Genomic DNA, 282,403 nt, shown 5'->3' with positions numbered 1-282,403 from the left:
CATCGCAACTCCTCTTTGGTGAATCTGACATTTGGCTCCGCCATGGTTCATTGAATTACCTGTAAAATAAAAACTGTTCACGGTAGAATCGTGAAATTTGGTACTTAAACATATAAAAGATCAACATTTCACATGACATCAATTACATCAGGGTAGTACATTCGGAAGGGGGTCGGGCCGAGAACTTATCAGCCGACTCTCGTACATTCGGAAGGGGGTCGGGCCGAGAACTTATCAGCCGACTCTCGTAGTTGTTACATGTGTGAATAATTCCTATTCATCCTATTTCCAGTAACACTCCACCCCCACCTCTCAGTTTTTTCTCCCTTTTCTTTACAACACTGCTAGTGTAGGCAGTAAATATTCCGACTGATTAGTCTATAAATCCTAACACAGTAAAGAAAACCAAATTATTATTATATTAAAGGAAGAGTATTACTCAACATTTTAAATTAGTAAATCAAGTGATATCTTTAGTTTATATCGTCATCCATTATTGATTGGACAAAATTTTCAATAGGATTTATGTAACAAAATACATTATTATTTTCGCGCTAGGTTCCAAATGCGTACAAAAAGGTATATAAACTAGTCGATTCTTTCCATTTATTCCTTTCTGTGAATTCAGAAGTCAATAATCTGGAACGAATTAACCATATTGTTTTGATTATTTTTTTCGTATAAAAGATTTCTGTTGACAAAATTTTGATAGTGCATGGTTTTCCTTCATAATGTAGATAATTTTTCATTCAACAAATATTGTTCTGTAATCAGTATTATGGTTTCGTTTATTAAAAACCAAGTCTTGACGAGACAAAATTTTATTATTAAGTTTATGTATATATAATAAGTACAGTAAGTATAGTAGAACTACAAACTAAACCAACTTTTCTTATTAGCACTATAGTTAAAAAGGCATTAGGACCACGCGTATCCTATCAATGAGTCAACAGGAGACACAAGATGATTAACCTGTCTTCCCTTGAATAAAATCATCCGCAGACTTGACCTTCAGTGAGAAAAGCTGGTTTTGTTCGTGTTCAAACTATAGAAAAGAGATGCTAGTAAAATGTTAAAAGACATGTATCTTGGGTATTTTTCTACACTTGTTGACCATAATTTCTTCTATAGTTCTGTTACAAATATTTGTTATATATATATATATATATATATATATATATATATATATATATATGTTTCATTCTTGTTTTTAAATATTAAAGTACAATGGCTACCCTTTAATTATAGCCAAAAATACCAGTGCGTATTTTTGTATATCCTTCCTTCAGTATTTTTGGTTTCGAATTAAGCAATAATTAGGCCGACAATACAATTTTAAACATCTTTTTATTTTCTTCATGTAAACAATAAAAAAAGATCACTATGATCATCAACCAACTTATATCGCAACATCTGCATATAACAGAATTAATTCTTAAATCAGTAATTACACTGATAAATAACGTCAGATAACAATGAAAAGAGAACTAGATAATACACTTTCACCCTGTATTTCGAACAAAATTTGTTACAATGTGTGAAGCATAATTGTATATACTTCTAAGAATCCCCAATTAATCCTAATATACTACTTTCTCGACTGTCACTAGAAAAGGAATGCAGCCTCTCGATAGAAAGGCTCAACTGTTCCAAACATTCCATGAGGCTCTGCATGTTCTCTTGGCCTGCGCGCAGTCCTTCGTCGCTTAGCGGTGCATACAGCTCCTGTTGTGCTCCGAGGTCAAAGTGAAGTTTTGCCAGACGCTCCTGTTGTTCACGTATCGCCTCCATCTGTTCCATGCTACAATCTTTTCCTACATTTAATAAAGTGCATTAGTAACTCATTAATACGTTTTACTTCTACAAAAATAAAATAAAAGGTCTAATCTTGTGTACAAGCTAGTTTTGCAATGGCGTTTATCGGCGTTTGAAACTCGTGTGGATAACTCCGATCACATGGTGTGTCAACCAGATGTGCACGAATCACTGTACGGGATATAGGATCAACCTCAGATATTTTTATAGCATTTGGAAGTAATAGTTTGTGTGAGACTTGAAAATTCCTCGTGAAAACTTTTTGGCAATGGTTTTTCATGATTTCAAATTATGTTTAACACCGAAACAAATCATCGAGCGACTTCATTGGGAATGAAGCATCATCCAATAGGACTGTGTACAATTGGTTTTCCGATTTCTCAGTGACGAATGTCGTTCATCCACATCTGTTGTTGCGAGTAACGTTGATGATGTGCGTGAAATGATTGAGAGAGATCGACATGTGACATACCGTGAGACTCAAGCATCCTTGAACATTGACATGAAAACTATGCATAAGATACTGCGTGGTCACTGAACGTACGGATACTTTCAAGCCGTTGGATCCCATACAACTTGACCGAAACTCGAAAACAGGCTCGTGTCAATTGGTGTAAAGAAATGCTCAAAACATTCAATCTAAGTACGACAAATTTGATGTACTACATCATTACAGGTAAAGAAACTTGGTCCTATTCATATGAACCTGAATAATCCACTGAGTGTTTCAAATTAAGCTGAAACCAACAATAGTTGTTCGTTCGAGAGATGCTGCCAAGCAAATGATTGTTTCTTCGGTTACACCGGAAATATGGCAACTATAGCTTTAGAAGATCGAAGGACTTAAATGCTGGGTTTTATACAGCAATATGTTTGCTAGAGATGCCGTAAAACAAACTCAAATCATCGCATCACCCTTCACTATAACATAGTTCCTACTTAGCACACCAAACTGTTAAAAATGACTTTTTGTCTAGTAAAATTGTCGAATTAATGACTCACTGTTCGTACTCACTTGATGTATCGCCTAATGACGACTTTTTGTTCCCACACATGAAAAATAAAATGAATGGTGTGTTGCCTGAAGCAGCCGTTGACTCGTTCCAAACAGCGATTTCTGACGTTGCAGCCTCAGAGTGGAAAAAAATGCTTTCAAAATTGATTTGAACGCATGCAAGAGTACATCGATCTTAAAGATGAATACTTCGAAAAACAATAAAGCCATTTCCATAACTTTGCATCTGTTTCTTCATATTGATTGCAGAAACTTTTCCTGCAATCTTCGTGTACTGTGTGTTGAATCCATTTGAATTCATACCAGTTGATAACAAGAGAACAGGTTTTCTTGAAGAAAATACTTGAGCAATTCAACCAAGAAGCTGATTTTGTTACAGCCAACATAAAATTACCATTCAAGAAGCAATGTACCTAATCAAAATTACTAATGAGAAGTCCCTGGTTTGGTCGTTGGCCACACGAGTTTGTGGTGGATTTTACAGGAATTGTCCCATTTCCTCTCACATTCTCATCCCACGAATTTCATTCGCTTCCATTAATCAAACGTCCCCTGTAGCCTAAAAGGGACAATTGTGGGACATAAAATTAGAAATTTTATTTCTTATGCAATCTAGGAACACTGTACCACTAGATTCGGAAAATATGCCGCCATTTTGTTTGGTTTGTGAGATAGTACTTACGCAAGCACCACGGAACAAACAGTGAACATTAAATTGTTTTAAATTTATATATTTATCTACGAACACAATTCCAGATACAGCTAAACGCCATTTACACTGGAATATCTAACAAATCTAAGAGATGAAACAATACAATACAGAAAGTGTAGATAAGGCGCTATATGAGAATAATTCTGTATCTCGTATACAGATATTCAGGTAGTATACATATTCACAAGTGGTATAGAAACTAAGGGTAATTCTAAGCCTGAACATTGGATTCCTATTCGTAATAACGAATTCGCTGCGGAAGTCAAGAGAACTGATACAAGATTATCGTTGTTGGACTATCAATTTACTGTCAACTTGGAGACGATTCGTCAAATTTTAGTAAAACACTTGGGCAAGAAAAGAGTAGCTTCCGTTTTGTGCCACATTCTTTGTCTGATAAGCGAAACCATGCGTGATCAGAATACACAAGTGACATCTTTCAAACTGCTAGTAGGTATAAATAAAAGTTCTTACATTGGATTGTTGTAGAGGATAAAACATTGTATTATATTACAAATAAACCCGAAACTAATCACTAGAAGTCACTATCTTAAAAAAAAAAAAAAAAAAAAAAAAAAAAATTCACAGTGACGATAAGGCTGGTGTGTTTTTACAACAAGGGAATTGCTTACCTTTAATTTGTTCCTGAGAAACTGTCACTGCAACTTTACATTTGAGTATATCAGTGGGCACGATGACTCAGTGATAGACTGCTCACCTATAGTGCAAGGATTCGCTGGCTCGATCCACGGACTCATTTGTTTGTGGTAGATTCCACCATGTCTGTAGGTTTTCTCGAGGTTCTCTCGTTTCTTTCCAGAACTCCCTCGTGGCTAAGCGGTTAGCGTACGCGTCTTTGGCGTGGGAGACCCGGGTTCGATTCCCGGCGGGAGCTCATGTGGTTCGGATTCCACGTTAATCAGTAGGCCCACGTCTCATATAGCCTCGCTGCTGAAAGGGACGCTAAACTAAAATCAACTCAACTCGTTTCTTTTCACATTCTAATTCCACAAATTATTTCATAATAATTCGTCTCCTTTACCCTAAAAAACATAATCGTGCAACGTAAAGCTAGAAATTTCATTTAAGTATTTTGGAATGCCTATGGAAGAGGTTCTTTGAGTCCAACTTGAGTATCAAGCGTCTGACTGTCGATTTTTGTGTATATGATAATGACTGCTCATCAAGCAGTAGGTATACTGCAATTTTTGCGTAAAAACAAGTATGTATACTCAATCATCCATTCTACCCTCCCATATCTGTCCCCCTTCGATTATTTTGTTCCCAAAACTCAAGTTACCATTGAAAAGATGACTCTGTCGAAGTTGAAAATATCCGAAGGCTATACCAATTCTTATGGCTATACCACAGTTAGAGTTGCAGAGGACATCTTTCTTACGTCACGCCATTCACTGTATCAATGCAGGAGGGATACTTTGAATAACAAACAGATAATATATACACTTTTGTTTACTTTTTATTAGCCCTGACTCATCGGACCGTGAGACTGTTTTATGCTTATAACAAAATGTCCACCCGCTGATACTGTAGCAAATGTTGCAGTTACTTTGCTATTTGAGATTTAGCGCTAACGCTTTATTGACGAGCAAAAAGAATAGGCCTAATGCATGACGTGTCATATTTACTGCATGAACTGCTCTTTACTAACCTAACCTCCATGTTTCATAGTACATTTTCTGTCAGATACAAAACATGTTATATGGTCATGGCTTACTACCTCGGTCTCTCCTTTTGAGGTTCAAGGTAGGTGGGATTAGATCCTCCGTAATGCGATCAATGCTCTCCAACTGGCAATGGACCCCAAACTGGGGGGATCTCGTACACTAAAGGCGCGCGCACTAGCCACACTAGAGCAGCGGAAATGACTCTGTCATTTCTAGTGGCCCCGCGTAGTGTAGTCGCTAATGCTCTCACTTTTGGTGCGAGCGGTGGACGTGAGGTTTTTCTCATTGACACCAGGTAAATCATAATGGTTTGCTGTTTTCCTTCCTCCCCAACAACCCGGGCAGTGCGATCGCGAGGTACCTCATCCCTCATATGTGACAAGCTAACATGGCTATAGATGCCGGAAGCCCAGAAAGCTAATACTAATCTCTGTCACTTCTTGTTATACATTTTAGCGTTATGTAAGCTGAATAGTTTATTTCATTTCTAGATAATTCGCTCAATACCAGGAAAAAAGTCCGAAGGTTATCAGGTTATACTACTCAACTGCACTTTCCACGGCAGATTTATGAAGCAACGGTGTAATAATTAAAGGATGAAGGTGGTATATAACAAATATTTCAAGAAAATTGATGCCGAAGTTTATATGACTGCTTTGTTAGTGGATCACTATCTATTACAAATTTCTCTCTCTCTCCATCCAGACGAGGAATCACTTAAATTAGATACTGTGTAGCAAGAATAACATAACACTTTCATCCACCACGAGAATTCATCTTTTCAAAACGTAACACGACACCTTCATCCTCTAACTCCTTCAATTGCATGTTTGATAGTTATGTTCGTAAAGTCGCTGAAAAATAAATAAACAGTTTGGAATAAGACATAAGAACAGACTGCCAATGTTTCTATCACATCTACAATGTGAAATTACCTGAAGACAAAGTGAAAGGGAACTTCGACACGTATACAAATTCAATGCCTAGTAGGGATACACACGATTTGGATGTTCTTCTGGTCAACTTCAGTTTCACATCTTTTAAGCCTCGATGATAAAAGGGCACACTGAATTGCAATGGTTCCATGCTCCCATAGAAATATTTTTATCAGCAAATATTACGTGTTTGCTAAAATTTTTCATTCTCATTACAAAGAAAAGCAATTAGTGAGCTATTATTCACTGATGTTTCACTATCATAATTAGGTTCTTCAAAACTACTGTATCTCTCACCCTTATTCTACCCTCACTGCGAGCTCATTCTATGCAACCTTGCGTTTCATGTTTATAACAACTGCCGCGCTGAAAAACTAACACTTTGAACTCATTTTAAGATAAAATACCTTTTCAGCCAATGTGATTGCCGAACTTACACCGCCATATTGAAATTCGGATTATGAAGATTTTTAGTTACAAAGGATGCAGTTTGTTTAATATATACACGAGGGTGTAGAAATGTTATTAATTTCCACATAAAACTATTAATTATTATACAAATACAAATATATTCTCACGTGCAACTGGTTACTTTCTCAAGGAACATGTTCTTTTAGCCTTTCCCGTCCCATTACTTTTACCTTATTGCACTAAACTCCATTTAGTTACAGCCTACCTTTTTTAGTGTTGAGATTAGTTTTTACTATTTTTTTGGCAACTCATTATACATATATATACTCACAGAGATAAAATGAACTTACCGAAAGCTCTTAGTTTTCCTGAGTGGAAGTCTTCCAGGAGTTGTAGAAGAGCCTGCTCCATCCGGCGAACATCCGTGACATCTGAGAGAAAAGAGTGATGTGTACCTGGACGATCTGGTCTTCCAAATGGAACAGGGGCTATGTGCAGAAATACGCAACGCAAAAAACGCACCAAAAAAGTAATAAAAATAAAACGGAAATAAACATAAGGGAATTGAAGTAACTAATAGTAATGTATAAAAAGCAATAATGCAAATAAAACAAAATCATGAGAAAAATAAATAAACCAAAATAAAAATTGTAGACTAAATTAGGCTCACTTAATCTACAAAATAACCTCACAAAAGAGTAAACCGCGCTATATACCGGAAAACCTTATTTCGAGGAGGCGTCAGCAATACTTCCGTCTTTAGCGAATTAAATATTAAAACATCGCCATTATTAACATCGGAACACAACGGATTGCCAAACTTTTGGCCATGTGTTCTGTACATCAAGACATATTTACAAACTTCCTTTATGCAAAGGTGAAAAATTAAAAGGGCGAAAGAATAATTTAACTGACCATTACTAACAATGTATTGGTGATGGTAAAAAATTAAATTCTTGTTTACATTCTACAATGCTTTCAAATTTCACATGTGCTTAGATAATTGCAGGAGTTGCGTTTAGATGTTTGTGTGGTGTTTACTTTTTTCGGAGTATTTTGGGTTACATTCGGCTTTCATTTTATGTTACTAACTGAATATGACGATACACATGTAAAGTGTTTTAGCAATCATTTCTGCAAGAGCACAACGAAGGAAGTTACATTCCACCGCCCGTAGAATTTACGTACACACCACCTAGCGGAACTAGGATTCTGGTCCAGATTGTAGATATGCATATCGATGCAAATCCACTCGCTCTTAGTAGCTCCTCTAGTTCGAGCAAAGTATAAAAATATGGGAGACTGCAGGCCAAGCAATATGTTTAAACGTTTCTCAAACCATGTATAAACGCTTTGAGCTCTGAGAACACGGCAGTTGCCTCTTCGGAAGAAGGAAGTGTCCGCTGCATATTTACCATGAAGATGGTGAAATGGCAACATTGATCACTGAGAATAGCCAAATAAACACGTTCACATTCATCTGTACAAGTGGGCTCCTCAAGTCATGGCACAAAAAACATCCAGAATGGACCACGCTAGCTGCTACTGTGATGTGTTTCAGTGGAAATTCAGTGCATTCAACGCCTTGAAATTTATTTGAATACAGACAAACGCAACTCGTCCAACAACATCAGTGTGCTTGAGCTACAGAAGTGCGACTTTATGAATCACAATAAGAAGTGACTGGTACTTCAAATGTCCATTGTATGAAGCTCCCTTTGCAATGTACGTTGGGAACCTGTTTGAAACTGACCTGTATTCAGGACTGCAGAACCTTTTCATGTTACGAAATTATCTTCCTTAACCAGACGTGAAACTAGTCGGCAGTCCGTCTGGGTTAGGGGGACACTCTTGTGACTACAGTTCTGATATGAATTAGACTATCCCTGCAGATACGTTGGACAAGTCCTCTCTGATACACGAATTAATGGAGAAATTTCATTTATTCCGGCCCATAGGCATGACCAAATAGAATAACTCATTATTGCTATTGTGTTATGCTTCGACCCATTTTGAAGAGAAGTTTCCATACAACCAACTGGTACACTCCAGTTAAGCACAATGAGCATCCGTCGCAGGTAATGGGTCATTCAGGCATGTGTTACCAGCGAAACGCCATATAAGATTAGAGAAAAAAAATGTTAAGAGTGGATGACTTTTTTTTATGGCGTGCTTACTTCCTTATTTTTTACCAAAGCAACGTGTTTCTTTGTATCTTATTTTGAATATTATGCTTGTATGATCTTGATACTAAAATAAATTACTACGTTTAGATTTCACGTGATAGCTATGGGCAATTTTTCCTATTCCTTCTGTTGAAAAGAGTAAAATCTACTGCGGATCTAGCCTTTTCAGGGCAAACGTGGCATTACTCAATGAACTTCAGAAAAGATCAAGCACACGAGGTTTGTTTCCTCGTCAGCAGGTATGTAAAACTAAGAAAATTTGTTTCCAGGTGAATGTAATACATTCTGAAGAACTACGTATATATATATTTTACGTCAACTAAAATACAAAAACAAATATTATAGAAAAAAAAGAATGATAACGTTAACACGGTAAATAGGTTTTACATGATGCAACACTGATTGTACATATTTAACACTAATTTTCTATTAAAATTTTGAAAAATAAAATAATCATTCTTCAGATTAGAAACTAGGTTTTAAAAAAAGAAAAATTCGTACAAGCAACTTAACCAAAAATAAAAAAAATAATTGACTAGAATTATATATTTTTTTTTCATTACAAATGAAAGTACTGATTATGATAATAGCGAAGGAATTTAGTATAAGCGTATACTTTTCTGAAGACAATGATTGGAGCAAAGTTCTTGTAACTCTGTGGGTAGTAGGCAGAATACATACATTTTATTCATAGATGTTAAAAGCAGCTGTGCATTTCTTAAGCTACATCTTAACAGGCTTTACTTTCTGTACTTACTTAACCAACATTATTAGTTAGTATCTGCCTTAAATAAATAAAAAATCAGAAGTAAAATTTTTCCTTTTCTTTGTGTATAGAATTAAGATCTTCCAGACATATTATATAAACATGTTACGAAGCAACGATTATAACTGTATTGAAATATTTCTTGTGAATTTCCTGCAAAAATTATACGAAGAAAGACTGAAAAGTTCTGAGCCTAAGTTTTTTTTTTTTTTTTTTAATGGACTATTTTCTTTGATTATCACTTAACATATTCATGAATCAACGCCTATTTGTTTTACTTTGGCAGGCCCTTAAAGTCATCGAGATATTAAACATGTAAAAATTGGATTATCACTTATTGATTGGATATAATTTCAGAAATATCTTCATCTGAAAGGAATGTTACCATTTATCCCTGAATATTTTACGTGACAATGTCCCTTCAAACGCTGGACACGAATTCATGCATGGCAGGGGAAGTGTTGAAGATGAAATGAAGTCAGACACACCACCAACTGGCACTACAAAGGAAACATTGACCTTGTCCTGGAACATGATCATGCAAAATCGCCTATTGTTAACACGTTAAATAGCAGATATATCGAGAATTTCATAGAAGCAAGCAAACACGATCTTGGCTTCCTAAAAGTTTCTACCCGATGAGCCCGTCTGATAGGACTTCTGAAGAAGCACATTTCATTGACGAGTTTGGAGCTGATGAAGTAGCTGGTGTGGATAATGTTCGTGCTTGATATATTACTGTGGATGAGTGATAATGTTACTACTATCAATCTGAAATAAGAGAATAATCAAAGAAATAAAAACATGTATCATCTCCTCCGACAAGCTTTAGCGTGGAAGATCTGAGTTTGATTTTCGGTGGGAGTTCATGTGGTTCGAGTTTTTTGAGACTCCCGGTGTAGTATTGATTGATTATCTAGAAATATTACTCTGAACTTGTGGAATGTTTCAGAGAAAATACGAGAAAATGGGAGTCCCCTTACGCTATGACAACGATCCCACCTTAGCGGTTTTTGGGCAAGTCATGTTAATGACTGCGGATTTCAACTTGTTTCTCATCAATCCTATTCTACAGATCCCATTTCTCGGATCTCATGTCTTTCTCAACTTGAAAATAAATACAAATTTTTGCCAATAATAAAGACATTATGTAAGCCACGGCGAATTCTTAGGATCGCAATAACTCACTGACTTTAAGGACCTATCAAATCTAAACGAAAACAAAATCAGCAACATGAATATGGTTAATGACAAGGAAAGATAGTACTGACTCAACCTGACATGTAAGGAATATTTGGTCATACCTCGCTTTGGATGGTGACTTCTGGAAGCTGACGGTCGTTCCCTGCCGAGTCTTCCACTGCTATCAGAGCGGACAGACTGTCCTTGATTTAATTTCTCATTTACATACAAAAGTTTTGTGGAGCTAGTGGCTCCTTTATTTGCTTTCATACTGGAACTAGCATTAGCTCTCATACTAGATCCTGACAATTTGTTACTCATTGGTGTCGCTGGCGACGTCTGTGTAATTTTACTTATTCCAGAGGTAGCTGGGGGAGTCTCGTCTGATCGGTCTTCCTTCGAGTCATCTTGAGTTACAAGTTGCTCTAATTCACATTCCTCGTTTGCTTCTGCCATCACGCTGTCTGAAATACAAGATTTTAACATACACTCAAATCAAAATTTATTCGTTCTCGTAGGTTTTTAATAATAATAATAATAATAATAATAATAATAATAATAATAATAATAATAATAATAATAATAATAATAATAATAATAATAATAATTATTATTATTATTATTATTATTATTATTATTATTATTATTATTATTATTATTATTATTATTATTATTATTATTATTATTCAACTAGAAAAGGAACTCACCTTGCATCTGGTGCTTTTGTATCCCTGTTAAAACTTTATACTTCTATATTTCAGCCCGCGCTGGGGCTATGGTCACGGACACTCATCCGCAAACTAGAAGAAATTACTGAAACATTATGTAACTTTTGGTCCTGTGTTAACGAAACACTCCGAGAATCTAAAAAGCACTAAAAAAATTTAACACTTAACAATCTGAATTATGTCCATTCATTTTTAAGGTATAAAATGTGTTCCTCAGAAGATTCGTCTTAGTTGAAGGTATTTTCACTTCTAACTTGTTTCACGGTGTACACTATTCCCTTGGAATATGTGATCCAGTTCTTCTATTGACTAATGTACAAAATTTGTTTTAGTTATTAAAATAATATTCATGTCTTTCCTTACAGAATTATTACAGTGTAACTATCGGTGCTTGTTGAGTGCAAAACATTATTGCCAGAAGATGGTGATGTGTGACTTTTACAATTTAAATAAAACCATTTTTATATATGTACAAAATAAAGAATAAAATCATATTTTGTTCTTGGTAAGTCTTGATTATCAGTCAATCAATATGAAATTATTAAAAAAATCTTGGTTACTTGAGCATTTTTACTTATATATATATATATATATATATATATATATATATATATATATATATATATTACTACCACATATATTGGCAGAACAAAACTGTTTTTTAAAGATTTTATAATTCAGTCCGTTTGTGAGTGCCGGCCATTTTTGTTAAGCAGCACGTGCCAATTAAGTGGCTTTGCAGATGTTATCGTGAACCTGTATATCTTAGGACTGTCTCATTCAAACACACTGCAACAAACACCATTTGCCTCAGCACTTTCTCTTGTTTAATCTCTCTCAGCATGAAAAATTTTAACTGAATCCTAATAGGTGAAAACTGCTCTCTAAGTTTAGTACTGAAAAGGAACACACTCCACTTTTTAAAACATAAGTTTATAATGAAGGGGTAAAATATCAAAATAGATTTTTTGTTATGAGTGCATCGTATATACAGTCACTATACTTAGATCAATCAAATTGTTAAACGCTCCTTCAATTATGATCTATTAAAATTTGAAATCTTGCAATTCATGCAAGTCTGAAGTATGATATATATCTGGCAGGACTTTTTTTTTTTTTTTAACAGAATATTTATCTATATACGAGAAAACTTGAGCAAAAATTGGACAATTACCATAAATTTGCACCTTAACTATCTTTTTAGAAAACACTTTAGCAGCATGCACAATAAACATATTTTAATTGTTATTTCCATATATATACAGGGTGACCGCGTGACTATGTTACAAAATTTAAGGGATGATTCCTGACACGGAAACAAGAAAAAAAGTTCAAATAAACTTTTGTCCAACGTACATAATTTCGGAGCTACAAGGTGCCGAAAGCGTGGGAAACTGACATTCAAAGCTCTATAGCTCGACTATGGTGAATGATAGAGCTAATGCGGCATGGTCACGTCAAAGACACCGAAGCTGCTGTATTCAAAAATGCTTAGGTCGAGATCGTGCAATTCGTGCACAAGGGATTCCCCAAAGGAGCGTAGGGATTCCCGGATAATCTGTCAAGAAAGATGGGTCGAAAAGGATACGGATGAATAGCTGTCCCAACTGCTAGCAATAATGCGTCTGTACTAAGTCGATATCTCGCACAAGCACAAAATGGCGAACAGTTTTATACGTGCCATGTGTGGTTGCATAACGCGCACTAAATAAGAGTGGGGAAAATATGAAAGGAAAATGTGAATAATTTAGTACAAATGGTAAATACATTATAGTACACTGTCCTGTTCATTGTACGTATAGACGCGTTTAATAAAGGGAATAATCATGAAACGTACTAAAATGTTGTACAAACATCACACTATCATTGTTTTCTTTCATGTAGTTTTGTCATTGAAAGCAAGTAAAACTAAGGGGAAAAACCGGGGAATATGGGTGCTTTCTTCCAGGCAGAAACTTTATTTCATTTGATGATACGAGCCGAGGATACTTTTTACGAGAGGGGGATTTTTCCGCCATCCCATGTTAATTTGACCACTGCCAGAGAACAACAGTAAAATATCCGTTTCTTATCATTAGCCGTAATGTGCGTTACCCGAACATTGAAACAGAACAAGGAAAAACAATTTATCAGGACGTTTGTTTTAGTCGCTGCTTCCGATGTTTTGCAGGACTAATTCCGAGATTTTGTCTAGAATACTTGTCGTATTGTTATCGTTTAGAAGATATTTTGTTTTCACAGACGGTGCTATCACCTGAAGTACACCACAGTTTGCAGGTTCGATCACAAGGATTTGTTCTTCCTTCTGTCGTAGAAAACAATCGAAGGTAAGGAAAGTATAAGACAACCCTACTAGAAGGTGTTGTGGAAGGTCATTCTTCATGTGGTTTTGTTCGTAGCGTACGAGTTCTTTAGTGCAGTTTGTGCTTTGCTTGTTCGAATGTGAGATCAAATGGAGTATTCGATAGCAGAACTTGCGCACATGATATTTGTATAGGTCAAGCAAATGGCAACAGTCGACAAGCTAATAGGTTATATCGACTGAAGTATCCAGAAAGAAGACATCCAGCCCATACTATGTTTGCCAGACTTTTTCAACGCTTACGAGACACGGGGAATTTACAACCTCAATACTACGACCAAGGAAGACGAAGAACCACAAGTACTCCGAACTTTGAAGAACAAGTGCTTGACCGTTTCACCCAAGACCCAACAGTAAGTACCCGGAAAGTAGCACGTGAAAGGGGAGTAGCACAAGATACTGTTTGGAAAGTAGTACACGAGCAACAGTTACACCCCTATCACCCGCAGAGGGTTCAGGCCTTACGTCCAACTGACTTTCAACCTCGCGTTCGGTTTTGAGAGTGGTTTCTCCAACGCTCTGTAATTGATCCACAGTTTGCTTCCTACCTGCTTTTCACCGACGAAGCTTGTTTTACGAAATACGGGATATTTAATAGTCACAATAGTCATGTACAGTATGGACAGACGAAAATCCTTATGCAATTGTGGAAAGAGGCCACCAAGACCGATTCGCCATAAATATGTGGGCGGGTATTATCAGTGATCAGATAATAGGTCCATATTTACTACCACCACGATTAACTGCACCAGTGTATACGAGATTCCTGCGAGACATACTTCCAGAGTTATTAGAGGATGTCCCTCTCGGTGTTCGTCAACGGATGTGGTTTCAACATGATGGCGCCCCAGCCCACTTTTCAGCTAGTGCTCGAGAGTATTTGAATCAAACGTTTCGTGACAGATGGATTGGAAGAGGCGGTCCTTGTAATTGGCATGCACGTTCCCCAGATTTGCATCCACTTAATTTTTTCTTGTGGGGTCATGGCAAAACACTTGTCTATGAAACGTCTATAGACAACGCAGAAGAACTTAGCACGAATACTCGCTGTCTGTGATACTATAAGAACAGATCCTGGGTTGTTACAGCGGATGTGTCAGATCTTACTGCGACGCTGTAACGCCTGTGTTGAAGTAGAGGGACGCCATGTCCATCACCTATTGTAGGATAATTGGGAGATTTGTCTCGTTTACAGGTAATTGATGATGTTCTTGGCTGCATTCAATCCTGCTGTAAAATGTTGATTGCAGACATTATTCCCATTCTTGTGACTTTTGTTTTTAGGAAACAACCTCTTTTGCATTATGGTTGTTTCGCTCAGTTTTGTTTATTTGTTTTCAATGACAACAATACATGGAAGAAAGACTAATAGTGTGATCCTTTTACAACATTTTAGAACGTTTCATGACTATTGCCTTTTATTAAATGCGTATGTTCAATGATAGGACAGCGTAATATCATGTATTTAACATTTGTACTAAATTATTCACATTTTCCTTTCATGTTTCCCATTCTTATTTAGTGCGCGTTATGCAACCACACATGGCACGTATAAAACTGTTCGCCATTTTGTGCTTGTGCGAGATATCGACTTAGTACAGACGCATTATTGCTAGCAGTTGGGACAGCTGTTCATCCTTATCCTTTTCGACCCATCTTTCTTGACAGATTATCCGGGAATCCCTACGCTCCTTTGGGGAATCCCTTGTGCACGAATTGCACGATCTCGACCTAAGCATTTTTGAATACAGCAGCTTCGGTGTCTTTGACGTGACCATGCCGCATTAGCTCTATCATTCACCATAGTCGAGCTATAGAGCTTTGAATGTCAGTTTCCCACGCTTTCGGCACCTTGTAGCTCCGAAATTATGTACGTTGGACAAAAGTTTATTTGAACTTTTTTTCTTGTTTCCGTGTCAGGAATCATCCCTTAAATTTTGTAACATAGTCACGCGGTCACCCTGTATATATATATATATATATATATATATAATAAATCTGAATGACTTACAGCAAGCATCCTTATTTCTTCAGAGGTTCTGTGAAATGCTATGTGATTTGCCTGGTGCCGTTGTAAAGTATAATATATTTCTTAGAATCTTTTAATAGGTGCCCATACACGATCCCTAGCAGATTTCTTAAAGCAGCAGATCTTACATTCGTATATTTTATCCCTGTATTGTTTTGATACGAATGTGCCAAAAAGTCTCGTTTTACTAGATGTAAGGATAACCCATTGAAATCCTAGTTAACAGCAACTAATCGGTTGATTAATGGCTCTCCTATAATTCCTAATGAAAACAAAACAAAATTGGAATTCCATGACCCAGCCTTACCAAACACATATGGGCTTCAAAAATACATAAACTCAATGTTCTATTGAGACCAATAGTAGCTGGTTTTCATCATCCTACATATTTACTTTCAAAATGGCTGTATGATAAACGCGTATCATATAATATTCCAGTTAGATACACGGTTAAAAACAGTTTGGAGTTGAAAACATCCTTGAATTCCTTTGTTGCTGCAAATTCCATCCATCTGGCATCTTTTGATGTTGTGTTAATGTATCCATCAATATCAGTAGACCTGGCTCTACAGACAGTGGAAATGGCTTTACTTAAACTAAAAGTGAACCCATACGAAATCCAATTAATCTCTCGACTAATACCCTTTTGTCTAAGGAACAATTTCTTCCAATTTGAAGACACCATTTTCGACAGGACGGTGGACTGACTATGGGTAATACCATTTCTTCAATACTTTCTAATTTGGTACTGGACATGTTTGAAACAAATATCTTCCTAAATTTCCTTATATTAGATATTTTCGATATGCTGATGATACTTTGATTTTGTACAAGGACCCTCAAGTATTAAATAAACTGTTCGATGAGTTTAATCAAATTCACTCTAGAATAAAATTTACGAAGGAACTTGAAGAAAATGGTGCTCTTAACTTTCTTGATATTACCATTAAAAGACATAACAATAACTTTGTTACTTCGGTATACCGCAAACCTTCTACTGGTACAAAATATATATGAACTTCAAATCATCACATTCATGGCTTCAGAAATTAACTGTTTGGGAAAACTTTTTAAAGAGCTCTTTTGCTTTCAGACCTCTCTGAGGATCTCAACAAGGAAATACAGTATTTATTAGAAATTGCACAGGAAAATGGTTTCCAAAAATCTTTATTGTTAAAATAGTAAAACAAGTACAACAGGAGATCGTCGGCACCCACCATCAACCAACAACAGATGCCCTAACTGACAGATGGATTGGTGTCCCTTTGGTTCCACATTTTTCAGCAAAAATCAAGAAGATTCTGCAGAGACACAACATCAAAATTTCAGAAGTTCCCTCAAAATCTATAGATAAATACATAACCAATTTTAAAGCATTTTTACTGACCCTTTACAAAGCAATGGCGTCTATCTGGTGAAATGTCAGTGTGATAAAGTGTATATAGGTCAAACAAAAAGAACATTTATACTAGAATAACTGAGCACGTTCGTACCTCGAAATCGCGGAATCCGCAACAGTTATCCGGTCTAGCAACGCATCTTAGAGATTATAACGATCAAATCGTGGAATCATGTTTAATTGAAAAAGCAAAAACAGCAACGGAAGGAAAATTAAGGAATCATATGATATTCACAAAGAAAGGCCCTCACTTAACAGGGAAATAAATATTATTTGGAGTAATCTTTTCACTACATACTTTCACCATTTGGAAAGCAAGAACAGAAAACAGTGAACAGCAGTGTACAATAAGTTTCTATTCCGATGTGTTTTAATGTTTGACAGAAGATTTGTTTTTTACATATCCTAACCTTTTAACCATTTTAACCATCATTCATGTTTTTTATCCTTTTTGAAGTCTCCCACAGGCTGATGAAAGAAGTAGCATCTTCCGAAAGCGCTACCTGTTGCATGTAGAAGAAAATTATGCTACAAATTTTTTGCTGTGAGTAATAGCCTTTCCGCTTTTTCTCACTGAATATAATCACCGCTCGCAATGTTGTGATTTTTAAAAACCAGTTTTGTGCTGCCAATGTAGATGGTATTTTTTTTCTTTTATTGTTTTAAATAAAGAATAAAAATGATCAAGCAACCTTCATTGGATCATGCATATGGATTGACTCATGCAATTCCATCTTTGATCCAAATTTTCCCCCATCTTTGATCCAAATTTTCCCCATTTCCAAATTTAGGATCTCTTGTAAGTCTTTTTTTTTCATTCGTACAAGAAATTCTAAACTTAATGCAAAAGGGGGAAATTTGGATCACCGAAGAAACTGCATAATTAAGACCTAAATAAAAAACTTAACAAAATACAATTTTACCCTTCATTTATATGTATATTTAAATTTTAAAAAGTCACACGTCACTATCTTTTGGCAACAGAGTTCTGCACTCAATAAACACCTGTAGTTATACTGTAATAAGCCTATAAAGGAGAGATATGAATATCATTTCAATAACTAAAACAAATTTTGTACACACCTGTTCACAAAAAAACTGGAAACTCGTTCAGAAACTAAGTCCGAAAAAGTGAGCCTAGATCCGTCACAATTCCCGTAGATCTATACACAGGGAATTGCATGTTCCCGCCGTTCTTTATATAGACACTAGCTGCAAACCGTACTGTCATCCGAGCGATGTGAAAATGTAAAAACAAAATCAAACTACTTATTTCTGAGATTAATATTGATTGCACACCTCATGCACAGTTCCAATATCCAAAATCAACCATTATCTTAAGTAGAAATTGCTGAAAACGACAGAAAATGGATATTTATACCTCCAAGTAGGAACCTGTGCTTGGAGCGATTCTATTATCAATATTATAACACAATTTCTTGTAAGTTGCGTCTGTGGTCAAACGGGTTTAGTACTGCTACTGACATTTCTGAAACGAAGGGCGACGGTTCGAGCCTCCGTGCGGAAAGTTAAAGTTGTCTTCCTTTTTTTAAAACTATAAATTTCTACTGTGAAGTAACTGGAAACATATTATCCGACGAACTGTCACTTTTCAAATCCCTGTCACATTTATTAGCCCGCCATGTTCATAATTCATATACGAAAACGCTAAAATGAGAAATGTGAACACAGTTGAATACCTAAAACCACAGTCCAACATGAAAATTATCCATATATATATTTCGGGGGGCTTTGCTCACTTCATTCTTGGAAATGCGAACATTCTACAAGATATTTCATTCATTTTACAATATTTTATTTGAATAAACATAAAATGTCGGGAGGGGGGGGGGGATCAAGCCCAGAAGTCCCCTAAAATACACCTATATATATGATTTTTTTTTTTTTTTTTTTTTGCATTACAAAAACTTAGGGTACCTCATAATCTGGATTTTTATAAAGCAATTTGAAAAAATGAAATGAAATCTTTGAGTTTTACGTCCCACGGTTATGCCGGTTAGGCTAAAGGAGACGGTGATAATGAGAGATGAGTGAAATGGTGGAATGAAGAAAGTGGGAGGAAACGGGAGTACCCCGAGAAAACCCACGAGCACGATGTTTGTCCACCACAAAGTTCACTTGGCGGGGGCTGGGATCGAACCCGGGACCCCTAGCACCAGAGGTGAACACTCTACCACTGAGCCACCGCGCCCCCCAAAGCAATTTGAACAATTATTTAGAAAATATGTACTGCTTAAAATCGGATTAAATCGCAATGCCAGTAATCTGTAATATCTTACATTTTTATTTATTTACATTGAATGTGTACTTGTTTTATACTGTATAGCATGAATATTACGTGCTACATAAGAAACAATTATCTATAATTGAATTTAAGTAGGAAATCGATATAATTATTATAAGAAGAAGCTTGTGAAAATGAAGTGTATAATAATGGTTGTATCTGAAATAGATGTTGCGTAATGGTGTAATTGGTAACCCCGCCAGCTTTGGAATACTGGGCTCTTCAAACTGTCCATCCTTAGGGATGCGCAGAGTCGAGTCGAGACAGAATTTTCCTGACAAAATTCGAGTCGAGACACAGCTCTTCCAATAGAAAAATATACATTTGTCGAGTCGAGACATCACTTTTACAGTATATTGTCGAGACGAGACGGCCTCAAATATTGCCTCGTGCGCATCCCTATCCATCGTACCTAGATAAAATCAATTTTGGATGCGAATATTCAATTACTTTTAACGATAATTGTAATCTACGATACAGATTGAAGTAAGATATTGGCTTGAACTGCTTTATTACCCACTTAACCTTCGTATACTGCAATTATATCTAATTGTCGCATAAATATTTACTATTATTAGAATGTAAACACTGACGAATATATATTAACACACAATGAGGAAGAACTCAATGCTCGTAGTAATTAACAAATTGGTTGCAAGTTTATTTAAAATTAACTCTCTTGAAATCTAAATCATCATTATTAGAAAGAAAGGAAGAGAACCGTTTTGTTAATTTGGACATATTATAAGAGATTGAGGAATGTGTATTTAATCGAATAGAATATATGAAACTAAATGGAATGGCATGTGGAACCGAACTTGAAAGAGGATAGGATGTGTAAATGAAAAATGAAAGAAAGCAATGGTTAACAGCAGTAGTCACTACTTACAGCAGATGAGTGAAATCTTCCCCCTCCCCCCCCAAAAAAAAAAGTTCAACAATTCTGAAACATAAAGGGCGTCACATTTTCTTCGCTTCCTGACAAAATTGAAAAATGGATTTTGCATATTGTTCGTCTATACCTCTTCAATATAGTTAGCTAACAAACCAAGTACGGTCGATTGACTAGACGTGAAGTGAGTGAAATTTATATAGGAAGTTTCGATACAGCGTTCACCGAAGTGACGAAGATGTGGTGTTGAAGCTTCTGGTAGGTCCTATTTCGTAATGGATTTTAGGTCAGTGAGATTTCTTTATACGTATCAGAAAGCTCTTTAACTCCATACTAAAGGCGAGTCGTATGATTTATTCAAATCGTCAGGTATTCGGACAACCATGAACCCAATTCGTTTTGCTTCACTGCTTACAAGTTTAACTTGAAATAAATTCTTACTTTTCCACGGAAACACAAACTGTTTTAATGCTCATTTTATTATGGGCAAAATGTATAATTCTGCAAGTAATAAAAATTTACATGTCCATCTCCGAGATTCGATCCCTCGTCCTTTGGCTCAGCAGTTCGACACGTAGACAACTAGACTAATTGTCGTTGTGTAACAGCTTGCAGGAAAATCGAAGGAAACAACGAAGGAAATTGAACTGCACGAAGGAAATTGAGGGCATGTGCTCCCATGTATACATAATTTCGAAATATTTTATCCTTAAGTATTACAATGATGAATTGTTTCTACAGTATAGTTAAAAACGGATCAACATATCTTATTACACTTAGAAGAGGAAAATACAGATTTACAGAATGTTTTTGATTGTGAACGTTGGATTGTGGGTTTGAACCTATCATCTTTGGTTTACTGTTTCCTGAAGATACTCGAAGTTGATCTTAGGAAATGTTTACCTCAAAAGACCAATTTTACACAGTCCAAGTTCAAAAACTAGTTCTTATAGCAACTACAGTAATTTCCTAATTAAATTTAATTTAGAGTTACCCAGTGCCGTAAGCGTCGGTGGACCATCGATGGGTAATTAGCGACCTCTCGCCAAACATTGATGGCCCCACTTCCGTTTTGAAAATTATACCACCAGTGGGCCACTGGTGGCAGAGACGCGACGAAATGCCAATGAATTACAAAATATATTAAACAGCCTATATGCATGATTCATTTACATTGAGATGAGTCTAAAAAGCACTTACAAAATATATATATATAAAGTTCTCCCGGAATGGCGCGAAACCGCAACTTTGTGATGTAGAAGCATGGGTTACTCTTGACCCCGGAGCTCACTTTAGGAACATTCGTCAGGAAAAACAAATATATAGTAATAAACGCAAGCACATGACTGGCGATAAGTCGTTTCGGTCCCTTCGCCGATTCTCCGCGACGAATCGAAAGACGGACCGAAAAGAAGTCATCGCCGCTACGTGGTGGTAACTGCAACACCCCTACTCTAGATGTCTGTTTCGACTCGACGAAACCCTGCCGCCAGGGACACACTAGCGGCAATCTTTCGATGCGTCGCTATATCGACGATCGACATTTACCAGCAAGTGGGCCACTAGATATTGGCGACGTTAACGGCATAGGGTCAAGTTTCATCTCACAAATGTGAGATATTCTATTTTTGGCATAAATTTTAACTCCTCTCCTCTGTTAGGATATGCAGCTTAATAAAAATGGTGTGACAACAAGCCAGTCCGCGCATGGCACCCTAAAATGTTCTAGGAGGGGCTATCTTCATGGTTGCTATATATTATGTTTGGCATTTCTGTTTGTATACATTTCGTGAGTCAGAAGACGGCCCACCCTGCCCCCTTCGGGTGCCCATGAGTCAGAGGTAGGTGAAAGTGTTAACTAATAAAAATCATTTCAAACGGTTAAGCCATTTTTTGTTCTGATAGACGACGTCTTTTTCATTTATATCCTATGTAGATAGATACAGATTAATAGCATTATTACTGTCTTATTATTTATTTCAATTTTACCATATACTTTTCTCAACGTTTAAGTCCTTTAGGCTAAAGAAGACGGGTGATTCATGCAGATAAATTCTAGTTCAAGTAAAATTTTAATGGACCCTTAACGGGAATTGAACCCGCGACTATAAGACCCAACAACGAACGCGCTAGGCATTAGATATTAAAACAAAACTGACTTACCGAACGTTCCTAAGTAACTGATTTTTATTTTATTTGTAATTGTTTTACTTGGTTTTATAGTTTTAGCAGTACCTCTTTAACAACAGGGGCACGAACACAGAATTATCACAGATAGGTAAAAACACAAGCCTCACCAGCAGGAATAGAACTCGGTACCCCGTACACCAAAGGCACACGTGCTAACCACTGGAGTATCTGGGGTAAACAAAGGAGCAGAAATAAATATATATTGCACATTCCGACGAAGCGCAAACGTCCCAATGAAAGCAATGGAAAAACTTAGTGAGTTCTTGAAAGAGCTCGAAGGTCACCTGGGTATGAAGACAAATCTTTATTCAGATATTAATAACTCGTATAATCGCCGTTAGCTTTGATGCCGCATCTTAATGTTCTTGGTAATGAGTTAACCAAGCTAGCGACATATTGATGTCCCTGTGCTATTTCTTCCCATGCGTGAGAAACTAGCTCCCAAAGTGTGTCAGCTGTCCTTGGTGGGGAATCAGGCCAATTTTCGTGTAGAGTTCTTGTAACTTCCGCCCATACATTTGCCATTGGGTTTAAGTCAAATCCTCTTGGAACCCAGTCGACTAGCTCAACATTGGGTTCCTCTTGAAAACAGGCTTGAAACAGATGGGAATCATGTATTGAGCTATGATCTTGTTGAACTTCTACATTGCCGTCTTCAAATAAATTTCTCGCAGCGGGGAGAAAGCCATACTGCACATTATCCAGATACTTCTGGCTGTTCAATCGGCCTTCTATACGGTGTAATTCACCAACTGTATCCTTACACAGCCATCCCCAGCAGTGAATAGTAACATGCCCCATTCGATGCGTTCTGTGAGTGTACTGTGGATCGTAACGTTTTCCTGTGGGTCTATACACAAGTCGAGGACCATCATTTGCTGAAGAGAATATCTTTTCGTCTGTGAAGATTACATGATCCCAGTTACGACTAATATTTGCCTCAGCAAATGCTATCGATCAACTTTATGACTTCGTCAATTGCTCCTTACACGCGGCTCGATATGCGTGAAGCCCTGCATCTTTAAGGTGTCGCCGAGAGGTGAGGAAGGAGCCAGGAAAACGAGACATTATCACTAACTGCCGGGATGACATGAAAGGATTGCGACGGCTTACATCTACTAGGGCCCGATCTTGTTGTGGGATTGAAACCCTTTGAAGGCCAGTGTCAGGTTTTCTAGACACGTTACCTGTTTCTGAGTATTTCTTCCACCAAGTATATGCTGTAGAACAGGGAATACCAAGACGTTCGCTAGCTTGTCTCACACTCATACCACCGTATTCAACAAGAGCAGTAAGTTGCTCGCGAACATTCTCACCACTATGAGCCATGACTAATGAATGAATTGCAGCTGTTTGGCTGTAGGTGATTTCGTTACTCGTAGGCTTAAGTGGAGAAACTCGTCTGCTGCGACAAGGCATACGTCATGTTTTCGTAGTTTAGCATTTTTCACGAAAATAAGTGTTACAGAGAGATATATATGTATGTATGTATCAGGAACATGAATAATTTACATTTTTGACGTCTGTGTTAACGTTTTCATACATAAATTCTGGAAATGGCGGGCTAGTAAATGTAACAGAGATTTGAAAAGTGACAGTTCGTCTGATTGTTTTTCCAATTACTTCAAAGTAGAAATTTATATTTATAATAATGCTTCCATATATTAAAAAAAAGAGGAAGAAATAAAAACGAACTCTCCGCACGGAGGCTCGAATCGGTGCCCCTCGCTTCAGAAATAACAACAGCATTACTAAATCCGCTTGGCTACGGAAGCACTTAGAAGGAAATGCGTTATAATATTGATAATTGTATCGCTCCATGCGCAGGTTGACACCTGAAGTTTTAAATAGTCATTTTCGGTCTTTTTCAGTAATTTCTACTTAAGATATTGATTGTTTTTGCATATTGGATATGTGCATGAGGTATGCAATCAATATTACTCTCAGAAATAAGTAGTTTGATTTTGTTTTTACATTTTCACATCGCTCGGATGACAGTACGGTTTGCAGCTAGTGTCTGTATAAAGAACGGAGGGAAAATGCAATTCCCTGTGTTTAGATCTGCGGGAATTGTGACGGATCTAGGCTCACTTTTTCGGACTTAGTTTCTGAACGAGTTTCCAGCTTTTTGTGAACAGGTGTGTACATAAGTGAACAGACAGAATTGGATTATTCCAAAGGAATAGTGTACACCGTGAAGCAAGTTACTGTGAAGTGAAAATACCTTAAACAAGACGAATCTTCCGCAGAACACGTTACACCTTAATAATGAATGGACATAGTTCAAACTGTTAAGTGTTAAATAATTTTAATCTTGCCTGCACACTAGGAGTGTTTCGTTATCATAGGACTAAAAGTTACATAATGTTTCAGTAATTTCTTCCAGTTTGTGGTAGAAGTGCTCATGTCCATAGCCCGACTACGGGCCGACAAAAGCACCAGATACAAGGTGAGTTTCTTTTCTGTGTTAAATACGCATTCTAGAGCATCCACAGGTTATTATAAATGATTCAGATAATTTACAGCGTTCCAAACCTGAACAGAAAAGGAAACAACAGAAGTATATATTCAATGCTTTGTACTTTGCAAAACAACAGAGCCATGACATAAAACAGTCTTACCAAATGAACCGATATACTTTCATGTAGCTTACTTTTAGGAATTCAAGATCGAATGTCAATACGATAAAACTGACCACTTCTGACATTCGTTGATGTTTGCTTTGAAAGTGAGTCTGAATGCTGCCGAACTCAAAGCAGGCATTCAGGATGTTTAAGGGAACGGTTAGTATTAAAGAATCCACAACTTAAAAATGGTTTGGACGTTTTTAGTGAGGACATCTCGAGTTGCAGTAGTACAGGATCTTTTTTTCTTTTTCGCAGTTATTGTTTTAAGGTGTTGGGTGGAAACCATTGTACCCCTCGCTGAACATGGAAGTTAATCCTTCTCCTGTGCCGATATAGCATTTATTGTTGATATTGAGAATGGAGATGTTTCGTGAGACGAGATGCCAAAAAGACAACACTGCCTTCGACGCGGGAATCCCAGGTCCGATTCCCAGGGAGCTCCTGTGGGTCGGATTCCATGTTAAGCTGTTGGATCCACTCTTATATAGCCTTTATACTGAAAGGGCTAAACTCGAATACAACCAATCAATAACGCACTGAACTTTTTTTCTGCACACAAACTGCGCGGCACACATGAACTCCGGTATTTTATTTGCATGTAGGCCTAGGGCTATTTTTGATCAGTGCCTCACATTCATGTTTCCTGTGCGCGAGTTTGCAGGTTCTTCCATAATGAGAGACGATACAAAGACCGCAACAGAAACCAAGCCATGAGATATCCCGACGCACTAGGTCTTGTCTCATACAGCCCAGGTGTAGACAATAGACAATGAAATTCAACTCATCAATAAACTTCCCTTCATGCTGGTCTGCTGACTAGCGCGTGCACCTTTGGTTCGTGGATATCCGGGATTCGATTCCCGATGGAAGAGCACTGAAATTTTGAACTATTACAACGATTCGGATTTTAATCTGAACTATTGGTCCATGTCTCAAATAGCCTCGATGCTGAACTTTAACCAACAACAATCAATTCTGGATGGCATTTAGTATCTCCCTCAACTCGTTTCATGGCTCCAGAACCGAGTACCTTGTTTTTGTCTAAGCTGTGATAAAGGTAAGAAAAAACGTGCCATGCGGTGCTTATAATGTCCTTCGCACGCTCAGCTATATTTTGTGAAGAAAGTAACACTGGAGATCTTATATGTGGAACTTTGGGGGAGATACTAAATATCATCCCTCATTCTTTGCAATAAAAATGTACAACCTAACAGAGCCTGGACACAGAGGCTAGTACATTTCCAGGTATATATATTCCGGCCAATATTGTTAGATTAGTTTAGGGTAGTTCTGGTTCGCGTCTGCGGAACAAAACTCCCCTTTTATTCAATTATTTAATATGTGTAACGTACCGTATTGGTAACGATACATTCTTATTGCATTTTAGTTGCACAGGGTTTGAATTTTCTTGTTTTAGTTTCCACTTTGTTCTTATACATGCTAAGTTCTGTTTAATCTGTTATTATACGCATTCCGTGTAACGATAGTACTTTTTATTTAATGTTCATTATAGTTACGATTTTATATTGATGGTATACGTAATCTCTATCTGCGCCATAGCCTTGGTATACGTACTCTCTATCTGCACCATAGGCTATGTTATTGTCTTTGGAAGCTGGTTAGGCCTCGGCTTAAGTTAATTCAGTATTGATATGTAATGAATATTCTGTTTGGCGAGTATTATTGACCCGCGTATTGTATATCTGCAGACCTTATTAGTGGAGAGAAAAACCTATTAACTAACTACTACGCAGGGTTGGCAAAAACCAGGATTTTTATTGAAAAAAAAACTATTTTTGTTTAAACCAGGTTTTTTTGGTTTAAATAATTTACGCTATGTATTTATATTAGATATGGACAGAAATTAATTTGTTTCGCCTTGGTGTTATTATACAACAACAAGGTTATGCTGGAAGGGGTCACATAAGCTTAAAGCGGAATCCAAACCGCTTCTCGACTTACACCCAAGAGAAATTGTCCTGATAAAAATACGTTGTACTGATCTTTACATAAGCGCACTTGTTAATATAATTGTCAAGAGTCATTTCAAAAAGACAAAAAGATAAACAGTTGCATAAGTAGAATTATATATAAATCGAGAAACTCCCGCCTCAGCCATTGGGAAAATCCTGTTATTACTTTAAATGTATTAGTATGTAAAATTTTAAGGTCAACATATCATAATCACTACGCTAAAACTGAGGTATTAAATTACAAATTTGGTATGTAGATATCATTCAATAAAATTAAAACAAAGTCAAATCCAAGTTGATGTCGGAAGCTACGTAGGCAGTTGATACATTTTGCCAATTTCTATCAATAAGAGGCAAGCTTGGCTTCTTTATAAAACAACAGGGATTCATTCAAGTAGAAATATATAATTTGGTTTCATTTCTTATGCTTAGGATTAACATCCTTATGAAATACCAACGTTATCACGGAGAAGACTTTCGCTTAAAGGGACACCTCGAATCGCCACTAGGTTTACACTTGAAAGATGGGTTGTGGTTTGGCCGAGAATTGAACATGGGACCCATTGATGAAAAGGTGAAAAGTAGATAAACATAATGCGGATGGTTTGATATGTGGAAACGTCACCATTAAGATCACACGATTTTAAGCATTTTCGTTTTTTTTAGAGGGGGGGGGGGTTAACAGTTGGTGTAAACCAAAATTTAAACCAGCCAACCCTGTTACTACATACCGCTAATCGTATAACTAAACCCAACGAACTATAATTTAATATAAAGATCCATTGCACTATTACGTTAGACGTGTGTGTGATCTTTTAACGTTATAATATGACGACATGTAACTACAAATGCATATTAACGTAAATTGCCCTGTTACGTGAAATATATATTTGCGTACATACTTTATTTTTATTTATTTATTTATTTATTTTTTTTTTTACTCAACTAAATTTCGTGCATATTATTAATATGATTACCATTGGCACAAGGAAATTATTTACTTTTTAAATATTACGTATTTAGTCAACCACTAACATTGGTGGTAAGTTTTCTCTTCTTTTCAGCTTTAAACTTGTTTGCACTATTACAAGTATTACGCTACTCTTTTGCTTGAGAAGAGTATCGACACGTGTCACATGGCGAAATTAATTCAATAAATAAATTTCTTATACACGTTAAAGATTTTAGTTTAGGATTTTTATATATAGATAATAAGAGTAATACAAATCTTTAAATCTGAGCAGGGAATGATGTTTACATTTATTATTATTCGTGATGTGATCTATCATGCATAATCTGCGAGTAAGCATGTCGAGTGCATACGAAAGAGAAAAGAAACCTACCATTATTAATTAAAACCAGAGTGACGACGCGGAGTTCTTAATTTTTGAAATTAGTTGCGAAATTGCATAATTTCGGCGAACCTATATAAATTTTAGCTATTAGAACAACCTTTGCTATGTTTAGAAATATAAAGAGAGCTCGGATTAAAATTTATTAAACTTAATTGGGAATTTCGTCGTCACTATTGAGTGTTCGCTTCGTCCATCATGGAATTGGCATCGTGGACTAAAAAATCGTGAGCAGCATCAGGACCCGACCAAGAATCACTGACTAATCGTAACTATAATGAACATTAAATAAAAAATACTATCCTTTCACGGAACGCGTATAATAACAGAGTTGAGTTGATTTTAGTTTAGCGTCCCGTTCAGCAGCGAGGCTATATGAGACATGGACCTACTGATTAACGTGGAATCCGAACCACATGAGCTCCCGCCGGGAAACCCGTATAATAACAGATTAAACAGAACTTAGCATGTATAAGAACAAATTGAAACCTAACACAACCTAAAACAAGAAAATTCAAACCCTGTGCAACTAAACTACAATAAGAATCTATTGTTACCAATACGGTACGTTACATATGTATCCTATAACATTTATAACTATTCATGCCCAACTATTCACGGTTTGATTTAAACGCATTAGTTTCAATCAGGATTTATTGAAGTTCAGATGAAATGAAATCAAGTCTTTATTTTTGACTCGTCAGTAAATTTCTTGACTTTCACAAAAAATAATAAAATAGGGTAATAAAGAAATACTGACTTCCAACCATTAAGTTATTTCATATATATATAATGACGGTATTCAAAGGCCTGTGTGCCGTAGAGTATGTCCAGCATGTTATGGCTTAGATTAGCATAGGTAAAGTAGGTTAGACTAGTTTAGTTTACATTAGGTTAGATTCGATTACTATAGTTTGGCTTACGTTCTATAGGCATTACTCGAGCAGACGGTTCTACCAAATTTTGACTCATTTCTTACATGTTCAGGTTAGTTTAAAGCCCTGTATCTCCTTTAGCAGAGCATGTACTAAATAAGGCGCTCCAGTACGGGTTGCAGATCGACTTCAGGAGGGCTAAGCATAAATATAGTGTGGACGTACAGCATAAAAACAAGTGCATAAAACACGAACCAACTAGGTGCTAGGTAGCCACTAAAAAGGACGAATGCTATCTAACGGAGTCAGGGCAGGAGCGCAGCATGGAAGCCCGAACAGTAGCGAGGATACGCATAAAGGAAGATAGTGAAACCACACTTACACATACAATACTTTCACTACAACTCAAAATTCATTTTCATACGCTGTGCACTGAAAGTAATTACTTGTATTCACAATCTCATTCATTCACAAAAAATATTTCACATCGTATTTCACCTATCACTCCTCTATTTGGTAGAACCGTCTGCTCCAGTGAACCCGTTCTGTATTTCTTCACCTACTCTGCGATACTAAATCCCACACACGTATAATAAGGTAGAATTACGAAATGGAAAGTATGCTGTTTAGCACATAATACTTTATAAGCAAGCTTGATGAAGTGGTGTGCTACGTAAAGGCAGTGCACAGTGATGATCTGTAACTATAGAAGTTCGCAACGCGATGACACATCCAGTATTTTTATGCAATATGAAGTATATTTTATCTATTTTCGTTTATTCGTATACCCACCATCGCTGGCGCTTTTGCTTCCTACGGACGCACCTCCTTGCTTCCGCTCGGGCTGCATAACACCTACCATGACTCAGGTTAGGTAATGATCGTGTTTTTTAGTAGATACCTAGCATAAGTTGGTTCGTGTGTTAATTCGTTCTATTCTCTAATTTATATGCTTATATGCACACGCTGTTTTCATACTCAGCCACCCTATAATGAATTAGCACCCATGAATACAACTTTTCTTTCAACTAACACTATTTGAGGTAGAAATGATACATTTCCAGCTGAGAAGTTAGTATTTAATGATTATAAGGGCAAGGTTCTAGAACACAGGTCCCCCATTCCATTTTGCTCGAATAAAGACAGAAAACATCGTGCCCTGCGGGGCTCTAACCCGCCTTCACTCGCTGACGCTCGCTCGGCCGTACTATGTGAATTAAATATTAACCTTTGGTACAGAAAGGAACCAACCTAGGTACAAATCTATATAGGGAACCAGTGTTCTAGAACCTTCTCGAATACAAGTATGTCCCCGTAAAATGAAACAGCCCCGCTTTACTCCTACACACACTTGAAAAAAAAATAGGCAAGGTTCTAGATTACTGGTCCCCCTTCCCATTCAGCAGTAATAAAGACAGAAAACAACGTGCCTAGCAGGGCTCTAACCCGCCTTCACCCGCTGACGCTCGCTCGGCAATACAGTGCAAATTAAGTGTATAAACTTTAGTACAGAAAGAAACCAACCCAGCTACTAACCTACATGGGGGACCAGTAATCTAGAACCTTTCCAAAAAATAACAGTAACTTCACTTACTATGTCATATAACATAACAAAGTATCTGTGACTGTTTGTTTCTACTTTGCTCTTGTATACTTTAGCCGATACACTGTACTATTTCATAACCGTAACCAATGAAAATTGACTATTACAACGATGTCAATGTCAAGTTTTAAAATATTTTCTTTTTCTTCTTCTTCTTTAGCGATGAGTAGTCTCGGAATGATTCCTTCCGAAAGAAAGAATCCTTCAGAGTAATGAAAGGAACGAATCTCTGAAAGGAATCGGATTAATTTGGGCGGATCCACTCACGGTATGGATTCATTCAGAATTTTACGTATTGATTCAGGTGATTCGGTTGGCGGAACCAATGAACAGACGAGAGCATTGATATGAATGGAGTCGGATTGATATGAATGGTACAAAATCAGTAGTAAAGAATATAGCAACACTGCACAACAGAGAAGCACATAATGCACGTACTGCGCATGTCTGGAAACCAGCAATCTTTCTTACTAAGGCTCGTGTCACTTTTCCGCAATAGTCTGATCACACCATCAGAACTACTCGCTCACTTAACTTGGGGTAAGGGGAGAGCGGCTGCTAGTCTCAAGATTCTTATAAAATAGAGGATCTGCCCTTACAACAAAATCTTAAAGCCATACGTCACAGTTTTGCCACCCCTACTCTTCCCACTCTGGCCAATAAGATCTCAATGTTTTGAGCCAACAATCATGGCGGAATCGCAAGTAGCGAATCAGACGATGGCGAAAACGAGAATAGCCAATCAGACTTGCCGATGCTCGGTTGTTATTTGGCTTCATTAATTTAATACGATGAAGATACATATAGGCAAATCCTCTATTTTATAACATCCTTGGCTAGTCTTATCACTATTATTTCTTTCCTTCTGTTTGTTTTCACTTTTTCACAGGTGTTTAGCGTTACCAGGTCTATAGATTTTTGATGCAAGAAGGATAATAAAACTATTTGCTGTAACACACAAGCTCTTATGCAATACATTCTGATGTAATGTCCATATAACCATATATTAATATAAAATTCGCATTTGGTTGCTTGATTAGGTTTTAATGCTTATTTCAACACCAAGATAATGAGAATTAGGACTTAATTGACAAGATGGGACTTCTGTCTAAGGCAAATAGCCTGACCGGGATCAAACCCGGACCACTTACACAAAGAGTAGGTGCTTTAACAACTCTCGACCACGAAGACGAAAAGTACAAGCAAGTCGAAATTTGATACAATGAATTTGTAGTTGGAAAGACATTAAGGGCCTTATGCAGAGTTGTTCTGACGTATGATTAGAGCCATACTAAAGGGTTCGACTAACACACGGTTCTTGCAGTAGTCAGACCTTTAGTATGACGCTAATCATTCGTCAAAACAACTTTGCATAAGGACCTAAGAGTTTTTACGACTATAGCTACTGAATAAGTTTTATATTGTATTTCATTACATATCCGAATGTAGATGAAATTCCGGCTGAGTTAATTTTAGCTGGAGGCGAAAAATTGTGGAACAAGATACACAAACTCATTCTCATTATCTGGAACAAGGAAGAATTGCCACAAGAGTGGAAAGAGTCAATCATTGTTCCAATTCACAAGAAAGGCGACAAAACTGACTGTAATAATTATCGAGGCATTTCTCTTCTGTCAACATCCTATAAAATCCTTTCAAATATTCTGTTAGCAAGATTGACCCCATACGCAGATGAAATTATTGGAGATTATCAGTGCGGATTTAGACGAAATCGATCAACTATCAACCAAATATTTACCATTCGCCAAATACTCGAAAAGAAGTGGGAATACAATACCCCGGTACATCAACTATTTATTGATTTTAGAAAGGCTTACGACTCGGTTAGGAGAGAAACATTATTCAACGTTCTTACAGAGCTTGGAATACCGAGAAAGCTAATTAGATTAATTAAGATATGTTTAAGTGAATCCCAAAGTAAAGTCCGGGTAGGAAAATTTTTGTCCACGAGCTTCCACGTCGAAAATGGCCTGAAACAAGGAGATGCGTTGTCGCCATTATTATTTAACTTTGTGCTGGAATACGCCATAAGGAAAATCAAAGATAGCAACCAGGGCCTAGAGTTGAATGGCATTCACCAGGTTATGGCATATGCTGATGATGTAAATTTAATGGGGGATGGTAGGAGAACAGTAGAAATAAATGCAGAGATATTATTAAACGCTTGCAGGGACATGGGTTTACAAGTAAATGCAGAGAAAACTAAATACATGGAAGTGCGTCGGGACCGTAATACGGCAAATTGTGGATGCGTTAAAATATTAAATAATACTTTTGATAAAGTGGATACTTTCAAATATTTAGGATCAATATTAACAGACGAAAATCATATTCACGAAGAAATTAAATGTCGACTAAAAGCAGGGAATTCGTGTTACTATTCGGTTCAAAATCTCTTGTCGTCGCGAATTCTGTCGAGGAATTTGAAGCTTAAAATATATAAAACGATAATCATGCCTGTTGTTCTGTATGGTTGCGAAACATGGTCGCTTACTCTGAGGGAAGAACATAGACTGAAAGTATTTGAGAACAGGATCCTGAGAAGAATATTCGGACCCAAGAGGAACGAGAATGGGGAATGGCGGAAGCTTCATAACGAGGAACTACATAGTTTATACGGTTTACCCAACATTGTTAGGGTCGTCAAGTCTAGGAGGCTTAGGTGGGCAGGTCATGTAGCTAGAATGGAAGAAAGTAGAAACGCTTTCAAAGTCTTGACTGGTAGACCCATAGGAAAACGACCATTAGGAAGACCTAAGCGCAGATGGGAGGATAATATTAAGATGGATCTCGCAGAGATAGGAATACAAAGTAGAAACTGGATCCAATTAGCTAAGGATAGAAGTCACTGGAGAGCTTTTGTGAACGCGGCACTGAACCAATTGGGTTCCATAGGCCATAGAGTTAGTTAGTTAGTTAGTTTTGTATTTCATTACAACTAATTCCTTTCACAGGACTACTTTAGAGGTATTGTTCAAAAATCTAAACTAAGCGTACCTGACCCTTGGACTACAAGCAATTCGCCAAGTGATCTACGGTTTACGAAGCAGGGATGCTCATTTTCCTAAAGGACTTGGGCACAACCTTCAAATTTACCATTCTACAGTTTGATTGTATAATTTTCAATTAATAATTATGACTCCCAAACATATTCATGACTGCAAACTGAGCCCTAAAATCCTAAAATCCCTTTAAAAGAACCTTCCAGCTAGAACCAAAGCTGAACGAATAACTCTCAGTCAAGTACAGACTTATTTCATGACGTATAAGACGATATATCGTCTATTGCAATAGCATTATAGTTATATGCAAATGCTTCTATTTTGTGTGAATTTTACACCAACAGTAATACAGAAACGCAAAGTTGCAGACCAGTGAAGACGCCAGAGAAAGGGTGAGCATTCCTGAGTGGTAAGACCTGCCGCCTAGACATGTATTTATTGTATGTAGGTAAAGTAATACAGAACTAATCTTTTCGGTTTGCAAGCTCATCCCAAATTTTATCCCCCTATCCCAAAATGTTAGAGTTGGTGACGTCACTGGTTGCAGCTCGAGAAATCCTCTGGTCACGTGACTCGTAATTTTTATCGTCTTGTCTCGAAAACAAGACAAAAATTCCCTTAACTTTCCAACTGTCGTTTCACAAAAATGTGTTAAGTGAAGTCAACAGGGGCCACATATTTTTTCAAGCCCCGGGCCTCCAGATGGGTTAATCCAGCTCTGCCGTTTTCTCCCACTTTCTGATTTCACCAATTCTTCCATTATCATTTACTTGCTTTAAGCATCGTCTCCTTTAGCCTAAAGGACATAATCGTGGATATTAAACTGAAATAAAAGATTTTTATAAGATAATTAATGATAAGGCCACTCATCTGTTAAGATGCTGAAGGAATCCAATTGTTGTTGCGCTTGTTGTCATTAAAGAGGGCCTTGTTGTTTCACAATCAGCATTAAAAAATGGAATGAAATTCTAAACCAAACTAAAGAATGTCATCTGTGTTTAACAAATACGAGCTATATAAAAAATGGAACCTAGACCTTACAAATTCTCCCCCTCCTGGCATTCATCCAGAAAATTTTCTCCAAAAGGGTAAGACCAAAATGTGATTATTTCTCAAAAGTCGTGCCCTGCACAAGAGTGATATGAAATAGTGATTTTACTTACCTTATCCCTTTCCCTCTAGAACTCCTTTGTGACTAAGCGGTTAGCGTACGCTCCTTTGGTGGGAAACTCGGGTTCGATTCTCGGCGGAACTTTATGTGGTTCGGATTCTACGTTAACCAGTAGGTCCCGTCTCAAATAATCTAGCTGCTGAAAGGGACGATAAAGTAAAAATAAACTCAACTCCCTTTCCCTCTCCCTGAGAAATATGCGTCAAAGAAACTTTGCTTATATGAGTTCCCATGATTCACCACACTTCTTTCATACTTTTGCGGAAATGAAGTTTAGCGTCTCTTTCAGCACCTAAGGTATTAATATATGTGACGTGGGTCTACAACCAAATGAGAAATCTGAACCACGATAGACACTTGCCCCCTACCCTCTCCAAGTGACACTCCTATACAAAAAAAAAAAAAAAGAGACTTCGTTTGTTGTTGCTGGTATTGCGTATTTAAATAAATAGTAAGAATGAAAATTACAGAATATTTAATTTTTTGCGTTTAATAGTCATACAAGTGAAAAGAAGAAGAAAAAGAAATCCACTGTTACTCTTTAACAGTTTCAACGTGCACTCTTAGCAACACGCTTTAATGAAACATAACACTTCAAAGAAAGAGGAACACACTTTAATAAAACAGAAAACTTCAAAGAAACAGCAACACGCCTTAATAAAACAGAAAACTTCAAAGAAACAAACAATATCTGTATCTGCTCTTGTCCTATGTGCAATATTATCTCTATCTTATCAGGAAAAAAGGAACCTTGTGAACATGCTTCAAAACACCGCAATCAATCCTTTTGCTTGAACTCATTCCAATTTCTCACACCATCACACTGCAGCAACTTCTCAGGCGATAAGAGACGTTTGGTCACTTTGGGTGAAAGAAAGAATCGAATTGGAGAGCCATCTGAAAACTCAGAATCATTCCGACTAATCGGAACCAAAGGATTCGATCTAGAGAGGAATGAATCCTCGTTTGGGGGATTCAATCGAATAAAACACGGAATCATTGAACTTTTCGTAACCAATAGTCCAGGAAATCTAGAGCAATTTTACCCTCAACCTGGGCATAATTGCAACTTTTAGTTTTACACCTGTATTTTGTTTAGGTACCCCACCTGATGAAAATATCCAAAATCCGACAAAATCGGACCACAGGAACACCTCCAAAAACGGGTTTCAAAATGGCGGACCATGGTTTTTCCAAAAAATCGTAGACCTTTACGTTGGCGGCTCTAGTAGTCCTCTTAATTGACACAGAGACATGAATGATACCTCGTTGAAACGCTCATAGACAACAAATTCCAACGAAGTGACTTTTGTACCCATTATGCCCAACCCCTAGAAAAAGAAGAAGAAGAAAGTTGATTTTTTGTTTTTTCTCTTTTAAATTGATATTTCTTGGACCCTTGCAACACTGTACGTCCTGATACGCCTTCAGAAAAATTCCCACGCGTAGACCAGATATTGGTAACAATAACATTAAAAAATGAAGGACGTAGGTTCAACAGTAAGGGAGATAAAAATTCGGAACCGCGGGCCAAGGAGGGTCACTCTGTATATTTTTTTACAGTGGTCTAACTTATGTTTCTTAGATCTAGCATCCTCCCTAATTGTCACAGACATGGAGCATGCCGCATTGGAAAGCTTATGGAACCTCCTTGCCAACGACGTATCGTTTGTGCCCCCTGTGCCCAACCTGTAGAAAAAGAAGAAGAAGAAACCTTGAAGAAATTGGGAAAATCTACACTTTTACCTTTCTTGGGCTCTGGAAACCTTAAAAATCGTTGTGCACAAGGGGCACATACGATACGTCGTTGGAAAGGGGGTTCTTTAAGCTTTTCTACAAATCCGTACTGAATAGAGTACTTAAAATCATAAAGAATAAACCATAGTAACTATGTAGTTTAATAAGCCAAGATGGATGTTACATTTACTTTAAGTGTTCCGCAATACTGCACCGATAATCAGTCAGCGTCAAAAAAGTTCCGGGCTGGCCGACCTACAAATCATGAGAGAATCCGTGCATTTCAGCGCATCTGTAGCTATTTGGAAGAGCACGATGATAAGCAACTAACTGTTGGAGAACTTGTTACAAAAATGGGCACATTTCTTGAAGGGACTGATCACATTGCATATCACAGACGGCACATGAAGCGTCAACTAATGGAGTACTTCGGTGACAAAATTATAATTTCTAGTGACAGTGGAAAAAACGACTTCATTAAACTTCGAGAAACTGCCAATCACATTCTACGGGCATATCGTGATTTGCCACGAGAGTATGATGAAGAAAAGGAAAAACATAGAATCATAGAAACCGCAGCTCGACTGATCAAAAGCGACATAAAATCCAAACTACAATCTGGAAGTGATACATATCCTTCACCCAGCGAGTTGACCATTCAGGAATCCCTTCAGTACATTCCACTAGGGGTGTTCGATAAGGCTGAGGACCTATCGAACTTCGGGAGTGAAAATTTATCGAGTTGTCATCGGTTACTCGAAACCGTTCGAGTATTTGAAATTATCGAAATTTCGAGTATTATCGACATTTCGAGTATTATCGAAGTTTCGGGTATTATCGACATTTCTAGTATTATCGACATTTCGAGTATTATCGAAGTTTCGGATATTATCGAAAGTTCGAGTATTATCGAAGTTTCGGGTATTATCGACATTTCGGGTATTATCGACATTTCGAGTATTATCGAAGTTTCAGGTATTATCGACATTTCGAGTATTATAGAAGTTTCGGATATTATCGGCATTTCAAGTATTATCGAAGTTTTGGGTATTATCAAAAGTAGTGATGGACACTTCGGTCACTTCACCTCTCCAATGATTTCTTCTTGCAGCCAAACTAATCAAACAACTTTTTTCATCTGATAAGTTATTGCAAAGTTGTATTTGTCGAAATCATATGTAAAATTATTTTTCTGCCTGCCCCGTTATTGGCGCAATCGGCAAAGTGACTATTAGTAGACTAATGGTTTCTTGGGTTCCAATTCCATTCGGGTGATGCATATTTTCTCTTCCTCTTTATCTCTTCTGACAGACTGCTTAAACCTTGTACAGATCTGTGGGGGGGGGGGGACTTTTTCTTCACTTCATTGCTACGGAGAGGTTTTAATATGAACACCCTGGATATATGTAATACATATTATATACAACTATGATAACCTCGAATGCATTGTTTCTTCCGAACACTCCGATAACCCCTAACTTTTCAAAATATTCAAGCGACTCGACAAATGCGATCATATTGATATATTTCTGTATTTGCTGCTTTCAAACAATTCGAGACTCTCGAACTGTTCGAGTGCCTCGAAGTTGTCTAATGTTTCTTACATTTCGAGTGCCTCGAACATTTCGAGTCTCAAACATTTCAGGAGTCTCGATCATTTCGAGAGTCTCGAACATTTCGAGACTCTCAATCATTTCGGGAGTCTCGAAAGTTCGATAATTCGATAAAATTAAAATTCTTTGTCGATGAAACGGTTTTGAAATTTTATCGAATTGTTATCGATTACTCGATTATCGGAACAGCCCTACATTCCACCTAGCCTTAAACTATTCTGTGCCACACTTTTTGCCGGAAAGGACAATGAAACCAAAATAGCATCGATTGGCCAGTGTTTGATGCAAGCAGCCAGACCAAGAGCTATATTAGCTCCTCTGCAGTTAGGTGTTGCTGTGCAGCTGCACCACCACTATCGATCGAAACACCTGATTGACACGCTACATCACCTGGGATTTTGCTCTTCATACGCGGAAGTGCAGCTATTTGAACGCTGTGCTGCAAGTACTTTTGGTAATCGTGTGACCGAAATGTCAGCAGACCAGACTCTCCTCTTTGCAGCGGATAATGTAGACCATAATCTCCAAACGCTGAGTGGTTTAGGCACATTCCATGGTATGGGAATGTTGGCGGCCATTACTCCATCCACTACTACCAGTCTAACCATTCTTCGGAAGCCTGTCTCTGATGCTGATGTGAAGAGCCTTGCCAGTGTTCCCATTCATGCATACACTGAAGCCAGGGCTATTCTTGAAAAGGTCAACTGTGAACTGGTAACAGCACCATTACCGAATGAAAGCTCCCTGGACATTTTGTGGAAACTTTCTCTGGCACTTTCCGTCACGCACTCCATACTGGTCAGGAATGATGCAGGCCATTCATGCAGATCCATCTCTTCATCATCCAGGGAAATCCACTGTTCTCTGCTTACCGATTATTGACCTCCCTCCATCTGATATGTAATGCATCTATTCCACTTCAGTGTATCTGAATAATCTTGCGAGAAAATATAAAGTCACACCAATCATCACCTTAGACCAACCACTGTTTTGGAAAGCTTCACGTATCCTGCATGACAGAGCACATAACACCAGTATTAAGGTCACGGTTCTCCTGTTGGGCTCATTTCATACTCTGATGAACCTTCTAGGAGAGTTGGTTCCCTGATGGATGGTTCAGGCTTACGTGAAATCTTGCATGAGGTTTATGGAGAAAATTCGGTTGTACATATGTTAAGTGGCAAGTCCGTAGCAAGAGCCTTCCGTGCGCACATGATGGTTGACCTCGCATTAAGTGCATTGCTTGTGGAGAATGTTTTTCTGGAGACCAATAACGGAATACACAGAACTATCAACGATGCTTACTCTCTCTACCAGAGTCTGATGTCGGGTGAGATTAATGTAACTGGAGCTAGTTCTTCACTTCTTCTTCAAGAAGCCCAGAAAAAAATAGAAGAACGAAAGTCAGAACTTATTAATACATCAAAAACAAGTCAGTTGTGGCTTGCATACCAACGCATGTTGACTACAGCAAGGAAACTTGTGGCAGCAGACCGAACAGGAAGCTGGGAGGATCACCTTGATGCTATAGCAGAGTGCATTCCCATATTCGCTGCAGCAGGACACTTCAATTATTTGAAGTCGACATGTTTGTACCTGCAAACAATGTTAACGCTGCCATCGGTTAATCCAACAGTTCACGAAAGCTTTCAAAATGGGTTCGGAGTTATTAGAAGAAGCAACCGTTATTGGGCTGGGTAGTCTTCTGATCTAGTCATAGAGCAGGTTCTGATGAGATCGCTAAAATCCACTGGAGGTCTAACCCATGGGAGTGGAATGTCGGAGATGCAACGATCTTTGTGGGTGCTCTCAATGCCAGCATGCTCCGAGTATAATCTGGCGATGCAAACTCTTACTCACACAGCATATGTCACTAGCGAACAACATAAAGAAGCCGAAACGTCAAGAATGTCACGTTATATCAGTGACACACGTCGCATTCTTGCACGACTGCAGCCCATCTCACCATTTGACGGAGACAAATCATTGAGAAACATTGTCACTGGCGTCATAGCGGATTCCTCGGTCAACGTCCATAATTTATTTTCAGTTGGGGAAGAGCTTGCGAAGAAACTATCTAGCAAAGACCTGTTCACTGTGAAGTGGAAGCGTGCTGATAAAGTCAAAACTCTAGCATTCGCGAGTAGTGTTAAAATCAGCAACGATATCTCCGTCGATTCGAATCTTTTATTTCAAAGACTGTTAGTTGTCGCTAATGCAGGCAGCACATCTTTAGAGGAGACCTTAGCTCATGAATTATGTGCCTACCCACCAGCTTTATTTGAGTCACCCAGCATGATGCGTAAGGCAGACAAAGCCCCACTGGCCCATGTGATACTAGAGTTCAGCAAGCAGCAGACCGCACAGTTTGAGGAAACGGAGTCAGACAATATTCTGTATGTCTTAGACGGAGGATCTTTGTTACATAGACTATAATGGTGTAAAGGCAGTTCGTACGACAATATCGCTGCATCATTTGCTGAGTATATAGTTCGTAAATATGGCACATCAACCATCGTGTTTGATGGGTATGGATCACCATCAACGAAAGATGTCACACACCGCCGTCGAGCTTGATCCTGTGCTGGTCCAACAGTGCATTTTATGCCATCGATGGAATTCGTGGGCAAAAAGGACAGCTTCTTGTCCAACAAAAGTAATAAGGAGCAAATGATCGACCTCATAATAGTCCACCTAGAGAAAGTAGGTTGCACAGTGCTTCACGCTGACGGAGATGCTGATGTTCTGATAGCCACAACAGCATCCACAGCTTCCAAAACCTATCACACTTTTGTGATTGGAGAAGACACAGACGTACTGCTTTTACTCCTATATTACTCACAACCGACTCCATTCCGCCTCGTCTACCGCAGTGACATAAATACAAGAAAAAACGTTAAGCCCGATTATGACATACACCTAATGTTAATTCGTGAAAGTCTCAGTCCCAGCTTGTGTGAACATCTCCTCTTTTTGCATGCCTTTACTGGTTGCGACAGCACATCACGAGTGTATTGGCTTGGAGAGCAGAAGGCATTTATAAAAATGCAGAAAGACTCTAGACTTCGAGAAATAGCTTCTGTATTTTGTTTTCCTGGCCAGCCAGCAAGCGCAATAATCGAAGCCGGGCATAAAGCAATGGTTCTACTGTTTGGGGGTGATGATCACATCGACCTCACTCGTCTTAGACATCGCATGTTCAGTGCAAAAGTCACAACAGCCAAATGTTTCGTAGCTCCAGAAAGACTGCCACCAACTGCGTCTTCCACCAAATTCCACTCTCTTCGCACCTACCACCAGGTCCAGGTGTGGAAGTCGAAACCTGCAAACGCTACAGAATGGGGCTGGCAAGAAAGGAATGGTGAGCTCCACCCAATCTTATGTGATCTACCACCAGCTCCAGCGAATTTGCTCACCATTGTTCATTGCAACTGTGTTACCGGGTGTGCAACAACGCATTGTACTTGCAGAAAGCATGGCCTTCCATGTGCTATTGCTTGTGGTGTCTGCCAAGAAACTGAATGTTTTAACTGTTTAAATGAATATAGTGAGGACAGTGTTAGCGTAGGCGATGACGACGTAGATGTGTAATTAGCCTCCAAAAGTCTTTCGTCTTCCCATTCTTTTGCTTTCGAATATTTTTGCTTTATATATAGGTGTTATGTTTCTATAAAACGAATTGTCTTGTACACTGTATTATGGTATGACCTTCTATTTGCTATTTCTTGTGGTGTGTGCCAAGAAACTGAATGTTTTAACTGTTTAAATGAATATGGTGAGGACAGTGTTAGCTTAGGCAATGACGATGTAGATGTGTAATTTTCCTCCCAAAGTCTTTCGTTATTCCCATTCTTTTGCTTAAGAATATTTTTGTTTTATGTATAGTACTTATATTAAAGCGACCTTTGATTTAAAGAAAGAAACAAGATTTTTTCAAGCGTACAACGATTATCATGGTTGTCAGAGCCCAAGAAAGGTAAAAGTGTAGATTTTCCCAATTTTTTCAATGTTTCTTCTTCTTTTTTTCTACAGGTTGGGCACAGGGGGCACAAACGATACGTCGTTGGCACGGGGGTTCTGTAAGCTTTCCAATGCGGTATGCTTCATGTCCCTGTGACAATTAGGGAGGATGCTAGATCTAAGAAACATATGTTAGACCACTGTAAAAAATATAGAGTGACCCTCCTTGGTCCGTGGTTCCGAATTTTTATCTCCCTTACTGTTAAACATACGTCCTTCATTTTTTAATGTTATTGTTACTAATATCTGGTCTACGCATGGGAATTTTTCTGAAGGCGTATGAGGATGTACAGTTTTGCAAGGGTCCAAGAAATATCAAATTAAAAGAGAAAAAACAAAAAATCAACTTTCTTCTTCTTCTTTTTCTAGGGGTTGGGCATGATGGGTACAAAAGTCACTTCGTTGGAATTTGTTGTCTATGAGCGTTTCAACGAGGTATCATTCATGTCTCTGTGTCAATTAAGAGGACTACTAGAGCCGCCAACGTAAAGGTCTACGATTTTTTTGGAAAAACCATGGTCCGCCATTTTGAAACCCGTTTTTGGAGGTGTTCCTGTGGTCCGATTTTGTCGGATTTTGGATATTTTCATCAGGTGGGGTACCTAAACAAAATACAGGTGTAAAACTAAAGGTTGCAATTTTGCCCAGGTCAAACCGTATTTTGACTCGACTACAAAGGATTCGGTCCGGAGGAACGAATCCTTTTTCAGATCGGATTAGAAGGAATTGATTCCGGAAAAGGAACCAAACTTCCCATCACTATTTTTCTACTTCTTGTTCGGTTTATAAAGATTTTATTATTCCTTATCTTCTTGCCACAGCGAAGATCAAACTCCCGGCAATTATAAAGATAATAGACAAGGATGGATAAATGAGATGAAATTGATGAATTAAGGTGCAAAATAAACCAGTGTGATGTAAATATAGATAATAGGCGTGAAGAACAGGTGGAAATAAGGTGAAAATTAACGAATCCACACAAAAAGGACCATAATCAAGATATATGTCGGTACATATCATGCTCTCAGATACTTTGTCAATTACACACATACCTTATTCTTTCTACACCACGTCTGGTAAAGGCTCGAAGAATAATGACCTCCTGTGACCAGTGATCCTGGATTAGATTTCAAAATGAAATCTTCTTTCTCGAAAGAAGAATTAGGAAAAGTTAAGTTCCATGATTGTATGTACTAACAAATGCTGAAAAATTAGTCTTAAAAGTACATGATGGAACTGAAAATAATGAAAGCAGAATGCCATGATTATAGTTTACTTGATAGGTTTATTCCAGTCATTACGGTCCTGGCAAAAACAAGAAACTCTTTGTGGGTGCTACCGGCACTGTGCGAGCAGTCGTATCTAGGGCTGTTCCGATAATCGAGTAATCGATAACAATTCGATAAAATTTCAAAAGCGTTTCATCGATAAAGAATTTTAATTTTATCGAATTATCGAACTTTCGAGACTCCCGAAATGTTCGAGACTCCCAAAATGATCGAGATACTCGAAATGTTCGGGACTCCTGAAATGTTCGGGATTCCCAAAATGATCGGGATTCCCAAAATGTTCGAGACTCTCGAAGTGTTCGAGGCACTCGAAATGTAAGAAACATTAGACAACTTCGAGACACTCGAACTCTTCGAGAGTCTCGAATTGTTTGAAAGCAGCGAATACAGAAATATATCAATATGATCACATTTGTCGAGTCACTTGAATATTTTGAAAAGTTCTGGATTATCGGAGTATTCGGAAGAAACAATGAATTCGAGGTTATCATAGTTGTATACAATATGTATTACATATATGCAGAGTGTTTATTTTAAAACTTCTCTCCTTAGCAATGAAGTGAAGGAAAAGTTTTTTCCCCACAGATCTGTATGAGGTTTAAGCAGTCTGTCAGAAGAGAGAAAGAGAAAGAGAAAACATGCATCACCTGAATGGAATTGGAATCCAAGACACCATTAGTCTACTAATAGTCACATTGCCGATTGCGCCAATAACGGGGCAGGCAGAAAAATAATTTTAATATGATCTCGAGGGTTTAATTTAAAGTTCTGTATAGAGATAGGTACTGATATAGGTAGAGGTAAGGAAAGTCGATAAGGCTGAAGACGTATCAAACTTCCGTTTCGAAAATTTACTCTCCGGCGCTCGAATGCCTTCGGGCATTTGAGATTGTCGTGAAACAAACCTCGAGAATTTTGGGTGTGAAGCTCCCTATTACAGGCCATCCTGTCTGTCTGTTTCCATGTGGCATCCAACGATAACTTTCGAACGGATTGTCCGATTTTGATGGGACTCATTTTAAAATGCTCTCTTTTGCTTTCACCAGACACCTATTGTTTTGGTTGCCATACCACAAGGGGATTTTTCCCGAATTGAAGTATTTGTTCTTACTTTGGGCGTAGGCGTGTGAAAGCTACGATGACTTTCGAATGAATTATCCGATTTTAAAGAAGATTGGTCTAAATGCATATGTCAGGTATCTGTTGCTCTTGGTTACTTTACGATATTTGATTTTGTGCATAAGATGCCGTGCGGCTCTGGGTATTACCAACCTCAGATTCAATGCGTATCTGGGAGGGGGGTTTGATGCGGCCGAAGCGTGGTGCCGACAACACCACATTCATCTACGACTGAGGGCACACTCCCTACATGCCCTCATGGCATGATGCTATGCACAAGGGAGAACTTTACATATGACAGAACGAAGACTAAAGGAAAATGAAATGAAGTGAAATCTTCCAGTTTAATGATCTACTATTATGTCTGTCAGGCTAAGGGAGAAGTATGATTAAGGCAAGTGAATGATGATGAAATAATTGGTGGAATGGGAATGTGGAATGAAGCGGGAGTACGCCGAGAAAACCCACGGACACGATGTTGTCCACCACAAAATTACTTGGTCGGGGATCGAACCAGGGAGGGACAAAAGGGATGAAGGGGAAAGGAGAAAAATACATATCCTCTGACTTACATTTCAATGGCTCTGATTCAATTCCCATATCAAATTAAAATAACTTCCTATCACTTCTTAAGGAAAAATAGAAAACATTATTTCCTCAAGAGTTCTTTTAGCTGCTTCGTATATTGTTGCAAACAGCCTTTCAAAGAAAGATGGTCGTGCAGTTACTTGTTTTGCAGTTGTTGAAAGAAATATTAGACCCTATCTCTCCTGTTGTGTCCTGCATACAATAGACTACTTATCATTGTTTCTTTCTTTTAAGAAACAAGAAGCCAATGTCTTTAAAACCGATTACAATTACATTGCACTTCGGTGGTAATCAGATTTCTCTATGGGAATCAAGGTTATACTGCTAATTCAAGCTGAAACAGTACTGGAAAGTGTGTCCAAGTTACTGAAGTGAAAATGTCAGCGAAAAGATTGTGGTAGTCCCCTCCCACAGAACCATGCAGGTGACGCCACCCAAAGGGTTTGCAACACTGATGTCCAGTCGGCGAGCCTACGAAGCGGACATACTCGGAAGGCAGCAAGAGAGGCTCGTCCACTTCGAACTCGACGGTTGCTGGAGCAGGCAGGAGCAGTAGTGAGCTCCTAATCAAGAAAGAAGAATAGGACGGTTGCTGGACGGCAAACTAAACTTCATAAGTATCCTACTATTCTGAACAGTGGACAAATATTTACTTAAATACTTTGAAATATAAACATTTTAAATTGTATATTTAAATTTTTGAGGCCATCAGCCTAATAAAAATTGTTGTTTACATTCAATTGTTTTCGTCCATCCACCTGCTTGAATCGCATGCCTTTACTGTAGCTTTTCTCACATGTGTTTTACCTGCGTTTTAACTAAGTAATTTGGAAGCGTATTCCTGCTGTTAGCTGCCTTGGCCGACAACGGTGAAATTTTCACTTGTTGTGAGGGTTTGTGGGTCCCCGGATCATTTAATTTGAATATCTCTTCAAAATTCTTTTAATTAAATGAGCCGGCGACCACAAATTAATAGATTATGAGACTCATGTCTCGTTTTCTTGCTCGCAGAACGAGATAACACAGTGTCGTACAAGGCTAGCTAAAGGTCGCCATAGTTTCGACCACGTGGCATGCAGAGTGGATGTCGGTAGCGACCCCTCCGATTTCAGGTTCTAACACGCCTTCACGCCTGTTTTGTGACAAAGGAAAGAGTCAATTTGTACAATTTTTATGATCACGTTTATTTTCTGCAGAACTATCGTTGGCATTCTGTTTAATTCCTACCTTCATTTTGATGTTCCTTGTACTTTTATCAGTTTTTCCACCAGATCCCATGGAAGCAATTTCCATTCATAAATATTTGTCCACTGTTCAGAATAGTAGGATACTTATGAAGTTTAGTTTGCCGTCCAGCAACCGTCCTATTCTTCTTTCTTGATTAGGAGCTCACTACTGCTCCTGCCTGCTCCAGCAACCGTCGAGTTCGAAGTGGACGAGCCTCTCTTGCTGCCTTCCGAGTATGTCCGCTTCGTAGGCTCGCCGACTGGACATCAGTGTTGCAAACCCTTTGGGTGACGTCACCTGCATGGTTCTGTGGGAGGGGACTACCACAAGATCATATGGGATATTTGGACCATTCTGAAACTTGGATATTTGGATAGGGCACATACTAGTTCCTAAATAAAATCTTGACCGGACTACGGTAGATCCTATAGTATTGGAGCTATGGACCTATAAAGTTCATTTATTCATGTTTTCGGCATCCTATAACTCAAAAAGTAAGCATTTGTGAACCCAGGTTGGTCTATACTTTTCCTTTTATCTTCGTCTCAGGATAGGGTTGCCATATTTTGAAATTAGAAAAGCGGGGGATTCTAAACCGTAAGTACTGATGTGAATTTGTGTATTAGAAATACTGACGATCCTTCTGACCATTTTTTTTTTTTTTAGTGATTTCTTTGTTAAGTGACACTTCCAATGTACTTTTCTAACAAAACTAAAGTAAAGAAAATTTAGTTTTTGCCTTTAATGTTTTATTAAGTTCAACAAATGTGAGTCTCGAATTGTAAAGTAAATATTAAATAAGTATTACAGTAAAATATCTCTAATAAGGATTTCTCTAAGACAAGTTTTAAAAAAAGGCAAGCGACATATGGTAGATGTTGTTTTCTCTCTAAGGAATACAAAACAATTTCTAAACTTTTATCGTAAGAAAGCTAAAACATAGTTAGGAGTCTTGGTCCATCACTTATCAAAGGATCCCGCACTTTTCTTATGGAAAGTGGCTTTCGGCTAATGTTGTTGAAACTTCGCTGGTTGATAGTTCTTAACATGTGGATCAAAAGTCTCAATGGGCACAAAGACCGAAATCCACTCCTTCCCCCCCAAAAACCGCCTCCAATTAGCTAGGTGGGGGGGATTGAACTGATTTCAGCATGTAAAACAATTTGTTGTTTTAATCAACTCAACAAGGACCCCAAACAACCACATGTTAGACTATCAAACTACCCCACTTGACACCGCCCTTTGCCCCCACATACCCCCCCCCCGCGCATTACCTTACGGATGTTCCATATTTCTGTAGTTTATAGTTGTGCGTATGTGTTGAAATACCTACAGTTTTGGTCTCACCTTCGATATAATGGGTTTCACGTATCGCTGATTACGAATCTGAGGTGAGAGTCTAGAATTCAAGATGGATGATCAATATGGCGGACCAAAAACACGAAACTCCTGAATGTAGCCACAAATAGTTGTTTACTAGGGTATTTTGGGTCGTTGGTTACGAATCTGAGGTCAAAATTATTGAATTCAAGATTGCAGATCCAATATGGTGGATAAAAACATCGAAGCCACAAATCATAGTAGACTAGAGTGTTTTTAGATCGCTGATTAAGTACGCAACATTCCTTGATACTTCAGCCACCATGTAGAATTATTCTTCACCCTTGCCCTTTACCAAAACCCACCACAGATATCTTAATGCTGAACGGTGTTAAAATAATTCATCAATTATCTGTTCATTATTTTCATCATTTCGGTTTCCAGCATCTAATGTGGTACTTAGCAATGAGACATCAGGATATCTAATATTCTGTAAATGTCGTGCATGGGCTAAATACCACAAGACACTTGCAACGTATGCACATGTACCTAATGTACGAGCACCGCTTTGACATGTACAGTAGTAACCTTGAATAACATTTTGATCATAATCCTGGTCATCTTCATCATTGGCTACATATGCTATGAAAACTTGATGCTTAGTTGCATTGCGGAACCTTGAGTAGTGACGTATACTTAGGAATCCCGGTTCAGTTACGTTTCCGTCAAGCTGGAATTGCTCATCCTTATCTCGTATTAGTTTATCTTGGACCTAAGAGGATGAGAAATCTACTTGATATGTGCCTACAGTCAAATCTCGTAAGTAGTTTAAGTTAAATACAGAGAAATCAATTAGGCCTTGATCATTCAGCGGTACCCATTGACCGTTCCTTCTTATAAGATTATCTACCTCCACTCTTGCTTTAACAACGTTCGGCATGATTGACCTATTTCTCATTTCTCTAGATAATTCAATGGTTGCATCTTGCATGAAAATAACGGGATGGTATTTGTTCAAAATAGCTCCAGCTATGCCATAGAAACTATTCAGTTTCTTTGCATGTTGAAGATTCAACGTTTGTGCTAGAAACTTAAAAACAGATCTTAGATGCCCGTTTCTTGCCTCGAGTATCCATCGACTTTTAGTAACTAGTCGAGAAGTATTCGCATCTTCTGTTGATAGTTGTCTTTCACGTGGTAGTAGGAGTGCGGGCATTCTATGATCAATTCCTAAATATTCCAGTAAAGGAATTGCATCGCGGTATCCTCTGTCTACTAACACAATGACCAGGATTATGATCAAAATGTGATTCAAGGTTACTACTGTACATGTCAAAGCGGTGCTCGTACATTAGGTACATGTGCGCACGTTGCAAGTGTCTTGTGGTATTTAGGCCATGCACGACATTTACAGAATATTAGATATCCTGATGTCTCATTGCTAAGTACCACATTAGATGCTGGAAACCGAAATGATGAAAATAATGAACAGATAATTGATGAATTATTTTAACACCGTTCAGCATTAAGATATCTGTGGTGGGTTTTGGTAAAGGGCAAGGGTGAAGAATAATTCTACATGGTGGCTGAAGTATCAAGGAATGTTGCGTACTTAATCAGCGATCTAAAAACACTCTAGTCTACTACGATTTGTGGCTTCGATGTTTTTATCCACCATATTGGATCTGCAATCTTGAATTCAATAATTTTGACCTCAGATTCGTAACCAACGACCCAAAATACCCTAGTAAACAACTATTTGTGGCTACATTCAGGAGTTTCGTGTTTTTGGTCCGCCATATTGATCATCCATCTTGAATTCTAGAACTCTCACCTCAGATTCGTAATCAGCGATACGTGAAACCCATTATATCGAAGGTGAGACCAAAACTGTAGGTATTTCAACACATACGCGCAACTATAAACTACAATAATATGGAACATCCGTTAGGTAATTCGCGGGAGGGGATGTGTGGGGGGCAAAGGGCGGTGTCAAGTGGGGTAGTTTGATAGTCTAACATGTGGTTGTTTGGGGTCCTTGTTGAGTTGATTAAAACAACAAATTGTTTTACATGCTGAAATCAGTTCAATCCCCCCCACCTAGCTAATTGGAGGCGGTTTTTTTGGGGGGAAGGAGTGGATTTCGGTCTTTGTGCCCATTGAGACTTTTGATCCACATGTTAAGAACTATCAACCAGCGAAGTTTCAACAACATTAGCCGAAAGCCATTTTCCATAAGAAAAGTGCGGGGTCCTTTCTGATCATTTTCAAAGATTTCTACTTGAAATCATACTAACATACGAAAATATCACAGCTTCACAATATATGAAATACAGTATAAACATTTTAAAAGAAAAAATACTAATAATGAATCTAATCTAAACAATATGCTAAGGATCCGTAGGTTCAATTTGTAATCATTTCTGAATATATAAAGACTAGCTGAACATATAGATTACGTAACAACATAGACGTGTTCAGTTGAACTGGACAGAATGTTATCAAAGAAATACGCACCCATGAGATAATACATTAGTATTCATGGGTTGAACCAAAATGTGTATGATTATGCCAAATTTTTTACATTTTTCATTCCCTTTAACTTCCTTTAAAAAATCTCGATGGCATAAAATCTTATCATAAAATTCTACGCATGATACGTTTTTTATATTGTACAAAACCAGTAGTAATAATTTGACAGAGTTTGCTTTCATCTTGTTTCTGTCATCTGTCCATTCGCGATTGAGATTGACACAGAAATGTAGCGGTTTACGTTGAATATAACAATACTTTATCAACAAAGTCGTCTTAGATTTTTCTCCAATTCGAAAAAGCGGGTGGTTTTTCATGATTAAGAGATGATTAAGCGGGGGACGAATATAAGACCTGAAAATCTGGTGGTATCCGCTAAAATTAGGTAATGTGGCAACCCAAACGTTGGCGATGTTGTTTTGAAACACTCTATATAAAATAATGCACCACGTTATTCTAAATTGATGCAAAACTCTTACGTTTTTAAAACCTACATTATTCGTCCAGGAAGCAATCTAACGACGCCAAACGGCGCTTCTGGATCCGCTAGTGTGTGGATTCATCATAATGTACAAACCAACTGTATAGAACATATGGTACACTGTATATTCACTGTCGAGGAAATAGATTTATTTCCGTTTTTCACCTTCATTAAACTTAGTGATGATTTCAAGGTTTCCCCCGCGTAGTCTTATCATACGTCCTAGATTCAAGCCCGATCCGGAAAATTGTCTGGGATTAACTAATGCCCGAAATTTTAGGAAAATGGAAGACTTGGAAATTTCGCTGTGTTTGGTCAAGTGCTTGGCTGGTAATTCTGTCTTGTGCTGATATTTATGAAAAAATCAATAACGATAAGGTGTTCTTCGCAAGAATACTTTACTCAGGAAAATAATTAAGACAATAATATAAATATATATTTTAAGTATAGAAAATGAGCGTAAGCATTTTAGGAAGTTAAGATTAGACTTTTCTTAACTTCTCAATAAACAGACACACCATTCTTAAAAATATCCAGAAATTATGGTAATCCTACCCTGGGAGATTTTGAATACGGAGGGTGAAAGTAGCAAAAATACTGGTAAACCACGGTGAACATGATCAGAGATATGTTTATCGGGAAATATTCCTCCTAAACAACCCCTGAAATCACCACTGATTTGACTAACATTTATTTTACTGAAAGGCTAAAGAGGGAGTTTGCGCCCAAAGCATCATCATATCTGATTGCGGCAATGTGTGAACTAGTGGCCATTAAGAGAAAGCAAACACGACAGAAGATAATACATTTGGCTTAAAAATAAAATTTTGCTATAACATTTTAGCAACACCATGCGTTATTAATATGGTTGAGGTGTTGGGCGTATACTATATCGTACGAAGAGCAAATTACCATATTTGTACGTTTAAGACCGTATCTCTGGCAACACTAATACACTAGCTCTTAGCAAATAACAAACAAGAGATAAAATTCAGGGAAAATGAACGCTTTCTGTGGGGGGGGGGTACGAAAAAGCAATCCCTTTGTGCACGCTTTCCTTTCTACTCGCTTTCCTTTGCAATAACTTATCAGATAAAAAAGTTGTTTGACTAATTTGGCTGCAAGAAGGAATCATTGGAGAGGTGAAGGAACCGAACTGTCCATCACTACTTTTGATAATACCCGAAACTTCGATAATACTCGAAATTTCGATAATACCCGAAACTTCGATAATACTCGAAATTCCGATAATACCCGAAACTTCGATAATACTCGAAATTTCGATAATTCCCGAAACTTCGATAATACTCGAAATTTCGATAATACCCGAAACTTCGATAATTTCAAATACTCGAAAGGTTTTGAGTAACCGATGACAACTCGATAAATTTTCAGTCCCGAAGTTCGATAGGTTCTCAGACTTATCGAACACCCCTAGTCGTATCCTCTTACTAGTGACATTGCAAGTTCGTGTGAGTCCACCGACGTTGCCATAGTTGTGGTCTCCGTCATACTCCGATTTATAACTTACACATGTGGGTTTAAGATGTCACTTTCTTCTCTTTCTTTTTCCCCTTTGCCATGGGTTTGGAATTCCACTTTGCTCTTTTCTCCCCCGCCAACGAAAGGTAGATGCTCTATTTTGTGTTAATACTAGTAAAAGAATTGAAATAGAAATAAAAGATTTTTAAGTGCACAACCACATCAATATTTTAATATTTCAGAGTACACCGTATTTTTATTATTTGATCTATCCACAGCAAGGAATCATGTGTATCACTATTTAATGCAAGTGTTATAATTTATTCATAAAAGTGATTTAAAATATAAAATATACACCACTTGAAACTATTAAGAAGAAGAATTTTTATTTATCTATTTTGCTTATTTCAACTTTGTTTCAACAAAATTAAGAATATTAATTAAATAAACTGTACTACCGTTCCGTATAACCGAATCTCTGGTTTAACAGAATCCTTAAAAGAAATAAGCATCTACTCGTGCAGACTTTTATTTTTAAAGACCAACAATGAGTAAATAGTATCGGATTCCGATGTCAACGATAGCATTGCCAAGTGGTCATATATAGTAGGGTCAGATCCCCCTGATCTTGATAAGAGAGGACTACAATCCTCTTGGGTCGATCCTATTATAAATCATCACTTCTCAGCTCTACTTCAGTCATCCGATAACCCAGAAGACAAGGCCCGTTTCATAGCTACATCATCTCCAGAAGCAGGCGCTTGGCTCCATGCTATACCGTCATCTTATTTAGGATTACATCTTCCCAATGACAGTTTCCGAATTGCCAGTGCACTGCGTTTGGGAGCAGATGTTTGCGAGCAACACAGATGTCGTGCCTGTAGAAGTGTCGTAAACAAGAAGGGCTTTCATGGACTCTCCTGTACCAATAGTGCGGGCGCAACTACAGCGTCAACGACATTATCATGAGGGCACTAATTTCAGCAGGCGTTCCTTCTATATGCGAACCGTTGGGATGCAGTCGTGCAGACGGCAAAAGGCCAGATGGTATGACCCTAATACTGTGGAAGAAAGGAAAAACACTTCTATTTGATTTTACTTGTTCCTACACATTTACCCCTTCAAATCTACATTCTTCCTCAGCACAAGTTGGTAACGTGGCGCACCAGGATTCACCAGTATGTGCTATAAGTGCAAAAAGAAAGTGTTATTATTTTTTCAAAATAATGAATATATTTATTAAGAGGTTGTATAAAGTTCCAAAGAAGTAATATGGTTCTCTTCCTTTAGTAATGTTTTTGGTAGTCGATTTTCACTAAGAGTACACTCTTTATCTAAATTTCCTGTATCGAGATTTATAAAAAAGATGAATAAAAAACAGTTTATGTTATTCTTGATTTTGCATATTTTTAGTTGTATTCCATATGTCCATTTATGCTAGATTTTTTGAAAAATTGTATTAAAGCTTTTATTGATGGCCACTTGTTGGTTGTCAATATATATTTGTAAGACAACGGTGCATATCCAAGGTGATTATTTAATTGTGATAATAATTATAGGCGTAGAGATTAAAACAATTCACATTCAAAAATAATATGGTTGAGTGTTCATATTCCTTTGTCACACCAACAATGACAGGTGGGTTTTTCCGTATTTGAAATAATTTTATAGGTGTTAACACTGCACCAAAAATGAGTCGATAATAAATTATTATTTCTCGACGAGTCCAAGTTTTAATAGTTTTTTTCATTTGGTTTTGAAGAGAAGTAGAAATTGTCCAATAACATTTTCCAAGTACTGGTTGTTGCTTATTATACCAGTTGATTAACTCTCCTTTATGAAATTCTTTAGTATAATTATAATAATTCCTAGGTGATAATTTGATATTCATTGGTTTTCCTTCTAGACATGAACTTTTCGCAGCATTATCTATAATATTACTATTTATTTCAATATTGACACGAGCCTTGATAAAAGAGAAATATATTTTGTAATTATACTCCGTCATAATTAGATAAAGATATTTAATATTTAAAATAATCCATGTTGTAGAGTTGTTCCAGTGTGTAGATTTTAAAGCTGTTAACACAATTAATGAATCTAAACATATAACATATTTAGTGATTTTATATTTTTGATATATACACCGTGTAATAATGACTGCCGGAAGCAAATGCTTCTCCTTCAAATATTGTGGTGTTTATAGGTAGTATGTATTGGAGCGTTCTTGTTCTAGATGGAATATACACTGCTGCTCCTACATTGATATTATTAAATTTTGATGCATCTGTATAAATAAATATAGTATCTTCATCAAATTTCTGTGTAAAGTCCTTCCATAAATTTTGATATTTTTGCCTAAGATCTTTATTTGTTACCGGTATATAAATAGGTTTCATCAGTTCTATTTGTATCATATTGACTTTGTAGTTCCAAACAAAGCATGGAAGCGATGAAACTTTATGTATCGTTGTATTTAACTTTTTAAAATTGAGATACGCCTGTACGATCCAAGGATAGTTACGGGTGTAAGGAGCGTTCTTTTTCTTGAGTAGCAGTTCTGTCTGTTGAAGTTTGAGAAGAATTCGAAATTGAGATTTACCGAACGCTTTAATTATAAACTTAGATGCCAATTTAGAAAAAAAATGGTAAAGGTGTGTAGTCTGGGTTGTTTTAATAAAGCCATTTTTGAGCAGAATGATGGTTGAGAAAAAATATTTTAGAAAAATTATATATTGATTGTTCTAAACAGTTGTAATATAAACCAGATTTCTTATAGAATATACTATCATATGATATTTTCGATATATATCCTTGATGCAGTATTGATAGTAAAGAAAATGGATTAATTCCCCATCGTTTAGAAGATAGACTTTTAATTAAATTTAAGTATTTTAATTCTCTTGAGTAAGAAATTGTATTTGTGCTTTCCAATTTAATTTACGATCTAATATTACTCCAAGGTATTTTATAGATTTTTCAGAATTTAATTTATTATCACGATATTTCAAATGATACTTTTGTAAATTCATTTTCCTGGAGAAGATTATAAACTTTGTTTTATTCCAATTTAGTTCTAATCCATTATTATTCATCCATGTACTGATGACATGTAAGTTTTTCTCCATGCATGGAATTAAACGTTCAATATTAGTTGTATAAGAACTTAATAGGAGGCCATCAGCAAAACAACTGATGCTACCATTTTCCCATATTGTATTTATTAAATCAGCAATATAAATATTAAGTACAATCGGGTTTAATTTACTTCCTTGTAACAAGCTTAAGGAAGTTATTCTTGGTGTAGAATATAAATTCTTCACTTTTATAAACACTTGCATGTTAATTAGAGTGTTATGTATAATTCTAATCATCTTTCCAGGAATTTGAAGTTTAAACATTTTTCCAGTAGTATATCTAATATCACATGATCATAAAAACATTTTATATCAAATGATGTAACGAAAAGGGCTTCTCTTGCGATGAATGCTTTACAAATATCAAGTATTAATAGCGTTAATGGATCATTTGTTGATTTTTTTCTAAATCCAGTTATATGAAATGAGAAAGTTTGTGGATTTTCTAAAAAACAATTTAATCTATTTAATATTAAATTTTCGAAAATTTTATATGAACAAAATAATAAAGGTATTGGTCGAATGTTATTTGCTATGCTTGGATCTCTTTATTTGATGGAATAGGTAATATTAATACTTTTTCCAATTTAATTGTATTTGTCCTGTATTCCAGATATGATTATAATAATTCAGTCTGTAATCCTGTGGTTGGTACATTATTATAATGTAAATAGCTAATTCCATCAATGCCCGGTGTGGTATTTATATGTATATATTTAGTACCGTTCTAATTCAGACAGTAAAATTCTTATCTTGTTCTAAATTTGGATTGTTAAATAAAAATTGCGATAATCGACGATCATTACTAACAGTGTAAGGAGTTAATTTTTGGAATTTAGGTATTCATTCTAAATTATGAAAGCGAATTTGAGTTTCGTGTGTGGAATGATATTGTTGAAGTTTTTTTAAAAATCCAGATTTTATACAGCGAAGTACGATCAGACAGAGTATTACAGAACTCTCTCCACCGTGAACGTTTCATATTATTAATAAATCTTTTCGCTTGAGCTCGTTGTTGTTGATATTTGAAGAAATCTTTTGGTGTGCATGTCGATATAAATAATTTAAATGCTTGAATAGTTTTATTCACATTTTTTGACAGAGTGTATTCCACCATATAGGGCTAGGATGTTGATACACAGATGAATTTCTAAGATCTGATTTATAATTTTTAATTTCTTTATTCAAAGACGAAACCGTGGTTTTAATCAATTTAAATATTTCAGAATTATTATCTTCAGTAATTGTATTTTGATATTCTGTCCTTGGAATTTTTGTGGTCGCATGTTGTAATTTTGATCGAAAGGAAGTATTATTAATATAATTATAATTATTTCCAGATTGTATGAAATTTGTTTTAAAAAGAATAGGGAAATGATCGCTTGTGAAAGTATGAAAGTATGTTTTCCATTCTGTTTCTTTGTAATGTACACTCTTCGTTAGTGTGGGATATGGAGCACTTAATATATTATTTTGTATTCTCGTTGGAGATCCATCATTAAGGTATAGGTAGAAGGAATTTAATAATTCCTTAAATAAATTCTGACCTGAAGGATCAGTTCTATTTGAATCCCATAATTCTAAATGAATGTTGAAATCTCCGCCTATGTAATCAATATCATTATTAGAAAATATTTGTTTCCAGAAATTATGATCGACTAGTATTTTAGGAGGGATATAAATATTAAGAATTCTTAAATTTCAAATAATAATGAAAAGAAGTTGAATATATGGGTGTATATTGTGTATACTAATATTTAAATTTTTAAAACTCAAATTAGTTTTGACGCAAATGGCGATTCCTCCGTGGGTGTCATGACGAATCTGATTAACACATTGATATCCTTTAAGTTTCAAGGGAATTTTTGGAATGCACCAAGTTTCTTGTATAAATATGTTATCTGGCGAAAAAATAGAGACTAATGTTTTTAAACATTGCGATTTTTTATATATACTTTAGGAATTTCATTGTTTAATGGTTAGTCTTTCCTCCATACAATTGGCCTACAAATTTATAATTTTAATAGGGTGTATCAATTATTTAAGTTATTTAAAGTTGTATCAATTTGAGTTTGTGAGCAGGTTCCCATGTTGAACATGGTTAATGCACATGTTAATTTTTCTAATGGCTTCTCGTAATTTTTGTTGGTTTTGCATGTTTATATTCAAATTTGAGGATGGAGTTGTATCAGTCCATTGACCTTGATTTTGTGAAGAATATTTCCATCCTGATTGGTTTGTAAAAGTTGGAGTAACCATATTGGTTGATCCCTTTAGGTGTAAATTTGATAATTCATTTCTCTTTTGAGAGTCCTGATGGGATAAAAAGGTTTTTCTTTTGACTGCATTCAAGTCTTCTTAATTTTGATTATCTTTATTATTTTGTGTCAATTCAGTTTCCATTGGGAGTTGCGTGAATTTGGGAGTATATTCAAAAGATGATGAGGGTTGAGCATATTTGTTACTCTTATTATAACTTTTGTATTATTTCTATGTGAAGAAGCACTATATGTTTTCCATGAATAAGTTTCCTTATGACCTCTACGTCTTTTTTCAGGTGGTGAACCTGCTGTGTCTTTCGTAAAATGAACCACCGTAGGCACATCGTTCATTGACGGGGGTAAATGTGTTACTAAGGGTGGCATGTTATCCTAGTTTAATGCTGCCACGTATGACTTATGTTGAGAAATTGAAGAATTCTCATAGATCGACCTATAACTATTATTATATGTACCAGTATCTTGATTTGACTTATTTGTCGGACCATCAAGTTTTTCATAATAGTATTAGCTTCATTAAATGATATTTTTCCCTAGCCATGAATTCCATCAATTTACTTTGTCTTATTCTTTCTGGGCATTGTGAATAATCCGCTGAATGTTTTCCTCCACAATGGCTACATTGAAGAGGGTTTGTACATTTGTCTGCTGGAGGTGGTGATCCAGATTTAATACAAAACACTTCATAATAGACAATTTCTTTTTATGATTGTATTTCTAGCATCCCATGATGCATTGACGCATAGCAGGTATATATGTATGTACAGTGCGTTTAATGTAATACAATTTAACATCTGTTGGAAGTTGCTGGGAATCAAAAGTTAATATAACAGTGGAAGTTGGCTCGATTTCATTATTTTCATTTGTCTATGTAATCATCTGGCTGAGGTAACAGGAAAATTACTTTTTATGTCATTTAAAAGAGCAGTCATTTCTATTTCCATTTTGATTCCGTGTACTACTCCAGTAGTGTATATTAGATAATGGGGAATGTATACTTCCCATTTATTTTGACAGAGAATAGAATGTCCAAGGAATTTGTTAGCTTCCTCACCCGATCTGAATTTAATTTTTAAGAGGTTTCTTCCTATTTTATCTACATTTTCTATTCCTGAGATTTCCGCAAGAAACCATTTCCTACTATCAGACATTATATTTTTTTTCAAGTTCTTCTGTAGACGATTTGACAAATACAAAATAAGGAGCAAGACGATGCGATCTATATTTTGATTTATCCAACTGCATTATATTATTGTGGTCATTTATATTCTACGTTATTACCTGTAGTTTGGATGCCATTTACGGAAGATGACTTCAAATTGACCATATGTGAATTAGTATTGTCTGTTTTGATATTACTAGTTTGTTTCGTATCCATTGTATGATTATCAGCTTGTATATTAGATTCTACGTACTCAATTTCCACCTCATTAATCATTTTGATTAAATATCTTACATAATTCTTATCACCTTTAAAAATAAACACAATTGAATATATTAATGACTATGATGCAAACACAATAAATAAAATAAGGAAAAATCTCACCAATATTTGATTTTTCTGGAACAGTCTAGAAAAATCCACCGACCTCACTTAGCACTGAATGATTTTATTGTTTGTGGGTTATTTCGATGTTTTCCTGCTGTTATTTTTACAATGATAATACTTTTAACACTAGATATTTCACTCAATATAACATTGAGTTTATATTGTATTAACCACATTAGAAAATTAATGTTTCCAATATTAAGTAACTTAAGATTCTTTGTATAACGCCATCTTCCTACTTCCACATCACACAATTGCTTATCGGGAAAATTCTATTATTTTCTCAATATATCATACAACATACAGGCTACACTACTAAATTTTCTCACTCCATTTTCTTAAAGCATATCATATTATGCTGCAGTCATTGCTTAAACATGAAATACTAGCAACATTACGCTTTGAGGAAATTTCATTCGAGAAAAATTACCTACATGAAATTTTAGATAAGAAGTGACAAATGGCACCCTCGTATATCAGGGGTATTAATTAAATATTTGTTTACTAGGTGTCTAGAAAATCACATGAGTCGTATTTAGGAAAATTGTTAAAAAAGAAAGAAAATATACTACTTGATGTAGATATATTCTTGCGAAGTGATTTACGCAACATTACAGAAATTATTGATATATAAACAAAATCGATTGAGTTGCTTTTGAGAATATAATCCAATAATAAATTCACTCCTATTAAGAAACTACCCCTTCATATACCAGTACAACTTAATAAATATTATTGTTTATAAAACTTTTGCGATACAATTAACTGTTAGTTATTGAAGATACAGTTGAACAATTATTGCATGATCCTTTCGTACTTCTTCAAATGACAAAAGTCCTGTAGTTATTTCAAATCACCGAGATGTACTTGTAAGTTCATCGAGAGTTCTGCGTGTACTTTCCGATACTCCTAATTGACAAAGTTCTGAAACGTTTTATTCAATCTTCACGCTGTTACTATCACTGCTATAATGATTTCACATACAAATAACTTCTATACGAGCACAAGTCGGAACGTCTTTAATCTTTCGCTGATATTTTTACACTAAGCTGCCGGCAAATCTATTGTTCTAATATAAGCACAGAGAACTGGGAATTCCAAGAATTTCATTCAATTCCACACGAAGTTTCCTGGAAATTGCCATAAATGACCTTATCAGCTTATCGGCAATTCCTTTCTGATAAATGTAACTTGTAAAGGACCGCAATTTCACTTGATATGATTTATAATTTAAATTTAATGTGTGTTTACCGAAAATGCACTTGAAAGCTTATTTGCAGATCCTTGTATTCTCTCCGATAAATGTAACTTACGAAGACCCGTGACGAAACTGTCACCTTTACGATAATTACAATAACACACGGAACACACCGGAGAACGTCTTCAACATATGACTACTTCTATACTGAGCAAAGCCACTCATCCCATGTTATTTTTAATTTCTGAGAATGAAATCTCGTACCTAAACGCCCATAGTACTTGAAATCTCGTAGTCAGATGCTTTGAAAAGCATGTGAAAATATTTTTTCTAAAATCATTACTAAAAGTAATACTATATGAAGCGTCTCTTATTTCTACGACGCCTATCTACATGAAGTTGAGATAATCACATACTACTTTCACCAACGTTGAAGAAAATTACACAACTTTCATCCAATATGATTCAATACTCTTTAACAATTCATAACATTGTACTTTCTTAACTGATTAACTTTTTCGATCCATTAAATAATGGCATAGCAAACTTGATGATAAATTTACAGTTATTTTCTTCCTTCGTTTCCGAGATATTCTAAACGATCTTTAGTTATGAACTGACAAATAATTTTATTCTGTTATATTTATTTAACTCGATCATTTTCAAAGAAAACTCAAGCAAATTTTATTTGGGGAATAATAAATAAAAATTGTCATTGCTAAAAGTAACTCTTCAAATTATTTAACAGTTTGGTTCCATAGAGTAAAGCTATAGATTTAAAATAATTGAATGAAGTGCAATACTTCTTTCTTAATATATTTAAACCAAATATCCAAGTACAAAAATTAAAAATGTGAAAACAAAATTAAAAAGTGCAATTTAAAAACTAAAATTATAAACCTAGGAATAAAAACGCAAAAGAAAAATTAAAAATTCAAGTTTGAATATTAAAAATATAAAACTTGAAATAAGAACACGTAAGTAAAATTTCAAATACAAGTTCAAGAATTAAAAATGTAGAACCAAAAATGAAAAGTCAAAAATAAAATTTCAAAATGCAAGTTGAAAATGAGAAAAATATAAAATTGAAAACAAAAATATAAAAAGTAAAGTTAGAAATGCAGATTAAAATAAAAATGTAGACAAAATACAAATGCAGAGAATCAAACTAAAAATACAAGTTTAACAATTAAAAATGAAAAACTAATAAACAAAAGTACAAAGAAAAATTAAAAATAAGTTTTGAAACTGAAAATGCAAAACTAAAATTATAAATACAAATTCTAACATTGAAAATATAAATCAAAATAAAAATGCAAAAGAAAATTAAAAACGAGTTTATAAATTAAGGACTAAAACTGAAATAAAAGATGCAGAAGTGAATTTTAATTTTACTTTGAATTTTTGAATTTATAGTTCTACATTTCAATTTTTATATTTGTATTTGTAACTTTACTTTTGCATTTTTATTTTTAGTTTGGATTATCCATTTTAAAACATGTTTGTAATTCGACATCTATTTTTCTATCCACTTTTACATTTTAAACTTTAAAACTTGCATTTTTTATATTTTCTTGGACTTTTATTTTTTAGTTTCACGTTTTTAGTTTTAAAATTTTAATTTTTAGTTAACTTTTTTCAGTTTTATATTTCAGGTTTACATTTTTATTTTAACTTGAACTTTTAAAGTAACTTCTTATAATTTTACTTTCAATTTCACATTTTTAGTTTCAAACTTGAAGTTTTAAATTTAACTTGTGCAGTATTATTTTCAATTTTACATTTTTAAATTTAAAATTTGCATTTTTCATTTATACTTGTTCATTTTTATTTCCAGTTTTACATTTTCAACTTTTAAATTTGTATTTCTACTTTTACTTTTCTAAGATTATTTTTATTGTCAGTTTTATATTTTTAATTTTAAAACTTGTATTAATAATTTTTATTTTTTGTTTTTCTTTGCATTTTATTTTCCACTTTTTTACATTTTTAGTTTTTAACTTGTATTTTTATTTTGTTTTTACATTTTTAAATTTTAGACTTGGATACAATACATTACATAGTTTAGAATACGTTAAAGAAAAGTATGGAACAATATATTTGATATTATTATATTAAAAATATAATTTTATTTTTATGAAAAAATTTAAATAAGTTAAAGGGTGACTTTCGGAATGATTATTTTATTTATTGTTTCTGAAATAAAATTTGCTTCGAGTTTTCTTTGAAAATGATCTCAGGTAACAACAGAATGAAATTATTTACTAGTTCATAATCAAAGGTTGTTCTTATTTTTTTAGAATCGATGCAAGGAAATAACTGCACATTTAACATAAAGTTTGCTTTGCAATTCTCTAGTGGATCGAAAAAGTTTCTCTGTTAAGCTAGTAACAATGTTATAAGTCGTTAAAGAGTATTACCGCAAATTCTAGAAAAGTTGTGGAATGTACTGCAACGTTCGTAAAATTAGTATGTGATTACTGCAATTTAATATAGTTTAGCATCATAGAAATAAGACGCGCTTTGTAAAATATAACTTATTAGTAACTACTTTAGAAAAATATTTTCACGTGATTTTCAAAGCATCTGGGTACGAGATTTCAAAAACTATGGGCTTTTGGGTAGGAGACTACATTTTTAGAAAGTAAAAATAACACGCGATGAATTGCTGCGCTCAGTATAGAAGTAGTCATATATTGAAGACGTTCTACGGTGTGTTCTGCTTATTGTAATTATTGTGAAGGTGAGAGTTCCGTTACGGGCCTTTTTAAAATTACATTTATCGGAGAGGATACAAGGATCTACAAATAAGCTTTCAAGTGCATTTTCGGTAATAACATATTAAATTTAATTGAAACAATATATCATGTGAAATTACAGTCCTTTATAAGTTGTATTTACTAGAAAGTACGAAAGGAATTGCAGATAAACTCTTAAGTTCATATTCTGGCATTTTCGGGAAACTTCGAGAAGAATTGAATGAAAATTCTTGGAATTTCCAGTTCTCTGTGCCTATATTAGAACGATAGAATTGCCGGCAGCTTAGTGTAGAAGAATCAGCGAAAGATTAAAGGCGTTCCAACTTGTGCTCGTATAGAAGTAATTTGTATCTGTGAAATCATTATAGCAGTGATTGTAGGAGCGTGAAGATTGAATAAACGTTTCGGAACTTTGTCAATTAGGAGTATCGGTAAGTACACGCAGATCTCCCGATAAACTTGCAAGTATATCTTGGTGATTTTTAATTACTGGACTCTTGTCATTTGAAGAAGTACGAAAGGATCATGCAATAATTGTTCAACTGTATCTTCAATAAATAACACAGTTAATTGTATCGCAAAAGTTCTATAAAGAATAATATTTATTAAGTTGTAAGAAACAATAATTGAAACTGAAATTACGAATTTTGGAACAGTGTCTGAGGAAGAAAAGAATGGAAGGTGACTTGCAATGTGATTTGCAACATGTTAGCGTCACAGGAAACCCGTAGTTACGAAAATCTTTTCAAAGGCTTCTTTACTTGGGAACTTTCCTCACGTAAATATCGTACGCGATTAAAAGGTGAGAATAAGCAAATGGGTCAGATTTTCTCATATTACATTGATATGTAATACGTCTGTAAAACTGATTCAACTAAAAGCAAAGTTATATTTCCTAGTCTCTCTGCTAAAAGGGTGACTATTTATTATGCCCTTTTCAAGGCTAACCGCAATATTTAAGGCTAAACAGATTTTATGCAAACAATAAAAGAACATAAACGTCCTCCCAACCCACTCAACAACAACATTCCATCTATTGTTAATAAAACAATACCAAAGAGATATCGCCTCAGGAAGGAGAGATTCGTGCAACAAACAAAAGTCACTGAGGGGGTGGTTCCATTAACAGCATAGGAATGAAGGTAAGTAAACTTTCTATTCTCGAGCGGTCAGTTCTATAAAAAGACAAACGCACCCTCCCTCGTGTGGCGACCTCTTAGGTATCAAAGTATATTAAGAAAATGTTTCCCAACAATTTAGTTTTGTTGACAACACTGAAAACCACGATAAAAAGCAATAATGTATGAAAATTACTATAAAACAATATAAGTATAAAACAATAAAACAAATCACTGTAAAAAAAATATAAAATACGCCAAAAATATCATAAACGACTACGAAATGTTTGAAAAATAGTATAAAAGTAGCAATTTAATGATAAGCGTTGGCTACACATCACGGCGATAAGTGGGCTCTACCATACTCGCGCCTGTATATATAATAACGTATTTTTATATGGACGTTTTTTGTTTGAAATGTGAAGAATGAAGAATCATAATGTATAAAAACTGAAATTAAAATCATTGGCTTTTATACCCAAAGGAAAGCAAAAAGGATTAAGAAATAAATAACACTCGTATTCATAATGTTCATCATGGTCAAAATATACATTAAAGCAATTTATTTTCAAAGTTCTTTTCACTTCACTTCTTCTGAGCCAGAAACTACGCGGGAATGTAGTTACTCTCTTGAACAAGACCTATCGGTAATTTATTGAGGTAACAAGATGGAAGAAAGATCAAATTAGGTAGAAGATATGCTCTGTGAAAATTAAGGAAAAAGCATCAGACAAGAAAGATAATTGTGAACTGCGGGGAAACATGCGATTTATAGAAAGATAAAAGAGAAGGAATTTGAGGAGAGAAAACGGGCCCGTGAAAAAAATGGAATCCAAGTTGAAAGGTCCAGGTCCACAAATTGCATACGAAAGAGAGAACGAAGAACGATAGAGGAAGTAGTGAGGACATGAAAAAGAAACAATTGATTACTGGTACCGTGCTCAGCTCCACAATCACAGCTGGGAGAGAGACGTTGATGGAGGCGATAAGGGCGAACTGGAGTGGGTGCGACATGGAGGCAAAGTTGGAGTAATAAACGGATTTGAAAGGTAGAGATGGCGGTGGAAAGAAACCAAGGAGGAAAAATTAGAAGGGAAACGTGGTGCCAGTACCAAGTAGCTGTAGGACTTTGAGAGTTATAATGTTCCCAATGCTGAAGATGACGGGAGAGGGAATGGGAACGGTAAGCAGAAAGAGAAAGTTTGAGAGAAACCGGATGACCAAACAAACTACGACACGTGCAGTTCGGTCAGCTGAGTCATTGTCAATGACACTCACGTGACTTCACTAATAAAAAGAAAATAAAAAAGCCATGAGAAATAAGTTGTGCTACGAATGATTTAATCTCTAAAATATTACGGTCAGTTTTAGAAGTCCAAGAGTGTGATTGTAATGCGGAATGATGGGATTTGGAATCTGTAACGATACAAACTGTAACATAAGAATGTTGAAGAGAGTGACAGAGGGCAGCAGCTACAGAGTAAGCTTCTGCTTGAAGGATAGTAGAAGAGGAGGGCAATTTGTAGCTGAAATATAGATTGAGAAAGGAATCAAAGAAACCTGAAACGACACAGTCACAGTATATACAGAGAACCATCTGTATATAAATAGCGGATGTTGGAGGGGAAGTGAGAAAGCCAGGAGTGGAAAAGAGAAACATAGATGCTGGGATAATGAAGACCGATCGAAGAGGGGGTAAGGGGCATTTCGTTATTGAGATCTAATGTCGAAAGAAAATAATCATATAAATAAGGCAAAGGAGTCGAGAAAGGAGAGGAAGGAGAGGAGGAGTGGGTGGTACAACTGTAATAGAGAAAGGGAAGGAAGGAAGGAAGTATAGGGATGAATTATATAGGTAAGACAACGGTTTAAGTTTATTTACGAAAACAGTGGAAGTACTTGGGAAGCGAGAAAGACAAGAGGTATCACTGAGGAATTGAACATAAATTGTAACGGGAGGAACTCGTAGTTTCGTCAAAAGCGCTGTGTCGGTGATAGTGGGAGGGAGTAAGAGTGTACGACAAAGGGTGCGGTATTGAAGAGATTGAATTGTAGTAATACATTTTAAGGGTTTCGGCGAAATAAGGAAAAGGCCATAGGTAATCATAGGGGGAAAAAGGAATAAGGTAAGGAGATGACGTATGGAGAAGATGGAGATAGCGGTTAGTTTTAGTTTGAAGGAATCGAAAGTGATGCGTCCAACGCAAAGAATCCAAGAACATGCCTAGATATTTAACTGATGAGACTTGAGGTATAGAAACACCACGGATGACCAAACGGAGAGGGGAAGAAGAACGTTTCCGATTAAATTCCACAAGATGTGTTTTAGTCCAGTTAACTGAAAAATTATATTTATCACACCAAAGTGCGAAGGACTGAGAACCGTATTAAGAAGATGGAAAGCTAAGGATTGGGAAAAGGCGGGGTATACACTTCAATATCATCAGCAAAGCATAAAACACGAACAGTATTACCAAGATGACGGATTTGGCGAGCCAGATATAAATTAAATAAACGGAGATGTAAAACGAAACCTTGGGGAAGGCCTTGGGAAGTAAGTCTGGGAGAAGTATACTGGTGACCAATGTGAATGTAGACGGTACGTATAATGAGTTAATTATGGATGACACGAATAAATTTGGGAGGAAAACCAAGTTGCCAGAGTTCGTCTAAAAGATCATAGAAAGAAGTAGTGTCGTAGGCTCGTTCAAGGTAGAAGACACTAGTATAGAGATTTACTTGAGTAAACGCCAACTATCAGAAACCAATTATTAAGGCAATCATAAGTACACCACCCCACACGAAAACCAAATTGATGTTGAGACAGAAGATTATGATGTTCCACAAACCATTGTATACGATTTTTGAGAAGATGCTCAAAGATTTAAAAAAAAACAGGAATAAAGGGCAATAGTGCAGTAATGATTTGCTACCCCAGGGGCTTTATTAGGTTTCAAGATAGGAAGAACTACATATTCTTTCCAAAGGGGAAGAATATGTTCAGCGGTCCAGACGGTGTTGTATAGGTGTAAAAGATCCGATATAAGAGAAGGAGGCAAGTGTTGAAGGTGGCTAACGAGACGCCGTCGTTAACAGGAGATGTAGATTTGGGTTCAGAGAGTTTTATGGTCAATTCACGGAGAGAAAATGGAGAATCCAGTGGAGTGAGAGTAGAATTTTGAAAGAAAGGGGAAAAATGGGAGGTAACATAGTCGTAGCCGGAGCTAATTGGGCATAAAATTGGAAAACCCATGAGGAAGAAATATGTATCTCAGAAGTAAGGGAACGAACCAGAAAATTATGGAAGCGGAAAAGTTACCAAAGTTCGGAGGATTTAGTACTGGAAGAGAGGGAAGAATAGAAGCGTCCCCAGTCTAAATAACGAGAGAGACTGATATAACGTTTTGCAAGGGCTTATGCACGTTGGTAAAGAAAGTTAGCTGTGGAGCGGTTACGGAGATAGATGCTGTGCAGCGTTAATTTATCCATTTTTGACACTCAGAGGTCCACCAGTGGGGAACAAGATGGCGAGTAGAAGAAGGAGAAACAGAAGTTTGTAGGCGCGATTGAAGGGTGTTGAGTGCAATTTTATAGTGAAAATGAATTCCTTCGTCGTAGGGAACAGTTGGAAAGCGGTGCAGATAGTAAGTGCTGGAGGATAGTGAGGTACAAAGGCGAAGGAAGGAGGTAGAAAGGCGAGAAAAGGAGGTAATTAAGTGAGGTAAAGATGCCGGGGACAAGGACGGAGAGGGAGAGTGAGGAGAGGAGGCGTGGATAAGAAGGGGAAATGATCACTGCAGAAAGCATCAGCGAACACTTCCCAACGGAGGAGTTGACGGACTGAAGGAGATCAGAGAGAGATATCCGGAGCAGAAGAAGATTCCGAAGGATAGGGAATATGAGTGGGGATGCCGTCATTAAGAAGATAACAAGAGGAATGAAAATAAGCATCATAGAATTCGGAATCAGCCGTATCGGAGAGAGCACCTACCCTGAGGAGATTATTGCAATTAAGGTGGCCACCAAGAAACCGCGGAGAGGGTAAAGTTTGTAAAGGGTGATCCAGTCAGAGTGAAGCAGATGGAGATGAGGAGGTACATGTATATTAATGAAGGTAACAGATCAAACACAAATAGCCTGACAATGTATCTACGAATGAGGAAAAGAAGGAGAATATACGTAAGAGATTTACGGATTTCGATAGAACTGCCGCCGTAGGCATCAGCATGAAGTTCGTGAAGCCAGTTATATGTAGAAAAGAGACGGGGAGAAAGAGTCTTAACCAAGTTTCCTGTAAGAATATGATATCGGGGTGAAAGTAGGTATAAAGTTTTTGAAGAGCATAAATTTTGTGTGTACAACTGCGCAAGTTCCAGCGGAATATAGAGGGAAGGGCAGCAGTTAAGAATTGCATAATATAAGGGAAGGCAATGATTTCAGTACTTGTAAACAGGTATTCAATTCATGGGAAGTAAATTGTATCGGACGTGTTTCCACAACTTGAAGGATTCTCTTAAGGATAAATAGGGTGAATTCCAGACAGTTTGGTAGTGGTGGAAGAAGAGAAGGAAGATATGCGAAAAGACGAATGTAAAGAGGAATCTGATTTAAGAGGTGTGCGTGGCCGTCAGATTTAACCTGATCCTTAGAAGTACGAGTAGGGACGTTGGAAAAATATCGTTTCTTAAGGATATGTCAGGATAAGTAGAACCGACGATAAAAACTGGAGGAGGAAGTTTAGTAGTGTCCGCAAAGGACAACGAGCGGCGGGTAGGAGGAGGAGTAGAAGAGCAGGAATGCAAAGGGAATTAAGTCAAAGGAAGGGAAGAGGGTGTAGTAGTACGCACGCGGCGTTTGGCTTCTTGAAAGGATAGGTTTTTCGAGGGCCATGAGCTGATTATTTTGGTTGGAACGTCCGTTCGGGACAAGTACGGAATGTGGCAACGTGATCACCGGAACACTGAAAACAATGGGGTTTAACGGTACAGGAAGAAGAAGTATGCCCTTCTAAGCCGCAAGTGGCGCAATGTGCGCACCTTTTACAATTTTGAGAATAGTGGCCATAATGGAAGCATTTATAACATTGTTTTAGTTGAGGTTTGTAAGTGTTGGCTGGAAAGCGCATATAAAAAAGGGCATAATATTCTGATAGAACATTTGTATTGAAAGTTAAAGCAACAGTGCTAGTAGGTATTTTCTGGAAGGAAGAAGAGGATGTAGACGGGGTCGGGAAGAAGGCGGAGAATGGAGCCCCCTCGCCCGCTGTGGAAGGAGGGTGAGAACTCGGAACAGGTGAAGAAGTGGTGCGGAAAATATGTCTAACGTGCGTTATATTAGCTGATCTCATTATATGCGACAAAAGGTCTGCGTCACTGAGGAACGGATCCACATTACGAATGACATCTTTGCGAGAAACTTGATATTTGGGCACGTATCCTTCCAGTGATTTTCTTGTAGTAAGGGATTAGGATGGAATTGGTCGCAGCGGAACCTGTACGAAAATAAACTTAAAGTAAACCTCGACCAACTTATTTTAAATTCGGAATATCGGCAACACCATGCGTATTAAGTAAGCGACCCAATTTCATAGGATGTTGACGACCGAAACTTCCGAAATTAGTACCGGAACTAGTAACAGTAGGTTCAGGAGTTGAAAGATTAGCAGCAGAATCGATTACCATGGCGGTAGAAGAAGTAGGCATAGTCGTGGTCAAAGTGGCCTGGGTAAGCACAAAGCCATCGAAAGTAGCCGCCATAAAGGCGGAAAACAAAAAGTAGGTAGAAAAGATAGGAGCACTACACAAAGAAGCTAATAGTTAAACACAAATCACAAGTACAAAGCACACCAAAAATATTGAACACACAAATTCAAAAGTTCAGCACTTGTCATAGCACTGTCACTAGAGAGGTATGATCTGAACACGGACACAGTCAAACCGAAACTCTTCTGCTACTTTTTCATTTATTGAACTCTTTTAAAATTGTTAGTTTTCCAGATACATGTAAAAGATGTGAAGTTTTAAATTAATGTTAACAATTGTTAACATTTAGAGCATACTTACAACTACAAAACTTTAGTTTTTGGTATCTAAATTTTACAAATACATTGATAAGTTTCTAAAAATAGATATTTTGATGGACACTGCTTTTATTGTTTTTCATTGTGGCCCGCAACATGATGCCCAACTACTCAAGTGACCCGGTGGGTTCAAAACAACATTGGTCATCCCTGACCTAGAGAGAGAGAGAGATCATATTTATTACACTTTGAATTATATATATATATATATATATATATATATATATATATATATATATATATATATTGCAACATTAGCAGCTATCTCGACAATAGAACATGCCATAACAGATTATCTGTGCGAGGATTTTTTCGTGCACTCTAAATCGTTCAATAGCTTTATATCAAGAAGAAAACCCTCCTGTAACAAACGTCTTCGTTGGTTTTTAGTCGGAAACAAAGTTGAAAGTTTTGGATTAGTTCTTAAGTCCTCATTGCAAATAGAACACGTAACCTTACAAGATTACCTAACTCTTCTTTATATTCTATCGACGGGTAAGATGCTTTCCAGGTTTCTTGAAAATACCAACCTTCCTGCTGTATTATTTTAGCTGATGAGTCTTCAGATGGTTTAGGCTTTTTAATCACAAATTCACGATTACTACGGCTTCTTTTGACCAGTCCATTAGAATTTTCCTTTTTCGGTAACTTTATTACGTACTTACCCGTTCTTCATTATTCTTGGCCACATACAAAAGAAACAACTTGCTTTGTGTTTCTCTATAGCCATTAGTGTATGTCATCTGTGCTATTGCGCTCAGCATTGTTTTTACTACCATGGTACTACTTCTGTTATACAAAAAGAAGAAAGAAAAAGAAAATAAAAAAGACGCAGTTATTGAATTGAAACATTTCACTAAAATAACCAAGGATGTTATATATAGAGGATCTGCCCATATGTATCTTCATCCTATTAAATAGGTGAAGCCAAAAAGCAATCGAGCATCGGCACGTCTGATTGGCTACTCTCGTTTCTGCCATCGTCTGATTGGCTACTTTCGTTTCCGCCATGATTGTTGGCTCAAAACATTGCGATCCTATTGAGCGGAGTGGGCAGAGTAGGGGTGGCGAAACTATGACGTATGGCTTCAAGATTTTGTTGTAAGGCAGATCCTCTATTTTATAAGATCCTTGAAAATAATTCAATACGATAACAAACAAAAGTCATTTCAATAATGAATCAAGTTTGTTCTGTTCGGAACTTAATCAATGTGCGATCTTTGAAATAAAGCGCTCACGGGTTGGCAGCAAGTATTAAAATAAAGTCGAAACGCAAAATCCATGTTTGAAGATCTTTGTATAACACGGGTGCACAGAGCTGAAGAAAAACTTGTTCGATTGATTGTTATAAGTTTTTCTTTGTATCGTGTGATTAATTATATTGTAATAATTCATAAAGCTCCCAACAGATGACATAATTTGATTTTAAGACAGGAAAGTGTATTTTTTAAACTAATTCCAAACCAAATTCCAATGGGTGCTTGTAATCCAGAGCACCCGTGTACTAGGCACCTATGACTACATTCATATAAACAATTACCTAGAAATAAATATATATTTTGTATACAAATTATATTAAGAATTGTGTATTTTTAATATGGAAGATGAAAAATAATTCAATTATTATAAAATTTGTAAGTTTGCCTGTTGTCTGTTATAGAAACCAGAAGAGACTTGTCAGGTGCCAGCAAGGAGGGGCGGAACAAGAAGGGCAATCAATAGCATATTTTGATTTGAATATATATATATATTCACTAGTGAAATTAGCGTTCTCACGCAGCTTCTGGTAAAGCTAGAGCCATGACTCTTATATTGAAGGAAAGAGGGCAGGCTCACAAATCCGAATATACACATAACTTCAAATTGACAAGTTTTGAGTATGTGAGTATATATATTTGCAATACACTCTTACCTTGATTTGACTTCGAACGACCGCTCTCCCCGAAACATTCAGCCTGGATCCGCCCCTGCCAGCAAGTCTCTAGTTACGATCCTGGGGAGCAATTAGGGTTTCCACCGTCTGGGTTTCAAACGGACATCCCGGGAATTAAAAAATTTGTCCGGAGTACGGAGCTAAATCTACTCCGAACGCCAAATGTCCGGGAATATGAAAATTTATAGTCTAAATCTACGTTTCATATCTGTATCATAATACGTACGCCGTAGTGGTTCAAACAAGCACTACCAAATGTTTTCAAAATTCTTGTCCATTAATTTCCTTCGGAAATTTTAAATACTGCTAGCTTTTCTAATTCTGTTTTGTACTTTATTGGAAGGTTTATTATGTGATTGACATCACTAGCGCAAGCTCGAAATAGGTTATTTTTCTATCCATTTTGTGCCACAATGAAATCTATTTTTCATTATTAATTATAATTAGCAAAGAATGAATCGGAAATTTTTGTCATTATTTTTCTAAACACGGAATCTCTTTGAAACGAAATGACGTCAGTATTAAGTTATTAAAATAACTCTGAAATTGTAAGAAAATATAGTTACTCATGTTCATGTAACGTTTGAAGTAACTTGCATAGTAGTGAGGGTGATCGACTGAGATGGATTTGTTCGGATGTTATTGAGCTTGTGTAAAGTACAACGGAAAGTGTTAACAAACAAAGGTTGGAAGACTAGTTTTTAACTTGACTTCAATTCTCGATATGTCCGGGATTTCTCCAGATGAAAGATGGTAACCCTAGGAGCAATTGACCCCTTACCTCCCCAAATGACGCTTAACCCTTTTAAATTCTCGCCTTTTTAGGCGTTTTTCTTGAGTCTCAGATAATCAGCATCAGCGTCTTCCCTATTTATCCTAGGATCATGGTTTATACCTCGTTTTTCTCAGAATCGAACAGCCTTTCAAACGGTATCACTTGCATGTCCCTATAATATGCCAGAAGAGAATTGTTTAAGGGAAAATCGGGAATTTTTTTTACCAAAAAAAAAACTTCTTCAAAGTTTGGGGCCCCCTGAGGCTCTACCGGTTCTGCGCACAAACCTCCAAAAATTTGGAAATATACTACGTAGTGTACTAATTACTTGTGACAAATTCGAATTTCCTGTCTTGAATAGTAAGGGCGGGAAAATTTTTTTACCCATGTTGAGAGACAATCAAAAAAACTCCCAAAATTTCCCTAACATGCACCCTACAAATTTTAAAAAATTTCTGACACGCCCCTAATAATCGTAAAATTATGGTTCATACGTAGTTTTGTTCAGAATGGAGCAGCCTTTCAGATGGTATCACCCGCATGTCCCTCGGATATCCCTAAGGAGGGAAAAATTGAGGAAAATAGGGATTTTTGCTGAAAAAATCCATTTTTTCGGTTTGGAGCCCTCTGACGCGGCCCTGGGTAAACATAGAGATCCAGAAATCACTTTCGAAAATACTACGTAGTGTACTAATTGCTTGTGCCAAATACCAATCTCGTATCTTCAACACTAAGGACGGAAAAAATATTTTCCTCTTCTGGGAACATTCCCAGAATGTCCCAGAATACCCTATATAAATTTCAAAAATTTCTTGACACGTCCCTAATTATCGTAGGATCACGATTAATACACCATTCTCTTCAAAATAGAGCAGAGTTCCAGATTGTATTACCCTCATGTCTCTCGGACGTCTCTAGGGAGAGAGAAAATGAGTAAATAGGGATTTTGCTGAAAAATCCCTTTTTTCCGTTTTGGGGACCTCTGGTGCGGCCCTGGGTAAACATAGAGATCTGGAAGTCGCATTCGAAAATACTACGTAGTGTACTAATTACTTGTGCCAAACACCAATTTCCTATCTTCAATAGTAAGGACGAGACGGGAAAAATATTTCCCGCTCCTGGGAATATTTCCGAAATTTCCCCAAGGATACTATACAAACTTCAAAAATTTTCTGATACGTCCCTAATTATCGTAGGATGATGATACATACGTCGTTCTCTTTAGAATAGAGTAGCTTTATAAATAGTATCACCCGCCTGTCCCTAGGACGTTCCTAAGGAGGTTACAAGTGAAGAAAATAGGGATTTTTGCAGAAAAAATCCTTTTCCTCCGTTTTGGGGCCCTCTGGCGCGGCCCAGGGTTAACATAGAGATCTGGAAATCACTTTCAAAAATATTACTTATGGTACTAATTACTTGTGCCAAATACCAATTTCCTATCTTCAATACTAAGGGCGGGAAAAATATTTTCCTCTTCTGCGAATATTTCCGAAATTTCCCAAGGATACTATACAAACTTCAAAAATGTCCTGACACGTCCCTAATTATCGTAGGATGGTGATTCATACGTCGTTCTCTTTAGAATCGAGTAGTCTTTCAGAAAGTACTACTGAAATGTCCATATCATGTAGGCGAGCGGAGCAAGAATCCCGAAAGTGGGATTTCTGGTCAAAAATATCCCTTTTTTACCCGTTTGTCCCTCTGAACCCCCCTTCTATGTTGACGAAGAGATCCGAAAAAATTCTCATAAAAACTAATTGGTCCACTGATTGTTTAGGGAAAATGTTAGGATTCCAGGATTAAAGAGAAGCTCACCAAAAAATGTTGAAGTTAGACCTCAGTAAAAAAAGGAAAATTGTAAAATGATGATGTCATACCCCTCTATGTTCTGACGCTCGGAAGTGTATAGATCCTTCCAAGGCTTTCTTGAATGTCTCCTCTCTTGAAAAAAAAAAAAAAAAAAAAAAAAAACGGAACTAAATAGCATTCTTAGTTCTCTTTTAATCGAATCTTTAAGACACTACAATATCGGTCGAAAACGATCGAAAAAACTTAAAAGGGTTAAGATTTGAAATATATATATATATATATATATCCGAGGATGTTCAAGATAGCCTCATCTTAGGATTGAGGTTAGGAAAATATTGTAGTTCAGGACTGGTATGAGTATCTTTTTATTGCTTGGCCTTCACATTACTTTTCTTCCGATGTTTAAAGTATGAAAGTATGTAGCTACTTTAATACTACTGATGTAATGAAATGATGGGGAAAAACTTCATTGGATTTGTGACGAAGTTCCTTACTATCTCTACGTTGATACCAAAATAACATGGTCGCTCCAACTGCCATCCAGTGATGCCAACCTGAAACAATATTAAATCCCACCAAAATAACATGGTCGCTCCAACTGCCATCCAGTGATGCCAACCTGAAACAATATTAAATCCCATGTCGAGAGGAAAAAAATCCCATTTTACGTGTGAATTTCCCAGGTTATACTAATTAAAAGTACGCTGTAATATTAAAAATTAAATTTCTCTGTGTTAGTCACTTTTACAATATCTAAATGAATAAGCCGTAAATTTCGATCATCTCGGAAAATCCCATATATGCTGCGTATTATCCCTTTCCAAGAAAATAAGGTCAAAAACTCCCCCGATATGGGATTTTTCCCACTGGTTGGTATCACTACTGCCATCTATCGTGAAAATGTAACTCTTATTTTAGCAGAAAACGTGTACAAATTGGAGGGAAAATAGCGCGACCATTGGAGATCAGTGCTACCAGTTACATAGGTTATCTGTCGCAAAGAAACGCGAAATGAAATGAAGGCGACATGGCGTTATGTTTTGTGACCAGTGTTTATATTGTGATATAATAGTTCATTTGTAGTGCCATGTATGTTAGAAGGTATCTAGTAATGCAATAAAAAATGGAGACAATTTTACCGTCTGAAGTAGCCAGGCTTGTTGTTGGTTAGTATTTAGACATTGACAGAATAGTTGCATTTTTCAATTGACAGTGATCGAGAATTTATAATTCAGTTTTATACGTTGAAAAGATGGAAATTACTTTTGAATGTCTGTGTTATGATAAATTAAACGATGTTGGTAGGGAAAAACAAGTTCATTGCTTAAATAATTATAACTTGTAGATTCAAACTAAACGTTCGAGCACTGAAATTCGTTATTTTTGCTTGTTCTCAGCGTTAAAATCGTAATCATTTCAGTCTAGTAATGTTTAAACATTTCGATTGATGTAATACTGGCATGAAAACAAAGCAAACTATATAGCTCTGACTCTCTTCCAGATCGGAATTACTTCGATACTCCTAATATAGACTTTATATTTGAGAATTTCGATCTCTATTTTTCCTCTGTGTATGATTTTTTGTAAAAAAATCATGTACATGAGTAGTGCATACGTAGGGAAATGACGCTGTGGGCACAGGTGAAATTTATCTACCAAACAATGACTGTAGAGTAAGAAAGTCACCTATCAGGCGAAAAGCGATAAACTGTACAATAAACGTTCCAGCTGCACATCATTATGTAGGGTCACTTTAAAAGGGTAGGGCCTAGAGTAAAGTAAGGTAGGGGTAAGTAGGGTAGGAATAGGAACGGGTGAGCTTAAGGTTTGGGAAATTTTGATCCATTTTCATAGAATTAATAGAGTATAATTTCTCGTTTCTGAATGAGTATACCAGCTGGAGTGGACATTGTAAAGTTAACCCCTGAATGCCTTTGTCCCGTAGGGTAGGTATTTTTCGGTTTATAAACATTATCAATTTATCAGAACATTCGTTGCCACTGCTTTGGCAAGTTTCTCAAGAATCCCGTGGTTCATATTCAGTTTAGGAGGACAACTGTTTTATGGGGTTAAATTCCAAAGTTGGGCGTCCGTTTCCAGCAATTTTTTTAAAATTTACAGGAAAGATATTGATAATTTGATCGTTTGTGGGCTTGATAATATATGAGAGTCTCGAAAAGTATGTTTATTTGTTATATAAAAGCGGTTATAAACATGGGACTATACGGCGAGCGGAGGGAACTACTTGGCGCAAGGTAACTAAACAGTTGCATTGTGGGAGAGAAACGAGCATATATGTTATCAACATGGCGAATGTACAAGGGCAATGAACTAACAATTTTAACATTTGTGAAGCAATACGTTGATGACGAGCAAAATCTTTTAAAAGTTTGTTAAGAGCACGGATTAATGAACCTAATAACAAATTGGAGAAAGTGTGGAAAGGAGATAACGGCGAAAAATCGTGGCGAAAGCGGACGCCCAACTTCGGAATATATGCCGTTTTATGGATAAATACTCAAGGAATACGCCGTAACACTACAGTGTAAAACTACAAACCAACCTGTGCCAGGTGAGGTGATCACTGATAAGCACGAATACCATCAAACCGAATCAGGGCAGGAGAGCAACAGGGGTGTCCGAACAATAGCGAGGGAGTGCGTCAGCGATGGTGGGTGCAAGCGTGAATGAGGATGTTGCTAGAAGCACTGCATTACGTTAGATTATGTTGAAGTATTAGCACATTCTCTGCGATCACGTACCTTTACGGTTAATACAATTCCACCACTGCCTTCAGGAAACTATGGATAACTGCCTCATTTGTTGTAGGGTACTCTACTCAGATACATAACCTTTCTTGTGCCTGTTTCTTCTTCACACCATCAACACGATGTTCATATTTGGATATGTAACTCTTCCTCCATTTTTCAATGTCTTTCTATATTACTTACTTTGTGCTCAATTTCAGTAATCCGTTCACAAAACGTGATAATTTCTGTTCCTCCCAACATGCGTTGTTATGGAGCAGAAAATCAAAATGTTACATGAATCTCCTACCTATCTATCAAGACTAATTGCTTTATTACACCCTAATATCTAACATCAACATGCTTCCACTTAAAATACCAAAGAGACGCAGCTTTTAACACGTCAAAGGAATACATTGAATGTGTTTAGTTTGTACAAATTTCACATAAAGTAACCGTTTCACATTTTTTTTTTCTGTGAATTTTGCGTATTTTTCATATTTCTTGACCTGCTTTATGATACTTAACCCGAAGTTGATATGTTTGATTGAAGAAAATCATGGGTGATCCGATTAAATTTTCAGTTTGATTCTGAGAGACTTTATGTTACAGGAGGCCAAGGATTAGGTTCGTTTATGGGGTAAACTTCTTTAGTTGATATACTCCCTGAATTAATCAGAACTTAAAAAATAATTATCATAATACTGACAGTGATTGTTTAATCATATTTCTGAAGGAAAATCGCTAAAATTAAGAGCAGAAAGGTAAGAGAAGTATGAGAAAGCAAAGAACTGATTCCAAGTCGAGCAGTGCACAAGGTTGTAACACGGCTATAACGTAATCCTTCTTCTTTGCATTTTTATCGATCTTCGTCTCGCTATGCTCCCTAAAACGAACATTAAATGGTAATATCGTCAGTATTCTACTTAACTCTTATTTGTGAATAAGAACAGAAATTTAATAAGATACCTATGTTAAATTAAAAATAAGTACTATCCTTGAATCATAAAATATTTGGTAAGTTATTTCAGCCCTTTGTTTAGTACCTATTTTCCTGTTCTTATTGTTCAATGTTGATATGCACGAGGGATATTCTTAAACCGCCAAAATTAAGGAAATGAAAGATAATCCATAAATTTTGTATAGTTTGTAGCAGGGTTGACTGGTTTAAACCAGCTGTTAAAAAAAATGGTTTAAACCAAAAAACGAAAGATGTTCGTAAAAGTGTAAGTGTTCGTAAAATCTTGATGAACACACATTTGTGGGTTATCATATATCACTCCTGTATATTATTCGTATTATATTCAGACCTAAATTCCCCATTCATTACTCAAACAGATTATGCTACAAAGCAATTGTTTTTTTTAAATATATAAGTTTATGAATGTTTCTTTTGTGATTTTTTTACAGTTTGTTATAACTGTTATGCAATTGCAATCAAAGAAATTCTAAATATTGTTTCGTTTTAGTAATGTTTACTATTGATAAAATACATTGAAATGCCGTACTTTGAGGGTAGGGTCATTCCACGCCAAATCATCACAGCTTCCAACCCGACCATCTCCGATTTACATGAAAGTCGGTGAAAAGTGAAAATACATGAAGTTATACACACAGGTAAAATTTTATCTTTCACTGATGTATGATGTCCATACAGCAGTGTTGCCAACTTGAAAAAAAGTGCAAAATTTGACCTCGAGTGCTCTGCAAAATTAAATCATAACTTCGCTTCTAATTGAGGTAGACACTTCATATTGGTCTTATTTTGAAGCTAAAGGGCCATAGTATCTATTAAAAATAGTTACAGTTCAAAATATTGTATTTTTGTTTTCAAGGTCAAAAGGCGTAACCTTTGACCTTGAATATCTCAGAAAGTGTATCTTGATTTTCATTGTAGAAAAAATATAATTAACAGTAAAATACCATCTCTTTTTGGTATAAATTTCATTTTGGGAAGGCTATGGAAACAGGAGTAAAAAAATTCCTGAAAACATAATACTGCAGATTAAATTGAATACTTTAACATTTATGGAACGTACCTAATAGAAGGATGAATGTAATGCTATGTACAACACGCAATGAAACTTATAAGCAAACAACAAGTTAGTGCCTCCTCCTCTGTAGTGCTTCTTCTGAACTTTGAGTGTCCACAGCAGTTAATGTGTAAGTTCGACCAGTTGCAGTACGTGGATCAACCTTAATGAGAACTTGTTCACTTGGAATGCTCAATATGTCTGGATGGGGAGGATACACATATGATGGTGATGGCCCTTTGGGATGTAGGAAATTGATCAAAACTTCTTGTGATGTTACATCTATATTCATGACACAACCTAACCACCAGGCATCATTATAGATACAAGTCACAAAACCTTTAATTTCGTCCAACGGCAATGTTTCATGTGGGCTATTTGCTTCCTGCACAGTACTGGTTGTGTCTGTTGAAAACCTCTTTATTACTAATTCATTCCTTGTTCCTGGGACGAAAGCATGAAATGCGTGAGTTCCAGGTATTGGTCTTGCTTCTTCATGTCAACTGTGAAGCATCCGCCCATTTTCCAGGATTTCATTTTGACACACATATACAAAGTTCATATTCTTGATATTGTCTTTTGTTCACTCAAACAGTTGTCTTGGAGTCATAATCTGATCAGTATAGATACGTTTCAAACTTGCCCTAGCGGCTAGTCTCTTGACAGTTCCACCTAGTCCGTCACATGAATTCTTATCATGCGATGTGGCAAAGCTGGAATCCCAAAGTCAAATTTGTGGTGTACCAGGTTTGAAAAGTTTTTTTCTGTTTTTGTATTGGCCTGCACACCCATCTGAGAAATAATATATCTTAGTTACATGTTGAATATTCTGGTTTAGAAATTGAATGAGATGCTTTGGAAACGTATGTACAGCTATTGTAGTGTGTTGCAAACAATCTGAAATAACTACTAAATTTGTACATGCCAATTTTCTGCAGGCATTTCTCTGTAGTAAATGGCAAATGGATGTATTGTTGCTTGGGCATTGTTCCAGTGGAAACCCTGCACCTCGTTTTGTAGTATGAACGAATAATTTTCTGCAAAATCACACAACACAATAATTTCACCCACCTGTATGTTATATTTTAGGCTTTTCAAGTATGATGATTGCTGTGCTGCAATGAAAGAGTGTGTTTGTAATTCTATCAACTTAGAAATAAATAAATCTATGAATTCGTCCGTGGTCTTGACAAATGTCTCAAGTGTGCATATTTGTGATGAAATCCACTGCTTGCTGGTAACAGTTTCAATGGCATTGTCTTCTAGTACGTTTTCCAATATTGTCTTTACATTATTGGATCCTACACAGTCACTACATTGCTGGAAACAACACTGTACTTTGGTTGGATTGCACATCATTGCCAAATAGTGGTGGTGCGTGGATAAATTAATATCATGGTCTTCCATTAGTTTGTCTAATTTACACCCTTCCATTAATAATTTAACATTTTGATGTAAAGCACACACACATACAGTGTGTGTACCACTTGTTCCCACAAGAACACAATGTTTAGGCCGCAGAGAGGCAAATTTGGAAAAAACAATCTTCACCCCAGGATACGACTGTTTGAAATGAACATACACTTCTACAAGGTTGTTTAACATTAGCCTTTTTTTGTATGTGTTCTTTTGTACCACCCATTCTAAGATTCACAAAGTCTTTGTTACCTGGCATAATTCTGCTGACATCATCATTGCAGTAGAAGTTCTTCACAGTGTCAGCAACATCTGGATCCAAGCTCCTCCCTGGTTTGGGATTTGGTGTAGACAAAATCCCATGTTCTTTTACTAATTGCTTAGCTTTACGTATCATGTAGTTACTTGCACTAGGAAATTCATGCTCTATTTTTCTAATACTCCACTCTTTCGGGAGGATGGTCAAAATTGTCACTTTCTCACTCTTATCACTGGTTTCTTCGAACTTTTCTTTTAGTTGTTGCAGCATGGCATCACAACCGTTGTCATCAGGCACGGGGTCTTCAGCTAGTATGTGAAATATCTTCTCTTTTACAACTTTCGCAATTTTCGTAGGTTTTTTTTTTTTTTTTTTTGGGGGGGCAGTATGACTCTTCCTTCATTTTCTTCTTGATGGGTGATGCACCGACACTACTCAAACTTTCATTTAATGACCGCATAGCATATTCAGTCCTGTATGTGTCCACATCGATATCACTTTCTTCATCAACTGATGTGCTCGGTTCTCCCTCATCAGTTCTTTTAATTTTCTTCCTACAGTTGTCACAAATCATTTGTTCACTAGTCACATGTGGTAGTTTTTCTATCATCCATGGTAGCACCTTCCGTAATTGCTTTCTACTGCTCTTGTGCCTTTCAAATCAAATGGGTTGCAGCACTGGGTCTGTATCTACTTCTTCTCCATTTTCATGCACTTTTTCGAACTATAACTCCTTACGGAAGCACTAGTCTTTTAATCACTTTTGCCCTCCACAGAAGATTGAGCAGGACTGAGCTTGCTTCGCAGACTAACAGTGCACCTAGAGAATGATAGAGTGTGAACTTGTGTTATGTATGTTCGGTGCAATTATAGTTTACTATTTTGTCATTTCACATGCCAAAACATAACAAAAAAATGCTACCTCATACTTTCTATTTGTTTTTACTCCTGTTCCCGTAGCCTTCCCAAAATGAAATTTATACCAAAAAGAGATGGTATTTTACTGTTAATTATATTTTTTCTACAATGAAAATCAAGATACACTTTCTGAGGTATTCAAGGTCAAAGGTTACGCCTTTTGACCTTGAAAACAAAAATACAATATTTTGAACTGTAACTATTTTTCGTAGATACTATGATCCTTTAGCTTCAAAATAAGACCAATATGAAGTTCCTACCTCAATTAGAAGCGAAGTTATGATTTATTTTTGCAGAGCACCCGACGTCAAATTTTGCATTTTTTCTCAAGTTGGCAACACTGCTATCTGGACATCGTACATCAGTGAGGGGTAAAATTTTACGTGTGTGTATAACTTCATGTATTTTCACTTTTCACCGACTTTCATGTCAATCGGAGATGGTCGGGTTGAAAAGTACACTTTTTTGTGATGATTTGGCATGGAATTACCCGGTAGGGGGATATACAAACCCCACGAGAGGCATTTATTGAGATCAGAAGTATCTTTTGTAACTATTAATGTATAAATGGGTCAAAGTCAAAGTGAACTCAAATAATTCGTATGTTTATTTACTTTTCTTACTGATATGCAAATTAAGTCGTTGTATTTCTTTAACTTGGACTAAAAAAATCGTAGTGAACTAACTTGGACTAAATTAGTTCTTCTGTACTTTGCAGTACTTTGAAATTGTCCATATGTAATTCTGTATAATGAATGATTACCTTCACATAAATTAACTGATTACCTTTTTTCCTTCTGAAATGACTCTTGACAATTATATTAATAAGTATGTAAAGATTAGTAGAACGTATTTTTTATCAGTACGGGTAGTCCGTGAGTGAGTCGGCAGACGTATCGCATTTGTGGTTAATTGGTCCCGGTTCCGAGTTCACACGGAGGACAATTTCTCTCGGATGTAAGCCGAGAAGCGGTTTTGGTTTCATTTTGGGTATATGTGGCCCCATCTAGCATAACATGGTTGTTGCATAATAACACCAAGGCGAAAAAAACTTGTTTCTATTAATATGTGGTATAAGTACATACAGCATATTATTTAAACAAAAAAAAGTTTTTTTTTGTTTGTTTTTTCAATAAAAACCATAGTTTTTGCCAACCCTGGTTTGTAGCACTTCGCGCATCTTCACTTTATGGCTTACATTGAATTATAAACAACTAAATCTTACGTACAAGGTATGCCCTAATAACGATATGTATAAAAAAATATTGTTTAAGCACGTATCATTTTCTCAAAAATATATACGTAAATAATTCTATTTTCTTTACGATTTGATAACAAAGAGGACATAAGTCCCCTTCTGGAATGTTCTTCATACTTGACATGGTTTTTGGCAGAATGTTGCTAAGTTCCGTTCAATGATTATGCATCGAGAGAAAGTTAGAGTGATGTTGAGATGGATGACAATGGTGGAATGAAGAAAGTGTAAGGAAAAGGAATAACCCTGAGAAAACCCACGCACGTGGTGTTTGTCCAAATTAAAACCAACTAAACGGGAACTGGGATCGAAGTGGGAACCCCCACGTGCCAGAGATGAGTGCTCTATCGCTGAGCCACCGCACTTCAAGAAGGAACAAATGTTACTAAAGTAGGCCCTTGAGTTTAGTGTGCCAATTTCACATTTTCACATAGTTAAATAAGTAGAATATTAATTTTATCGCCATTTAGCATACTTTTACCTCCTTCAAGTGTGTACACGAATTTGTGATTTCTACTTTCCATTAAGTATTCTTATGTCGTGTTTCAGTACTCTGCTTTTCGAGAACTTGCACGTATTGAATGTAATGCAATTAACAGTTGTCGTTTTGTCAGAAATTATGGTTGTTCCTCATGTTATTCTTTCAATTATTATTTACAGTGTTTCGTTATTGTGTTCTTTAATTTGTTGAAGAAATTTAGTCTTGACACTACGTTTCATTCTCTGAAAATTTATTACGCTAACTTTATTTCATTGATTTCTTCATTTTCCCCTACAACACAGACAGTCTTTTCAACTTACGAATACTTCGTAGAAGTATGTTTGTTTTTGTTGACGGTGAGTTCGCGCTTCAGTAATGATTCATGGTTTTGTGCATTGTGATTGGCTGGAGGGTAATGTTGATGCACGGTGTCTATATGTCTTCTCTAATGTTCCTAATATTAGGCCCGGGCGTATATGTTGTTTGTCACCTGGTGAGTGATTTTTCAACCAATGTATGTTTCTAGTTTCTCTTTTCATTACTACTAGTAATGTTGTATCACCTAGCTATATAGTGACAATTGACGTTAAATTAAAAGATTTCATTTCATTCTTTTTTTTTTTTTTTTGTGTGTGTGTGTGTGTGTGTTTGTTTAAAGTGGAGTACTCCTATTGTTCTCAAGTTTTAGGTGGTACTGCCTTCAGATATTTTGGAAAGGTAACTGAATAAAATCTACAACACAATTTTCTAGTACATATTTAAAAAATAAAAAAAAAAAAAAAAACTAGTTTAATCAATATTTTGGAAATGTTTGCATAGTTTTCTCTTTTGTCTGGATGAACTAAAGGACTACGTTTACGGGAATAAGATGATTTGATTTTAAAATTTACAGTAGAGTTCATATCCTCGTATAAGACAGAGACCTGATGTCAGAGAGTATATGATATGTATACAATCTAATTATTTTTTCTCTTTATCTGTCTAGGTATAATCACAATTAGTGACTTCTATCTTTTCGCTATTACCGGACATTCCAGTCCCCGACTGCAATTAATAAAAAATAATAATTTAAGAAAGTAACTACAATTTTAGTGTAAGTTATTGAAGTATTATTATTATTTGATTAGAATTCAAGAGATTACAGAGGTGTGTATACCAGAAAAAGGAACTCAACACAAGCATGTAGACAAATTTAACAATGTAAGACAGTTTAACAATAGGCCTATATGTGTAGAAATTGTTGTTCGGAAGCATTGTTATACTCGACCAACTACAAGAATATGTTGTGTATTTGGTGTGCCATAAATATTCATGTTTTTTAAAGTTTAGCGTCCCTTTTCATCACCGAAGCTATATGTGACGTGGATTACATTTTAAAGTGGAACCATAACAACTGTCATACATTCAGTATGCTCTGTCAACGAGAGTCAAACCCGAGTCATTGTGTCAAATATTCCTGATGTTAGGATTATAATTTCAGAAGTGGATAGAGAATGCGCTAGAATGAGAATTTCGGTATTTTTTTTATCGCAGATAGAACAAAATCAAACACAATTGTCGTTTCCGAAACTAATAAATAAAACATTCATAACAGGCTCGTAAAATGTGTACAATTCTTGAAACTTTGCCAGACTAAACTGTTATAAATTACTGTTACTTATAATCGGAGTAACCCTTTATAAGTTAAGTAGTTTTATACTGCTTGACAAACTATTATATCTGCGGTAAAACAAAGATTCTCTATTCCATGGCTCACTGCAGTTTCAGCAGTAATCCCATAGTGTAAAGTGTTTCTTATTATTCGAGTCTGACCTTCCGATTTAAAAATTTGGGGTTAACTGCTTAACCTCCTTAACAAAAGACGTCCCTCTAGATAGTCAATTTTAATTAATCCTCTTAAGTCTTTATTGGGAATTGTCGTTAGTCGAAATAAGACATTTTTACTTAAGAACTTCGGTTCTCCTATGTGACTAGTGATTTCGTATTTTTACAAAATATATATTTTAAACGTCAATTTAGAGGCTGCAAATAGGGATGAAGTGAAAGTTTAACTGAATAAATATTAATTGCTTTCCTTTTCATTAGGTTACTTAGAAGAACAAGGCTGTCAAGATGCAGCGTACAACTTTCTGGAGAACTGTCCGTTCCTTGCGGAGTGTCTTGCTGTTTTGAAACAAGGGAAAACTTTCAATACGCGAGTGCAAGGATATAGTTTAAATGATATTCTCGAAGAATATTGTCAAGTCCACTGCCTAGGTATGTTTTATTATTTATTACCTGATCAGTGAAGATAAGATTTAATTAATGTAACAAGTTGGTATTGAATACATTTTGTATACAATTGTTAGAAACTCAATCATTTCAGATTTGAAAATAATAATAGTTTCGAATTCCCTTCTCACTTAAATTCAAAATTAAAATAAACATACACAGAAATGTACGATGTATTCTCTGAATTAAACTGTTATCATTCTCTTTCTAGGTTCGTATCCTGTTACAATAGTTGCGTATGTACTATAGTGAATCACAGAATTTGTTGAGACGTTGCTTTTGACATTTATGTAAAAAGTGGAATGAGATCTCAAATTTGATTATCCTGATTTATTATTATTATTATTATTATTATTATTATTATAAGGGAAGTGTATTATTAAGAGAACTTTTTATCGTTATTAGCTACGATACAATATACCGTAATCCATGATGATCTATTCTAATTAACGAAAACATATAATAATAATAATAATCACATAATAGTTCATAACTGGCTTAAAGTCTGCAAATAGACATTTCTTAGCTGATAAATGAAAAACTGATGCATATCACTGCACTGAATTATTACTTAGACTAGAGACTTTCGATAACCTACTGTTACCATTTTCCATCATAAGTAAGTGCAAAGTGCTTTGCCTTACATCTTTAGTAGTGTTCACTTCCAATAAATTCTTTTGTACAGTAGCATAAATGTGTATAATCTTCAGGGGTATATCTAGAAGAAATAGTGAAAAAGAGCCTACATAATATAAACGGTATTTCGGTATGAGGTAGAATTTTCAGGTGTATACGATTTGTAGATAATGTAAGACTTGTTGTGGAATTTGAGAAGAAAATCAATAAAATGTTAAGAAAACTTGAGGAAAACTGCAAAAAGTATATGAGATGAAAATAAATGATTGACAAAAGCCAAGGTGATTGGAACGAAGCAGTCGGTATCAGATGTAGCAGGGGAGAAAGTGGAACAGGTGACTAGTTTTCGATACCTGGGTAGTACTATTAGTGATTATATAAAGTGCGAACGTAAAATAATAGCAAGGATAGGAATGACGAAAGAAGCATTTAGGAGGAAGAAAAGTAAAGATGTTGGTCGTTAAGTAAAGAGCTGAGAAAGACTCAGATAATGTTGTACTGTATAGGGCAGAAACATGGAGAGTACGCAAAAGCGACGAAAAAATTGGAAACGTTTAAAATGTTCCCTTTGCCTATTACTATCGGTCCGTAAATAGCACATAATTTCCTATGGATGTCAGCTGCATTCTGTTCTTTGACGTTCAGAAATAGTATGACAGATCTCACTTCACATTTGGTAGAATTTTATATTACGGCAGTCATTTCACCTTACTGCAACTCGCATGTATCCAACTTCACTCGGTCGGCGATTCTCTCTCTTGCAAGCACAGAATACCAGGACATGCTTCAGTGTGTGCCTATCTTCATCAGTTGCCAAACCCACATAAAAAATATCGGTCTTTTTTTTTTCATGCTCCTCGTAGTACAATGAAACTTCTCTAACTTGAACACTTTTTTCGGAGCCAGAAAAACCTCTATTAATTTCTACTTACTAGAAGCCTTGTAAGCTGGAGACTCCTCTCTGTTGCATTATGAACACACAAATTTGAAACGAAGTTGGACACCTAATAGATACACCATAAAGGTAAAGGAGAATGAATCAACGGTTGACAGCAAGTTATGATTTGATGATTCGCGAGATAGGATTTAGATTTCCGAGAAGAGTGTTGGTGAGGGAGCAGAACAGATTATCTATTACCATGAGAAAACAATGATAAAATTCCGAGGACAGTAGAAAGGGGTCCGCAGAGTGCCAAGCTGTAAGGGACAAAATTGGTTGAAAGTACAAGTGAAGAACAAGTTAGAGAAGAGGAAACAAACCCTCGTGAGAGACTTCTTCATGAAAAATTGAAATACTGAAAAACAATTATATACACTGCAGAGCGACATTTTCCTGTGAATGTTATTGTCGTGATATGTGTTAAGTGTTCATTGAACTGCTAAGGTACGTATGTATATCGTAAACTGCTTACCTGCATTGTATTGCACAACTCAATCCATAATAATTTTCTACATGAAGATACTATAAAAGTTTTCAACAACAGAAACATGATACAAAAGTACAATTCTGCGCGTATAGAGTGTATTGATGCGTGTAATAGTGCAGTATTGTTTATTACGTAACACGGTTATGATGTAATTCTACCCCTTTATCTTGGATACCTCTCTAATTTAAACAGTTTAGGAGGAATTGCAGGTTTCCACCGTAAAGGTGCTTCACTGTGTTTTGTCCATTCACTATCATTTTATTTTTTGTTTCTGCCAGTTCAAGAGCGTCTTAGAAAGCTTCCCGAGAGTTCTGCTGCGCAACTGAAACAATGCGGAAATTTGGTGGAGCAGTTGAAGTACTTAATAGATGCGTGCAAAACAGGACAACGTTTGCATGTCAGCATTACATTACCAACAAAGGTAATTTTTCTTAAAGAAATGGCTTTGTAGAGCTGTCTATTAATAAATACTAACATTTTTGTTTTATGGTAATATGCATGTAATGGTTTCCTACTGATCCAATCTCTTAACATTCGTGTTTTTTCAGTGTCATAAAATATAATAATACCATAATGGAAATTCCTCGCTAAAATTGCAATTATGTCGGCATTTTAGTCACCGGAAAATGTTGAAAAGAGTTCGGTTGGTGTTGGAATTATGAGTTTTACCTGCGACTTTTATTTAGTGGATTATTTTTGAACCTTGATCTTTTTCTGCTCTTGATTTCCAATGCATATTCTTTCTAAGAAATATGAAGATTGATTTTCAGACGATTAACTGTACCGTATCTTCAGTTTCAATATTTTTTTTACTAATCACTTTACTTCCTGTGTACTTAAGGCTGTTTCGTATATGAAAGTTCTGTTATTCTGCTAATGGGTTAATAATTTGTAAAGAGAGAAACAAAAGAATTGAACATCATCTTTTATTCATCTGTATTTGCTCCTGCAATATATCGAGGAAGGTTTTGCACCTTATCCTTAAGCGAAGTTGATTCCTTTATGTAGACACTTCTTTTCGTTTCATCACAATAGCATATTCTGGATAAATCGTCTTAATTTAGTTGTGAGTACGTGACTGCATTAACATGTATTCTTTTTAGAAGAAAGAATCCTACAACTTAAATAAAACACCTTTGAAAAATTAATAACAATACAAGTTCATCCCACTTCCAGGTTATGATGGTCAAAATTGTTATAAATGTTCATCTTGAAATACCGTTACAAGGCTTTGAAACAGTATGCGTTATAATTTATTATTATAGAGAAGAATTCTTGAGAACCGACCTGGCAGACAGCTTCCGCTCCGTCCTCGAGTGCTAGTAATGTTGCCAACTCATAGGTTAAGAAAGTTACAACTGTTGTTGTGTGATAGGCCTATTCCAACATCTACATTTAGTGCCACAATTACATCAACTACTATCATACACATTGTTTTTGTTACTATTACAAAATAAGTGCTTTGTATAAGGGTAGGCTTTTTGGTTCCCAGATGCATTTTCCTGAAGGAGGTACCACAACTCACATATGCTTCTCAGCTGTGAGTAAGGAAGTAATACAGGGTGCGGCACGTAAAGTGAACACATAAAATGAAATGTAATGTATTGAATATGACTACTCACCTTCACAGCAGGTGCTGAAAGTGTCCTCCGCCCACTTCAACACACATGTGAGCACGATTGAGGAGATTCATATATACCCTTGTCAGTTCTTGTGTTGTAATGCTATTGATGACATCCTGGATCCTGGTCTTGAGTTCTTCAATTGTGTGTGGATTTGTTTCGTATACTCTTCCCTTTAACAGTCCCCATAAGTAAAAGTCACACGTGGACAAGTCTGATGACCGAGGAGGCCACAAGCCTTTGCTGATTGTCCTCTCTGGTGTAAACATCTCATGCACAAGGGACAATGATGCAGTGATGTGTGGCATGTTGCACCGTCCTGCTGAAAGTAACATAACTGACGCTCCTCTTCGGTCAAGTGTGTATAAAACTCCTCCAGGATTCCCATATACACGTCACTGTTCACTGTCGTCTCAAAGAATATGGGCCCAATAACGCGTGTGGCGGAAATGGCACACCAAACACCAATCTTCTCATCATGCAAGGGTACCTGGTGGATTGCGTGTGGATTTTCTGTCGACCAATACCGGTTGTTTTGGGAATTTACGTACCCAGACAGGTGGAACCACGCCTCGTCACTCATGATGAGCATTAGTGGATCCGAGAAACCACTGGCAACATTGCTCAACAGCCATGAACAGAAATACACCCTCTTCTGCAGGTCAGGCTCCTTCAGTTCTTGCACAACACTTATCCGGTACGGTTTTAACTTCAGTCCCCTTAAAACACGTCTGCAACTTCCCTCACTCGCATGAACCTGTTGACTCAATCTCCTGGTTGACTTTCGAGGACTTCTTGTCATTATCTCCTCCACCTGCATCTTTAATTCAGGTGTGCAGACAGATGGTCGTCTGTTCCTGGGAGCATTTTGAACCGATCCTGTACGCCGCCATTTTTCAATCAATTCCTGAATGGAGCTTTTTGCTGGCACAGAACGTCCTGGAAATTTCTCCCGAAACAAATTCTTTGTTTTCACAAAAAGATCCAGTGAGAATGAACCCTTCAACAATGGCAACACGCTCGGGTATCGAATACGGCATTATCACACACTGACACTCACCCGGCTTAACACAACGAGGCCTTTTTCTCAACTGGTTTCGACAAGTTAAGTCGACCCGACCTCGACACGCCATCTCTTGGTAGGAAGGTAGATTGTTTAAGTGTTGCCAAAAACACAATATACCAGAATATTACGAAGGGCCGGTTTTACGTGCCGCACCCTGTACTTTCAGGTAAATTCCACTGACCATGTTTGTTTCTCCTTTCTTTGTGCTTCACATGCAGCGCAGTTTCAGCATTCGACGAAAGATTAATGAAAAATTAACATCATCAATTTGTTCCCTACCAACGACAACGGGCACACGAAGGTTGCAATTGGAAGTACCCTTTCAGTATATTATTCCAAACGAAATGCTTATCACTACAAAGTGTATATTGAATAGTAATCAGCAAACATGAGTTCCCGCTAGCCTAGAATTACCAAATAAACATTATCGAATGCTGGACATTCTTTCAGAAAGAGTCTAAGTTTTCATAGAACAGCAGGACTTTTTTTTCCTACCTTATGATTCTTTTGATGACGTTGAAGTTGTCCTGTTTTGAACAGGAAAAACTTTTTTTTAATCGCTGTTCAGGCTTTCTTCAGTTCTAAAATAGGATGATGACAATAATATGGTTAGTTTTAATCAGGGGCGGATCCAGAACGGACTTCTGGGGGGGGGGCGGTGGGTTGTAATACTGGTACTTAGTACTACTTTTAAGAGCTCCAAACTCTGGGATGGGCTTTATTTATATATAAAATGAGAAAGTTTCCTCTTCGGGGGAGGGAGCGATTGCCCCTAGTTTTGTGTTGCTCGTGAGACGAGAAATTTCTCGTATTGTCTTGTATTCGAGATGAGAAGTACATTTTAAAATTCAAGACGACGAGACAAATGAGATAATTCTCGTCTCGTTTCTAAGAAGAGACAAGGAGCTTCTCGGGATTTCTGGGAATAAACTAGTGCGCTAAACATATTATAACACACTCTTCGTGGACGCGGAATGCTTCTTATAACTTCTAGATAAAATTGAGTGAAAATGAAGATATAGATTATATACATAAATTTACGAAACGAGACTAGCAAATTTCCGAAGCGAGACGAGAAAAGCATACCGAGAATCGAGACGAGACAGCCTTTTTTCTTGTGCCGTGGGAAACATTAGTGATCGCGACTTAGGTTGCTATTCACGTCACATTGGTTTGTGTGTTCAGTTATGTATCGTTTTGCATATGAAAATGAAAGCGAACACACACTTCATTTTTCGAAGAGTAAGATATACGCACCGACTGAGCGCAGTATTATATGGAAACGAGAAGAACCTATTGATAATAAAAATGGACTATGATTACGCGCTTTTCAAAAAAGGATGTACCATAAAGACACACGCACACACTTACATTTAAAAAATCGATTATGCAATAGATTTTTTCCTTATACACAGCTAACACAATTTAAAACCTGCTTCAGTTTTATTTAAACAATCAAGTGAATAGCTTTTGTAGCAGAATGCCAAACATAGTTCCAGTACACGTGATATCAGGTTCAATCCAGTGTGGAACACACATCTCTAGAAACAAGTGAGCAATGGTTCAGGTACAATTGTGATAGATACTCTACTTTATATTTTTGGAGTTGATTCGGATGGTGATGATTATAAGGCCCGAGGAGATTACTGTCACTCACGAAGCTACAAAATTTTCTCGGTGAATATCTTCGACCGTGTTTAGCGACTGTTATTAATATCAGTATTTTGTCAGTACTATTTTCATTCCTCCCTGAAGGAACGTGCTGTTAGAAGCCCTGAGCTAGTACTACTGCTGAAAGAAGGGTGCACGTGTACTCGCGCAAGCGTAGTGCGCTCGTCACGTGTTGGACGAGCTGGATAGAGGATCTTACGAAAACTAGCCTACGATACAAGGATCTAAGGTGACAGTGAAATTTTTGTCTTTTAATATTGAATATGCATTAATGGTATTTGATAATGTTCTATTTGTTGATTTTTTTGTACTTGTAATAGTGTTTTCTATGCAAATGATGTGTACCGAATAATTGATTATAAGCTAGCTAGGTGAATATCGTAGATGAAAAACTTACCACTGTTCGTTGTAACACACACTAATCGTAAATTCTCAAGTCTACCTAGATTTTTCAAGTTAAGAAGACTGAAAGTTTGAAGGTTTCAAAAGCAAATACATAGATTTCAGAAGGCAAGTTTCAAATTATGTTTTATGTAGTACGGTCATTACCAAATTATGTCAATCGAAAAAAGACTAAGATCGTGTTAAATTTTCAAATCATCCTTTGAATGACCACCCAATGAATACTGACTGTACAAGTTGCAGAAAATTACACTCACATCGATCTGTCCATTCCGTTTTCCAGTTCCAGTTTATAACCTGAAGATGACTGCACATAGGCACTAGTATAATTGAGGAAAATATTGACCTCATTTATAGCAAATTATATTAATATAAAGAAGTATCTCTTACGTACATTAACAATGACCAGGTACGTGTGTGTTTACTTGCACGGAATCACGTCGTAAATTTAGCAGAAAACATACGCTTGATTTTAATAAGCTGGATATAAAGTAGTGTCAATATTACTGCAATGTTCCGAGTACCTGAAGTTGCGTCACTCATTATTAACTCAGCAAGATGTGCCATTGATATTTATTTATTTATTTGTTTACGAAGAACAACAAAACTTAAAAATTCTCCGGAGGCCCCGGTGACTCAGTGGTAGAACGTTCACTTCTGGTGCATGGTTTCCCAGGTTCAGTCTCAGCTCTCGCCAAGTGGGCTGTGTAGTGGAAAAACACTGTGTGCGTGGGTTTTCTCGGGGTTTTCCCACCTTATTCACTCCACCATTGCATTCGTTTCTCGTCATCACCGTCTTCTTTACCCTAGACGGTATAACCGTGCGACGTAAACCTAAAAGATTTCATTTTTCAAAAATTCTCGGAGCAACATACAATGCGAATTCGTGTTCATGTGTACAAAGAAGTTACGACACTTTGTCCGCTGGTAAAGTGTTTCTCAATTGTTTATTTCATATGAAATACAAAAGCTCATTCGTTTGCATTCATGCAACTTGCAAACAACGACACCTGTCAAATCGGGTTTTACAGTACAACAAAAGCTGTATATGCATACATATATCAGTTTCTCAGCTGTTGTGTAGCAGGTTTTGTAATGGGCAAAATGCCACCGTAAAAAATAAGAAGTCACTTTTGGGTAGGGCTCTTTCTCATACAAACGTCAGCATTTCCTGCATAGTAGAATAGTGTCGGAACAGTGATTTCGAGGTAGGACGGGTCACTGTTAGTGTTTAATTAAAAGCATATGCACAGTAGTCTCTTTCACTACCCACATCACCAACGAAATCACATCTAACGCGCGTTAGTGAAACAAGGCCTGTGCTAAAGATAATCTGTGATATTGCGCCGTGGGAGAATCCTGTGTGCAAATATGTGAAACTAGATAATGGGTAAAATTTAACAAGCTTTTAATTGTACTGGATAGTATGTGTTATCACATCTTTAAGTAAGTAGTGTTTTATGTTATGATAGTACAAAGGTAATTTTACGTGCTGCTAAAAGTAGTACATTATAACACGTGCTTTCTATTTTATAGAGTGTCCCCCGGAGCAGGTTAAGCGCTTTGGGAAGTACGCCTACCCCTTCAAGCGTTGCAAAGCAGAAGGTTCGACTTGCAGAGCGCAAATTAAAGAAACGGTTTTCAAGTCATGACCAGAGCAAACAACAAAAACTAACTCTTCGTTCGGAAAAGAATGAAGAAGTTGCCTCAGGTAATATTGTATCTGTGTAATTATTGATTGAATCGGTGCGAGTTCATATTCGTAGTTTATTTAATCCAGAAATGTAAAGGGTTACTGTAGAATACGGCGTTTTGTCAAGAATTTTTCCAAATTGTACTCAAAGTTCCACTGTGTAGAGTTTAAAAATTATTTCCTCGTTTCATCAATATTCACTTCTGACAATAAAGTTTTGTAAGAAGACATGCAACTCTCGTTACTATAACAAGGCGTCGAACTTTTTAAATTTGAAAAGCAATAAAGGCTAATTAGATTTGTAAAGATTTTATGTAAAACTGTTTTATAATCCAAATGCGAGGCGCGTCCGGAACGTAAATCTTCCTAGAGTGGTAGACAAAGAAAACACATTGACGTTGAAACATTTCTTGCCACAGATACAGTACAGGTAACATTACTTTTCAACATATTCCTCGCCGGAAGTCAAACATTGTCATCCGCAGTCGTAAAAGTCAGCCGCCTGGGAGTGGAACCAGTGTATCATAGCCGTCTGCATTTGTTCATCTCTATCAAAATGCTTACCGGACAGGAATGTCATAAGAAGACATGAAAATCGCTCGGTACGAATTCCGGGCAATACTACCGAACTTCTGCAGTCATTCAACTGGGACCCGTCGTATAGCCCGGATCTTTCTTCGAGCGATTTTCCTGTCTTCTGACACCTCAAAATATTCCTGTCCCATGAGCATTTTGATAGTGATGAACAAATGCAGACGGCTGCCATAACATTACTTCCACTCTCGGGCGGCTGACTTACGACGTCGGAATAGAAAAAGTAATCCCACTTACAATGAGTGTCTAAATTTTGGTGGTGATTATATTGAAAAGTAGTGTCACTATGCTAGTTGGAGCAAGAAATGTTTTAAAGTCATTATGCCTTCTTTGTGTTTGGCGCACTAGGGAAACTTGCTTTCTGGACGCATCTCACAACATTTTGTGTAATAAGTTAAAGAACGGGTATCTGGGTAAATCAGTTTATTTTTAAAAAAAAAGTTAAAAACATGAAATAATACAATTGCTTATGTAACGTAAGAAACTTAATTTAATTTGTTCCTCATTGAATGTTCTTATGACGACCAAACCTCCTCAAATGGTTTAAATATTTCGGACAATAACCGATTGTCTATCTCCAGTAGTAGTAAACAATCCTGTGACCGACATTTTGCATAGGATGATGTAAACCTGTTTACAACTACTGAAGAAAGACATCAAGTATTTTGTCGCTGACTGTTTGGTTATGTTACTATCAGTAATAACCTGAAGCGTGAAAAAGTTGTGGAACCAAAAAGCAAATAAACAGAAAGTGTTTTTCATAATTTTATTCCATTGAATGGCTTTATATGCTAGATGTAATCAATTTGTAATACAATTTCAGTTCATTCTGTCGCCGGTGGCAGCAGTTAAACCATTACGTCGTATTCTTCAAATGTAAACTCGAAAAAGTACCCTCCCGGTGGGGGCACTCGGTCGAAAAAGTGTAAACCGTGGGACGTAAAACTTAAAGATTTCATTTCATTTTCGAAAAAGTGTAAAAAGCTTTTTCAGGCCAGGCCAGCCAGCCATCATTTTCAGGTTTCCGTGGGTTTTCCTCATTCACACCAGACAAATGTCGGGTTGATACCTAACACATAGGTCCCAGGGCGCTTTCTTCCTTCCCTTTCCCCGAATAGTGTGCTCGCCGAGGGACGTCATCCCTCATATGTGATGGGTTAACATGGACCAAAAATCTAAATTCTAAATCGAAAAAGTACCCCTTTTGCTCCTCCATACTGTTATAAATTGTTTCCAAAACTATATTAAATGTCGAATATTCGTTGCCAATTGTAAGCATTGTTAGGACTTAGGCAAGTAACTCGGTATTTATTACATAATTTTGTTCTTACTTTCTCATTATAGCGGGATGTCACTTTATTACGCAACATTACAGTGTAAACCACTTGAAGAGTAATCTTATCAGTAAACTGAGAAGGTGTACTGAATGCATTTCTTACCCAAGTCTTAACAATACGTACAGCCGTCAATTATTAAAATTTGACGTTTAATATATAGTAATTTGAAGGATCAAAAGTAAGTACCTTTTGAGTTTTTTTATAAGATTGGTCTTCAAGCGATTTACTCGTATATTACAATCATTATTTTAATTTAATTTCTCTGAAAGTCAAGGTTCACTTTCTGTCTTATAAATGGTGTAATTTATTTTCTCTTGTAGTGACAGTCCAACGAATAGAGGCTACACCGTTGACAAGTCTGCCTGGTTTAACCCATCTGGAGAAGAGCAGCCAGTACACGCAAACAGCCAGTGATTGTGAACAAGAAAATGCAGCATCACAAAATAACTCTTCATCGACAAGAGATGTGGCACCTGAGAGCGGGAATGAGTCTCTTAATCGAGATAATAGTGGCGTTTCTTCCATCGACTTATTTTGTGATCCTAGTGTTTTGGATAGACCAAGTGATTGTAGCGGACAAGGAACTCAGGCTGGAAGTTCGATGACTGAAGAATTGGTTCGTATGAATTTGCAGGATACGAGCAAAGAAAGTAGTTCTTCGACGCTAAACAAAATGCTTTATAGTGAGTCGTGTCGTAATGAACGTGAGTTATGTACACCAATGAAGTTAGACGTTCAGTCAGCTCAAGGGACATCGGGTCCTTCCGAGAAATCCGGAAATGGTAAGCTTGTTTTATCCTTCATTTTCATTGTGTTGTAAGTAAATATAAGTCGCTAGCACATACAAATATTTAAAGTTATTGGCCTCTTGAATATTTTGAAGTTGAATGTAATGATCACTCTGCCTGGTAAGGGGACTTGAAGAACAGAGAAAACAGGAATTGATTTATGGAAGCGAGATACAATTCAGATAGGCAAGAGCGACCTTTTTTGGGTAAAGCAAACGAAATATTTGGCTTTTTTCTCTTTTTTTCGTGACCTTTATGTTCAGCTGCACACTTTCCTTTCCTGTGGTAGATTCTACAGTTAAGAGAAATTTTACAGAATGTTTGCTAGTTCTCAATTTGATTTGGGTCTCTGACTTGGTTAATTTCCAAAGCAGATCATCTTTTCAGCGTGCGAAGTAAAGTTATTCAACCCAACGTGTCAATGCACTGTTTGGATAATTTTCATAGCCTTATCACAACGTAAAAGCTATAGGCTTCTGTGTTTTCTTGGGTACATAACTTTGAATTTGCAGGCAAGAAAATCTATACTGCTGTAAACAAAGAAATAAAGTGAAACCAACAATGCCAGAACAAGGGGCCGTTTTTACGTAATCAAATTTTCGGTTCGAAAACCTTGATGTGACCTCTGCAGAATTAGATAGATCAACTGCTCTTTTGATTATTTGATTATGTTGTAAGCACGAGATGGTGATAAAAGGACAGCACTATTTTCTGTGTTATTACAAGCTGAGGGATCGTTTTGCATCAGTCAGTGTTGGGTAAGTTACTTGTAAAAATGTAACGCGTTACAAGTTACTTTACTTTCTCTTAAAATGTAACGCGTTAGTAACGCGTTACTTGCCTCAAAAAAGTAACTGTTACTTTACTTCGAAAGTAACGCGTTACTTTTAGTTCCGAAACTTTGAATATGTGAAAAAAATCTTATTACTTCAGTTTTCCGTACTGTTATTACTACCGCTATTATTATTATTATTATTATTATTATTATTATTATTATTATTATTATTGAACGTTCTGAATCGATTTATGTAAATGCAAGGCCAAATTTTTACTTGACAACTATATCAACATTTTAATGTAATGTAACATTGACTAAAATGCCATACTGCGTTACTCGTAGGGCACGAGTGAATTCGAGCAAGTTTTCTTTGAAACTCGATTCGACTAGAAACATATATCTTTGAGCTCGACCCGAGAACTCAGCTTGAAAAATTTCCTCCAACTCGACTCGAATTCGGGTCGAGTTTCGAGTACTCTCTTCAAGTATCTTACATAGACAATATAATTATTATCAATGGTACTACTACTACTACAACTTCTTTTTCTTCTTCTTCTTCTATTATTATTATTATTATTATTATTATTATTATTATAACAACACTGTGTATAAACATGAAAGATAGGCGGTTTATATATAAATACTAAAAAAGTAGTTGATTGCCAACCTCGGGAGTCGTGAAGTCTAGGAGTAAAGGACATTGTTCACGAGTTAAAAGTTATAGGGCACTGGCCAAATATCTTCAAAACTGCTCGGCCCGGGTTTAGAATTGTCAACGACCCGAGCAGATCGGCTCACAGCTCATTCACTATCGACTCAAACCGAGAAGTGAGCTGAGCCAACAACTCACCCAACCGATTCGGCTAGAGCCCTTCGCTCAGTTGAGTCGAACCGAGCAGATGGCTTATCCCAACCAAGCCAGCTCGAGCCGATGGTTCACCCCAAGCGAGCCGGCTCGAGCCATCGGCTTAGTTAAGCCGAGCCGAGCTAAGCTTGTTATAAAAAATCTCTTGTAGTCTCGCTATCGGGACGAGACGAGATGCGAGCAGTGTCCCCTCTCGTGAGCAACACTAAAAGTATTCCATATTACTGCTTAGATTACATTTCTCATGGCTTTCGCTTTCCAGTGTAATCAGCCCATGATTTCAAAACGAGTTAAAACGAGCGAGCCACTTATCAAACTCGACTCGACTCGAAACTCGACGCCAAAAGCAGTGAATCGGTTCGGAACTCGACTCGAGAATATTACTTTTGACTCGAGAATATTACTTTTGATTCGACTCGAAACTCGACTTGGATTCGAGTCGAGTTTTAGCTTGACTCGTGCCCATCCCTATGCGTTAGAAAAAATGGTTGCTTATTATTATTCTGCTAAACTAATTATATAATAATAACAATATTGCTATGTAAAATTAAAAATACAGAATATAGAGAAACATTACACTACAATTGACGAAATGAGAATACATGAACTGGGGGTGAATCAAAATTGCCAATAACTCTAAAATCGATACATGCTTTTTAAAGCTAGTTGTTCCAAACTCTATAATCAACGGGACTTTAGGATGTGCAAACTGATCTTTAAAAAACTCTAATATTGCATACTATCAACATTACATCAATAAAGTAGGCCTGTTCATCAGAACACCGTTTATTCATATTAAACCCTTACTGAATGTCGTTCATTATGACACCCTAATTGTTTATAAATATTTCCCGCCGGGGCACTTTACTTTTAAATTCTGTTCAGCAGTGGCGTACTCGATTTTATTTCGGTGGGGCTTTGCCTGAAAATGTGAAAATTCTGCAAGATATTTTATATACTTTACTATAGTAATAAGATTTCGGGGGGAGCTTAAGCCCGGAAGTCCCACCCCTAAATACGCCACTGCTGTTCACCATCATCTTCAGCTTTTAAGAAAAAGCATTCTTTCAAATGTTCGAACGATAAAATATTTTCGTTCTCCATCTTTATAAAAACACCACCATTCAAAGTAAAATAGACTACCAGTACCAATGCACTCGTAGTTCACTCACTGAATGTATTGATTTGGAGCTGTCAAAATCTAAGACAAAATCTTCCAGGTGCTTGCAATCAGTACACGTGATTTTCCTGAGGCTGTCCTCATCTTCCAAAAGCAGCAAGTGGCACTATATTTTGTTATGTAAATAAACAAATCAAATTGTATCTATGAATGTATTTGCAAACCTACCAACGTAAAGTTCGTAAGGCGAAACGGGTAAATGCACATCGAGATTTCCCGTTCCGCCTTGCATTAAGATGAAAAGTGATAACAGGTTTTACATGCTAACTTCATTACTAGAGGTCATAAGGCGAAACGGGTAAAGGCGAACAGTGCAGGAATTGTCGTTCACTGACATCGTTCATGACATTGTTCCATTCTCAGAAATTCACTTACAGGAAAGTAACATTTGTTTCCGAAAAAAAAACCATATATTGTAGTTACTCATCCGAAATGTAACGCGAAAAAGTAACGCAAACTAGGCACGTTACTTAAAAATTTGTAACGCGTTACCGTTACAGTTACTTTGGAAAAATGTAACGCGTTACTAGGAAACGTTACTTAAAAAGTAACGCGTTACAAGTAACGCGTTACTTGCGTTACGTTACTTCCCAAGACTGGCATCAGTATGTTCAGATCCACTGTTCCCAGGAAGGTTTATATGCAGAGTTGGAATATCGATTTGGTATCATTGATGCCACGTCCTTTTTTATGATCCACGTCGAGGCTTTCCTGTGTTCTAGTGCAGTTTTTTTTTTCTTTCGTTTTTCTCGTGAAGTTACGAGCGGTAAACTGACAAGTACATTGACTTTATTCTCATGTTTAGGATAAAATAATTAATGGCATAAAGTTTTGATGTTAGAATATAGATTAAATGTAAAATAACTAGGCAAAAATCGCTTTATTTGTGATTAACAATTTATAATATATGGAGCATGTGCAATTAAAATTGAAAATTTCAACCTTACTTCGATTATGTTGTGTAAATCAGCAATGAAATTTGATATCGCAATATTGCGAGTAGTGATAACATTTAAAATAAATATAGACAGAAAAGCTAGTACTCGCCGAAAATATATATATATATATATATATATTCTAAGTAGCGCTTGGGGAACACATTGTTTCCATCTTCAGCCTAAAAACAATTCGAAGAGGATTTGAAACGTGAGGGAGAAATATGAATAGGTTAAATAAATAAATAAATAAATAAATAAAAAAAAAATGCAAAGCACAAGTCGTCTTGTCAGAAATGAACACCTGTTAATGGTCACTCACTGGTCATTGTTCACTGTCGATCACTGTTTTTTTATTGCCTTGCAGACAGCAAAAATATGTACTGAAAAGACAGCTCCGAATCACATTTGTGTCTCCTTTATCTAAATTGAGTGCAGGTTTCTTTGATTTTTCGTTCAGTTATTAATTTTGCTTTCTCTATCAAACATAAATTAGTTTTGACTTGGATATTTGTAAATCATAATCTGGAAAAGTCAGAGAATTCGTATTCGCCAAATAAGTGGGAACCCTAACAATATACTTCGTAGGTCGTGAGGTGAACTCATACGATCCTCTTCAAATTTAACACAGATGTATGCCTTGTCCTGATTAATATGTTTGTGGAATATTTTCTAGATCAATCCTTTGATTTCAAAATTTAGGGCCATCAGAGTTGGAGTTTTGAATTAGTGAATTCTTCCTTTCATTTTCGACGTGGAGCTCTCATATGAACTTATCGGATCTTTATGAAACTTAGCATAGTGGTAAACCTTCATTTGCTTAGTGAAATATTCTTGTGCATAACTTTTGTTCTCGAGACTTGTGTCCTGAAAGTTGGGATTTGGACTGGGTCAAATTTTTAGTGATAATGTAAAAAGATACTCACTCACTAATCAAAGATAGTAAACAAATTGAGTGCGCGGTTAGTAGGCGCATATGTATCGAAGGTGGCTAGTGTGTGTCGCGAGGAACAGTGTCCAAGCTAATAACGGCCTACAGAACTCAGTATATAGAACTTCAGTTGACGGAAAAGAAGCTTCAAGGACTGTGAACAAATGCGGAAAAATGACCGCGGAACTCAGCACTTGGAACAGCCTATTGCAACAATATAGTCCAATGCGATTTGCATAACATGAACCAACTGAATGATTTGAACCGGCCGGGATACAATTTCCATACTGGTGATTACTTCATACAACTCTTTAGAGCGAAGAAAATTGTGCCGAGAACATACAAAGTGGACTGCGGATGACTGGAAACGTATAGTATGGTTCGATTAGTTTTTTTTTTAAACCGTATTTCTAACAAAAGACCGTGTTGTATGGCGGACGCTAACGGAATCGGGTTGTATGATTGCAAGCGATTATATGGACCTTTTAGGTGACTATGTACATTCTATTGTCCAGATGATGTAGCCGGCAAATGACAATTTTTCAATATGACAGTGCGCGAATTCACACTGTGGAAGCTATTAAGTCATGGTTTCATTATTTCAGGATGAACCATTACACTCCCGATGGCCACCCAATTCCCAAATCTCAACATTATTGAACTTTTGATGATTAAACCGAGTGTTATATTGCACGAAGAATATTATAATACCCGTCTCGAAACCATTCATGACCATAGGTGTCCAAACTCGCGAGCCCTACGCTCGTGAGCTTGGCACTCACGCTCAACCGGGCTCGGGCTCAATAATTGAGCGCGAGCCCGAGTGAGCCCGAGCCCCAATGAAATAAGTGAGCGCGAGCCCGAGCCCACTTGAGATTAGTGAGCGCGAACCCAATCGAGAGAAGTGAGTGCGAGCCCAGTTGGGAGAAGTGATCGCGAGCCCGAGTGAGCGCGAGCCCAGATGGAAGAAGTGATCGCGAGCGCGAGTGAGTGCGAGCCCAGTTGGGAGAAGTGATCGTGAGCGCGAGTGAGTGCGAGCCCAGTCGAGAGAGATGAGCGCAAGCCCGAGTGAGTGCAAGCCCAGATAAGATTAGTGAGTGCGAGCGCGAGTGAGCGCGAGCCCAGTTGGGAGAAGTGATCGCGAGTCCAGTTGAGACTGGTGAGCGCGAGTGAGTGCGAGCCCAGTCCAGAGAGATGAGTGCGAGCCCGCGCTCACTTCACACTCACGTGGACTAATCTGCATTTCCATGTGCAGAATTGTAAAGGAAGAATTAAACAACTTTTCAAAATGAAAAATCACATTCTTGAGGTCTGAGCTATCATTTTATTGTCCAGAGGACTTCAAACATCTTTCGATAGAGAACCGACTTTTTCATGGATATTATGAGAGGATGGTATTTGAGGCAGGTATTTGTTTTTGTTGTTTTAGTAACAACTTCCATGACCCAAGCTATTTGTGTGTGTGTGTGTGTGTGTGTGTGTGTGCGAGATCATAGAATAAGGAAACTACTTGACCTTCCGAAATAGGAAATTTATTTACTAACAACTAATGAAGCTGTGCGTTCATAGAAAAGTCGAGCGAAATAATTATGTATTATTTAATTATAGCTTCTTTAAATCCCAATAAACAAGAGTAACTCTTAAGAATGTTGATAACTTGCATCATAATAGTTATTCAGCCCATTAATTTATATGAGGAAACAAAGAATTTTAGCCAGTTAATTTTACTGACTACTTCTTCTTGAGATCTTTAAATGTTTTATGCGAAATTTAACCACTGTATTATGTAATTTTAATTTAAAGCAAGAAACCCTTAAATAGGCCAGAAGAAGAAATTAGTAAAATTGAATGAGTAAAATCTCGTCTATTTAAAAGAAAAATACTTCCTGATATAAGTCAGTGGGCTATTTAAAAAAAAAAGAAAGATAACAATTCAACATGAAAAAAAAAAACTAATACACACACACACACCTCCTTTCATTAAAGTCATTTTCGAAAGCTACCCTGAAACGATGGCGTGTCGTTTGTTGCAACCAGAGTTAAAAGTGAAGGAAAACACGGGGACGTCATCTCCCACTTCCAAAAATATCTATGGCGTTCCTCCACTTCCTAAAAAAATATAGTGGACAAAGATAGGCACAAGGGATGACATGACGTCATGCGTTCCCCAACCTTTTCAGATCAATTTTTATCCCTGGTTACAACTCAATTTTGATGTTGTTTGACAATATTTTCATTGCGGATTTATCAAATCTTATTACCGTGAAGATTAGCACATACCTGACGAAATATCTGAGGGTTGCCAGGCACTTTCACTGTGGTAAGTATTCTCATCTTCCAGACGAAAGAGATCTCATATAACCTCACTGATGAAAAAGAATATTAAGCTCCAAACAAACAAAGACTAAACATTCTAAATTTCACGATAACTTCATAAATTGACATAATTACATTTCCTCTTTTAACGCAGTTCGTAATATTACCTTATTTTATATAAGTTCTATTTTTCTGTTATGTTACGCCATTAAAGAACCGGCTTTTAATATACATAAGGAGATGTACAGATGAATTGAAAACTAGAACCACAATATGCTTACCATTTTCGAAAGTATTACACATAACTTCTTGACTCAAACTGATGTTATGACGTAAATTTTATTCATAAACATCTTTATTGAGTTTTCATTAACTTCTAATTTTCTTTGGTGTTGTTTTAACAAAATACAGGCTATAATCAACGCATACTTTCAAATTTTCAGTTTTAATACTCTTAAACTTGGCCTAAATTAAGAAATATTCATATTTAATGTATTTTAGCAGGAAGATATGCTTTCAAATACATAATTAAAAGTAGTGGTTGCTCCTGAGGGAAGTCACAAAGTTAAAAAATTAAAGTTTTCTTGCTTCAAAGTAAGGGGTAAAAGTAATCTAATGGACTTAGAAGATACAGGTCCGAATGGGAACACTATTGTGGGACTCCCGGTTCCAGAAAAACAGTAAAGAAATCGCATTAAGACTATATCATCCTGGTATTCATTGAGGTGTCATATCACTTAATAAGCCTATTTTTTCATCGGAAGTTGGAAACGTAAAGAAATAAAGAAACTACTGCAGAATTAACTTTAGAAAATATTGCTTTTAATACAAACTATTCACTCCCTCAAATTCTAGATAGAGGCCAACAGGCTATACGCTCCCTTGTTTATGTTCATGGATGTACATGTATTACAATATGTTGTTATATTTCACAAGCCAAGAGTAACAGAGCCATCTAACAGTCTGATGATCACTTGGCCGAGGGACCCGCGAGCAGAATGTATTAATTGCAGAATTTAGTCAAGGAGCCACACTGGTTTCCACAGGGGAACATTATGCTGCTAAGACGGCACTGAATAGTAGATTATACTCTAGCGCGGGAGCCGACTGGGAACAATCGGTCCAATCCGCTGAAGTCCGGCACTGATTGCTGTATACGACAATTAATATAGTAGGGAAGTTTTCTTCTTTTAGTTTGAAGCAACAAAAAGTCTTTTAATTTTTATCCGTGTTACTTCTCTTACAAGTCCCCTCCGATTAAAAGTACATTTTTAAAAAATTAGAAAATATTTTTCTACTTTTCCTTCTCTCTATATATAAAAGTTATTGCTCTGGAGGTATACACTATCAACATTTCTCAAAAATCTAATTTTTAGTGCTTTGATTAGCACACCCCTATAGGATAGGCCGGAACTCCTGCAAGTATTACTGGAGCCTATGAGACCATTGACATTGCAATACCCTCTGAAATACTATTATTTCGTTGTGTTACATTCAAACCGATATAAAGGGATCAGAGAAAGTTCCCTTTTACCTTTTGGTTTGCTTTTAGCTTCCGCAGAGGTAGCTGTTTTATTATAAAATGGTCACTGATATCAGATCCTGTTACTTCCTTTACCAAACGTTTAGCAGATTTTCGGGAAACGTTTAGCTCTTGTTTTATAAGTTCTGTAATTTCACGAATGTTGAATACCTGTAATGTCTCCCTAAATTTCTACTTCTAATTTTACTTCTAAAGCTGTCTTCTCACAAAAATATAAATAAATAAAAAAATTAAAACCTAAGAATCTGTGTATGTTAGTTAAAAACAAGAGATATCTATGCGTAATGTGGGTGTTGGACATAAGCTCACCGACAGTCTCATATTACAGGGATGGACAAAAGCTCACTGATAGCAAACATAAGCTTCCTTGAAAGACTTGTAATAAAATTCACCGAATATTGAAATTCAGGTGTTAGTTACTTCCTAAGCAGAAAATGGAGCCACTATCTTATATGACTTATCTGTCAGGTATAAAAAAAAAAAAGTAATAAGGACGTTGCAGAGTTGCGTTGTATTAAACGTGGGCAGACCTTGAGGAACTTGTAATAAAATGCCCTAGATATTAAAATCTAGCTTTTGACTACAATTACAAATAGGCTAAATAACTCGGTAGAAAGTAGAGCTACTAATGTCGTATAGCAGTTATCAGATATCAGAATAGGGATGTTGCGAGTTTAATGTGTGAAACATGGGCGACACTAAGCCTAATTTTGGCCTTGGAAATTTTCGAACCAAATTTTTCTTATAAGCCTGACAATTCATCAACTGCATTTAAATAAATTCATGATAAGGCATGAGTACTTACATAATAGAATTTGCTTGCTAACAGGACTGGTGATATATATATATATATATATATATATATATTTTTTTTTTTTACGAAATCATCATACTCAGATATATTTAGGCTTTGCTTCTTAGTGTTGCCCCCGTGCTTGCAAACAAACACTCAAACAAGTTACTTTCTAACACTATTTACTAACACTAAGCTTTTTTGTGTTTGTTCATAAGTTGTTTTGATCTTAGTAAATAAGAAAGAGATTCATTTAATGAGTATTGGTCTGCAAGTGTGATGACAGCCTTAAGACTTGAACTCTGCAACACTCTTAATATTTTATTCTGATATCTGATAACTCCTATATGACGTTAGTCATATAGCCTATTTTCTATTGAGGAACTAGGCCTACTAGTAGTCAAAGCCCAGATTTAAATATCAGGAGCATTTTATTTCAAGTTCCTCAAAGTCCGCCCACGTTTAATACATTAAACCTTGCAACATCTTTATTATTTTATTTTTATATCTGACAACTGATATATAGCATTAATAGCTCTATTTTCTACTGAATTAGGCCTACTGCTAGTCAAAGTCTAGATTTTAATACCTCTTTATACCCATCATATACCCGCGAGCCCAATTGAGGCAAGTGAGCGTGAGCCCGGGTGAGCGCAAGCCTATTGGAGAGAAGTGAGCGCGAGCCCAAGTGAGTGCGAGCCCCAATGAAATAAGTGAGCGCGAGCGCGAATGAGTGCGAGCCCAGTTGGGAGAAGTGATCGCGAGCGCTAGTGATCGCAAGTCCAGTTGAGACAAGTGAGCGCGAGCTCGGGTAAGTGCAAGCCCAGTGGATAGAAGTGAGCGCGAGCTCGAGTGAATGCGAGCCCAGTTGGGAGAAGTGATCGCGAGTGCGAGTGAGTGCGAGCCCAGTTGGGAGAAGTGAGCGCGAGCGCGAGTGAGTGCGAGCCCAGTCGAGAGAGATGAGCGCGAGCCCGAGTGAGTGCGAGCTCAGTCGAGAGAGATGAGTGCGAGCGCGAGCCCAGTTGAGAGAAGTGATCGCGAGTCCAGTTGAGACTGGTGAGTGCGAGCCCAGTCCAGGGAGATGAGCGCGAGCCCAGCTGAGACAGGTGAGCGCGAGCCCGAGTGAGCCCAGTGGAAAATGGACACCTTTGTTCATGACTTAATATTCCATGACGAATTAGAGTTATTGTGCAAGGTAATAATGGTATTCAAGATAAAACGTTCAGCTCTTATGAATCGAACGGTTGTAGATTAAAAGGATCAAACAAGAGATGAAATACAAAAATGTTAGAGGGCGCATCGAATGAAGCGCTCTTCTTGCTCCAGAGGTCTCCCTTTCATGGGACATCGGGGGACAATCCCAAAATTTTCAATAGCAATATATGTGGTTTTTTACATCATTAGAAATATGAAAAAACAAACCACCTTTGTAGGAAAAAGTTTATGAAATGATGAGCGTTTATTTGTGAATTTTTATACATCCAGTACTTGTAAATCACAAACGATTGGAGATTAAAGGATGAAACTGGATGTAATCTAAGAAAATGTCAGAAACCACATGGAATGAAGCCTTTACTTGCTTTATAGGGCCCGGAGATCATCCAGAAATTGTAGACATCTAAAATCCTTTTGAGTTTATTACCGAAATTCATATAGAAAAATGATTATATTCGTATTATTTAATACTATCATCACATATTTAAGAAGTTTCAAGAAATTTTAATATGTACATATTTTAGTTTATTTGTTGTGTAATGAGTTCTAAATTAATTTTTCAGAGAGATGTGATATGTATACAGCCTTTCCTCCTTCAACATCAAAGAGAAAAGGGTAAGTAATTTGCTTATTTTTCTTCACTAATAAATTTAATTTCGAAATGTAAAACTCTAGATTTCGTGTTATTTCAAAACTCTTAATTTAACAATTTGGGTACCAATATTCTGTAACGATTAGTGTGTATATAAATACGTTTCTGTTAAAATAATTGCTGTCGCTTGTATATACGAGGGCTGCTGGAAAAGTTTCTGGAATTAGCTTGAAAAAAGACATATGATATTCTGGAAATGGCTTAATTACTTTTCAGAATACTCACCTGTAAATTCGGCACACTTTTGCATACTCTCCAGTCAGTTTTGAAAGCATTTATTCCACCGACAGGTTGCTACCTCAGTAATCAATGTTCGGAATGCGTCAACAGCTGCTTCAGACGACACAAAGTGCTCACTACGTATCTTACTTTTCATATGTGTGGAAACAAGCACAAGTCATTAGGTAATAAATCAGGTGAGTATGGACAATGAATCATTAATTCGACATTTTTACTGGACTAAAAATAATAGTTTAGTATGCTGAGTGGGAACTGATGTTATTGTGGTGAAGAATGATGTGAGATTTGGATTTGTTTTACGCAATTCATTGACGACCTCTGGTAAACAAATTTCTATATACTATTTCTTTTCCTTCGATGTTCGAAAGCTACGGTTGCGATATGTTCAGTATAACCGAAGAAACAAGCAGTCATTTGCTTCTCAGCACTCGTCGAACGAACAACTTTTATTGATTTCCGCTCACGTTGAAACACCCAAAATGTGGATTGCTGTTTTAGTTTTCGGTTTGTATGAATAGATCCAGGTTTCTTCCCCCGTAACGATGTAGTACACCAAATTTGACGTACTTGGTTGAACTTTTTTGAGCGTATCTTTACACCAATGGACACGAGCCTGCTTTTGAACCTTGGTTAAGTTGTGTGAAATCCAAGGGCTTAAAATTTTCCGTATGTTCAGGTAGCCATGCAAAATCGTATGTATTACTTACATATCAATGTTCGAGGATACTTGAATCTCACGGTATGCTACATGCCGATCTCTCTCTCAATGATTTCATGTACGATATCAAAATTACTGGCAACAACAGACATGGATAAACAACTTCCACGAAATTCGTCACTGAGAAACGTGCGATCACGCTGGAATTCGGAAAACCAATTGTACAGTCCTATTGGATGGTGCTTCATTCTCCCCAAAAGCTAAATGAAGTCGGTAGACGTTTCGATGTTAAACTACATTTGAAATTATAAGAAAGCATTGCTGGAGAGTTTCACGAGAAACTTCGATTTCTCACACAAAACTAGTTTTTCAAACTGCTATGGAAAATAAATGAATAGGCTTAACAAATAATAAAAGGTAATTTAAACAGAAATTGTTCCGGCACACGCTGAAACACACAAACACGCTGATTAGTTTCAGGTTCATATGAATAGATCCAAGGGTAACGAAGTAATACATCACATTAGACTTACCTAGGTTGAATTTTGAGAGCATTTCTTTACACGAATTGACACGATCCTGTTTTTGAGCCTTGGTCAAGTTCCACACTGAATTTGCGGTTCGATCTATTCTTCAAAATTTTATAATAGTGGAATAATATCGCCACTATCAGTAGTAGTAGTAGTTTACTGCAACTTTTCCAGCGACCCTCTTATTTGTACATTGGATTTATGCTCATTCTAACCTTAAAATAAATGTAATGAGTAGAAAGTCAGTACCTACAGAATCATCAATTGGTTGTTGATTGTTTATGTACCCACCGTCAGTTTGTTTATGTATGTATATACACACGTACATATCATTCCTCTCGAGACAAAGGGGCGTATTCATTTTTCTTTTTCAACTTTTCCAGGTGACAAGTTTAAAGATTTTGTCATAATTTATTTTATCGTGTTCTGTTAAAATTTAATTTGATCTCGTAAGTTATATACCTGAAACGAAAGAGATCAAACTAAATTTTAAAACAAGACGATAGAAAAAATGATGACAAGATTTTGTCTCCTGGATTTTTTTTTTTTTTTTTTTTTTTTTTTTTTTTTTTTTTTTTTTTAAGATACGCTCTTTTGTCTCGAGAGGGACGATATTTAAAATTACATTGGAACGTGTGAAAGTTTATATAAAAACCTGTTGCTTGTATTTTCAACAACTAAATTACCTTTATGTTTGTAATTTTTGAAATAATCATGTGTTGGTAATTCAAAGATAACTAGTGATTGTAACTTTATGCTAAAGCAGTAGTTGCTGTGCAGAGTCACTTCCACGCCAGAAGGCTTTATGATAAAATGAACATTGTTTAAATGGAATTTTCGGCAAGTGTTAATATTGTTTTCTTTTCATTTTTAGCAGTTAATTATCATTTTTCCTTTTCTTTAGCGTCGAGAGCATAATCAGGAGACACTAAAAGATCTAATTTACGTTCAAATTTATTTTTATTTTGTAAAGCTTACTTATTAGGAGTTAGGCTTCTAGCTGTAAAGCTTGTATATTGTGGAGGGAAAGAAGGATAAAGAAACAAATTTATTAAAGGTATCATCTCTACACCTTCCTGATGCTGCCAAAGAAAAATTGGGTAGTCTGTATCCTTAGTCAAGATGGCAGTTTTGATCTCTTTAAGACTGTAATCACACCCATGCTCATATTAGATAGGTTTCAAACAAGTACTTTTATCTTTATTGTTTCTAAGTCTCTCATATTATTATAGGCAGAAACGCAAAGGAAATCCAACTCCTTCCAAAGGGGGAACACCAGTGAAGAATAGACGTTCATATTCTGAAGATGAACATTCAAATGAGAGTCTGGATTTATCCGTAAGTTATTATTGTTATAGTAGTTAAGTTTCAAATACTCAGATTTAAATCCAGGATTCGTGGCTGTATACATAAGATTAAAAGGGCTCTTAAGTAGTCGATTAGTTAATAACAGTTATCTGGTGCGGAGTTTCAGGTTCCGACTTCTATTGAGGTCCAATAGACAAATGGGAATAGAATATTTCGTATTTAATCTTTATGTAAAATATGCTATTACCTTCTGCTAATGACCGTTACCAACAAAGGTTCTGACATCTCATAGGACAATACTTCACAGTAACTTGAAGCCTTTGCAGGTTTCAAATATATGATAAAGATGGTTTGGTACATGAATCGCCAAGTGAAGAGAGGCATTAAATTAAAATGTATTTAATATTTTCTTTATTTTATGAAAAGGTTCGTAGGATGAAAGAGGAGTTCTGTTCTTGAACTTGAAATACAAAGTACAGTTGATTATTATTATTATTATTATTATTATTATTATTATTATTATTATTATTATTATTATTATTATTATTATTATTTTAAGTCCCGGGTTCGCTTCCCGATGGGGGCACTCGGCCGGAAAAGTGTAAAACGCTTTTTCAGGCCAGCCACCCTGAATGACTTTTTCCTGGGTTTTCCTCATTCACACCAGGCAAATGCCGGGGTGGTACCTAACTTACAGGTCCCAGGCCACTTCTTCCCTTTCCCCGGATAGTGTGTTCGCCAAGGACGTCATCCCTCAAAACGTCACGGGCTAAATGGCCATAGATGCCGAAAGCCCAGAAATCTAAATCCTTCCTTCCTTCCGGCTTCTTTTCAGTTTTCATCGTCTTTGAATTTAATCAGCAATATTTTACATGTAAACATGAATGAGAGAAATTGGTACGAAATACTGCGATGAAAAACTGTTGTTACATCTTGGCTGTCATATTGAGTGGCCATCTTGAATTCGGATTCACAATGTAAAAGAGAAAGTGGGTCATGTGATATATGAAATAACACTGAAATTTTGCCAGGAATTCATTTGTGTTAACCTTTCTGCAGTAACTCTATTGTGAGTTGAGAAGTAACCTGCAATAAAGTCGTGAAGAAATATTTGAACAAACTGCAGAATAATCTGTCGGAATAATGTTGGCACATGATGCACATCTAAAAAGAGATTACAAAGAGCATTTGCACGTGCAAAGAGCTGGTAATATTGCAGTCTAAAAGATGGATAGTTGTGACATTAAAACACCCGACACAAAGGAGAGCTGGGGATTACAGGTACAATTACGGCGTAGTTCTTCTCAAAGAAAATAACTCATATCATCACATAAGAAAGTATACTGATACGGTACATACCAATTTATGAAGGACAGTTGATGTGAAGAGTATCTATAAGAGTGTGATGAAAACACAAGAACTGTTCTCACCTGTCACGCTATCATCTATCTGTAACGTTTGATATTCTTCGACCACTGTATCAATATTTACTAATAACTACATTTCTGATCTAATTCACAGGGATTATTGTTGCACGTCCCAAACTCACTCACTAATAATGCCACAACTACCTGGGGATTCATATTCATGCACACAAGAAGAAATAACTTTTCCATATGATGAATTAGAATATATCTTGTCATTTTCTAGCACATCCTCAACAGTGGTTCACCTGCCAAGGGCACATTAACCTTCCTACCAACCACTCTATCTTACTTGACTACTTCACTAATAACGCAGATACTAGCTAATGAGCTTTTTCGCGTATTTTCTGTCTGCAAACTGGACACACAGTATGTGGCACGGACTCTCGTTTGGTCTCTTCTTTCTCTGTCGTCAATGACTATCTTTCCCTTACTCGCAATTATTCTGTATGTAAACACACTTGGCCTGTATACAAACTAGAGTTCTCCAAGCTCTAACTTTTGCGTCATACTACTGAGTCTATATCACACAGTTTATATGCGTCCTTCTTGCATGTTACTTCTCCACTCACAACAGTTACTACAGATTGGTTAACACCAATGTATTCCTGGTAAAATTTCAGTGTTATTTCATATGCTACATGACCCACTTTCTCTTTTATACTGTGAACTCTAATTCAAGATGGCCACATTCAATATGGCGGCCAGGATGTAAATTACAGATATAGCAGATGTATACGGATCTTATCATGGATCTACTACTAAACGCTTGACCTTAATTTCTGTAGCCACTGACGCGTAGAACGAGTGATTCCTTAGCTTTCTGTGTTGCTGGGCCCTACGGTCGGCCATATTCTTCCGGCTCTCCTGCTTTTCCATGTTGCCCTCAGCGCTATAAATTTGCATATCAACATAGTTTCTCACTCTCTTTCATATCTGATACATATCGTTCGGCAACTCGAGTGCCCCATTTGGACCCTTCCCTGGTGAGTTTCATCTCATATAGCCGCGGTATCGCAAAGTGAAGAGAGGCATTAAATTAAAATGTATTTAATATTTTCTTTATTTTATGAAAAGGTTCGTAGGATGTAAAGGGACGTTAATCGCTCATTCATCGAATTTGTACAACTTTGAGGAATGTTACTAGCGAAGCAAAGGTATTTTGTTCTTTGGAAGCATTTCTCGCAATAAAACTTGAGTGAGGAATAGAGATGCAAAAAAGCCGGCTTTTTTGAATCGATGTTTTTTTTCACATAAAAAGCCGGCTTTTTTGGGAAAAAAACGAGAATTTTGGAAATTTTGGCTTTTTTTCATTTTCATGATTTTTCTATCTAAATAGCTTTCTTATAGTATATTCTATACTTAGATAAGAATTCCATGACCTAAATGCCATATTTCGCTCTAAAATTCACCATCAAGATGGATGGAGCACATGTTTTACGAATTAAAGCTAACATGAAGAATGTAGTATTTGAGGGCAATTTTAGAGGCTATTTAACTTTATTTTAACTTTTGAGTTACAGACATTTTTTCTTCTCGATATCATTTCAGTTTGTCGTCTGTTTCATTTCTAAGAGCTTAGTACTCTAGCTTCTAACGCAGAAGTTAAACTTACGTTTTTCTATATATCCGTCTAACCGTACTTCCACATTTCTGTTATACTGTAGCTGTGCAACGATTTAGCAATAATTTTCCGGATACAACCTTGAATACTAATTTATACAAATAATCAGTAGCGGATTTAGAAACGTACTTTGGAACGGGTTTCTCTGATTGTTTCATTTTCTAAAATCTCCTAATTTTATTTGGGAGGAGCTTGAAGTTTATGAGTACAGGCATAACTAATACTGTATTTTGTTTCGTTTATATATTTAGCGATAATCTTCCGGATACAACCTTGAAGATCATTTTATACTGAGAATCAGTGGCGGATTTAGAAAAGTATTTTGGGAGGGTTTTTTCTTACTAATGTTTAGTTTTTCTAAACATTCGTAATTTTTATTTGACGGCAGCTTAAAGTTTATGAGTAAAGGCATAACTAATAGATATTTCGTTTGTTTTAAACATTCCGTAATTTTGGGGAACAGGCTTCAGACCGAGAGACCGCCCCCCTAACCCTCGCAAAACCGTCACTGCTGGTAATTAGTAATAATAACGATTTAAAAACGATAAGAAATGAAGTCAGCCAACTCACAGTACACGCACTATTTCTACTTCATAGATGGAATGAAGAAAAGTTTTGTCAGAATGGTCGAATGCTAAGTTGAATTCCGGACTTCTCGATAGAAGCCCAAAAGCTCCAGTCAATCATGTTTGTTGTGCAGTTGTATTTATCTTAACTTAAATATATTCCGTAGTCCTTTTTTTTGTGTGTGTTGGTGGGGTGGGGAGAGTTCCATAATGATATGAAGGGGGTGAGCCAAGAACATGGTAACTAACAAATTTTCAATTGCTGAGTTACGCAGCATCAGATAGGCAGCAACGCATACCGCTTCGTTTAATCCCTCATGCATAGACTTATGTGAAAAATCAGCTTTCCGACTTTCAAAATGGATTGTGCAGCAGAAAATTTCTAATTTCTTAAAATAGTAAAATTGTGGGTTACCATGTTCTTATCTCATACCCTTCATGTTCAATCCCTCTTGTTAAAAATACAGAAAACTTGAGGACTGAATAAACCGTGATGGTGCTTATGTAAAACTGTAGAATTTCAAGAATATACAAAACCAAAAGCTCTAGGTGTGCAGCCTTTAAGTGTATCATATAAATCTAAGTATTTTTCTTATGTTTTATTTTAATTTTATTTTGTTCCAAAAAGAGGGTATGGAATATTTTGAAATAAAAATACTACATAGAATTTTGCTACTTATTTGAGTATTTTTTTAAAAGAAGTATTTACTTTTAGGGTTGGCTGGTTTACACCAGCTGTTTTTCATTTTTTTTAAAAATAAACAACTGGTTTAAACCGAAAAAAATAAAAGGTACGAAAAATGCGAATCGTGTGAACTTCATGGTGACGTTTCCATACATCAAACCATCTGCATTAGTTTTATTTCCTTTTCACCTTTTAATCAAGGTGTCCCATGTTCAATTCTCGGTCGAACCACAACCCTTCTTTCATGCGTAAACAAAGTAGCGGTTCGGATGTCACTTTAAGCGAAAGTCTTCTGCTTGATAACCTCGGTATTACGTAAGGATGTTAAGCCTGAACATACGAAACGAAACTAAATTGTATATTTTGCATGCCTGAATGCCTGTTGTTTTATAAAGAAGCCAAGATTGCTTAAATATACTGATATAAATTGACAAAATTTATCGATTGCCTACGTAGCTTCCAACATTAGCTTGAATTGTACTTTCAATGATATGTACGCACTAAATTTGTAATTTAATACCTCAGTTTTAGCGTACTGATTATGATAGGGTGACCTTTAAATTTTACATGCAAAGCAATAACAGGATTTTTTCCGTTATTGTTTTACATTTAGAGTAATGACGGGATTTTCCCGATGGCTAGGGCGGGAGTTTCTCAATTTAAGAAATTTACTGACCGGACTTCTTTAAGCTTATGTGACCTCTTCCAGCATAACCCCGTTGTTGCATAATAACACCAAGGCGAAACAAACTTATTTCTGTCAATATGTAATATAAATACATAAAGCAAAATATCTAAACCCAAAAAAACCTGGTTTAAACCAAAAAAGCCTAGTTTAAACTCCCACCAAAAAACGGGTTTTTGGCATTTTCAAAAACAACCATGGCTCTTGCCAATCCTGCTTACTTTTGTATGTAGGAGGTTAAAAAAAAATCTTATTATATACATTGGTTAATCCTTTGGAATTCATAATGTAAATATGTTGAGAAGTAAAACTGTTTGAAATATCTTTTCGAAATTCATGGTTTATTTTCGAGGTTTTATATTATTATCGGCATCAACCACTAATTAAATGACTTTTTGTGTTGTAGAGAAGCGAAACAAAATCTGGTTTATCAATTTAAAGCAGAATTTTCAAAAATGCTCAAAATTTCCCAAGCAAAAAAGCGAAGCAGAAAAAACCTAGGTTTTTTTTTTTTTTTTTCAAAAAAGCCGGGTTTTTTCCGAGCCCTTGCATCTCTAGTGAGGAATAATGGTACTTCTTGCGCGCATCATTACCATGAACTTCAGTTCCGGCATTCTGCTGGCTGCTAGTACGTACAGTCCGCAGAAAAAAACCTGCAACATGAGTATGTAAGTTTATTGTGAAACGACCAAGTCTTTTGCTCCAAAATAAGTGTGCAGGGGAGGACGCCGAGGTTTCTCCTGGCGCGATTTGTACCACTTAGACGTTAATGTTGATTTCCTACCCTGTGAGGCGTAGTTTTACAATAAACTTGCATGCTCATGTTGCAGGTATTTTGCTGCGGACTGTACAAAAGATTTCCATCTCTCCCAGTACATCTTTTCCTAAAGCTTTTTCCACATTATTTCATACTACTGGCTTCTTATCCTGAGTCTTTCTCGCGGAGCTTTGCTGTTATTTTCACATGTGGAAATTTCTTCGGGAAGCATTTGTTAATTGTATTCCTAATCGATTAATATTTTATGCGTTTTTTATGTCTTTTCAAGAATGCTTTTTAACAATCTCATCCCCGCTGCATGGCTTCGTTGCACTCTTATTCCATTATATCGATATTTTCACAATAGATTATTTTGGATAAGAAGTACGTGTTGAGTCCCAGCACTTTGGTATTGCCAGATCTGTTCTGATTCTATATTAGATGTTTCACGGTTCGGTAAAATTTTTGCTATAGTCTGCTAGTACTCTGTTCTTATTCGAGTAGCTACTATCACTTCTGAATTTTAGAAGTTTTTGTTTCTGTAATGGTTTCATTTGTAGTTCTAATTGTTTCTCTTCTTGCTGTTTCGTTTTTTGGAATGAAATGACTAAAGCTTCACTTATCTCTTGGTTTATACAGAGGCTATGTTCCATGATTAGATAGTAATCAAGGCTTCCTGTAATGATGAAAAATTCAGTTTCGATGGGACATGAATTGTGGGAGATGGGTCGTACTAACCATTGTTCCTACTCCATTTATGTTAGTACCACTGTTTATTGTATGACTTCTGAGAGATGTTTATTTTATAACTTCCTGCTTCTTTCAAATATTTTTCTCCATAACTTGTCCATTTTGTTTCATGAAGATCAAATATGTCGGTTCTTTCTTGCCTTACGTCTGTCAGTTGTTCTACTTCACATGTAAGAGATAATGTGCTCAAAGTCTGGGCCATTGTCGCGCCAGGTCATTTTCAGTAGTCAGTCTGTGTTCGAGATTTCATTACATGTCAAAGCAGATTTATTAACCTACAGTTTGTTAGACTATACGATGTTCTGTTTTGACAAACTTTCGTCTCCCTAACGTGAGTTTCACTCCTGTTACTAAGGAGATAGGTTTTAATTTGACAGGCTTTAGCACTGTTGTTCATATTTATATTAGTAACTTTATATGTATCAAGTTATTTGTCAAATAATTGCCTTAAGCAATATTATATTGTTTCATTGTATTCATCCGTCAAAAGACGAAGGTAAATGAGTGCGAAAGTAATTTTTATCACTTTTTTAATTTATACTAATAAATTTTGGGACGATTTTGATAGATTTTGGGACGAACATTTTTGAATTGTGTTATTTAATCACGTCAGAGTTCTTGCTGATACCATGATCAGGCTATACACAGGCATTCCTTCCCCTTTGGGGGTACACTCAAAAATTGGTATATGAAGCAATGAGATAGTCCACTACATGGTAATAGCCTATATGTGTAAAATATGTAGAAAGTAGAGGTGCATAATTAAGGATTGCCGGGGGTGAGTGAAGATATTTCAAGTTATACCACTACTGATTTGGTGGAGCACCAAAAATCCGATTTCTATTGCAAAGCATGTCTCAACAATCCAAGGAAAGAACACTCAAATAAAGTACATCTCTGATTTAGTAAAAGTGACACACCCAAATATCGCAATTTTTGAGTTATCTTAACAAATAAGTTTCTCAAACGCAGGTTTATGCACTTCTAATACTGTCTAGACTCTAGACTAGGGCCATCGTAACCTGAGCTCTGACAGATCTAACATCGTGTAAGTTGACGACAGTGTTGCGAACCGTCATAGCAGGAAGAATCAAAGCGACCACATGACAGAACGATAAAGGAATCGAATTATTTTATCACTGATTGAATCAGATTATAAGTTGAAATATTAACAAACTAGATATTTAAAAAAATAATCGTACTTCACTTTACTCCTCAACATTCCAGCACAACGTAGTTCCACTAGGCCTAAAGTTATTGCCACAATAATGAATACTTTTTTCTTTTTCCACTTATTGACTCAACTGTACATTTAATTAATTTTGTAATTACAAATTGTAAAAGCAGTATGTATTGTAGAAAAAATGTTTGTATAGTTGTGCATCTTGCAATATTCTTTTTGATTATTGTAGTTAATACTGTAATAGGTGCTTATATATGACGTCTTCTTTTTCTTTTCTGTTTTTTTTTCTCTTGTAATAATATTTTGAAACATATACTTGTACACCTATTGTAATTGGGGGGAAACCCCTGTTATAGGTAATAATAAATAATAATAATAAATAATAAATAAACTCTGTCCTTTTGACAAATTTGCTACGTAAATAGAAGTGGGGTTACATGGAACAACAACCTGTCTACCTCCCTATCGCCGCAGGGAGTAGGTTTTCGTGGAATTGAAAGCGAAGTCTGTACGGCTCTTCTAAAGTTCAAGGGCAATGAACCATTATTTGGAATGTCAGGCTGAAATGAGTATAATTTCTAATGATCTTTGTAGGAAATTTGTTGCCATAAGGAAAAAATGTACCTACATACTCTATATATTACAGAGGTTGTTATAATGAGCTTTTCATAAGGACTGATTTAGAAATTGAGTGGTTGGAAAGTAACGAACGTGATCCAGCTATGTTTGTCTTTTCGTAGAAGACATTTTTTCACCAATATGTGAAGGGGAGGATAGGTTTAGACCCACAAAAATACATTTGGAAACACTAGGTTGTTTCCATGGTAACCGAACAGTGTTGTCGCATTTATACCTACTCATTACTGTGAAAGTTTTTGTGTTGTCAGGTTGTTTTGATTTTTTGTGCTATAATCTCAGTGCATTGGTGTGAATATTGTGTTATTATTTTCATTCATCAGTGGAACATAGTTTGTATTTGTATTATTCACATAGACCTAAAATATAAATTTAGTATGTGTATGTGTGTATGTTTGTGTTTATGAACACAATGCCAGAAGTGCGGAAAGGGGGTGCCCTTGACAAGTCTTGCACGGGAATTTGTTTGAGTTCTACGTCCCACGGTTATGCCGGTTAGGCTAAAGGAGAACGGGAACTTGTGTTTAATCTTAGGGAATATTTGGAGAAAGAACGTAACGACGGTCTTTTATTACCATTGAATAAAGTGATTGAAAGAGTAGATTCAGCTTTATACATTAGCCCTACAACTGTAAAAAGAATCACAAAAGAGAAGTGCCTGAAAGACCTCGCTGAACCGACGGAAATTTTATCCACCCTAGGAAAAAAGCGTAAGATTTCTACAGTAAATGGAATTAAATTATCTACAATTGAAAGCCATTCTCTAACGTAAGTAGTTTTCATTAAAAAAAAATATATATATATATATATATATATATAACATTATGGGTCTTAGCAGAGTCGTTCTGACGCGTGTTTAGTGTCATACTAAAGAGTTGAACTGATTTTGAGTTTAACGTCTCTTTCAACAGCGAGGCTATATGAGACGTGGACCTACTGATTAACGTGGAATCCGAACCACATGAGCTCCCGCCGGGAATAGAACCGGGGTCTCCCATGCCAAAGGCGTACGCTAACCGCTTAGCTACGAAGAAGCCCAATCTCATACTAAAGAGTTCGACTAACATATGTTTCCATGCAGTAGTCAGGCATTTAGTATGACGCTAATCATATGTCAAAACGACTCTGCATAAGGCCCTATGTGTTTAGAAGTAACGGTTGTTTTCTTTACGATTTTGTAAACTATCTTAACGCAATACTAATTTGTTTGTTTCTTTTGTCTAATACTTTCGTCAGGCATAATGTTAAATAATATTTTTGTTGTAATACATATATGATTCATTTCCACAAAATGTGCCCCTTGTTATATTTATATTGTTACAGAAGATAAATGTGGCAACCACGCTTGATCGCACGTGAGAGTTGTCAGAGCTCTTCTTAGCGCGGCCTTACTCTAGAGTAGGGAAAGGGCCGCGGTGGCTCAGTGGTAGAGCGCTCACCTCTGGTTCATGAGGTCCTTGGTTCGATCCCAGCTCGCATCAAGTGAGCTTTGTGGTAGATAAACACCGTGTGCGTGGGTTTTCTCGGGATTCTTCAATTTCCTCCCATTTTCTTCATTCCACCATTTCATTCATTTCTCATCATCAGCGCCTCCTTTAGCCTAGCCGGCATAACCGTAGGACGTAAAACTTAGATTTCATTTCTAAAGTAGGGAACCTAGAGACGACCAACGTATCGGGCAGGGTCTTCTAGTCCATCGACAAGTGAAAGATAAACCGACTAGCCGATCCGCAGTAGTCTGTTTTATAATGTCTATATCGATCATTGTTATTGTTTAATGACTCCCTTTTTTGGGTTATTGTAGTGAACAGACGATTATGTCTACCTACAGCTGATCTCTAGCGGAGTAATTGGCAGTTGCCCAAAGAATGAGTGTAAGATCTAGCTTCCACTCTTAAATCCTCTAAAACTAAGAATACCTGTTTCGGTGATTAATTGCCAATATATCAACAAATGGATTGATTGCTTAGAGAAAATAAAAAGTAAAGACAATATTTATTTAAATTAAAGAAGTTAATAAGTCTGGCGGAGAAGTGACTGTCATTAAGATATGAAAAAGATGCTAAGGCGGGGAAAAGGATGGTAAAATAATAATAATAATAATCCTTGTCAGTTTTATAGTATTGACCTTTATTGTTTACATTTCCTACGTCCTCGTTACTAGTTTATAGACAGCCATTGACTTCTGAACTAAAAAGTAGCCCTCAGGCCTAAAAGGATTGGTAACCCATGCCCTACAGAGTGCACATTACGTCATCCTAGCGCAGACATTACATCATGATAAATCGTCAGATTAATCGCAAAGCGAATTTTAAAGAAGTCTTTGGTAAAGTTACAAAGTTTAAGATGTGTCAATCAGAAAATTAACGTAATTTAATTTGTCATTCAACTTTCAGAAAATGTGAAAGTATTATATTGTACTAGGGCTCCTACATCGCGACGGTAGGATAGTGATGTCAACCGCTTCTGCTCAGCTTGAGCTTCGGTACGGATCGGTTGCAGTTAACCATCAGCGAGGATTGGATCAGCTCGAGCCTGCTCAGATGAAGTGAGCTACCGGCTCAGCTCGAGCTCGAGCCGACTCGATTGGGTTGAGTCATTGGCTCGGTTCGGCTCAGGTGAGCTATCGGCTCGAGCCGGTTCGAGTGAGATGAGGCACCGACTCGGTCCAGCTCGGCTATCAACTCGGTTTGGCTTGGTTCAGGTGAGCCACCGGCTCGGCCCAGGTGAGCCATCTCGTGCAGGCTCGGTTGGGGTGAGCCATCAGCTCGTTTCGGCTCAGCTCAGGTGACCCATTGGCTCGAGTCGGCTCGGTTGGGTGAGCTGTTGACTCGGCTTGCTTCTCGATTCGGGTCAGTGGTGACTGAGTCGTAAGCCGAGCCGTTGATAACACTAGTCCACACGACATTTTTTTGGTCTGCAAACAAGAGTTTTGAAACCCATCTTGCACTGACTTTCCCCAACTGTAAGTGATTGTGGACGATTCACTATAGGGTGTTTCTGGTTAGTCCTGTGGCAGCCTCCATTTTAGCTTTTGAATGGTCCTTTCTGCCACGGCGATGATTGCTGATGTTGTAACTGTCACTATTCTTCCAGAATTGCTCATCTTGTACGTTGAGGTGCTGTCCACTTTCCACCTAGTACCCAGTTGTACACTGTTTTTCACGACGGTGCATGTTCTCCACACACTGTCACAAATTGGCTATGGATTTCAGCAGCGACCACGCCCTCTTTCAACAGGAACCACAACATCCTGCGCTGTCCTCCATAATCACTTTCCATGTTGTTCGTTAGTATCACTCACAGGGGCTCAAAAAATTGGCTGAATAGGGCGTTGCTGTCGTCCCCGTTGCCAGTGACGCTCCCAGTTGGTAGATGAAAGTCCTAGGTGCCTGTAACTGCCTTCCCAACTTCAGTGAGCTACTGCACCTAGAACGAGAAGAGAATGTGTAAATCATTATAGTACGGCCCTCGTATTTCTTAAAGCAAATATTTACAGCTGAAGTAGCCATTGCGGTAATTAAGATGTAATAATGTACCTGGTAATTCTTTTTTAGATGCTTTTATTGGAGCTAAAATATTTGTATCTGTCCATCTGCATATATCGTTGTAGGACAAGATAATTTAAGGTAAAGAAGAAAGAAAGATATAACATGGAAGTAAGTGTGGAAAATAACACAAAACAGAAAAAAAGTATGAATACACTTATTCATTCTTCTAAATCATGTTATAATATCCATTTATTTCATATCCATTTATTTCAATAACCGTGGGACGTAAAACCCAAAGATTTATTTTCCATTTATTTCAAGTGAATCCAGTTATCTATTTATTGATTTATTATCGAAATTGCTTAAATTGTATGTAATACCGAACTATTAATTTTGATGACAGAAAAAAGTGAGTACAATAAAATGTAGCTACAGTAATAGTTTCCAAAGGTGGATTGTTAGCGTAGTGTAATAACATTTTATGATATTAATTGAATTAGTATTTTGCAAGTAATAATATTATAATTGCATTATGATTTCACAGATTTTCCTCCGCCCTATAATTGGGAACAAACTGCATGAAAAGATAGCTGAGAATATAAATAAAGTCTACAAGAGACCGGAGCTCAGTGAGTCGGGGTCAAATAATGACTCCGTTGTGGAGCAAACGACGCAGGAAGTTCCGGCTGGAAATGCCGTGTCAGATTCAGTAATGCAGCAAGAACTAAATCAGGCTATCAAGACCATTGTAGAACAGACAGAGGCTGATCCGTTATTTGACCGTATTCTGCAAGAAATTTTGGGTAAGTTACTTCTGATAATTTATTTTTCGCTAATAGTATCGTAAAGAGTCAGAGGAGGTCGACATAGAGAAGCAACCTACGAAGTAATATGGAAATGTTAGGCAAGTTTGTACCTATGGTAGTACTTACGTCTAGATCAGTCGTATGATGATGACGATAAGAACTAATCTGCTTGATTACATGTCATCCAAATAAAAGTTAACAGATCAATCATAGATTTTTATTAGTTGTAACTCCAGATACACTTCTTTAGTTTTTAGTAGTACTTGTTATGAGCACTTAATTTAATTGGGGTGTGAGGGAGGGGGTGTAGTGGTACATAGTAACAGCTTTCTGATAAATTGCGCTTTGTTAAAACATCACTACTGGTTTAGTGTGTTTCTTCAAATTGCAGAAGCAAGATCGAAAGTGAAGAGGTTATGTAGTTGTGGTGTTCAGTGTTGTATCTATTATTCTTGTGCTGATAACAGGCATGTTAGGTTGCAACTATTACGAGACCACGTTCAGTTCTTTCTGGTTGTTAAATAATTCTTTATCATGAATTCAGGCGCAACCACTTGTACCACAACTCGTGTTGTGCTTGGACAACGCTGGATCTGTAGTGATGAACACATATTACGTAATTAGATATGGGAGGAGCGGACTAAGAGGCTACTAGTTAATATACCGGCATGTTATTCTTTTTTACTCTGAATTTTCATTGAATTTGCACTTGTAGGAGAAAAAGTGTAAAGGAAAACCGATGTTTCATCTATTTGTCGTATATTGTAGTGTTAGGAGTGGTGTTTGTTTGAAGCTTATTGTTTCTTTTTAGTGCTCAGGCAATATACGGAGTAAGCCTACTCTTTAATGGAGGATTTGAACCACATGTGCTCCTTGGTTAACTGAAAATTAAATTTGGGTTTTCCGCTCGAAACCTGAAGACACTAACTGTTTAGACACACGAAAATTGTATCCAAGGTTCGAGATTAATATGGCCAATCGATGAAAAGTTGTAGATACCGTATTAGCCCGAATACAAGCCGTACTCTAAAAGTAAAAGCAGCGAAAAAGATTATATCCAAATATAAGCCGAGGGAAGAAAGCAAAAATACTGATAGTCATTTACCGACATATTCAGGGAACATAATTAGGTAGGTACACTCATGTCGAAATTGATTGTCACATATCTATAACTGTCTTCTTGTAAGAATATAATTTGATAATTTTGCAGGGATCTTTTAATACTGATCCTATGTGTATAATCAGGAAATGTATATTTGTGGTAAATTTCATAGGAAAAGGATTATAAATACGAAAATTAGAACGAATAAAACAAAATATTGCTAAATGGACAAGAAAGTTTTTTTTTTCGTTTTATTGTTCTTATTTACTGCTCTTTTGACATGAAATTTACCACATACATGTATTTGGCGATTATACACATACTAACATTATAAGAAATACAGGGGGAATTCGTTATCAAATTATATTCCTACAACAACATATTTATAGATATGCGACAATAATTTTGGACATGAGTGTACATATTTTATCCTAGGCTTGATGATACTTTTTGCAGGATGGTTCATATTGGCCGCAAAGCAGTAGATCCGCTTCTGTAGAAATGAATACCAGTATGAGCGTAGAAAATAACGAACATTTTTAGTGATAAAATCAAAAAGTACGTTATCAAGAATGCCGACAGTTGTTTCGACAATAATATTTTTGGATATCATTACTGTATCAACAATGGAGCCAGTTTCTACAATGATATTGTTCCATTATCGGTATTTCAAAATGAGAAATCAGCAGACTTTTAATAGCACACGATATGACGAAATGTCGTAATTTTTGTAACGTTGCGAAAATAAGACACTTTTTTTTTTGGGGGGGGGGGGTTGAAATTTAGTCAAAACGTGCGGTTTGTATTTGGGCCAATACCGTAATCCACATTTCAAAGATATTTTTTTTCCAAATTTCATATTTTCCCTGTTACTAGTTAAAATGTGTATTACACATTCAGATTATGGTCTATAAGAATTCAAAAATTACAAACTTAATGATATGTTATTGACGTTCGAATAAGATTTATATTTTTTTTTTAAGTTTTCGCGTTACTCCCTTGTAGTGTTTCAATCCGCCAGAACTCTTATGCCTATGAATATTTTGTCAGTTGGATATGAAGGTAGGGGACAACAGTTCTTTTGTAAGAACTTTTTCTGAAAAATATTTAAATATACCTAGTAAATTGAATGGTTAACTTTAAGGAGAAACCTTCCTCTTTCGTCTTGTTTTTCTTCGTTTTTCCCGCCGAGTGAATCATTTTTTCAACGTACATATTCATCCTGGAACAACTTTTTCCTTGATTATTGATTACTTAACTGGCCTAATTTGTAAGGATAGTTTTTTTTTTTTTTTTTTTTTTTTTTTTTTTTAATATAAGTTTAACGATTGTGTATCCCGTTAATTTTTTGTGCTACTTTCTGTATGTTTTTAATATGATTATATGCTTATTTGTTTTTAGGTTGCCTCCAAATTTAATGTGAATTTTGTTACAAGGATGCGTTATTTTTAGAAATAGTTCCTTCTTTTGGGCTTTTGCAATATGTCAGTCGTGTACTTTTTCAGTAATATATTGGAACTGTAATAAATGTTCGGCAGTCTTGAATTCGGTGTATTTTTGTGTCTAGATTCTCTGATGTTTTCAAGGAATTTCTCACGCGTATATTCCTGTCACTCCTGACCATTGGTAAATGGCTTCGTACTTACAGAATCCGAATCACTCTTTATTCATAAATATAAACCGGCTTTAAATCTGGATTTTGGCAACATTGATAGAATCTGGTTACCTACCTTTGATGTATATTTTGGATCTGACAGTAGTGACGCAACATAGATATCGCACTTCCTTCAGCTCAGCTCATTCTGTCGTGGTATTTTAGCATCCTTTTCGTTATATTTATTCTATAGTATGTATACCTTTTTCCATTCCTTTTTCCTCTCATCCGTTTTTATCCTTGTTATCCTACCACTGAAGACGGAACTAGCTTGTTCCGATACATGTGGAGAGTGTTTAGTTTCCCTACGGGAGGGTTTTTTGTTAATTTGAATCTTCCTCTCATGCGCCTATAAAATAACTCCGCATTAAAGGGTTTAACCAGGGGTATAAAAATAGTCATAATAATAATAATAATAATAAAACTGCTTCATATGTTGTTTTCCCTTCAGCATGTTATCACAAACTTTAATGATATGCTATTTTCACAGATCCACCATATGAAGAAGGTACTCCAGTGGAAAGCCAACAGAGGGGAGAGAAAGATCAAATTGATTCCTCACTCCAAGTGGATTCAATGGTGCCATCGATGAGAGTTTGTCAGACTGAAATGATGTCCATGTAAGCATCTTCGTATTAGGTGTATCTGTACTTCAGTCTATCTTCTCATTACTGATAGATAAACCAGAAATATTCTTTAAGAGGTTCAGTAGTAAAGCTGTCACCTCTAGTGGGCTTGTCCTTGTTTTAATATCAAGCCATGTACTTGTGGTGGACAACATGTCCGTCGATTTTCTCAGTATCATCCCGTTTAAATTTCTCCAGATTTATTTAAGTGTCATTTACTTTGTGAGAATTGAATTTTTGATATATTATGTTAATATGTATAAATCAGATTTATATTAAGTAATATTGTATACTTGACAGTTTCAACTATATAGTGTAAATTTATTTTGATAACGTAAGACCATTTACGTAGAGTTCAAGAAAAAAATAACGTAATTAAAATTCCAGTTCATTTCAAAGAAAAGAGAGTATTTCCTCACATAAATCAATGTGATATAAAACAAAGATAGCGCAGATACCCAGCGTCCTTAAGTATTTCGTTAGAAACCGTCCATGGAATTTTGGTAACAGATTCCTTAAAATAATCAATTTTAATTCCACTGTTTTGTCGTCAAAGAGTAGACAACTGCTCTGTAGATAGTAGTAAACAAGGTTATAAAAAAGAGTAAAATATGTGGATGTTAATATTTCGAATGCTTAAGACTGTAATGCAGCAAAGATCTTAAATTTTATATTTTATACTGAGCTATGAATTGTTTTGAGATATTTCTCTCTTTACCTTTTTGCTTTTTAAAACTTTGTATTCAATATTTTATTTTTAATTTTTTTTCCTCTGTTTAGATTTTTAAAAAATAGTTTTCTGTACATAAACTTTGTTCGCATGCCTAAATAGGCTTCAGTCTAATATTGACTTCCTGAAGATTATGTATTCTTCGAGGGACTGTATTGCTCATAAATCAAAGCCTTAGATTATGAATGGACAGTTCGCAGCACACTTATAGTGTGTTTATGCACAGAGACTGGAATGCGCTACTCAGAACTTTTGTACTGTAGTTTCGTTTATTTTGATCCGCTTCTGATCCCGTTCGTATTGAAGTATGCTATAAGGTCGCATGCTTAAATGTAGATGTAATTAAGTCTGTAGTAACGTATTAAAACTTCGAACCTAATTTCCATGTGTGGAACCAAGATTTAGTCTTTCAGCGTGATAGATGTTCTTTTGCGAGGCAGATGAGAATTGGAATGGCTTTGACTTCCAATTTATATTTCAAGATTGCACTTGTCTTTCGGCATAAAACTGCGTCCGAGACGAGGCTAAGCTTGGTGGCCGATCTTGATTGTTATAACGTGTATAATCTCTTAAAAAGATTATCATCATTCATTCATTTTTGTCAGTATTATTTCGAAATGAAATAAGTTAGGAAATGAAATAAGTCAATAAGTTAGAATAGTTCGTTCATATATTTTTTAAATAAAATCGCATTGTGTTAATGTATATCCACACCGAAATATGTGACAGATAAATTGTATCCTTGTTATTCTTTTAAAATGTAACCTATAGGTTGTACTCTGGTGTCGAGATCTTAAGTATCATGACTGTTCGAGGACATAGGGCACAGAGAACGTAAATAAATCTCACGAAGGGAACACCATACCAACACACCACACATACTTCACACAGAATAGACAATATATGGAAGAACACTGGGAGCAGAGGGTCACACAACGCAAACAAACAAACAAACAAAAAAAATGACCAGAACTCACATACTACTGTGAGACGCACTGCTGGCACCGACAACAGGTTAATAGTGGGTATGATCACCTGGAATACCCATACCTGTCCGGCATTGACGGTCTATCCTGAAGATTAGGTTAAGGAACTCTTCAGCCAGCTGATTCCTTTCCTCTCGAATATAAGTACAGAGCTTCCCGTGTGTTGTGGGGGCTGCTGTCGAGCTCCAACATCTTCCCAAATATGTTTAACTGGATTTAGGTAGGAAGATATGTTAGATGTCTGCCGTCGCTAGGTAGTCGTCCACCAGGTTGTTAAGATGAGCACGAGCATTTTCACCATGAGCGGAAGTTGTAGGCTGACTGCACCTCTGAAAAACCGTATTATAGGCAAGCAGAAACTTATCCCTGCATCTCTGGGCAGTGGTGAATCCTGTATCGAAGATATTCAGGTTTGTAGCACCATCATCCCTCCCAGACCAGTACTCCACTATCAGCATACCGCTCCCTTTCCACAATATTAATAGGATGAAAGCGGGCTCCTTGGTCACGTCCGATCAGTGTACGATAGGAATCGCTTTGGGAATTGTATCGAGATTCATCCGTAAACAGTATGCGACTCCATTTATTGCGCGTCCACTAGCGATGTTCGCGACACCACTGTAAACTGGGCCTTTTGTGCGCTAGTCAGTGGAACCACGGTGGAATACATATGCTGGTCTTGGACGTACAGAACTCCGGCACTTAGTCTCCAGTGCATTATTTGGCGCGACACTATCACCCCAGAGGCGGCACCATAAACAGGCATAGTTCACTTGCAACACGCAGTTACGGTCAGGTATCGGTTCTGTTGCAAAGTTGTCACACATGGCTGATTTCCACCGGGCCTAAGGCTGACGTCTCCTGTGTCGCTAAACTGTTCTTACAACCCGAACATGACACTTCGTGGCACACTGATGGTTTGTACTACTGCCGTATATGAGTTACCTCGTTCCAAGTGTTCGATGGTCCGACTCTTGGTAAACTCATCCAAATTACATCTTTGTCCCATATTCCTGCTGTCTGTTGCCAAATTCAACTCGACAGTACTCTCCGTTCACTAAAACAGAGGTACAGAATGCGCGTATTTCGGCTCCAAGCAATAATGTTCAATTTCTTCTCATATAGGATCAAGCTGACTCGTGCCACGGCTAGTTCAAGAGCCTTGTAAGCAATATCTATTATCTACTACATTTCCCATACTCGTGACGCACTTCCCGCTCCTTACATGCAACTTCTCGCTTTATGCTTAAGTTTTGGGTACTAGTGCATTCCGTACAAATAACGTTGAATATAAATTGCGTTGAAAAAAATACTGGTTTTTTAATAAATATTTCTTTGATTCTAGGCCTCAGTCATCGGTTGAGGATAAAAAGGAACAAGCTAGAGGACAAACATCACACGAGGCTACTCAAGTTTCTGGGAGTGAGTCTGGGCAAAATAGTAACAGGTACCTGAGTAAAAGTGAAGAGGACAGTAGGCAATTGAATGATTCCTCCAAGGAAGCATTCCTGTCAAAACTAGAGAATCAAAATGCAGAGGCTATTCAGCGTATAATAGATGCAAATAATATGGCTCAAAGATCGAATACTGAAAGTAATGTTAACAATCAGACTGAAGAGTTTGTTTTAGCGAGTGATGATCAGAACAAGAGTGCAAGTGCTTCTGATAATAATTGTGCAGTAAGCGATGAAAAAATTTATAAACAGGTGTATAAACATGTTGCAATGTCAATATCGAATACTACTAACCCAGATCGCGTAGTTTCTGAAAGAAACCGCAAAGAAACTAATAGCGAGAAAAGTAGCGGGGAAGTACAAAACAGTGACAATAATTTTGCGCTTAATTCGGAAGAAAATGTCTTTCAAGAATATGTGCAACCAGTTTTCGTGAAACAAGGAGAAGGACAAGAATCTCAGCAGTCATTTTCAACTATAGTTCCAGCAACTTCATCTTCTGCAGCTATAGTAATGCCACTCACAACAATCCAAAGCTCATCGTTAGCGGATGTTGCTACCACAAATATAGTTACAGAGAGCTCAGGTTCTGATCCTACATTAGTGACTCTGTCCGTGGCTGACTGTGCAGTAAGTGCATCTCCAGTTGTTCAAGTGGAACAAAATGCCACTTACTCTAATTCAGCGGTTATCATGTATAGTACTCCACAGGAATTCCCAGCCACCACAGTGCCAAACCCATGTAAGTATTGCTACTTTATAAGTAGACAGTACATGTAGGATGTGAATGTATTATTATTGCCATATTTTAAATATATATATATAGAATTAGAACAAAATTTCAAGTATTAGAAAAACAAAATATAACGTATATTCATGGTTTCCTTGAAAATTAATGATATTGCTTATACGTTAAATTATTAAGCATTTTAATAATGAAGTAAAATTAAATAATGAATTACGAAGAGAAACAGACAAAGCGTGGGAAGAGTTTTACAAAAGAAAATGCGAGGACATAGAAGAATTAGAAAGAGTTGGGAAATATGAGAAAATGTACAAAGAGGTGAAATCTATGGGATTTCGGAGGAAACAAGGGAGTATGATGATGGCAGTAGAAAATAAGAATGGGAAGGTAGTCAGCGAGAGAAATGAGGTCATAGGAAGGTGGAAAGAATACGTTGAAGACTTATATGAGAGTAGGGATAGACCGTGTAGCCTAAATGTTGAAGTGGAAAATGAAGTAGGCGAGGATGATAAAGGATTTAGTATTCTTCGGGATGAGTTTGAAAAGGCTATATCCAAGATTAGGAATGGAAAGGCAACAGGAATAGATAACATACCAATTTAATTCATTAAAAATATAGGAGACAAGGGAAAGAAAGAATTGTGGCGACTATGCAATGAAATATATGAAACAGGAGAATGGCCAAGAGACATTCTGAAAACGATCATGATACCGATGGCTAAGAAATCGAACCCAAAGAGATGTGAGGATTATAGAACTATTAGTCTCATATCTCATGCAGCTAAAATTCTGCTCCGAATACTGAACAGAAGGTTATATGGAAGAACAAATAAAGATGTTGAGGAAGAGCAGTTCGGGTTCAGAAGAGGCAAGGGCACAAGAGATGCTATTGGATTATTAAGGGTGATCGGTGAAAGGTTTATAGAAAAAGGGAAAGAGGTGTATGTTGTATTTATTGATCTAGAAAAGGCTTTTGATCGCGTGAATTGGGAATTGTTGTTGGGAGTTCTAACAAAGATAGGGTTGGAATGGAAAGATAGAAGACTCATAAGAAACTTATACATGAACCAACAAGTAAGTGTTAGGATAGGGGAAGAACTGACGGAAGAGAGTGCAATTGGACGAGGAGTTCGACAAGGATGCTGCCTCTCGCCAACACCATTTAATGTCTATCTAGAAGAAATAGTGAAAAAGAGCCTACATGATGATGATGGCATTTCGGTAGGTGGTAGAATGATTAGATGTATAAGATTTGCAGACGATATGGCGCTTGTTGCAGAATCTGAAAAGAAAATCAATCAAATGTTAGAAAAAATGAGAAAGGGCTTTAAGGAATATGGGATGAAAATGTTAGAAAGACAAAATCCATGGTGATTGGAACGAAGGGGTCTGTGTCAAATATAAAAGTAGGAGGGGAGAAAATAGAACAAGTGAATAGTTTTCGATACCTGGGTAGTGTTCTTAGTAATGACATGAAATGCGAACGTGAAATAAAAGCAAGGATAGGAATGGCGAAAGAAGCCTTTAGGAGGAAGAAAAGTCTGTTTTGTGGGACCTTGAACAAAGAGTTGAGAAAAAGACTCATAAAATGCTTCGTGTGGAGTGTTGTACTGTATGGGGCGGAAACGTGGGCATTACGTAAAGGTGACGAAAATCGACTGGAAGCCTTCGAAATGTGGGTGTGGTGAAGAATGGAAAGAATTAGTTGGGTCGAGCGGAAAACGAATGAGAGAGTGTTAGAAATGGTGGGTGAGAAAAGAACACTTTTAGATATTATTAGGAAGAGGAAGAGAAACTGGTTGGGACATTGCCTAAGAAGAGATTGTATCATGAGGGACATCCTAGAGGGTATGGTGTCGGGAAAGAGAGGGAGGGGGCGAAAGAGACTACAATTAATGGATGATATTAAAACAGAAAGATCATACGCGAAGACGAAAAGGTTAGCGGAGGACCGTGGAGCATGGAAGCTTCTCAGCTGCAGCAAGTAACCTGCCAATAAAGGCAGAATACCTATGATGATGATTAATAGTTTCCTATAGTGTTTGTCAAGAAGAGAAAAGAAAGAACGTGAAAAAATTGGAGAACTTATACGCAAACCGTTACAAAATATTGGGTCGGTAACTTAATAAAATCTTAGTTTTTCTTTCTTTTTTTTTTCCTTCTTTTCTTTCTGTTAAATTTACACTACAGCTCTAAAGTTTCTGAGCATTCCTATTTTTGTTAGAATCTACTGTGATCCTGTTATTTGGCACAAGAACTTTATTACCGTGTATCATAGGTACTCCTGCCTTAAGCATAAAATTTGATAACAATTGAATCTAGGTCTGAGAGGTACTGTAAATGATATTTCAAATTATAATTCTTCAATTAAAACCAAAACAAATATTGTTCAATATAGATATTGCGTAATGTAAACAAGAGTATGAAAGGTGAGGCAAGTTATTAGTTTTGTTAGAAAAGTGTAGACCTAGATAGTCAGTGCAGTGACAGAAATTTGCAAGAAAAAGGATTTTTTCAAATTTTGTCGTTCTTTATACATTGGTGATATGCGAACGTTTAAAACTCTAAAAATACTATACTTTGAAAAGTGTCTACGACTTTTTCGTTTGCTCCACTGTTGCTCGTTGAAATATTAACGATGAGCATTATATATACGCTTCCACTGAACAACAATTGAGTAGAGAAGAATGTATATTGACTGTCGTAAACATTTTTCAAAGAATGGCGTTTTTGACTTTTTAAACGCTAACATATCCACAAGGTATAGAGAACTGCAAAATTTGGAAAACTGTTTTTTCTTGCAAATTTCTGTCACTATATTGCCTACCTGTATCTATATCTTTCAACAAAACTAATAAGTTGCCTCACCTACCACAGTTTTGTTTATTCTATGTAATATCTATATGAAATGTACTTTTTTGGCTTCAGTTTTAAGAATTATAATTTGACATATCTGCAGTACTTCTCAGATATCTACTCAACTGTCATCAAATTCTATGCTTTGGACAGCAGTATCTCTGATGGACGGCGGTAAAGTTCTCATGCCAAAATAATAGGATCACAGTAGATGCTAACAAAAATCGAGATGTTCAAAAATTTTTGAGTGGTGGTGTACGTATACGTTAAATCCTTTTTTAAAAAAAAAGTTTTGTAATTCCCTCTGCTCTTTGGAGTCCGACGAGGAGTTTTTTGCAGCCTGGAACCTCAGTGTTATGCTCAGTTATTTCTGTGTGATGTTTTTCAGTATATGTTCTGAACAATCATGTAAAGTGTCTTATTTTAGTTTGTATACCAAAATTGAGGTTTGCTCCACTCGTCATCTTTTACTTTGCAACAGCTCTCTGAGCTACTGTAGTTCTCTTGAGAAAGGCTTTACTCAGTGTTCTTCAATACGGGCCTAGCAAGAATCTGCCCCAAGCAACAATTTGTCAGCCACTATGCTTATTCGTGGCTAACATGCGTGTGGTCCCGGGTTAGATTCCCGGTAGGGTACTTACCTCGGATACAAACTCAAGTATTGATTAGAATTCCACTTTATAAATAGTTGATATCGTTTCATATAGAATCGCTACTGGAAAAAGGCATTAAATATCTGAACCAACCAACCAGATTTCTTATCCAATTTTGTAACGATGAGAGTATTCATTGCGTCCTAGGTCTCCTTCTCTAGCATACTGATGTATTTACTTCTATACACCGATATTCATCTCACCTGCAGATTTGAAAACTAGAAGACTTCGTGAAGAACCTGTCTTCGATATGTCTAATCACAACTACTAAAGTGCAGGGATCTAGGTTATTGAATGTTGATGTGAAAAATCTCGTTGCTCGGAAAAATAATGGAAATTGGATTTACTACCAGATAAGATTTTTTTTACATCTGACTACCACTTCATTCTAACTTATGATTTCAAAATATCAACAGAGATGTTTGAAATATAAAATGATTTGAGAGATCTTGGTATCCATTAAAGCAATTTAACATTCACATTGTTTAGGAGAAAGAAAGTTTTCATCTTTTTCTAGATGAAGTTATACTTGTTGCATCATTGGTGATGAACTTTCTAATGCGCTAGATGAAAAGGTGTTTTTTGTAAAGTCTACGGCTAGACTACAAGAAATTTTCCAAAGTTGTGACCAAGTAACGCTTCACTGCGCTTATAGCAAGTTCTTGGCGGTAATGAAGGTACAAAGCATTCATGGTTATTATTCTGGCATGGAATCCAATTGGGTGCTTTTCAGGCAATAAACCTCTATTGATGGAAAATATCCATGTAAAAACAGTTATTGCACCAAGGTGTTCATGATGACTTCAATTTTCATATGCCTAAGTATGGGAAGTCTTATAAAACGTTACGTTTGTATGTTTGTCCGTCAGTTGTCAGGGCAAAACAGTAAAAGATGTCGAGAAACCTTTTATTTATTTATTTATTTATTCAACGTCTCACCTCCTGCGTTAACCCTGTATTCAAACTTGAAGTGGTAGAAATAAACTATTTCCAGTTTTAACGTTGACCATCACCTGCCAATAGGTAGCGAGAATCAGTTTCTTAGAATCGATACCGTGTCCCAAGAATAGATTTCATCTACACCCTTATCTTTCGCTGCTAGAACTGGAAGTGGTGAAAATCTACAATTTCTGGTTTCAAGATGATCCTCATAGTGTGAGAAAAATAAGAAAAGAAAGAAAAAAAAAAAAAGTAGGGAGAAGCAGCTTTTTGATATGTATTCATCACAAGAATGGGTTCCATCTCCCAATTTCGTTCCTCTGTTGCAATCTGAACTGCTACAAATCTAATATCATTTCTGATTTCCATATTGAGCTCTATAGAGCAAAGACAGAGAAGTAACGAGAAATCGTTTTCTGATATGGATTCAACATCATAACAATACGTTCCATATCAACCTTTATCCCTCTAGTGCAACTGCAAGTTACAGTCAAATAATTTGGAAGTCTATAGTACATTCACAATGTAAAACGAAACTCACTTGTATAAAATTTTAACTATATTTTGAAATTTTTTCAGCCAAAAAAACTCTACAATAAAATTATTAGTCTATTATTTTGTGAGAGAAGAGTGCTATTATATTTTTGGGTTAAAGTGTGATTTTTATGGTCTCTCTTTAGTGTTTGTAGGAACACACATGTACGTGAAAATGTTACGTTCCCTGATAACTTTAGAAAAAGAACATTGCCATTAAAATTCTCTACGCAAATATGTGATACGAGAAAGATTTATCGAAAAAAAAATTAAAAAGGCTGGTGAGGTAAAATAATGTGTAAAACTGTAGGAAAACAGAAATGCAGTGTTAGTTATGAAATCCCTTTTGAGAAGTTTCAGAGCCTGTTGAATCTCTCACTATAATAAGCTTATCACTAAGATTCATTCTTTATATATTTATCAGTCTCATTAATAGACTTCGTCAACTTCTAAACAGTAAGTATTGTATCAGATTCACATAGTTGTTACCAACTGCTTTAATTTCAGAATTGAACGTCAGATTAAAAAAAAAAAAACTGTTAACACGTTTGAATCCTTCCAGTTCAAGAGTTGTTGTCCTACTAGTCTATTACTTCTTATTAAAACGAGAGTTAATGAAGTTTCTATTATTCTACTCGGTTGGCATTTGTGTCTGTCTGTTCTACGATAATTCTCGTAAGACGTATCCAATCTTGATGAAACTTTAGTATATGTCTTCCTTTCACTTGCAGAAATAACCTGTTTGGGATTGCAGTCCATCAGGTATAAGGGGAGTAAAATCCACCCCAGGTAGCAAGTTTACATATCGAATATCCCCACAGCTGAGTGTTAAAATCTGTCAGAAAAGAAAATGTAACCCCCCCCCCCCCAGTATCAAGAATATGTTCCTCTGCTATTTTCGTTAAAAAATGCTCAATTTTGGCGTAGTATGTCGTACATTTTCTTTCAGGATTCCCAACCATTCCCTCTGCTGCAGGGAATTAAAATTAATAAAGTGGTGGATTTACCCTCTTATCTCTCCACCTTCTTTCAGAATTCCACGGTAAATTTTCTGAAATTCATTCAGTTTTGATGCAACATAATGTACATTTTCTTTCACTTTTTTCCGTAATCCCCAATACTTGGGATTAAAATCATTCAAGAATGAGCGGTGCATTCACTCCGCTTCTGTGGGTTGGATTACTCCCTCCCCCTTCCAATTTAAATAATACGTTTCACGATAATTTCCTTTACAGCTGTTCAGTTTTGGTTGATTTTAATACAATATGATGTGTGTGTTTATTGAAGCTTTCACATAGTTCCCACTCCTCTGAAGTTGAAATAATTAAATATCAGGCACGCAGTTGAATAGGTAATAAAAAGAACGCGTTCTTCACAATTTTATATAACATGTTAACATATTTTCCTGAATATTTACTAATACACGCAGATTTTTATAGAACATGGTGTGTGTTTTGTCGCACATTAGAGACTTACTTCTGTAGTTTGGAGTTATAATTAGTGATAGGGACGATCTCTCACTTCAACAATGCACATTATCACTAGTTTTACATATAGTCTTGCGGTGAATCGGTATTTGTTTCTGTGACAGCCACGTGATTCAACTTTCAAGAAATCAGAGGACATTTCAAATATTATTTTAAAGAAATTTCGTTGGAAAAATGTTAATGTATATAATCCCCATGTTTGAAACGGGTTATTCTCATTATTTTGATATAGTTCCAGTTCAGCCATCTTTTTCTTCAGTGCAGGATTTTGAATGGTTATATATGCTGTATATATTTAACAAAATGACCTATACAATCCTTGAAACAAAGAAATTTAACATTAAATGTAAAGCAAATGAAATTTTAATGTGAAGTAATAAATCAAATAATTCTATAGAATTCTAGTTTAACTGAGTACAACAATTGTACAGAATTTTAATTCACTGACAGAAAACAGTGGCGCACCAACACGGTAAATTTGGAAATCCAAACCGGTTAATGAAATTTAAGAAATCCATGCCTGGAATCTGAAAGAATCGGATTATCGATGGCCGTATTTTTGAATCTTAACCGGTATTTTTTTGATACTTAAGAATTGTTCCGTATTATTTCTTGTTAAAATCAGTCAGATGCAAGTGGCGAATTTACTCCATCAGAAAAAGAAAAATATTAATTATAATAACAACTAATTTTCAATACATAGCGATATATTTACAATTAAATGGTCTAAAGGAAGTAGTTTGTTTTCTTTCAAAGATGTGAAGTGTCATCTTGGTAAAGCTTTTTGAATTCTTTATTCGTAACATTTTTTCTTTTCAGAATTTTAAAGTCTCTAGTGAAAACCATTCGTCATTGTTTAATTATTTACATAGATACACCTATAATTTGGAAACTCTAATGATAACGAAGTTCACGTTAAACCTTGATTTCAATGAAATTAAGTTTCATTCTGATTTTCCATTCAGCTTCCAGTCTAGTTCCAATTACTGACCTGCTTCCACACATGAAAAAGAAGAAAAAGCAACCTGTTCCTATAGCACCAAAACCAATGTTAATGGACCCCACTTTAGAAGCTCGCCAGAAATTGCTGGCAATAGAACTTGCAGAACACAAGAGTAGAATAGTCAAAGGTGATAAGCGATTTTCATCCATACAAGAAAAGGTGTATCCTGGTAAGTTTTTTCAACACTAATTTTAGAATAAAGAGATTTTTAAACAGTGAGATTATGTAGTCCTCTTATACCAATATTACAGTTTGGAAAGGTATGAAAAGAGCAACAATATTTGTTAAAGACTCAATATTGTGTAACGTCAGAATTAAAAGTTTCATATTTACTGGAAATTATTGGGATTGTTGTAGCAATATATTCAAGTTAAATGTATTTGAATCATGATATAGTAAAGTCTTCACGTGAGTTTCAAGGCTTGAAGTAGGGAAAATAGTTGCGATAACTTCATGGATTTGATTCTAATTTTTCACTCGTGCTTATTAAGATGAACTTCGTTTTGATAGTTTTACTACTGATAGCTTTTTAAGTATGTGGTACAATGTAAGCAGAAGAAAATACTTTCATTTTTATCGTTACTAAATTTGAATGCTGGAAGGATAGTTGGATTAGATCTAGCATCCCTCTTTAGCAGTGAGGCTATATGAGACGTGGACCTACAGCTTAACGTAGGATCCGAACCAAATGAACTCCCGCCGGGAATCGAACCCAGGTCTCACGCACCAAAGGCGTGTACGCTATCCATGTAGCCATGAGGGAGTTCTGGAAAGACATTGTTGTAAATGTTGTATAGTTTGAATTTATTATTTCATCAATAGAAGGCTTTTAATCTAAGTCGATGATGCATTGAGGCTTTTTTCGTTGTTTCTCCTAAATGGAACCACGTTCTGATCAACTGTGGAAAACATTCATTTGATGATTTAGGATTAGGAGTTAGATTTCTAGGCTGTTGGTAGTCAAGACCATTTAGCCCGTCAAGTATATGAGGAATGACGTCCCTCAGCGAGCACACTATCGGATGAAAGGGAGGGAAGGAAGCGGCCTGAGACCATTATGTTAGGTAGCATCCCGACATTTGCCTGGTGTAAACAAGGGAAACTCAGAAAAAACCCAGTCAAGATGGCTTGCCTGAAAAAGCTGTTACAACTGTTAACCTTACATCTGTTGTAAAGTCTCCACCGGGAATCGAACCCGGGACCGCTCGCACGAAAGGCTAGAGCGTTAGCGACTACGCCACGCGGGGCCACCATTTGATGATTTACGAATTGCATGAAGAAGTTTTTACTTCACTTTCTATTTTAGCATTGTATAAAGAGAGCTGTAGAAATTTCGTGAAATCTAGTTCTAATTAATAATTTCACTCTCTTAAGTATTAACTTCGATTTCATTATACTGTATTAGCGATAAATAAATAAATAGTTGACTAGCCTCGTTAAGGGAAATGTGATTTTGAATTATTGTGATTTTTCCAGTCGAAAATATTTATGGAAAGTTTTATTATCTGGTTCGTTAGAAATGAACAATGAATATATTTACAAACATCATAACCATGTTGTTAACGATATTTTTCGCACAATAATTTAGAATTGCATTACTTTCTAAACGATAATATCCATAAAACCATTTCCTTTTTCTGATAATAGATATAGGTCACAATTAAGTTTATGGTAATACGGGTAGAATCTAACGGTAACTGGTATCTATTAAAGCGTAGAATGACTGAGGAAGTAGCAATGCATTATCTGCTTGAGTTTTGTAGATCCTATAGTAACAGATCATTTCGATCTCGTAGCAATATATACTTGCACTCCATTATTGGTGTTCATAAAGTAACAATGTTTTATTGTTGTAAATACAAGAACGACTCTCATTGATTCTGTGATGTATGATGTGAGTGTTATTATTTTTATTAGGTTATTGTGTTCTTAAGGTGTGCAGGATGTTTATGCAGTCTCATTTTTTTCTTGTTATATTACACAGACAGGCTAGTATAACGACTGCTGTTAATGTATTTGTTACAGGATAATGACAAAAAATGCCAATGGCGGCATGCTATCAGGGAAATTTTGATTGCTTCGGTCACACATAAGAAAAAATAATAATACTATTTTGATTTATGTATTGAATAGAAGCCCAGATAATGATTAACAATAAGTACGTGTGTTTAGGCTTTATAGTTAATTCATTAGGAACAATATTATTAAGTTGCTTTTACAAGGCCGACTGAAAATGAATAAGCATGAATATTGCATCTAGATGCAGTCACATTGTGATTTAATTAATATGTAAAATGGACAACTTAGATTTCGTAGTTCATCATCAATATAATACGTTTCATATTTAAAATAAAAGTTATCGGAAATAAAATCTGTATATTGATAGTCGAGAATACGAAATTCTTCCTTTTCACTTACATCTGAATAGGTGCGTAAATATAACATATAAATACTTACATCTGAATGATACATTGCTTTAGAATTTTTTTAATAACCTTATTCTACAAAATTAAATCTTTCAGCGCAGTCACTAGACTGAACCTAGTTTATTTTGATATTTAATTTACATATGCTTACCGTGCTTACCATTCTGTTGTGCGTTTGTAAATTATAGTAAACAACAGTGGATGACAATGAACCAGCAGTTGTAGAGCTGAATTCGAAAGGGATAAAGAAATAACGTGGTGTAAAAACCAAAATTTCATGAAGAGTAATTGTAATTAATAATTATGAAAATGAAGTAAATGGGATTTACAATATAATACAATGGTAATAAATAATAAATTTTATATGAGCAGCAAAAACTAAATAGGTCGAGATGATAACGCTGGGTGTTAGATTTGTCAGAACGTTGATTTAGTGTTCTAGCGCACACGAAATAACCGTGCTCAAATAGACTCCTTTATAATTCGATGATATATTAAATTGACACTTAGAAAGTGCAACCTGGTAAAATTTTAACAGAAGACCTAACAAAAGTAAATTACATAGAAAGAGGCTCAATCTATTATAGTTAAATGAACGGTTTGGGTTGATTAGAAAGTGTAGATGTCTACAATTTTGATGGCTTGTATTAGTTAGACACCGAATTTAATTTTCGTGAGGGAGCCAGTGCCCCATGAGGAAGCTTGGATTTAACAGGAAGCGTCCAAACTGCTTAATATTTCTTTCGGCAAGGTAAAAGCTAATTTAGCTATTACTGTTGCATATAAGTTTTCGCAAACAAAGAAATTAGCTTCAAGTTGCTATCAAAAGGTTCTGTCGTAGATCCAAAGAACATATGTCGAGTTTATAGCATCTCGAAGGCTGTTTGGAGTGTGCAGTATTCGTTATTGAGCTTTGAGCTGCATTGGAGTGGAATACGGAAGATTTGTGCAAAATTTAACAGCTATTTTGTATGTGTTTGAATAATTTTCCGTGAAAAGTTGTCATGGCCAGTATGACCATGTACTTAATCCTTGTCAGCGCTATATACTTCAACCTCATCGTGTAGAATTTCTCATTGCCCTAATCATGTAGCGTATCAAAACCTCAAATGAGTGAAAAATCTGAATTCCGTACTTGAGCATGAAATTTTGTATTAATCAATCAAACATACATTAACTTTAAAAAAAGGCATGAACATGAAATAGCAGCCCTAGGCTTGTTGTTAAATTGTTAGTGAGCTGATATATGGAGCATATAGAGGTTAGATTATAGCTGGTTCCATTACTTTCGAATTTATTTTCATCTTTCATAGTTCAAGGATTATTACTTTCAAAAGAACTTATCCAGGAATGTCCGTTAATAGTAGCAATCCTCTCAGTTGCCTGCCGTACTAGAAAGATACGATGTATGCATTAAATTATACATTATTCATTTTTCCAGTTTGTTTTATGCATCAATATCAAGATACGTGTAAACTGACTCCACATATCAGCTCTATAAACATGTCTTAAAATAGCTACCATTATACAGTTTCTGACTAGGGTCTTTCAATTCACGATCTTAACTCCATTTGCCAATATTTCGTAATTGTCTGATGTAATCAAAGCATATACAGTTCACAGAATTTCTCTCAAGTAATAATTATTAATTTGAAGCCCAAAAACTTCATTATGATAGCAAGTAGCACTATAATCTTCGCTTAATATTTCGCAGAAATATCTTTGTCAAGAAGCGTGCGGTTAGCTATTTAACATTCACAGGTTTTCCGATATGTATCGGGAATAAACAAATAATGAAATGAAATTAATTCTGTCTGTGTAATGTGCTACAATTGTCCTTTAGGCTAAGAAAAACGATGATTAAGACAAGTGTATGATGATGGAAGAATTGGTGGAATGATAATGTGGGGGGAAACAAGAATACCCCGAGAAAACCCACAGACATGATGTTGTTTACCACAAACTTATTTGGCCGGGGATCGAACCAGAGTAAGTGCTCTACCACTAAATAAACAAATAATGTAATATTACATCAGTCCATATTATTGTATGACAGACTGCGTTTCAAATAATATGAAAGTCATAGATTTCTTTCGTGCATCAAAGATAGGTTGATTTGTAGATCACTCTGTGTATGTATGTGTAAACTCTGATTTTTTTTCTTTTAAATACAGAAAAGTGCTATATATCTAATCAATTTCGTTATTTTTCTATTTCCCATTTTAGTGCCAATAATTGTCGTTCAGCAGCTTCCAGACACTTCTACAAAAACTGTAGTCACAGGGGAAAGTGCAGTTCCTATGGAATCCCAGCTTACAGAGAGTATGGAGGTGATCCAAGAGACAAATGCTCCAAGTGAATCAACTGTTGTAATAAATGTACCTGAACCATCTAGTAGTGCTAATAATATTGGACCACGACATCAGCCATTGATTATCAGAAGGTCATATATGGTGAATAAAGAAACAAGTTTAAAATATTTTAAGAACTCAGGTCAAGAATCCAGTGAATCTTTGGACAAAGATGTAAATGACGGGAAACAAGCGAAAGCCAGTGAAAACTTCCAAGTAAATTCAGGTGAAAGTGATAAAAATTCTCAGGTTACTGAAAGTGGGATAGCGAATTCCACAATCGAACGTGATAGTAATGTGAATAATGTAAGTAATTTAAGTATGCCTAGTGTTAGTACAAATGATTTGCAAGAATTCAACTCGAATTTGAATAGCACTGAAAGAAGTACAGATTCCGAAATTTTAAGCTCGAACAGAAATCAACAGACATGTGCAAATAGTGAAACTAATAGAGACACGAGATATGTATCGAGAGTAAGAAGTCGTTTCACACCTCGTTTACGTGATATTCATAAATCAAAAATAACAAGTTTAAGTACGCCTCGAAGGAAGAAAAGCCACGTTCGTGCTCTAGATTTTAATACACCTCCCCACAAAACCAGTCCGCGGAAAGCCCAAACTTCCCCCAAAGATTTAGCATCTGTGAAAACGTCTCCCTCTCCAGAAAGTCAGAAGCGTCTTGTGAAAAACGTGAGGCATGGACTTTTTAAATCACCTCCCATTATTACAAACCGTGCTACAAGTGACAAATGTGATCTAAGTGCTCAAAAATCCCCAGAAACAGCAACTGTTCCTCCGTCCCTTACTCGTATAGCAACTCGAAGTCCGATAGACAGGTTAAGCACTGCCTGGGATACTGTAGGTGTAGGATTAATATTTGGAAATGAAACCTCTCCAGGTTCAGACGTATCGCGAAGCTCTGCGAAAAAAAGGACACCGGATAAGTCAGAAGATAATTTAAATGAAGATGAAGTATCTAAAAACGATGAAAAGAGACCTTCAGATAGTGAATCCCAATTACAAGATGATGTCAGCGACTCAAATAACTCAAGCCAGAAAGACTCTTCCACTCAGAAGCTTAGAAGCAGTGGAAATGTAGTCGAATATGACAAAAGTATATTTTCCTTAAGTAGGCAGAAGGAAAAACAAAAATCGGCATGGGATGCTGATTTGAGAGCGCTCGTCGGTGATACAGTAGTTATTAATCCTCCTGAGGATTCAGTCGCTAAAAAGAAGAAAAAGTTATCAGGTAAATCAAGTTCCAAGAAAATTGGGAAACAAAACAAAAATGCGACAGACGAAACCGCTTCAAACGAAAAAGATGAAAACTGTGAAAAAGCAAATGATGCTGACGAAGACGTTGGAAAGAAGAAAAATAAATCGGGTGAAGGTAAAAGTAAATCTGAAAGGAGTGGTAAGAGGAAATTACATAATTCCAAAAAGGCATTTAGAGGTAATGGAAAAAGTAGTAATGATCTATCCTACGCTGCACAGGATAAAAGTGAAGAAAATAATACTGATAGTTCGACTGATCCAAACCTCTTGCAAAGAATCCAGGATGATAAGGAAGGTTCTGAAAAGAGTGCTAATCAGACAATATGTCCCACAGATCAGTCGCAATCAGAAACGTTATTAGTTCAAAGTGCAGAACAAAAAAATGTAAGAAAGAGCAAAGCTAGAACAAGACTTGCTTCTAAGAAAGTTTATGCCAAAACAGTCGTGAAATCTCCACAGAAGTTAAGAAATGTTAAGAAAAAAGAATTGTATCAAAAAATGTCTGAAGATGATGAAACAAGTGGAAACGTAACTTTTGGCATAAAACATACTTCACGCCAAAGCAAAGGAAGTCGAGAGAGGAGTATTTGTCTGAGCAAGTCTAAAAGCGATAGCGAAATAAACATAAATGACAATGAAAAGATAAACAGAGCTCCGGATAATCACAATACGACCGTTTCGAATGTTTCTGTCGATAGTGTAAATAAGGATGTATTGAATCAGGAGGTACATGTCTTTGAAACGATTGAAGACATTTGTAATGCCTTAGACCTCTCAACTCCAAAGAAGCAGGATGATGGACAACAAAATACAGATGCCATCAAATTACGTGAAGAGTGTAAAAGAACTCCAATAGAGAAAGTAATAAAAGATGGTTATAGTTATGAATGCACTTTAATCGAAACACCAATGTACCCACCAACACCAAATATTGCAATTACACCTCAATCTAAACTCACAGATGCAGGAGAATCCTTTTCTTCCCTATGTGATTCAAGGGAAGAAAATATAGATCTCAATGACCCAAAAGAAGGCAGCGATAAAGTTGGTCCGGAAATCAGTGAAAAACTTGAACAAAATTGTAAAATAACAAATGCAAATAAACAACAGTTCGATTCAGTTCCTAAAGAAAGTATCTCAGAAAGCTCGGTAGAAAAATCTGAGCATATAGAACAAAGTAGAAAACAGACAGGTGCTAATGTATCTAAGGAAAGTGTGGCTATGGCATCAGATATCGCTTCGGAGCATTCAAAATCAATTGGTAGCAATGTTGATGATAGTATGTTTGTTGTCACGATGGAAGGAGATCCTTGCTGTTCGAAACAAGGCGAGGAGCTGAAAAAGAAAGGGAGGAAAGAGATTTCGGAGAAAGGAGTGAAGAAAAATAAAAAACAACCACGGAAGAGTACCATCGAAGTAAAAGATACTTTAGGTGGTAAGTATTTTTCTCTTTCTTTTTAGTTGTATTTATATATGTGTTTCTCTGGTGTTGTGTGCTTACCATCTCACCTGTGGTGTGCTTGCAGGTAGACAGGCTAATGTAACATCCATATTTCTCAATCAGCTATGAAACTGCATCACATATTTAGTAATTTAGTGTTTATTATGTTCTGTGTTAACGAAAATAATCTTTCAATGCGCTTAATAGATGATACTAAATTAATTTGAATATGTATATATATAACCATTATTACCTTGTACAGTACTCTGTGGCCTCTTCAGTCAAACTTAAAAAGTTATACAGTTTTTGTGCCTACATCAAAATCAAACAAATCAAATGGAAATAAACTACATAAATAGCAAAACAGAATGTGACAACCAGTGCAAAGTGTACGAACCCATGTCCTCCTTGTGAATGCACGAACAGTAAATATTCAATTGTTGGAAGCAAGCCTGTGTTCGTTCCCGCGTTCCTCTCCTATGATTATCGCTGAGAACGTTTTTGGTGATGTCGTTAACAGACTATAATGGCAAAGTGAGTTGGGGGGAGAGTAGTTTTCGTGTCGGACATAGTGACGGCCATGTGCATGTCCATAGATACACAAATGAGCAAGAAAATTCAGCGCGTGTCGTATTATTCATACAGGACCTACGCTTGGCATTTCAGTATGGAAACCAATAAGCTACACATCCCACGTCTCTGATCTTCATTCAGGGAAGTATGAATATGAATCCGACATTATTCCAGTCTTCCGATCTTATCTTTACAGTTTGCGGGTCTTATCTTCCAGGAGAATGTATGTTTTTCCCAATAACCGTCAGAGCAGTTCAGCGTTCTTTACCCGGCATATACTTTCTGTTCTGTCCTAATAGGTCTCCAGACTTATTGATCACGTGTGGGATGGTGCCTGACGGCAGCCAGATTCTGGCAATGATCATCACATAGCTACGTCAGTCTGTACAGTAAGCGTGTTATGCCGTACTTTAGACGAACATTTAGCATCTGTGCAACAGTCTACCTGGCCGAACAGCTGTTTGTGTTTCCGCTCCAGGTGGTCACTGTATGTTTTTCGGATAGGCTGTATAACATCTGTTGGGATATCCCACGGACGCTATGTTGGGACGAGTATTATATAAAATACTTCAAACTTAATTAATTAATAAAATACTGCGACCATATTCGTTCTAATGCCGCCACCAGAATTGCACCGCTTCTCCCTTCAAAGAATTCATGTATAACAGAACTAAAGAAAAAACCGGGGTGAGACTTACAAAAGACCATTCTGATTTAGTGAATTCAATTGCTGAAAATTATTGCTAGCACTAGATTCAGCACCAAAAGAAACAGAAAAAAGAGGTGTGTAGTGGCAGACCGTATGCAGGGTGGAAGATAAATGAGGGCAAAGTGCGAAGATAGAACGCAAAATTGTCTAGAAAAGCCATGTTAATTTTGAAACGAGTAAACGGTTTCAAGTCAAATGTTGTATATGAGGAATGCATGTATAGCTCAACTGAATAGGAGTAGTATGAATCATGGGGTGCATCTGAAAAGTTGCCATGTTGGACCTAACACAAGAAGAATGTATGGGAAAGGGGTCATGTGACATGACTCTTGACGCACACCGTCTATTGAAATTAATAGTGGCCAATATAGTTTGAGATCTCTGTAACAGGAGGCGTTCTGTGCTATGGCTATCAATACTGTCATAAAGGTGACGAAAATGAGGAACTAGAGACCTTGTAGTGTGGTCCATGAGCATTATATGCACGAGTAGTAGAAAGAGAGAGAATCGAAGAATGTTTGCAATGTGTAACGGAATGAGAAATAGTTCCACTGGATGAATGCTGGCGTGATACCTTGCACAAAGACACCTGTCCCATTCAGGGTTCTGATATATTAATGACCGCCTTTAACAAAACATGCTGGTTGTAACATTGGTGACTCTTCTCAAAACTAGTTACATGCAATTTACAGTTAAAACACTGTTCACATTAGACCTATTCAGTAGAGCTCTACATGCATCTCAACATTTGACCTCAATCCGTCTACTCTTTTCAAAATTGACATGGCATTTCTAGACATTTTGTTCATTCTATCTTCGTACTTTGCCTTCATTTATCTCCCACCCTGTATACGATCTGCCACTAAACACTCCGTTTTTTTTTTTTTTTTCTGTTTATTTTGGTGTTGAATCCAGTGCTAGCAATAATTTTCAGCAATTGAATTCACCAAATTGGAATGGTCCCATGTTAGTATAAAATATAAACATTTACAGGGGTGGCAGAGACCTGACGGTTTTGAAATTGAAATTGTGACCAGACTGATTCTTTCGCATATGATATTTTATTTCCAGATTTAAACTATAACTTAAATATTTTTGCTTGCAGCAATCAGTACGAAACATGCTGCACCTACCTTTTAAGAATTATATATTTTTCCCCATGTCTGAGTGCCGTATTCACGACAAGCGACTGAAAGTGTTGTTAGATAAACTTTGCACGCACTTTGTTCGTGAGATTGATCGTGACACTGTAGCCGGCTCAAATCATTTCAGTCGTCATGGAACGATGGTCAAGAGAACATCAAACATTCATATTGGAAACGTGTTTTTAAAAACAACGAGTCAATAATTGTTACTCAGCATGTATTTCACAGGCAACTCAACATTCATCAGAATCACAATATTCCAATCCGCAATACTTTCCTGGTTGTGAGTTAGGAACTTGCGGAAGACAGCTTGCGTGTAAAGAAGCTTTCAAGAAAACGTCGTACTGTTCTACAAAGGCGAAGAATGTGTTGCCAATGGGGGATTTATTTTTTAAATAGTTTTCAAAAAATAGAAACGGTATGTTTCATATCGAAATGTTGGGAGCAAAACTCTGAGTTATACTTCAAATCGAAAATAAAATACTATTTGTTAAATTACCAGTCTAGTCACAATTTCAATTGGAAAACTATCAGGTTTTTCTGTTGGGCCCTTTATTATATATGTGAAGAAGCTAAAGAAACTTGTTAAAATTACAAAAACTAGCAATAATTGAAAGTATATATAGGAAATAGTTTCGTTTTCCGGTGCCATGATAATAAATGAAGAGTTTATAGCTTGATACACTCATCAAAAAGAGGAAAAGAGGAAGAAAGTCTTAGCAAATATATATATATATCGAATATTGCTTCCTTTAAGAGATAGAAACTACTGAAAAGGAGGAGAAACCTTTTTCTTTAGTTGAATATTTTTAGAACTACTAGCCATAGGTAGGTTAGTTAACTTCAAGTGTGCTCTGTGATTTTCAGAATGGCTAAAAATATCGAGCAAAAGAGTTCGTCTGTATTTTTTATTGCTAGGGAAATGACTCATTCTCAACAATTCAAAATATTTTAGAAGATCTACAGTTAGTAAGCTTTACCGAAAACAAGAGCATACCAGTGGTACACTTCTAGTCACAAAAACTGATACTGCCTTCCAGAATTTAAGTCCAAAAAGTTGAAACTGGATCCTTACGTCTCTCGGAACTGCGTACAAAGGACTATTAGACAAAGAGCAAATAGACTATCTGGACATTACCTCTAAGTAAATATTTAAGTGATATATAGGAAACAATCATAAAATATGATAAACGAAGAAAATAAAAATCAAAAGCTGACATACTACTTGGAACCAAATTAAATCCTGTGGAAAATACACTGTCAACAGAACAGTAACAAATGAATGGCGGAGGCTAATAGCCATGCACTTCTGGTCCTGTGGACAACATAATGGATTCTCGTATCAACGTTCATTTTAACATGGGTTCAAATCCTCTCTACACAAGCTTTTTGTATTTTTTATTATATTTTTAATAAAGAATCTCTTTTATTTGCAAACAGCATTCATGTTTGAATGTAAGAAATTTATAAATATATTAGACGTGTGTAATATAATACATTAGAACATATATATTAAGGAAAATCACAATTCCTTCTTCTCTTGTCTTATAACGTTTACTCCGGCGTGGGAGATCAGGTTCGATTCCTAGCGGGAGCTCATGTGATTCGGATTCCACGTTAAACGGCCCAGATCTCATATAACGCCAGTGTTGAAAGGGACGCTGAACTTTAATATAGCATAATCTAATGTTACTCTTAAACAAGAAGTAATATGGAAAGATGTTCATCCTAGAAACTAGTATGACTTTAGTATATTCTTTAGTATTTCGGCAAACAAGGGTGTCATTTGCGGAGGACAAGCGGGCAAACGCCCCTGACTTTGAGATGGATATAGATTTTAATCAATAGTATAATAATATACTAATGAAAAACGTGAAACTATGCTTTCAGAGTGTCTCTTCCCTCTCCCCAAACAAAAGCTGAAATGACACTAATGCGGGCAAGGGGAATCATTACAAGTGGTCGCGATATTATATCAGTAATAATAGAGGTTTTCTTTCCGTGTACGGGAAGAATAGCATATAACAAATATAAAACTATACATTTTAATACTGTAAAAATTGTCCTTTTTCCCCTTCAGATTTGAAATTATTGAAAATGCTGAATCGCGTATTTTTAATGAATAGGTTGTATACTGAAGTGCACAGCTCCAACCTAAGCAGTTCTCAATATTGAGCACTTTCTGAATAAAGAAAGACAAATTGTAATATTCTAGAAATTTTCCCTTCACCTCAGTAGGAGCTGTTTCAGAAAAGTCCGAAACATGTATTCTCTTACTTCTAATTAAGGATTTACATACTGGATTGCACACCTCCAACTTGAGCATCCTTAGATTGTGCATTTTCTTCATACAGAAAGGAAATTTGGACATTATAGAAACTGCCAAACTTGAGAGGCTTAAAAGATACTTTATATTCCCGTGCGTTTTGAACTACACTTCTCTTAGAATATTCAGTTTAATAAAAGTGACATGATGAAAAGCCTGTTCAAGAATAGTACTTTATATAAAGTGATTCAGACGTTTTCCCATGATGGTGATACAGACAACGTCGATGTGAATGTGGGGAAAGAAATTCATATAAATTACTCCTTAATTGCGGAATTGTCAGAAAGGTTGGGATAAATATCCGTTCGTTTTTAATGGTGAGCTTATACGTGGAGTTTCATTTCCCTAACTTGAAATACTCTATGATATACTATTCTTGACATTAATTTTGAATCCTCTCTACACATTTAATTAAAAGTTACATGATATAACCCGGCCAGAACCAAGTGCTAACTGTATTTGGAAAGTGCATTTCAAACGTTTATCCGTTTTTTTGTGATGATGAAACAGACAACCTTGATGACATTTTCGTATATTGAGAAATTTGGTTTTCATCTTCTTCTTAAAAACTTTCTGAAGTATCGGGACACGTGCCTTCTTTTTCATAAGGAGTTTGTTAATACAAAGTCTATCGAAGAGAAGGTTAGACTGATTCCTGTGTAGGAAAACAGCAACCTCCATTGTACTAGCAAATGTACTAGAGTGAAAATTTGGTTCATTAGCTTCCAATTGAGACCAAAATGAGCGCAATAGATCAAACAGTCGTGAGGACGTACTTGAACCCCTCCAAGAATCATTCAAATGAAACAGAAAAACTTACAAACCAAATAATAATAATAATAATAATAATAATAATAATAATAATAATAATAATAATAATAATAATTCAAAATCCCTATATAGAGTAGACGTATATCTTTTTCAAAGTAGGACCACTGACAGCTAAGCAAGCGTTCATAGGCTTCTACCACTTTGCGATGTCTTTGATTGTGCTGCGGTTATCACTTCTTGTTCGTCATGAAATGGCGACCACGTAAAACGGCTTTTAAAAGTGGAAATAGCCAAAAGTCACAGGGTGCAATGTCTCCGAGCTGGATACTGGATGCAGGAAAATGGCTTCCTGGCTTGAAAATTCGCAGAAGTAGAAGGTTATACTGGGAAGTACTTATGAAAAGTGTTTCAACAACTGAATTATTCGTTGGCACAAATATCGCATCAAATGTGCCTATTTTGAAGGTGGCAAAATTAGTTAGAATGATTAGAGCAATAGTTTGTATTTTATTTAACAATTTCCGGTATATATTTGACAGAATATATATATATATGTAAAATTGATGTGGAATATTTCCAATGATAATCGTGTACGAATTTCGTAGAAAATTGTATTTAATTGCTGCAGGTTATTAAAGAATGGTATTCTTCAGTCAAATGATGGTGCACTGTGTAACCCTGCATTTTAGAGTGAAAGCTACGTAATAATAGCCGAACCAATAACTTCAACATGCAGAACAAGAGCAGGCCACCACGGTAGCTCAGTGCTAGAGTACTAGTTTCAAGTATGTGAAATCCTTGTTCAGTACTATGTCGTGGCATGTATTGTGGTAACTTGTATTTTATTGTGTATTTTCACTTCTACTTCGAACATTTTCAGTTAGTTTTTTATTCTATTACATATCTTTTTATTTTCATCTGCCACCGTGTAAAGAGCGTAAGTGTGGTACGTTAAACGATCTTCTTCAAAGTAATCCCCTGCTGAATGAACACACCGATTACAACGGTGTTTCCACTTCTAGAAGCATTCCTGAAAATTATTTTCCGTGATGGTGTGAAGCACTCTTCCGTATTTGCTTGAATGTCCTTAATTGAGTCAAATCTTTTCCCTTTCAGTGACAATTTTAATTTAGGAAAGAGGTAGAAGTCGGCCGGGGCCAAATCTGGGGAATACGTGGGTTGCAGAAGCACAGGAACGTTGAATTTGGCCAAAAATTCCTGGTTCGAGAACGTACAATGCGCTCGTGCAGTGTCGTGGTGGAGAATCCAGTTCTTTTCTTTCCAGAGGGCAGGCCTTTTTCGCCGCACATTTTCGCGCAGACGCTGAAGGACACTTTTGCAGTTTTCCTGGTTGAATGTCTGCCCCTAGGAGCAAATTCATGATGCACTATTCCCTTGGAATAATAATAATAATAATAATAAAACAACATTGTCTTCACATTCGACCGACTTTGTCGCGCTTTCTTTGCTCTTGGTGAATCTGGGCTCTTCCATTGAGAAGATTGGGCCTTTGTTTCTGGGTCATACCCATAAACCCATGATTCATCATCTGTTATTACCCTATTCAAGAAATCTGAGTCCATTTCGGCTCGATTAAACAGTTCTTGGGACACTTCAAGTCTGTGTTGTTTGTGCTCATGTGGCAGCACTTTTGGAATGAATTTCGCGGACACTCAACGCATGTTCAAATCAGCAGTTAAAATTGACTGAACCGCATAGAAACTTAAATTCAGGTCTTCAGCCATCTTCCTAATTGTAATTCTACGGTTCGAGTGCATTAAATCGCCAACTTTCGCAATGTTTTCGTTAATTTTTGATGTTGAATTCCGGCCAGACCGGGAGTCATCCTCTACTGACTCGCGACCATCTTTGAAACTGTGAAACCAGATAAACACGTTTGACCGGCTCAGACATTTGTCTCTAAAAGCTGTTTTTAAGTCTTCGAAGCAAATTTCCCTGTTTTTAAAACAAAATTTCACACAAACGCGTTGTTACAATTTTTCATTGCGCACTTAAAAATCTGCTAAGACACACACACATGCCCGCACTGAACTGGTTACTACACCGTACTGAATAAAGATATCTCGGTGCATGTCTCAACATATCGCAAAGACACACCAAGCCACCGCTTCCATGCTAACGGGCGATTATATCTACTCTTGAGCAGTGTTGCCAACTATTTTAAAACTTTCTAATCACACCACGTATATTATGCGCTGCTGCAGTCATGGACACTGTTGATTTCGACTGGTACACAATAACCTTTACGTGTCCCTAGAAGTAAAATTCCAGGGAGGCGAGGTCTGGGAAATCTCAATGGCCATTCCACAGGCCCTCGTCTGCTGATCCTATGACGAGGGAACTATTGAGATAGCCACCGTCGGGTCTGGCCCTCATGGTGCAGTGTCGCACCATCATGCTGGAAGCACGTTAGGAATGCACCTTGTGCATTCAGAAGTGATGGAAACAACTCCTCTCGTGACAGGTTCCCATATCGGTCACCATCCCATGTGCCTTCAATGAACACGGGACTCACAATGTGTATGCCCCTATTCCACATCTTACACTAGGTTTCTTTCACCCACACAATTATACTTGCCAGTGAAGTGAGAGTTCTCCTCTGACCACTATCGACAGTTGCCATCCACGAAAAGAAGTGCTCTGTCTCTAAGCGGAAACGGCATTATTCCAGGGCTCATAGTTAGAACTCGGTGTTTTCCTGGGTTTGGTGTTACTGTACTTGCATCTTGTAAAGATGCCTCTGGTTGCGCCGCATGGTCGATACGATTAAATTTGATACATGTTTCACAGGTGTACTGCGAATCGGGATTTTAGCAAATGCTGTCAACACAGCAGCTGATGTTTCCTCGTTCGTTTCAGCCCGTGGAGTATGACTTGTCGTGCACAGAACTTGCTTTCCGTAATTAGGTCCGAATATCATGGTACTGTGATATGGGCGGATGTTCCGGCTGAAGTGCATTCAACTTAGTCGCAATGTCTCAATACTGCGCCTGCTACTTATTAACCAATGTCAATGTGATGCTTAAAGGTAATGTCTATTCTAATTTACATGCTGATAAAAGATTTGTGTTTTTGATTACCTCATACCTTCAAACGATGTATCGCATTACACTCTTCCAGTTTGAAATATTTCCGTTGGGTTCAAGCTAGCCGCCATGATGGTCATATGCTCTCTTCGATAGCCATAACACATATTTTAACCCAGTCCCTGTAGTCTTTGCAATTTACAGGGGTGTATCATTTTTTGAACTCATGGGTAGAAAGGCAGAAAAGTTCATATGACCATATGTCAGGAAATACATCGTTACAGAGTTACGGCCATTGAGCCGTCTGATGCTGTGAAATAGTCACATACTGGTCGCCCCTTAGTGTGACTCAATTTAAACCTCAATAGCTAATCCCTTGATTAAGCTAGGAAGGTAATTTTGGTATCAACGTGTTCCTGAAGGATAAGGCTTTCCACCGATATGTATTTCATGTATGTGTGGGGTACCATGGCGGACGGGGGTGGGAAATACCTGTTTTTTCGTTTTTTGCATCACGTAGTTACCCTCCCTCGTCCACTGCGGTACCCTCTACATATATGAAATGCATATCATTCGAAAGCTTCATCCTTCAGAAACACATTGATACCAAAATTACCTTCTTAGCCTAATTAGGGGGAAGCTATTGAGGTTTAAATTGAGTCATATTGAGGGGCGACCAGAATGTGACAATTTCACAGCATCAGACGACTCAATGGCCGTAACTCTGTAACGATGTATTTCCTGACATATAGTCATATAAACTTCTTTGCTTGTCTATTCATAAGAAATCCACCTCTGAAATTTTACCATACCTTTTTGTTACACCCTGTATATGTACAATATTCACCGTGTAGCACATTCACATTATATTATTGTGATTCGAATTACGGAATACTAATTTTATTAGTCTAGAATTTACTGATAACTACCTGGTGTCTGGCTTATCCAAATTTTCTTATACGATGTGCTCTTATCTGTACAACATTTAAACCTAAAACACATTTCTATTCGACCAAAACGATAAACTTACTTTTTGGATACAATTAACACTCAGGGCCGCTTTTCCGCTTAGGCACGCTAGGCACGTACCTAGGGCGCAAAAGATTTTGGGGCGCCGAAAAGGAGGGCGAAAAAAGAGAAAAAAAAATAAAATACGCTAGTGCAGAAAACGTCATTTCCGTTCCGCTTGGGCTACCTGGTTACAAACAAACTAGATCTCGGTGGCTAATGTAAATGTGAATTTTACTTTTGTTAATTGAAAATAGAGATTTATATTATTAGATAAATAAGAATACTTAAGAACAGTTGTCTGAGATTAACTGGAGGGTGAAAACAAACTATTAACTGTACTGATATTAGGAAAAATGGGTGTTTTCTGCTATTAGCAGACAAAAGCCGAGACTATGGAAATGATTATTTGTGCACTTTTTAATTATAATAATTTACGAAAAACCTATAAATGCAGCCTTCGTCTTTTTAAAACTACTAGCTTGTCACTCAGTATGATAAACTGAACAACATGATGAAAGAATAAAGAAAAGAAAACAATTACAATACACTTTTGATGAGTTCAATGTATTATTATTAAAAGCGCGCCCAATAAATGGCCTGTACATGCATGGGATTATCTTGTCATTTGCTTATTTAGCAGCAATTACCAGCGTTTGTTTGTAACCACATGGTTGCGCCAAGTCAAGGTGACAGCAGACTACTTTACCAGGGGGTGCTCTGGAAATAGTGGGGGGCGTAACAATTTGAAGTGCCTAGGGTGAAGGGGAGGTTAAAAACTTCCCTGTTAACACTGTCTATGTAGATGTTATTTAGTTAGTTGTGAGGAAATAGATGTAAACGTTAACGCTCAATATTAAGTGAAATTAGTTGAAATTTAAATAAATTTTATTTAATGCCTGTGTTCATTTTCAATGTAAATGGTAGTATGCCTTGCCCCATATCGAATTGGCGAAAGAATGGCAGAGTTTTATGCATTATTTACAGTTAGAAAAATATTAATGAAGAGGAGATACACGGCTACTGCGAAGTCGTACCACTGTTGTACTTGAGAGAATACCGGTCTCAGCACACGTCGCTAGAATCAGCAGAGCTAAAGAAACAAATATGACTAGAAATATTTATGCAGATCATACGTGTACACATAGCAGTTCATATAAACACATCCAGCAAAAATATATAGTAACAGAAGTTGAGAGCTTCGGTAATTGGTTATAAATAAATATAGTTTGATACTTCCTGATAAATTTAATTCCTTCTCATATGGACCCCGTTTGTGGCTCCTCTGGATATATTTCATTGCTATATATATAGTATGGCGCTAAATTCTTTGTACAAAAGCAGAGGGGCGTTTGCTGAGAGCAAAACAAACAAAAAAGTTCTAATAAACATAGGGCGAAAAACGCGTCGTTTACGTGTTATAAGCTGCCGAAAGCGTGGGAAAACAAACTTTAGAGTTAAATATGGCATAAACTACTAAGCGTAGACATGATGCGGCATGATATCATCAAGGGATCCTAACCTGCTCTATCCAAATTTGCAGTTTTCAGATTTGTGCAATGGCGGCGCATGGGATTCCTCAAAGGACGTTAGGGATTCCCGAACATTTTATGACATAAACTGAGTTGACAAGAATATGTATAAGACGTCTCACTACCTGGAAATAATAACCACGTGACAGGTCAATACACATATACGCAGATAAAAGATAGCGAATAAGATAATGATCACTGTGCGTGGTTGCATACCTCCTTAAAAAGTACTAGTAAAGACGTTGTGCAAGATTTCACTGGAAACGCCACGTCGCCACAATGCTTTTTGTTTATCGTTCTGAATTTAGCGTAAATCTATTTTTTCTTGCTAAATGCTAAATTTGTATTTCTTTTCGAGTAGTGTTTCTGACTGAGGTAATCACGCAACAAAGAAAAAGTATGACTTCAATCATAAATGGAAGGGTATGTCGTACTTGGTGCAATATTTAGGACCTGTTAAACACAACAAATCGTAATTCGGAATAAGGGACGCCAGGCAGCTATTCTTATGTTACCTTTTCACATTCTTTATACATCCAGTGATTCTTCCTTTTCGTTAACTGTGTGTAAAATGAATTGAAAAATTGTAAGCGGTAACCTAGAAAAGACAGGTAATTAATTGATTCTGGCAAAATGAGTAGGAATCCTGATATTATATATAACCTGAGATTGGTGTCCCGGGTTTTTGTTTACAAAATCTAGCAACCCTACTCTAAATCATAATTGTTTTGAAGAATAAAAGTTGAAGCTTGATATCAGAATCCATAACAAGAAATCCACTTAAATTGATTTATGTATGCGGTTCCCTGTTTGGTTCTGCGGGATCCTTTGCTGCAACAATGGCTAGCTCCCTCTTGAGAGGCACGAATGGGTAATACCATTAAACAAAACAGTTCAGCCTATTAGATCTTTCGTCTTCAACAAAGAGGTATTACACAATGCAATATATCTATTGATAGTTTATTATGATATAACGATGATCGGCTTCGCCGTCGTTTCAGTAACTCCTTTGCTATACTGCATTCAAGGACCGATCCTAAGGTGGCTACTTGCGTGATAATGTGTATTGTACAATACGAACTGTGAGAGGAAATCAAATAAAGGTTTGCTATTAATACGAATCTTTAAAATGTACAAATCTAACACGCACAAAATGAATAACAGAGTAATTGAGATATTCAGTAATATGTTATATGAGTTTCAGACGATGGTTTGCGGAAGGTAGGGGGAGGAATGTTCATCTGAGCGCCCCTGTGCATTGCATTGCTTGCACCACTGATTATTACAGCTCTGAACATACTTCTACTGCTGTCGAATACTAGCTTCTTGATATTCAGAATGAAGGTAGAAAGAACGAAAGGAAATTTCGAAGTGGATAAATTTCTTCTTGTAACACGTTACCGCCATTGGGAATCGAACCGTTTCAGTTTTGGTTTGAAAACTGAAACCGAAAATCGGTTTAAAAATGGAAATTCGAAAGTTCAATTTTGAAAACTGAAAATTTATTTTTTGAAATTTCAGTTTTACAGAAATTGATTTTTTGTTTTCCGAAAAATCGATTTGAACAGCACTAATCTGCACTATTCAACGACGTACACATAAAAGAGAGAGAGAGTCCGTACTGGGATTAAATAAGGTTATCATCTATTTTTCTGCCGCCTGGTGGCAACTGTTGTACAGATTCCAACTGACAATCTACATGAAAATTGTTCGATTACCGACTTGCCGTCCAACGTCCACAGTTTGTGTGGAACAATGTTGTTAAGAGCTAAGTTGTTTTAGGAAAATAATTGTACGAATATGTTGGTAATATCCCTGTAAACTGCCGATAATGGATAAAAACTTCGCCGTTACTTCGTCGAACCTGTGAAAAACATGGGAATTTTGACAAGCAGTTCTATACCTTTTCCTGAATTTCTCATTATTTATTTTTACACGTCATCTAATTTAATTTAATATTGAACAAGGACTGTTTCCTTGATCAATACCTAAATAATATCTTTGTGGACAGTGAAAATATTGGAATAATATATATATATATATATATATATATATATATATATATATATATATATATATATATATATATATTGTACCTTTTATGGTCCAAGGAATATGCGCAAAAGTAGTGAACTTGTACAGACTGTACTGAGCTTTACTTATTGTTGCATGTTTACTTTAGTTAAGTTGATTTTGAAAAATATGACGTTAAAAGAAATGTAATGTGTTGCGAAATTATTATTTAGAAGTTTTCGTTCATGAAAAATTGTTATATTTCATAAGCTTACATGATTTTGCATGTTTGTGTTATTCTCGGTTTTTTTTTTTTTTTTTTTTAATCTATTGTAAAGAAAGTAAGCTGAAAATAAAGGTTGATAATTATTTTTTTAAAAGCACTAAGGTAAGAATTAGCCGAAACTTTCATCTTTGAGCTTAATTCGATAGGCAAGTGCTGTAAAAATTGTGCATGTTGTCAGAAAAATCAGAAGTATGGGAATCTACACATCTGTGGACAAAATGTTGGTTAATTTTGAATAAACTTAACCAAGTAGCTGTAACAGTTTTTAGTTGGTTTGAAATTTCATATAGAGTTGTCTATTATTACCATTTACTGACTGCTTATAGTAGATATATTTTTTATCTAAATAATCATCGTAGCATGTAACTAATCCATCTTTTTTTTTTTTTTTTCACATTTATTTTCAGATCAATCAAGGAAAACTATTATTCAGTCCTACTTGGATGAAGCGAAAATGTTCGTGTTTGGCAGTCCAGGAGATGCAGAGGATAGAGTGAAGAAAACAAGAGTCAAAGGGAGCACTCCAGCTTTCAAATCTCGTCCGTGCCTCAGATACTCTTTAAGGAGTCGAACTCCCAAAAAGTCACCTGGAATTACTATTAGTGTTAATCCATTACCATCTGAAAACGAAAGTCAGCCTATGAGTGTGCCAGATACACGGCAAAATAACTTGAATTTACTAGAAATGAGTTCGTCTGCTGAACATATAGATGTAGAAAAAGAGGTTGAACCTTCTTCATCCGGAAGTAAAGAAACAACAAAGGTGCCCATAAACATACAGAAGTCGGAGATAGCAAAGAATATAAAGGAAGTGCATAGCACGAAAAGTCGAATATCAAATGTAATGGATTCTAAACTTTCACGTCAGTTAGAGGAAAAGAGAAGAAGAACTGTTGAGAGATTGAAAGGTAATAAAAGTATAGCATCTCATTCACAAAAATCTATGCTCATAGATACTGGATCGTTGATTTCTCCTGCTAAAGTACAGCCTAGGAGGAAAACTAGAAGTTCTGTTCAGGCTGAGGTCTTGCGAAAAGAAGCAAGGAAAACAAAAAGAAATGGTCTGGAATCAAGTCAAATACATGAAAAAGATGAGGAATCGAAGGAAGAACAGGTGAAATCTAAAGATTATTCATTAGAACAAGACAGAAGTAAGCGATCCGTACCAATTGAAAGTGAGGAATTAAAGGACAGTTATAATAGCAGCTTAAACATTGAATCAAAGGATAGTACAAGTGAGACAATTGAAGATTCGAGATTCGATAGAAGTGAGGAAATGCAGAAAGCTGTTAATAATGAGTCGACAGAGCGTAGAGAGGACTTAAATCGAAGAAATGAAACACAAAAGAAAAAATCACAGTCTCCGATAAATAGTGGTGATAGTTACGTGAGTGAAGATTTCCCACGCCTGTATGTGAGCAGTGACGAAGAAGAGTGTGCTGCTGACAAACAAAAAGAAAGTGAAGAATCTAGTATTACTGCGGAAAAGACTGATAATACCATTGAGAAACGAATGTCTAGTACTACGAAAAAAAATACTGACAATGCCACTGAGAAACGAGTGTCTAGTGTTGCTAACGAAAATACTGACAATACCACTCAGAAACAAATGCCTAGTTTTACTAAGAAAAAGGCTGACAACGCCACCGAGAAACTAAAGTATAGTGTTACTATGGAAAATACTGACAATGTCACTGAGAAACGTCTCCTTAACGTTACTAGCGAAGAGGCTGACAATGTCACTGAGGAACGATTGTCTAGTGTATCTAAGGAAAATACTGACAATGCTACTGAAGAACGAGTACCTACTGATACTAGCGAAAAAGCTGACAATGCCGCTGAGAAGCGAGTACCTAGTGATACTAGAGAAAAAGCTGACAATGGCACTGAGAAACAAGTATCTAATGTTATTAAGGATAAAAGTGACTATCCCATTGAGAAACGAGTATCTAGTGATACTAGGGAAAAGTCTGACAGTACCCCTGAGAAACGAGTGTCTGGTGTTACAATGGAAAGTACTGACAATGCCCTTGAGAAACGAGTGCCTAGTGTTACCATGGAAAAGGTTGACAGTTTCACTGAGAAGCGAGTGTCTAGTGTTGCTAAGGAAAATATTGACAGTGCCACTGAGAAACCAGTATCTAGTGTTACTAGTGAGGAGGCTGACAACGTTACCGAGAAACGAGTCCCTACTGTTACTAGAGAAAAGGCTGACAATGTCACTGAGAAGCAAGTATCTAGTGTCGCTAAGGAAAATACTGACTATGCAGCTGAGAAACTAATATCTAATGTTATTACGGGGAAGACTGACAACGCCACTGAGAAAGAAGTGTGTAGTGGTACTAAAGAACATAGTGGCAGTACCATTGAGAAACGAATGCCTAGTGTCACTAAAAGAAAGGCTGACAATGACATTGAGAAACAAGTGCCTAGTGTTACTAGGAAAAAGGTTGACAGTGTCACTGAGAAGCGAGTGTCTATTGTTGTCAAGGAAAATACTGACAGTGCCGCTGAGAAACTAGTATCTAGTGTTACAAGGGAAAAGAGTGGCAATGCCACTGAGAAAAGAGTGTCTAGTATTACTAAGGAAAATACTGATAATACCACTGAAAAACGAATGCCTAGTGTTACCAGGGAAAAGGCTAACATTGTCACTGAGAAATTAGTTCCTAGTGTTACTAAGGAAAAGGCTGATAATGACACTGAGAAACGAGAAGAAACAAAATATAATAGAGTGAAAGATAAGAGACGTGAAATAGAGGAAGTAATACCAGAGACTAATGAGAGTCATGAGGGTTCACAGCATATGTTGGAAGATCTTGAACAGGGTGAAACTGAAAACGAAAAGGTGAATGATACGAAGACTAAACTAAAAGATAAAGATGCGAAAATTGAATCAGTTGATAAATTTTTTAAATCTGCTACAGTGAAACCAAAGCGGAGCAACAAAAAAGAGAGAATTCAGAGGAAAAATACCAGTAGTTCTGATGTTAATAACAAAAGCAAAGAGAAAGTAAATAGTAAATCAGAAGATAACATTAAGAAATACAGAGATGGAAGTAAATCTTCTGTCCAAGAGACTGTCTCAGATACTCGTAAACAAGCGTGTACGGACGAAGATCCTGAAATTATACAGTTGGAATGCCAGTTAGCAGCTTTACATGGTGAATTAAATGCATTGGAATCAGAACCAGAGGAAGGGGAAGTGGATTCTTCTAGTGTGATCTCTGATAAAACTTGCAGATCTTCCCCAGAAAAACCAAAATCTAGACATAAGCGTAAGCTTATGTCACGTAATATGCTTGATAACTTACTTTTGGAAAATCATGAAGAGAGAACTAAATGTCAGACATGGGAAGATAAAAGGACGGTGATGAAGGAAGCTACATCTAATACCAAAGAAAATAGTGGAAGTAAATTTGTTTCAACTGTAAGTTATTCTGAAAATCAGATGAAATCTTTATTATTGAGTAAACATTCACACTCTGTTAAAAGTGGAAGAATTTCTCATGTAGACAGACCTGGCAGATCAAATAACAATGAATCTAAAGGTACTGTAAAACTGAAGAGGGAATCACTTACTCAAAATGTTGGAAGTATTGATAATTCAACGGAGAAGCTTAAAAGTAGTTTCGAAGTTACGACGAAGAAAGATAATATACCATCTGTTCTGTCTGATAGATCTAGTAGATCAAATTCGCAGAAGATATTTACTGAAACCGCCAACATGACAAAATTAAGAGCTCCTACTTCTATCTCAACTGGAGACGTTTCTGATGGACAAAAATATCATTCTCAAAGTATAACTGAGTGCACTGTTGATAGGAGCAAAGACTACTTTGTGTCGACTTCGAATGATCATACTCCAAAATTATCTTACGATAACTCTAAATGTAGTCCAAGTAAGGGCATTGCGAAAGACCTACTCCGCATTGAAAGGCAGCCGATATCTGACGAAGAATTACTAGATTATGAAGAGGATGTTGTGTCAGTGGCTGATGAACCAATTATTGAAAAATCTAAAATCGATGGTGCTTCAGATATATCGAGCGATTTATCACGGGCAAACAGTTCCACGCATTTGTCTGATATTTCAGATGTGGCTTCTGCTGAATATGTGGAACTAAATCAGTCGAGTCCAGAAGAGCCAGATACATTGCAATTATCTTTTTCAGAATTTTTGCATCTGTTTTCAATGAATTTGAATGATATTGAAGTAAAACAAGTTCATACCAAGAAAGAAGGCAGGGGTCACAAATCACCAAAGCATAGGAAGAGAGATTCTCGTAGCAGGAGGTCAGATTCAGAACAAGAGTACGATTCTTTTGGTAACAGTCATAGAAGGAACTCCCCTCATAGTCGGTCAGACAGTAAATCGAGAAAACATAAAAGTAGTGTCGCTCTTTCAAGGATGAGGGATAAATATAGAAGAAGTTCTTCTCCTGCAATAAGCAAATTTTTGTCCGATACCAAAAGGAAATATTTCAGTTCGCAGTCATCGTCATCGAAAAGAAAAACATTTCATAATCCACATCTTTCCCGAAGACATACTGGCCGCCACTTCTCAAACAAGGAACGTAAACGCATAGGTTCTCAAAGCAGATCAGATTCCGTAGAAAGATACTCGAAACATAGATTCGAAAGTAGAAGAAAGCGTTCACGTAGTCGTAGCAGATCTCGAGATTCTGATAGATTGATCTCAGAATCAAAAAAGACACTTAATGTTAGATCCCGAGATTCCGATAGAATGGTCTTAAAATCAAAAAAGACACAGAATATTCGTGACACTGTTAATGATTATTGTACTGATATGAAGCAGCAACTGAGAAAACCCAGTGGTATCTATTCACACGCCCGTAGATCGCCGGAAGAATCACTCAATCGTTCGAGACGAGGATCGTCACAGAGGAGCAGTAGCAGGGAAAAGTCGACAGAGGGCGCAGCTATAAGTTCACACAAGGAAATTACTATGAAACATAGCAGTAGAAGACTATCAAGTGATGATGTGAAACAGGTGTTCTCCCAGAAGACAATTCAACGTCATATTGAGAGTGGTGGTGCTTGTAATATTAAGAATCAAGAGAAAAGAGGATCCCCGGCAATGAGCACAACTACAGGTAAGAGAGAAAACTTTCACATTCATTCTTGCCTTAATACTTAGTGAATAGCAAGTGCAGCCAGAAAGTAAGTTCCGATGGACTGTAAAGTGTAAGACGAACATAAGAAAAAAATGATTTTATTACTGTGATACATAACCTACTTTTCAGCATATTTACTCCTTGTTGAGGCATTTATCGTAACGCGGCACTAGCTTTTATGTGCCTATATCAAAGAATTCTGCCACCGAAACGTTATCCGGCTTGAAATCACTGGAGGTGGAAGAACAGGTGGCAGTCACTGGGTGCGAGGTCGGGGCTGTAGGGAGAGGTCACGTAGGATACCCATGTTTCGTTCTCTGTGAAGATGCAATCAAGGTTGTCGTCTTCCTGGTATGTAACGCAGCGGAAAAATCAAAGTAGACCCTAAACACTTCTTGTGCTCCGCTGTCAGATGCTTTGGAATTCATCATTCAGACAACTTGCGAAACTGCGGTTGCTGGGTAACGATCTCATGCAGCAGGGAACGCGAGATGTGCTGAAACTGACATGAAAGTTCGGACCGCCGGTTCTGCAGAATTGTTTGCTGCACAGCTGTAACCGTGGGCAGTTTGCACTACGCTGATCCTCGTGCACACTGCCTGAATTGTATGCACCATCTTCTGGGCATACATTAATTCGTGACATGCAGTCCATACACTTCACACAACTGTCGGTGGATCTCTGGCACAGACAGCATGTTACCGTGGAAAAACATAATTACCGCGCGTACCTCGCATTGACGGGAGTCTGTGAGTGCAATCGTGTTAATCATACAATAGTTTTCTCATCACTGACTTCACACAATTGCGCTCGCGCAAGGTTATGGCTGTGTTTTTCCGCTCCACTGCACCGCAAGTCCATCCCGCTCTGACAACTGATGCTATCTTGGTGCACTTTCGGAATTTACTTCCTGGATGCGCCTCATATATACGTTTTAGTTCATTCAGTCATTCATTACTAATAATTTTAAATTCAAATAGGTTAATCTTTTAACTTTAATGTAACCGTATATTCTAATATGTAAAACCAAAGCATCGTTTTTCTTTTCTTTTCTCTTTTCAAATATATACGTACATGCAACAGTCTTCAGTTATCTATAAACAAAATCAAATTATGAAGAAAAAAAAAGACAATAGAAATCAGTGATAGAATGTCGGAAGCTTACTATTAAATTCAGTTACAAGAGAGTATAGCGACAATAGTATTTCTGCAGTAGGAGACTAATTTTACTGCGTTCACCGCACTACGGTAAATATATATATATAGACGTGTTCAAATTATTAAACTTACGCTCGAAAAATGCAAAGTTGATGTAGGAGTCTTAATTTCAGAGTTCTAGAACATTTAATTTAATGGTTAAACCACCAATATAGGATCGTTCATTTGTTTACTGTACAGTTGAAGTTGTGATATCACCATTGAACAGCAGATGGCATTAGTGCGGGGGAGGGAGGAGATTCTGAAAGTGAAGTTTCAGTTGTAGTTAGTTATTGTGGTTCCTATCAACAAGTTACAGTCTGAAGTGTTGTGGTTGCTGTCGTAAGAAGTTACGACATTTAAAGCGTTCAACAGTTTGAATGGGCCAGTTTAAAATGATCGTGACGTGTTTCGTGTATCAATCTTTTATTCTATGAAGTCCTGTAATCGCAGCATAATGGGAAAAGCAAAGGACCTTTCTCCACGTAAAGTGGAAGTTAACAAAATATTTCTAGTGGAAGGAAGATATACACGGCGACTTATTGCTAGTATAGTTGGGATAGAACAAAAATCTGTGAGTAGAATCTCTGTTGGAATGAAGAAGAGTCAAATAGGGTTGGGAAGTGCGGGCGAAAACCAAAACTATCGCTAAGAGCTATCAGAAAACCAAAAAGATTGCCTCTGGGAAACAGAAGTGCAACTTCTTAGAGACTTAAGCATAAAAATGGTTGAGTATGGTGCAGACATTTAGCTGGAAGTGTTCGAAGGATTCTTTGTGCCGAGGGAATAGAAGCACGCGGTCAAGAAAGAAGACAAAAAATTAGAGTCTACTCCAATCATGGCAAAGAATCGCCTCGAATGGGCACGAGGCCTAAAATATTGGACTGCTGACGATTGGAGAATAGCATGTTTCAGTGATGAATCATATGTCTTCATGTCTGATGAATGTTCACAATATGTGTGACGTCGACCTGGGGAGGAATTCAAGTTGGAATGTCTCCAACAAAGCATCCTACTTCAGTCATAGTCTAGGGTATGATCTCTGTCATCGGGCCTGCAAGACTATATAAGAGAGGGGACAGTGAAGCACAACCAATACCTACAAGTTCTTCAAGAAGAACTGCTTTCCCAGATTGCAGTCTGATTTGATACGTACAATTCATCTTTATACATGATGGAACCCCATGCCACCGTGCCAAAGCTGTGACAAAATTCTTCGAGGACAACGAAATTAGTGTTCTTTCCTGGCCGGGCACTAGTTCTGATATGAACCGATTGAAAACCTTTGGAGCTTATTGAAGGGAAAGCTAAGGAAGAAGCAAATTACAACCAAACATCAATTGATCGAGGAGATCAACAATTTGTGGTATCAGGATGCTGAATTGAAGGCAAAATGTGGTAAACTCGTGCATAGGATGCCACAAAGGATAAAAGACTTAATAAAGAATAAGGGATTTCATACGAAATATTAATCTTTGTGTGAGAGATCATTTTCTTGTAAATATTCCATTTCATTTTTGTTTCCAATTTGGTTATATACGTTGTATAGTAACTATATTTGAATGTCACGTATGCATTTGTTTTATTGATATTGAAAAGCATGTGCCACACCCACTAGTAATTAGGACAGAGTTACAAAGTAGTAATTTGGACTAAGTTCGAAAGTATTTTCTCACGTAATATTGTAAGAACAGTAAAATATTCAGAAACTGAACGTTGAGTCTACTAATTTGAACACGTCTGTAAATTGCAAAATTCATTTTATTTTAAATTATTATTTTTGTTATTATTTACAAATAGGTCGACGACCTATTGTTACATCCAGTACAGAACCAGATTATGATGATGATCTCATGACGTACGCTTTAGTTGGAAGCTCTAGAATAGAAAATTCGCCAGCACTTTCCGAAGGAGAAATATATGAAGCTGTAATCCCAGGTATGCAGTTGTTTATTATTTAATGTACACCAATTTGTCGCGCAATATGAAAATTAGAAGAATCTTATCACTCATCTCTCCACTGCAAAGAAAAGCTAAATTCTGAAGAAAATTGGGAACGGTTTAGTGGGGCTTTCCTACCAGTGTTTCATAAACAGATGTTCGTCCTTTCTATTGAAAATGTATTTCCATATTTGTAATGGCTTTTGCCGTTCCCACGTTCCATCAGAAACTAGTTTTCCGTTGTAGAGGAGAGGTGAGGTATTATTATTATTATTATTATTATTATTATTATTATTATTATTATTATTATTATACAATATCAAGGTTAATTTTGAAATAATTCCTTCTAATTGTTTAGAAACTATTAGACCTGTTAATACCGAGACTTAGGAGTAAAAAAACGTTATATACAATTTGAAGATTTTTTTTTATGTGAATAAGAAGTGTGGTATACTGCTGGCCACATTGGGACGTTGGATCCACTTCAGAAAACTATTACTTGCTGTCTGTTAACGTTTTTGCACTGACATGTCAAACATAACTGTTCTATATGACTTCCCATAATTACGCATAGCATAGTTTCGAAGTCTAAACTCAGTCAACAAGATAAAGATCCATACTTTAGTGTCCTATTGTGTATTACCTGAATTTTAGCCATTTAGAAGAAACTTGATACTCCAAGTAGATTGTGGGGGAAAATTCAAAGAAGTAATTTTTAAAACTATCCAATGTTGTTTCATAATAGTACTTTTTGAACTATTTTTGTAGTAAACTAAAATCCTTGGATTCAAAAAAAAAAAAAAAAAAAAATTCTTTTGTTATTGCAAAGCTTTAAAACCAACATAGGTGTAATATGGTTATTTTACTTACAAATGAAAGTATGGCTTTGAAAGAAAGGTACTTGACTTACGATAGCTATATAGTTAATATATATTTACTTACAGGCGGTATGGGATACATCTTAAACAGTTGAATAAAAATGTTATGTCTGTTTGAAATTAAAATTGTGTTAAATCATTTCGGGACTTGCTGTTTATCTTCATCAGTAACACATTGCCTAGTTACATTAGAGTCCTCCAAAAAAAATTCTTAAGATTTCAAAAGAAAGTACTTCTGTGCATGATATATTAATATTTGGCAATTTGAAAATTTAGTGATTTTATGAGTGAAAAACTTAAAGAGAAGAACAGTGCTTAACTGCAAACTGTAAGACCATTCGATTATCTGAAATTTTGTATATAGTTCAGTCGTAAAGGTTTTCAGATTATTCACGTTCCTTTACTGTAGGAAGAATTTTTAAAGAACCTAATGTAATTAGGCGATATGTTACTGAAGATACTAGCAAGTGTCGAAGTGATTTAACGTAACTTTAGTTTAAAATGAATGCTGAGGTAATATTGTTTATTCAGCTATACTTAATGAATAATTTGAATTCACTCGCATTTATATGATTTTCAGGTCTTTCCGACAAATTGGAAACAGGAAGAAGGAGTTATAGACAAAATAGTGGAACTGATGTGGAATTCCAATCTCATGCAAACACAAGGTATGTACAGGTATATTCAGTGTTTTAGTATAGAAAGCCTTTTTGAATATCCAAAGGATATCAAAGGATTTTTCTAACTTATAGATTACAAAAAGAATTTATATTACTATTAGATCTGTTGGGTTTTATACTCATTGAATTGCTTTCTAGTATAACTGTAAAAGAAAATCCTGGTTTTGCAATTCACAAAGGAACATGGGCAGCCAGACAGTTTCAGTAATACAAGATAATTATAAATTAGGGATATGATGTAATCATAAAAATGTAACTATTACACTCAATAGCGAATCATTCTACTTTGCTTTTGGGTTACAGAAATAAGCAACATGGTTAGTTCAAAAGATCCAATATATTTCAATCAAAAATTTTCTTGTACGCCTTATATCTAGAGAACTACATATAGTGTAGTCAAACCCAAACTATCACTTAACTCAGCATGATGTGCTTATTCCGTAGAAAACTCGATTTAGAAGACTTTCAAAAATTTTGTGGCCGGTAATCTTTTGATGATCATTTCTAAAATTCTTGTTCAATAACAAAAACAATCTCTCTTATCTTGTATCCACTTGTTATCATTTCACATACTCACTGATATTATCAGTTTCTATACCTCGCTTACACTGGGCTTTTAAAAGCCTCTGGTCTGAAGGTGTTAGTGAGACGATAAATCATCGGAAAACAAAAATACAATGTGTAGATAAAAATTATGGTCATTTTCTGCACTTGTCTGCTTTTGGCCTCACTTAATCAGAAGAATGTGAAGAGTCACTTGTATATACATTAAAACAGACTAACGATATTCTGCACGTTGCCACTTTTCATAGAAATTGTGTTCCTGAGAATGTCACAAATGCATACGAATTGTCAAGTGTCATATGATGAGTGATGAGTACTTGTAGACAATTATGGTGATAACTTATTTGCAAAACTTCACTATTTAGTTACTAGATTGTTTGGTGTACATTCAAATAATCTTTCTCATTCTTCTGGGTGAGTGAGGCCAAGTGCAGACACATTTTTAAGTTCTATTCTTACAATCAACCAACGTTGAAAGACAAAGGAAAGAGATGCAAGCACTAGGACCCGACAATTAGCCTGTAAATTTAAACTAATAAAGAAATAGTAAAATTCCAACTGAAAACTGTCGTTCCAGATGTTTCAGCGCCTTAAGGAATTCTGTAGTTATTTTTTCTAAACCTGTTTTTCACAGTTCTTTAATTTTGTAGTTACGAGGGGCATACTGAAAGTCGTGAGCAACATTTTTTCACTATTGTAATCTTTATTTGTAAGTGAAACTAAATATATCATCTCAATCGACAGACCTTTCTTTCACTTTTCTGGTCTCCGTTTTTTTGCGCACAGTTTTTCCATCGTTCTACAAGTTTGAAAATACCTTTGTGATAGAATTCCTTTCCAGCTGCCCGTAGACACTGACACACTGCTTGGCGAATATGCTCCAGTGTCTTGTAGCGATGGCCTCGCATCTGTTCCTTCACAAACCGAAAAGATGGTAGTCGGAGGGTGCCATGTCGGGACTGTATGGAGGATGTGGAAGTGTTTCCCACCCATATCTCTTTATCTGCTCCATAGTGACACTTGCAGTATGCTAACGTGCATTATCCTGTTGAAGAATGATCTTTCCAGGACGTGTATCACGCAATGCACGACGGAGGTAAAAAAAAGCGTGGATGTAGCGGGCAGAATTTATGGTTTGTCCAGGCTCAAAAAAGTCAACCAGAATGCAATCGTGTGCATCCCAGAACATGCTCTCCATAACTTTCCCCAACTGATTCCAGTCTTTGCTTTCTTCTTCGGTGGCGAATTCAAGTGGTGCCATTCCATACTCTGTAGTTTTGTTTCAGGTTCATAATGATGGAACCAGCTTTTATCTCCAGTCACAGTACTCGTCAAAAAGTCATCATCTTCATGTCGAAATCTCTGAAGAAGGGTTTGGGCAATGGTTAGTCTCTGACGTTTGTGGTCCTCACTTAATAAACGTGAGACCCAACGGGCACAAACCTTCCGATAACCTAAGCTGTGAATCATTTCTTGCACCGCATTATGTCCAACACTAAATTTTGCAGCGATTTCATTCACAATGATACGCCTATCTCCCCTAATCAGCTCATCAGCTCTTGCCGTGTTGCGTTCCGTGGAGGCAGTTCGAGGGTGCCCGCTGCGAATCCCATCTTCGATATTCGTGTTTCCATCCTTAAAATGTTTTATCCATCTCCTAACACTGCTGGCACCCATGCACACATCTCCATAGGCACGCTGCAGTCTGTGCTGAATTTCAGAAGCAGATTCGTCCTCTATAACAAGGAATTCAATCACAGCACGCTGTCGAAACGAAACATCGCTGCCAGCCATATTGGAAATCCTGCCTGTGGTCACGTGCTAGCAACAAACCGTCAACGTCCGGAAAGAAAGAAAGGTCTGTAGATTGAGATGATGTACTTGGTTTCACTTACAAGTAAAGATTACGGTTGTGAAAACATGTTGCTCACGACTTTCAGTATGCCCCTCGCAAATCTTATAAAATAAAAACAACGAGATGATATTTTTTTAAAAAAATGTATATAGAAAACAACAACAAACTGTTGAAACAAATTCCCCAATTTTGATCAGATCTTCATATCATTAAACAATAAATATATGATGTATGTTAAAAAAAGTAATGAGGTTGATTTTCTTGTAACAGTGGATTTTATTATTTTTACAAATAAAGGTTATTACCTTCAGAATTGTCTCCTTGGGCAGCTACTCAGCAGTGGAGACGTTTCCATTCTTCTGGTAGCAATGCTGGAATACCTTTCAGCTCGTCGGTTATGCTCTTCTGGTATTATCCAAAATACCAAAGTTGACCCCTTTTCAGTGATTTTTGAATAAGGCGAATAAAAAGAGATTGAGAATTGGCAATAAGGGGCTGAGGAACTACAGGAATATTTTTTCCTGCCAAAAATTCATTGCTGGATATTGCCATATGACATTGTTCTTTTGAACCATCTTAGCGCACACTTTTCTTATGTCTAAATCGTGTGTTAAAACTTGATGGATGTAAATTGAAGTCACAACTGATCACTCTCACGGTCAATCGACGATCTAGCCTCACAAGAAACTTTACTCTTTCCACGCTTTTGAAGTTGAAGGTGTTCTCGCACAAGCTTCGTCTTCGGCCTTCTAACAAGGACTTGTACCATCTGAACACTTGTGCTTTGGGTAGGAAATATTCTCCATAAACCCTTTGTAACTTTATAAATCTAGTAGTGCATTCACCAAGCTTTACACAAAATTTAATTTCAGGACATTGCTGAAACTCCATTGCCGGTCCATTTTCGTAACACACCTCACAGACAGAGCTTCACTTCAGATACTTTCAGCAATGTTGTAAGAACTGGAGCAATTTCAAACGTGTACTGAATGAACGGGAAGAGATAATTTAACTCCTATGTAAATGTAGAGCCGCAGCTTTGTCGGTTCGTGCACAGCGATGCCAGTCTCATTACTTTTCTAGCACACCTCGTTCAAAGTCTTTTATTAAATAACCCACTTAAGAATACAGTTCTTCTCAGCTCGGCCATCTTGATCGTTTTCTCGGATCTGTTGTGGTATTGTTAGACAAATGGTGGAGTTTACAGTGAGTAAAGACTTAGTTTATTCCTTGGTCGTGAAGAATGCGATGTGATGCACGTCATTTGTAAAACAAAACGGAATTGAAGTGATGGACGTAGGTTACAAGAGAGAGTATGTCCATTTCTGTTTTTTCAAATTAACTGGTGAACAGTGTGCAGTAATACTACTTCTGTTTTGTATAACAATCAAAACCTTCAATGTATCTCGTAAAACTAACTATTTAGCACTTCGAGCTTCTGCATCATTGGTTACCACTAGTGTTTTTTGTTGTTTTTGCTTCTAATATTTCCTTCTATAGTATGTACACTGTAAATGCCACAGCGCTTAAAATGTAAATTATGGTCGTGTTTTTATTGGTTTGTTTCATTTTTCAAATCTTATTTTGAGAAACATGGAAAGGAATAAAATTTAGCCAATATATGTACACTATTTTAAAATAAAGGCATTCATATGAAGTAGAATTAAAACTTTACATTCATGTTATTGGTAGAACGGACTTTAAGAATTTAATATTGACTCTGATTCCAAAATATCTCGAAACATCTTATGTGGATGACTATTCACGTATTTATATATATTAGGTTTGATTGATTGATTGATTGAGTAGGGGAGTAATTGGGACATCAGCAACGTGGCCATTTGTCCCCGTCATGAATATATATGTTAGGGTGGTCCCTAGTTTTCGGCTTTCGAGAGTAACCCATGAAAATAATTAGCTCAGTTTACTTTTACCTCATATTGTATAAAGGTAACCAAGGACAAGGTCGCTTTTTGTGGAGGTCTGTGTTCCATTGGCATTCACACCGTGAGTTAAATGAGAATGGAGATAAGGCGAAGGTCAGTTGTTGGTGTAGATATATCCAACATACTACCTGATTGTGGCGTGCATAAGGAGAGAGTGGACATAGGACCTGCACAGAGCGTCATAAGGGCGTGTATACTGCACGAGTTAAAACGGGTCAAATGCCACTGCAGCGGGGCGGAAGATATGCCAGACCTTTGGTGAGGGTGTCGTGACTACGTGGACAGTTCAGCGGTGGTTTAACAAGATTAAGGACGGTGACGAAACACTCGAAGACGCACCACGTATCGGAAGACCAGCACACGTACAAAATGAAGATCTTCAGGCAGTAATTGAGGCGAACAGTGGCCAGACATGTGAGGAACTGGGACTACAATTCAATGTGAGTGGAGAAACCATTCGGCAGCGCCTCCATCAAGTTGGGAAGCACTACAAGTTGGGTCGATGGGTCCCCCATGATTTGACTCTGGGCCCGAAGGCAACGCGAGTAGAAATCTGTGTTTCTTTGCTGTTTCGTCTGAGGAAGAGCCATTTCTGGACAGAATGTTGACATGTGATGAGAGGTGAGTCCTGTACGAAGCTCCACGGCGCCGTCATAATTGGTTAGTGTCCCATGAACCGGTTTCAAAACAGCCGAAACCATCACTGCACCAGAAGAAGGTCCTCCTGTGTGTTTGGTGGACTGCTCGCGGCATCGTGCATCGGAAACTGCTAACAGATGGTCAGAACATCAATGCAACTGTGTACTGTCAACAGTTGAGCCGTATTCAAGAAAAAACTGAAAAGTCTGGAGCCAGCGCTTGTGAATCGCAAAGGGGTCTTCCTGTTACAGAACAACACTAAGCCCCACATGGATAGGATGACTCGGGACACTATTCTACGCCTTGGATGGGAAACTGTTGCATCTGCCATACTCCTCGGACATTGCTCCATCTGATTATTACCTTCCGTTCCTTGGACAATCATCTTAGACGACACCAGTTCAAATCCCTAGTAGAAGTGCAGAATGCACTTCATAATTTCTTCGTTTCACGGCCCACCAAGTTCTACCGTGATGGAATCCCTGGCTTTCCAGAACGTTGGCAGAAGGTCGTCATATTTTTGATCTTTCAGGTACGTCTTAGGTGACATATCGATGTTCAAAGGTGGTAGGTGAAAAAGCGACAGAATGTTCTTGGTTACCTTTATATATTGTATATGTTCAAAACGTGAAGTCGTTTGGGGACCATTTAATATTATTCAAATGAGTAAACAATATTATAATAATATTATAAATAATGATATTAGTAATATTATCCTTATAAGTTACTTTGGCCTTATATACAGCCATTTTAAGGGGTGATTCTCAGAATAACTCGTAAGTCGAAAGATAAGGACCACCCTAATATATATATATATATATATAGATATAGATAGATAGATAGATAGATAGATATACACAATGCTCATTTTCTAAACTGTGGTTTAATGGAACGATCATTTTCACTTTATAGCTAATTGAACCTAACTTATACTTTGCGTTTGTAAATAGAATGTCTAAGAGCGCATAACCAATTGGAAAACGACGACTATTCAGCGTTAGATATAAGCGAGTTCTACGGAGCACAGAGTTGCCAGATTCGGTAATTGAGATTATGCTAAAAATACTTGAGATTACACGTGATAAATATCCATGTACCTAGGTATAAAGTCTTCAGTTGTAATTGTGTTTAACCGTAATTGTGATATTACTATTATTATTATTATTATTATTATTATTATTATTATTAATAATAATAATAATAATAATAATATTTGTTTAACTCTGCAAACTTCACAATCCAGATTATATGGGGTGAGTCTGTCTCAAAGTTTAAAAAGGCACTGCATATATATATATATATATATATGCATTTTTTTTAATGTTCCATCTTCCTTAATTGACATGCACTGTTTTGTCGAGTAGAAGTTTTTTGCAGGTATAATTGAAGCTTCTTACAATTTATTGTGTACAATTTATAAATGCATAACTTCTTTCGATGCCTTTTTTAAATTGTAGGTTCCGGAAAGAAAGATCAATTTCTCAGTCTTCAGTCATTCCCATCCAGGGAGACCTTGATAAAGCAAGAGTTGATGAACCAGGGAAATCTATAAAAACGACCCAGGTATATATAATGAATTTAACTAAATTTATCTTAAACACGAATAAGAAAAATAAGAAATCTCATTGTCAGATTGATGTACATTATTATCGAACTTTATTAATAAGAATAATAATATAGATATGCAAATTTAATTTAAGTTACGAGAGATGGCGTATTTTTTGACTCGTGGTACATATAACTAGTTTTTATTTTATGGGTTGCGTAATATATATAGAGAATTTACTTTATTCGTAAAATACGAAGATTATTGATTGATCAATCGATTTGGTTGAGTTCATTGTCTTTTTTCACCACTGAGAATGCATGAGGTAGGGCCTACTGTTTAAACCGAACCACTTCTCAGGTTTTTATCGAAGACAAGAACCCCCACTAGAAAAGAAAAACCGGGACCACACTCATTAGCCACTTTGGCGAAAAACTACTTCAGGCGTTAATATTTCAAATAAGTAATGAAGTAAAATTAGTTGATGAATGGTGAATGATATAATTACCGTAACTGATTTATGTAATGAAATTCAAATGATAGCCTGGCAGTTTATTCGTAACGTATTGCTATCGTGAACAGGTTTGGAGTACTTAATCGTGGGCTCTTCTCAAATACATTCAAAGATAGAATTAATCGTTAATCTAACAATATTCTAAATAAATTTTTGTTGTAAATAATGGAAATAGATCGCCCAACAAAGTGGTCTCAGTTGTTGCTGAAAATGATTTCCCGTTCTTTTATAGTACTTCGCATTAAAAAACAATTTCAAAAAGGTGTAGATACACTGTTTTTTCCACCTTAAAAATAAGCTATTCTTTTGCTTAACATTTGTAAATGTTACGTACATGTAGGCATCAAATTCAAACCTTATTCAAAGACCGATTGAGAGTTACTTTTCTGCGTGAAACATGTCGACCACATATAAACAAAACCTGTGGGTTTAGGTAAACACCGTCTTGGAGAGATACTTCGCTTAATTTTCCTTTCTCATCAGATCAAGTGTTTAGCAATAATACATATAGTGCATGAGATTACATTTCTATTACGGTAAGTAATTAATTTTCCGTTCCCGCTTTGAAATTCCTTTGTTTAATATGCGTATGCTTTACGTCGAATTTTACTATTCTTGAAACACAGTTGTAGAAGGAGTAAATTGGGAGTTTCACGTTTGAATAACGAAGTAGCGTACGGAAAATAATAATTGTATGAGACAAGAAACAAGATAAATAATAAACGAAATAGTCCTAGGAAGAGTAAAAGTATTGTTAATGTCAGAGGTATTTAAACCAACTTTACGGTGAGCTGTTAGAACAGCAGCATGTGTGGGTGGGTAATTGCGTTGTCATTCTGTAACTGCTGAAGTAATTTAGGTAGTATATTTTTAGGATGTTCTTACAAAAAGTTACCAAAATTGGAATTTTGCTGTCAGTGTTGTTGGAAATGTACACACGTAGGATATCGACACTTCAGATTAACAGAGATTGCAGATGCATATATATAGAAGATAAGTCCGCTCTATAGTGGTGATTTTTACAAACATAATATCGGTACCTAGCGCGAAATGAATTACATTACTCGAAGAAGAAAAAAAAAAAAAAAACATTGAACTTCAGTTAATCTGTGACACATGTGATGAACGGTCGTGTTAAAGAATGCTTCCGAAGACTGTAAGAGCTAGCTACCCAATAGCGCCTTCTGATGCCAAATGAAGTTACAGTGCCATAATCAAGATCTGCATGAAACGTGGATTCACCTTGTCGAAGAATAACATAGCATAGCACTTGTGTTAAAAGGGTAGAAAAGGCAAGGAATGGGGCAGTTCTTGTAGGGCAAAAACAAGCCCAATCGACTACGAGCTGTACACTAGCTACTATCCGGAAAGTACAGGTTCTCGTAATAGGGAGGAACCCAGGTAAACAAAGAGGTATTGTTGAAACATTCCCCAAGGCAATTCATCGTGATCTGAAGTTGAAGAATTTTCAAAAGAGACATGTTCAGTAACTCTTGCAAAAGGATATTGCTGAATATTTCACCAATTGGTCGGGTGGTTGCTTTGAAGTTTAGCGTTCGATTCAGCTCCAAGGCTAAATGAAACGGACCTAAAGCTTCACGTAGGATTCAAACCACATGAACTCCCACCGGAAATCAAATTCAGGTCTTTCGCGTCAAACACGTGCGCTAATGATGTAGTCACGAAGGAGTTCGTTAAACCAATTGTCGACGATCATCACCTAGCTGACGACAGGTGAAAATACGTTGCAACATTGAACGAGGGGTGTGTCAATGACTGATAACATTGTGTTCAGGACTTACAACGAATGTAGGGAAAGTTTGGCAAAGGATCCATGATCATTGCTGGTTTCTGTTGCATGAGATTGAAGATACACCGTGTCACCAAAATGTCAAACTAATTTTAGCTATCATCAAACTAACGTGCTTATACCAATTTACCGCCGTGAAATTCCTTGTCTGTAATGTGGGAGAGAAATCAAGACAAGACATCCAGCCATCTCTCATTCGACGGTCGTTTTCCTTCAACAGCTAGTAAGCCTGTCATTCTCTTCACCACATTCGTGAAATCTTCGGATACCTCACCAATGAACTATTACGTCTCTGGAGTCCTCGAACGGACCTTCCCCAGTGGAGATACATCATTGACGGCATTAGGAAAATCTGTGAAAAAAGAGTTGTTACAACTGAATCGGATTGCGCCAACCTCTTCCGATGGAAAGTTCGATGCCGGGCGATAGTCAGAATGTGGACCACCAACTAGACCATCATGATCTAGCACATGCGCAGGAATTTATTTCGGTAGGGGTCCAAATTCAATATGAGGATAAATTGTATTAAAAGTTATAAAAGTCACCTCTAAAATTATACTAAATTACAGAAAAGTCCGGATTTCAGAGGGGGTGAAGTCTCAACCCCCCAGGATCCACCCTTTGCGTTCGTCCCTATTCGTGGGGATGACGGCATAGATTTTTGTGAGGTAGGTGGATCTTGAATCGTCATTGTAAATCAAAGACAACTTCTGTAAATCCATTGGGGTTTCGCTAAACTATAAAGTTAAACTAGAGAATTCATATTGGGAGATAAATGAGCTTCGAGTTGCAAGTACCGAAGCGAGAGTATGTATGATTGTTTGCACGGTATCGAAAAGAAGCAGATTTTATGTGCTTCATTTTATTTATTTATTATTATTATTTTTATTTTTTGGCCAAAGGGGTGTTTGTTGTGTATAAGACCAGTTTTCATTCGAGACAGTTTATCTGTTTTTGTTTCTTTGGGTAAGCTAGAATTCAGAAATTTCCTACAAGAATGAAGACTGGGATATTCTAGTGTAAAAAGACTAAACTAAAGAAACTAAACTAAACTCGTGTTGCAATAGTCCTTCAGGCCAGAGCCTAAGCCGGCTTATGGCGCTCTTCCCTTTCGGGTGATGTGTGATCAGCACATCGGCGCCTTCGTTAATATTTGCTTTCTAGACCGGCTTTCACAACTTCTTTCTTTCAAGTAGCTCTCCAATTGTCCCCACGACACTGTTTAGACTCCGCACTGCTTGACTTCGCTTATCTCACGAGAAGTTGTATTCCAGTACGACTAGGGCGTTGGTTACTGTGTAAGAAGACTAGAAATTTAAAATTCGGTCACTATCATTGCATAGTCTTAAACCCTGTTCATAAAGTTTGTGTTCTCTACATATAATAAGTAAGAACAAGTCAGAGCATAAAGCGTACTTATCTCCTAACAAAGTCGGTAACATCTGAATTGGTGGGTCAATTTAATTTTTTTTCTTAAATTCAAGGAACATTATGTAGACATGTACTTCGAGTTATACCAAACTATTCATTAGCAGAATGTGAGTAAGCTACTGATCATTTGTGATCCTCAGTAGGAGCAATTTGATATTGCGATAATATCTATACCTTTTATATGTTTCACTTATTGTTAATATAATTAATATTGTGTCATTTAAAGGAATTAATTTTCTTTGTCTAGAGTTTGGATTCGATTTCTCCGTTAGCAAATCTTTATGATGAGGATAGTTCTGAGAAGAGGAATGCAAGTGTAACTGATGGTAGTGGACATAGGACTCTCCCACCCAAGAAGAGGCGGTCTACAACGGAAGATGTACTGCTCGCAGTAAGTACAATGGATCGTTTACTATCATTTTACTTTCGTAAGGTAACCCTCAAATGCTTTTAAGATAAAATAATTTCCTGATAAATTTGAGAGTACGAATTGAGATCAAATTGTATTCGGCTTAGGCTAGGAGGGAAAAAAGAAACTACTTGTTTACTTCAAGAAACAGAACCTTTGTGAATTTACACAATCTTCCAATGGCAGATTTACTGTTGGGAACAATTTTTCAGATCCTCTGTTCAAGATATCCGTCAGTCGTTTCAGCTTAATCAATTTTGAGGTTTTCATTCTTTACCAGAGATAAAATCTGACTCATATTCAAAACCACTAACCTTTTCTGTAATATGTATAGAAAAGCAACTGTCTGTCATTTTTAAATACACAATAAATCTACTGACTTATATAAGATTACGTTTTTTAAATAGGAATACAGGATTAGTGTCAATTAAGAAAGATTATTTTATTTACTTGTAATTGTAATTCTTGAAAATATCTTGTACTTCCTACCTTTCTATCCTCCTCTAAAGCCTTGACCACGGAGGATAAAAAGATGAAACCGTACTTCCTTCTATTTCTATATTGCGTGAACAAGGCTCTGGCGGAGATCCGAAAGTGTTTACGACGACCTTCTGTGATCAATTGTCACTCAGTGAGAACGTATATGTAGTTTTCCTCGTTGCTATTCCAATGAGCAAAAATTGGGCATACGAAACCATTGTAAACACGGTTCAGAGTATGGTATATTTGGTTTTTAAAACGTTAACATATCACCAAGTTTTAAGAAACTACGAAACATGTAAAATTTGTTTTCCTTTCGAATTTTTTTCACTGTATTGACCCCATAGGTCTATATTTTTTCAAACAAAACTAATATGCTACCTCACTTTCCTCACTTTTGTTTATACTATGCAATATACTAGAATTACCGCAAGTCATGTCTTTTTTGTCACGAAAATGAAGACGAAACAAAGAATTCTAAAATACACAAATGGAAGATTGGTATATGTGTAAACGTTACATGTAGAGAGTTGGATTTAACATGCATATCCTCATCAGGACATAGTACGAGAAAGATTAATACAATGAATCGTTCGTTTTATACGTGTTCTGCCTTCAAATTACAACATTACAGATAATTACAGATATTGTAATTATTAGTCATATCCTAAGGTCATGATAGAAAAATCTAGAACTTGTAACCTGATAATTTTAATTTTACTTATGTCATCGTCGCCATATCGTATTCTGAAGTTGATGATAATTTTTTCTAAGTCTATTTGACGAAAAAACACCACGTACAATTTGCCGTGGGAAGATAACTATGTAAATTAGACGGAGTGCATTAATAAGATCGCATTAGATGGTAAGGTCATAAGGCAGGGTCTATGAGCCAGAACTAAAACTCAGTCAGTGAAATGGCGTCATCCAGGCTCGCCACGCAGGCAGAAATTACTTCGCAATCTCTCAGCTGTTAATGGTCATCGTAGCATATGACATTAGAATGGTGATTTTACGCCATTTCGTAGCATATGGCCAAACAGTGAACGTATTGTACTACTCCCGCACTTCCCTGCAACATTACATACGTCAGACTCTACGGGACAAACGCCCTGAACGCCTACAGGATGCACTCATCCTTCGTGACAATGCAACAGCTCATACAGCAACATGTGTGCAGAATCTTCTTGCGCGATTTGGATGGGAAGTACACGAGAACCCATCATATTCGCCAGAGTTATCACCTTGTGATTTCGACCTCATACCAAAACTGAATGAATCATTGCGTGAAGTACACTTTCGAACACGTGAAGACATTGCCACAGCAATGATCTGCGAAATAAGAAGATTCGCTCTTGGTGAGGCCACGGGTTTCGGCACCTTCCATATCATTGACAGTGTGTATGATAAAGTCTTTGGGAAAATACTTCGAAGGACTCTTCATGCCACTGGTATGTTTTTCTGGGCTTTATTTGTAATGGTCTGTGTTCTAATTCGAAGTAAAACACGTATGTAGCGAACAATTCGTTGTATTCACTTTTCTCGTGCTGTATCTTCATGGAAATATGTATATTAATCCAACTCCCTACATGTAACTTTTACTTATGTACTAACTTTCTGTTTGCATATTTCAGAATTTCTTGCTTCGTTCCCATTTTCGTATACAAACACATTGTTGCTATGACTTTTGCAGTAATCCTCGTATATTACAAAATATCTGTGTGCGTCTATTTTAAGAATTATACATATCATTTGCAGTATCTCTCAATCCCGATCAATGTCGCCAAATTCTGTGCTTTAGACCAGAATGCCTTTGACAGACGGGACGGCAAAGTTCTCTGTCAAAATGAAAGGATCACAGTAGATGCTCATTTAAATCCGGGTTGTTTGAAAACTTTTGAGCAGACTATACCTATTAGCAGATATTCATATAAACCACATGAACGATTTGCACATAAACACATTTAGACAGATGTTTGTGAATAAATTATCTGACAACAGCATGGAACAGCGTCTCACATGATTTGTTGACACAATTTTCAAATTCTGTATCCGCTCACAGAAAAAGATTATTTTTAGCGGATATTATTATTATTTTAGATAAAAATGTTAAATAAAAGTGCGATATAAGGGTGTTCACACAGGGCGAAAGTGGTCTCATGGTCTAAACAAAAACCTCATTGTGTGCAAGAAGTGGAGTGAAATTCACTTCATGTTGTGATGTGGGCAGGGATGACATCGCGATATTTATTCGGACTTTTTTTTTACGAATATATGAATGGACGTTGTAATTTGCACATATTGCAAACGTGATAAATACCTTAGCTGGAAAAGAAGGAAATCATAGATCGTGTGTAAGTCAGCAGGACGGGACCCAAGCCCACTTTGCTTTTCAGGTGCATGAATCCTTTAATGAATAATTTCAAGGTCGTTGGATTAGGTGGTTCTCCATTATGTCCATTTAAAGTACATGGTGTCCCCACACGAAGCCCGGATCTTACATCAAACTACTCATTGTGGGAAATAATTAAGTCACATATGTCTTATTGTCGGTACAAGACTGATGATGAATTGCGTGCAAATCTGGAGGAAGCATTTCGAACGATAATTCCTCACATCAGATGCTCCGCAACATGTCAAAGAAGACCTAGAGATGCATACATCTAGTTGTACAGCTCGATGGAACACATAAAAATCTGCTGGGAATATAGTTCATAGTTTTAACTATGAACTATAATATATATTAAAGTATATACTAAATAAATAAACTAAAATTACATTGATATTGCTTTCTGCGATACTTAAACCTAGGGGTACGGAGACTTCTCGAACACACTGTACTTTTCTTCAAGATGTACAGAGAGAAAGGATAGGGGAAAAACAAACTGAAATCAGTTTTTCTTATCAACAGTGAAACTCTTGAAAGAATATTAATGTCACTCGCGGGCGATTAATATATCCAATGTTGTCACCGTTACAAAAAGGTTGCCACTTTCCGTTGTCACCAGGAGGCAGAAGAGAGACTGACCTCTTTCGTTCAATAGTGTCACCTGTGGATCTTGAGCTTGGGTCAAAAAGTTGGTTTTGTTTCTGTGCGAACTGTAGGTAGGTATTCCATGATTTTTTGTTCGAAATTGGAAATCACTAAATACAATTACTCCCTCGGAGTGTTCACTGTAGGTACGAAAATGTATATTAATGTGCTCCGTACACTTGACCTTAATATTTATTAATTTAATCGTTTGCTATAATAAAATAAAATAAAAAAAAATAATAATAATAATAATTCGTAGAGTTTTCGAATTTGTTGGCAAGCTTAACAGTACTTTGTGCAACAATAATAAATAGCAAAACGGGGAAAAAGAATGTTTTTATTTTGTGGAAAAGATAGTGCAGCTGCAACTGATTGCGTTTTAGCTCGTTATTATATTATCTTTCATTGTGTTTTAGCCCGGCAAGAAATTAAAAACAAGCAACCCTCAAGCGCTGTTGGAGAAAGTCAATTTGGATAATTTTCTCTCGGCTGTTCATGGAAACAAAGAAAGCTAGCCGTAAACTTGATGATCAGGTAAGATCAAGCAAATTACGTGTATTATTAACTTACAGAGTTGTAGACAATTATGATTTTATTTAATGAATAAATTTTCTCTTACGTATAAATTTTCAGTATTTTTGATAGTTTCTCCACTTTTTATTTTAAACGTTGTAGTTTGCTTCTTTCTTTAGATCGAACCAAGAGTCTTAGCCTAATAATTTGAGAAATGTGTTATGCTGTCGGATTTGAATTTATAACTGAGAACTATGTACCTATGAATTTACAAATATGACTCAGCTGCTTGTTAATAATACAACTTTCAGTGCTGAATCTATTTGTTATGGAGTTTTGTTTAATATTTTAACTTCAGCTGTGATGTCTATACTCGCTCAATAAAGTGTGTGTGTTGTGTAAAAACTAGCTGCGTGGAAAATTAGATTCTTTTTAAATTTTTAAAATCATAAACATATACAGACAGGTTATAGGACATTTTAATAGTGTCGAGCTTCATGTGTTAACGAGATCGTATAACCTAATTGAACTTAAAGTTCATATTAGACGTGTCTGACTGAAATCTAGCTATAGCGCGTGATACCAGTATGAGACCGAGAAACATATAGTTTGATATGGCTGCTATACATAATTCAAGATCAGACAATATACTGATCCTGTTAACTTTCAAGAAATTTCACAATTCGATTTGAATTCGAGAGTGATGTTGTTGTTGGTATTAGTATTAGTACTAGTATTCAAGAGAGATGGCAGGAGAACGAGACAAGGAGTTCTTCAAATATTCCAGAAATCTCATATACACTTAGATAATTCTTCTAAATATAATGAATAATGAGTAATTCTTCGTGCAAATAATACCATGAAATTTGAGTAATTATTAAATATGTAATAGCTACGAAAAACGGAAAAGAAATAAGTGGAATATTCCATCTCTTCAAAGGAGCCAATGAGAGTAAGTCATGCAATCTGTTGCATTTCTTGATGCTAAATGTAGCGTTATCGAACAGAGTGTAGAAAGATCAACGCATCGTTATTCGGCGTGCTGATAGAAAAACACCAAAACTGAGGAGTGTATTTCCAAAACATGCTAAATCCAAAAATGTCCAATTTTGAATTGAATATGGAAAAGTATACTATGGAACCTTTTCTGTGGTAAATTCCGTTTGAAATATCACTTGCCATAGAGTTTCAATGTAAAAAGATACAGTTTTCTGCACTTTCTGAAGAATTCTACCAAACGGATTTAACATGTTTTGGAAATACACTCCTCAACTGATCAAATAAGGAATGTAATCCCTATATAACTTCGAAGGACGTTAAGATGAGGCACCAAACTGCTAAAACAATACGTTAATATGCCCAGCTGTGTATTGTAGTGTTGCTGTGTTTATGGTGTTTGGGAGATTATCTCCACTTTGTAGCTGGAGTATTCACTTTTTGGATTGTATTGTTTATTCCATTATTATTAGAATGAGCTAAGGTGGAAAAAGGTTACTTCCGTTTCCACGTCCGAGTTGCTTCCCAGGATGGTATCGTAGCCAATCGTTGTTGTTATTGTAATAACTTGTAAGTACCGGCAAACATCACTTTACTGTTTCGTATATTTACATGCTGAAGGAAATTATGGTTCATGATAGTGAAATATATTACGGCCTCCTTATATTTCATATATTTACACTCGCAGTGAATTAGCGATTGCGTACAAATTGACGATAGTGATTCGTTGTTTGTTGGCACTTCTTTGAAGATTCTACATATCTAATTGCAATTAAAGCAAGTGAAAATTAAATCTGCTTATTAATCTGAACTGTGAAAGATGAAATAAACTGGAATTTATATAATATTATTATATAATTAAATAAATTAAATAATTTCTTCATTAAATTAAATTGCTGTTGTTAATCAAGCAATCTCGTCCTGTTATCAATAATTGAAGATCTAAATTTTAAAACCTATTACTTTTTAAATTGGCAGCTATTGTAAAATCATTCTACAGGAAGAAAGAAGATAAGTTTGCTGATACTACTGAACAAAAATAAATAGTACGAAAGATTGTTTTTAGGTCACTAAAGCTTACAAACAAATACATTCAAGTTCCCCCCATTATTTTTCCTGTGCAATAGTAAATAGTAATTAATAAATAAGCAAGAGCCAGAGTACATAACGTGTATCGTACTTGTGCTTGTTATAAGTAGGTGGTCAGTTAAAAGTTTCTTCGAGATTTGTTTTTTTTCTTTCTCAGCTTATTTTATTTTTTAGTTGAGCAATTTGGGAAAAGTAAATAACGCAGCAAAGTTCCGCATTATCTCTCGATTAGGTCATGTATCAGCTACTATAATCTTCTATTTATTGCGCATCTACATTGGTATTATGTATTATATTTGTTACTTCATATCTTTAATTGTATTTCCACAACTTTATAAAATGTAACTGTACAGCCTTATCCACAGTGAAGAGTTCAGGGCCTAGTACAGGAACCACTTGCAAGCACTTGTGCAAATTAAATTTTACAGTTTTGAATTAAATGTGAGTGTTATTCATGTATTTTTTGCACAGAGATATAATTCTATCGTAAATCGAAGATATTATCAATAGCGCATTGTATTATCATTCCGTAATTGCCTTAATAACAATGTTAAACATTTTATACTATGATACAGTAACTACACTATGACACTTGTCAATCTTTTTTGCAAGATTTCAAGTTTTATTTTATATATTCTGTATAAAGAATTAATTATCCCTTTTTTTTTCATTTCGTGACTATTCATTACGAGTATATAATTAATGGTCTCATCATATTGCTACCGTTATTACTCTCTTTGTAGTACTAAAACGCAATCAGAGGATTTATGTATAATGAAAATTCCAGGGCCATTTTTAAGGTACAGTGAACCTTCCCCTCTCCTCCCCCCCCCCCCCAAAAAAAAAAAAAGATCCGGAGATGCTTGTATACGAATTTTCCCAAAGAAAAAACCTAGGTAGCTCGCGTTTCTATACCTGAAAACTGCATTGCACCACATTTTATGAAAGTCATTAGAACTGTTTCCAAAATTTTAAATAATAATAATAATAATAATAAAAATTAAGCAACCAAGAATTGTTCGCATTAGATTATCATCTAAAGTACACAGACATCACGTAAGTACGTCGAAAGTAATCCACAACAAATATTTTATACACAAGAACGTCTTTTACATACAAGCGTCCTCACACCGAATCGTCGTAGACGCTCATAACTAGTTGCACATAGTTGCTAGTATTTTATTGTTAACTATTGTTAATAGTGCCTGAGTTTGATCTTATTTTGTCTTCGATTTTTTTAACTATTTATACCCGTATGAATGCAAAGTCAAACAAATAAACTTCCATAAACAATTTTTATTTCATATTAATAACATCCTACAATCAGTGATTCTAATTTTACTTTCTTCCAAGTTTCAGTATGCTACCATGTTTCAGTAAGGTAGCATACTGAAAATACTATAATAATAATAATAATAATAATATGTATGTGTGTATGTACGATGAGTTACTAATGCTAAACCTTTTTGTTAATTTATAGTATGTAAGAAACTGGCCACGCTGATAAAGTCCTGCCCTATCCCCTAGATCAACTTGCTGGCCCTACCCCATAGACACATGTGTCAAGCATACCACGTTATATTCGCATACGAGTAAAAATAAACTTAATGGTGCTATGCCTTGATTTTGTTATATAATCAAGAGTGAAATGACGTACAAAAACGAGTGTCTCTCTCTCTCTCTCTCTCTCTACATATATATATATATATATATATATATATATATGATTGTACTCAGACACACGTTCTCTGACAGTCAACCTCTTAAAACTACAACTTCTGAAGTAAATAACCTTTATGAGTACTAACTGAAAATACTTATGAAGTAGAGAGTGTTCATATTGCAGTGTTATTGATTTGACAAACCCATTTATCTTTCATGTTTTAATAGATATACGCAAGAAACTTTTCATAGATAAATAGATGAATATAAAACTCATTTAATTTCATGTAGTGTCTGACATATAGTGATGGAAACAGATTAAGTAACACCCAGTAAAAATTCATTAATCCATCTCAAGGTTGGTACACGCGAATATGATGGTAGGTGGTAATAATCACAATATAGAACCCGTGGGATATCCTGAATATGTTACATGGGATATTCAAAAATATACAGTACTCATCTTAAGAGCAGGACTAGAGTGGCTATATAAGCATTTGTTCGAGCAGGCGCTTGCTACAGGTTTTGACGCAGCTGAACGATAGTCGTTACCAGTCTCGGCTGGCGATCAGACTCTGTCATCCTATGTTGTACATATATTTGATAGAATTTTTCCAGAGACTTGGCAGATCAGTGTAGAAGGCGTATACCGAGTAGAATATACTGGGTCGCACTAATCATATCCCCTGAATTGAGATCAGTCGAGCGGGATATGTAGCTTATTTCCCATATCAGAATGTTAAGTTGAGCCCTGTATGGCGAATGTGAACACACGCTTACCTGCACATCTATATGCATGTGTACAACTATCAGTCTGTCCGAGGTAGAAACTACTCTCATCGCATAATACACCATCCATTCGCGTAGTAGTTCACAGGAAGAACTGAGAGAGGATCTCGGGAATCTAGAATTGCCTCCAATAATCGATTATTCGTCTTTTATATGAGAGGCTTATTTGGTGACTTCGGTTGTACTGGCTGCCACTACTTTCCCAGTTAGGGCGACCCGAACTCCAGCCTCTCACCGATGCGTTATAGGAGCACGAGGGATGGAGTGGAGTCTGATTGGGATGCTCTGCCTCTCAACGTGTATCTTACCAATGGTGCACTGATACACCATGATTCACACTAGCAGAAATTATGTTGAACGATTACCCGGCCTCCCGTAGCCCCAGTATAAGGCGATCCTCTTTGCTAGTTAATTGTAAATACAGTAGACGTTCACTAGCGATGTGTTGCGATTTCAGATTCAAACTATGAGCAATACACAACTATTTTGCACACAAATATAGTCGTCATGGGGTCCGACGATTTTTTAAACTATTGGTAGCATGTCCTCTATGGACACCACAATTAGCCAGCTTTCTGCAGTGGTCAGTGTGCTGGGACTTTCCAAACTAAGATTGACGTGCCCTCTAGAGACATATTTTTGGTGCAGATTTCGTTCCAGTCGTTTAATGCGTGCCATGCATGCCAAATGTTCTTAAATGAGTTTCTACTAGTGTATAATGATGCAGAATGATAACTATTTCTTGTACAATTATGTTGAGTTTGTTGTACTAACTTTTTGTTTTCTTTCTTTAAAGAACAAGTATCGTGTTGGAAGCACCTACAAAGTACAACTTCTGCGCATTTCTACGGTATGCGTATCCTGTGATGAAATCTGTGACTCAAAGTTACTCGCAAAGACTGATTTTCATATGGAGGATCTGTGTATTGAATGAACCTTTCACTTGTCCCCTATGGTATTAGAATGCAGACATGTGTATTTTCATATTGAGATGAAATATTATTTATCATTTAGTTAGCATTAATGCGAGACAGAGATTACGTATGTTTGCGTATGAAAAAAAGAATTCTTAAGTATTTTATATTTTACTTTGTAGTATATCTCGATTGTAAATAGATTGTGTAAGTACTTTTGTGTGAAAGGCGTGTAGTGAAATGTAATACAAAAATTTGGGATGTGATGTGGGTTACATCTTTGAAATAACTTTCGTGAAAGAATTATGAGACAAGTTTGTGCGAATGTCGAGTTTAAGTTGCCAATGTATAGTGTAATATATAGGCTGTTCGTTGATGTTGAGCCATATTAAGTAATAAAAGTATTTTTGTATAATGCTTTCGTGTGCATCATCCTTCATATTGTACGCCCTGTAAGTATAGTTTATAATATTAAACATATGTGTGAATATACATTTGCGGATTGTTATTTCTTTAGTGATACAGTTTATACTCTGTAGAATAGCTAGATACACTTGTAGAACGTTTTAGGATAGTCTTGCAAGAAATACGAATGAAATTTATGTATCGTATGACGACATCACTAGGAGCTGAAAGACAATTCGTTTTGTACTATAACTGTAAAATGGGTAATAAAATAGTACTAGCTCAAAGCTCTTTTGTTACCAAAGCTGTGTGTACAGACATTGAAACTCATATAAACTGAGTTGAAAGTTTCTTAATTTGTATCATTTTCGTGAAAACAAAATTCAAATGCAGTGAATAAAGGTTTTTATTTTTTTTTTTCATCTACTATTTAAATTCTCTTTTGTCTTCTTTCCTGAAATAACAAGATGTACCTTCGTAGTGAATGGTGGTTACATAAATGATATGTTGATTACTTTTGTTATATTTTTATGTTTTATGACTAGCTGAAATCCTTATGGGTAATGGCGACTTATGACCTACAGGATCAAAGGTCAAAATGCGATTTTTTTCTTGTGGGATTTCAATGTTACATAATGGTATTATATGCCATTCTTTTGAATATCGAACTGTAAAATTAAGAATTGCAGCATGAGCATAATTTTTAAATTCTGAGTTGAGTTGATTTTGAGTTTAACTTCCTTTCAGAAGCGAGGCTATATGAGACGAGACCTACGGATTAACGTGGAATCCTAACCACATGAGCTCCCGCCGGGAATCGAACCTAGGTCTCCCACACCAAAGGCGCGTACGCTAACCGCTTAGCCAAACATAAATTCTGATTCAAAGCAATATGATAATGAGAAATGTGTTTAACTGTGACCCCTTGACCTTCAGAAGGTCAGCTGTGACTTTTGTGATAACAGATCATATTTCAACAGCTTATTGTACAAAATTCGTAGTGATGCCATGGAAGACACGCGTAAAAGACTTATTAAAAGTCACGTTGAAGCCATAGAGATAAGTCGGTAATGTCAAAGAGGTCACGAAGTAAAGTTATTTCACGTACTAAAAGGTAACTGATTCGACGTGTGAAACAATGAATAGAGGTTTCTACAAGATTTTAAAGTAAAACTGACGTATCCCACATGAAACTGTGACCCCGTGGTCCTTGAGAAAGTCACATGTGACCTTTGTGATATAAGATCACATTTCAGCAGCGTATTGTTCAAAATTCTTGAAATGATACTGATGCCATGGAACACACGTATAAAAGACTTACCAAAAGTCATGTTGAAGCCATAGAGATAGGTCAATAGTGATAAAGAGGTTAGAGGTCACGAAGCTGAAGTTTCGTATTTCAGGTAATAAAATATATCAACTGATTCGACGTGTAAAATAATGAACTATTGAAATGAGGACTCAGTAGGTCTTAATTCCAGAAAGCGATTTAGCTTGGTCTGAACTTTAATATTACTAATTTAGTAATGAATTACGGGAGGGAAGTGGGGATGGATTTCAGTGAATTCAAACTCTCCATCAACTAGTTTGTCGAACCAGAGAGCTTTGTGTGTTCAAAACATTTTTCATTAAACTTACCAAGCAGAGATCGAGCCTTCTCTGGTAGAATAAAATGAATACTAGTTATATCAACTACCTAATTTATTAAATTAAATACTCAATGTAACATAATTTCGAACTAATCTTTAATACGATTAAAACATTAGTCTCCAGAAGTTTCTCAGTAAAGTAACTGGTACTTCTTCGGAGAACACCCTGCTTCATGCATTCATGGCCCCTGACTGTCTGCATATGTAAATTCCAGTAAATCCAGGCCTATCATGAATGATTATTTTTACAAGGAGAGTGTGTGTCACCGTCAGGAAAACACAGAATACAATGTATATAATATGGTTGTTAACAGTGTATTTTGTTACATATACAGTTAATCCATAAATGAATAACAATTTCTTCCAGCAAATTAAAAACTGTCAATTATATTTTGGCAACAAATGACATACTTTTTAATGTCACCATTTTTATTTCCGTTTTGTCGAAAATTATGCATCATTATATGCCCTTCATAATAGCGTGTTATTTTGTTCAGCTTGATATGATATATTGGCTGTTATGTGTCTGGATAATACGTAGTTTAAGTTACACAGAAATTAACATTGAAGAACGTATAATAATTCTAGGCTATATATTATTAACTACACTGAGTATTGTTGCCGTTCTAATGTCATAATCAAAAAACTTGAGAGTATACTTTAGTATCAGTTTTATCTTAGCATGGGACATGGCTATCCTTATAGCGTCATTTTTTAGATTTACCTAAAATAGTTCACGAAAACTACGCATTAGGTTTTACACTCGCGTATACAATTTTGTTCAGCTCAATAAAATTATCTGTTGGTATGTCTCATCTTTATATAAGTATTTTCTTCTTTTTTCGTTAAACACTAATAATATTGTAGCATTTGGCACTACAAATTAAGTAAAGTATCAAAACTCTTTAAAACACTTACATACAGGGTGGACCATTTATCTTGATACGTTCTTGTAACTCTTAAACTAATAGACACAAACGCTGAAATTTCGTACCATGCGAATATCAACACAGAGACATTGTCACATTCTACAATACCACCAGATTAACAGTGTTGTTACCCGAACATACAGTTTATCGGGTGTTGCAAAATAAGTGTTAAAACTCTTGGGAGGTGAATCCTGCCACTGAGACAAGAAAAACAGTTCTCTTGAACTTTCGGCTATCGGACATATTTTCGGATCTACAAGGTGCCGAAAGCATGGGAAAATGACTTTCGGACGCCAATAGTTCGGAAACTATAAAACGTGAAGAGGGCGGGTAAAAAATTTACTGAAGAAGTCATACCTGCTGTATTGAATTTTGCATGTTTCACAATCCTACCATGCACGCGCAAGGGATTCCCCAAAGGAACGTAGGGAGTCCCGGATATTCTGCCAAATGAAAATTGGTCTAAATGGATATGAATTGATAGGGTTTCTACCAGGTAACAATAATTCGTTTGCATTAAGTCGATATCTGGAACAAATAAAAAAGGCGGGCACCTTCATGCCCGTTGTGTGTTGTTGCATAATCGCGTGGAACATGTTGACATTTTTCCATTAGCTACTTGTCTATATCAACATACACATTGGCCACATTTTAATATCGATCATGCGATCCCACTAGTGACATCCATTTAGTTTACCCAGTTTCTTAGTGAGTCCCCTTGCACAATTTTAACTTGGCCTCAGTTGTTGCATCCCTATTGGTATACAATCATGCACATCATATTGCATCGGTTTGAGGGAATATTATTGGTGAATTAGCAATGGCTTTCATGTTCTTGACGCTAATCCTTACATTTCCGACGCCCTGAACTCACGTTTACTGAGTACGAGTGCATTTCTGGGCATTTTTCGTTAAGTGTTACCTCACATGTGAATCACCCTGCTTCATCTGTTGTGCTCTACCGACACTTCAGATGTCTTTCTAGAGCATTTGAATACAAATTCGCTACACTTAATACTTAGAACGTCACTGTTGCCCAGCATCCGCACCGGGCGATTATGCAACAACACACAACGGGCATGAAGGTGTCCGCCATTTTGTATTTGTTCCAGATACCGACTTAATGCAAACGAATTATTGTTACCTGGTAGAAACCCTATCAATTCATATCCATTTAGACCAATTTTCATTTGGTAGATAATCCGGGACTCCCTACGTTCCTTTGGGGAATCCCTTGCGCGTGCATGGTAGGAATGTGAAACATGCAAAATTCAATACAGCAGGTATGACTTCTTGAGTGAATTTTTTACCCGCCCTCTTTACGTTTTATAGTTTCCGAACTATTGGCGTCCGAAAGTCATTTTCCTATGCTTTCGACCCCTTGTAGATCCGAAACTATGTCCGTAAGCTGAAAGTTCAAGAGAACTTTTTTCTTGTCTCAGTGGCAGGATTCACCTCCCAAGAGTTGTAACATTTATTTTGCAACACCCGATATATATAAATTTTGAAGTGATACTGTTATATTATTCGTTTTAAATCTACATGTTACACAAAAACTTACAATATCACATTTATTATTCACTTAAGGGCGCTAAAATACCATTACAAAAGTGACAGTGCAGGTGAGACAGATGGGGTAATGCACATCCAAAGTACCTTACTGTCAAATTATGTGATCATCATATGACGTATTTCGGACAAGTAGAAACAGTGTTACAAGAAATTCAAATTTTGACTTTCTTCAAAGGAATTTATTTCGAAGAAGTGTTTAGATAAGTAACATATCCAATTACGTATACGGGTTTCAATACATGTAAAGATCATAATTCCTTTTACAGTAATTTGTTATCTCAAGCTGTTCCGGAGATATGAAAAACATTGGTAAAGATTACTGTATGATACTGTTTAACATATTTCTAGGAACTTTTAAAAACTTTTTTTCCTTTCTTTACTTCTTTTGACGTCACAACAGCAGCTTTTGGCAGGTGTAAGTATAAGTTCGCGAAATTATATAATTTTAAGCAATGTTACAAGCTTTTACACTGTTTACTATATTTCCGAAATGGTATGAGAAATCAAATTGTAAACGGCATTATGATCTTAACGTCTGTTGAAAACCATCTTATAACGATATCGTTATATGTACTTTTTAACCAACCCTCATATTTCCAATGCCAGTTCTTGGAAATAATGTTTAGCTAGTCGGAATTCGCAGAAGAGCGAAAGAGTGGAATTTTTCTACCCAGAAGGTGCCTCTTTCATCAAGACATTTCAGCACCTCTCGCCGGACCCTATTTGGAAAGGTATGTGTTCGTACCCTCACTCACACCCACGCAAAGCTAATTTTCTGAGCAACTGCAGTCGATCATACGTCATAATGTAAATTTTTGTGAATAATTACTAATTATTTACACTATTATGTACGTCAATATAATTAATGTACTTTCAATCAAGTGATAATTAATCAATTATTTCTTATTATCGGAGCAGTGATATAAAAACTAAATGTTTTGGGTGAACTATTTTTTTAATTCCACTAGTATATTCATACGCTCTGAAAGGAACCAACAAGTGACGCGCGAAGAGTGTGCACGGCCTTGGGTTGCCTTGGGCCTCCAAAACACCAAGGCAAAAATACGCATTTGTCTGATTGTGCGAATACTACGACTAAATGTGCAAAGTACGAGAATATAAATTTCAAAAAGTACCTAAATTTTAAAAGTCAGTGCAAATACAATGTGCTTTTATTAAATTACCTACAAATTATAGGATTTGTAAAAAAATCCGTCTTTAGCGACGTTATATACCTAGGGAAAATGGAAGGAATGTTCAAGGACCCCTTTTGGAGAATATAATTCATCATTGGCCAGCAAAGAATAGTGGTTCTCTCTTCAAGAAATATACTGTTTTTCGGTAAACTATCGAAATCATAATATTCGTGCGTGTTTCGTAGTGTCGTTTTCGTGCGCGTCGAAATCGAGCTCTAGGGCCATCATCATTATTTTTTTTAAAAAAAATCAGAATATATTGTGATTGCGTTGTATCAGTGTGTTCATATTTTTTTAAAAGTAAATACATACTTACTAAAAATATTTGTTGAGTATGCTATCTTTTAATCGAGTAATAATACCTTAATTGTGCTATTGTGCATAGTTTCTATAGATGGTGATCAGAAAAATGGAAACACCTGTATTTGGCAACACGTCAGATGTATGGGTTGACAGTGGTGTCGTGACGCCCGCAGCGCCGGACCGCTGGTGGGGGTGTGTTAGGTCGGTCTCCATACTACGTCAGGCGCAGTGGAACAGCAGTGTCCAGTGGCTGCAGCAGACGGAGCTAGTGTAAAATGGGAGACCTCTCAGATTTTCAAAGAGGGCAAATTGTTGGTGCGTGGTTATGTGGAGTGAGTGTGACGGCAGTGGCTACTGTGTTAGGTGTGTCGCGTGGAACAGTGTCGAAGATGCTGATGGCCTACACAACATACGGGAAAACCACATCGGGGAAGCGGAACAGTGGGCGGAAGAAAATCATGAGTGACAGGTCACGCCGGGTATTAAAGCGCATTGTCACGCAGAACCGTCGTGCCACTGCCGAGCAAGTGACGGAGGAATTCAATCAGCACCTCCCCCACCCTGTTTCGACAATCTCAGTCCGCCGCGAATTACATGACATGAACTTACGGGGTCGTGTTGTACGGGCCAAACCGCTCATCACGGACCATAACGCTTTCGCACGCTGCAAATGGTGCCGCGACCATGCAACTTGGACCGTTGAGGACTGGAAACGTGTGATATAGTCGGATGAGTCATCCTTCACCCTATTCCCAACCACGGGCCGTGTTTATGTGTGGAGAACGCCCAAAGTAGCTTATGATCTGCAGTGTCTCCGCCAAACTGTGAAACATGGCGGCGGCTCGGTGATGCTGTGGGCTGCCATATCCTGGTTTTCATTGGGTCCTGTGGTCACACTTAGCGGACGAATCACTGCCAACGATTATGTCGCAATTTTAGGAGACCACTTGCATCCCATGGTCCGGATGTTGTTCCCGGACAATGACGCCATCTTCCAGGATGATAATGCACCCATTCACACAGCTGGCGTTGTTGCAGCGTGGTTTGAGGAACATCGGGATGAAGTTCAACACCTCCCCTGGCCCGCCCAATCCCCAGATCTCAACATAATTCAACATCTGTGGTCCGTCTTGGAAACACGACTCCAGCGACGATTTCCACCTCCATCCTCTCTCACAGAACTGGCCGATGCCTTGCACGAGGAATGGTATAAAATTCCACTTGCTACCATTCTCGACCTCTATGCCTCCATCCCACATCGCATCAAGGCTGTTCTGAAGGCAAAAGGTGGCCCGACACCATATTAACCTGGTAAGTTGCAATTTCGTTCAGGTGTTTCCATTTTTCTGATCACCATCTGTAGTGTTATTCTTTAATTATGTGAAAAGATAAGTATTCTACTGTATTGTATGCATGACTTAATATTTTATTAGGTTACATTGAAAGTAGCGTAGTGCAAAGGTATATTTTTTTCTGTTTCTCTGGAACCATCCGGTGTCAGCAATGTTATTTGCTCCTCCCACAAGTGTTCTTCTTAAAGTTATCAATGAGAAATATATTATCAATGCAACCATAATGTGCTTGACTCGCCAGTGACGGTGGGCACATAACTCAGTCTTCTTGTGATTATTGAATGCACCCGAATCTGATGACCGTGAGTGTGGATTCTTTCTTATAATTATTGGTGTTCGATCTCATTATTCCTTAACCATTCCTTATCGGAAGTTAGGAACGAACCCAGGATCATAACTTATAGCTTATCCCAAACAGGGATATATAAAGTTCGAATCCCACAACTGTCATAAATTGGCTTAGCCGAAACAGGGACCAACATGAATCGAACCCTAATCCCTTCATAATCTGTGATTGGATGTAGTACTTTCCTAAACTTTTTTCAAAAAAAGCATTTTGAAGAAAATCAAATTCTCAATCCATTGTAACGTTGTTCCTGTTAATTTGAAATCCATCATATCATGATCATAGTTTAGACGCTACGATACTTTGAATATGCGTTGTCCTGTCTGTTTCACGTGCTTCAAAATACGTAATACCTTCAAAATTTGGATGTTTGTATACTGTACCATCCTTAATTTGCAACATGCAATAATAAACACGATATTGTAGATTATCGAATAATATGTATTTATTTATTTATTTGCCTGTTTTGCATACAAATGAGAGTATTCTCGAGCACGCATACAGTTGTCAAAATTACAAAATAATTACATATATGGTATAGAAAAAAAAAACTTAGATAAAATAATACATACATAACTATGACGTTTATAAGCTTATACAATCATAATATAATTAACAAAGGAAAAAAACATTTATACATTATCTTCAAAAAACTCATTTACCGAGTAATAACATTTATCTACTAAGAACTCGTGAAGATCCGATTTAAACATAGAATATGATTTGTTTTGTTTTAGAAAGTCAGGTAACTTATTGAAAATTTTTGTACAGTTAATATATACACTTTTTTGAAAAAACGAGAAATTTTGGGGGATAACATGCAAATTATTAACGAATCGAGTATTGTGTTTATGGACGTTACTGTTTTCAATCAATAAGTGTTTGTTACTTACGGTAAACAAGATAACTTTATATAGATACGCACAAGGTAATGGTAATATTTTTTGTCCTCGAAAGATGGGCTTGCAAGAAGATTTTGGTGACAATCCAAACACAACCCTTAGTGCTTTCTTTTGTAAGCGAAACGTGCTAATACATTCAGTAGAATAACCCCAAAAAATAATACCGTAAGTTATTAAAGAATGGAATTTTGCATAGTACACCGAAACTAAGGCCTCTGTTGTGACATTTGAAATACATAATTTCGTGGTTATTTGAAAAAAATAGAACTTCGTTGGGTTGGGAACTTGGTGGCATCACAGAGTATGTCAAACTATATTCCTTTGCAGCGAGATAAGTGATTATGTCGGGAAAGTCGAGATGATCGTAAGTCATGTAGTTGGGATAAGGTAGTCGAATACGATAGGCTAGGAGTAAAACGACATTATAGAATTGTTTTTCGTAGAATTGAGCTGAGGCATGACACCAGGAAATGTGACCAAATGTTGGGATAGGTCGTATAAGAGCTTGACAAGCCTTTAGTAATGCATTTACTCTATTCGTTTATTATTATTATTTTGATTTACCAGGTTGTGCCCTTTCTTCGGGGAAGTGTTTTTGGTATTGTGAAGACTATAAAATGGTAGTTAGGCTAAGGGATTGTCTTAAAGTTATTAATACATACAGGGTGGTTCATTTAAAATTTGCCACTCCCTGTATCTCGTAATAGACGGATTTGTTTGAAAAATCCCGAAACACGTCAACTTTAGTTTTGAGAGAGACGTATAATTGTGACAAATTCAGCCCCACTCCCTGCGGCCTAGTGGTGAAAACTTCATTTTTCCTAAATGACAACATGGGTCAAATAGCATATCGTTTGAAAGCATATTTGATACTAGTTATGAAAATATTATTTTGAAATTTCACTCAATACGTTAGGAGAAATTGCGTTCAGAATTTTTACCCATTAGACACAGGAATTCTCAAACAAGATTATATTTTAGCGTTAGTAAATGTTATAAGTACCCTAAATTACTAATTATGCTGAGAAATCAACGTCAACAATCTGCACTGTGCGAAACATTAGACGTCGCCCCATTTCCGATGGTTTAGTGCGGAAACTGCTACTGCTAAATGGCGACATTTGTAAAATAATATATCGTGTAAAAACCACTTTAATTCTTGTTAGGAAAGGTTATTTGAAAAGTACGCAACACCGTAGGAGAAATCACGTTCAAAACATTTACAAATGACATTTGTAAAATGGCATTTGTCTTCTATTAACCGTTCAGTAATCTCTATTACCCACTAGAGTAGGAGACGCATCCCCAAACTGTGTTATGATTGACGTAACGCGTATTGCCTAAGTCGGTATAGTTGTCGGAGTCCATATAGGCCTTGCGTCAAAATTACCCCAAGGCAAGTAAAAGATGATGTAACAGGAACTGACGTGGTTCAACTTAATGTTTAGTAAGTTTGTAGTGCGAAACACTGAATCGTCTGCACAGTGGTAGATTAGGATTTGAAATTCTTGGGCTTTCTACATCTATTGCCATATTAACCCGTAACGTGTGACGGATGACGTCCCTCAGCAATTACTCCCCTGGGAATTGGGGAGGAAGAAAGTGGGGAAGTAAGTGGCTTTGGGCTATTTAGGCTATGTACCACTCCGGCACTTGGTATGAATAAGAAAAAACTTCACTCAAGATGCCTGCCCTGAAAAAGCAGTTAACTTTGTCCCCATCGGGAATCGAACCTGGGATCTTTTGCACGCGTGTGGTAGAAATATAACAGATTTTGTTTTCTCAGAGTTAATATTGAGTCTCCAAACATGACACCAACTACCAAATGTATCGATAGCTGGCTGTGTAAGTTTATCGATATGCTGGATAGTGCGGTCCGTTTCAGAAAAGCTATGTCGTCAGGAAACTGCAGGAAGAATGAGATCAGCAACGCAAAGCGCCTTGAGGTGCGCCAGAATGTAGGAATGTAGGGTGTGATAGAAATGAAATCTTTGAGTTTTACGTTCCACAATTATGCCGACTACTCTAAAGGAGACGGCGAGGCTGAGAAATTAATAAAATGGTGAAATGAGAGTGGGAGGAAACGGGGAACCCCGAGAAAACCCATGCACACGGTCTTTGTCCAGAATGTGATAGAGGGTTGTTAATGGAAATCTATGCAAGACGTCCTGTTAAGAAGGGATGTATTAATCGTGTATAGGACATGGGTACAATGAAAACTTGACCCACGACCCACTAACCACTCTCATCCACTGTGACCTACTCTCTCACCAAAATCCATTGTCATCGACTCTGACAAATGATACACGGCCTCTTCTCTATTGACTAAAGAGTTTACACTTGAAATAAAACAAGACTGTGAAATTGTCACTAATCGGAGTTCGAATTTCTACGGTAAATCGCTCAAGCACCATTTTGTTACAATAACGGTGGATCTGACCTTTACGATATAAAATGATAAAGTGTATGCCAGTGAGGAAATTGATGCACTTCGAGGTGTGTGTGTGTGGGGGGGGGGGCAATTAGTGTATACCTAAAATATACTTCTGCTAAGAGAGTATTCTTGCAAGTGTTAATTTCTCAACGCATTTCAAAAGAAACTTCTATTCGCAGGAAAATACCCCTGTACAATATGGAAAAGGTTATGATTTCTCAGTTCTCAGTATTTTTCTCACGAAAGACTTGAAAAATGAGTTTTTCATAGCGTATAAAGTTGCTTAGGTACACTCTCCATAAAGTATGCTCATAATTGTAATTTGTGTAATCACTAAAACACCATGTTAAATTTAAGTTACAAATATGCACAATTGCAATTATTATGAATATTTATTCAAAGTAGTTTACCTTCTAGTTTATAAAAAGCAAACATTTAATAAAAATTAGGTACAAAATTGAATAACACAAATAAGCCATTAGTAATACAAGTATACATTTTCATAACTCGTAATTTGCCAACTTAAATCTGAAATCGAGTTTATTTCCTGTTGGCCTCCAGAACTTTTTCGTGGTAAATCATCCGCAGCGGAATGATGTCCATCCTTCAGCCAAGAAATAACTAGCTCGTCTACTTTGAGCTTGTCTAGCGGTGGGCCATTAACATTGATGAACAACAAGTTAGACAATGTTCGAGCACTTAGTCTATTTCTAATACCTTCTTGTTCACCTCAACCATATGTTGGTGGGCAACATGGAAATTTTAAAACTTTTCTCTCGCTTGGGAGAGGGAAAATCTCCGTTCGCATTCTGTCGTGGAATAGCGATGAGCAAATGCAAGATCAAGACGGTCTTGGTCTTGGTCTTGCACATCCAGTCTTGGTTTTGGTCTTGGTCTTGCACTGGAACTCTTGGCAGTCTTGCATTTAAGACATCTCAAGTTTTTCATAGGTAAATTTTACTATGGATACAAGGGATAATAAACTGTACAATGCGCCAATAGTAACGGAAATACAATGTATGTTTCTAAGTGTAATGTAGTTTAACGTCGTGTGAGTATGATGATAGTGTAAAACATAGTGATGACCTTTATTTTTTAATTGGGTGTCCACTCTTCACTACTTATAAGATATACCTGAATCACAACGTTTCGTAATCTTTTTATATTTTTTAAGAGATCTAACACTCCACTGGTTCCCAAACTGGGAGGCTACCCCTGAGACGCATGAAAGAAAATCAAGATGGCACAGATTATTGAAGCACCATGAATTGCAAAATTATTTTTACACTCTAAAAGCGTCAGATTTTTATTTCCAACCACGATTAGCTAATCCTTGTATTAAACAAACTTCCTTGTGTTAAACAATTAAGTATTGAAATTTTGTTTTACTGATTCCAATATGTACTCTATGAGACAGAAACATTCACATTACGCAAAAGCGATTAAAAAATTGCAGACTTTCGAAACATGGACATGGAGAAAAAAGGAGAGAATTAGCTGGTTGAACAGAAAACGAATGAGGTGTTAGTATTATTAGCAGTAGGGGGAAAAAAGAATAATTTTAGATATTGTTAACAGGAGGAAGAGGAACTGGTTAGGATATTGGCTGAGGAGGAACTGTATTGTAAGGTTCCGCATGTCTTCATATCATGCGATAACCATGTGTGTACTACACGTGTTGACAGTAAACAAATACAACGCAGATCCCCTCTCACGACGCCCGGTCAAAGAGAAGAACCTCACCTACAAAGCCCTACAACGCCTGGTCATTGGTTCCTTCAAATTTCTTACCTAAAATTATTAGAGGAACTACTTATTGTAATATATTTCTGTATTTAAGATCTTTTATAATAAAAGGTGATGGGAAAGTCCAAATTTCCGTGTACGATAATTGCAGTACCTTACATAAACTGAGAGAATTTTACATGGTAGATACGTCGGCGTCTATTTACAGACATTTCTTAAGGACTTTCCTACGGGGCGCTCTTTTTATTAGCGGAAAAACGGACTTAGAACTTTTAAAGTACAGTGTATTAGTGTTAGTGTTACTAAGGCAGGATTATATAAAAACCATATCCGTGTTGTTATATCACTCTCATTACTCTTAGCGGTAAATTGATTCGTTTTAGTCTGGCAGATGTTTATGCCGACTAGATCTGAAAAAATATGTATAGAGAAAGCGATAGCAATATAGCAGAATCAGGCTCACAGTACACCTAACTAGATACTCAGGTCACAGTACAGACGACCCGGATCGATTTTTCATGCTATTCGATCATTTGACTTTACTCCAGTCATGAAGCTCCGAAAAGAAGAAAGAAATTATCCCGATGTATTTACAGGATGTAGCTCTCGATTTTCATTCATTCATTCATTCATTCATTTATTAGCCTGTTTCATTAGCTTACAAAACATGAGAAATTCTCATGTAAGCATTACAGTTGTCAAAAAGAAAAGAAAAAAAAAAACATACAATATTGTCAAGTACCAGAAGTATACATCATGCAATCTTTCTAAAAATACGAAACCACATAATTAGGTAACTGTTTGTACCACACCAGGCATGTACTCACGGTAGAATTACAAAATCAGAATAAATTTAACACCTTAGATTACGATCAACTTAAAACTAATTTCATTGTCTCGTCCAAATTAACAGCATATAAGGTAGAATTAGAAATTTTTCAAATACAGCAGAACGAAAATGAGTCGGTCGATTCATATTTCTTATGGAAATTAAGGGCCATTAGAAATAGTGCCAGCAGCGTCGGAGGAACAGAAGATCCATTTTCTTTCATTGGGATTACAAAGAAATTTATTAAAGAAGATAGCATTGGAATCCTTTCAAACAGTCCAGCAGTTGCAGGATCGACTCCACGAATTAGAAAAGGCTCATGACCTCATGCAGAAGAGGAACTATGTGGAATTGTCAACGCAATTCATTCTTTAGTCGGCCAACCTAACCGTCCCTCAACATTTCCTTTAAATGACTTTCATAACCAAACGAATCCTAGTTCGTTAATGCCAACCTATGCACAACAGCCAACTTTTACTGTACAACACACCCAACCTGCTTCTTGTTCGCAATAATTACCTTCTGCACCTCCATTGCAGAATATTTCCCCTCCGCAGTCAACTTCCATTCAGCCTGAAGATTTAAATCCGCACCCCCACCATGTCAGAACCGGCTCTCACAACCTCCTCACACGGACCTCACTAAACTAACCAATCAAATGGATGAATTATCATTAATGGTAGCACAGAATGCCAAGAAGATTAATTTCAGGCGTAATAACGGAGGAAAACATCGTCAAGGGAAAAGGCGTGCGCAAAAAATAACTACAAAGAAAATAACACTGGCAGGAAAAATAAAAAATTTGTAAAAGGCGGTAAAATATCTGTATGCTCAATATGTTATAAGAACCACGGCACATCTTCATGTTGGAATAATAAAAAAAATTCCAACCAGGGAAACGCATAGATGGGCTCGCAGGCCAAAGTCAAGCCTCGCGGGCCATTCCAGAAATGTCGGCGCGGGCCACACAGAAACTACCACAATCAAAAAGACCATCATATTCAAAAAGAACAGGCAATAGCTGAAACTTTTAATGATACGGAGGATAATTTTTTCACTCAAGCGACCTACAACGATCGCCGAGAACGTGTTAAGCTGGGGATAGAAAAAAATATTACTTTATATTAAAGTAAATTCAACCAGTCTACCAGTAATAATAGACAAAATCCAGTCTTAGTTTATGGTCCAAACGAGACAGTGTTGGGTAAGTTACTTGCAAAAATGTAACGCGTTACAAGTTACTTTACTTTCTCTTAAAATGTAACGCGTTAGTAACACGTTACTTGCCCCCAAAAAGTAACTGTTACTTTACCTCGAAAGTAACGCGTTACTAACGCGTTACTTTTAGGTTCGAAACTTTAAAAATGTGAAAAAAATATGGCTTCAATTTTCCGTACTACTATTACTATCGCTATTATTATTATTATTATTATTATTATTATTATTATTATTATTATTATTATTATTATTATTATTATTATTATTATTATTATTATTATTATTATTACTGCACGTTCTGAATCGCTTTATGTAAATGCAAGGACAAATTTTTACTTGATATATGAACATTTTCATATAATGTAACATTGACAAAATGCCATACTGCGTTACTCGTAGGGATGGACACGAGCGAGTTTTCTTTGACACTCGATTCGACTAGAAACAGACATCTTTGAGCTCGACCCGAGAATTCGACTCGAAAAATTTCCTCCAGCTCGACTTGAATTGGGGTCGAGTTTCGAGTCAACTCGAGCCAAATCCGGTGTGTAGTTTCGATCGAGTACATTCTTCAAGTATATTGCATAGACAGTATAATTATTATCAATCACACTACTACAACTTATAATAATAATAATAATTATTATTATTATTATTATTATTATTATTATTATTAATTATAACAAAAAGAAAGATAGGCGGTTTGTATTTGAATACTAAAAAAACTAGTTGATTGCCAACCTCGGTAGTTGTGAAGTCTAGGAGTCAAGGACATTGTTCACGAGCTTCTAAATTTGGGTTGAGGGTTTTGAGTATTCGGGCTCGAGCCAAACACTGTTAAAAGTTATAGGGCACTGGCCAGATATCTTCAAAACTGCTCGGCCTGGGTTTAGAATTGTCAATGACTCGAGCAGCTCGGCTCACAACTCATTCACTATCGACCCGAACCGAGAAGTGAGCCGAGCCAACAGCTTACAAAACCGACTCGGCTAAAGCCCTCGGCTCAGTTGAGCCGAACAGAGCAAATGGCTCATCCCTACCAAGCCAGCTCCAGGCGATGGTTCACCCCAAGTGAGCCGGCTCGAGCCATCTTCTCAGTTGAGCCGAGCCGAGCTGAGCTTGTTATAAAAAATCTCTTGTGGTCTCGCTATCGAGACGAGACGAGATGCAAGCAGTGTCCCCTCTCGTGAGCAAAACTAAAAGTATTCCATATTACTGTTTAGCTTACATTTCTCATGGCTTTCAATTCCAGTGTAATCAGGCCATGATTTCAAGGCGACTTAAAACGAACGAACCATTTATCAAACTCGACTGGACTCGAAAATTGACGCGAAAAACTGAATCGGCTCAGAACTCGACTCGAGGATATTACCCTTGACTTGACTCGAAACTCGACTTGAATTCGAGTCGAGTCGAGTTTTAGCTTGACTCGTGCTCATCCCTTAGCGTTAGAAAAAAATGGTTGCTTATTATTCTGCTAAACTAATTCTATAATAATAATGTTGTCATGTAAAATTAAAAATAAAGAATATAGAGAAACATTACACTACTCTATAATCAACGGGACTCTAGGATAAGCAAACTGATCTGAAAGAACTCCAATATTACATACCATCAGCAAACTATTTTCTAGTAATAAAGTAGGCCTGCTCATCAGAACACAGTTTATTCATATTAACCCCTTACTGTAAATCGTTAATTATGACACCCTAGTTGTTGATAAATATTTTCCGCCGGGGCACTTCAGACACTTTACTTTTAAATTCTGACCACCATCATCCTCAGCTCTTAAGAAAAAAGTATTCTTAAGAGTTGAGTAAAATGTTCGAACGGTAAAATATTTTCGTTCTACATCTTTATAAAAACTACACCAATCAAAGTAAAATAGACTACCGGTATCATTGCACTCCTAGTTCACTCACTGAATGTATTGATTTGGAGCTGTCAAAATCTACGACAAAATCTTCCGGGTGCTTGCAATCAGTACGCGTGATTTCCCTAAGGTTGTCCTCATCTTCAAAAAACAGCAAGTGGCACTACGAACTTATCTGTTTCTCTGTGTGTCTGTGACTGTTGGTCACTGACATAGTTAGTTCATGCTCGATTGTTTCATTCTGAGAAATTCACTTACAGGAAAGAAACATTTATTTCCGAAAAAAAAATATACATATATTGTAGTTACTCATCCGAAATGTAACGCGAAAAAAGTAACGCAAACTAGGTACGTTACTTAAAAATTTGTAACGCATTACCGTTACAGTTACTTTGGAAAAATGTAACGCGTTACTAGGAAACGTTACTTAAAAAGTAACGCGTTACAAGTAACGCGTTACTTGCGTTACGTTACTTCCCAACACTAAGACGAGACGTACCTTCAATTTGCAAATTAGTACCATTTCAGACTCGTATCATGGGCATTGCTAACAAAGTTCTGACTTTAAAGGAAATAGCTCTAATTAAATTTAAAATTGGCACCACTACCTTTTCACATTGTTTCCGCATTATAGATGCAGACTTCAGTCCGATTTTTGGGAACATTCTCACTAGTCTCTTTTTTTTTTTTTCAAATAGACCGTCTTTCATTCAATAAATAATTGATGTTCGGTCTTTCATGGACCTGACTGTAATACTGGTCACTATCTGGTAACAGCGATAATAAGAGAGAGATTATCGTTGAATAAAGGAAATATTAAACATCTAAAAACGAAGAGATTTAATTTAAAGAAATTAGAGGAGAACCAGGCTAAAGGGAAATACCAGATTGAAATGTCGAATAGATTCTCGGTTTTAGAAGGTTTTGAGAGCACTAGAGTTGAGAATATATCTGTTCAAGTTAGGGATAGCAGTAAAATTTCAGCAATAGCAAAAATATAGCACGTGGAAATGCGTAGGAATAAACCATGGCTCGACAAGGAATGCATTAAACTAGCGGAGAAGGGAAAACAGCCGAAACTGCGTTCGGTACAAAATTCGAAAGATATAACTACAAAAAATATCGTTCACATCAGATGGAAAACTTCCAAAATGTATAGAGCAAAGAAACACGATTATTTGAAGGTAATAGCAGAAGAAAATCGACACATATATAAGGGCATCATCGAATTTAAGAAAGGGTATCAACTTAGCGCGTATAATTTAAAGAGAGAGGACGGAACAATTCTCACTGATACAGATGGCATCTTGAATAGATGGAAAGATTTCTTTGATGATTTGCTTAACACGCAATCAAAAACTAATGTTCGTGTGGAAAGGGAAATGCATGCAGAAGAACCATCGCTATAAAGAAATTAAAGAAACACAAATCTCCTGGTATAGACGAAATTCCGGCGGAGTTAATTTTAGCTAGGCGGGAAGAGTTTGGAATAAGATACAAAAACTCATTCTCCATATTTGGAACAAGAAGGAATTACCACAAAAGTAGAAAGAATGAATCATAGTTCCAATTCACAAGAAGGCGACAAAGCAGATTGTAATAATTATCGATGCATTTCTCTTCTGTCAACATCCTATAAAATCCTCTCAAACATTCTATTAGCAAGATGGATCCGATACATATGTGAAATTATTGGAGGTTATCAGTGTGGATTTAAAAGAAAGCAATCAACTGTCGATCAGGTATCTACCATTTGACAAACACTCGAGACGGAATGGGAATACCATACTCCAGTAAGTCAATTACATATTGATTTTAGAAAGGCTCACGAATCTTTTAGGAAAGAAACATTGTACATTTTTCAGAATTTGGAATATCAAAAAAGCTGGTTAGATATGTTTAAATGTAAGGATAAAATAAGTAAAGTTCGAGTAGGAAAATTCTTGTCCACGAGCTTCCACGTCGAGAATGGCCTGAAACAATGACATGCGCTGTTGACATTATTATTCAACTTTATTCTGGAGTATGCTATAAGGAAAACGAAAGATAACAACAAGGGCCTAGAACTAAATGTTATTCACCAGATTATGGCGTATCCTCTTGATGAAAATCTGATAGGAGAACAATAGAAAGAAATGCAGAGGCCTTATTAAACGCTTACAAGTTTAGAAGTAAATGCAGAAAAAAATAAATACGTACATCAAAGTTCACTGGGATCGTAATACTGCAAATTATGGATGCGTCAAAGCATCAAATAATACTTTCAATAAAGTGGATACTTTCAAGTATCTACAATCAAAATTATATCCACGAAGAAATTAAAGGTTAACTGAAAGTAGAGAATTCGTGTTATTATTCAGTTCAAAAGCGTTTGTTGTCGCAAATTCTGTCGAGGAATTTAAAGCTTATGTAAAACGATAATCATGCCTGTGGTTCTGTATGGTTGCGAAACATGGTCATTTACTTTAAGGGAAGAATATTGACAAAGTATTTGAGAATAAAATCTTGAGACAAATATTCGGACCCAAAGGAAAGGCAATGGCTGAAACTTCATAACGAGGAATTGCATAATAAAACCTTTTCCAAACATTGTTAGAGTCATCAAATCTAGAAGGCTCAGGGGGAGGGGGGGTTGTAGCGAGAACGGAAGAAAGTAAGAAGGCTTTCAAAGTTTTAACTGGAAAGCCAATAGGAAAACGTCCAGGAGGAAAGCCTAGACCCAGATGGGAAGACATTAAGATGGATCTCACGAAAATAGTAATACAAAGTAGAAACTGTGACCAGCTGGGTAAAAATAGAAATCATTTAGATTCTTTATTTACGCGACATTGAATTTCCGGGTTTCATAGACCATATAATTAGTTAGTTCTTTTACGATTAAAAATACTTTGTAAAGTATAACGAAAATTCAGAAGGATCCTTCTTTGTGAATTTCGATGGAGATGAAGAATATGTTTAAAGTTTGTATTTAAAATTCAAAATATAGTTTAGCTACTACAAGTTTGAAATTATAGTAATTACTTAATTTTTTAATGAATGAAAGTTCTGAATTTAAGATTATTATTAATTAGTATATTAAAAACACACAAACACAAACACACACACACACACACAAAGAAACTGGGTAAACTAAATGAATGTCACTAGTGGGATCGCATGATCGATATTAAAATGTGGCCAATGTGTGTGTTGATATCAACATGTAGCTAATGGACAAATATCAACATGTCGCACTACTGCTGGTACACCGTCTCACGTGCGAAAACTAGGAAAATAACGTTGTACAGCGAAAGACACTTCTAAATGGTACAGCCATATGGAGGTTTACGGCTAAAGTGCTCCACCAGTTGAGTCCGAAGCATTTGCCGGGGAGTATGCAACCAAATTAGCTGTAAAGGAAGGCGGGTGGCATAAACGCCAGGCACTGAAAATTCCCGTACACTTGGGCGAAATTCCCACTATCGCCTACAGCATCATTTCTCCAAATGAAATGAATCTACTTCTTATGGCAAACATATTACTTGATATTTGTTCTATTTGTGGAGATAAGTTGAAAGAAAAAATTGAAGTCCAATCCTGTTGCTGTTGGAATGAACACTGTTTCTGTCGTTTGATCTGAAATGACTTTGCAGAGTCTGAATAAATATCCTGTCACTTCAGGAGGGTAGGAAGAGCGGATACCCCCCCCCTCCATCAGTGTGAAAACATACATTTAATCAAATGCTTAGTGAGCCCATTGGTATAGCACTTTTATGGTATAGCACTTTTCAATCTTTGCTCCCAAGCCATCTTATGTCATAGCTGATGACCTTGGAAAACGAGAGATGCAAATATGATGAAAGAGAGATACAGTCACATGCGCAAATTTAGAATTTGAGACAAAATGATCGGATAGCATCCATATTTTGTCGAAAATTTTGATTTTGTAAATAGACATGTAAAAGCTCACCCGAACCTGAGAGCATCCCACTACCAATTGTTGAATTCAAGTGGAGAACTCAGTTGAGAGTATCAGATGATTACAGAGGGGGAGAAACAACATCAGATATGGGAAACAAACAATGAAAAAAATGGACTGGCCTGGGCAGGACTTGAACCACCAACCTCATTATTAGGAAGTAACGACTCTACTCACTCATCCACGGAGCCACACAGAAAGGTAGGCAGTCATAAGTCAGACGTAGAACGTTTGTTACTTACGAAACGTTTATTTCTAAGGGGGAAAGCTAAGCAAATTTCTTTCCCTGACACTAACTTAATTACTGTTGTTCCAGCCTGGGTAGAATATTTTCAACCCCTCCATAAATTTTCCTAACAATTTTCATACATTTATATATAGCAGCACAAAACATTTATCTATGTCTGTTCTGCACAATTATACTTACACAAAACAATTACTTCCAAATCTATTAATTCCATTACCAAGTAAACAGAAATACTGGATATGAAATTCTATATCTCGACAATAGTCTTGCAGAAAATATCCAAATTCAATCTTTCTATTTGGAACAGGGAGAGAAGGTAATGCACATTTAATGAGTTAATATTACAAACTGGGAGAACGCAATGGGCAAAAATAAGAAAAAAAAACAGTCTTCAAAAGTTTTCTACTCGCCATATATACTGTTCGACGTGCAAGTATATCAACGGACGGCGTGGCAGAGTGGGTAAAGAGTGCAACTTGTATACAAAGCGACCCGGGTTCCATTCCCGTTGGAGTCAATCCTTGTTTGTTTTTTACTTCAACTAATAAAGTAACCGTTTGTAACTATAAATAAAATATTAAGCCACCATATGTTTATAGTGAATAAAACAATAGACATTTTAAAATCACTTGTAAAATCTTTCGATGTTCCATGTAAATTAGCAAGAAAATTTAATCTATTCCGTAAATATACCGATATCACGATTGTATTATGGTTACGACAGTCAACGGCGCCGATTTCTCTGTAAATTTGGGAGGGGGCATTTATAAAAAATACATACAACAATACATGTAACAATAAAAAAATACATATAAAAATACATATTCATAAAAATACATGGGGCCCACATGAGCTTGGGGGTCCGCCCCCCATGATCTGCGCCCGTGACGACAGTCGTTGTGTAATAAATGTTCTTGACGCTTCGTGTCTACATCTGTTGACAGTGTGCGATTTACAAAGAAGTTGAGGGGGGAAATCCCCTTTGCTAATACTGGGTGTTGCTATAACCAACGCAGATTTCCCCTCATACCGCTTGTAATTTTCACACTGTTAGAGATGCACGCGAGACACTAGACGAGAGTGAAAATTTTATGCGAGACGAGACTAAACCATGCGAGACGAGACTCGGTTAAGTCTCGCACGAGAAGTCTCGCGAGACTTCTCGCAGTCTCGCAACATTTATGAATTACTTTTAATTGTATATTTAGTGATTTTACATTTATTGAGTTTTGCGTTAATGCCTCCAGGAAAAAAAGTGATTGAGGCAATAGACATTTTATGAGATTTATTATTATGCAAGGTTGATTTTCATAATTAAAGCCTTCTTTAGTTTCCAAACATCATAAAAAGCTTTGTAAATTGGAAATTTATTACAGCATCGATTTAGGACTTTATTTTGCGACACAAACACACACACGCGGGCGCGCACGAATACATGAACTTCTGTTTTTGGTCTGAAAATGGAACAAGACTCCCTATTGCTGCGAAATGTGATATTTCTGTTGTTTCTGTCTTTTTCACATTACTACTAGCGATTAATGTTGGGGGATGACGTTGAAATCCCTTCTCGTCAAAGTTTATCCCCGGCCCGGCTCGCAGAAATAACATATTTTTAGTTAGATGCCTCCGGATAGAATGCCTCTCAGCAAGCGATAGAATGCGGTCTACAACTGAGGTGTTGAAGTAGAAAGTTAGACGAAACCGCGTTCTTGTAAGGTCAGCATTTTACTTAGCTCAAGATCAAAGGATACGTGGTCTGGGTCTTTGTGGCTTGACACCAGTGCTGTCGGGTTAATCAAAACTTTTCAGGTTTTGATATTCTGGCAACACTGCAGTTAGTTCAACTGTATGATCTGGAAATTGATCCAGAAAGCTTTTTTCGTATCAAGTATAGTTTGCTGGATATTTTGATTCTCGCAATTGTTAACATATTGCGTTATCTACAAGTCCGTTGACACAAGTAATGTTATTCCTTGGTGGTTGGTGTAAAGGGAGATAGGCGACAATGGATGGCAGCACTGTTCTCCTCAGTAGCGTAGCCAGAATGTGTGTTTGGGGGGGGCAAGTGCTGTTATAGGTACATATAGAGAAATTACAAACAAAAAAAATATAAACATAAAAATATATAAAAAATTACAAACATCAAAGTACCAAAGAACATTGTCGAACCTCTTTGGGGGGCGGCCTCTTTGCCCCCCTTCCCTATGCTACTGGACACAAGTAACGTATTTTTATATTTTCTCTGCTACTTTCACAAATTTAATGCTAGAGAGTTTAAACTTTCCGAAAAGAAAGTTCAGACATATTCTAAGGAAATAATCCATGTCAATTTTGGATATTGTGACATTAAAGCATTCCTCGGACTAGAAGCAGGCAAAGACAAGGTTGAAATCCGGTTAAATAAAGACGAAGAAATTTACATATATATATATATATATATATATATATATATATATATATATAGTAAAAGGATCCGGGTTTGGTTCAATGAGTTCAGAAAAACATATACGGAGTTGTTATATTCTTTCTATCCTAATTACATTGGTGACTTTGTTTCGGCGCAATAATGCGCCCGCATGGCATACTGGAAAATATTGCTGGAGACCTCTAAGCTGGAAAACAATGTTGGATCCAGCAACAATTTATGCTGGTTTTGCTGTAAATTATGCTATTAATTTGACGAAAATTACTGGTCCAGCAATCAAATTCCAGCACAACTTTTCTTTTAATTTGGAGCGGAGGGGACACAAGTTCGGATACCATGTTGAACTCTAGATTCCGTCTCCTTAGGATGTTATGAACATTCATAACATGGAAAGCAATGGCAAACCACCATGGACTCAACTTGCCAAGGGACTTTTAGGTCAAATACCTGCCTTCGGACAGAATATCACATGATCATTCATTAACAGAAATAGAATAACAGATTGCAAAATTTTGACCCAGAATATATGCGAGATTGCGAGACCATGAGAGAAAGTCTCGCGCGAGACGCGAGATGAGACACAAAATTTTATGCGAGACGCGAGACGAGACTTCACATTTGCGAGACGAGACGAGACTTTTCAATTTCTCGTCTTGTCTCGTCTCGCGTGCATCCCTACACACTGTCAACAGATGTAGACACGAAGCTTCAAGAACATTTTTTACACAACGACTGCAGTAACAATAATATTCACGGAAGAGATTAAATTTTGTTTCTAGTTAAAATGGAACATCAAAAGAATTTACAAATAATTTCTATTGATTTATGCATTATAAACATATGGTGAATTAATATTTTACTTATAGTTACAAATGCCTACTTTATTGGTTGAAGCAAAAAAAAAAAAAAAAAAAGCTTGACTCGAGCGAGAATGAAACCCGTAACCCTTTGCACCTGAGTCGCTGATTTTTCTCACTCTGCCACGCCGTCGTTTGACAAGTTTGCGCGTCGTACGACGACTCGCTCGGGAGAGTAATACTCCCGGAAGTACACCTTGTCTCAAAAAGGTTGAGCGCATTCGTTATTGGTGTTTTGAGGCAAAAATTTTCTAAGTCCAACTTCGGGTATCTTCGGAAAAAAGTAAACCAGGTTCGAACCTCCAAGCCAGCCTTTGCAATCGGAAAAAAGTTTGAAGATGTGTTTTTCTTCTTTTAAATATAATAAGACTTGTTACCAAGTGTAGAAAAAAAAGCAACATTGATTGAAATACTTTATGATACAATATTTCGAAACCTTGTATTAATGTCAGCACTGCTTGTTTGTCATTTAGCTCTCCATACGTAATTGAATAATTGAATAATAATTACGTAAACGAATCTTTCCACATGTAAAAGAATGCTCAAAGTTAAGACAGAACATAATTATCGCCTGAGTACTAAAATAAAAGTCAAAGTAGAACAAAAACAGCGTTTGTAGTGGATATGAATGGCATAATTATCTTTAGAACCGTTATACATGTTTTGGTAGAAGCATGTTTACGAAAGTCCTTGGGTTAGCTCACTGGTAAGCTGTCGGATTTTAAGTCATAGGTTGCGAGTTCGATTCCAATCTTTTTTTAAAATTATATTTTCCGCAATGAATGAAAAATTATATAAAATAATTACATTAAAATACATCAGTTGTATATATATATATATATATATATATATATATATATATATATAACATTGCAGAGCATAGTAATTATTATGTTTAAAATATAACATCTGAGATAGGTAGGTATTCACAGTAGGTCGGTATTATATATGAGAATGTTAAATACAAGTTAGGAAAATCGTTCAATAGCAATAAATAAATTAGGTAGTGTATTTATTTGCAGCTATTTGTCATACAGATGTAACTTCTCAATATTCTCATTACAGCATGTCATTTACATTCGTGAAATACAGTATATTCCTACGGATATAGAAAGTGTATAAATAGAGTATCCAAAGTCGGATCCTGCTTCAAGACACACTAATTTTTTCCGATCCCCTTAACGTCACGGGAAGAAACACAAATTATTTTTAGAACGGAATGTCGTTACTTAGAGTCTCATTCGAATACGTTGAATATGCTTTTGTATATTCATCCCTCTCTCTCTCTCTCGCGCGCGCGCGCTTTGTTTATGTGTGTGTGTGTTGCGGAATATCCCAAGTTGAATACAACATTTGCAAAGTATATGAGCATCATTGTCATCGAACACCAGAAATTGAAAGTGGTGTTTGGGTTGCGAGTTCATGTTAGCTCACTGGTAGAGTACGGGCTTGGCAATGAAGAGGTCTCGAGTTCAAAGCCTGCAGCGATTTATCTTTTTTTGTTAGTAGAATTGCACTGAATTCGTATACAAGGAGTGGTTTACTTCTAGAAATATTTTCAGAAGCGTTTTTGAAAAGAGCTGTTTTCGGGAGTTAAGGCGGGGACATTAATATTGTGTCCAAGACCCTTCTCAATTTATTACACGCTTCATTCTTCTGGGCATGGAATCTATTAAATGGGTGACAAATCTATCTCCTTCCCCTACCTCCAGCCATGCTCCGGAAACAAGATGCCACAGGTCATCCTGAGTTCTTGGTGGATCTGCCTCAGGCCAACTGTCCCTTAGAGTGCGCTTCACTTCTGCCCACATATTTTCCATGGGATTGAGGTCTGCTCCACGAGGCGACCAGTCAATTAAATCAATCTCAGGCTGCCCTGCGAACCATTCCTGAACCACACGGGAAGTATGTATTGGCGACTGGTCGTGCTGGAACTGAATTACACCATCAGGCTGTAATACTCGTACAGATGGCACCATGATATTACTCATAATGTCTGAGTACTGAGCACAGTCCAAATGTCCTTCAATTCTGTGAAGCTGTCCTGCTCCACGACTGAAAATCCATTCCCAACATGAAATAGATACATGGCCACTGCGATTGCAAGCAGCCACATATCCAGGGTCATATCGGGTGCCTCTCGGACGATACACAAAACGGCGTCCCTCATTTGATGTTGTGAATATGGATTCATCTGAGAAAACTACGTTTTCCCAATTGCGACCCACATTCGCCTGTGCAAACGCGAGACGGTAAATTTTGTGGTCGTCTGAGAGTTTTCTTTCACGGCAGCAACACGGCCACGTAACCCAGCATGATGAAGCCTTCGCAGAGCTGTATGCAGATACCAGCAGTAGATACCAGATCAGGATATTCTTTTCTCCTCATCAGGCAGAACTTGTCCAAGTCTTCGTTACAGAAAACCAGTTGCAAAGACTTGTCGCATGATCATTCTATTATTTGGTCAAGAAGTTGTGGAATCAGATACGTTAATGACGTCTTCAATGAAGGAGTTTAACATCCATTTTGAACCAGCACCTTCGTCGTTGGGAATATAGATATCACAGTTACTGAATCCACTGTCAGTGCCGGGCGCCGAAAAGAGGGGGCACAAATTTCGGAGGAAGTGTGTTACTCATGTTAGGAAGGTGCTGTGCACATGTATAAAATAGAAGGAAAAACGTAATAAAATGTGCTCAAAATCAAGGAAAGGCAGGGTTTACTTTTGAAAATTTTATTGAGCTTCGTGCCAACCATGGTGGCGATTCGCAGTTAGTCTGTCGACATCACTCATATGTACGGAAACAGCGTATACTCTCGTCCCGGGCGCTAATTTTCCATGCCACGGTACTGTTCACTATAAGCAAGAAATTGATTCTACTATTATTAGAAATAGGTATGTTAAAAATCCCACACAAGCTTATTATAAAACAAATTATAAAAGGGTCGCTGGCAAGAGGATGTGATAAAAGGGGATCATGATAGGAATTATATTGAGAATCACTGGCGTAGAGTAATTTTAACCACATTTCTTATAGTCTGAAAAAGAGTGCTGTTGGGTTACCTATGGCGAATGGGAGGGGGATACATATAAAATATTGCTAGAAAATGATCGATATTAGTGTCGAATTCATAGTTTCGGGGTTGCTTAGAGAGATAGTGTGACTTTCGATTTCGCTTAACTCCGATTAAGCTCTCATTAGTAGGGATGGGCACGAGCGACTTTTCTTTGAAACTCGACTCGACTAGAAACAGACATCTTTAAAGTCTACTCTAGGACTCGGCGCGAAAAATTTCCTGCAACTCGACTCGGATTAGAGTCGAGTCGAACCAAAACGAGCCAAATCCTGTGCGTAGTCCTACCGAGACAATACATAGACAATATAATTATTCTAATATCAATTATACTACTATTACTACAAATAATAATAATAATAATAATAATAATAATAATAATAATAATAATAATAATAATAATAATAATAATAATAATAATGCCGGTAGTCATGAAGTCTACAAGGCAAAGACATCGTTCATTACTCTAAGCTGTAAGCGTCGGTGGACTACAGATGGTCAACTATTGACCTCTCGCCAAAAATTGGTGGTCCCGCAGCGACGATCCGCGGTGGCCCCAGTTCCATTTTGAAAATTTTACTACCATTGGTAGAGACGCGATGAAGCGCCAACGAACCACAAAATTACTCTCCCAAAATATGTTAAATTGCCTATATGTGTGATTTGTTTATATTTAGGTGAGTCAAAAAAACACTAAACAAATACCCCGTGGTGGATGCGAACTATTCATATTACGATTGCTAGGCACGTGTTTTTCTGACTTTCCCACGGAAATGATCATAAAAAGCTTGCTTGTTGAAGGATAAATCATTGAGGTATAAATTTAGCCAATCAGACAAACCCCTACATCTCGAGTTCTAGGCGGTGGTACCGTGAACCATTTCAGATTTATTGCTTTCTGGTGGGGTACTATCTATGTGCAAAATTTGAGCATAATATCCGACATGTATCTTCGGTGCCTCTTCTCTTTAGTACAATTTTAACCAGAGATGGTGTGGGTCAATGAAAATTTAATCCACGACCCACCATGACCCACTATCACCCAACACACAAATGACCCATTGGCCCACTCTAACCCATCATCCATCGTGATCCACTCTGACCCACAACCAACTATAGACCACTCTGAACCATTGCGACCAACTCCGACCCACTAAAACCCACCGTCATCAACTCTGACCCATGATCCACGTCCTCCTCTCCATTGACTAAAGAGGTTACACTTGTAATAAAACAAGACTGTGAAATTATCACTCATCGGAGTTTGAATTTCAACCTTCAATGGCTCAAACACTCCCTGTTACAATACTGGTGGACCTGACCTTTAAGATATACAAGGGTAAAGTGTTTCTCATCTTCCGAATTAAGTTGCCTTACAGACACATTTCAGTAGAAAATAGGATGAAATTTAAAAGTCTCAAAACAAGGAAAAGTAGACGAACGTAAAACAGAAAGAAAAACTAATTTTTTATATAATTAACCATGCCGTACTAATTGAAAATGCCTATGTAATTAAGTTTAGAATACAAATTTTATGACCATTTTCTCTCAACTTTATGGCTTGATTGCCTGATGTTCTGAACGCTCCATATATTAAACACTAGCTTCGGCAATTATAAATAGAAAACAGTGGGTATAAAATTCGAAGAACTGTAGTTTTCATTACTCAATTTGTTTCTTAACTAATATCAATCGTTTTCGATTATTTTTACAAATCAATCCAGTACCAATTTCCAATATATAGAAAATGCAGCCCCCGCTCATAAAAAAAAATAAAAATGTCAGGACATATTCTGTTTATTTTTAATAAAGAGTTATATGCTGAATTTCAGCTCTTAGTTCAACGGCTTGTGAGATACTCAATTTTTCGCAAAAAGTCGGACTTCTACTCCCCCCTAAGGATATGTATTATAATTGTTAGGTTTGTTTATTTTTGCTACCTTCAGTGAAGCAAAGTATTACTTTAATTAACTTCTCAAATCTACTAGAGTTTATAAATGAATTATACCACTTTCTTTTCACTGTCAACCTTTAATTGACTTACACCAATACACTCAATTAAACAGGAGCCTTTCTGAATCCCAAAAACTATAACAATAACTATGATCCCACTTGGCATTACCATAAGCCACTAAAATATGAAAAGCCACTCTTGGCTCATCAACCTAACATAACAGTGTCCACTCTCGGATCTTCAACCTTATTATCAACAGCCACGCTTGGCACATAAACCCTAAAATATCAATTGCCACACTGGATCTAACTTTCCTTAACATACAAAAGACTTCAGCCACTTATGGCTCCATTTCTACATCAACACGATTACACATTATTTATTTCTACATAGTAACATCCTTCATTTGTTGTTTCTATTTTCCAACACTTTGTCCGATTATTCAAAATCAACACCATGTCCGGCTAACTAATATAACCTAACACTCTCCCGGTATTGCCAAAAACATTTTGTCAAAAGCACAGTCTCATCCCAATATTCTCCCGGGGATTACCGAAATAAAACAGCAAAAGAATTCAAGGTCTACATAACTACAACAAAAGATGATCTGTACTTCAGTGCTACAGTCCATCATTTCATCATTTGATTTCTTTCTTTTCTTTTTCAACTCTGTTCAAGTTCATTAATCTTGCCCCTCATCTTCTGCATCTTCCGATCTCTGCACATAAGCTCGGTAAACATACACACTTTTGCTCTCGTCGTTCCCAATAACTACATATTTCTCCGCCCCTTCATCCCTAACTTAAAAATAAAACTTAATTCGAATATGCTTAATTAGTGAATTTATTACAGTTAAATACCACTCACTAGATGCTACAGCTACAACTACGTAACAAAAAATAACAAATGTAAAACATGTTCTGAATATTTTTTTGGATTTCTAACGCTATTATTAAACATATTACAATAGTAAAAGAGGATTGTTCATGAAATAGTATATTTGCTCTTGATTTTTAACTTTTTCATAAGGAAAAAATTAAGACATTATTCAAGTTTTAAACTTCGCACGCTACAAATATGTTGCCCTCTAGGCAATGGGACTAATGTGAAATGTGGACTAATGTGGACTAATGGGAAATGCGGCACTGTTAGCGGCGCTGAAAACTTATGATTCGATTCTAATATCGGTTGATGTCGATATTTTTATGTCGCTACGTAACCACCCTGGGTGCTAATGGAAGCTTAATTGGACTTGAGTTCAAAGTAGAACTATTCACCTAAGCGACCACGAAACTATGGATTCGATACTAATATCGACCCGTTTCTAGCATTTTTGATATGTAGCCCGACAGTACTCTTTTCCAGACTGTAAGAAATGTAGTTAAAATTGCTCTAGATATATCAGAATTATGTTGAAACACACACATACAGCCACTTTTATATTCTATATAAATAGAGAGTGAGCGAGCGAGCGAGAGAGAGCGACTCAAGGCATCACCACTTCCACATTGCAAAAGCATATATCAGGAATTGACATAGGCGGAACTAGAGAGGGTCCAGGGGGTGCCGGCTCCCCCTAGAAGCAAAGCTGGCCCTCCCCAGAATTTTTATACTGGATGAAAATAATGTTATTAATTTACCTCAGTTTACGCATAACAACTTTAATTATGCTTGCATTCGACATGTTTAATAGTGTCTATATTCGTCCGCCTATCGACTTTTTTTTTAATATGGATCTATGGTCTTGTGCCTGAATGTAATAAAATACCTGGACCAATGTGATAGTGGGCAGTATAGCGACCTCTCAACTTGCGCTGTATGCGATTTTTTTATTTGATAGCTTCATTAATGTAAATTATTTTTGTATTCTTTCAAGTAATTCACTTATTGACGTAGTATTTTTTCTTGTTTATATATGTGTGATAAATCAGTCTTATTGTTATTATTTTATTTATAGCATACTGTAGTAATGTTTGAACAGTTACGATTCTCAGAGCAAATTATTAAGGTACACTAAAAAAACAGAAGGGAAAGAAAAAAGAAGCCGAACTCTTGAACTGCTAAACTGAAGCAATTACGCATATAATATCCATTCAAAAGTCACTATTCAATATCGTTTGATGCTTTTCCTCCTCCTTCTTAGTATTAGTATTAGTATTATTTATGAACTGAAGTTTGTAGTTACATTCTTAAGGTATAAACTGTAATCAGGTGCGCACCCAGAAATTTTTGTTCAGAGTGTCGAAAGTTGGGAGGGGTACAATATTGCAAGACACAGACACGGCGTTATTCTGCGTCCGAGTGAACCATAAATAATTTCCAAGTAGCGTAAGCTGTGCACCATATGAACAATTTTTAGATTTTGCTTTCGAAAAGGGAGTGTATTTGTGCTATGCTAAAGAAAAAAAAATATGTTCCTGATAACCTGATATTTTAGTTTCTTGCTGTAAAAGTTACATGGGCATCGCAGCAATAACAAGCAGTGTTCGTAGTTTGAGGGAAATTTCCCTAATCTAGAGAAATTCTTGCGCTTACTGATTACCCAATATAAATATTTAAATTTTTCTTTGTTCTTCGGAAATAAACCAATAATAATTTCACTGTTAAGTCAAGTATAGTTTTATTAAGGAGTGCACATATGTATGTCAAGTCACTAAGATTTCATGCGGTCCAAATTGGGTGGACTTTCCATGAGTGCTCCCTGGTACAGACAAAACACAATCATTAAATATATATATATATTTTTTTTTTTGAGGGTTCGGGTCCGGTGGACCTCTTCGCGGGTGTCCCATGGCTGTAATGATATTTCCCAACGGTTGACGCTAACGATGTAACTACAACAATATGCTTAAAAGCTCATAATGTAATTCAGGAATATCACAAGTGTTGGTATATTTTCTCTCTCTCTCAAAATATTGTGATCAATATTATTATCAATCAATTCTGCTGGTTGAATCTTTCTTTCATTAAATGTTTGTTGTTTTAATTTTTACGATCACATCTGCTTGTCCATCAGGGCCACTTATCATACGTCCTCCCGAAAATTATAAGGTATGTAATTTAATATTTAATTGAAAAGATAATGGGAAACATCTTTTATAGGAAAACGAGTCCCTCAAGTCCGTCTACATGTCTTCTCCCGTATTGTTAATCTGCTTTACTCTAATTGTATTTTTTAAAAAAAATATTTAAGTCGTTCGGGAAGTTTGCCAACTATATTTCTACCACTGTTTTGTATACCATTGTTTCTGTTTTTTAGTGAAAAATGTTTTGTGTATAAAAGTTGATTGTATTTCTTTGTTCGCAAAGATTTATGTAATTAAACTGCAACATTAGTAAACGACAATGAAACAATTTTACACTTTACTTTAAATACATAAATGAATAAACATTAGCCCATGACTGATTTTTAAAAAGTTAGAACTTTAAATTATGTCACTGCTTGTATATTTATTTGTGTTTCTATAAGATGTAAGAGCAGGGGTAAAAGTAAAGGGGAACGCGGGAGGACACCGTTCTCCCACTTCCAAAACTATATACGGTGCCCCTCCAATTCCTAAAAAATGCAATGGGCAAAAATAGGCACGGGAGACGGCGTGACGTCATTCGTCCCCCTATCTTTTCAGACCCACTTTTACCCCTGTGTAAGAGTAAACTGAGAGCATGACAGTTAACGTTTACGAATAATGTATTTTCGCTCAGAATTGCTCGAGTAAAACAGTAATAGAACATTATGAGTTTCCATAATTAGATTTTAGGTAGTTATATAGTAGCATCAGAATATAGGGAATATTTTTTAGCAAATTTCTGAAAAAATAAATTTTCACTGAAATGTTACACGACAGTGTTGTGTTAGAACTAAATAACTTTGTGTTGATAATGAGTGCGGGGTAAGAAAGACCATATATAACATCATAACAAGGTCTTCTAAAAGATTCTTCTAATTTTTCAGAACAAATGGACCATGCCCCCCCCTAGGAAAATATCCTAGTTACGCCAATGGGAATTGAATTGAAAATCTATGTAAAGACTTTCTGCTGTGGCATGCTTCATAAGGACAATTCCAGTCTGCTCACGTGACCTTTGGGGTTCATGAATTTCTTGCGAGCGTTGCGACTTTGGATTCTCTGTTTATACCCTCTCTTTATGCATCGAATATTTTTTCAAGAACATAAATAATATTAATTGAGCATAAATGATATTCATTGAAAATAATATGAATATTGAGAAGTACCCACTATATGACAAATAGCTGCAAATAAGTACACTACATAATTTATTTATTGCTATTGAACGATTTTCCTAACTTGTATTTAACATTCTCATATATAATACAGACCTACTGTGAATATCTACCTATCTCAGATGTTATATTTTAAACATAATAATTACTATGTTCTGCAATGATTATGTTATATATATAACTGATGTATTTTAATGTAATTATTTTATATAATTTTTCATTCATTGCGGAAAATATAATTTTTTAAAAAGCATTGACCGTGACAGGAATCGAACTCGCAACCTTATGATTTAAAATCCGACAGTATACCAATGAGCTAACCCAAGGACTTTCGTAAACATGCTTCTACCAAAACATGTATAACGGTTCTAAAGATAATTATGCCATTCATATCCACTACAAACGCTGTTTTTGTTCTACTTTGACTTTTATTTTAGTACTCAGGCGATAATTGTGTTCTCTGTCTTAACTTTGAGCATTCTTTTACATATGGAAAGATTCATTAACTTATCTAAATGTTCAATTACGTATGGAGAGCTAAATGACAAACAAGCAGTGCTGACATTAATACAAGGTTTCAAAATATTGTATCATAAAGTATTTCAATCAATGTTGCTTTTTTTTCTACACTTGGTAACAAGTCTTATTATATTTAAAAGAAGAAAAACACATCTTCAAACTTTTTTCCGATTGCAAAGGCTGGCTTGGAGGTTCGAACCTGGTTTACTTTTTTCCGAAGATACCCGAAGTTGGACTTAGAAAATGTTTGCCTCAAAACACCAATAACGAATGCGCTCAACCTTTTTGAGACAAGGTGTACGTTTTTTCGCGCGTTACTATAGCCAGCTGTTTTACGCGCTATACTAGCCAATTGTTTTAAGCTGGTCATAATATTTATATCAGGGAGTGCAAGGGAAACAAAACGAGCCCTATATCATGGAGTACAAGGGAAACAAAACTAGCCCTGCGGGGCTTCTAACCCGTTCCTATTACTACTATTATTTATCTGCACAAAAATAAGTAAATCACTTTTTTGACTATTATTTTCATATTATTTTAATTTAAAAAGTGTTATAAAAATGTAAAAAAAATGTAAAAAAATTACTCCGCCCGGGTTTGAACTCACGCCAAAAGACATTTTCATTAGTAGCTTATTGCGCTAGCCCACTCGGCCACGAAGACCGACAGCAAATATGGTTTGATTTTTGCTATTTGAATGCAATGTGGCAAGAAATGGATAACGCCAACCAATCAGAACTGCGTTTTTCGTTCCTACTTCCGGGAGCTAGACCTGTCGTACGATATATGCGTCGAGTAGAAAACTTTAAGACGGTTTTTCTACGTCATTTTTGCTCATTGCGCTCTGCCAGTTTGTAATATTAACTCTTTAAATGTGCACTACCGCCTTCCAAAAAATAGTTCTGAAGTTCACTTACCAAAATGTGCCTTTTCCTTGTGAGTGAGCTATTAATGGCCTTCTGTCCAGTTACCTCACCATTAAAGTGAAAATGACATAAAATGAGCGAAGGCAAACAGTACTTTCACGTCATTTATTTGTCCATGTTTTCTTTGTAGAAAAGTTATTGGATAGTTGGCTGTAAACAATATTTCCCACATAGTTTGAAATAATTTGATCAGTCCGTCATTGTAGTAAAGGGCCTAGCGGAATAAGCATGTGAAATCTGCATGAGGAATTTCTCATCTAGATTCTAAAACAAACCAAACAAAATCTGGACAAGACTTAACATTTTACATTCGAGACGGGACAAGGCTAACTCAAATTATCGTCTCGCTTTGGAGATGAGAATCCAGACGAGGCGAAAAGTATCGTAAATATTTCTCGTCTTATCTCGATTCTCGAAATAGTGTATGCCACTCTTTCAGTAACAATTGCTCTGTAGACTTAATCTTATACGTTATTTTGTTACTTTGTATTTCAGAGCTAACCGAATTACGGTCTGTGTATATATTGTTGTAGCAAAGTTTTTATAATTGCATCTGCATATTCTACAAGTTAGTTTATTATTAGTTTAAAACTTTTAATACCGTTATTAATATCCATAATAATAATAATAATAATAATAATAATAATAATAATAATAATAATAATAATAATAATAATATTATTATTATTATTATTATTATTATTATTATTATTATTATTAGCTGCGGCCCTCCACTTTACTAATAAAGACGGTTATGGCCCTCAGGCTCATTATAATTGGACACCAGTGGTCTAGATGGATGTAAGGCGGACATAACGAGGAGGTCGCATCCCCGCTGTAAGTCCTCAGTTTGAGGAGAAACATTACTGTAACACGTCTGAAATTATTGCATAAAAATCACTTCAAAACAACATTTTGAAATTGAAAGGACGAAGCAGTTTATAGATAGGGATGGACGCGAGACGAGACATGTGAAATGCTAAAGTCTCCTCTCTTGTTTCGCAAAAATATTTGAGTCTCATCTCTTGTCCATCTCCATCAATAAATCAAAGACTTTTACATTTTTCAATTTTCTGTGAAGAAATGCCCTCATTCAGCACTCAGGCGGGAATTCATTTCCCAGTAAAATAAATAAATTAAAAAAAAAAAAAAAACAGGTACCGTATATCTTCAGATTTCGGTTTGGAGGCGGTATTAACTGCAGCAAATGAAGTTTCGTCACTGCAATTCCATTATCCGACATTTTCTCCCTATGGATATGTGCCTGTCTTTACTGGTATTTCTTTACCTTATATCAGTAACGAATTTAGAAGAAACCCTTTTTTAATAATCTCGGAATTGGGGGAGAGGAGTGGAGTTTTTAAACATAGATAATTAACAGTATTTTTTTTTCGGTAGAAATTCCACACTTTACGGACTTCAGCCCAGAAACCCCCTTCCTGTAACCGCCACTGCTATATATAATAATAACCTACAGTATAATTCTCAAATAAATATGAATAACTTATCTGACAGTCACATTTCAGTTGCTATTTTCTTTCATTCTCTATTTAAAACGTGTCTATTATGATGTTTGTGTTTCTTATACAATATTGCTGGATTCCTCACATGTTCTATTCATATGTCTTTCATAATCAAATTTAACAGTGCAGCAAGACCTCTCGAGTATAGACATACAGAATCCTCTGCAGACGAAATTTTCAACAAATGATTTTATTCCGTGCAGCGCTTCAGGGAGAACCAAAGAGAACATAATGCACAGCGATGCTTCCCCTGAACATCGATGTGAAAACATACTCGGTTGTTTATCATCGTGATCACTAATTCACCTTCGCGGTCGACCTCTAGATCGCGATGTAGCGTACATCTTCGGCATGATCGTACCCATTAGAATCTATGTGTTTCAAATTCACATGGGTGTTTGTTCCAGTGAACAGTGCCAGTATCTAAGCACTGTGTTTGTGCCACTACCGAGGGTGCGACCGCGACCTATACCTCGACATCGATCACAAGGTCTCTTGGGTAACATTTTACCGATATATGAACATTTTCATATAATGTAACAATGTTAAAATGCCATACTGTGTTGTTACTCGTAGGGATGGACACAAGTGAGTTCGAGCGAATTTTCTTTGAAACTCGATTCGACTAGAAACAGACATCTTTGAGTTCGAACCGAGAACTAGGCTCGAAAAATTTCCTCCAATTCGATTGGAATTGGAGTCGAGTCGAGCCAAATCCGGTGTGTATTTTCGAGTACATTCTTCAAGTATATTACATACACAGTATAATTATTATCAATGACACTACTACTACTACAACTTTATTATTATTATTATTATTATTATTATTATTATTATTATTATTATTATTATTATTATTATTATTATTATTATTATTATTAATTATAACAACTCTGTATGTAAACATGAAAGATAGGCGGTTTGTATTTGAAAACTAAGAAACTAGTTAAATGAGAACCTCGGTAGTCGTGAAGTCTAGGAGTCAAGGACATTGTTCACTAGCTTCTGAATTTGGGTTGAGGGTCTAAGTTTAGTATTCGGTCTCGAGCCAAATACTGTTAAAAGTTATAAGGGCAGTGTTGAATTCAGACATTTTCACCCGGGGCGGGAATGTCAACTCCTCGGGGGGGGGGGGGTTGTTTTTCTGTATTTTTGCAAGAAAGCAGCAGCATATTTAACAATCCCATTCACATACACATCTTACCTAATATTGAGACTAATTGCTGATAAATATTCAATGTGAAATTATAATTAAAAAAGAAAAACAATCGTTTGATTTCATCTAAAGCATTAAATAAAGACTGACAAAAATATTTTAGACTAAACTTTAACTGCTATTTACAGTAGCTATTTTTGTTATTATTTCCTATATTCAGTAGTTATTGTTTGTTACTAATGTAGAAGTTTTTAAAAAAATTTAAATTAACTCAAATATTTTTTGTCCTAAAACAAACACACACAAAAATATATTAAAAAAAGTTATCATTCTTTCTCACACTTATGATTCTAAATCAAGCATATTAGCCTTGGTTTCTTCGCTGCATACACATCAATAGTTTAGTTTACGAAATCTTCAGTAGGATTAGTGCCGTGTCGTGGAAAATCAGCGCTTGCCGCGAGAGTATACGACGGCACCCCCGTATATATGAGTGAGGTCGAGAGACCAGCCGCAAAGGTGAGAAAATTTTAAAAAGTAAACCCTGCTTTTCCTTGATTTTGAGCACTTTTCATTACTTTTTTTCTTTTATTTTATATAATATGTGCACATGTGTTTTATTTCTCTGTTTTTCTTTCCCTCTTTTCTTTTCTTTTCCCTCCCGAATTTTGTACCCCTTACTTCGGCGCCCGGGGCCGTCACCCCGCTTGCCCCTCCCCCATGGCACGGCTCTGAGCAGGATCTTCATCACCTTCAATAGCGATCTTTCACTTATATACTAGTATCATATTGATAAATTCTATATAAGTCTCTAATCCAGGAGGGATAACTGTTCCTCCCTGATCCCTCTAAATGACGTCCTCTGAATCTCTCCCTTTAACTTAATTATTTTTAATTAAAGAAAGTTATGTTTACTTTAACAATCGTAAAACACATTTACGTCTGTTACTTCCGATGCGAGAAATGGGATTTAGGTGCCCTATTTCAAATAATGCAAGAACTGTACATTTTCAAGAACTGAAGTCTGTTGACATCAGAGATCATATGGAATGATCGAAAGATCTTCCCTATCTTTCCTTTCCTATCTCAACCTGTGCTAGTGCTACCTACAAATATACAATATAGGGCGAGAGTATAGTACCTACTAAAATACAAACCTTTCTTCAACAGTTGGCAATTTCATGTTCTACCAAACTCGGTCATAGCGTTAAGAAATACAAGTTTTATTGGCTATTTGGTATTCTATCTTAGATGTTACATGTTTAATATTTATATAGAATGGGTCTTCGTCATTTATGTGTATATTGAGAGATTGGATTTCGTCTGCACGTGCACGGAAAGAAAACAAATAATTATGTGAAGTAATTTCTACATTTTGTGACTGAAATTCTTTGTTTCTCCGGGGGGAATGCATTTTCTTCGGGGGGAGATTCCCCCCGGCTACCCCCTGAATTCAACCCTGGCACTGGCCAAATGTCTTCAAAACTGCTCGGTCCGGGTTTAGAATTGTCAACGATTCGACCAGCTCGGCTCATAGCTCATTCACTATCGACCCGAACCGAGAAGTGAGCCAAGCCAACAGCTCACCCAACGACTCGGCTAGAGCCCTCGGCTCAGTTGAGCCGAACCGAGCAGATGGCTCATCCCTACCAAGCCAGCTCGAGCTGATGGTTCACCCCAAGTGAGCTGGCTCGAGCCATCTTCTCAGTTGAGCCGAGCCGAGCTGAGCTTGTTATGAAAAATCTCTTGTGGTTTCGCTATCGAGACGAGACGAGATGCGAGCAGTGTCCCATCTCGTGAGCTACACTAAAAGTATTCTATATTACTGTTTAGCTTTCATTTCTCATGGCTTTCGTTTTCCAGTGTAATCAGGCCATGATTTCAAGACTAGTTAAAACGAACGAACCATTTATCAAACTTGACTGAACCCGAAACTCAACGCGAAAAACTGAATCGGCTCGGAACTCGACTCGAGGTTATTACCTTTGACTTGATTCGAAACTCAATTTGAATTCGAGTCGAGTAGAGTTTTAACTTGACTCGTGCTCATCCCTATGCGTTAGAAAAAATGGTTGCTTATTATTATTCTGCTAAACTAATTATATAATAATAACAATGTTGTTATGCAAAATTAAAAATACAGAATATAGAGAAACATTACACTATAACTAATAAAATGAGAACACATGAACTGGGAAGGAATCAAAACTTGCCAGTAACTCTAAAATCGATACATGCTTTTTAAAGCTAATTTCAAACTCTATAATCAACGGGACTCTAGGATAAGCAAACTGATCTGAAAGAACTCCAATATTACATACCATCAGCAAACTATTTTCTAGTAATAAAGTAGGCCTGCTCATCAGAACACAGTTTTTTCATATTAACCCCTTACTATAAATCGTTAATTATGGCACCCTAGTTGTTGATAAATATTTTCCGCCGGGGCAGTTCAGACTGTTTACTTTTAAATTCTGTCCACTATCATCCTCAGCTCTTAAGAAAAAAGTATTCTTTCAAATGTTCGAACGGTAAAATATTTTTGTTCTCCATCTTTATAAAAACACCAATCAAAGTAAAATAGACTACCAGTATCATTGCACTCCTAATTCACTCACTGAATGTATTGATTTGGAGCTGTCAAAATCTACGACAAAATCTTCCAGGTGTTTGCAATCAGTACACGTGATTTCCCTAAGGCTGTCCTCATCTTCTAAATACAGCAAGTGGCACTAAGAACTTTATAACCAATGCCCTCAATTTCCTTCGTGCAGTTGAAACCGATTTTCCTGCGACCTGTTACACAACGATAATTAGTCTAGTGGTCTACGTGTTGAACTACTGAGCTAAAGGACGACGGATCGAATCTCCGAGAAGGCCATGAAAATTTTATTACTTGCACAATTATACATTTCTCCCATAATACAATCAGCATTCAAACAGTTTATGTTTCCGTGGAAAAGTAAGAATTTACTTCAAGTTAAACTTGTGAGCAGTGAAGCAAAACGAATTGGGCTCACGGTTGTCCGAATACCTGACTATTTGAATAAATCATACGACACGCCTTTAGTATGGAGTTAAGGAGCTTTCTGATACATATAAAGAAATCTCACTAACCTAAAATCCTTACGAAATAGGACCTACCAGAAGCTTCAACACCACATCTGCGTCACTTCGGTGAACGCTGTATCGAAACTTCCTATATAAATTTCACTCACGTGACGTCTAGTTAGTTTATCGTACTTGGTTTGTTAGCTAACTATATTGAAGGGGTATAGACGAAAAATATGCAAAATCCATTTTTCAATTTTGTTAGGAAACAAAGAAAATGTGACGCCTTTATGTTTCAGAATTGTTGTACGTTTTTTTTTGGGGGGGGGTAGATTTCACTCATCTGCTGTAAATAGTAACTACTGCTGTTAACAGTTGCTTTCTTTAATTTTTCATTTACACATCCTATCCTCTTTCAAGTTCAGTTCTACATGCCATTCCATTTAGTTTCATATATTCTGTTCGATTACATACACATTCCTCAATCCCTTGTAACAGGTTCAAATTAACAAAACGGTTCTCTTACTTTCTTTCTAATAATGATGATTTAGATTGCACGAAAGTTAGTTTTAAATAAATATGCAATCAATTTGTTAATTACTACGAGCATTGAGTTTTTCCTCATTGTGTGTTAATATATATTCTTTAGTGTTTACATTCTAATAATAATAAATATTTATGCCAAACTTAGATATAATTGCAGTATACGAAGGTTAAGTGGGTAATAAAGCAGTTTAAGCCAATATCTTACTTCAATCTCTATCGTAGATTACAATTATCGTTAAAAGAAATTGAATATTCGTATCCAAAATTGATTTTATCTAGGTAGGATGGATAGGGATGCGCACGAGACAAGATTTGAGGCTGTCTCGTCTCGACAATATGCTGTAAAAGTGATGTCTCGACTCGAAAAATGTATATTTTTCTATTGGAAGAGCTGTGTCTCGACTCGAATTTTGTCAGGAAAATTCTGTCTCGACCCGACTCTGTGCATCCCTAAGGATGGACAGTTTGAAGAACCCAGTATTCCAAAGCTGGCGGGGTAACCAATTACACCATTACGCAACATCTATTTCAGATACAACCATTATTATACACTTCATTTTCACAAGCTTCTTCTTATAATAACTATATCGATTTCCTACTTAAATTCAATTATAGATAATTTTCTTATGTAGCAGCTAATATTCATGCTATACAGTATAAAACAAGTACACATTCAATGTAAATAAATAAAAATGTAAGATATTACAGATTACTGGCATTGCGATTTAATACGATTTTAAGCAGTACATATTTTCTAAATAATTGTTCAAATTGCTTTATAAGAATCCAGATTATGAGGTACCCTAAGTTTTTGTAATGCAAAAAAATACAAATATATATATATATATATAGGTGTATCTTATGGGTCTTCCGGTCTTGATCCCCCCACCGAATTTTTATGTTTATTCAAATAAAATATTGTAAAGTGAATGAAGTATCTTGTAGAATGTTCACATTTCCAAGAATAAAGTTAGCAAAGCCCCCCGAAATATATATATGAATAATTTTCATTTTGGACGTGTGGTATTAGGTATTCAACTGTGTTCATATTCTCACTTTTAGCGTTTTCGTATATTAATTATGGACATGGCGGGCTAGTAAATGGGACAGGGATTTATAAAGTGACAGTTTGTCAGATAATGTGTTTCCAATCACTTCACAGTAGAAATTTATATTTATAAAAAAGTTCTCATATATTTAAAAAATAGGAAGAGAAACTTTAACTTTCCTCACGGAGGCTCGAACCGTCGCCCTTCGTTTCAGAAATGTTAGTAGCAGTACCAGTGGCGTATTTACGATTTTGTTTCGGGAGGGGCTTTCCTAACTTTCGGGGGGGGCTTTGCCTGGAAATGTGAAAATTCTGCAAGATATTTCATTTATTTTACTGTACTAAGTAAGATTTCGGGGGGCTTAAGCCCGGAAGCCACCCCCTAAATACGCCACTGAGCAGTACTAAACCCGCTTGACCACAGACACAACTTACAAGAGATTGTGTTATAATATTGATAATAGAATCACCACGTTAAATTTAAGTTACAAATATGCATAATTGCAATTATTATGAATATTTATTCAAAGTAGTTTACCTAAAGCATAGAAGAGACTTCCTAAAAAAATAGGTACAAAGTTGAATAACACAAATAAGCTATTAGTAACATACATTTTCCATAACTCGTAATTTTCCACCTTAAAACAAACCTGAAATCGGGTTTATTTCCTGTTGGTAACTTTTTCGTGGTAAATCATCCGCAGCGGAATGATGTCCATCCTTCAGCCAACAAATAACTAACTCGTGTACTTTGAACTTGTCTAGCGGTGGGCCATTAACATTGATGAACAACAAGTTAGACAACGTTTGAGCACTTAGTCTATTTCTAATATCAGTCATCTGTAAATTCATAAGGGGAAATCCCCGTTCGCACTCTGTCGTGGAAATTGATAATACTTCTACCCGATTTCTGCAACTCCTCATCGACAATCTGCTTCTTAGACTTAAGTATGATAACGATTTTTCTTGGTCAGTTTTTAAATATTCAGCAAGAAGTATAATTTCTCTATCACCATACAACATCTTTTCCATATCGACCATGTCAGTTGGCTATGTTGACTCATGGAGAACAGAAACTTCATCTACCACGCCTTCGATAGGGAATCTTGTGAATAAATTATCAATTAAAGCCTGATAAATTGATGATTTCTTACTTGTTTATAAATTTAATTTTTGCAATTACACATGAAGGTTTGATGCCATTACCAAGTTCCCTTCCCCGTCTAGAAAGCGAAAGGGAACCGAGGTTCCTGGAGTGTTCAGAGGTGAATGGGAATTTCCCTCCTTCTTCCCCTTCAATTACTACACTGTTGTTTGCCATGTGCCAAATTACGATGAATTTAAATTAAATTATCATAGTATAATTATTTCCTTGTTGAATTATCAATACTTTTCAGTGGAAAAAAGGATGAAATTTGAAAGTTCGAAATCAAGGTAAGTAGACCAACGTAAAGGGAAAAAAGTGTAAAATTTTCCATATAATTATGCGTACAATCCAAACTTAAAATTTTCGTGTAATTAAGCTTACAGTACAAATTTTATGCCTATTTTAGTCACAAGTTTTGGGTTGATTGCCCTGTGCTGTAAGCGCTCCATATAATAAACATAAACTTCAGCAATTATTATAGTAGAAAGCAATGTATATATGAAGCCAAGCACTGTATTTTTTGTTTCTGTTTTTTTTTTACTTAAATAACCGATCGTTTTCGATCATTTTTACAAACCAACTCACTAACAATTTTCCATATATAGAAAGTGCCCCCCCCCCTCACATAAAGGAGAATTTTAAAAAATTCTATTACACATTCTGTTTATTTTCAGTAAATAATTAATACACTGAATCTCAGCTCCGTAACTTAACGGCGTGCGAGATACTCATTTTTTTTTCGCAAAAATTCGAATCCTCACTACCTCCTTAGGATATCATGCATTATAATGAAAGCAATATAACATCCCAGTTTGGATTAAGGCCTAACTATATACCAAAAGTCATTTCATTTGACTTTGCAATTTGACCGTGATGATCAGGCAACATAGTTACATTCAATTTTTTTATATAATAATTTATGTATTACAGTGATTCAAAAAATATTTTTTCCAGTAGTTGGCTCCTCTAAAAACTCAGAGATCTCGAAAGTCAAGTAGTAGTATAAGTCCTATTGCTATTATTACAATTAAAAATAACAATATCCAAAAGTGTCTGAAGTTCTTTTTTCACTTAGATATACTCACCTCAGGTAAGTAGACAGAAACAAGTGGAAAACGATGGGAAATGAAGGTCTTGAAAGTACAACGAAGACAAATTTACCAGTCTTCAGAAGATACTGTCTACAATGCAGTGAGCAGAGAGGGTCGGTAGATCATACTGAGTCGGTGGGTCGCAGTGGGTCATGGTGGGTGGTGGGTCGCAGTGGGTCACGGTGGGTAGTGGGTCGCAGTGGGTCCCGGTGGATGGTGGGTCGCAGTGGGTCACGGTCGGTGGTGGGTCACACGCTGTTGACCCACGACCCACTGACCCACTCAGAAAAATTGACCCACTTGACCCACTGACCCACTCCATCTCTGGCAAAAAGTAATCGACAAATGCAATATATTGTGGTAATTAATGTATTGTTAAGACATAGTAAGAATATTTAGGATCCGACTCAAAGTGTGTATCTATATGGGATCGAAATTTATATGGGATCGAATTATTTTGTTAAACATAAACAAGGCAAACCCGTAAGTGCAGAAGAAAAGCAAATAGTTTATCAAACGATCAACGTTGTTCAATTCACTTGAAGAAAATTAAGACTTTAAGTAGCTAATTTTCGTGTTCTCATAAAATAGTATATATACATTATTTATTTACTTTGTAGTACTGAAGTTACTATTTGTATGTTCGCATGCTATATAATGTAAGAAAGCGCATCAAGAAATTGAACTTAAGTAGGAAAAGTACCATCTGTTTTCATGGATATGCGGCGTAATGATTTAGGTAATAGATGAAAAAGAAATAATCTCCCATGATGATAAATATGCTTGCTGTTACATACCAGAGCCATCTCTTTATCGTTGATAATTTGACACAATTTATTGTAGTTTTATCTGTAATCACAATTTGGACAAAAATAGCAATGTTCAGTTGTTCTTAAAGGAGGGAGGATTATATAGTATTGGGTATTTTGCCCCATATCGCTGCAATTGTGTGAGTGAGACGAGTAATGCACATCCCAGTGGCAGAAATATATGCATGCACGTGCTGCAGCAGAAATATTGCGGGAAACAGAGTAAACAATTTCCTCTTCACCAATCAGCAGTCTTGCCCGCAGTGATACAACGTCAAGTTACGCGGTTTGTTTTTAAAGGGTGCAAAGGACTGTGAAAAACGCTTTAGACACGGGGAATTTGCTTAGCTTTCCCCCTTAGAAATAAACGTTTCGTAAGTAACAAACGTTCTATGTCTGACTTATGGCTGCCTACCTTTCTGTGTGGCTCTGTGGATGAGTGAGTAGAGTCTTTGCTTCATAATGATGAGTTTGGTGGTTCAAGTCCTGCCCAGGCCAGTCCATTTTTCCATTGTTTGTTTCCCATATCTGATGATGTTTCTCCCCCTCTGTAATCATCTGATACTCTCAACTGAGTTCTCCACTTGAATTCAACAATTGGTAGTGAGATGCTCTCAGGTTCGGGTGAGCTTTTACATGTCTACTTACAAAATCAAAATTTTCGACAAAATATGGATGCTATCCGATCATTTTGTCTCAAATTCTAAATTTGCGCATGTGACTGTATCTCTCTTTCATCATATTTGCATCTCTCGTTTTCCAAGGTCATCAGCTATGACATAAGATGGCTTGGGAGCAAAGATTGAAAAGTGCTATACCATAAAAGTGCTATACCAATGGGCTCACTAAGCATTTGATTAAATGTTTGTTTTCACACTGATGGAGGGGGGGGGGTATCCGCTCTTCCTACCCTCCTGAAGTGACAGGATATTTATTCAGACTCTGCAAAGTCATTTCAGATCAAACGACAGAAACAGTGTTCATTCCAACAGCAACAGGATTGGACTTCATTTTTTTGTTTCAACTTATCTCCACAAATAGAACAAATATCAAGTAATATGTTTGCCATAAGAAGTAGATTCATTTCATTTGGAGAAATGATGCTGTAGACGATAGTGGGAATTTCGCCCAAGTGTACGGGAATTTTCAGTGCCTGGCGTTTATGCCACCCGCCTTCCTTTACAGCTAATTTGGTTGCATACTCCCCGGCAAATGCTTCGGACTCAACTGGTGGAGCACTTTAGCCGTAAACCTCCATATGGCTGTACCATTTAGAAGTGTCTTTCGCTATACATTCGCTATTACATCTGGTGCACCTTTTGGTAAAACGTAACTAGCACACGATTGTATCAGTGTCCCTCTTTGTTTGGGACATTGTTCCACAGTCGACACATGTGAAAAGAAATCTCTTAACGCATGGTTCAAATTCTGATAGAGCGTGAAAATAACAAACTTGTATCATTTCTCACGTCTTCTGAGATATATGACGTACTCGAAATATAGGAAAATACCTCCAGAAATTTGTATCTTACACACAGTGCACATCCCAAGACAAAGACGAAAATGAACCGATTTGGCACATTTAACACTACAGCTGGAACACCATACACATGGAAAATAAACCGACATGAAAATAGGAAGAAACGTCTTAAAGCTCTGATTATTTACAACTGTGCAGTAGGAGTAACAAAATGAAACACACAAGTATGTCGGGAGGCTGTACCAGAGGGCTTGCCAAACAAGGTGGGTACTCCTCAAAGAAATGAATACAGAGAAAGTGAGGCTCCTTCGAACCTCAGGGCTAGAACACTCGCTTTTGCTCGCGTGGTCGCAGTTTCCAATCCTACTGGGAGCCCACGGCCTCATATTCAAGACCCAAGTAGTTATTTTCCTATTTTTCGCACGTGGAACGATGTCACAGCAGTAGTGGGACATGTTGACATTTGTTCATTAGCTACATGTTGATATCAACACACACATTGGCCACATTTCAATATCGATCATGCGATCCCACTAGTGACATTCATTTAGTTTACCCAGTTTCTTTGTGAGTCCAATTGCACAATTTGAACTTGGCCTCAGTTGTTGCATTCCTATTGGTATGCAACCGTGCACATCATATTGCATTTGTTTTGAGGGAATATTAGTGGTGAATTGGCAATGGCTTTCATGTTCTTGACGCTAATCCTTACATTTCCGACGCTTTGAACTCACGTTTACTGAGTATGAGTGCATTTCTGGGCATTTTTCGTTAAGTGTTACCTCACATGTGAATCACCCTGCTTCATCTGTTGTGCTCTACCGACACTCCAGATGTCTTTCTAGAGCATCTGAGTACAAATTCGCTACACTTAATACTCAGAATGTCACTGTTGGCCAGCATCCGTACCTGGCGACTATGCAACCACACACAACGGGCATGAAGGTGTCTGCCATTTTGTATTTGTTCGACTTAATACAAACGAATTATTGTTACCTGGTAGAAACCCTATCAATTCATATCCATTTAGACCAAGTTTCATTTGGCAGATTATCCGGGACTCCCTACGTTCCTTTGGGAAATCCCTTGCGCGTGCACGGTAGAATTGTGAAACATACAAAATTCAATAGAGCAAGTATGACTTCTTCAGTGAATTTTTTACCCGCCCTCTTTATGTTGGATAGTTTCCGAACTATTGGCGTCCGAAAGTCATTTTCCCATGCTTTCGGCACCTTGTAGATCTGAAACTATGTCCGATAGCAGAAAGTTGAAGAGAACTTTTTTTCTTGTCTCAATGGCAGGAGTCACCTCCCAAGAGTTGTAACACTTATTTTGCAACACCCGATATATATATATATATATATATATATATATATATATATATATATATATATATATATATAGGATGTTTCAAAACAACACCGACAACGTTTGGGAGGTGATTTCTGACCAAGATAAGACAAAAAGTATAGACCAACCTGGGTACACAAATGCTTCCTTTCGGAGTTATAGGTTGCCAAAAACATGAAAAAATGAACTTGAAGGTCGTTAAAATCCAAAACTATGGGACCTACCGCAGTCGGGTCAAGATTTTAGTTAGGAACTAGTATGTGCTCTACCCAAATATCCAAGTTTCAGAATCCTGTGCCACTTCCGCGACAATTTTGTGGAGGTAGGCCTAGTTGTGAGTACTTCGAATTATATGCCCGTAGAAAAACTCCCTCTGTAAAAATTGTTGTGTGAGCACTTTAGGATTCTGAAATATGTATTTTTGGATAGCGCACATAGTTCTTAAGTAAAACCTTGACCCGACTATGTTAGGTTCCATAGTTTTGGAGCTATGGACCTTTAAAATTCATTTTTTATGTTTTCGGCAGCCTATAAGTCCAAAAGGAAGCTCTTGTGCACCCAGGTTGGTCTATACTTTTTGTCTTATCTTGGTGTCAGGAATCGCCTCCCAAACGTTGTCGGTGTTGTTTTGAAACTCCCTATGTCTGGTGTGTGTGTTTTGTATGTTTGTAGATAGATAAAACAAAACACAACTAGGTACGTATATACAGAAAAAATATCTTGGCGATACAAGTAGTTGATGGAGAAATGATCCCAATAAATTTCTCCAAATTGGAAGCATTTTATATGTCAATAGAATAAAGAAAAATCACTCGTTGTTATTAATCTTTGAAAAAGACGCAATTCGTTGGTTAAGTTCTGACCCCTTAAACCCCTATTCTACAAGTTAAATAATGTTATTATTACCCTTGTTTACGTTTATGTTTAATATTCCGGCGCAAACAGCAGCTTGCGTGTGTCTCTTCACTCCTCTCATTTTCATACTTTCATTCCCACCCTCGTGATCAATCCGATTGGGTAGAAAAGCATGGTTAACTAAGGCAGCTCATCACCATTACAACGCCGAACACGTATTTCAGACTTTGACCATTTCCGATATTGAAACCGCTTCTGCGTACACTATAAATCATTACTTGGCACTTTGTATATACTGTAGGGGCCAGCTCATGTCTCGTGTGCCTGAAAGGTCTCCTAGATTTGACTTCAGATTCGATTAATGGATGGTTGGGACATTTAAAAAAAGTTGGTCACATGGTGTGGTGAGTGCTCGTTCTGTCAGCCATATTGGATTTTGAACATGGATAATGACGTTTTGAGAAAACTGTTAGGTTACTAATTAAACAGTTCTAGCATAGGTTGTAATTACAATACAGAAACGAGTTATACCTCGTTTGAATTGCAATTATCCATGCTTTAAAACGGTGTATATAATATGCATGTGTCGCAGGAGGAAGGCGTAACGGTGGGGAATTCCCGGAAATTTACACAAAAAATTCGCTTTTATCTAGTTTGATCGCTTATAAACTGGCAACCGTGAGAGCAAGAAACAACATAAAATTTGCGAGAAAGTAACAATACATCTGCAACACTTCTAGAAAGTTTGATTAAGATAGTTGATGTACAAACAGAGAAAAAAATAATTCATGAATGTGTTACTTATACGCGTGGGTGACCAGGACATGATTTATCGGGTTTTCCTAAGACATCTAAGAAGTCTAGCGTTGAAGTAGAGAGTACTTTAATTTGGTAAAAATATGTAGTGTTAAAAATTTACACTCACATCCAAAATTATTGTCGCATATCTATAAATATGTTGTTGTAGGAATATAATTTGATAACGAATTCGTCCAATATTTTTTATAACGTTAGTATGTGTATGATCGGGAAAGACATGTACGTGTAAAATTTCATGTCAAAACCGCAGTAAATGAGAACAATAAAACGAAAATAAAACTTTCGTGTCAATTTAGGAACATTTTGTTTTACTCATTGTAATTTTCGTATTTATAATTCTTTTCCTCTGAAATTTACCACAAATATACATTTCCCGATTAAACACATAGTATCAGTATTAAAAGTACCCTGCAAAATCATTATCAAATTATATTTACAAGAAGACAGTTATAGATATGCGATAATCATTTTGGACATGAGTGTACATAGTGATTATAATCGTGAGATACAAGGAGAAACAAGTGGTGCATTAATGTGAATTTACGCAGCCTCTGGAACCGAAATATTTACAATAAGTACAACATTTAAAGGAGGCTTGCCTGGTACATGTACCTTTTCTGGCACACTTCTCTCATTTACAAAGTTTAGTGAAATCACTAGGTAATAGAGATGTAGAGGATATATCTGGAATATATTATTCACCATCACAGACAACCAGTATTGGGTAAGTTACTTGTAAAAATGTAACGCGTTACAAGATACTTTACTTTCTCTTAAAATGTAACGCGTTAGTAACGCGTTACTTGCCTCAAAAAAGTAACTGTTACTTTACTTCGAAAGTAACGCGTTACTTTTAGATCCGAAACTTTGAATATGTGAAAAAAATCTTATTACTTCAGTTTTCCGTACTACTATTACTACCGCTATTATTAATATTATTATTATTATTATTATTATTATTATTATTATTATTATTATTATTATTATTATTATTATTATTGCACATTCTGAATCGATTTATGTAAATGCAAGGACAAATTTTATTTGACAGCTATATGAACATTTTAATGTAATGTAACATTGACTAAAATGCCATACTGCGTTACTCGTAGGGATAGGCACGAGTGAGTTCGAGCAAGTTTTCATTGAAACTCGATTCGACTAGAAACAGACATCTTTGAGCTCGACCCGAGAACTCGGCTTGAAAAATTTCCTCCAACTTGACTCGAATTCGGGTTGAGTTTCGAGTCGAGTCGAACCAAATCTGGTGTATGGTTTCGAGTACTCTCTTCAAGTATCTTACATAGACAATATAATTATATTCAATGATACTACTACAACTTATTATTATTATTATTATTATTATTATTATTATTATTATTATTATTATTATTATTATTATTATTATTATTATTATAACAACACTGTGTATACACATGAAAGATAGGCGGTTTATATCTGAATACTAAGAAAGTAGTTGATTGCCAACCTCGGTAGTTGTGAAGTCTAGGAGTCAAGGACATTGTTCACGAGCTTCTGAATTTGGGTTGAGGGTCTAGGTTGAGTATTCGGGCTCAAGCCAAACATTGTTAAAAGTTATAGGGCACTGGCCAAATATCTTCAAAACTGCTCGGCTTGGGTTTAGAATTGTCAACGACTTGAGCAGATCGGCTCACAGCTCATTCACTATCGACCCAAACCGAGAAGTGAGCCGAGCCAACAGCTCACCCAACCGAGTCAGCTCGAGCCATCAGCTCAGCTAAGCTGAGCTGAGCTGAGCTTGTTATAAAAAAAAATCTCTTGTAGTCTCTCTATCGAGATGAGACGAGATGCGAGCAGTGTCCCCTCTCGTGAGCAACACTAAAAGTGTTCCATATTACTGCTTAGCTTACATTTCTCATGCCTTTCGCTTTCCAGTGTAATCAGACCATGATTTCAAAACGAGTTAAAACGAGCGAACCATTTATCAAACTCGACTCGACTCGAAACTCGACGCCAAAAGCAGTGAATCGGCTCGGAACTCGACTCGAGAATATTACTTTTGACTCGACTCGAAACTCGACTTGGATTCGAGTCGAGTTTTAGCTTGACTTGTGCCCATCCCTTGTTAGAAAAAATGTTTTTTTTATTATTCTGCTTAACAATGTTGCTATGTAAAATTAAAAATACAGAATATAGAGAAACATTACACTACAACTGAAAATGAGAACACATGAACTGGGGGTGAATCAAAACTTGCCAGTAACTCTAAAATCGATACATGCTTTTTAAAGCTAGTTGTTCCAAACTCTATAATCGACGGGACTTTAGGATACGCAAACTGATCTAAAAGAACACTAATACATATTACTAACACTTACACTCGTACATACCATCAACATTACATTAATAAAGTAGGCCTGCTTATCAGAACACAATTTATTCATATTAACCCCTTATTGTATGTCGTTAATTATGGCACCCTAGTTGTTGATAAATATTTCCCGCTGGGGCACTTCAGATACTTTACTTTTAAATTCTGTCCACCATCATCCTCAGTTCTTAAGAAAAAAGTATTCTTTCAAATGTTCGAACGGTAAAATATTTTCGTTCTCCATCTTTATAAAAACAACACCAATCAAAGTAAAATAGACTACCAGTACCATTGCACTCGTAGTTCACTCACTGAATGTATTGGAGCTTTGAAAATCTAAGATAAAATCTTCCAGGTGCTTGCAATCAGTACACGTGATTTCCCTGAGGCTGTCCTCATCTTCCAAAAAACAGCAAGTGGCAGTATATTTTGTTATATAAATAAATAAATAAAATTGTATCTATGAATATATTTGCAAGCCTACCAACATAAAATTCGTAGGGCGAAACGGGAAGATGCACATCGAGATTTCCCGTTCCGCCTTACATTAAGATGAAAAGTGATAACAGGTTTTACATGCAAATTTCATTGCTAGAGGTCATAAGGCGAAACGGGAAAAGGCTAACAGTGCAGGAATCGTCGGTCACTGACATCGTTCATGCTCCATTGTTCCATTATGAGAAATTCACTTACAGGAAAGAAACATTTGTTTCCGAAAAAAATATACATATATTGTAGTTACTCATCCGAAATGTAACGCGAAAAAAGTAACGCAAACTAGGTACGTTACTTAAAAATTTGTAACGCGTTACCGTTACAGTTACTTTGGAAAAAATGTAACGCGTTACTTGTGTTACGTTACTTCCCAAGACTGCAGACAACCAAAATCGATAGGGTCTGATTGTTCGACACGTCTAAGAGCGTTCATCCACCGGTGGCACTGAAAATATGACCGCTTTATATGAAGCGCCATCGTACTTGAGGGGAGAACAAGGTTTCTGAAATTGCCTTTCCGCTGTTTCTGATGAAACTTTGTGAATCGCAATTCGCCATTTGAATACATGTTTGACTCCAAACAAGGCAAGAGGAATTTCTCTTCATCGCGCACATCATTTTTGTTTATCGCTCTTGTTCCAAAGTTCTCAAGGCGTGAAGTTCCAGACAATCGTACTTGAGGGGAGAACAAGGTTTCTGAAATTTCCTTTCCGCTGTTTCTGATGAAACTTTGTGAATCGCAATTCGCCATTTGAATACGGGACCGCGCCAAGGTTGGACGACGACAAGCCTAGACACTTTTTGTATCCAGGCTTGTCGTTGTCCAACCTTGTCGTCAGCGACCCAAAATGAGATATATCAAAGCATCTCGGGGTCGATCCCGACAAGCCTGGACACCTTCAGGAATGTGTCCAGGCTTGTCGGGATCGACCACGACATGCTTGGACATCTTAGGAATTCGTTCGAGTCTGGCACAAGAGGATAAATTGAGAAGTGTCCAAGCTTGTCGTTGTCCAAGCTTGTCGTCGTCCAACCTTGTCGGGAGCGACCAAAATTAAGTGTCCAGGCTTGTCGTCGTCCAACCTTGTCTGCGTCCCCTTGAATACATGTTTGACCCCAAACAAGGCAAGAGGTATTTCTCTCCATCGCGGATATCATTTTCGTTTATCGCTCTTGTTCCAAAGTTCTCAAGGCGTGAAGTTCCAGACAATCGTACTTGAGGGGAGAACAAGGTTTCTGAAATTTCCTTTCCGCTGTTTCTGAACAAACTTTGTGAATCGCAATTCGCCATATGAATACATGTTTGACCCCAAACAAGGCAAGAGGAATTTCTCTTCATGGCGCACATCATTTTCGTTTATTGCTCTTGTTCCAAAGTTCTCAAGGCGTGAAGTTCCAGACAAATCGACAATCTTCATTGCTGTTGCTTTGCTTCCAACTTTGCTAGTTTAATCACAATCAGTTAGTGTGGAATGCAGGCAAAAGAAGGATTGAAGTTTCTTTAATTTATTTTGATAGTTTATGAATTTTAATTGCTCGAGATGTTCTACCAACACCAGGCAGCATCCACAATTCCTGAAGCTGCTGAGATTCTCATGTATTTTTGTAGTGCTACAAAACATTTACCAACACATCTGTATCTGTATACGACACCTACATCTGGTGTTATTCCTGTTTCTACAACATGGTTGATGTGACGCAACATTCGGTCGTTAGCTTCTTCATGTTCGGAATGAAGATTTTTCCATCTGACACAGATTTATTGCGGATCACTACACACTTGAATCTGTCACTAATATGTGCACCACCAAGGTAGAGGTCTTGGTTTGTAAAGGTGTCCTCTTTCTCCAATATCCGTTATATGAAAAACTCTTTGAATTTTACCTTATTGTCAGAAGAGGCTCATTAACATTCCATCTGAACCGGAAGTGGTGTGAGTGGTGACGGAATATCATACTGTACCGAACTTATTTTACTTCACGTTCGTTCTGAGCGATTCTTGTTTTCGCATAAATATCATAAACAACATCCAAACTGTTCACTTGATACGAAATTGGCACCAAGTAATCAGCAAACTCACCAAATGTCTTCAGCTTCAATCGTTTCATTGGAATCTTTCTAGTTTGCACCATAAAGTCCACAATAACACTATAAACTGTCACCGTGTGGCATCTGCGAAGAAGGCGAGTTAGTAAGTTGCTTCTCTAGTTCACACATGAGGTCTGATTTTACTGCTCTACTTAGTAACATTCCTTTTGTCATAAGGAATGACGTGGGTGTGATCTTATACTTCAGTAACGTCTCAACACTGTGGCTTCTTGCTCTTGCAACGTCAATTGCTTGCAATACCTTTGAAATTTCCTCTTGAATATCCAGCCGTTCAGTTTGGACTGCAGGTTTACGTAGAACACTTCGCTCAATTGGATCCATCAACTTTTTGCTTTTGTCAGCAAAGCGTTCTTGGATAAAGTCTTCGTGAAGTCGTTTACTGTGTTTTATGCAGTTCAGCAGGAAAGTTTGCTCATCAGAGTCCATCACTTTGTTTGTGGCAATATTATATATGATGTGGTATGATCATCAGAATAAATTTTGAAAGGATGTTTTCTTGCTGGGATGGAATCAACAACACGTCTGAGATAGTCTTCATACCGAATAGTGTGGGGAGAGAAAATTCGTGGTGGAGGGACCACTCATCTTCATCATTCATGTCATAGAAAGTACGTAAAACCTGCCCTATAAGACTTTTTTCGTGTTTGAAGAGATCATATTGGGCCACAGCTTCCTTCCTGCGGGTGATGCCACCAGTGTCCTTTGCTGCCTTGTAGTTCTGCTCTAATCTTTGATCCATCGGCACATAACTAAATTTAAAAGTGGTATTTTTTACTATAAAGTAGCCAGCTTTAAAAGAATGGTACACATTAACAAGTATAGATAGTAAGCTTAGACAGTCTTCTAGGAATACAGAAACCCAACGAGAATAATTTGTCTTATCAAAAGCAAAGAAAAGAGGAACTGATCACGAAAGAGCACTCACAAATATCTCCCATTTCGCTTCACGATGGGCACGTAGCAGGTCACGGATAATGGGAAATAATACATGGACAAACTGACTCCAGAAGAGAAAAGGATGACTTTTCTGTTTTCCATCAACTACGAAAGCTTGCATATTTACTTTTAACTGGCCATAATGACACATGCTTCTCTTCATGCCTTCAAGAACACATTCTTTATCTTTCATCTGGCAGGAGCTTTGTATTCTGTGCAGGTCACTGATGCATTGTCCATGTTACTTCACATCATACTTGCATGTGAAAGCTAACCAGCAGAAGTGTTCCATTGCCTCTGCCAGTATAGAAAGTCCCCTCATTCCCCTAGCATAGTGAAAACCATTGGAAACGCTTTTGCAAGCTTGTTTCCAAAAAACCTCTGCTGCTGTAAGTATGTGATCTGCCAAACTGTCTCACAGGCATTTCTCAACACCTCCTTTATGAAATGAAATCCACCCAAGCAGATGAAAATGTTGAAACGTATTTCTTTCGCAATCTGGTACACACCTTGATCGCACCACAAGGATCCACTTTCCCTACAAAGTTTACCATACAAGTATATATTGTACCAAAGTCTATTGCTGGATGTGAATGATTGGAGTGAATATGGTGTGGGTAATAGATTGATTTTCATCTGTTATCATACTATTGAATGCACTCCACGAGGGTACTCGTTGAATGTCTTCGCTTACATCTTGGAAGAATTTTGGAGAAACCGAGGGAGCTACCAAAAAAGGTCTTGTTCCCTACATCGATTATCAGATTGACTTGTGTCTGGTCTTGTGGACGGAACAAACGTGAGAGGGACATATCCTATCTCTGGTCGCCTATTGCAAACAAGGTGTTCTTGGCATGGAAAGTATGGGATAAACTCCGATTGGAAGTGCCAATATCTCCATATTCAACAGAAATTATTTAATCACTAATTTTAAATGATTCTCCGGAGACCACGTCCAGAATCACTTTGTCCTGGAAGATTATCATGACAGTAGCATGCGTCCAGCTTATTCCTGATGGGGTGTGCTCTTCGTAGTCAAAATTGTCCACAGTTGTTCCCTTGTATCTTAGGATTACTACTCACTATGTATACTTTTTAACACTACATATTTTTTTTTTCAACTTAAAGTACTCTCTACTTCAACGCTAGAGCGGAGCGAGCGAGATAATTTTTAACAAATGTATTTCTTTGCAAACCGACAACAATACTGATTTAATAGGGCGCCAATACTTATATGGGACGCTGCGTTGTTTGCTCTTTTCCAACACTTTTTCTTTCTTCTTGCTCGTTCTGCGCTCCCTTGCTAAAAGCGAATAAGTAAAAACTTGTTGTGACTCTTATTGAAACATGTGAATTGTGAGCGGAGCAAGCAAGAAAATTTTTAACAAACTTCTTTCTTTGCAAATTCACAATAATATTGATTTAGTAGGGTGCTAATACTCATGCGGGTTCACCGTGTCGTTTGCTCTTTTCGAACACTTTTTCTTTCTTCTTGCTCGTTCAGCGATCCCTTTCTATCAAAGCTCAGGGCCACCGCCCCGTAGCTACGCTCTGCTTTCAGAGCTTCTTTATATATATATATATATATATATATATATATATATATATATATATATAGAGAGAGAGAGAGAGAGAGAGAGAGAGAGAGAGAGAAAGAGAGGAAGAGGTACAAATATGGAATATCATTTACTTTTTGTTTGACGAAATCAATATATTTGCATAAATTAACACAAAAAACTCTATAGGCCTAAATACTGTGCAAAGTAGGTCTATGGCTATATGTAACCAAAACTGGGGGAGGTAAACACAATAGAAACCTTTTGTATTCATAATAGTGAAGCACCAGCGGGTGGCCGTGCAGACAATGGGTAGAAAGTATAGTTGTATAGAAATACACTATTGTTTAAATGACATATGATGACAGCTAATGGTTGTTGTACTATTGTATGTATAGTAGTGAATAAAAGAGAATAATAAAAGATGTCAAATTTGTAAAGATAAATGATTTTTTAAAAACCTTGGAAAACTTGTTGAAGAATGGGAAGCTTGTTATAAAGAATAATAAAAGAGAAACATTGTAGTTACATGTAAAGAATAATAAAAGAGAAACCTTGCAGCTGTATGCGTTAAAGAATAATAATTTAGGTGATGAACAATAGTGGATTGTTATAAAGAAAAAGAAAAAAACTTTTTAACCCGGCGGCGGCGGAAACGCGGACGCGGCGCGGGAAGGCGCGGGGGCGCGAACGGAAAATACCCGCGTGCGCGGGCGCGAGCGCGTGACGTCATTTGAAATTTTTATTTAAATATTGGTTTTAAAAAATAGACATGTATAGTTTTGTTAGCGATGGAGAACCGTCAGTTTGTAGAAGACATTGATGTGAAGCATAAGTTAGACGGTCAGAATGAATATCCAGATTCTCCAGATTGTACATTTGATGAAAATGAATTAGAAAGATATGAAAACGAAAATATAAAAGTTTATGCAAGTGATAGTGAGGCTGGAATAGATAATGAAGTGTATGAATTTTCGCAAAATAAGTCAGATTTTGAGGCGGAATCAAATGACGAAGTGGTATCAAATGTGGATACGCCCCCATGTCCACCTGATTTATCAGAATTAAGTTGGAACTGTGAATGTGGTGTTAACTATGTGGATGTGAACTGTGTAAGAGACTGCATTGCAAAATGGAAACCAAATGATTATTTAATATGCTATGCATGCTATTGGCATGATACATGTGAATGGTCTCATGAATGTTTTTATTGTAATGAAGACGTTTTAGACATTCGTGTTTGGTCTGTGTTAGTGAATCCTCGTGTACAGGAGGAATTATTTGATATTTATGCAGAAACACATACAGTTATTACAACATTAACAAGAGATTATTTTAATATTACATTTGGTGAACTATCAGTGGATGTGAATGTACGAAAAGAACTTTTAAGTATTTTCCTTGAAAAAGACAGATCGAACGAGTATAGTGAGGTGTGTTAAGAAAACGTACTGTACATAATGTATTTAGAAAATAATTTTTGTGTATCATGTAGTGAAGAACATATTAGTCAAGTTTGTGTTTTAAAAACTATAAGTGCATACTTACGTTTTAATAATAATATTTCTTGTGAACAATGCTTGCTGCATCTTGAACATCAATGTTTATTTCACGATGATATTGGAACTTTTGCTGTAGGATATTTATCCAACGACATAACTCTTATTGATTTATTTGAAGTGTTTGAAGAACAGCATAGTGAAATTTTAAGTATAAACTTTACACGCAAAGTGCATGATTGTTTAAAGAACACTGAATTTGTTGGACAAATTATACCATTTTTCTTAGAACGTAAACATAAAATTTCACCATGTGTTAATGAATACATTATTGACATACATGGTTTTAAGATTTCAAATAATGAATTTATTATACGTGAATTTTGTTTAACTGCGTGTGATGATACAGTAAATTTGCATTGTTTAATAAAATCACCAGTAGAATACAATATACTTCCATTAGGTTGTCAAAAACAAATTGAATGGTTAACATTAAACTTACATGGATTAACTTGGAATGATAAACGGGGTTATACTGTATCACACATTCGTAACCTTATATATCAACTTTGTAAACAAGATGCAACCTTTTATTGTAAAGGTGCAGAAAAAGCACTTTGGATTAAAAATATTTTTGCACTAGCTAATGTTATTGATTTGGAAAGTAAACAGTGTCCACCATTACACACAATGCATGCAAACGTATTTAATGATTATTGTGCTTTTCATGAACAAAATATTAAACTTGAGAAAAAATCAGGATGTGCATTTCGTAATGCACAACAGTTATGTTATTGGTGGAAGTTTCAACGTACTATAACATTAACTAATGCATTTGCAAAGTTGTAAAAAGGAAATGATATGTTCTTGTAAATAAAAATACAAGATTTTAAATTGTAAATAAAAAATTTATTAAACTAATCTACTTGTTTTTCTTTTTCATTATATTGGATACATGATTGAATACAATTTTATCATTTTGTTTAAGATTATTTTTTCTGAATAAATTTAAACATTCTTGAAAGCTTTTCTTTCGTACAATATAATGCAGAAAGTACAACACAAATTGTCCACACAAGATTGAATTATCATCTTGATATGCGGAACTATTTGTAAAATATATTTTACAATTTTTATTTAAAAAAGTTTTTATTTCTTTTGGAAATGGTAAAGCTAAGCTATCGAAATAGTATCCTCTTTGATTTTCATCAATGAATACACACACCCAATGTGTGCCACCTGAAGATGAATTGCTTAAATTTATAATAAGTCCAGCCGGTGGTTGTATAGTTTTTGGTATTCTATCAATAGGATAAATGCCATGCACATTTGCACCAGAAGTTTATCACGAAGTAACACTTTTATTAAATCATCCGTGTACATAACTTTTCTTTTTAAATTTACATCACTTTACTTCACTTTACATCATTTCACTTCACTTTACATCACTTCACTTCACTTTTCATCACTTTATACGCGTATATGTTGGAAGACCTAGTGGAGTATATGGAATATTCTCATAAAACAAAATAATATGTTTAAAATATTCATGACAGATTTTTTTATAACTTTTCCAATAACGATGAATGGTGCTAACGCATAAAAAATACTTTTGAGAAACTTCATAGTATGATACCTTGCAACTCTTTGAATAATCAAGCAAAAATATTACAATACACAATGTTTAACACACTTTGTACCAGTAGGACACATGTAATTCATATGCTTAGAAGTGAACAGTTATACTTCTTTTATTAAAATGACACTTTTAAAAAGTATTATCAGTATATATATTTCTATCTTTATCAATTTGAATTAAAGAATCAAACTGAGCGTAAACAATACATGTTATAGGCTCAGTTAAATTTTCAGAAAAGGAAACTTTAATATTTACAGGCGCATCACGCACAAGGTCCCAAGTGCAATCATCTAATGTTGCTGTAGGTGATAGAATAAATGCATAAAGAGTATAGCCGTGTGGATATTCTTCAGGAGTAATAGTATGTGCATCATCTTTATAATATAAACCAGTACCGGAAAACAGAGAATGGAAACTTAGAAGGTACAAATTGTTTTGAAAATCGGGGGTGAGGGGACTGGGAGGAAAAGATTTTGATCCAACTTGTAGCTGCAGTTTGTTAACGTTAAAGTGTTGAAAATGAAATGGATTTAGTTCAGATTTTCCATTAAATGCCGAATTGGAAACAAACCCGATAACAACACCTTTAGGTACGTTACCCAGAAAAATATTATCAAGATTGTATGAATTAACGTTTGCAGGAATAGTATACGATCTTGTTTGTACTCTTGTAAGGGGATATTTTGCTGTTTCATGATTCATATTAGTATTGATTTCCATTGCCAAATGAGGTGCAACATCAATGCGACGTATATGTAGAGTAACATCTTCAAGTTTTACTTTATAAGAAGTATTTGCAGGAGATAATAAACAAAAAGCATCTTTACTACGATGTAATTTTATACGAAGACCTACTTTATTTACAAGTGCTCTTGGTAATCCAGCAATATCTGTATACAGACGACCATACATTTCAAACGATTTACTTTTTTAATATAATTAGCACGTTGTTGAAAACCTACATTAGCATTACCAATGCTATCAAATTGTTTAGCAGTATCTTTATACCACATACCTAATTTCAAATGTGTATCAGAAGCATCACGGGAATAATTTAATAATGTTTCAAGGTACGCACGATAAGGATAAAATCCTGATGAAGAAGTAATTAATTTATCATTTAATGAAATGTCAATTTGACTAAATAATGAATGTAGGAAATTATTTGTTGGTGCTACAACATCAGTGTCAGCTAATGGTGTATCATCAGGTTTTGTAATTTTACAACGTACGTAAAGATAAAGATATGCAGTATGAATAAATTCTCCTGTTTCACCGGGAATAAAAAATTCAATAGGTCCATCAGAACTTAATGTTGAAATTGGACGGTATTCAGCATTAAAGCAAGATTCAATTGCAGTTTGTGTCATTGGAGTACTAAATAAATCGAAATCGTTGGTACAGCATTCTACACTTTCGAATTAAGTAGTACCATTATGAAAATATATCTGTAACACGACTTATTTTTCTTTTTACTTTTCTTTTGCTTTTGCTTTTGTTTGTACGCTTACGTTTAGTTGGAGGTCCAAAACGAATAATTGTCGGAGCTTTACGCTTGCGTGGCCGTCTCTTACTACTTCCAGTTAATAACTGACCAACTTTGTTAGCAGCTTTTGTCTTTAATGTTTCACCAGCTTGTTTTACACGTGCACGAACAGATTCTTTAAATGGTTTATCTTCTAATACATCACCCGCTACTTGTATTCCCGTTTGTAATGCTTGTCGACCTAAAGTTTTTGCATCCTGTTTAAGAAATGGTAATGCAAAACGAAATAATCCTTGGAAGAAACTACCTATACCATGTCCCCGTTGATATACAGGTCCTGAAAAGTATGGGATACCATGTCCGTAATGTCGTCTAAATTTCATTTTTAAAATATAATTAATTATTTACTTTTTATTAGGAGAGCGCTTAAAATGAAGTGTAACACTTAGTGTCCCAGAACGAAATGGCAAATTTCGTCCTGCATGGTCTTTTAATAGTATTTCAATACTGTTAAATGAAAACTTTGCAAGTGGAAGATAATGAATATCTTGAAATGTTAATGTTTTCACTTTACCGTATTTTACATTTGATATTGTTGCAATACGTAATAAAGGTGCTTTTGTATCACCTAGAAACTGATATTGTATGATATCAGTATAAATAAAAATTTGATGAGGATATCCAATATCAACATATGGTTGTTTAAATCCACGTTTATACAAGACAAGATCTTTATGTTGACGAAGTCCTAATTGCATTGCTAATGTTGCTGATAATAAGGCCGATTCAACACGATCAGTACAATCTACTTGTACAATATTTGATATAGAAAATTTTATGTCTTTTGATATTTTATTTAATTCATCAATGATATGATGTGCAGAGTGATAATATCCACTTACAATTTTACCTTTTTGTGCTTCTTCATTTTTTATTTTATACCACATAACATTTTCTCCATCATTAACATTATAACATGTTAAAGGAACATGTAATTCACTTAATCCTACATGCCAATCGGTTTCTGATAATTGAATATTATTTTTAGTTGATTAATAAAATGTGTTGGACTATTTGTAGGATATACATGAGTACTTGCGTTTGATACAAGTGTAATGTAAAAACTATCATCAATACTTTCAGAAATCATTTTCGTTTAAAATGAAGTGTTAAGCTTGAAGTTCCAAATTGAAATGGCAATTTTAAACCGTGCTCATCTTTTAAGTTTACTTCAATCGTGTTAAAATAAGATTTTACAACTTTAACATATTGTGGTGTGTGAAATAGAAAACATTTTACATCTCCGTGCTCAATATTATATGCACTAACTTTACGAAGTACTGGTCCAATATTTTCTTGTTGTTTTACAATATCAACACAAACATTAAAAACGTTTGGTATATTATATTCTAAATTGCATGGAAATTTTGCACGTGTTACGGTTGGAACATCTTCATTAACTGGTTTTACAAAAACAGCGTCTGTAAACTCTGTTGTATTTTCATTTATAAATCCAAGTAAATGTTGTAACCCACGTGTCATTGCAATAACACAAAAATCTTTTAATTTTAAAGAATGTCTAATTCCAACTTGATTTTTATTTTTATAATATTTTAACATGCGTAATTCTTCAGGAATCATTTCTAAAATGGATGTAATAGTAGTATCCTGGTGTAATATCAACATCTACAATTTCAAGTTCATCATTAACGATGGTTTCAATTGTAATATTTTCATTTTTACCAACATTATAAAAACTAAAAGGTACATTAAGTTGCGTTAAGGCAACATACCATTCTCCTTCACTTAAGTGAATAGGTTGTGCTAACTTTACTATAAATGAAGAAGTTGTATTATTAGTAAAAATTTCACTACTAGCATTTGAAGGAAGAGTAACATAGAAATCATGTTCTATCATTGAACTCATTTTGAAGACTGAACAGAATTTGTTTTAATCCATGAATTCATACTTCATGGATATCCCAACCACTCTACATACATCATATCTTTTTTTCGTTTTAGTACTTTTTCAATTAAAAATGTTTTGTTTGAATTTACATTTACTTTTTGTAATTCTTCTGTGTAAAATATTCCTTTAATTTCCTCATCATTCCAATCTTTTAATTTATATGTAATAGGATTTGTCGGAATACATTTATCAACAATAAAAATTTCTTGTGACCATTTTGGTAAATATCCCTTTTCTAATTTATGTTTAATTTTACTAACACGCACATAATCACCAGGGTGAAATTTACATGTTAATTTGTTTTTATTCGTTTTATCACCGTACAACGTATTCAAAACTTGATCAACATTAGAGTAATTTACATTTGCCGGTGCCATTTTAATACTACTATGATAGGAATGATTATAATTTTTTACAAATTGATCTAAGACATCTATATAACGGTATGTATTTTTAGCCGTAAAATAACGATACAATTTTTCTTTTAATGTTCTTATAAAGCGTTCAGCTAATGCACATTTAATTTCTGAATGTACACTGTAATGATTAATTTCGTATTCTTTAAATAAACGTTTTACATGCCGATTATAAAATTCTGTACCTAAATCCGTTTGTACATTAAACACGGGTAGTTTAAAATTTTTAAAAATTTTTTTTGATTGCTTTTGCCATTTCAGGACCTGTTTTTGTTTTTAAGGGAACACAATACGCATACCGTGAAAAAATATCAATACAACATAATATATACTTATAATTTTTGTTATACTTGGCAATATTTTGCATATCTGCTAAATCCATTTGTAATGTTTCATTTGGTGCACTAACATAATATTGTTTACGTTCAAACACTTTACGTGCTGGTGCATGTAATGTATATGCATCTTGAGATGCTAACCAATTTTTAATTTTCTTTTTTGATAATTTTGTTTTTGTTTGTAATGTTTTAATACTTGATAAAGAAGTAGGATTCGTATAATCATAATATAATTTTGACAATTTTCCCATTTTTATTTACATTTTATATTCTTTCCAGTTTTTAAAAATATTTGTTACTAGTGTTGGACTTTGTGATTTTTTAACTTTGCTATGTGATTTCACTATAGGAGTAGAAATAAATTCACGTGGTACATTAAGATCATCCAATAAATTTTTAAACTCGTGAATGCCTATAGGATTTCTTGAATATTTTCGTGTACGAACATCATTTATTAAATCAATAATATTAGAACCTGGTATTATTTTTCCTTGAATACGTACTGTTCCTGATTGATCCCAATGAATTTTATCAGAACTTGTTAACTGTTTTAATAAGAGATCTGTTTTCCTTCGTTGTGTTTTTGGTACTGATTGTAAAATGTCTGATACAAAGGGTAAAATAGAATTATTTTTTTCTTCTTCTTGAGATAATGATGATGATGATGTTTGAGGAACATCTTTTTCAATAATAGGTAATGTAATTGGATTTTGTGAAACTGATGAAGTATAATTTAAATATTGTTGTAATGCTTGCTGATACAATTTCCATTTTTCTTCAATAGTAAGATTACGACGTTGTAAAATACTATTCATTTCTTCATCTAAACGCGATTGATGTGAATCTATTGATTTTATATTTGCATGCATTTGTTGCATTGCATTTTCAGGCACTAATATCATTTTACGAAATTCCGACATACTTATCTTCCAAACAAACTACTTGCTACTGCGCCAAGTAATGGTCCTAAAATTAATGGTAAAAATGCCCCACCTTTCTGCAATAAAATTTTCTTTTTCTTATTAAGTGCTGTACGTTGTGCAGATAAAGCACGCAAGATCTTTTTATGTCTACGTAAACGTTGCTTCTGACGCGAATTCAACGGAATGTTTCCTTTTATTGTGTTTTTAGCAACTTGTGAAATAGTACGTATTAAATCACCAGATGCATGTCGTATAATTTGTTTTCGCTTTGCGCTTTTGCATTTGCACAAAGCACGGAGAGTATCAAAGTGTTGTTTCACCTTCAACATCTTGAACTAAACTAAACGTAAACGACTGAATTACTGTCTTTTACATTTGCATATACATGCAGTGTTTCATTAGGAAAAATATTTGTACGTAATCGTAATGCATCATTTGTTTTTTGAGTTAAGTCAAATAACAAATAAGTGTGAGGTTCACGTGTTACATCTTCGAACACATTCACAACTTGTTTACTATATCGTGGCATAATTTGTCTTGCTAAATATTGTATTTGTAATTTATCACGAGGATTTTTAAATACTATAATATAATGTGCATTTAAACTTATATCACGAGCATGTTTTCCTTTTGGAAATAAATTTTGAACAATAAATATTACTGTTAATTTTTTATGATGTGCATATTTTGTAAATAAGTTTGCAACATCACCATTGGTTTCAGACATTAAGTCATCTAATATTAATAATGAATTTTCTTGTATTTCAAAATTATTCATATCTGGAATACCTTCTATAAATCGAATTTCTGAACTTGCATCTAAATTTGGTATGACTGCACCATAACACCAAACAATTTCATTAAATTTCATAGTAAACATTTGATCACGATCATTTAATAATCGATATACAAAACATGTTTTACCTGCACGTGAAGGACCAGCAATTAAAATGGTTGATGGATGTTGAAACTTTAACATCTTGTATTAAACTGAATGCACACAATAGATACTTTACTTTATATACAATCATTCACACACTCACTCACTCACACAATTAACAACATAAATTAAAAATAAATTAAAAATAAGTTAAAAAATAAATATTAAAGCTTGAAATGACTACAATCACAGCTTAGCTGATGTTATGACCAGTGGCGTATTTAGGGGGGTGGCTTCTGCGCTTAAGCCCCCCCCGAAATCTTACTTAGTATAGTAAAGTAAATGAAATATCTTGCAGAATTTTAACATTTTCAGGCAAAGCCCCCCCGAAAGTTAGCAAAGCCCCTCCCGAAACAAAATCGTAAATACGCCACTGGTTATGACTATACTGTGGTTTACAATTTATAAGTTTGCACAGCAAACGATGGAATAAATAAATAAATAAATAGTGAAACTCTACTAATGATCTGTTAAAAAATAAATAAATAAATAAATAAATAAATAAATAAAAACAATCACTTATAAGCCAAGCTAAAATTATTATTCTGCATATCCATGAGGTAAACTTTTTGTCTTTGGTATTGGTTCGTCACTTTGTATATCGTCAATACGTTTACGTTTTTACCTCTTGGTGTGTTTTTGTCTCTTTACGTGAAAAGATAGTGAAGCCCTGTTTTCGCACAATGCTATTTGGATTTTCTATAATTGTACAATTAATATTTCCTGTCACTAATCCATAGAAACTCTCAAAGTTTATTCTTTGAGAGGTCCTATCATTTAGTGTAATTCCCCGAATTTTGAAAATATTTCGAAATTCCCCTGCGGCATTTTTAAGCCGCATACTATAATTTTTTGGCCCTAACCCTATAAACGTTACAAACTCCCACCCTTCTTCAATTTCATCAGTAAGATCACCCAAATAGCTTCCAAGCTTCAACGGAGGTTCCCTACCTTTTTTACACGTGAACATAATACTGTCTGTGTCACAATAAATTACGTCTTCAGGTCCTACAGTCACAAGTAAATCATATAATTGTAGCCTGGCCCATGAAGTAATAAAACCAGCAAGGACGACATTGGAAAATTGCAGAGGTACATTTTCAGTTTCCAAGTCTTTATATGTTAGAATAAGATGTTCATCACCAACTGGAATAACACTATGAACCTCATATCTCGGTGTAGCAAGGTACCTATGGAACTCTGCCCCACTATCAATAATTACACACTGTGTCATATCTGTACGCTGTCCCCATTTTCCGTATAAGGAATTGAGGTACAACTTCGCGCATTGTCTAAGTCCAGGGTTCGTCCTAATATTATCTTTATTTAATTTTATGCCTTCGTGAGCATAGTAATCGCCAATATATTTATTTTTGTCTTCTTCAGTTTTACACCAAGCAGGATAGCCTGAAGCTTCCTGCTTCATCTGAAGAAACGTATTCACATAGTCCCGGAATAAACTAGGTGAATTCCGATCTTCAGAACCCATGAGTTCGAATTCCCATATTTCATAAATTTTGACGATTTTATATCCGTTTTCAAGAGCACGGTGAAGCTCTGGTGTACAAAAAGTTCCAGTTAATGCACGTTCAGTATCACTATGTGTGCAATTATCAATAGTTTCTCCTTCCATACATAGCCTACAAAGTCCAAATATTAATCGGCTTTGCGCTACATACGGTAAGATGGGGAAAAAGAGTTGTTTAGGAGCCAATACAGTACATTTTACAATCCCATGAATTTTTCCCACATCTGGGAAAACCGGCACCTTATGCACCTTAGGTGCCCCCAACGGAAGAGGTTTCCTTGCCATTACGTAGGGGTATAACGATGTAATATCATAATAAAGAATGGATTCATCGTCCGCACAATTCACATATGAACGAAATACTTCAGTACGGTCTCCGTTGTAGCAACTCTTAGGAATAAGAAAGTCTGCAGTAGTATCACATTGTTCTTTAAGGAACTTTTGTAAATCTACATCTGTGCGTACTTTATTATCCCAAGAGCACTCCCATATTTCATACAAATTCATTTTTACAATTTCTGTGAAATATTTTCGCCGGATTTCCGTATGTTCGTACCTTTTTTCAAATGTGTTGTACGGACCATGTGCATTATCTATTATGGCATTACGGTTATTTGGAAAACACGTTTTACAGGCATGCCAGTAACATCCCATAAATTCGAACACGGCATTAAGCTCTGCATTGTATCCGTCAACATTATACCTTCCAAAAGATTGTTCTCCGTTTCGTCCAGCATGCTGGATTTCTATACCCAATTGGTGTTCCATATACTTTAGCCATTTCATTGCTTTTCCACTGGTTTTTGTTTTATAATGGTACCCCAAAGGTGGTATAACAGAAATATTTTCTTCTGGAAGGTATGATGTACGATATGTTTGCATGGCTAAACTTGCAATCGTAGACGATACTAGAAAACATTGTAACCCACCCGTTTTCTCTTCTATGATATTACTAAATTTAATAACAGCTTCTGTGAGAATTCTCACATCATTTTCACAATACTCTAGCATTTCCTTTTGCAAATTAAATTGCTTTCCCAATTGCACCTGTTCTTGGTGCCATCCCTCCAACCGCTTTCTTTCTTCACCAGATCGCGATTCAGGATCATAGTACTCTATTCCCGGATATGGTCCTACATAATTTTGGTTCTCTACTGTATTAAACAAGTATGGGAAATCTCCCTTCTTTAAATTTTCTGAAAGGCCTAACGTCTTAGGTAATTTTGATAATTTTACACCAACAAATAACTATCTCTAAAAATGATTTTATTATGAATAGAAATACTAAAAATCTTTTGACCCTGAATTAAAGTTTTTGGAATGATATGCTGGGACTCAATGAGAGATCTCAAACAGAAAATGTTATCAAATCGACTACCATTATGACTTATGACGCATACTTTACTAAATTGGGGTCTATCTAATAAAATATGTGTAATAAATTCATCAATGGTTTTAAAAGAAAACGAGCGGTTACCGTTTTCATCACCACATGTACTGCAGGCTTCATCAATGCCTGTGTTCATACATTTATGACATACATGTCTAGCGCATACCAAGCAAACAACGTGTTCCCGTTCCCCACGCTCATTTTCCGGTTTGAGCATGGTTTCTACGTCAAAGACAATATAAAGAAACCTCTTAATATGAGTAGGTTTTACTTTCTTCACATAACATGAGTGACCTTCCTGTACATGTTCACGACATGTACTGCAAAAGTATTCACCACATGTATGATCAGATTTACGTGTTCTTAAAACATAGAGTGCATTACAGTTGATGCAAACTTTCACATATTCACACACATTCTTACCAATTTTATTACTTTTAAGTGATTGTCGAAACATTCACCCCTAGTAAAATATCTATTGCAAGCACTGCATTTCATTTTATCCATCGTAACATCAAGTTTATGCATATGTTCGCAAGATGAACACATTAACTCACACTTATGAAAACGATTCAAACCATTAAAACCCTTTAAACAATGCAAGCATTACTTTTCTTTTCTTAAAAATGACGTTATTGTACGAATAGGACGGAAATGTCCAATACTGCCCCTTTCGTCGTAATAAATATAAATGGGTTTTGCATTTTGTAACTCTGGTCTTTGTATTTCTGTTTCCGGATAACGTACTCTAAATTCACGCTTGCTTTCGGGTACTTTTTCATAAATAATAATTTGATAGTTTGGAGTTAAATGTTTCTGAAACAATTCTACGTCATTGAAATCGCAACCATCTTTAACGCTAACACCTGCCTCAGTACAAAGCTTAATTGCTCTACCTTTTAATGTATCTCTAGTTGGATCTGTTAAATGAGATAAATTTCCACGTGTTTCGGTATGCTTTGCTATACCCCAAGCAATACTTTTAGGTAAACAAAGTTTGTCATTATCAGTTCCCGGGAGCTCAACCAAATGTTGTACTAAAAATTCATTTAATGCTAAATATTTGTTTAGTGTGGAATTATTATCACGTGTTCTTCCAGCACCAAACAATGAATTTACTATATGAAATCGAAAAAGGACATGATTACCTAAAAGGAAGTCTTCATTACTATTTAACACTCTAGTAATGGAAGCTAAAACGGACTTAGCAGAAATGTCTTTGCGGCGTCTCCATGGAACATACACTGCTTTGTTATCCTTACTATTGGAGCAATCAATGTACATTCCAACAAAATCATTAGGTCTCGCATTGTTCAATACATTATCCAATGCGAAGTTCATTAGGTTTTCAATATAGGCCGCAGGATTTCTAATTTCTTCATTTCCCATTGGCCTTACCGCAATTTCATGTCCCACCAAGTTAAACTTAGTGAAACTTTTTCTGCTTTCATGTACTACTTCGAAATTACCTTCCCCTGTATTTTGAACATCTGTATGTCCACTACTTTCACTTGGAGGAACGTAACCGGAAGTACTAGGCTGTGGAGAGCCCATTCCGTAAACACGAGTATCCCGTGAACATTGTACACTTGATACCTGTAGTTCATTATTTACAACATCCACAGGATTTTGTCCGTTTTCACATAACTCGTTTAATAAAGCTTCCACATAATCAGATGTTCCAAACTCATCGGAATTTACTAAAACTGCGGAATTTTGATTTGTTTGTGTACCATCTGCTGCTTCATTTTGTATTTGTTCATTAATAATTTCATCAATTAAATTAAAATCTTCTTCTTGAAGTATGTTTTCCAAGGGCTGACTTTCTTGGTGGACCGAGGTTACGGAATTTTCAACAGATGGCATCACATTCTTATGAACCAAAATAAAACGCGATCCATAATTACAAAATTCGGCTACCTCTGCTGCATTCATCCTATCACCTTGTGCACAATTAAAATAATTAAAATGAATAAATTTATCATACGCCCACTTGTACATGATTTGCTCACGGAAAAATCCGTGAGCAAATAACTCAACAATGTCAGCACTAGACATTGTGTATTGTAATATAAGTGCTTGATTATCATGGTAAAAATTAAAAAGAGCTGATAACAAGGTATCATACCTTTCACTGCCACGAAATCCTTGGCGTTGCTTATCCATAATACGCCACCAAGTCTCCAACACGCGTTCCTTTGTATTCAGGCCTTGTATAACACCATCCAGGTAAATTTCATCAATTTCGTTGAACTCGTTTACGTATGATGCACCCAAAAATTCCATCTGTAAAATATAAAAACAAAAATTAGTATACATTAAAATAAATACAACAATATAGTGTTATTCAGTTAACAATATTATTTAGTTTTCTTCTAAGAAGCTCTACTTATTTTTTCTGTTAATAGAACACTCATACAGTGTGATCATCATTAAAATTCTGCAAGAACTTCATTGTTAAAATAGAATGTGATCATTTTAAAATTCAGCAAAAAGTTCGTTCTTAAAATGATGTGTAAACATTTTTAAAATTCTGCAAGAACTTCGCTGTTAAAATACAATGTAATCGTATTTAAATTCTGCAAGAACTTTGTTCTTAAAATAAAGTGTAAATCTATTAAAAACATGTTTTGTGCAATGGTAAAACAAATTTCGTATGTTTTAAAATGGGGTATTATTGTAAATATTTATCACATTACAATTTAAAAATAATATTTTTTTATAACTATATTTAATCAAAGTATAAAAACATTATCATTCAAATATGTATAATATATAAATATACTTACGATGATCTTCTAAGTAAATCTGGTATGTATTCTAAAATTGATAAAAAATCAGGATTTCTTCCTTACTTCCTTTCTTCTTTTGTTTTTTTCTTCTTATGATGTTTTCAATTTCAACAACTGCAACAATACAGTTAATATTAATACTCTTTTCTAAATATAATATTTTAATATTTCTTTTATTATATATTTGTATAAATTTATTCACTAAGTAAATATTGTGTTGAAGGTACGGTTACCATCAGTCATATGATAATATTTCCTCAACAACGTGGGTATATATACACAATGCCTAACAAAAAACACAATAAAACTAGTTTAAACCGGTTTAAACACCTGCAGCAAAGCAAACAAAAGAAATTCCTAGCATTACTAACAAAGGAATTTTTTAAACCCAGTAACATAAGGTACAAATTACATCATATTGTGTAATATCACTGTTACTAATTTAAAATATGTTAAAGCACCTGCGTACGAGATTACAAAACCAAATGCGTTTGAGTACAAGATTACAAAACGAAATGCCTTTGGGTACAAGATTACAAACTGTGTTGTAGCCTATACAAGTAATAGTGTTATACTCCATGTTAACATTATAATTATTATTTTTGACGGTAATTAAATTATATTTAATACATAGTATACGTATACTAAACGTGTACGGCAAATCATAATACATTTTTATGTTTATGTTCGGTTAGGTTCGGAACCATTTGTGTAATACATGTATAAACATGTACACAAATTGTAAATAAATTCGTATGTTTATGTTCGGCAATTTTCGGGAAACTTCGGTTAAGTTCGGAACAATTTGTGTGGTACATTAACCAATATATACAAATTTGTGGATACATTTTTGTTTGTTCGGCAATGTTCGGGAAACTTCGGTTAATTTCGTGTTAACTTGTTTAAATTTTTAATTATTACTGTATTAAAAATAACGTATACTAAATATTTTTAAAGTTATTACATATCATTAATGCAAAGAAAACACATCAAAATTCAACCGCCATGTTTGTTTCTTCAAACAACGCCATCTGTACACATATCATTCACATTAGTGTGTATAAGACTGTGCGTGTGTGTACATGTGTCATAGCAAGTTACCGACTGTTCTTTATTTTTATAACCGGCAATACCCCGCGCAGTTTCCGGGCGGCAATATTTTACGCGTCCCGCGTCGCAAAAACCTTTTTTTCGGGCGCAAATACCGCGCGGCGCGCACCGGTCGCGGTAAAAAACGCGCGGCGCGCACCGGTTGCTGTAAAAAACGCGCGGCGCGCACCGGTTGCGGTAAAAACGTGCAAAAATGGTATTTATTTTAGTAATATTATTCATTTTATCTATTTATATAAAAATATATCCTTTAATAAGCATATTTCCAAAGTTTCAAAAAATCGACGCCATATTGTTTATGTAAATTCATTAAATTTTTATTTTAAAGTTACATTGTTCTAATCTGTATAGTAATGTTCCTTAGGTCCTAACGATTAAGAAAATACCTTTCTTTTCTTTCTACGACCAATAGTTTGCCGTAAAAAGCGAAAAAAAACCGTACTTTTTAAACACCCTGTATATAAATTTCAAAAAAATAAAAAGTGTTCAAGTTTATCATGTAGGGTGTCTTTCTATATAGATTTTGACCTGACAAATCGATTTCTGTAGTCCGTTTTCACCTACGATCAACCGTTTAGGAGTTACACCCATTTAAAATTATTTTAAAGTTACATTGTTCTAATCTGTATACTAGTGTTTTTTAGGTCCTAACGAATAAGAAAATACTTTTCTTTTCTTTCTACGACCAATAGTTTGCCGTAAAAAGCGAAAAAATAAAAAACTGTACTTTTTAAACACCCTGTATATAAATTTCAAAAAAATAAAAAGTGTTCAAGTTTATCATGTAGGGTGTCTTTCTATATAGATTTTGACCTGACAAATCGATTTCTGTAGTCCATTTTCACCTACGATCAACCGTTTAGGAGTTACACCCATTTAAAATTATTTTAAAGTTACATTGTTCTAATCTGTATAGTAGTGTTCGTTAGGTCCTAACTATTAAGAAAATACCTTTCTTTTGTGTCTACGACCAATAGTTTGGCGTAAAAAACCAAAAATGTAATGGGACACCCATTACATAACGAGCCGCCACTGTTAGCCCCCACAAAAAATTGTTCAAATTTATTATGTAAGGTGTCTTTCTATATAGATTTTGACCTGACAAATCGATTTCTGTACTCCATTTTCACCTACGATCAATCGTTTACGAAATATGATCATTTAAAGTTAATATACGGAAAAGTCTTTTTGCATCAACGCCACCTATATACCAACACATGTCAGTGCCATGCATGCTTTTGTGCAGTTAACATCAAACCGTATCGCTCTAGTGTTATTTGTACAACCGGTATTGCCCCATACGCTTACCGACAAAATATTTTGTCGTTTCCCGTCTTTTTTTTCCCCGCCATATATTATTTCATCATATATAGTTCCCGTATGTGCTTCAATCATCAAAGAAAACATTTTATGTTAGGTAAGTATCAACATTTTAACATTTCTATTCTTCACATGTGCTTTCCCATACAGTATAATGTAGCTTTACATAGGTATATCTGATAAATCCATTTCTATTATTTCAAATGGTACACATATTTTTAAAGTAACGCTAAATAGTTAAAGAAAAAATAGTCACTCAAAAACATTTACATATTCACTTAGAATCTCAATAAACCGCGCATATACACCACTGTTTTCGTTCATTTAATTCAATCAATTGGTATTCGTTTTCTCATGGGTTACAAAAACTTAAACTTTTCGTGTTCAAAATCAAGCTTTCTCCGTTCCTTTTTAAAGACCGTAAATTCCATTCCATTCAGCTAGGAATAAAAAAAAGGGCCTCAAGCATCATTCACGTTAACTCCGCGCCTCCCCCGCTCTTCCGCTCACCAGCGCATGTATGCATGCTTCCCGCATTCTTTCTCTCTCTTTCTCCCTGTCTTTTTCCTCGCGTCTCTTTCGCTCTTGCTCTTTCCGTCAAACTACATACACAAACGGCACTGCCCCTCTCTTCTCCTCTCACGCACACTAACGCATGTATGCATGCTTCCCGTATTCTCTTTCTCACTCTTTCCTTCCTCCCTTACGCCACACCTCCGCCCGGGTCCCTAGCCGGCACTGAGCGTTTATGCATGCTTCTAGCATTTCCTCCCTCTCTCGCTCTCTTATGCTAGGTAAGCAATCTGTCCACTTTGGGCTTCTTGATGTTTTAAATCGCCTCATAAAAACCATTGAGGAAATACACAACATTTCCGGTTTGCGTATTTCAATCTTAAAATTTCCCGTAAAGAAATCTCAATGTCTTTTTCAATCATAACAACTGTTATATCCGACATTTATCCAATAAATAAAAGCAAACACAAGTCATTTTAATTCATGTAAATACATTTAAAATCCAAGTTCAATATTTTTTATCATATTTATTTATATAAATGGTAAATTTTAACTTACCTTTTTTCCTTCCAGTAATTCCAAAATTATTCTCCAAACAACACAGTCACAGAAAAATACAGAAGCCAAGTTTCCACAACGCTAAAAAGCACACTATATAATCTGGTCTCATTTCAACTTCCTTATATATATATATATATATATATATATATATATATATATATATATATATATGTTAACCCGGGTGCTTCAAGCGTTCACACACACCCTTCCGTTTTTTCACAAAAACAAGTACAATAGCTATTCTTTAAAGTTAACAAGAATCTTTTCCAGAAAAATGGCTTTTTCTTTCTTTCTTTTTTCATTCTATTAGGGTAGAAAAACATTCTAAATGAAACATTTTTCTCTCTAACAAGTCAGAAAAATCTTTTTTTCTAAAAAGAGTTACGTTCAACTCGAAATTACAGGGGGTCTCAACCGTCAACAATAAATGTCACATACGTTTTCTCAAATAACTTTCTACATCCTAACAACTTAAAAGATCTTTTTTTCAACTATTTCAATTCTTTCTTTTCTAAAAAGAGTTAGACATACAGGTGAGTCGCAAATAACATGACGTTTTCTCATCTGCACAAAAAATGTTTCGGTTTCTATTGTAGTAATTTTCTACATGTCTCTTTACGTGTTAAGGTTCTTAACTATTCCCTAACAAGTCCCACGTTAATTTAAACTGGTCCTTTGCTCAAAAGGACATTACAGTTCCCATGCAATCGTATGTGCTCTCCCTCAGTATGGGGTAATGTAATAACTCTCACAAAGTGACACGTAACCATCTCTTTCTTACATTCTCTGTTCTCAAAATAATGAGCGGTATCTCTCCGTAGGGTGCAAGTTACACCCTCAATTAAACAAAATCTTTTACTCCCCCAGGACAGTACACTTCGCTCCCCCAACTCCATCACCTTGGACCACCCAAAATTACAGCGCAGCTGTGTCTATGTTTCTTTCTTTCTTTAGTAGGCATCAAAGGACTCTCTCACTCCTACGCCATTCTAACCTATACCTAGCATATAGCTGTGCTTTTAACATTTGTTCTTTATCGAGAGTTTTCCATGTTTCTAAATACATTAAACTAAATTATTTGACATGTCTCTCTGGCTTCCAACAGTTAAACTTTCTCAGACACCCATATGTCACGTTTAAGTAACAATATATTCTTTCTTTTAATGACACAAGGTTCAAATTGTAACAGTGTTACAAAAAACTTGTCAATTTCAAATTCTATCCTTTTCTTTTATGTTTCTCATGTTTTTAAAAGTCATTTCACATGTCTCTCTGCCTTCCAACAGTTAAAGTATTGTGCAACATCCATGTCACATTAAATTGACAGTTTTCTTCTTTCTTTAATTGACAAAATGATGGAATTATGTGACAGCTCCATAAGAAGCATCTCTTACGATCACAAAGGGTGTTTGTCTGCAATCCATTGTTCTATTACCACACACGATGGTTACATTTTGCCATAGACCTACTGTGCAACATATCCTTAAACAATATCCAAATTTTGTGCTGCGTAAAGGAATGGGAAATATTTATAAACATCAATTTCCAATAAAGTTGCAAAATTCTTACTTTAGAAAACGGGGTACAAATATGAAATACCTTGAACATTTTCGAACAAACACTTTGAACAAGCAAAATCAGTGAGCTAAAAAAGTTGAAAATTAAACCAAGTTATAGGAACAAAGTAGAAACGAACACCACTGACATATTACGTCATTGTACAGTTCTCTTACACAAGTCACAAACGTAATAACCATGTTCATAACCTGCACAAGCAGTGTGAGCCCACTCAGTGCACATCTGGCACATAACCCATTCTTCCCTTTCCTTATCACATGAAAATTTGCCCGAGCAGAAGATGCATTCAGCGTCCTCGCTATAGGGTGTTCCAATATCAATATCAGAAGAGTCGTCTCTCACACTAAATGAACTATCACTATCACTTGCAGTGTCGGACGTTTCACATCTTGCTGGTCTTCGTTGTCTCTTGTTTCGTTTGGCACATTGCTTCCTTGCTCCCAGAGACATTTCAATGGACGCTTTATATGGTGATGAAGTCAGAATATTGGCAGTTCCTGATTTTCTTCCCCTGCTTCCCCTTTTCTTCCCTACGTTGGGCACAGGCGATATGTCCCATGGAGTAATCACTGTACCGCTGGTAGATGCTCCTGCTTCATCGGCACGAGAAACACGCCCACTGCTTGGCCCAATTCCTTTCTGCTCAGCTTCACTGACACTGTCCGTTGTTCCACTGGATACAATGAAATCTACATCTGTGAAAATATTCCGATTTACTGGGTAGAGCCCTGTAATTCGAAAGCCATTCACGACGATCTCACAGGTCTGGCATTTGAGATAGCCTTACCAAAGAGTTCAGCAATGTCCATGTCAGAGGCCTATCACGAAGCCTTAGCCACATCCACACTTCCTCGCTATAGTAAGACTTCAGTGGACTCATGAACGTTCTGTCCAGTGACTGCATTTTGTGAGTAGCATGAGGGGGGAGCCACAAAATAAAGACATTATTCTCTCGACCCAAGTTAATGACATCTAAATTTCTGGAGTGGCTATAATGACCATCCAAAATCAAGAGAACAAGTGACTCAGGTGACGGTTTCACTTTGTCGATGAAGTGGAGGAACCATTGGGTAAAGAGATCATTCTGAATCCACCCTGAGGGATGACAAGCAGCAACAGACCCAGGCGGGGCATCTCTCATCAGCTGATTGTTCATGTTCTTGCGGGGGGAAATGAACATGGGTGGAACGAATATTCCACTAGCACTCATGCAAGTTACGACTGTCACCAGAGAACCTCTCTCAGCAGAACTTAGTGCTGCGACCTGCCGCTTACCCTTCACTGCAAGAACTCGTGGTACTTTGCTCTGCACCACACTCAATCCAGTTTCGTCAACATTAAATATCCTGTCTGCTGGGTATTTTTTTTCCTCCATTTCTTCAATTAGGAGGTCGAAAAATTTGTTGACATTTTCCTTTGTGAAGCCGGTGGCCCGTTGGAAAGAAGTTGCTGTTGGCTTTCGAAACGAGCATCTATCCTTATGCCTTTTCAAGAAGAGGCGGAGCCATCCTCTACCAGCTCTGTCTCAGAGAAATGGATTTGAAATCCCGTTTCTTTTGGCTATCTCAAAGGCCTTTGTTTGTAAGTCTCGTCTGGTCAGTCCAAAAAATTTGCTTTCCATTGTTAGAGCATATTGAAGTAGTTGTTCTTCAATTTCTTGCGGCAAAACTGTCTTCCTCCGAAGCTTAGTTTTGGTGGCTTCATTCACTGTCACGTCTGATTTAACCAGTCGGAAGAGAGTTACGCGTGGAACATTAAATGTTTTGGCTGCCTTCAAATAGCCCATCTTTTTCTGTCGCACCGATTTTATTGCCTCCTGCATAGCAACCTATCCCACACTTTTCTAGCAGGTGACAATTTTCTACCTTTCGATGTTGTCGCCATATCTACAGTTGAAACACAGTTCTAGAATAAGGGTCTAAATATGGAATACCAGGTATTCCATATTCGAGCCACTACTGTCTTGCGAAACGAAACGTCAAAACACTCACAGTTCAAACAATAGAAAAAAAAACTAGATATGTGATAATGTCGCTACAAATGTCATCTTTCCAAACGAACAGAAGTGTATTTGAATAGGTACGTGTATTAGAAATATATGACGAAATGCTCCTTACCTACAAACAATCCACTTCACCGGGAAAACAATCAAAAGAAACCGACGCGTTGCTTTCGGCTTTAAACTCAACAATGACTACTTTTGTTAACAAAGGAAGGAAGGAGGGATTGTTTTACAGTTTGTTCGCTAGAGTACTCACGTTACCTTACGAGATATTATAGTATTCCATATTAGTGTCCCTATTCCATATTTGTACCTGTTCCTATATATATATATATACTCTTATCTTTCGTAATATGTCTCTGTAGATGGTGATAGATTTCCTTTTGTATTACTCTTGTTTAAGACATCTTATTATTTAACTTGCTACTCTGCTCTCTTGTGTTACGCAGAGTTTTGATTGTTTTGGTAAAAATACGGGTTAGAGGGAAGCAAACTGAGCCCCATCTTTTTTCGCGTATTTTTGGTTTACAGGTGCAGAAATACTAGTGTAAAATCATTACAAATAATTTTCAACGGATAAAATCAGTGACTGCATACGAAAGATGACTCAATTAGATCCTATTTTCCGCCGACAGTATATTACGGTGTACAGAACCTGTATTTTATGTTTACAAGTGGAGCATTACTAGTATGAAATTTTGACAAGTGCGGTTGAAACTCGTATCATGACCAAAACATATTTCTTTTCACTAACCTCGATTACGCGCATACTCACCAACACTCATGGGCCTGCTCCCTTCGGACACTCCCGCACGGACTCACTAGCTTCGCCCTGCTTTGACTAGGTTTGATAGCATTTGTGCTTTTTAGTGACGACCTAGAACGGTTTTGTTTGTGTTTTCTACACTAGTTTTTATGCCACGACCCGCTCGGGAGTACCGGAAGTACGTTTTCCCGCGCGCTACTCTAGTCAGCTGTTTTACGCGCTATCCTAGCCAGTTGTTTTAAGTTGGTCACAAAATTTATATCATGAAGTACGAGGGGAACAAAACGAGCCCTATATCATGGAGTACAAGGGCATAAGTACTACAACTACTTATCTGCACAAAAATAAATAAATCACTTTTTTAAGTATTATTTTCATATTATTTTAATAAGTGTTATAAAAAGGTAAAAAAATGTAAAAAAAATTCCTCGGGCCGGGTTTGAACTCGCGCCAAAAGAAAGCTTTGCTATTAGCATATAGCGTTAGCCCAATTGGCCACCAAGGCCGACAGCAGGAATTCTTTGATTTCTGCTATTTTAAGGGAACGTGGCAAGAAATGGATAACGCCAACCAGTCAGAACTGTGTTTCTCGTTTCTACTTCCGGGAGCATTATCCGGAGCTAGTCCTTTTATGCCACATATCCGAAAGTCGTATTTATCAAAGATGTAATAAAATAGAGGATCTGCCCATACAACAAAATCATCAAGCCATACGTCACAGATTCACCACATTCACTCTGCCCTCTCCGCGGCACTAAGATCGCAATGTTTCGAGCCAACAATCATGGCGGAAACGAGAGTAGCCAATCAGACGCGCCATTTCAGACGATGCTCGGTTGCTTTTTGGCTTCATTGAGTTCATAGGATGAAGATACGTATGGGCAAATCCTCTATTTTGTAACATCCTTGGTATTTATACTCAAATCGTAAGAGAATTGTAAATTTTCAATAGCTACTTCTGGTGACCTCTTGCATTTTATACATGCCAATTTAGATTTTCATACCCAGTGGATAGGAAATTAGTGAAGAACTTATAATTTTTCAATAAGTGTTGCACCGAAAGTAAACTATAAGTTGATATCTCTAACAATTATGACAATCTTCTTGATTTTTAGAAAACAAATTAGTATGGATCTATTATATTTCTGAAGATTTCTATAATTCTATACACACCTACGTTATCTAGTGTTTTTAAGAAGTTATTTAGAGTTTAATTTGTGAAAGTTACTGGCAACCTTGGAAAATACTATTCATTTGTTCCATTACACTTGTTCATGTGACTGTGACTGAATTATTATGTTCTGCTAATTACTTACTAAAATATTTACTTGTGGCTTTCTTTACCAATTGTTTGTATGTGTAAACTATAAAGAACAGCCTAAAGTTACATATAATCGTGTTAACTGTTAAAGGTTTTATGACTTCTAGTAGTGAATAAAGTGTTCCAAAAGTGACGACGTGAAGTTCGCTTTTCAATATTGTAAAAGTAACGATTGATAACGTATGAAATAACGACAAAGTTTTGTTGGGAATATGGGGAATTCAGGGCTCAAGCAGCATATTGAGACAGCAAAGAAAACAGGAACATTAAAGCTTTCTTCTGGAAAGTTGTCAGAATTCCCTCCGGAATTCCAGCATCTTCGGTCTCAATTACGTACACTGGACCTTTCGGATAACAAATTTGAAGTACTTCCCAACGATATTGGTTTATTCACTTCACTGAGAAACATAACGATTAATAATAATAAATTAACTCGTATTCCGCAGTCAATTGAGAATATAACGAAATTAGAGTGTTTATCCTTGTGTAGCAATAGATTGACAGATTTGCCAACTTCACTGGGTCAATTGAAGCACTTAAAGCAGGTGTACCTCAGTAACAATTATTTGAAAGTTTTTCCATTAATGTTTTGTGGCTTGAAGCATCTGGATGTATTAGATTTGTCACAGAACAAAATTGCCGAGATACCAGATGAAGTGAAAGAATTGTGTGTAATCGAACTTAATTTAAATAAAAATCAAGTCTCTAGTATCTCGGAAAATCTTGCTGATTGCCCTCGTTTGAAAACTTTGCGCCTGGAAGAGAATTGCCTTCAGCTTCAGGCTATACCAATCAGATTACTAACAGATTCCAAGATATCTGTTCTTTCAGTTGAAGGCAATCTTTTTGAGATGAAAAGTTTTATGGAATTGGAGGGATATGATGCATACATGGAACGGTATACAGCTGTCAAGAAAAAGTTGTTTTAAGAAGAAGTGAAATCGGAATACTCTACCTGCCGGTAGTTGAATGTCAAGGTGAAAACAGATGGCCACTTCTCAATTTTGCAGACTTTATTGACTACTTATTTGGTAGAACTTAAGTTGCACAGTCTTAACCATGAAATAATTTTGAAAGCACGTAGTTTACAAAGAAAGTATTGGGGCCAAACTCACATACGAAATTAGGGGGAAAGTGTTTTGTTTACATTCTTAACCCCTCCCCTATATGTTATATAAGTTAGTCTCATATATGGTAAAGGAACCTAGCGATGTTTGAATATCTTAGTATGCAATTCTATTCCAAGTAAAGGGTTAAAACATTGCTAGGTAGTAAATTGTGCCGTTGATCATATGGAGGTTTTGTAATGTCGGTGGAACCGAGTTGAAAAGCAGCGGTGATGAATTTCGCATCATTCATAATTTTTTTATCAGGTCATCCGTGCAGAATATTTAGATAGAGCGATTATCATTATTTTAGTGGAATTATTTTCATAATAGGTTATGCTTATGAGTAATAGATCACTAATGTAAGCGCTCGAATGAATTTGAAATGGAGAGAATGTAATATGCATATGATGCTTATTCTTAAACGAGAAAGATTTTAATTTAATGCATCGTATGACTCCTAAAAGGAAGGATTAGTTTAGATGGGCATGGTTCTAGAACACAGGTCCCCTTCCTATTTAGCTGTAATAGACAGAAAACAACGTGCCCTGCGGGGCTATAACCCGCCTCCACTCGCTAACGCTCGCTCGGCAATAGTATAATTGATTAAATATTAAACTTTAGTACAGAAAGAAATCAACCTATATAGGGGACCTGTGTTCTATAACCTTTCCGTTTAGATGTTTAAAGAAATCGTTAAGATACGATGTAAACACTGAAATTGAAATATTTTTCCCCGCATTATTAATTGTGTCTGTTGAATGTACTCTTCTTCATAAGTCTGTGGTATCTGGTCGTAACATGGTAGTCCCAGATGTTTGGTACGGTACTTATAAAGGATAGTCTGTCATAAATATGATAATTTTATGGTTAAAATGAGTAATGACACATGAAAGAGGACTGTTAAGCTGTTAATTTCCACCGGCGGATTCTGCACAGTGTAGTAGAGCTTTATTCTGTTTACCAGTGTAGGGTTCCTTGTCTGAAACAATGTCAAGTGCAATAGCACTGTTAAAATAATGAGTGCTTATAAGATATGACTATATTGGGCATTATATCCGTCCTGTAGGTTATTTGTACACAGTGTAGGAAAGCTATATTTTGTGTTTACAAGTGTAACGTTACTAGTGTGAAATTGGGTAACTGCTGCAGATGGCAGTCAAGAAATGCATACCGTAATTTACCGGCAAATAAATTGAATCAGACGAAATATCATAAGAGTAACAAGAAAGCTAATAAAGATCAACAATGTAGATTGATTAATAAGGGAGAAAACCGATGTTAAATTCTGGGCCACATGATTTTACTGATTGATGCGATATGAGGTGAACAGGCAGTAGAGCATTATGTGGTAGTGTTTGAAACCCACTATGTTAACTAGCGCAACATATGTATGCTGCAGTAATACATAAATGTATAGCGGAAACGTAAGGGGGAGGAGCATGTGAGATAAATGTAGTGGAATGAGGGAAAATGATGGGTCGTTTTCTGTTATGGGGCCATAATAAAATATCGGGGTGTTATACATTAAATGTATAATAAGGTAGAAGTACGAAATGGCACGTGTGTTCAGTACCACATATTACTCAATAATAGACATTATGAATATTAGGGTAGTGTGGAAAGTGATAATGGAAGTATCGCAAAGCTTTGCGACACACAATGTGTATGTATTATGCCGTATGAAGGGTTTTTTACGATCCTTATTTATGGGTATACTCACCATCAATGACGTGCCTGCTCCATACGAACGCACCCTCTCGGAAACCCCCTGCTATGATTCGGTTAGATAACATTCGTGCTTTTCAGTGGCCACCTACCTAACACAAGTTGGTTCGTACTTAATGCACTGTAGTTCTTATGCCATACATCAACACACACAGTGTATCGTATCTACACCCAGCCCTCGTGAATCAATGTGCGCCTATTAATGGAGCTCCTCCTTTAAGGAACACTTTGGGACAGTAAGAGTATATATGCCGACAGAAATTAATTTTTGATGAATGTAAGTATTCCCCATTGAGTGATTAACACGCAGGAATGAAGTATTTTCGTATGCAAAATAAAATGAAATCTTTAAGTTTACGTACGAATATGTCGCTTATGGTGAAGGAGACGGTGATGATGAGAATGAAGAAAGTGGGAGGAAACGTGGAAACTCCGAGAAAATCCACGCACACGGTGTTTGTCCACCACAAAGCTCACTTCGCGCGAGCTGGGATCGAACCAAAGACCTCATGCACCTGAGGTGAACGTTCTACCACTGAGCCTCACGTACCCCTTTATTTTCGTACGTTTTGTAACGTTAATGTCCTAGGGATATATCTTTAGTAGGGGACTGCATCCACAAACACCCCTGAAACACGCAATAAGGACGGATGATATCATTCGTGAATTTAGTAGCAGTTTCGAATGTATATCATCCATCGCAGTGAGAAGGCGCAGGAAGAATTCAGTGTTCTGAGTAGTGATAATAATTTCTGAGTAGTGATAATTTGCAAACTTAGTTGTTCAAAGGTACTAATTTTGCGCAGAAATATATATATATAGGGAAAAGCAAAGGAAGTATAAAGATAAGAAATATTTGTGATTAACAGTGGATAGTGAAGGCCTGAAGTGAAACAGGGGTAATTGTAGGTAAGGTATATTAAAGTAAGAAGAGATAACCGAGGTAGTAATACGACATTGAAGACGTATTCATGTAGGTCTCATCCGTGACCGGCATCTACGGCAGTGTAGTCATGTGAAGCCATTACAAGTGGTATAGAAGTTGGTACAACTGCAAAAACCGTATATAGGTGCTTGTAAGTACAACACACAAGCAAGAACATAACATAATCTACCCTACTAACTTAACATAACCTACCCTAATATACTGTACTAATCGCACCTAACCTAACCTTACCCATTAACTTAACCTAAGTACCTTCTCTACTAACCCAACTTAATCTATCCCTATACTACTGATCTAACCTAATCTTCCCCACTAATCTAACGTACTTTACTATATGTACCTCAACATGCTGATGTATTTTTTTTTTTTTTTTTCATCATTTATCGTTTTCATAACACATTAATTTGCACGCATATTACTCTACGCAATTATTTGCGCACGCACCAAAGAAATAATAGTACAGAATGTCTTAGAGAATCATGTAAAGTTATAAAAGTGTAAGAAAAATCGTGTTTTAATTTTGGGACCTATTCTCAATATGAATGGCTACTACTACCGTAAGGGACAATTTTTAAGGCACTACAAGTTGATTTCATGACAAAATATTTGCATACAAGTGGGCATGCACCAGGGTAATAACAGTCCAGAACATCTTCGGGTATCGTTTAAAGCGAGAAAGTGCTTTCTTAATTTTGACGGACTATTCTTGATCTGTACCAAATGTTTGATATTTGTAACCGTAACTTACTGATTACGGTATCGTAATTTTGTTTCACTTCCCGAATTCATTATGTTTGACCATATTACACTTTTTTAAAATTGTATATAATGTTTGTAGCTTCAAGAATGTTTCTATTTCAAAATAGCCGTTCTTGAATTATGCTTTGACAAGACATTACAGGAATACGAATTACCTGTACAGGTATCGGTAAAGTATTGATGTTAGTTTAAAACTAGAAATATGTGCAATAGATTTGTTTTCGAAATTGCGAAAAAAGTGTTGTAATTTACATAATTTTATTGCAATTATAGCACCTTTCATTGTATAGAATGTTTTCATCATGTTTAGTACTCAGAAAATTAAGTAATTTATATTGTAAGAATGTGCATAGATTTATTTAAATAAATGTATAGTAGTTGAATTATTATGAATCAGTATATGTTTGTACGTAACTTTTCTATGTAAATACATATGAATTATAATTATTTAAATTATTTTATACCAGAAAACAGAATAGCGGCTGAACAACATAGAAATACTAGTCTTTCTTTAGGATTATTCGCACGTATTTTGGTCTCATATCTTCTTGGCACAAAGTGGACTAAATAACTGTAAAAATAAATAAAATAAAAATATTAAAAGGAAGGAAATCGTAGTAAAGATAATTTCATTATCAGTGGAAAGCTATTTTCGGGTGATTTCTTTAAATTTCTTTTGTTTCCGTAATTTTGCATGTTTGCTTTTTTGTGCGCGTGGCTCATTGAATACGGACTATTTCTACCAAAAAGACAAGAATAATTTATCACCAGTTATTGAACGAGAAAAAGAAAGGAAAATATACATGGTGGAACGGGAGAAAAGTAATTATAAATGTTCTTAACACTAGGCCCGTTTGCGTAATTCGCATTCATGTTTGGGTAGCTTTAAAACTAGGTCTTTTAGCATATTTGTTTATAACGTTTATCTTACATATAAAGATGAAGATCTACTTATAGAAGCTATAGGGTAATATTCATAAAAGAAAGTGGGTTACCTTGTAACTCCATGTTCGTTACTTTTATGGAATGTTTCCTTCCTTTCTGGGAACATCGTAAGCACCAGGTTTGTACTGTATCACTGGATACTTACTTTTACATCTCCTAGTGTAACGATTAATGCGAAATATTCAGTGACTTAATTTTGATTTTTCGTCGTCGTTAATAACCGTTTCCTGTATTCCCGTCAATTCACTGTTTTTACAAAAATACTGTTCACAAGTCACTGTAGAAATGAAATCTTTTAGTTTTACGTCCCACGATTATGCCGGTTAGGCTAAAGGAGACGGTGAATATGAGAAATTAATGAAATGGTGGAATGAAAAAGTGGGAGGAAACGGGAGAACCCCGAGAAAACCCACGAGCACGGTGTTTGTCCACCACAAAGTCCACACAGCGCAAGCTGGGATCCAACCAGGGACCCCAAGTACCGGAAGTGAACGCTCTATCACTGTTACCTCCTCCCCCCTCCGAAGTCACTTTAGAATTCCGCGTAAATATTAATGATATATTAAAAAAAAAATTATTATTTTGTGAAAACAGTGAATAGACGGGAAATACAGGAACAGTTATTAAAGTCGATCAAAATTCAAAATTAAGACACTGGATATTTTACAGTAATTGTTCTTAAAAGAAAACATACAATATGAGTTGTGAAAGTAAGGATCCGGTGGTACAGTAATAAAAATCGTGCTGATGACATTCCCAGGGAAAGGAAATATTCAATTAAAGTAAGAAACACAGAGACGCAAGATTGACCAGGTTTCTTTTCAAGATGAATGTTTGTCTTGTTTGTCGGTGACACATGCCTCTGGTGCGTAGGTTCCCTGGTTGGATCCCCACCGAAATAAGTTTCTGGTGGACAACATTGTATCCAAGGGTTTTCCCAGCTATTCTCATTTTCTTCCACATTTCTATTTCATCATTTCTTCCATCATCTTTCACTTGCTTTAACACTACATTTCCCATGGCTAAAGGGCATAATAGTGAGACGTTAAACTAAAACATTTCATTCAAAAGGACAGACACTCATCTTTCGCCTTACCTTCGACCATATAATACCCGGCAGATAAGAACGAACAAATCCACGTTCAATAAGAACCCCTCAGATTCTCAGCCAAATGCTTTTATATTCTCTCGAAACGAGCAGGAAAAAAAAAAAAAAAAAAAAAATATGCTCACTTTGGACAGATAAACTAGGGGCTTAGACTCACAAGGCAATGCTTGCCAGTGATTACACAGAGATATACAAGAATATACTAAAAGCTGTTCGCAGTGATGTAACAACTTTTGGTTAGAAACACTACACTACCTAGTTAACTCATCAGCACGGTAAGCCGGAGACTCAGGTTCTTATCACGGTTGTCATGCTTTTTTTCTCTCTTTGTTTATCATTGAATTTGAATCCAAATCGAAATTTGTGTTACTTTCTTCATTTATTTTTCAGTTCAGTTGCTATTGTGCTGCCAAAATGTCTTGAGCCGTGGCAAAAATGCGAACTAAAGCTCACACCCACGCGTTAAGCCAATAAGGGTTCAGCTGTTGCTAAGAGAGAAAGCGAGTGGAATTCCTTCAGCCGATACCAGCGCTTGCAACGAAAGACTAGGGATCAAGTCAATGTGGTATATCTTTAGTAGAAAGTTATTCAATGATAAATTGTCCATTCTTGCCAAATTTATTATTAGATTTTCTTATTCTGGTAGTCCATAATGACCACTGGGGTGGCCGCGTTGAAAGATATGCTGCTCTTTATATTGCCTTGGATCTGGAAGAGGGTTTTATATCTTAGTGATGAAAACGTGTGTTAGAAGAATGTCACAATAGTATTTTTGTGTAAACGTGAATAAGTCTTCCTTCCTTCTAGTTAGATATGAAACAAAATTTAGGTTGTACATGACGATAGAAAGAATCACAATTCAATGTATTCTAGCTCATTGCTATAGTTCATCTCAACATTGGATTATACTATGAAGTATGAGGAGGGAACTATTGTCAAATTTTTCACCCAGTAGAGTTTGTAGGTGACTGCAGAAACTTCGAGTGCACATAACAGAAAAAAGACGCACATTTTTATCCGTCCTTTCCGTGTGGTAAAAAAAAAATCCTAATTATTTTTATACGACTGTCTACATGTAACAGAAAATTTTTGAATTTTGTTTGGTGGATAATCTCATCATATTCTGTTAAAGAGTTAATTGTTATGTGTCACTCTTTAGAGCATACATGTCATAAGAAGATCTTTTCGTAAATAAAATTCATACAGAAAAATGTTAATACTTCCTGTGTTCTAAAGTGACAATTATTTTCCATTACCGCCTATATTTTCAAATCTTGCGCAAATTGCGGTAGGTTACACAAACTGCATTGCGTATCATATATGGTTAGTATGTACTCATTCAATGTAAATAGCATCCATTATTTTTGTTACGAAAATGTTTTCAGTTGATTCAAAGTATTTGTCATAAGGAACTTTTGCCTAACATAATTAGCACTAGCGTTTTCAAGAAACTAATAGCAATATCTGCTAGTAAGGTATTCTTACAAACTAGGAAAATGAATTTAGTTCTAGTATTTTAAAGAAACTTTGATAACAATTTTTGCTAGTAAGATATTTTTACAAATTAGAAAAGTAAATTACACATGGAGTGGTCAGAAATACGTTTATATTTTCATTTTTATAGCACGCATTAATCCTCTGATAGTGGTGAAGTGTTGTATGTTTCAAGTATAAACGAAGTAAGTGCAATATCTCCATTTGCCCAGATGAGCTAATCTGCAAGATTTCGAAACTTAAAAAATATATATTTCGCATCGTCGAAATGTTTGGTGCATTTTAGGTAATTTATAGAGCAACTTAGCACAAACCAATGTTTGTTTTCTTTCATTCTTTTCCTACATGATAGTGGCAGAAGCGGAGCGTTTTTTCTTTTCTTCACCGAGGTAGCGGCTAAATTTGGTACTCCGTTCAGGACATGTTGAAGTTCTCAACTCACAAGTCACTGAAGTTTCATTGCCTGTCACAGATACTCCGTATGTTGACCGCGTAGATTCATTACTACATAGAACATAGTGAAATTGGTGAAGTAGTACATTATTATTTATTTATTTTGATGCGTTTCATCTGCCTTGAAATGCGGTTGTGTGTAGAATAGTGAAAATTTACTTGCATATAACTTTGGTCAAATAGAAGATTAAAATGACCAGAATTATTATTATTATTATTGCGCTAATTATTGTTCTTCTAAGCATTAGATTACGTCATTTTAGATTATTAGTGATATTGATAGTAAATGTCAAGTATCGGGCACTAGGCAGGTGTAACTCTACGATGTTATTAGCGTTTAGCGAAAAAAGAAAATGTCCAAAGATGAGACATATACCAATCAATAGATGCCATCGAACTGAAGTGAATTATATGCGTGAGTATAAACCTAAAAAATGGTTCTGTACGAATACCACGCTACCTATTCAGACGAAACTGATACTGAAGTATACCCTCATCAAACTTGCCATTAGGACTACCAAGATGACAATACATAGCGTGATCAATGAGATATGGCCCAAAATAGTCATTAATTCTTGAACTTCTATGTAACTAATGTATTGTCTAAAGATTAGACGTATTTCAATCGGCAGATCACGTCGACCTGAACATAACGATATGTCTCAGGGTAAATTCTGCGTACTTAAAAAAATTAAACTAGTAGATTGTCTCTGTGGTTTTCTTCTTCTATCTATTGCTGCTAGGAGGACGACACTCATATTATTGACAGTTATGAGCATACTACTTGTAAATCTAGACTAAGAAAGTCGCTAAATTTAACTCCTCATTCAAAGTTTTTTTTTTTTTTTTTTTTAATTTTATTTATTCCGTAGTTTAATTACAGGAATGATAGTTTACTATGGCCTTTGTTATGTTCTAACTCAATTTCAGAAACATTTCCTCTAGTGATGTCTATAAAAGTAGGTAACTATTTCATTACTATACGTGTATTGTTACGAGCATTTTGAAATAATACGTTTGAGATGACAAGTAATATTATTAGGAATAGTATGTAAGTGTGAAAAATATCGTAACTGATATACTTCCACAAGCAGTATGGGGCAGCAAACTTAAGATTGTATCACTTCACATAGATCAAAAATATATTCTAGTTGTGAAGTGTCTGCAAAATTTGGAATGAACTATGGGAGTGAACTGCCAGCGCAAAAAGACAGACTATATGATCAAAACCGCTTATTAGCAGCAAAAGATCTTAACAAAAATAACATTACCGCAATTTGAATTATTTGCATAGTTAATTCATGATTATGAGAAACAAAGGATTGTGTATTTATGAGAGATTTACTGTAGTTTCCTGGAAGTATCATTTTTAAGAGCATATGAGTCTCTTCTTTACATATAAATCCTACTGACAAATGAGTATTCCATATAACACTTCGTGTGGTGTGTATTTGTAAATATGAATCATACACTTTAAAAGTCAAAGTTGTTTGCTTTTTGAGTATTATATTGTAAGCGTGAATGAATTAGTGAAAAAACAAACATTTCTTACAAACCAAAAAATCTGTGGTTTTAATAAGTCAACCTTGCATTATACCCTTTTTTTCACATTTTAAGTAATTCTTTCGTCCATAATTGTTAAAATGTTAAACATACTGTGTGCATAATCTTGCGATGGCCTATTATTATTTACGCCTGATATTAGAAAATCATGTTCTTTATTTCTTTAATGTGAAGCTAGTGGATAAAACTTCAGGTTGGATTGATGTAAGTTTAGATATCAGCACAAAAACTGTGAAATGAGTATAGCAAGTCACATATACCTCTAATTTTGATACTTGAGTAAACAGATGATATGACCTAAAGGTGTATTCTAATGATTCACGCTTCCCTTTTTTATCAACGACAAATTTATTCTGAATCTGTGTTTCATACATTGAAATGTATAATACACACAGAACTAATTATTTGTTATTCAAGATATTGATTCTTGTTGCGCAGAATATATATCAGCTGTGTAATGCACTCTATGAGCTGCACATGAAGTACATCTTTTCGTGTAAAGTATAATTTTATGGATTTAGTAGGTTTACATGTATATTCTTTCACACCTAGTGTACAGTAATAATCATAATAAGTTAAAGATCCATAATATATATATTTTCCCAAATTATTTGGCGTAGCCGAATAGTAACATTATTTGTGTTGTTATAGATGGATTGTTGTATTTAGACATTATGGAGATCATATTGACAGCACATTGTTGTTATATATGTGAATTTCGTTACCGCTTTTCTTTGTTACTTTACATGTACAGTATGTAACTCCTCATTGTATATTCTATATT

General features: G+C 36.2%; 3 protein-coding genes across 5 annotated transcripts in view; 2 read left to right on the top strand and 1 right to left on the bottom strand.

Annotated features, from left to right (window-relative positions):
- Positions 1-1,328: 1,328 nt before the first annotated feature.
- Positions 1,329-31,502, bottom strand: LOC145692994 (uncharacterized). 3 transcript variants are annotated; one of them, XM_081768628.1, is made up of 4 exons: positions 31,481-31,502; positions 10,830-11,171; positions 6,924-7,061; positions 1,329-1,814 (listed from the first exon to the last, which is right to left on the bottom strand). In XM_081768628.1, the coding sequence occupies exons 1-4, from the start codon at positions 31,485-31,487 to the stop codon at positions 1,561-1,563; spliced, it is 741 nt and encodes a 246-aa protein (XP_081624754.1). In that variant the 5' UTR covers positions 31,488-31,502; the 3' UTR covers positions 1,329-1,560. The 3 variants fall into 3 exon arrangements, with proteins under 3 accessions (XP_081624754.1, XP_081624773.1, XP_081624764.1); XM_081768647.1 differs by having other exon boundaries at positions 6,924-7,004; XM_081768638.1 differs by lacking the exon at positions 31,481-31,502 and adding an exon at positions 31,034-31,356.
- A 44,713-nt stretch (positions 31,503-76,215) lies between these two features.
- LOC145692971 (uncharacterized) lies at positions 76,216-190,971 on the top strand. The gene is made up of 19 exons (XM_081768577.1): positions 76,216-76,446; positions 86,475-86,645; positions 89,002-89,144; positions 95,021-95,195; positions 97,429-97,890; positions 109,016-109,067; positions 111,765-111,870; positions 124,186-124,444; positions 127,694-127,823; positions 130,891-131,741; positions 139,179-139,385; positions 143,869-146,703; positions 160,527-165,236; positions 168,255-168,392; positions 169,854-169,941; positions 176,415-176,520; positions 180,506-180,649; positions 184,598-184,715; positions 190,027-190,971. The coding sequence occupies exons 1-18, from the start codon at positions 76,404-76,406 to the stop codon at positions 184,694-184,696; spliced, it is 10,719 nt and encodes a 3,572-aa protein (XP_081624703.1). The 5' UTR covers positions 76,216-76,403; the 3' UTR covers positions 184,697-184,715; positions 190,027-190,971.
- Positions 190,972-271,452: 80,481 nt separating this feature from the next.
- LOC145692964 (leucine-rich repeat-containing protein 57) overlaps positions 271,453-282,403 on the top strand; it is a 10,972-nt gene continuing 21 nt past the window's right edge. Inside the window, exon 1 of the mRNA XM_081768563.1 lies at positions 271,453-282,403. This exon is cut by the window's right edge and continues 21 nt beyond it. Within this exon, the coding sequence (XP_081624689.1) occupies positions 271,730-272,446 (717 nt within the window). The 5' untranslated portion in view covers positions 271,453-271,729 and the 3' untranslated portion in view covers positions 272,447-282,403.

The sequence above is a fragment of the Thermobia domestica genome, chromosome 1, assembly GCF_964235325.1.
Source record: "Thermobia domestica chromosome 1, izTheDome1.hap1.1, whole genome shotgun sequence".
Taxonomy (NCBI): domain Eukaryota; kingdom Metazoa; phylum Arthropoda; class Insecta; order Zygentoma; family Lepismatidae; genus Thermobia; species Thermobia domestica.
This window is presented reverse-complemented; position numbering and strand designations above follow the sequence as displayed.

What these genes read in the sequence shown, in the direction of transcription:
- LOC145692994 (XM_081768628.1), bottom strand. An exon ending in AAGTCACCATCCAAAGCGAG is followed by an intron (nt 7,062 to 10,829) that starts GTATGACCAAAT and finishes TTCTGCACATAG; the next exon opens with CCCCTGTTCCATTTGGAAGA. An exon ending in AGGAAAACTAAGAGCTTTCG is followed by an intron (nt 1,815 to 6,923) that starts GTAAGTTCATTT and finishes TATTAAATGTAG; the next exon opens with GAAAAGATTGTAGCATGGAA.
- LOC145692971 (XM_081768577.1), top strand. Translation starts at nt 76,404, where the DNA reads ATGGAGACAATTTTACCGTCTGAAGTAGCCAGGCTTGTTGTTG. An exon ending in GCATTACATTACCAACAAAG is followed by an intron (nt 89,145 to 95,020) that starts GTAATTTTTCTT and finishes TCTATTTTATAG; the next exon opens with AGTGTCCCCCGGAGCAGGTT. An exon ending in AATCTATAAAAACGACCCAG is followed by an intron (nt 176,521 to 180,505) that starts GTATATATAATG and finishes TTCTTTGTCTAG; the next exon opens with AGTTTGGATTCGATTTCTCC.